At 40.9% G+C, this 243,793-nt stretch overlaps 5 protein-coding genes across 17 annotated transcripts; 2 read left to right on the top strand and 3 right to left on the bottom strand.

The window, feature by feature from the left end:
- Positions 1–323: 323 nt before the first annotated feature.
- LOC308401945 (zinc finger E-box-binding homeobox 2) lies at positions 324–30,202 on the bottom strand. 2 transcript variants are annotated; one of them, XM_080890417.1, is made up of 8 exons: positions 29,917–30,202; positions 8,419–8,703; positions 6,861–7,070; positions 5,976–6,172; positions 5,651–5,762; positions 3,856–5,375; positions 3,244–3,427; positions 324–2,683 (listed from the first exon to the last, which is right to left on the bottom strand). In XM_080890417.1, exons 1-8 carry the CDS (start codon positions 29,972–29,974, stop codon positions 2,043–2,045), a joined length of 3,207 nt encoding a protein of 1,068 aa, XP_080746543.1. In that variant the 5' UTR covers positions 29,975–30,202; the 3' UTR covers positions 324–2,042. The 2 variants fall into 2 exon arrangements, with proteins under 2 accessions (XP_080746543.1, XP_080746544.1); XM_080890418.1 differs by having other exon boundaries at positions 5,976–6,169.
- Positions 30,203–34,336: 4,134 nt separating this feature from the next.
- gli1 (GLI family zinc finger 1) lies at positions 34,337–88,659 on the bottom strand. 4 transcript variants are annotated; one of them, XM_080891107.1, is made up of 14 exons: positions 88,318–88,659; positions 74,271–74,338; positions 46,321–46,430; positions 44,241–44,461; positions 43,399–43,494; positions 43,113–43,311; positions 42,266–42,431; positions 41,976–42,083; positions 41,683–41,823; positions 40,672–40,821; positions 40,192–40,356; positions 39,614–39,856; positions 39,165–39,468; positions 34,337–38,957 (listed from the first exon to the last, which is right to left on the bottom strand). In XM_080891107.1, exons 3-14 carry the CDS (start codon positions 46,389–46,391, stop codon positions 36,406–36,408), a joined length of 4,416 nt encoding a protein of 1,471 aa, XP_080747233.1. In that variant the 5' UTR covers positions 46,392–46,430; positions 74,271–74,338; positions 88,318–88,659; the 3' UTR covers positions 34,337–36,405. The 4 variants fall into 4 exon arrangements, with proteins under 4 accessions (XP_080747233.1, XP_080747232.1, XP_080747235.1 ...); XM_080891106.1 differs by lacking the exon at positions 74,271–74,338; XM_080891109.1 differs by lacking the exons at positions 74,271–74,338; positions 88,318–88,659 and adding an exon at positions 76,728–76,873.
- A 1,883-nt stretch (positions 88,660–90,542) lies between these two features.
- On the top strand, positions 90,543–113,691 carry LOC308402349 (uncharacterized protein). 5 transcript variants are annotated; one of them, XR_013972737.1, is made up of 9 exons: positions 90,543–90,833; positions 94,812–95,017; positions 97,476–97,549; positions 101,327–101,466; positions 101,925–102,002; positions 103,276–103,344; positions 106,802–106,847; positions 110,240–110,350; positions 113,553–113,691. XR_013972737.1 is itself a non-coding variant. In XM_080891111.1 (8 exons), the coding sequence occupies exons 4-7, from the start codon at positions 101,355–101,357 to the stop codon at positions 110,341–110,343; spliced, it is 363 nt and encodes a 120-aa protein (XP_080747237.1). In that variant the 5' UTR covers positions 90,543–90,833; positions 94,812–95,017; positions 97,476–97,549; positions 101,327–101,354; the 3' UTR covers positions 110,344–110,350; positions 113,553–113,691. The 5 variants fall into 5 exon arrangements, 3 of the variants coding, with proteins under 3 accessions (XP_080747237.1, XP_080747239.1, XP_080747238.1); XR_013972738.1 differs by having other exon boundaries at positions 106,802–106,934; XM_080891111.1 differs by lacking the exon at positions 106,802–106,847.
- LOC308402348 (inhibin beta B chain) lies at positions 111,120–115,864 on the bottom strand. The gene is made up of 2 exons (XM_080891110.1): positions 115,161–115,864; positions 111,120–114,318 (listed from the first exon to the last, which is right to left on the bottom strand). Exons 1-2 carry the CDS (start codon positions 115,501–115,503, stop codon positions 113,537–113,539), a joined length of 1,125 nt encoding a protein of 374 aa, XP_080747236.1. The 5' UTR covers positions 115,504–115,864; the 3' UTR covers positions 111,120–113,536.
- Positions 115,865–117,380: 1,516 nt separating this feature from the next.
- Positions 117,381–174,563, top strand: r3hdm2 (R3H domain containing 2). Of its 5 annotated transcripts, none has more exons than XM_080892251.1 (26): positions 117,381–117,672; positions 118,024–118,075; positions 144,783–144,942; positions 145,372–145,527; positions 145,667–145,889; positions 146,493–146,534; positions 147,567–147,653; positions 147,801–147,921; positions 148,025–148,103; positions 148,735–148,794; positions 149,083–149,223; positions 150,545–150,653; positions 152,631–152,726; positions 153,819–153,850; positions 159,454–159,722; positions 161,226–161,401; positions 164,048–164,341; positions 165,810–165,945; positions 166,931–167,088; positions 167,893–168,032; positions 168,163–168,263; positions 169,312–169,481; positions 169,744–169,888; positions 171,689–171,783; positions 172,457–172,541; positions 172,965–174,563. In XM_080892251.1, the coding sequence occupies exons 5-26, from the start codon at positions 145,731–145,733 to the stop codon at positions 173,366–173,368; spliced, it is 3,099 nt and encodes a 1,032-aa protein (XP_080748377.1). In that variant the 5' UTR covers positions 117,381–117,672; positions 118,024–118,075; positions 144,783–144,942; positions 145,372–145,527; positions 145,667–145,730; the 3' UTR covers positions 173,369–174,563. The 5 variants fall into 5 exon arrangements, with proteins under 5 accessions (XP_080748377.1, XP_080748380.1, XP_080748378.1 ...); XM_080892254.1 differs by having other exon boundaries at positions 153,801–153,850; positions 159,454–159,686; positions 161,268–161,401; XM_080892252.1 differs by having other exon boundaries at positions 153,801–153,850; positions 159,454–159,686.
- Positions 174,564–243,793: the final 69,230 nt, after the last annotated feature.

The following is a 243,793-nucleotide window of genomic DNA, read 5'->3' as shown; positions in this document are numbered from 1 at the left end:
CACAAGCGCAAAGCAGGCACCTCTGATGAATCATCATGCAAATAAAGAGAGCCACAAAAAAGCCAGTGTAACAAAACAGTCTCGACATCTTGAGTGTTGATGGAAACTGTTTACTGTGATGGGAAACTGAGTGGTCCCCACAACTGAGCTTCAAAACGGTCTTGTGCAGATGTTTGTGCTTAAGCAGAAAATTCAAAAAGTTGAGGCATTTGATCGTTTTTATAGCGATGTTGACCAGAAAATCTTTTAAGGTGCTTTCTGATTTCAACACTGCTAAAAAGAAACCAGCCCATTTTGGGGCCACATCGTGAGGTTTAATTCAAAAAATCAAGGAAATGAGAGGTTCTGCTGAAAAACGTCTGTACAGTTTTATTACAAATATCCACAAACATGCAAAAAATATATATATATAAAAGATAATACAAATATTGCATGAGTGCTAGGAAAAAATAAACAGTACTTGATATAATGAAAAAGTGTGCAGACACTGAGGGAAAGTAAAACTTTTTTTTTCGCTCACCTTTTTGGAGCAAAAATATCAGGTAAGGAACTATACAAGAGGGGGGTGGCACTTGGCGTGCCACATATGCACACACACACACATGCACACACACACACACAAATGTATTATGACCAAAAAAAGCATCTTTGGCCCAAGGTATGCATGAATGCTGCAAGCTTAGTCACACCTCATGCACCACCGTCTTATCTCATCGTAGCAAGGCTTTGTCGGATTACTCACAGTGTCAGAGTACATCTGAGGCACTTTTCACGTTGACTACACTGCAGTCAGAAAGAGGAAGTTAAAAGCTCATGTATGTGTCCTGAGTCTTGACCCTCTTGCCACACCTCAACAAACAGCCACAAAGTGCGACACATTATTATTATTCAGAAGGTGTGAAAACATGCTGAAGCACATGAAAATTTTTACGAGAAATGCCCGACATTTCAGCACTGAAGGAAATCAAGCCACTCTTTGTAATTATTACATGTACAGTGCGACAGTGCAAATTGTATTTGCTTGCTCTTGGGAAAAACCCCAAAGGCTGACTTCATCTTTGCCCCCTTTAACCTCTCATGCAGAAATGTAGAAATGACTGTCCTCAAGCAAGGTATACACTTTTAAAGGTGCAGTCCGATGCTTTTGGTTTTTTAAAAAAATAAATAACTACCTCCCACTTCTGCCTTCCCCTTTTCCCCCTTCTTACTCTTGGTGATTAGTTAAAGCCACAGAACAGCATAGTTAACCTGAAACCTTATAATTTCACAGCATAAATGTCAAGAGCCCTACAATATAACCTGTACTATACATACTCAAGCAATCGCCGGCTTTGGGACAAAGGACTAACTGCATGTGCATCTCAGCTGAAAACATGTTGCAGTTGTTGCTAATTCTTAAAACAGAGGTAAAGATTTGCATCAAATAAAAGGATAGTAGAAACTGAAAGTTATTTGCACTTGAGAATAAATATGCTAACTAGACATCGTGGCAAATCTGCTTGTAGCCTTTAACTTCTGGCCTTGATGCCACATTAAATTAAGACCAGATGTCTTTCCATCCTGCTTCCTTTAAGCTTCTAAGGCCACTCATTGGTGTGAATCTACACGCAAACAAATAAAGTACAAAAAAAAGTCAGCTGAATCCTGGATTTAGAAGGACAAACAAATGCTTTTTTTTTTGTTGTTTTTGTTGTGCAACAGTCAGCAGCAGCAAGCATGTAAAATAGACAACATCATATCTGGATATGTGACATGACCTCAGACTAGTCAACCCATTTTTTTAGAGGTTCTGAAAGACAACAAAAAGGAAAAAAGGCAAATATTATAGATACATCAAGTCTATTTTACAGGATAACGCTTTGAAACTCGTATTCTCACATACATTTGATTGATGGCTTTGTCCTCTATAAGGCCATACATCCTTTGACAGTTCTGTGCATTTTGTAAGATAAGTAAATAACAAAAATCAGTCTTTATTACATACGTAAGAAAAAAAACAAGTCTTAATAGTAAATGGGTTTTAATGGCTGGTTAAAGTCACCTTAAGTTTTAATTCTGGGTAACTCTGTTAAATCCAAACTCAGTTCACATTTGTCCAAGTCTCCATTCCGGTCCTCGGTGTCTCTGTCCCAAGTTTGGCTCTCTGTATTGTCAATATGATCTTGCATGTCATATCTATTTCTCTCACTCTGAACTCCATTCTCACCTGCAGGTGATTCTTGTATGGGGTTACCTCCCAGCTCCTCTGCTGGGTCTGGCAAATTCACATCTGCCTCTTCTTTACGGTCATCGCAAACTCTTTCTTCCCCTTCTTCCTCCTCCTCCTCCTCCTCTTTGAGAGCATCCGGCGCTCCATCCAGACTGGAATCACTGAGAAAAGAGTGTGGAGTTTGGGTTTCATCCAGTGACAGAGGGGCGTCTTCAGAGAGGCGTCCCACAAGACTGTTGCCCGCTCCCGGTGTGAGAGGCATGTCATCTTGGTCTTGGTCTGGATCCTGGTCTTTGCTGCAGTATGCGTAACGGTGGTTCATGTGCTGGGAGTAAGAGCCAGAGTGGGAGAAGCGTTTGCCACACTTGTCACATTGGTAGGGTTTCTCTCCGGAGTGCAGTCGGCTGTGTTCAATCAGATGGTGCTTATGCTTGAAGGCCTTGTTGCAGATCTTACACTCGTGAGGACGTTTGCCTGCAATGAACACACAAACCGCTTCTATTACTGAGTTTGTGTCTGACATAAGTGTAAAAAACAGTTGACGTTTGTGATGAAGAACTAAGAAAGCTAGAGAAGCAGTTGTGTACATTTGCATCAAGACTGGAAACAGGAAAACTGTTTGCCTGGCTCTGTGTAAAGGTAACAATTTCTGATTTATCGCTCTACATGCTATGTTTTTTCTTTCCTGTGAGAAATAGTCTGACACATAACCCTAAAAAAACCACAATGCTTCTTCCTGAGATTCAAACGTTTCAATTTGTGAAATTTAGAGGTATTAGCAGGTTTCTGGACAGTCATGTTAGCTGTGCCACTGCACCATTTCTATCATGTCAACAGCTGTTGGCCTTAGCCCCATATGCACCTTAAAGACATGAGAGTTGTGTTAAACGTCAGCCAGAAAGCTAATAAGCATCTTTTGAATAATTTCAGACTATTTATTTGAATTTTTTTTTAAGAGATAGCACCAATAAGCGGTACGTATATATTACAGGAAATATCACATAACAAGAGCAGGCCATGCGTGAGTCACAGACCTGTGTGCTCATATTTGTGGCGAAGCAATGAGCTGCTCTTTTGGAAAGTTTTTTCACAAATATCACAAGCGTAAAGCCCCTCGTCTGTCTTCTTCAGTCTCTTTCTTCCCGGCCCTCCTTCTCCATCGAACCCTTCGTCGATGAGTGAGAGATAGTCCAGAGCACCACGGTTTAATGCCTCGCCCTGCAGGAAAATGATAGCAGTTATGCATATATGTACTACTGGGGAAAGTTCACTTGGTAATTTTTTTCATCTCCCCAAGATACAGCGGTAGTCACAACCACAAAGGCATTTTTGAGACGGATGTTTGTGTGTCTGTTTTTCTGTGGAAATGCTTCGCGTACACTATAGTGTAACAATCATACCAGATGGAGTCAAAAACTTTACAGGTGTGTGCTTGACACAAAAATAAACCCTGAGTTCAAAGACATATGTAGTGTGATTCATGAATGTAGTAGGAGTTTAATATCTGCTCAACTGTTGCTGATCTGACCGCCAATTCAGCGTTTTATAACATGAGATCATCTAAGTATTGCTCATGTTTCGTTTTTGTTATTTATATAACATCTTCCACAAGTATACGTTACACACCCCACAAACGCTGGGCTCACCATTAAACCTTGTCTCTCCTGATAAATCTTTTTCAGTGTAGCCTCTGCATCTGCCTCCATCATGTAGGCTAAAGGAGAGAGAAACCCCGGGGTGTTGGCCGTCTGGTTGAATGGAATTGATGTGATGCCTTCATGCCCTGAAAGCCCCACACCAGCCTGGCTGAACATTGGAAACCCATTGTACAAGGAACCTGGAAACACAGGAGCTCCGGCCACACTGAAGACCGGATGCGAATGCAGGGGGAGGTGTGAAGTCGGACTTGGTCTACCAAGCTGCTGGGTCCCGAGCTCCCTCCTCTCTCCTCTGCCTGAGCTGCCATTAACAGTTTTGTTCCTACTGCTCTGGTCAGAAAGCTGCTTGGGCAGGGAGAGGTCCAGAGGTTCGTTCTGTGCAGACCAGGGGTTGCTGGTTTCTTTCTGGGGTGAGGACAGTTCAGGAGAACAACTTGTGAGGTCAAGGCAAACCGGAGAAGTGAATCCCGAGGACAGAGCTCGTTTCCTGCCTCGAGGTGATGACAGCTCTGGGGAACGGTGTGTCAGCTCACTTGGGCTGCCCTTTTCCTGGCTCGGCCAGTGCAATCGCGAAGACAGGGCGTTATGGTGGAGCTGTGGGGGCGAGTGCATTGCAACCAAAAGGTGTTGTGGTACGGCGTGCCAGTTGTGCTTCTGCGATGGCGACTTATTTCCAGAAAGACCATTTGTCACTACACTTAATTTGCTGTTTTCTGGTTGGAGGACAGATCTTGGAAAGAATATAGACGGTGATGACGGGGCTTTACTGCGAAAACCCTCGGGTACCTCCGCTGCTTCTCTGTTGAGCTGACAGAGGTGGCGCTCATGATGCAGAAGTGCAGCCACACTGGAGAAATGCTGCGAGCACCAACGACACATTATCCCAAGAACACCCCTCTCTGGTTCGACCGATAGCGTGTCTCTTCTCCTGTCAGGTGAAACCTTTCTCTCATGCGATCCTCCGTTTTGATGTGCTCTTCTTTCCTCTTCATCTCCTCCTTCTCTGACAAGATCTTCATCTTTTTTTACGTCTCGTTGAAACATCTCCTGCAGCATATGCTCAAATTTGGTCCCCCCGGAGTGGAGATAAGGCAGTAGACTGGTCCCTTTGAGCATACTGGCCCTCAAAGAAAGCTCTGATGGGTCCCAAATCCTCGCCAGGTCTGACGCACTGGACAAGCTTGCGGTGCTTTGATTGAGATCCTGCAGTGAAAGCTGAAGGGGATCCACCGGTACTTGACCCAGAGGCCTGGTATTATCTTGGTTCTGCAAAACTAGCACCGAGCCCTTTTCATTACTACTTCTACCCCCACCAGCAGAGGGAGATGTTGGAAATGAGTGGGGGTAGGAGCTTTGGCTGTGTCCATTAAACACCCCGCTGGCTCCTCCTGGGTTTCCTCCTCCATGCCCGCCACCACTAAGGCACTTTTTACTGCTTAAATGGGAGCTGTAGGAGCCAGAGTGAGAGAAGCGTTTTTTGCAGTTGGAGCACTCGTAAGGTTTCTCTCCTACAAGATGAGACACAAAGTGGAGGCATTAGAGTCAGGATGCCACAGAGCAAATTGAAGAAAAAAAAAAAAACCTTTCTGCGTGGGTGTGATCTTTTCACATTTTTCACAAGTCTCTTGTCCTGTGATGAATTATACTCGTTTCCTGTCAACACATCAATTTGGGTATAATTTTATACCATATAACTTGCAAAATAAGTAAGGGTTAGCGATAGAATGGAAACAATAGCAAATTGATGGGTGAGTACAACTGTTTTGATGTTATTTTGTCTCACCGCTGTGGATGCGGAGATGCTCTTTGAGGTGGTGTTTGTACTTGAATGCTTTCCCACACTGCAGACATTTGAACTTCCTGGTCTCCATGCCTTGGTCCAATGTCATGGCACTCTAGGGCGACAGAACATTGTAATCAGTTTTAAACTACAGCACAGATACTCGGCTTTTTTTAGGATGTGAAGACGTAAGGTTGCCACTTCTGTGGATACACAGTTGCAAATAATCACCTTATAACGCTACATAAATGTTAATAAATCATTTTTGAATAAGTCGTTGCAATTTTGAAAGAAATTTAGCTTTGAGTTTCTTTTTGTGTCTGCTCACTTTGTCCTGCACTGGGTTGTGAAGTGCTAGGTGCCGCTCCATCTCCAGCCTAAGGGTGGCAGTGTATCCACAGAGCGGGCAGACCATGTGCCCCCCCTCCCTGTCTGGACAGTACTTGACATGGTCCCTCAAAGAAGCTCCTCGAGGATATACCCTGCTGCAAAATGGGCAGGCCTGCTGGGCCCTGCCTACATCTGCTGACAAGAAAAAGGTGACATTGTTTCTTTTGATAGATCAGCTGAAGTTTTATATAGTTTCATTTAATATACCCATCTATTTTAGAAGCCACAATATATATACTCTCAAGATTGAACTTCCATAGGATGCATCTTAAATAGAAAAGCAGCTGTCAGTATATCGGAGGCCATATAAGCCACCACTCGTACTCTACTTAGTACAAGCAAAGTGACCCAAATAAATAAAAATAATAATCATCTGAATAAAATAAGAACAAATAAAAACAAAAATACAATTTTTATAAGGACAATTAGACAGTGGGCTTAGATGCGTGCTTTAAAATACTCTACAGTTGCCACTTCTACAGAATAAAAGTTTGTGAGATTTAGTGTTATATTTATTTATTATTACATATTCAAAAGCAAGTACACAGAGCTGTGCATGTACAAATGACCTAACCTGAACTATGTAAATTACACTCTCACTTCGCTAACCTTTAACCTCAAACTAGCAGATATATAAAAAGCCATTACTTTGCTTTTTCGTTTCTGAGAATTACTTTAGCATATATGATCTGATATATGTTATCACTGCGATTTGCTGTAAGCGTGGTGGTAACCGGCAGCCTCGAGAGGAAAAAGTTAGCATAAATTAATAATTGATTAGGTTCTTGTTGAGTATGATTGCAGCTGTGGCGCTTTGGCCTACCTGGTCCCTCAGGTGAGCAGTGCTGAGCACCTGGCGACCAGATAGCAGGAGGCAGGTCATCGTGCCCTCTGCTCGGGCGGTACACAGCTGCCGTGCCATTATGGTTCAGGTGATCTAAGAAACTAGCTGAGGTAGAGGCCTTCCTCAACTGAGCCAGGATTTCATACTGGGACAGGTCCTCCAAGGCATTCTGGGAGTCTGAACTCTTACCTGCAGGGAAAGTGATAAGCATTGGATATAGAAAAATATAAGTAACTATGAATTTATACGCATGCATTTTTAACTGAAGGTTAGGACTTGATTAATCTGTTGAGATGTGTTTCTGCTTTATTGGCTATTTTAACAGAAGAACACCAGCATCGGTACAAGGTTTGTTTTTCATTCAGTTAATTACCTAAAGTAGAATTAATTTTTTTCTAAAGCACCAGAAGAGGCAGCTGTTTATTAAAAAAAAAAAAAAGACGGTGTACAACAAAAAGACCCCCGTGTGATTCCTTTGAAGATACATATTGATACATTACTGTTCCTGGGTTATCCAAAAGCCGGTGTCGGTGCTTTCTCTCTGAGTGTGCGTGTGTTGTCAGTGAAGCAGCATGTGCGCGCAGACTGAACGTCAGTTGCCAACTTTCACTGTGCAACTGAATCTAAGGGGACTAAACTGTTTATGTGAAGACTGACAGATGAAACAATGAATTTAGGGAACTATTTGGCCAGATATGAAGCTAGATTTAAAAATTCTTTGTGATTCGTGCCCTTGAGCAGAGTGACAGGCAGAGAGAAAAAGCCACAGATGTACGCGAAGAAGAGACGGCGCCTCCTATCACAACTCCAGCCAATCAGCTCGGCTTAAAAGCGACTTTGAGAAAGATTTTTCAAATGTTTGCAGATGTTGGCATATTTTGAGCTGTTTTTTAATGTGGTGAAGGGAAGAGCCTGTGCGGTTGAGCGTTGTAAAAACTCTGCTTCGCCTTCATCAGGCAAGGCCAAATCACACGAGGCGAGGGAGCTAAGTGATTGTTAGTAGGCAAGCCGCGTGAGCCTTTGATCTCTCCTAAATAAAAGGGAAAGCCTCACGTCGCGCAGTTCTGATTTCAGTACCGTAACGTCACCTCTTTGATGCATGGAAATATTGTGACATTGTGTGGGATGAGTTCTTTTGTCATGCTTTCAGAAGGCTGCCTTTTCAAAGAGAAGAGTGAAAAAAAGGAACAGCTTGTAGGGAAGGCATGGTTTCACGAGGAGCTGATATGAAGGTGTATCTAGAGGGCTCTGAGAAGCATCATGAGACTGGTGGTGTTGCATCAGAAAAACACACAAACTTGTTTACACATACAGTAGTGTTAAACACCCCAGCAGCAGCAGCAGCAGCAGCAGCAGCAGCTTCAGTTGTTTCATACATATACAGTATATGTACATTTTGCAAGCATAACTGATTTGCTGTGTTAGCCTGGGCTTAATTCTGTGGAAGCACAAGCAGCAATATTTTAAAGCTCAGAAAATATGGAATTAATTTAGAATGGCAAATGAGGTGCAGCTATTATGTAAGCTTATAACTTACAGTACATCCTCAGCGGGTCCTGGTCTCCCTCCCTTTCAGTGGACATGAAGGATGCGTCCTCTGTGGCCTTGGTCTCTGACTCCACCTGGCCCCAGCAGTTCCTGCTGCCGGGGCTGAGGCTGTGCAGCCGGGTGGACTGAGCAGGGCTGCCGGGCTCCTCTGTCCCCTCGCTGGGCGTCAGGCTCGTCTTATCCAGGCTCTCCTGGCAGTCCTGGGGCTCCAAGCTCCACAAACCCACCTCATCCTCCCCCTCAGATCCCAGTAAACTCACTTGGTCGGCATCAACTGCAAAAAGATGAGACAAAACTCTCAGTTTGGACACAGGACTTCATTTTTCAATGCGGCAAACCATCAGTGTGCTCATTAATTCTGAAATGGCGCGCTGAAATTTCAGTTTAAACAGAAATACTCTGCACACGTATATTTATTGAGACACCACTTACTATTTTTGTGCCGTCCAAATCAATAAACGGAATTTTTTTAACCATCACTCAAAATGCAGCAACATGTGTTTCTTATCATTTCAGATGGCATTCAGCAGGGTGAGCTACAGATTATTACTAATGAAGACCAGAGACAATGCTCCGCGATTAAATAAAAATATGTGAGGAACTGAAACCAAACAGGGAAGAGAAACACAAGCAAAAATTCAAAAATGTTTTGCAAATTTTAACAGTCCAAAGGGGGGCAAACACAAAATGCTGTTGTTATTTTGTTTGCATTGTTTCTCGGAAAGTAAGATGAATGACACTCTTGTCCTTTTTAAGTCGTTCAGTTGTTTCTCGTTATGAGACGCTTCGTTTGGCTTTTTGTGGTTCGATGTACGGTTTATGATCAATATAAGTAATTTCTGGTCAGTCTCCAAAAAAGATAGTTTGAGTCTGACGCAACTGAGAACAAAGTGTGGCTTTCATTTTGAAAATAAATGAAAAAAAGACGTGTTACCGTACCCTTAGAAAAGACATATAATATACAAATGTATTAAATTAAGGCCACGATCAAACATAGCATTTTGAATGAGTTTATTTAATTATTCCATCTTTCTGTCATTGGGAACTATTTCAATATAAAATTACTTTTTTGTGGTTATTTTATGTCTAAATTCATTTTTCAATCACTTGATGGTGCGTTGTGTGACTATGCAGCAGGAATGTAATGGAGCAGTCAGAAAAAAAGACACATAACATATCGTAATTTAAAAATATGCCCTATGTGCCCAGAATGGAAAGGCGCATTACTTTTTCCCATGGCAAAGACAATAAATGACAATCACAAACACATGCCTTGGATTTCATATGTAGGCTCTTATTTCCAAGGCTTTTTTGAGGACGCTCTGTTTTTTCCTCTCTGATTAGCAATATCTAAATACAACCGAGTAACGACCCTGTACGACAAAGCCAAACCGTTGTCGAAGGGTGCGCGAAGGCCGTGCCGGCACACAGAGGGCTCCATCTTTAACCTCCTAAGACCCGAACTCTTCCACGACATGCATTTTTAATTTCTCTTTGATATTTGGGCACATTGGGGCCCGATGAATGTAAAAACAAAGAATTACCAGATTTTTTTTTTACCTTACTTTTGTTTTTAAGAAAAATAAGAGCCACATATGAGGATATTCATTTAAAATTTTGATAGAACAGTAGCAGTATAATGTCCTTGTAAGTGGATATCAGGCGCATGTAGAGCAAAATTGAGTATTTTGGTCTAAATAACCCAAAATGTGATGTCCACATATGTGGACGGCAGGTCCTAGGAGGTTAAAAATAAGGATTCTGATTTGCAGCATTTCAGCCATGCTCTAACTTTTCTCTTTATTATTATAGGAGTGCCTTATGTTAATAAGATCAGAAAGAAAATAAGGTTTCACAGCTCATTAAATTTCATGAAACACCAACAAAGTTTATTCATTAAACTGTCAAAACAACGCTCAGTCACTCTTGAAAGATTTTTTGTTTGAGCTGCTCCAACAACACTCACACTGGCTGATGGACACAATAATTTATGAGTGCTTTGCTTTCAACTCATCTGCACATCAAGCTACAGCCCACAGCTCGCAGTGACACAAGCCAGTGACTAAACAATGACTACGGGAGACATTTTAGAAAAACCTAACTCATCAACTTTACAGCTAGAAGAAACAAACACACACAGATAACACACACACACACTCACTCACCGTAATACTGAAAGCGCATGAGGGGGTTCAGTACTACAGAAGGGGGCAGCCCACAGTCACAAACACCTAACGCATACTTTACACATATTCCTTTGATTAATGCTGGCTAATCTCAAAGTGGAACACCTACATGTGTATCTGTTTGTATCAGCAGGTTGTGTGATCTGCCCCAACTTCACTGCACCAGGGCACTGAGCGCAGTCAAGCGAAATTCTGGTTCATCTGAGGCGAGTCAACCAATGCATGCTTCAAGCATTGCTGCTCCACAAAGGTGGAAAGCAATGACTTGCTTTTATGGGGGGAACAAAACCGGTCATTAAACGTGCTTTACCGTAGCAGGCACCTATGAAGATATGCGATGCGGTTAAAGGCGGCCCATCGGGCCTGCAGGAGACTCGGGGATGATAGGACGTACCGCTGGGACAAAAATGAGGAAAATCTGGTCTGGATTAGCATCAAATTGGCTCTAATTTTCTCTCTCATAACAGTGAGTGACACTGAGTCTACATGTGCTGTCATTAAAGCACACCGAGCTGGATGGTTTTCATTATCTGGCCTGTTGATTTATTTATTTGGATGGCAACCGCATCCTTCAAATATTTTTTTGTTGGAACAGGACAGTGAGATATTTGAAGAGCGTGAGAGTGCCTGCATTGCCTGCTAAGTAGACACTAGGTACAGAGGAGTGTAAGAGTGATGGATGCACGTAGCCTGTAAGCATCATAAGAAAGTGTAACTTGTAAAATGAGAAAACACACAGCACAGCACAGCAGAAAATAGTACACAGCCATGGTGCAGGAACTTTAGTGTGCGTGGGAAGAATGTGACTCATATCCAGACTGTGCTGCATCATGCTTGACATTGTCGATCATTCAGTCTTCAGATTCTGATCGTTTGACAACAACAGTGTTCAGATCACACACTGGAGTGCTATTTTAATCTGTCTGCTGCTTTCCCTGCATGTCAGTGACAGAACATCTGAAAGACTGGCGGCCTGACTGCCAGAAACACGTCTTTTTTTATAAATCCTGGCACGCCAGTCAGAACACACACTGCTGTTCTGGTTGTCGCGCGACGTGCAGTCCATCTTGAAATTCGTCTTAAGCCTAAAAAGTGAAACTTATCATTTGGTTGTTCCCAACGAAAAAGGGAGATAATGCCTGAACCACTTCATAAGCACAAACAAAGATTTTACAAAAGTAAAGTTCCAACAACAACAAAATCTGGCATAAAGAAAAAAATCCTGTTAGCTCTGAGAAGTGCACACAGTCTCAGTGCTGGCCTAAATCGGCACTGTTTATATGCCCGAGGGCATCTCCTGTACAACACCATGCTAAACTGCAGTTTATTTTACGACGCACACATGTGATCTAGTATTGGCTCAGTAATTATGTGGCTAAATGGTAAACACGCAATAATTGAAATTACCTTGTTTGTTTCTTCTGGTTTTAAATGGCAACAAACAAGGCCAAGCCCAATTTACCGCCCAATGCAAATGTTCCCATTCCCATGTTGATTTTCTACATTTAAAAATTAATACTTCAAAGAAACAGTAAAATGATTTAATATTGTTAATGATATTCAGTAGATTTTTACTGCTCAGTGGGAGCAAAAATTCAATAAAACTTTCTTTTAGGGAAATATTTAAGTCATGTTGGTGGTTGTCATCCAACTGAAAATGGTTACTTCTTTTGAAGAGTGTAAAAGCTCTTGCCTGGATTTTATATAAATGCGCAGAGTATGAAAAAAGGTTGTGTTGTCATTTTTGGTATATTCACAAATCAAATTCTGTGTATATCTCACGACAAGCCTGGTATTAAAATTTGTTTTAAAAATATAAAATAAAAGTCAATATCAGAAATTAATTTTAAAGAGCTCAATTTAGATCTTGAAAAATACTCCATTTATTTAATTTTTGGCTGCAAACTTTGAATTTATTTTACTTTATTACTTTTGAAAGATTCATACTAAATCACAAATCAAGGAAACATTTTTACAATAATCAGAAAAAAATGATGATTTGACACAACACATGTAAATGTAACATGAGTCATGACACAGTCCCATGGTGCCAATCTCACATTAAAATGACATCTGATGCATTTCAGTACATTACTGTACAACATGTAGGTGGTAAAACTGTCAGAATCAACATTCACACAGCTGAACACACAAAATTAAAAGCGTAGCTCTCCGCCATTTCTGTAACACACACTAACTAAATATATATATATATATATATATATATACATGCATATCTAAATATACTCTGTGTATTATTTTAAAAAATTGATTTGGTCAGTGTGTGAAATAATGCTTCTCCAATCATTGTAAATTTGCGATGAGTTCACAGGTGTCAAAAGAAAACACAACACTTGCTATTTTGAACTCAATAAATTACCACATGAGGGTCACGGACGTCCACATGCTAAACGAGAAACAAGAGCAGGAAGATGTCTGTATTGCCATTTTACAGTACCTATGAGAGCAGTTCAGAGGCGAGGTAGGTCCATGTTCATCTGCACAGCACGCTGGTGTCGATAGCTATCACCTCTGTTTAAGAATACATCGCAAAAATCTAATATGCGCTTTAAAAAAAATTTCACTGTGGCAGCTCTCCTATTCATACCTGCTGTCTGACATTCGCACAATGAGTCAGGGGAGGACCGCAACCAAGAACAAACACCTCCCACCTGATCTTCATCTAAGCAGCAATTCACATTCTCTCTATGATTCTCAGGGCAAGGGCGACTACTGATTGTGGCACCCTGGCCTGCTTTAGTTACTTACCTTCACAACACTGAGTGGAAAAAAAACCCATGCTGATCCCAATGTGCCAGACATGTCTTATGCCTCTGTTATGATAGTAAATTTCATGGCTGGCAAAAGAGAAATCAATGTTTCCATATTGCAGATTGTTAAGATGCTGGATAGCAATAATATGCAAGTTTAAAGGCGAGCTCAAGTGAATTGTCATCTGAGAAGTTTTCTCATGTTAGTATGCAACTCTTAATTTCAAATTTTCCACATGTTTTACAGATAATATAATGAGGGCTGACAGCAAATTGAAGATTAAATGCTCCAAATTGCATGTTAACCAGTAGGAATGGTGGTAATGTAATGTTTTGCTGCACTTTTACTGCATTTCTGTGGCCAGTGAAAAGGAAGTGCAAACATTCTTGTCTAATGATGGAGAAAATAACCACAAACACATTGATATGAAAGTCTGTGTTTAACAGTCAACTTTTAATTTAACTTGATTGCAGTCGTATCTTTGCTGGTTGGCAGCGAGCCACACAAGCACGCGCACGCACACACACACACACATACACACAGGAAAAAAAAGTCTGCAAATGGCTTCTGGCGAGAACAAGACTGAAAGTGTGACACACTGATAGGGATTGTAAAGGTCATATTAGTGTGGAGGAAGAGATGCTTAAATGTGATGTGTGGTGCAGTATGTGATTTTGCATTCTTGCAGTGTGTTTGGTACACAGCGTTGTGGTGCGTGTTAGAGAAATGGGGTGACAACTTGCCTTGCACAGACACCAGTGCAGGAGAAAGATTACTGCGCAGAGCGTAAACTATACTAACGGCAAGACAGAGAGAAAGAAGAGGTTGTTCTGAAAGGAAGAGATAAGAGAATAAGAAAAGAAGAGTGAGGAGTTGATAAGAAAATTGAGAGAAAGAGACAGAAAGCAACAGTGTCAAACTGTCCCTGACACAAATCCTCCAACTGATGCTGAACTGTGAAAACACGTTACAGAGGGAAATTCCCTCTGCAGACACACATAAACTAAGTTACAAACATAAGCTGCGGGCAAAACGGGGAACAAGACCAGCTCACTGTGTCAGAAAACTGCAATACCATCAAATGCAGCAATAAATGTGTGTGTGTGTGCGTGTGTGTGTGTATGCGCGAACCTTAAAAGAGTATCTGAACTGCAGTCTGAGATAGAAAAGTGGAAGTCCATGCAATGCCACAGCAGCACAGTCACAGCTCTGTGCTTTAGATGTCCCACTTATTAAGAGACACCACCCTCTCAGAATAAGAAAAAAGGAAACACCACCACAGCATTTGCAGCCGAGGGTCAACATCTGCCTTTGAAAGACACAACAATGAGCTTAAGAGCTAATTTCCTTAAAGCCGATCAAGGCGACGAGAAAACAGAACAGCGTTGCGATTTTGCACACCAAGCATCGACCTTTAAATTGACAACAAAGATGCTGTATTGAAACTATTTTGCCTTTGTTCAGCGTGGTTTTTAATGATCCGGTTCAATTAGGGCCCTTGTGACACAAAAATAGAACCGCTTTTGGCATTTTTATAGCTTCAAAGGCACTGAGCCATTTAGTGATACTAACAAAGTTGATTTGTCAACAAGTTGTGCTTTTAGTGTGACTGCGCTGGTGTTAGTTTCATTATTCACATATGAGCTCTCGGTTCAATTTCAGAGGACGCTCGGCAAATCAAAGTACAGCCCCCAAAAACGCCTACTGTAACACACATTGTCGAGCTGTACGCAGCTCTCATGGCTGCTTTGAGAAGGCCAAGGCATTTGAAAATCAATTGATATCAGTATTACTGATCTGTTATACTTTATCAACATAACACATCACTGCGCCAAACAGACCACATGTGCTTAATGGAAACCTGCTCTGATGCGAGTTCAAACAGCTTAGAGATTAAACCAACAGCAAACAAGCAAAAATAGTGTACGCCAGGGCAAGCGAGCAAAATGAACTGTACGCTTACTGTAAATTACTGTAGTTTGCCAGTAACGTAGTCGGCCTCATGGCCTGCTGTTGTCAATAGCTTTCGTCGTCAATCCAAAACACATTTCTTTCTCTTTTCTACATCTGATCGGTCTAATCTCCTCCTTCGCGCTTCGTCATGCGTCCCGGATATCTATGCTTAGTTTCAGCACGCTCTAAATAATGAGGAGAATGTGTGAATTAATGACTGGTGACTATAGCAGCCTAACTGTGTGTACAGAGGTTAAAACACATCTGATTTGGTGCTGCAGCACGATGATGCCATGATAGAGAGTCAGACATCAAGAACGCAAAGGCGAAAAGAAAGAGGAGTAGTCAGAATGAGCAGTGACAGGAAAGCCGTCCAGATAACTTCTATTCTAATCACACCGCAAAGGTGCACTTGCGCCGGCGAGGCGGTGAGAAAAGTGTGACTCAATTTGGAGGTGCATTACAAGAGACAGTGTGAAGAGGGACAGGCACTCTCATCCCCACTTGTACAGTCCCACCCAACTATGTATTCTTAGATTGTGGTGAGTCAACTGTTGACTTCCATGATATATTTTTGTAACCTATAATGATCTTATATGATTTTAAGCACAGAGTTGACAGCTGCTTTAACAAGAACTTAAAAGTTAACAGCTTTACAAGTTTCAGGAAGAAGGGTTATAAATCATTGAGTGTCTCAATACAACAATTTCTATCCTCTAAGATGGGTAACGTCGCTTTATAAAGAATGCTGCTTTAACTTAGTTATAGACAATGCACGCATAACCCGAAACACACCGCAGCGGCACCTTGCCATTCTGGGTTAGTCACTTTGTGTGTTTTCACGAATGCTGAAGGAACAACAGAGCAGGAGGTAAATGAAAAAAAGTAGAAGAAGAACAAGAGGAAGAGCAGCACCTCTGCCTCACATTTTAGCCTCTGCGTGCAAATAAAAAGCCAAATAAATGGGCCCTGAAAACTATTAAAGCAACTCGAGTTAAAAATGACTTGAGCAAATTTTGCGGTTCATCGAACAGAATCACATTGTTTTTTGCATTATGTATGCGAAAATGTAGCAATCAGTTTTCCTCTTTGCAAAAATGAGGCAAGGTGTGGTATGAAGAGGTGTGCAACAAGGCTTTGTGGTTGTCTGTCGTCTTCCTTTGGAGGTTTCCTGTATGCTGCTGCCTGCATGTTTGCCACCGTGTTTACCTGTCCTCCCGACCACCGCAGTGACATTTATCAAAGAAAACAATGTTACCTTGACTGACACAGACTTTTACCTTCAAAGCAAAAGAGGTTTCTGCATCAGTGACCCTCTTTTTGCAGTGCTGCATGCCACACAGTAAAGAGAAAGAGTCAGATGTACTAAATAGTAGTTTAAAAAAATCTATCTATATATTAGGAACTAGAGCAAAAGGCAAAACTGCACATTTACGTAGATTACATATTCAAGTCCACAGTATTCACTGTTCACAGCAATTGACCCCAGTTGAGCTTTTGTAGGTCCGTTTTCATTGTTTTGATTCCAAAATGATAATAAGGCCCACACGAGACAATCAGAAAGTGACCTACTAAAGTTAGAAAGTGACACACTGCCACCATCATTCTGGACTTCCCAACTTTGTCCGGCTAAATTGCCCTTTTTGACTCACTTGGTGTGTCAGTGACTCACCGCTAGTGACAAGTTGACTTCACAACTGCATACATGCTGTGTGCGAGAGCGTGTTTGTGTATGCATGAATTATGCCTGTGGCGCGGTTTCCGTGTGCCGAGGGATCGGTGCTGGAATGCAGAAACGGTCACGGGGGGACCCACGCGCTCACCACATTGTGAATCAAAACCCAAACTGTGCTTCATTAGACTCCTGTCATTGCAAAGACTCTCACACCACTCTATAAATATCCCAGTCTGCCCCCTCCAAATTTGTTTTCCCTCTTTTTTCTGACACATGAAAATGCTCAGGGACTGTTCCAGACTTCAGATGTGGCTCTTTATTTTGTACGTTGGCGCAAGAAACCACACAATAGTGGCTCCTTTTGAATATTAAAACATTCCCTGACGGGGATACAAAGGTTCTGAAGTTTTTTAATAGGGATAAACACTAAATAAAACTTCTCTTTGAGCTTAACAGTTATGCAATGTGGGATTTGGTTAGTTCAACTCAAGCAGCAACGTTGAGTTACTCACTCCATGAGATTTGTTTTGAGGGGGAAACAAGTATGTCTGGTATCCCACTGACTTAAAACATCTGTATATAAGATGTGTTAGAGGTGTTTTGCATGATTTAGTATTAAGAAAAGATCAAAATTCCTTAATCTGAGCACTTAAAGCAGATTTAAAACACAATACACTTCTGAGGAACCCACCCCATTAAGTTCTGAAAGATCAGAACACAGCCCACAGTGGTATTCGCCACTGCAGAAACACACTGAACTGCTTCTATAGCTGACAAAAGGACTGATCAGCTTCACATTCAAAAGTGAAAAATAGTAGAAAAAGTATAATATCCAATAACATGTCTTAATCAAGCTTTGTAATAATACATTTTCTTCTGTTCAGACAGCCTGCTGATGAGACATACCTAACATACAAATGTGGCGCCATCCTCTGGCCTATGTTGGCATTACAAATCCCCCAAATGAGCGATTATGACACCAAACTATCAACTATCAAGTGACAAAATGTGACGTCATCATAGCAAAAAGAAAAAAAAAACGTGCCGCTCTGCTTTATTTTTTGGCCTTTCTCTAAATTGCACACGCCCGTGAACAAAATCGTCTCCCCCTCTGCCCTGACCGGCTTTCTTTTGTCACTTTTTCTGTCCTTGAAGCGCGCACACGTCAATAGATGCAGACAAAAAAGAAAAGCACGCGCTATTAAACTGGTCGTTCTGTGGTTACGCAGTTCTCATTAGTAAGATTTATGAATCATACTGCATATTAATTTACACACATGCGAATACTGGTTGCTTGCCACTTGATACGTGCCGTATGTGCGAGTGTGTGTGTGTGTGTGTGCTGTTGCGCAGAAGAGGCCTGAAAACCAACTCCTTAAAAAAGAAACTAATTAAAGTCACAGAGAAAAAATGCAAAGGCAGCAGAACCACACAAGAAAGTGTGTGCATGTCATTACTGACCTGGCCCACGTTTTAGAAAAAAGAGGCAAGAAGAGAGAGAGTGTAAAACCTCGACGAGTGAAATAATGTGCATAAAAAAAGACTCAACAAGGAAAACGTTTAAAAAGCAAACTTGGGGAGTTTAAGAGGATCTTTGATGTGTATCAGAAGAGGAAAGCAGCCTTGCGACTGGGACGACAGTAATTTTAAGTCAAAGCAGAAGGCTCGCTGACTGGCTGCCTTACTGGCTGCCTGGCTGACTGCCTGGCTGACTGACTGTGGTCTTTGATGGCGCTGGCTGTTTGAAGTGGTTTTCGGGGGATGGGAGCAGCGTGTGGTGTCAGTGGGACAGGGGAGGTACTCGGAGAGGGGGGGACATGATGGCGACCGTACAGCATTGGGGGAGCCCGGGTTGGGTGGAGCAGACGACAGGGAGAGAGGAGGATCAAATAAAGAAAAGAAATGGATAAAAACGGGAAAGTGAGATATGTGGTAACAGCGATACAGAAGAACCGAGGGGATGATAAAGAGCAGGAAGAAAGAACCAACGACTGAGGGGAATGAGGGACGACAGTAAAAGTTTAAAATCTGTGGATTGACAGTTAATGAATTCACAAAAGTAAAGCTTTCAAATCTCAGTCTCGTCCCAGGATGAGGCCTGGACACATTCGCACCTACCGATTACTTGTATCATTTAAGTGATGTTACCTCCCTCTGATAAGCTCCCAGGGTGCCTTATGACTTATTTCCCCTTGCATCCCTCCTGCAGTGCTGCACACATGCACTCTATAATCATAACTACGCTGCTTCCCTGAGGTACCAAAGTTCACTGTGCAACTAAAAAGGAAAAAGAAATTGATTTTGTACAACTTTAAAATATATATATATATTTTTTTTAACTCTTTGACTTTCCATTTTTCTTTTATGAGTAACCGGCCCTTATGATTAAAAACCTTCCCCGTTTTGGCAATTTTGCAACCTGTCACATACCACCAGAAATTCTGCAAAAAAAAAAAAAGGATGAGATAAGACTATCTAGTAGACTGTTACATGATGATAAATGAGAGATTGAACCAATACACGCTGCACTGCTTCCTTTCTAGCCCATAATACGTCCAGTGTATGCATCATGTTCTTTATCATACCTGAGCTTAAGCCTAGTTCGCATGATCTCATAGTGTATAATTCTAGCATGCATCTTTGCTCCATGTGAGGCAAGTTTGACCAGAGTGTTTTGGACTGACCACGTCCGAAAACATGGCGTTTAAAAAACATACGGCTTTGCAAGAACGGGCATCTCATTACTTTTCTAAGATTTCCAGTTGCGACCTTATCATGTTTACTCCTATGTATGCAAAATCACTTGACTGATAACATGAATTTTTGCTGTGCAGAGGAAATGCATTCACCATCTCTAAAGTGTCTGATGGAGAGGCTCAGGGTTTCTTCCACTTGCAAAAGAAACCCAAAGAGTGAGCTAAAGGGAGTGTGATTGATATCAGCGTTTCAAACACCGAAAGCCTCGACTGTTACAGGTGGGCATTCATTCCACAGGTGAGGAATGTTTACTCCCTACCAAGTGACTGTGTGTGTGTGTGTGTGTGTGTGTGTGTGTGTGTGTGTGTGTGTACACCAGAGAGATTGATGTGCAGGGCAGATATAGGTGGTACCAGGTGATCACAGGTACAGAGAGAGGGAGTTGAACTTTCCCATGCGTTCTTGTTGTCAGTCCTGGCTTGTTAGAAGGCCCTTTTGTGAAGAGGTACTGCAGTGTGGAACAAAAAATAAACAACAACAACTCACAGATTAACCGATGATAAAGTATTCCTTAGTTACAGCACTAGTCTGGGTATTTCAAACATGTGCAGTACTGTGCAAAAATCTTGAGCCACCCCTCATTTCTTACATTTTGCATCCAAGGAGCCACACAGAGCCACACACTGGGCTTTCTGAGGGTCTATCAGTGTTGTTTTACTCAGTTTCACTCAAGTCCTTGCACCTGACCATTTTCAGAGGAATGCTTTTTTAGGCCGCTAATGAATCATTCAAGCAAAACAAAGGTCACTAACTGAAGTGTTATGTTTACACATAACAGACAACTTAGCAAAGAGACAATTACAAATTGTATTTTTAGACACTTTGTTTTTAGTAACAAAAGCACGTAATTTGTTCTGATTTATTTAGCTGAATTGGCAAAAGAGGGCCAAAAGTAACACATTCTGAAAGAATAATATTTTTTCCACTAATGAGGTGATTCCCAGAGAGCCATTAGCTGAAAACTTTGCATATCTTGGCGTGGTGTGCAGTGTGTCCTAAAACACATTTTTCAGAAACTGGACAAGAAGAAAAGAAGAAGTGACAGTCCGGAAAAGAACAAAACAAGCAAAAAAAACCAAAACGTATGCATTAACTGTTCACTGAAGCCTCGTCAGAAGTGGACTAAGAGCATTCTTAAGAAAGGGAAACAGGGAGACAAGGCTGAGGTAGGCAAGAACTGGACTGATAGTCTGTGACAATAGGACAGAAGTACAACAGCGATTGTCTACGGTGGAGGCTCTGTCATGGTTCAGGTCTGGATTTCAGTCAGTGGTCAGAATCAGAATCAGAATACTTTATTAATCCCGAAGGAAATTAGGGTTACAGCAGGCAGCACGCTAATGGCGCATGCACACTTACAAAGGAACCTTCTGACCAACTTTACACAAACATCACATTGGGGAGACATGTCAGAAAGGTAGGCTGATAGGAAAAAAACAACGAAAATACATAACATGAGGTAAGAGGAGGAGAAAAAAACTCCACTCAGACTGAGCTCCTAGTGGGAGAACAGTTTGATAACAGAAAAAACACCTCAGCACAAAAAGCACATGACTATCAATACATGGTGTAGGGGATAGAGGTTATATTATAAATGATAAATGCAGAAATATTTAGTCAGATTTTGCTCCACCGTGCAATACCATGTGGAAAGCACTTGGCTGGCAAAAACATTTTTCAGCATTACAACAAACCCAAACACACTGACAATGCAGTAAAAGCATACCTGGATCGAAAACACACAATGCAACACTATCAGTTATGGACTGGCCTCCTCTGAGCCCGGAAACAGTTTGGTCCTGACAGAGATCAGAACAAAAAGGAAGAAACCTCCAAAGAAGAGCTTTGCATGTACTCCAAGATGCCCGGAGACCTTTTCCTGAAGACTACTTAAGCTTGTTAGGATTTTACAAACTATATATATATATATATATATATATATATATATATATATATATATATATATATATATATATATAGAAGTGTAGTCGGATGGTAACAAAGAGAGGGAAGGTAGTCAGAACTGAGGGGATTGAACTACCAGAAGGCAACATTGCAGACATAGAGGACAGTTACAAGTACCTGGGGATCCCGCAGGCAAATGGGAACCATGAAGAGGCCGCTAGAAAGGCTGCAACCACCAAGTACCTGCAGAGGGTCAGGCAAGTCCTGAGGAGTCAGCTGAATGGTAAGAACAAGATCCGGGCCATCAACACATACGCCCTGCCCGTGATCAGGTACCCTGCTGGGGTAATAGGCTGGCCAAAGGAGGAGATAGAAGCCACTGACATAAAGACAAGAAAGCTCCTTACCATGCATGGAGGGTTTCACCCCAAGTCCAGCACCCTGAGGCTGTACGCTAAGCGGAAGGAAGGGGGCCGGGGACTGGTGAGTGTCAGCACCACAGTCCAGGATGAGACAAGGAACATCCAAGAATACATTGGGAAGATGGCCCCAACTGACCGAGTGCTCAGTGAATACCTCAGGCAGCAGAAACCCAAGAAAGAGGAGGGAGACGAGGAACCATCATGGAAGGACAGGCCCCTGCACGGTATGTACCACCGGCAGATAGAGGAGGTGGCTGATATCCAGAAATCCTACCAGTGGCTGGACAAAGCTGGACTGAAAGACAGCACAGAGGCACTAATCATGGCAGCACAAGAACAAGCTCTGAGTACAAGATCCATAGAGGCTGGGGTCTATCACACCAGGCAAGACCCCAGGTGCAGGCTGTGTAAAGATGCCCCAGAGACAATCCAGCACATAACAGCAGGGTGCAAGATGCTAGCAGGCAAGGCATACATGGAACGCCATAACCAAGTGGCCGGCATAGTGTACAGGAACATCTGTGCCGAGTATAACCTGGAAGTCCCGAGGTCAAAATGGGAGATGCCCCCAAGGGTGGTGGAGAATGACCGAGCTAAGATCCTGTGGGACTTCCAGATACAGACGGACAAAATGGTGGTGGCTAACCAACCGGACATAGTGGTGGTAGACAAACAGAAGAAGACGGCCGTAGTGATCGATGTAGCGGTTCCGAATGACAGCAATATCAGGAAGAAGGAACACGAGAAGCTGGAGAAATACCAAGGGCTCAGAGAAGAGCTCGAGAGGATGTGGAGGGTGAAGGTAACGGTGGTCCCCGTGGTAATCGGAGCACTAGGTGCGGTGACTCCCAAGCTAGGCGAGTGGCTCCAGCAGATCCCGGGAATAACATCGGAGATCTCTGTCCAGAAGAGCGCAGTCCTGGGAACAGCTAAGATACTGCGCAGGACCCTCAAGCTCCCAGGCCTCTGGTAGAGGACCCGAGCTTGAAGGATAAACCGCCCGCAGGGGCGTGCTGGGTGTTTTTATATATATATATATATATATATATATATATATATATGCAGCTGCAGTAATGCGGACGTTGCACCGGTCCGTCGTGGTGAAGAGGGAGCTGAGTGTAAAAGCGAAGCTCTCAATTTACCGGTCGATCTACGTCCCTACCCTCACCTATGGCCACGAGCTGTGGGTAGTGACCGAAAGAACGAGATCGCGGATACAAGCGGCAGAAATGAGCTTCCTCCGAAGGGTGGCTGGCCTCTCCCTTAGAGATAGGGTGAGAAGTTCGGCCATCCGGGAGGGGCTCAGAGTAGAGCAGCTGCTGCTCCACATCGAAAGGAGCCAGCTGAGGTGGTTTGGGCATCTGACAAGGATGCCCCCTGGGCGCCTCCTGGGTGAGGTGTTCCAGGCATGTCCCACCGGGAGGAGGCCCCGGGGCAGACCCAGGACACGCTGGAGAGATTATATCTCTCGGCTGGCCTGGGAACGCCTTGGTATTCCCCCGGACAAGCTGGAGGAGGTGGCTGGGGAGAGGGAGGTCTGGGCCTCTTTGCTTAGGCTGCTGCCACCGCGACCCGACCCCGGACAAAGCGGATGACGATGGATGGATGGATGGATATATATAGTATTTTGTTTATGTTTGCTTGCTAATGTTTCAATAAATTGCTGCACTTATTTTGCATTTTTCTAGCAAAAGATAAATAAATGTGTGGTGGTGCAAGACTAGTGCACAGTACTGTAGCATTTACACCACATAATAATGCAGCATTTTAAAGCTACATACACAGTTAAAAAAAAATAATTAAGCTGGATTTATGGTTTTTATTCATAGAGAAGAATTTTGGGAATTTAACCAATGCAGAGTTTATACAGATGGAGTAACAACAGATCGATAAAGAAGTGAAATTTTTTTAAAAGGAGAAAATAAAATGCTAAAAAAAAGCTCAGATGAGAGGCAAAGACAAGCTGCAGAGGAAAGTTTTCCTTGTTATTGATTTTGTTGTTTTGCACTTGGTTTTCCGTTGGCAGGAGCCAGGCTAAAAGATCAACAATGGCATGAACAAGCTCATCATATTTTTGACACTGCCCCCAGGTCATGGTAAACACAACTACAAAGTTCTGAGTAACACATAAGGAATACCAAAACAGCACTATGGTAAACCACAGCTCCTTTAATTCCTTTTACCAATCTTTATGTACTTTAGACTCTCTACTTGCAGTTCACATGCATCACGTGTTTAACCCTTGTATGGTGTTCGGGTCTGTGAGACCCGTGTTCAGTTTTTTTCAAAAGAAAAATTAAACAATTAATTATTTTTTCACGTGTAAATGTGTTGTGTCTTTCCACTCACTCCACTTGATTATAACTGATTTATTTATAACATTTTATATAAAAGAAAAACGAGAAGCACATTAATTCATAAATGTGATCTAACAAAGGTAAAGGGAAAAAATTAACCATGTTTGCTGTTCATATGTCTTGTAATTGGGATGAAGTAAACATCTGTTGAGTAATTTAACATAAAATTGTTTGATAGTGTTAATTTGGAAAGCCAAAACTCTAGCGGGTCCACCAGACCCATGAACACTGGCTGAGTAACAAAAATACGAACACCACACAAGGGTTAACCTATCTATTGCAATACTGTGGTAATGAAACAACATTTTTAGTCACCAGAAATGAGTTAAGCACTGACTAATATTCATCTTAAAGACATTAAAAACCTACCCCCCCCCCTCCTCCCCTGCAAAAAAAAGTAAACTCTGTCAAGAGCAGATGAAAAGCGATTAAAAAGAAGAAAAAAGTGTTAAACTGATGAATCCACAGACAGTGTTTTTTGGCAGGTGTTATGTGGCCTCGCCTTAGCGGTGATCAAGGCAGAGCCCACAAATACTGTCCATCTCTCGACCTCATATCAAACTATTCCTCATTCAATCTCCTGCCCTGCTTCCTTTATATACTGGCACGCTCTCAGCCAGCTGAGGGGGCCTTCCTGCCTGCCAGGCTGCTCTCATTTCTCTCCCTGTCTCTTTTTCTGACTCTCTTCTCTCTTTCTCTGCCACCCATCTGGCCCTTGTAATACATGACAGCTGAAGCAGGGTTTCCAAATTTAATTTGAGGTGTGATAAAAACAGCACATATCTATAAAGTGTATGCAGAGAGCCTGCCTATCTGGATAGTTTTAACCTCTTTTTTCTGTCAAACATGTGCAGCATATCAAACACACAAACGCAGGCTGCCTGCAGTAAAAGAAGATCCACAAATAGACTTGATGTTGAGGAGCAGTGCCAAAGCAATGTCAAAGAACATAATAATAAGACTGCAAATGTACTGAAGGTAATCGATTTGCAGCATCAGGGTATACAGTGTGTTAAACTTTCTCGAATCTCCAATGTGAAAATACAGTTGTTGTTAAATATGTGATAAGTACATGCCCAGTCACCTATATATATATACACACACAAACACACACAAACACACACACATGCATACACACCTCATATGCTTTGTGGCCAGCAGTGTTATCTTACAGTTGAAACGTGTGATCCACAGACATACACTCACTTCTCGAGTTTCCGTCTACCGAGGCCTCTTCATAACTACAACGGAGTTGCAATTTTTCTACAAAAGAATCAGAGTGGTGCAGTTTGAATGAAACCCTCATTACTGCAAGCATCTCCCAGCGATTCCAAATTAATTGCATACTTTTTGTTGCCATACCCTGAAAGGGACGCTTTTGTAACAGCTGAAAAAAATTGGAAGAAACCACGGCACTGCATTAATTAATCATTGCAGTGGCAATATTTTCCAAGTAATCGCTGCTGGAGAGGATCCCTGCTATGGCAGTCGTGCGGCATGAACGTACAGTAAGACATGAGACTGTTTTGGCGGCTTGGCTTTGTAGGAAACATCAGAATGAGCAATAATTGAATGAGCATGTTTAAAAATTCCAGAGGGACTCAATCAAGGGATTCCCCATTTCTGCCGTGTAGATCGGGTATCAAACACGCAGAGCAAGGACGGGAGAAATCTGTGACACTTGGAGCTGTGGGAACGTTTGAGAAACAAACAAGGAAACGCTTAGATTGTCCTTGATCCATCGCCCATCGTGACTCCTCTGTTTCTACCCTACACACCCCTCAAACCCTACATCTCATCTTTTATAACCGAAGAGCTGTTTTCACCGTCTCTGTCAACCCCATCATTTCCCCACCTCTGTCATCTTCCTCTCTTCTCGTCTTCTTCTGTCCCTCCCACCCGCTGGTTCTGACGCCTGAGCTGAGCCCCTTGAAGAGTCCTGGTAATAAACTGTGGTGCCTGAGCTCTTCATTGCTGTCTCGCTCTCCCCACCCCTCATCCCAGAGCGCCGATACATCTGCCATTAAAGTAGGCTTGGTCCAAAAGGCCCAGCCCCTCCGCTCTGTACAGTACAAGCACGTCAGCCTTTAACGTTCCAACGCTTCCCCCCACCCCCCCAGTCTCTCCTTTTTCTTTCTTTTTTTTTTTGTTGCTCAAATCCTTTGTGTACAGTGTGCTATGCTCACTGTGGCAGCGGTGTGCCAGAAAAACCCACACAAACACACGTATGCGCACACATACACAGTCAAAGACACACAGCTGGGCCCCAGCTGCATACAAAGACTGGGGTTTGGAAATCAATGAAGGAGAAAGAAGAAAGGGGGGAAAGGAGTTTAAATATATTGGCACTTGAAAAAAAGGAGAAAATGAGAAAGGGAGAGAGAGAGAGAAAGCTTTCTCTTAAACAGGCACATCCACTCAACGACAGAGTGAGGTTTTTAATGAACCAACAAAACATAAAGTGCAAAGCAGCAGAACTAGATATGTTTGTGAGGGTGTGCACGGTCCTGAAAGCAAAGATTCAGTCTGATCACATGTGACAATGTTGTTCTGGCAAGAAATGGCTCAGGGGAAAGCCCAGATACAGTTAGAATAAATTATGCCAAACAAATGCAATAAGAGAAAATAAGATATGAGGAGTTGTTTCATTACGTCTGTTTTACAGAAACTGAAATAACTTCTCACAAATCCCTTTCACTACTCTTCTTCTTCGACAATTTCAGCATCTGTGTCACTGGCTGTGTACAGAGGCCTGATGTTGAGCTGATGGCTGTGTTCTCGGCTAATTAATTCTCACACTCTAACTGGTAGATCAGTAAATACAGGTTTAACTGTATAGGTTTCCAGTCTTGATCGCGGGACTGTTTCCAATCTGCCAGGAATGAAAAGTTGTAATTTCCTCACATTGCTCGATATTGCTGAACATTGACGGTTTTATTGGGGTAGACAGAGACATAATCAATGGGCGCCTTGGAGAGGGAAGAAAAGTTAGTGCTTTTTCTCTTTCTTCTGGTTTGGAAGAGATCCCCAGATCTCTGTCTTATGAGTCGGGTCTGCCAAATTCATTTGGTTTTATCAAGGACCTTTAACTCCCTCCTCGCACAGCCGCCTCCAGCCCAGCACATTCCAAATCCTGCTTTAATACACACATCTGCACTCTAACATGAGGATGCACATGCAGCAAGCATGTTGCACGCAAAAAACCCCTCTTTGCATGCACTGATGTGTTTGTGGCTTATACTTTGTGTAAGTACTCTGGTTGGTGCACTAAGCACTGATAATAATTACAAAAGAGAGCCTAAAAATAGATGTTTCACGGAAAACATCCATCAACATGAGTTAATGTGACTAAGCTTAATATCAATTCATAATCAGTTTCCTTTCAGTTCCTGTTCGTTTTTAACATGCCTTCATTTCTTCAGATCCTATTACTTAATAAATTTTACTGGAAACTGACAGCAGGTGATGCTTATCTCTTCTCTACGATCACTGCAAGAATTTTAAAAAAAAAAGAAAAAAGTGGACAGTTTTTTTCTGGTGGCCTGATAAGTGACAGGTCCTTGTCAGTAAGTGTGCTTTTTAGCTGATAGCTTTCACGGTAGCGTGATGCTGTTGATCTGTGAAACAGAGTGAAGTCGGTCGACAAACTGCATCGTGACAGTCAAAGGTGAGAGTGTGTGTGTGTGTGCACATGCACACACGAGTACCCGTTAAAGCTGAGCGGTCAGAGAGGATCTCACCCTGGTGACGCTTTGCTAGAATTCACACCTTTATGAATAAAATGAGGAAGCACTTAAACCAAACTAATAAACGAGCAAACCAACTCCTTACACCAGCTAGCTTTGTCGCGCTTGCATGCCAGATCTGAGGCAAACAACAGCAGTGTATGGTTTGCGATGGCTCTTAAAAGAAACTCCATCCATGTGTTTGTGTGCGCCCTTGCCCTGGCCACTTTTTAATGACAAAATATGCTCTGAGATGACAAAAAAAGAGCCCAAACTAACCCAACTTAATTCTTTCTGTCCTGGGGATTCATTTACATTTAGAGTAATGGCTTTTTCTGCAGTGAAGTGCCAGCAGCATATACTCCATTATTATTAGCATAATTCAGAGGTTTTAGTCTAAGGTTTCCATTTGATATATTTAGAAAGGGGTTTCAAGTTAAATTTAGGGTTCGAGAAACATTCAGTGTTCAATGTTGTGGATAATTTTAGAGTCCGGGGTTAGGGAAGTAGGATTTGATTCCAACATATATTTTCAGTCCTTATTAGAAGGCTGGAAGAACAACTGTTATTTTAAATGTGTGCCTATCAGAACTCACAAACAGAAGCAAGGATACACACACCTGAAGAGCGACAAACAAACATGTGCTGCTTGCTGCATGCAGAGCAGCGTCTTAACAAACTTTCTAAATACAGCATGCAGTCTTGAAGTTCCTCTTAGAACAGTTTTGGGAAGTGCATGCAGAGAGACTGACAAGATCTGAAGCCTCAAGGTCAACTGACACTTTCAGCTAATTCTTGATAATCAAGATGGATAATCACAAAAGAATTAGAGAAAGATAAAAAATGTTAACTGTGCACCATAGCAGAGCTGAAGAGTTGTGCACAAGGAATTTCTGCTTTGAATCACATTTAGAAATTTTGTTTTTTAATGTACATATTTTTTAATGTGTACTTTTATTTTCTTTTTTTTTTTTTAAATAAAACCCTTTTTAGTTGCAGGACACTAATTCAAAGCTTTTCCTTTTTCTCCAGATGCTGCACAGTCTATTTTTGACAACCAGCAGACAAAAGAATATCGAACTGCATAAAAGTTGCTGCAAACTAAAAAAAAATCCAACAGTAAAAAATAAGGGAACTGAAACCTAGAAAGCTGCAGTGTCAGAGCAGGTTAACTTTCCGCGTGAAAAGCAACTAAACTGCGTGTCAGAGGTTGCGTACGAGCCAAGCGCACTGCACTACATAACAGGGGGACTGTAAGATGTAGTTTGACAACAAGGATTTCCTAGTAAGGAAAATAAATTAAATAGTCTATCCGACTTCATTACAGTTTATTGGGCTGTATATAGTTCTTTGTGCTTTTTCTTTTTATTTAGAAATGATTTTTTCTTTTTAAATCAGTAAAGAAAAGTCCAAAAGTTTTCCTTAAAAGCGAGCAGCCACAAGTTTTGAATTCCCAGGTAGAATAATCCCTGTGGTCCAGACCGAAACTGACGGTTCATCCCTGTGTATTAATCTGCAAGGCTTTCACAAGACATGTAAGGGAAAAAAAGCGTATGAAGCATGAAATTATAGTATACAGAACAGCACTAAACGGGGGCTAAAAGAAAGTGTAGTTTTCATCTGGAAATCACACAAGAAACGAGCGCAGTTCTCAGTGAGGGCTCCTGCCCGCTGCAGCAACACGCCAACATCATTACCAACTTTTTCAAAAAGTTTTCGTCTTCACGCCTCTTACCTCGGTTTCTCCTGGGGTTGGCTTGTTTCCTACGCTTTCCCCGACTTTCTTCTGTCATCTTTGGGCTTTGTTTATTTTCAGGAAAAAATAAAAAGTTGTCTGGGGAGCGGTGCGACTGCGTGTCCTGAGTGGCTGCCTTGAGAATGAATGGTGTAGAAGCATCGCCTTCGGTCACAGCGGGAGCCTCAGACCTTGATGGGACTCCCACGCGAGCGAAGGCGACGAGCCTTAAGGAGTGATGTCAGCGGCAGAGGCTGGCCCTGAGGTCAGTCTTGGCATCGTAAACATACACCTTCCCCAGTCCGAGTGCTCATACAGCCTGACAGTTACAAAAAACAAAAGACCCGACTCTGTTACACTTTGACAGCATATCTCGAATTTGCTCCCTTGCACCTCCTCTCTACCCCGAAAGCGACAAGGTCCTCGTTGCCTCCATCTATTGGGGAAAAATTAAAGCCATACTGGCCATACTGAAAATGTTCCTCCATGCATTATCTAAAGACAGCTGCTGAGATGAATGAAAATGTTATAAATTATTAATGCAGTTAAAGGTGAATTAGGCTGGGTTGTTTATGGGGCCAGTTATTATTAAGATTTTTTTTAAAACAATGGTGAGATTTGGTGATGGGATTAAGAGTGTTCTCTTCGTTGCAGGTGTAATTTTTTATAATTTAGCTGATCAGGAAAGGCTCTCCCTGTCTCTGCAGCGTGAGCTCCTTTCTCATGGAGCCACCACAGTAGGCGCAACGTCTCTACTTGAATCTGTAGGCTCTCTGCCTGGGACTAAATTATAGGCTCAGTCTGCAACATTTTTACACTAAATGCAGGTTAATGACAACAGGTATATATAACCCCTCTCCACCGCCCATCCCCCCTCCCCTTCCCCCTCCCCTCCGTGTTTTACGGCTTGGCTATTATTCAAGCCGCAGTCGCACCTGCGCCCGAGTATCCCGGAGTGGACCCCGTCCTGCGCCCTATTCAGCTTGGGATGGCTGTAGGAAGTGATGCATTGACAGTCTTTTGTGTTGCAACCTGCACCGTAATCTGTTTTGCAACTGAAAAAACATCCGAAATAAAACTCTAACGTAGCGTTCAGGACCCCTACCTTGGCTCTTTTTTTTTTTTTTTGCCCCCTCCACCTTTGAGTGGCTTTGCCGCATAATAAGAGCGACCAGGTAGCTTTTCACGGCGCATAATGTGTCCCGCTGCAGGGAGTCCACGTGGGGCAAACAAACAGGGACCTGACAGAGTGACCCAGATTAAGTTAGGCTAAAGATGGAGAAGTAAAGGGAGATTATACACACTGACTTTTTTTTAACGAGAAGGCAACCCAACAGCAAACGGAGTAGCCAACCAGAATGAGCAGACTTTAAGAATCAGAATAAGCCTTAAGGGATATATTTGAAATATATAGGCATTTTTATAGTACTCAAATTACTTCCATCTTGTTACTTTTTCCAACACTACATGAGCTCAACTTTACATTTAAAACAAGACCTATACCCCATCCCAAAATACATTCCCCTTTCATTCCTTTGCCATCATGACATGAGGAGGTTTTTTTTTTCTTTAATGGATTCTGGAAGAGAAGGCATCCTGAAGGTGGGGAGGGAGCACAGGGCAGAAGAAAGAGAAGGACACAAGGGTCATCATGGCTCTTTGTGGTAGGATGGATGGAGGAGAGGGTGGAGAGGAGGTGGATGAGGAGGGGCAATAAACTTTGGCACAGATGAGGGTCACAGGGGTGCAGAGGTGCCTCAGAGGTCCTGGGAGCTGCTTTCTTTCTTTTTTTGTAAATTTTAAATACCTCCACATCCACGTCGATGCGATGGATAGGTGGATTTTTCCAAGCAAAACGTGAAGTGATTTCACTCAGGTTATAAATTTTGGTTGAAGGTCACGTGCTGCCTGAGCTAAAGCATCTATTCAACAAACAAAAAAAGATGCGCTATATTACACTTATTTTCATAAACTGACTACACCCAGGCGGAGCAACACTGTGGTGGTATAGTTTGAGTTTTGTCCTGTCATGCTTAAACAACACCGCTCTCTCTCTCTCTCTCTCTCTCTCTCTCTCTCTCTCTCTCTCTCTCTCTCTCACACACACACACACACACACACACACACACACACACACACACACACACATGAAGGAAGCAGTCCTACTGGGGTTTTGTCCCAATCTGTGGTCTGTGGGTTCAAAGCTTCTTGCATGGGGAGGAGAGCCCTTACACAGCATATTAAGCAGGAGTTAATTATATGCCAGTCTAAGTGACAAAGGGAAAGAAAAGCCTTCTTCTGAATGGCAAGACAAGAAAAGAGAAAAGTCATTATGCTGCCCACTTCTTTGCATTTGAAAAACTCTGTTCTTATTTTGGTATTTCCATTCGCCACAGAAAAATGGTGACCACATTACAGACGAGCAACAACACTATCTTGATATTACTGCCATCTGACTTATTACATTAGATTTTTTTCTTTTTTGACACGCACTTGCTCTGGTTTGGTGAAAGGAGACGTGTTTTGCCTCGCAAAGCCTTTGGTCTGAAAGAAGAAAGAGGATAATGCCCATTTTGAGCATATCAGAGCAGGTCAGTGTGCTTTAGATTTGGTCATTTTGTCAAGCAAGATTACAGTGTAACCACTAAAGCTTTGCAGTAAATCCTTTAAAATGAGCACCATTCAAGTCTTTTAGAAGGCATTATCTTTAAAAGGGTGAAATTTTACTACTTTTTATAGAGCCCATCTCTGTCAGTTGCATCTATAGGTGGCCTCTTAAGTGTACATGGGCGAGGTAAAATAAGTTTGTTTTGCACTAACATGTGCATGTGTATGTGCATTTATTTATAAGTGTAATTCTTCTTTTTGTCCTCTCTCAGCATAGATGCTTCTGCAAACACCTTATGTGACCCCTCTGTGGAAACAGAGCTATTGTTTCAAATCACAAATCTGGATATGCCAGAGTGCAAATCAGTAGTCCCTCAGTAAAACTTCCCCTTGCCTTGGAGCAAATGAGTCAGCTTCAGTATCACTGCCAGGCTGTAGTGGCTGCCCGTGAGTCTGCTGTGCCATGCCACAACACCGCAACGCCAATATAGTCTAAGCACACTGGGGCCCCGGATCAAAATTAGCCACTGGAGAAAGTAAAGGTAGTGACAACATCTTAGAAAGCCAGCTCTGTAATGTAAATCAGCTTTTCGGGCTTATCAAGAAAAAGAAGAAGAATCGATTAAATGACAAATTATTTTGGTCAAAGGAGGAGAAATCTGTGTAACCAGTAGTTATTAGGAGGTGACACTGGTATTCTAATATTTCAGTTTTAAAAGTTTGCCTGTAGTGACTTTATTACAAGTTGCAGTCAGTTATAAATCAGTTAGCTGGTTTGGCTCGTTCGCGCGGTGCTTTTATTTAATGACGTTATGGTTACTACAGCTCACGCGCCTGTAAGGAAAACCGAATGCCTTCGTTTTGACCTTTTGACTGGGACTATGGTTGGGCGCATTTTCACGATTTCACGACAAAACATGAACAATAACGTAAACTGCGACTTATGGTCAACTTACCAAAATTCATAATGTTTCTTTTAATCAGTCGCTCAGTGTTTAGAGGTGAAGTTTGAACAGGTGTACATGGTTCTCCTCGTCCCGGCGGAAGGATACCTCGTGGAGTCCCAGGATACAGCAATAATCGCAAGTTTATTACAGGGAGGAAATATACTTTTCTTTTCCGTTTTCTCTAATTTTACTCCAGTCTGAGGGGAAAAAGACTTTCTGCTTAAACTATTCTTGACTCATGTTCACACCACCATCTACCACTGCGTTTCCACAGTGCCCACTGACCACAGAGCCAGTCCAGCCAGTTTCGCTGCTCATCGACTTAGCAGACCGCTCAAACCCATAACACATAACTGCTATGAGGTTTTAATAATAATAAAAACAATTAGATGGAAACAGTCTGTGGGATTAAAAACACTGATGATTTAGGACCAGAGCCTTCAGCTTGGTCGTTTGGACAGACCAAATTTGAATAATTTGGAAGAGTAATTCCATTTAAGCCCTCGCGGGAGTGACAGATTAAGTACAGCAAGCAACGCTATCAGGTCTTCGTTTGCAGAGAATTAAATTTAAAGAGCCTACAGTGTCTGCCCACGCTCCTCATGTTCTACTGCACTCTACTGGAGAAACGGAGTCACTGCATTAACTCACCAGACAAAAAGACTGCTTGTAGCAAGGACAAATATTAAATCCTCTTTATATACAATTTTGTTTGTTAACCTAGATCCATGTTTAACGCATAATTCACTCTTCAACACATGAGCACTACAAAAAACAACAACTCCATATTGCTCATTTGAGCATATGTGGAACAAAACTGCATCACACAACAAGAAACATGCAACAGAAAAGTTGGACCACAAACATTCTGCATCCATCCCAAACTCAACATGTTTATTCATAAAATGGTAAAATATAGCACATATGTATAAAAATGTAGAAAATTGTACACAAAATATAACACTTGGGCTTTTGTCTAATATAGTTATTGCTGCTATTTTAATTTTCGGTAGCTACAGGTGATATTCTTTTGCCAGCAAAAAAGTCAGAATGAAAGGTGACAGTTACATAAAAAAATACACACATAGAAGGCGACATCCATGAAGTTCATTAATATAAAAAGACAATTTTTTTTTTTTACAAAACATTTCATACATTCTAAAGCATAGCACTATCAGTCAATGTTCATGCCCTTATTTCTAGTGTTAGTGTTGTGTTAAAAATAGACTATTTGTGCATGTTTTTCTCATTTGTAGATGTCTTTGGTAGATTGTACTCTCCCCCCGTTCCTGCTAATGCTTAGTAAACTTTACAGTGGCATCATTATTATTATGAGCTGAAAAGTCATGTGAAATGCTTCATCAATACTTTAATGTGGCTTTGCTGAGTGTAGGCACGGTCAGGTGTGTTCTTGAATGACTATTTTAAAAAAATACTGCAAATATTCTTTATTGTCAAAAAAAACCAAGAGGTTCATGTTATTAGTAATAAGAGACGGAGACACACAGTGCTGCAGTCAGTGCAAAGCCACAGTATAAAATTAGTTCTCGTATAAAGCGCTGCAGCCTACTTCTGCATCATACAGCTCAAAAGTTGCACAAAAGTACCTCAGTGTGCCAAGAAAATGACGATTTTACAACAGTGGTAGCAATTATTTATTTAAAAAAAACCCACTCATGCCGATGCCCTGTTGTGGACTATTAACGCAGCATTTTTCATGCAACTCCTCTTTGGGATTAGAGCCAAAGTGCAGCAGCACCATACTCTGAATGTACCTCAGATTCTCAACAGTTAGGCAACTATTAATAATCTGTACAGACCAGCTGAGTCAATTTGTATCCAGTAGCTTGAATACCCACCATACTCAGCTGAGTCACATATGAGCTGTAGTTGAGGTTAACTTTGAGTAAAGGGATGTTTGAGTATATTACACATGTTGACATGTAGTGGGGATTGTGGATACGTGTTATGTTCGAGCTTTGCTCACTGTATGAACACAAATGGAAAAAAATACATACACAGCTGCTTTAAGAATAATTACAGTAAACATGTGGAGTGCAAACTCTCTGTCTGGAAAGGCAATTACAACATACATGTAATATGAACACCAAAGATTCAAACACATCCTGAGTGTCTCTGTGCGGTCACGTGCAGGGGAAAGTGTGTTTGTGTGGGAATACTGACATTGCTCTGGTAGCATACTGTGTTGCTCCTGATAAGGAAGAAATCCTCAGCGATAAGGAAAAATGATTTCACGATCACTAAAAGCATTTTTTCTCTTAACTTGTCAAACATTTTACTATGACATCCCTCAGCATTAGCCTTCAGAAACCAAGCAGTCCATTAAGACAGGGGTATTACCTAATGTCACATACATGACACGCTGTATAAACTTATTTACATGTTTCCTTCTGTGCTCCATACGTGACTGGAATGCCCGTTCAGAAAGAAGTTCAGCGTCATTCAGGCAAACAGCTCCGTGTGCAGGCACAGAAAAACACCGAGTACCGAGGCAGCAGGAGATAACTGCGAGACGCTGATCAGGCACCTTTGGTTTTAAGGTTTTTGGGTGAGGATTTGTAAAATTTCGACCTGTGTGGAGGGATCACAATAGTAGCTTGGTCTCAACTAAAATTTTCCAGAGAAGTATTAAAAGATGCTCGCCAGCTCGGGATCCTGGTTTTAAAAATACGAAAGATGTTCAGTTTACATATAAAAGCATACAGGTATAAAACAGCACAGATTTTTATTCTGTTTTAAAACTTTTTCTGTTTTTACACAACTCAGTTTTCTTATAATGTACGAGAGAAAAATCATGTTAAGGGACAGAATTTGTTTTCTTTTCTGAAACCTCAGGCTGGTTGCATTTAACCTGGTAAAGGCCAGAGTGTGATTGTTAGCCTTAATTTCTGTATAGCTGCCAAGGAGTTGTCTTCTAAGACAGTGTATTCAGGTACTTATTCTCCCCAGCTAGTGAGGTTAGCATGGATGTCATGTCGCCCACAGCCATGTTAGACAGGCCAGACCCTGCAGCCAAGCTGACAGAAGTCTGGGGTGTGGTGAGGCGGGATGAGGCCTGGGACGAAGATCCCGGTTGATCTTGGATGGGATTGTTGACATCGCTGAACGACGAAGAGTCGGCATCGTCGATGATGGAAGTGAAGTCTATGCGAGCATTGTCCAAGTCCAAGTTTTCTAGGGCGTTTGAAATGGGGCCAGACTCAGGATAGTTAGCCAAAGGGGTGGACTTTGTGCCACCTACTGGGTCCAGACTGGACCCCATACTGTGCTGCTGGTTAAGACAAGGCCCGTTTTGAGCGTCCATGTTTTTCTCCATACCGATGTTTATCTGACCCGAGTAGTATACGTTGTTGTTGTTGGAAGGAGAGAACATTTCACTCTGGGGATGCTGTGGATGCTGGACAGGAGGAAGTCGAACGCCTCGCCTGGGACTGGAAGTGGAATGGACAGGGCTCAGGTGTGGTGGGCTGCCAAGGTAGCCTCCTCCCACCTGTGACAGACTACTCTGGCGGCTGAGAGGTTTTCGGCCCTGAGGAGGTCTGGGGACCACCATTTCCTGGTTATAACATGAACCTTGGAGACCTGCCATCTGCTGGTCTTTAGGTGTTACTGAGCTTGGCACACGGCTGTGGGCCTGAGGACTCATGACCAGGTTCTGGTTGGGGTAAGGATAGGTCTGGCTGGAATAAAGATTTTGGTTTTGGTGCTGTGGACTGTGTTGGATCATCGCTGCCTGACCACTCAGATCCATATTGTCAGAGAGAGGAGAAGGTTTTAATCCACTCTGCTGCTGCTCTTGCTGCTGCTCCCACATGAGTGCTTGCTGGGACTGCACATAACTCCTCACCATCATCTCCTTTACCTGCATCATTGGGGTTTCTGACCTCTGACCATCAGCCAGTGCAGAGCCAGCGCAGCCCAGACTTAATCCCTCTCCACTGGGAAAAGGGTTTTGGTTTGGCCCTTGAAAGTCACACCTGGGGTTGTTAGAGTTCCTCATCATTACCTGCCCTGTTTGTTGTGGGTAACCCTGCGTTTGCTGCAGAAGCATGCGTTGATGATGGAGCTTAGCGCTCTGACAGGCATCTCCAGCTCCCATCCCAGGGTGGAACTGCTGCTCAGGCTTGATTATGAGTTTGTGGGTTCCATCTGAACTGCTGTAGAGGCCTGTTTGATTGTTGAAGTGAGCCTGCGTTTGTTGTGGGTGCAAGCTAGTTTCTGAATACTGCATAGCTTGCTGGTTCTGAAGAGTATGGCTGGATGTTTGGACCTGGCTATGGGTGTCATTCCAGGGACCTCCAGCGTCACCACCTTGGCCTACACTAGGGTAATGGGGACCAGAGGGACTGAGCTGGCAATTGCTCATACTGTACTCAGCTTGTTGCAGAAGTGCATTCGACATGCCTTCTGAATGAACAGGTCTTGCCTGTGCCATTGGATTTACACCAGCGCTGGCAGTCACGTCCCCTCCCTGGCTCGGGTACTGCCGCTGCATGTAACCCCTCTCGGGGCAGCTCAGGGCATCATGGCTCGGGGACAGCTGAGTTGAAATGGGACCTCCATCTACTCCTCCAAGGGTGTGATTGTGTTGCTGATATCCCATGAAGTTTCTCTCTGCAGGTGGCAACATCATGGAGCGATCCCTGTTGTCAGCGTGGTGGGGCTCCATACCTATAGCTTCCATCATTACGTTCTCCGTAATGCTCGGAGGCCGGGGGGAATACATATGGCGGGCAAGGCTGGTGTCAGAGCCACGGTGTTGCAGTGCATTCCTTCGGCCCATCATGGCTACATTATTAAGGCTATTGAAGCGCTTGGGAAGAGCTTGAGGGTCAGCAGCGGCACGAACTGGGTCACTGGCTCGCCTGTTGTTATTACCTGGAGCTTGGTGAGGGTAGATAACACCGGTGCCATACTCTGTGTTGGCGCTATGCCTACGAGGACCAGCTTGCTGAAGGAAAGGAGGCAAAGGCTGACCATGGTACTCACTCAAAACACCTCCTCTTCTGCCAGGAGTACCTGGCTGCTCCATATTAGGTAAAGGAGTAGGTGGTGGTCCACCAGTGGCTGCAGCGTATTTGGCTTTTAGGCTGTACTGCTGAGCTGGGGTTAAATTAGGAAGGCCGGGCAACCCGCCTCCAGGACATGGAGCTCCTCTGCGATTGGTCTCAGGAGAGAGAGGGTCTCCCCCAGCCTGTTCTGCGCCCAGAAGGTGACATCCTCCCCCAACCGTTGCTCCCATTTGCGAGCCATCACTGGAGCGTCGGCTGGACAGGTAAGGAGAAGCCATGGAGGAACGACGGCTCACGGTGTAGGCTGAGCTTAGACTGCTGGTGCCACTTCCTCTCCTGTCATTAGTAGAGCAGGCAACTGTTCCCCCTCCAAGCTCATGATTGGACAGCTCCATAACACGTCGATTTGAGAGAAGTGGAGAAGGTGCACACATTCCCATACTCTCCCCTGGACCTGAAAACAAACATCCAGGAGGAAACAGCTTAGAAGTGTTAAATCGTTACAAATTAACAATATTTTATTTAGTTTTTTAAAAATTCAGTGTGTTCCAGTGAAAACATTACTGAACAGCTAATGTAACAATCTAAGGTATATTTAGGCTCAGCAGTTGTAGTTCTATGTTTATGCATTGATTTTAACTTGTTTTATGACACCATGTACCAGGTATTGCAGGAAGCTTGTTGCTGCCACCGCGTCCAGGAGGGGTTGGCCTGCGGATTTGCTTCAGCTTGTCAATCTTTAGATTCTCCAGCCTCTTCAGAGCCTGTGCTGACATTCCCATTGTTCCCGGCTCCCCTCCACCTCCCCCTCCACCTGCAACACCATCTTCCAATGCTGTGAGGTCCTCCAGACTACCGGCTGCATTAGGGTTCATTTCTACACCGCTGTCGTTGTTGTTGGTGCTCCCCAGTGGAGAACGTTCGCTACTGCAGGAAGACTGACCACCAGGGCTTGGTTGGGATTTCTGGAAGATGTGAGAGACAAAGTTAACTTTAAAAATGGGATAAAGTTTAATAAGAAAATATGGAAGGGGTCCCTATTTTTTCCACTACATTGGAGTTTTGTTATGTTATTCATTTGAATGATATAGAACAAATTGTAACCCTCACCAGAGAAGTCTCAGGAGCCAATAGTTTGCAGTCTTCTCTGCGTGCCTCTTCTTTCTCCAGCAGCAGTTCAGAGTTGGGACCTCCAGGGTTCATAACTGAACCGGGGGGACGAGGGCCAGTGTCTCCACGATGTTTCTTGGTGATGTGGGCCTCAGGGCCGTGCACGGTCTTTACATGTTTACGCAGAGAGCTTGGATCTGTGTATCGCTTGGTACAACCAGGGATTTTACACACATAAGGTTTCTGTAAAAGACAAAAGCACCTTATGTGAACTCCTTGCATTCCACAGTTTACTTTACTGCTGCTTCCCTGCTATGTAAAATCTTATGATTCAAATAGAAATTATTTCCAATTTATGTTGTGTATCTTGGCATGTGAATCTCTACAATACATTTATATTAATTTATACAATTATTTTACATGAAAGCGTGTAATGAAACAGCACAAAACAGTTACATGTTACCCTTTAGGAAGAAAACACATGGTTTAATCAAATAACACTGTTAATAATACAGAGCTTACACAGCAACATGCACGTGACATTCAATAGCTAAGCACTTTTCGGAGGTGAATCTTACCTCATTGGAATGAGTTCGGTTCTGGTGTTTAGCTCGGTCTGAAGCATTGGAGAAGGCTTTGTTGCAGCCTTCATGTTCGCACACATATGGTTTCTCCCCAGTGTGAGAGCGCAAGTGGGTCTTCAAATTCTCCAGGCGAGAGTAGGCCTTATTACAGCCTTCAAACTAGAACAGCAAATATACATAATTGTTTAATTAACACTGTTACAACAGCTACGCTGCAAGAGAGGGGATGATTAGAGTCTGTAAAAGCTTTGACAACAAGCCTGCGGTCCTATAACAATATTAGATTTGAGCTTCAAAACAGTAAAGCGAGTTTTAAAATATAAAAAAAGGTTGTTAATCCACACTGAAAATAATATATGGTATGCATGTCAAGGTACACAGGAACACAGAAGCATGTTGGAATTGAAGATATCTGGACAAGGAAAGAGAAACAAGAACTAAGAGGCAAAGCAAAGACTTAACACATGTGCTCACAGTGCACTTGTGTGGCTTCTCTCCTGTGTGTCTGCGCATGTGAACCACCAGCATGTACTGGGCTTTGAAAGGCCTCTGTTCTCGAGAGCACTCCTGCCAGTGACACACAAACTCCTTCTTCTCCCCGTGGATGTGCTCGTTGTTGATGTGCTGCAAACACAAAAAGATTCATTGTTAGTGACAGATAGTGGATACTCCAATGACATGTTTTGGGATGGAAGCATTCTATAGTTCTATGCTACACATGAACACAAACTAAAGTCCTTCTACACAACACACGGTAAATAAAAACGCAGAAAATGCAAAAGACATTCAGTGTGCCTATTTAACTTCATATATGTTGATGTTTGCCTTATTTTAACATCTATTACTGATCTGTAAATACTTAAATACTACCTTTTGACATAACTTTCACAGGACGTGAAGGTTTGTGTATCCTTAACGGAGGTGGGAGAGTTGAAGAGACTTTCATTGGGAGTGACAAGAGACTAAGATGGTTTGCACATGTGCAGAGGAGAGATAGTGGATACAATGAACAAAGGATGCTGACGATGGAGCTGACAGGCAGGAGGAAAAGAAGAAGATCACAGAGAAGGTTCATGGATGTGTGATGCAGGACATGCAGAGGGTTGGTGTGACAGGCGAGGATGCTAGGCTGAGATGGAGCCATATGAGCTGCTTCCTCTGAATTTAGTAAACATCTGCAACAGCTGGGTATCTCTGTGTAAGGCATGATAAGTGAGGATCCTACAGGTCAGTTAAACTTTGTACTTTTCTCCTTCTCAGACAGCTTAGCGGTCACATACAGAAACTGTATCTAATCCATTATCCACGGCATCTCTTCAGTTTAGCTAGTTAAAGGGTTAGTTCACCTATTTTACTGTTAACTGTTACAATATATAATATAAAGCTATGAAAATGCAATTTGTTTTGTATTGTATTATATAACCTCCTTTCTGTTCCTCTCTCTACTTTGTATCTGAAGGCTGGCAGCCCTGTTCTTAGTCTTACATGAACTAGCTGGTCTTGTGTGTCAAATTCCTTGTTGCAGCTCTCCCAGCGACAGTTGGTCTCATAGACGGCTTCTGGTTCAGGCTTCCCGTCCTCTTTGTCCAAATCATCTCGCCCATCCAGAAGGCCCAGAAGAGGGTCCTGCAGACACATGTGTAGAAATGAAGAATAGCTCCAGTTTATTTTGTGCAATTATCTAAACAACATATTTTCAGCCATTAAATATATAATTTCAGGCACTTTCACTGTTTTTGAATCTCTTTCACGTTGACATATGATCATCATTACTGTACCTGAGTGCCAGTGGAAGAAGGGCTAGCTACATCTCCCTCTGACCTCTCCTCCAGGCTCTTCACATTCATGCCATCAATCGCACCTCCAAGGCCTGGCTCTGTCTTCAGCTGCAAAACAATACTCTCATAATATAATCTTTGTCTTTCTCCTCATTCAAAACTTAAATGTGTATATATAAAATATGCATTCATTCTTTGTCATTTATCCGCCGCTTTCTCTTCCCACTTCCCAACTATGCTCTCCCAGCTATGAGAAGCAGAGGGTGTGCTGAGTGAAAGAATGAGCTTACGTGTCCGTGTTTGGGCGGAGCATGGAGCCGAGGATTGTGGGGAGGTAAACGTGAAGCTTGGCAGGGGCCTGGTGTGTGTCCTCCCAGAGGTGTTCCTCCTCCTCCATACATGGACCCTTGTTGTCTGGACTGGCAATTTATATTGCTGGAATAACCGAGCGATGGACTGTGGAGCGGGAGATAAAAACAAATAAAGGGAACTGATAAGAAACTAAAGAGAATCAGCAGCTAGTTTGCTAAAGATGGTGCAGCTAGAAATACACTCTTAATGTATTTTTTGTCAATTCTTTAAAAATGAAGAAATACATTTTGTTCAACTTCACATAATCTGCTTTTATTATTTAAAACCATTTGGCTGAAACATGTGTCACCATCTGGCGTGGCTTAAGGGATGTCATCACATCACACCTGATAATAAATATTGAAGAGGGCTAAATGAGAGGAGAGGGATTATCAACACAATTTAAACATGAAAGAAAAAACGTCAGCAAACGTGCAGGACATTACTTTCAAATACTTTAAAGTGGACTTATTTATTGTTTATTCACCTGTTCATCCATGCTCTTCAGAGGGATATCTATCTATCTATCTATCTATCTATCTATCTATCTATCTATCGTTGCAGACTGGCAATTTTGCATGTGTTCAAAGTAAGTAATAAGGTCAGAGTACATACAAAAAATCCCTGAAACCTTCAGCTCAGGCTTCAGACTGATGATGGTGCTGGAAATGAGCATAATAGGTCCACTTTAAATATTTAACCTCAGGTCTGTTTTTATTGACAAAGGGTGTAACCGAGGAGGATAACAGTGACTTTCAAATCATATAAAATCAAGTGATATCAGACCTCATAGCGCTCACAGAGAGATGACCATAGGAGCTAGCGCCGTTGGGGTTGCAGCGAGAGTTTACAAAGGCCACTAAGGAATTCGGTGAGGTCCGGATTACCGTCTGCAGGTCCACACTGGCATCAGACAGAGGAGAGATGGACAGAGCTCGCTTTTTGCTTAGCTTAAGCATGGAACGAGGTGTGGAGAACCTCGAGCCTACAGGAGAGATGACAATGAAAGCAGAAGGGTTAAATTTCAGGATGGTTTTTTTTAAAAAAATATCTAAATTGAGGTTTTCCTTACCATCACCTGATCCAATCTGATCAGAGCCATGTTGAACTTGGCAGAAATTGTGATGAGACATCATGTTCTGGTTACAGTAGGGGGCGCTGTTACCACCTGCAAAGCATTACACTGAAATGCACTGCTGCAAAAAGCTACATTATTTTTAAGTAGGGGAACAAAGACAGGATTAATGGGTCGCTGCAGCTCAGAGAGTCAGAAAGAAGCACGCACATGCCGAAAATCTCACAAGCAATTTAGGCTGACCTGCAGAGCTGTGCAAGTAAAACTTTTTCAAAACTTTTCACCTTTTCTGTAATGACACATTTCTTGGTGGTATCTAGTCTGGACCCTTTTTTTTTTTTTTTTTTAGACTTTTAGGGGTAATAGAAAAAAAAAAATTAAAATAAATAGCAAATAAGTAACATGAGGTACAAATGTAAGAAAAGCATTTTAGTACTTTGCATCAGCAGCCACATGAGAGGTTCATTTGACTGTTTTGATAACATTCCACACATGACTGGTGATGTAACATACATGCATACAAATTTAACCAGTTACTCATTAACAAGTAAGTGTTCAGTCATATCTGTATCTATATATGGATATATTTGTACGCACACAACTCTTTTAGCTCTAGTTCGTCTTTATTTAACTGACTAATTTAGAGTAATCCACCCGCCTGCTGTTTTACTGCAACCTCACACTCCAGATTTATATCTCCACAGTAAAGCCAGCCAACTGTTAACTTCTGTTCACTCCTTTTGTACATTGTTTTTTGGTTTCAGTCTCTCAGGTATCCTTAAATCCAAATCAATAGCAGCTGTGAGGTTAACGGAGATGTAAAAGATACTCTGACTCACCCTCTGTGGGCGGCATACCCCTGTGGCCCATCATACCGTGGGGTGGTGGGGCTTGAGGGTGCCTCATATATTGATCCAAGCAGGGGCCAATTCCCTGCCCTGGTCCTGATCCATGAGTCATGGGATTATACATAGCGTGGCAGTCCTGGGACGGGCCGTCGAGGAGCGGAGCACGAAGCGAAGACGCATTACTGTAGGGAGACTGATCTGATGGGACTATGCTGCGAACATCAGAGAAAAACAGCAAAAGAAATTTGAATAAATGTGTAAACTGCAAATACTCTGAAAGGGAACTGTGACAAGGAATGATAATGATTTCTGATACACTGTTGTGCACTCTTTTGTAGCATTTTTATCATTTTATTTACAGTCATGCTGATTAAACAGTCATCTAAACCAAAATCACAATAAATAAATGAAAGCCTGATAAATGGGATAAAATTATACTCACTGGAAAGCTTTATTTCCAGCCTGTAAGCTAGAATTACATATAGATGTTTTCTATTCCATGCCTGGAAAAACTAGCACTGCCTAAAGACTAGAACTACTATTGTGCTGTGTCCTTCCCACCACTAGATGGTACACAGCCCTTATTTCGGCCTAAACTTTGGAAACTTACTCATCTGGGTTTTCCCCTAAGCTACAGACATGAATCTTCATTGGAACTTTCCAGTCTTCATGAATTTCAATGGATTCTCTGACATTTCTTTACTCTCACTGGTTAGCTCAAAATTGGTCTCTCCTGTTCTTTTCTTGCTTTTCTCCGTCCCTGTTGCTCTTCTTCTAAAAGGGAAAGACTGCATCTCTCCACCTTCTCCTAAGTCGCCCTTTGAGTTCTTTAATTCTTTTACCACAACGTGTATTCCACACAGGAGCTTAATCTGTCCTCTCTAATCCACTCTGCTGGTTCCCCCCGAATTTACCTCCCTCCCATTCCTACTTTTCTCTTCTCCCATTCATCCTTTCTGTTATACTTTTCTGTTTCTCTCGCTCTCCTTCCTCTGCAACTCTCTGTCTCTTTCTATCTTCCTTTCTCCCCACACCTCCTGCTCCTCTGTTCTTCCTCTGTCCTGCCCAGCCACCTTTCTCTCCAACTCTCTCTGCTTCTCCCTCACTCTGGGTAACCTGAGTGGGGCGCGAGGCAGTCATGCAGAGCGCAGCGGGGCCTGGTCAGCCTGTAATTAGCAGCTGTCAGAGAGAGGCCGAGTCCACCCGCAACCTGGGTGGCATGAGAGAAGGGAGGGAGGGAGACGGCGCGAGGGTGGATAGAGGAGGCGTGAGGGGCTGAGTTAGCACTGTGTCCACGACAATTGCAGACATATCTGAGCTTCTGTACCCTGAGAATATCTGTGTGATTGATTTCTGAGCCTAAGATATCAGTCGTCTCTGCTTTCTAGGAGAGCTGATGTGATTTATTGTTAATAAAATACAAAAAAAAGTCAGATCTCTCAGATTTTGCTGATCTGTAGCAAGATTAGAAAAAAGAAACAGCTCTGGTTATTAAAGATGACAGCATTGTGCCATTTTTAGCATAAAATCTGGCAACAAACGTGAAGGTCTAGTACAAAAGTACACGACAAACACCTACAAACTTTATTTATTGAGGTTTTTGAGGGGAGTTAAATCCTGGAGTAACTCTACTCTTTGCAGAAGTTTAATACCTTCTTGTCTGCAGGAAGAGAAAATCATTTGCTCGACACCCACACCTGACAAGCTTGTGTCGTCGTAGGAGAAGTTGCAGATCAGCGCCAAGCAGATAATTTAGCTGAGTTTGACCAGACAGTTTGAAATTGTAGATAAAACTAGTATCAGAATGTAAATTCTGTAAATTACAGAACAGAAATATTGCAGCTGTTTTTGAAGAAAGCCAGTAACACTGGTTTATCTTCCAGGCAGCACTGAAAAATCTCAACTGTAGCTCATTCTGTGTGTGTGTGTGTGTGTGTAATAATGATGGTGATTATATTGTTATCAGATTTGCTGAAAATGTCGAGCTACTCTCTTGAGTTCTCTCACGTAAAAGAGCTGCGGCTGTTTAAAAGCAACAGGAGGCCTCGCTCCGTGCTCGCTGCCGTCTTACCCTCTGGAGGGCTGGCTGGGTGAAGTCTCGTAGTAATACAGCCCCTGGTGTGGCTGCATGTCCACTGGCATCGGAGCTCTCAGACCTAATGCTCCCCTTACACCCTGGACCTGACACAGAGAGAGAGAGAGAGAGAAAAATAAAGAGACGAGGACACGGTTAGGATGAAGAGAAGGAAATCCAAACAAACCCAACTCCACCAAACAAAACTGAACTCCACCAGAAAGAAAATCCAAATACAGAGAACAATTGTGGTTGAGGGGGAAAAAAAGAATACGTAGGATGTTAATAACAGACCAAACCAAACTAAGAAAAACAGTTTGTGGACAAAATAAGCTCTCTGAAAGCTTGAGTCATACTTATTTTAAACAGTCCAGGTTTAAAATGCCAAATCCACTGCTTAAGTAAAAGCAGCACATAGAAGTGAAATGTAAAAGAATTCACGTTCATCTTAATTTCATAGCTACAGCTACTCGAGTGCAAGGTTCGACCTCGACATTTAACAAAAGGGATTACCTGATTAAAAACACATCCTGTACTCTTAGAGAGCTTTTAAAAATCTTTCTATCGTGTTAAACAACTGACGAGGCAGCCACGCATGCTCAGTGAAGAAAATCAGGGCTTTGCCTTAAAAAACTTAAAGGACACAGGTTTAGTGATGCTAGCAAGACAAACAGAGAAAAATGAAAGTGGAACAAAGCAGCCTTTTGTGGGAGCCTCATATGGAGACAGTATCTTTCAGCAAGAGTATATGTGTAAGGTAATTCTAGCTGAGAGAGCTCAGGAAACAAGCACCTGCTCATTACATCCAGCCACATCAGTGCAGGTACTAATAGCTGGGACTGTGGGTTCTTACATGTTTCGAAAGGTAATTAGTACACTGATGTCTGAGCTACAACAAATGGAAAAAGGCCAAAAACATTCAACAATTTTATGTATTTTGTCCACGCATGTGTGGACAAATACGCTATTATTTCTTTTATTTGGACATGTGCTGCAACAATAAAATAAAGCTAAAATATAAAAGCATCACAAATCAGACTCTGGATGCTGTGTCCAAATACCACATTACTTGGGTTTATGTGACAAATGTTCAAACCCAAACTAGAGGCGCTCCTGTGCTCTGCAGATCAAAGCTCTATGGTTTCAGTGTAACAGGTTGCGACGCCTGTTATGCAGTAGCACAAGTGTTAAAAGGGCAGTAGGGACCTATTTAAGCCACATGCCACCAGGGGGTGGGGGGTTGGTGGGCACTCCAGGAGTAATTGCATATATTCAGCACAAGCTTTGGATGTGTGTATGATAATTAGCCGGAAGTGCTAAATAGAGATCTCACCAAACACCTCAGCTGTCCAGAACTCATAAATACCAAGAAGGGGTTCCCCAGACAACCTCACACACTGGCACACCTGTCATTCTCACGGTGGGGATGCAGAATCATCCAGCGGCCACCAAGTCTTGCGAGAATGTGTGCCACAGTGACGGTAGGTATACTGAAGCAGTTAGTGCAGAAACTCAGTCGCACAGGATCGGCAGCAGACCACGTGACCATTAACTGGACGAGCAACCTTTGCTATCCCCCCCAAAAAAGTGTTTTCACTCATACACGTTACAGATAATTACAACCATGCATGCACAGCACACTCACAGAGAAACGCAGGCACAGTTACAAAAGTCCAATCATATCTGTGTTAGATGGCAGAGGCAAAGCGGGAGAGACAATTTCTTCAGGTGCAGAAGTTGATCGACAAACTCACCACACTGGGATCACTAACTCTGAGCACACAATATCCTCGGCACATTTCTATTTTTTGTGCAATTTTCGAGAAAGGTCGTGCTTTAAAAATAGTTAAAGACGCTTGAGGGTTACGTTCCAAAGTCTGACCTGCCTCGTGTCCTCCTCAGTCATGCTGTTACCACGATTTCTGCAGAAGCACTAAAACTGTTACCTGAATAACTAAAGTTGAGTTTGCACTATAAGAACTTATGGGCGATATTGGTGTCTAAGTGCGTTTTCATTAACAAATTGTATGAATTAGTGTAATTTATAGTAGAAATATCAGTAGAAGCCTGAGGTTTGTCCATAACGGTGATGCTGTAGTAGCAGGTGTGTATCACAAAAGTGTTTTGGAGAGTCTAACTTGCACTAGAGTGTGTGTGTGGTAGATCCTAGCACGAGAGTGAATAATGTATAAACCTGCATGTGTGCAACCTGGAATTTGTAGAAAAGTGTGTTTGGCAACGTTTCTCCAGGGAGTAAAACAGCGAGTTCAGTGTTCACGCACAGAAATGTGTCTTGTGTAATTAATTTGCATGGTGCAAAGCTCGTGCTCACATCCAGAAAAAGTCTGAGCAACCTTGTCTCATAAGCTAGGTTTACCTCCAACATACGTAAACAGTAAACGTTACAAACACCAGGCATCAGAAACTGCAGACGGTGCAGTTCAATCAAAACCTCTACAGCTGTTGAGTGTAATGTAACTGACCTTATTAGAAAGACGTTGAATTAGACTATAAAAACTTTAGTATTTTTCTCTAATTGGTGATGAATTTTAGGTGGGAAAGTCTTTCGAACCTTTACATAGTTATTACAGAATGAAATACATGGATTTACACATCCAGGATGATTTCATATGTGCGGTGCTGACACAGGTGTTGCGCTATTTCAGGTCAGTATTTTGTGAGAAACTCTGAAGGAGTTTTCTGCCCAGTGTAATTTTGTGGTGCTGGGTTTGAGAGGGATGGGGCAGCAGCATATTAAAAACCCCAAGGCCATAAATCAAACGGCTAACTAAACAAATCTGCTCTAGTGCGGCACAGCTAGCTGGGCAGGAACCAAGGAGCTGGCGATGAGCACAGGCTGTCCAGCCACTTTGTACACCCAAAACCTCCACATTCAAACACTCAAGGTTCACTAACTCTTGATGTTACATTTACTGACCGAGTTAGACACTTGTAACCGCTCACTGAAATGAAAAGATTAAAGTTTTCTGTGTAAATGATTCTATCCTTTCTATCTCCTCGGTTCAATCATAATTTTCTTTTATGAGAGCATTTGTGACTTGCAAGCAAAGCTGGACGGGATTGGTCAACAGAATCCTGACAACAAGCGGACTACATGCAGAAACCAGAAAGCTACCAAAGATCTTGGCCCTTGCTTACAGATTCCTCATATTCATGAGCAGATATCTGTTTACAGAGATTATTTCCTGCCTGACTAAGCCAGATCGAGGATAGTCAGACATCCAGTTCACTGAGCTGATGACCACGATGGGCAGCTGGGAGTTGCTTGTTGGCTGACTGGAAAGTGCGACGGAGCCAGCTGGACTTCTCCGACTGAACTGTAGCTGAGCGAAAGGAGGTGAGATTAATGAAGACAGGACAGAGTTGAAAGACGGCCTAAAAGCCCGGCCAGACGTTTGTTGTTGGTGAACAAATTTAAGAATAAAGAAACTGAAACAAAGAGAAAAAAGCTCTGCGAGTTAGTTCTATTCCCATTAGAGTGGCCCAAGTCTTTTTAATCTTATTTTTAAATATAGCTAATGACTACTGTTTATGAATGTACTGTAACATGAGGCAAAACAGCGATATCTACTGTAAATAATACCCGAAAAACCCAACCCTATCATAAAGACATAAAGATCACAAACCTGATCTAACTGATGAACTGAATCAGCTGGACAATAATAATCCATTTGAATCATTTTCTTGTTTTTAGTGTGTTGTTTTCTAGTTTTGTTGTACAGAATCATCCTGCTCTGAAAAAAGGAAAGCTTTCTAACTTTACTTCTGCTCTAATAGCACTACACTATTTTTCCAAAGTGTGGCAAATCCATGAATGGGCTTGCTGTTGGATGCCACACTTAACGGTGATATTAGATGAGCTCACCTCCATTAATGAATATTTTAAAAACATCCCTAAGTAGTCTTGAATGTAGCGTAGCCTAATAAATTTCTACCCAGCTTACCTACTTACTAACCAAACTAACAGAGCCTACCACCAACAAATAAAATATGGGTTTGTATCCTTTATTGGGCTATTACTCACTCACTGTCAGAAACCAAACCAAAGACTCACAATTCAGCAAAAACTGATACTAAGTATAACAGCAGATGTGGCCTGCAGGCCTTCTGTGAAGGGAATAAAACATTTCCACAGGACTCTATGCAGTCCTGTGGAAATGTAAGTGCACCCTTACTGCACCACACAAATAAGGAGTATAAGTAGCAGCCAGGTGCTGTGAATGGAATGCATATGATTGATTGATCATCAGAAAGTAAGATCACTTCTATAAAAGCCGAGGTTCTGTCAGTTTTACATTCTCAAGCTTTCAGGTATGTGCTATGACAATGGCACAACCTTCCCAGGAGTGAACATCCGAGCAAACTTCACCTCAAAGGCCGATCATGCGATACTCAAAGAAAGGCAAAAACCCAATAAATAATCTGACTTTACTGGCCTCTGTTGGCATGTTAAATGTTAAAAATCATGACTTCGGGTGCCGGTTTGAGCAGGCGAACATATGCCTCAGAGTCAAATGCGGCAGCCTGGTTTTGTTTTTGACTCGAGACCCTTTGCTGTGTGCACTGAACACGTTTTTTTGACGGGTTGCCAGGAGCCTCTTCTCTCTAAAAAAGGAACATGGCAGCATGGATTATAGTTTAGAAAACTGTAGCTGTACCAGTCACAAGACTTGTTGAACATTGTACTTTGAACGGATGAGACCAGGGTGGAAATGTTTGGTGACAAATCTAGCGCCATGTTTGGCAAAAACCAAACAGAGCATATCAGCACAAACTCTGTATACCAACTGTGAAGCACGGTGTTGGAGGCGTGATGATTTGGGCTTGCTTGCAGACACAGGACCTTGTGGCCATTGGACTCTGTATTCTAGAATCAAACACGAGACCATGTGTCTGAAAGCTAAAGCTTGGCCGAAACTCAGCAACAGGATAATGATCCCAAGCACTCCTGCAAATCTACAACAGAGGCTGAAAAAGAAAAGAATGAAGGTTCTGCAAAGTCCAGACCTCACTGTCTGAAATGCTGTGGAGGGAGCTGTATAAAAATGAATGCCCACGAATCTCAATGGACCAAAGCAATGTTGTAAAGAGTGGGCCAAAATTGACAGTTACATGGAACATGATTACTTCAAGTTAATGCTGTGAAAGGTGGTTCTACGCCTACCCAGTCATGTGGTGCACTTTAATATTTTATTGCCTATGACTTTAACTTTTCATTGGAAAATACATCGGTTGTTTATTTTAGTTAAATAGTGTCACTTTAAGAAGCTGAAGCCGTTTCCAAACATGCACTCGAGCCCTGAACTTTAGTCAGACAGTGAGCAGTGAGAATGCAACTGCCCAGCACGTTCAGACGTTCAGTCTTTAACCGACAAGCTCTTTGGTACCAAGTCCGTGTTTCATTCACCAGTAGCAAGTGGGCACTAGTGAAAATACATCTGAAGTAAATTTCCTGCTGTATTCTACATTTGAGAAAGGACGATTAAGGAAAATATCCCAAAGTTATCCTCCACAAAGTGTCAGAAGTACCACATGAGAAAACAGCTCAAGGGACAAAATACAGTTGAGGAGGACAGACTTGCTGCAGGGATCTGATTGGACCGGGCTGAAGGCATTTTAGAGCTTTTAGTGCTTATTTGTCCCATTAGATTCAGTTTTCAGGTGACAGTTTGTGTTTGTGGGTTACAAAGAGAAACATTGTTTAGAGTCTCACAGTTTCGCCATTTGTGACATTCCCATAAAGTCCTGATCCTCCTCCCTCCGAGGAAGTCTCCAGAGAGGACAGACATTTCCACAGGTCACTGGCTGTGTCACACAAAAGGTCTGATCCGCTCTACTTCTACACTCCTTTTCTCTTGGGTGAAACACTAAACTGGGGCTCACACATGCCCCCCGCCCCCCGCCCGCGCTTCCTCAGCCAATATAAAAAGCGGCATTTAATGACATCCCCGTTCCTCTCAGCCTGCTTCTCTTCTAATCTCACATGGGAATGTGAGTATTCAGTCTGTGTTGCTTGTTTGTGTTTTTGCTAAATATTCTAAACAACATTTACACGCACTCAGCAGCCTCAATAAAACTCAACACACATCTTCAGAGGTCGCTGCATCGAGTGTAAACACCCATCTGAAAGCATCTTCTTTCTCCCCCACCCTCTCCTCTGCTCCCTGCTGTCCTCTTATAATTCTGCCTCTTCCATAGCTCTGTATCTCTGACTATCTCTCGCTTTCCCTCTTCTCCCCCGCTGCCTCCACCCTCTCACTCATTCCCTCACTCCCTCCTTCCCTACGCTCATTCCTGCTCTTGCGACCTCTCCCTCGCCCCTCCCCCTCCTGGCGGAGCTGCAGTCGAGGTGGGTGTTCTCTGGCTGTTATGACTTGAGAGACGATAATGGCAGCTATAATGTAGCCAGCCGTTCCTGATGTGGCTGGGCTTGTGGGGGATTCTGTTGTGTTAGGGCTGGAGACGGACCGCGGGAGGGAGGAGGGAACGGAGGCGGGGCTCGGGCCTGCAGCCAACCACAGCCCAGATTCTACCTCGTTTTCTTCCATTTTTCCTCCCTTCCTTCTTTCTTTTTTTTCTCTTATGCCGACTTTTTCTAACCCTGTTGTTTTCCTTCAGTGGTAAACTTTGTTTTTAATTTCTGCCTTTGTTTTTGTAACCCCCCCTCCAACCCCAACACAGACTCTCACCCTTTCCTGCTTTTCTCCCCCCCCCTTGTGTTTTTTACCCCTTTTACCCAGAATCTGTGAATTCCTCGCAGCTGCTGTAATGTGATGGGGGCCAACAGTGTGACCAGTGAAAGGCCACAGGGTTGGAGACATCACTGTAATGTACAGTAAGCTCTACTTACTAAACTGCTGCAGGGGAGATTAATGTCATATCTACTTAGTAACAGCAATTCTGACTTTGATTTAAACTGCTTTAATGCCCATTTGGTCTTTAAAAAGATACAGAACAGACATAAGCCTCATTGTGTCAGACGAGTAAGACCATCATTCAGTATTTTAGTTAACTGACTTTCATGCCATCAAAATGATCTTCATCCGTTCATTTTCTTAACCACTTATCCAGTCCAGGGACACGGGGGGATCTGGAGCCTATCGCAGCTATCGTGGGGGGAAAAGTGGGGTACACCCTACTTACAGTACTAACAACAGCATCACTATGAGACACTGTGCTCCCACATTTCAAATTTATTTCCTAACTGATATTTTCGGCTCAAAATCTGCTATATGAGAAGTAGCACCACAGTAAAAGTACTCATTATACACCAGTTCTCTTCATGATCTCCCTACATGTATTATTGAATCACAATTATTTGGATGGACGGATCGTTTTCATATTCCAGCTGGAGATGACTTAAATTGTATTGTGCTTAGTACTTTTAGGAATACAGCATAAATATATAAGGATATTAGTATTTTATTAGTATTAGTATTTTAATCTACATACTGTGACCACACAGTGACCACAGCTCTGGTCCCACCCAGGCTCTAACTCATTGGATGCTGCACACACTGCAATTATATTTCATGGGGGCACTTGCCACCCTATTCCCTCCCTCTTTACACCACTGTTTAAACTATAAAATCATACGGCCATTTTTAATCACCTGTTGCTTTGCTTTGTAAACTTGGGCATTCAAAGAGTTCTCACTCTAAATATTTTGTTTTCTGTAAAGCTCCAAGAGCTTGATTATAATCTGCTGTGGACCCGGACACAAACAGCTGAAGACCCGACGGTCGAGCAGTCCACCGCCTGGAGCGGATGTGTAGTTGGTGCACTGTAATGTAAATGCTCCATGGATGAGTCCATGCGGTCACAAAAGCAGGCAGGCACACAGACCCTCGTGCTCACTGTCGGACCCGAGCAGAAAAGTATAATCCCGGCTTAATGACCGAGCTATAATGCAGATAATGTACAGAGTATACATATACTTATGCATATTATCCATTAAAAAGACAGAAATTCATCAACCAAATTACTGCATTACTGTCAATATATTTGAATGTAAAAATGCATACTAAGGAAAATATATTTGAATATAACAGAAGCATACAAAGTCTGAAGGTGAGACACATGACAACATTTCTTTGGTTTTAAAGTTGGTTAAAAACTTAGTCTGTGTAGCCATGAGACGGGAATCCTTTACTATCCTTTTAGACACAGTCGACACCATAACCCCAGTCTCAACCCCAGCGGTTCACACTTCACGTATCCCTGTACTGTAAACTTTGTGCTGGTGAAGCTGCGGTGCTGATGTCTCAGTGCTGGGGCTCTCACCTTGTCAGAATGGCGGGATGAAACGTTGATCCCTTGTTGTTACACAGTCAGAGTGACTGATGAAAGATATTAGGGCGCTGGAGGGCTCGAGTACAGCTACTCGGCACAGCTAAGGTAGATAAATCACAGCAAGAAAAATGACTAGAAAACTCAGAGTTTTGAGCCGTCGCTGGGTTTTTGTAATGTTTAGGAACGCTAAACATCATTTTGTATCACCAGCCTGATGAACACCTGGTGCTAGGAGTAAAAGGTGCAGAACAAAAGTGAACTGTAAACATAATCTTTGCTTAACAAACTGACAATGAAAATATTTTGGCCTCAAAAGTCCCATCATTAACTTCCTTTACTGTCACGTGAACAGCCAACCTTAGCGGCACAGTCATGATTACTGTTTTATCACCTTTGTAACCATTGGCTTCATCAGTCGGTGACTTGATCGTGTTTGTTTAAGGATTAGGAGCGGTTCACCTCTCCTTGTATTCATTTGCCTGTACAAGCACTGTTTTGCACTGCTGGCAAATGAGCTTCACTTTCTCAGGAAAGCAGTTAGACTTCTCTTCAGGGGTCTCGACCAAAAAAGACTCAGTCGAGCTGACAGGTGTGATGCTGACAACACATGTAAGGGTATTTCCTTCAGCTTAATCCCCACATGACTTGCGATTCCTTCACTCTTTTGCTTCTTCTGTCCTCTCTCTCTCTCTCTAGGCCACCCACCCACCATCCTGCACATACCTGTGGTTTCCTGTACCCCGCTCCTCTCCACCCTCTCCTCTCTTTACCTCCAGCTTCTTTTTCTCCCTCCCCCATACACACACACACACATACACACCTTCCTCTTTTCTCTGTCTACCACTGAAGTCTTGCCTTTTCTTCTCCTACTACTACTTCTCCTTAACTTCTACATGCCTGTATAGCAGATAGGTATTGCCCCAAACCACAAGGATTTCTTTGAACTCCTTTTAAGGAGGAGAAGCAAAGGAAGCGGGGGGAGAAGGAGGGAGAGAAGGATGGATGGATAAAGCAGATGAGGAAAGGTTGATTCACGCAGCTGGTTCCCAGCTGTAGACGAAGCAGCACACAGGACTGCTCCATCTGTAAACAAGTAGGAGCCCAACCCCCATTTTTAAGAAAACATGAACAGAGCTTTGTCATTGTAAATTCAGCATTCCTCTTCACCTTCGACAGCACTCCTCACCATCACCCAGCTTCTTCTGGCTCTTTTCCTCCCTCTCTGTGGCTCTACGTCACTTTTACTCCAGGATTTTTATTTTTAATGTATTTTTCGTCCACTCATCTCATCCGATGCCACATTGTTGCTGTGTCAGTTCAAATACAACCTCCTGCTAATTCTTTGACAAATGTTCCGCAAAGACAAATTCAGTGGAGAGGGCAGCTATCTTGTGCAGTAGGGACCTGCACAGGGCAACAAAAAACAGATAATAATCTGTTCAGTTTATAGAAAGACCACAGTGATTATAAGAAAAATAATAATCCTAACAGTCTTGGGTGGGCAGGGAATATTTATAGCCGGCCTGCTGCTCCTTATATTCTTTAGCTGTATAACACAGCTGGAAGCGAGGGAGGAGAGAGAGGAGGTGGAAAACTGACGAGGAAAAAGAGACCGAGGAAAGAGAGACAGATGGGCTCCAGGGTATAGAAGTGGAGAGGATGTGGAGGGGCGGATACCCGATGCATGTGTGCGGTTGAGCACAAGACAGACAAAAACAGGCAGAAAGGGAGACAAGACACGTGCGTGTATTTGTGTGTTTGTGTGTGCGTCTGTGTGTTTGTATTTGGTGCGTAGGAGAAACCGCAACACAGTCTCTACAAAACACGACAGCGGCAGACGAAGCCTGCAGGCCACCAGAGGAACACAGTGACCACAGCTCTGAGAGCCTCTCACTGAGAGGAAACAAGGAGATATATGGCACAGACAACGCCGCCATAAAAACTGTGCAGACACGGTTAATCGAGACAAAGCCGTGTGGAATTTGTTGTGCACTCGTTTTTCTGCCTGAGCTCTTGTTTTAGGGTCTGAAAGTCCTTTCCTGTGTAGAAGAAAGCCATATTATAGGTGGATATAAATGGGGATTCTGAACAGGTGTATTTTTGGGTGTATCAGTGTCAAACTCCGAAATGTAGACATTAAATCCTTTGACTGGCAGGTATATGGTTTCCTTCCACTTTCAAATGCATGTTAGGAAACTGATGACTCCACAGTGTACCTTGCCTCTCCCCGACTGAAGGGCTGTAGTTTCTCTGCTACCCTCTGGAAGTCGAATAAGCAGTTAAGAAAATGGATGGTTGGAAACTTCGCAGTTAGACAATCAGACTTTAAATACCCTCTGGGAAAATTAAAAACAACTTTTGTAGTTTATACTTAAAGGAGTTACGAATTGTCTTGTCTTCTTCCCCTCACGTCCAAGCAGTCGCGAGCCTGGTTCTACCAAAAAGAGAGTTAAAAGAGAGTTTTTCCTTCCTGCTGTTGCTAAGTCCTTGCTCATAGGAGGGTTGTCTCATTGTTGGGATTTTCTCTGTATTATCTTTATCTTACAATATAAAGTGCCTTGAGGTAAAAAAAAAAAAAGAAAAAAGCAACAACAAAAAAACCAGAAGAGCTTAAATTACCCATATTTCAGCCCAACAGCCAATAATTCAGCAAACTCCACTTGTTTAAATATTTTTATATACACTTAAAGCCACCTTGCTAGTACTGGATTTGACTGTCTTTGTCCTTCAGAACTGTCTTAGTTCTTGGTGGCATGGATTAAACAAGGTGCCGCTAACCTTTGGTCCACAATAACATGATTGCTGCAGATTTCTATGATGTCAATCTTCTGTTCCACCAGTTCCCAAAGGTCTTCTACTGGATTGAGATCTGGTGACTGTGGAGGCCATTTGAATACAGTGAGCTCAGAAAACCAGTTGACATGCTAAGCAGCAGTACTTAGTTAGCCTGTGGTGTTTTAACTATGTTCAGCTGGTACTAAGGAGCCCAAAGTGTGCCAAAAAATATCTCCCACACCATTACACCACAAACACAAGCCTGAACAGCTGATATGAGGTAGGATGGCTCCATGCTTTCATGTTGTTTACATCCAGTTCTGACTGCATTATCCAAATGTCACCACTCCAGCAGAAATCTGGACTCATCAGATGAAACACACGTTATGTAGTAAAATATAACAAACCTCTATATCTTCAAATCAGCTGACCTGTGATTTAGTGAAACATGTAATAGTTCATGTTTTCAGTGAGTCCAAAGTAGCAGAAAACTGCACAAAGGCTGCAGAGGTTGTGAACACAGGCTTTCACTAACTAGCTAACAACTTAATGCAAACACACCAAGTGACTCCACACCAGCTGGGCCATCTGCTGTATGTGCTGCAGACAGTGCTGCGAGCACTGTGAACAAAAGAGAAGAAACCACTCTGCCCCCAAAACTGTCATGACACCATATCTCAGCTACCTTAACCATTGTTCTTCTGGAAAAATGTCCTAAAAAGGCGCATGTTTTCAGAAATGTAGAAGAAGGTACAGCATGCAGTTTAAGGAAACCCATCAACCTGCCAGCATTGAAGCTGTTCTGATTGGAGGAATGGCTTCAACTGAAATTCCTCAGAGCCAACAAGCAGAAGCGATTGACAGCGACACAAGAGGGGTTTTCATTTTGTTAACGTGATGACGTGAAGGAGCTCACAAACCTTCAAGCACCACTGTTGCATCACTGTCACCCTGGATCTTTAATTTGAAATCAAGGGAAATTAAATACACAATTCAGTGAACTGATATAATCTATAAGCACATCATTATGTTCTACAACGCAAACCACCCCCTCACTGTTGCTCTCGTTCTCCATGTTCTTATCTCTCTTGCCCACCTCAGTATGTAAACTGTAGATAAATTTGTCCCAGCAGATGAACACACATGTAGCGACTTGTCTTCATCAGTTCAGAGCTGTTCGACTAAATGTGCACAAATACAGTGTTATATCCTCACTTTTACACTGGTGCTTCCTCCGAAGCTCTGCCCCTGGAGTGCAAATTGTGAAAATTTCTCACATTTTCAGTCTTCCCACTCATCTTTTACGCATTTTGCAAAAAGATTTTGAAAAAAATATAGAACAAAAGTTAAGTTTGTGGGTTTCTCTGTCTACAACTCCTGTTCCTTGTGTCTCTGCAGGGCCATTTCAGCAAACTCATACATACAGAAGTTGATGACTGGTGAAATATGATGACAGGTTAGTTGATATGAATCAGTGAGAAAGAAAACAATGTTCTCCTTTTTCTTTTGTTTGCCCTTTAGTTAGACAAACCTCATCGTTTTACATAGTGAACAAGTTACAGAGCGAGACTGTGTGCTAAAATGTGCCCCTTCTCCTGTGTGGTCCTCCTCATAGCTGCTGACTTCATAACTAATATATCGCAGGCGTTTAGCTTAATACCCAGATGTTGGTAGGAGAAAGGCATCTGGGCCTGCGTTAGCTTTTAATTGGCTGGGATCCCTGAGCTGATGTTTGGGGCTTAGCATGTGACTCAAGGAAACAGACACACACACTCACACATCCAAAGGAAAAATGGTCACACACTCATATTCATACACACACCTTCCCTGAATAAGAATGAAAGCAGTCATGACTGTCCAGAGTCTACAAATAAACAAATGCAGACAACACAACCACGTACACAAATACACCCAGTTGCATCTTTATAGTCGTGCGACTGTCTGACACCATCCTGCTGACAGCTGTGGCAAGGAGCAGCCATGATATCTGCTGAGTAACTGACAGCATGAGATCAAAAGAGTCACACAAGAGAAAGACACACACACACAGAATGAGAGAGAGAGCCTTGAGTACTCACCAGGGCTGTAATTAGCTAGCATTAGCATAACTACAAGGCAACAAATCAGCTAATCAGATGGCCGTAAATTGGAGGGGTGAGAAGCTTAACACACCCACACAATCACACACTCATGCACACACACATATGAAAACATTTAAACACATAACGGAAAATACACTGATTCCAGTCACACTTCAGTTTTGCTCTCAAATAAACACGCTCACAAACTTGTCAGATCAAAAACATGCGAGGAATTTCAGTGCACTGAACTGCAGCTCATTTAGATTGATTGTGAAATCGATCCTTAAATTGAGAACACATTTTACAAGATTTTTTTTTCCCCATTTTCAGTTGTGGTAGACCTCACACATACACAACGTTTTCTCAGTTTTGCTTACAATGTTTAGCTTTGTGCTTAATGCTAGACACAGACAAGTAATAATTGTCCTTGAGAATAGCACACACCCCAAAAGTGACATCACATCGGCTAACACAAGCCCTGCTTTGGTCTCATTTAGGGCTGCCACAAACGATTATTTTGATAGTCAACTAGTCACCGGGCCTGGAGCCTGGGGCTCGCTCGGGCCACTTCGGAGGTGGGGTGCCCCCGGCCTCTCGGCCTGGGGCTCGGTCACTCAGGCGCAGCTGGCTGCCGGCGGAGCTCACGGGCGCGTCACTGCAACTCCCCCTGGCTTCTGCTCCGCGGCTGCTGAGTGACCCCTCATCTGGGACTCTCCTCAGCTCTTTCCGGGACAGTGGCGCAGCTGCCCCTCTGTTGGTCTTCCTTGGTCTGTTGTGTTCTGGGGGCCTCTGGATGTCTGGAGTTTTGATCTCCTCCATACCTGCTTCACGCCCTGGAGGACGGGGCTGTGGCCCCCCCACACCCTCTAGCAGATTATTACATGAAGGAACCTTTTAAAAAAACAAAAAACAAGCGCGTCCATGCTCACAGGTGTACACACGGGTGATCACACCCACAAACTACACCCTTTTTGGCTCCTACCTCAAAGCACACTGTGTTCTGTTGATCTTATGTGCTGCACAATAATGTTTAACATTTAGTATTTACTGTCATATTCCCATATATCATTGTGATGTTGTTTATTCTATTACTCTTGTTCTCTTCTGCTTGCTTTCTTTTTTCTTTCTCAGCAGGTGATCCAGGTGATTGATATATGCATTTTTTTTCTCTGCCCGTTCTGTTGGTTTTTGTCTTTTGCCCTTCTCCCCCGTCCCTCTTCTCAGCTGTTTCTCTTTCCCTCTTTCTTTCTCCCCTTCTTTCCCCCAGTCAAGTCTGTCCCGTATTCAGTAAGTGAAAATAAAATAAACAATAAAAGGTGAATCAAATGGACCATTACGGCAAGGCTGGGATGGTCAGTTTGGTAAAGTAAATCCGTTGGGCATCTTTCTTTGCCTTTAGACAACAATTCTGATGCAAAAGAGCCAAACGGGACAGGCCAAAAAAAAAAAAAAAAAAAAAAAAAAAAAATTAGTCGACTAATCAGATCATCATCCATTGGACGTACAGCTTATTGCACCAGCAGCATCTGATCTGCTCTTATATAACTATCATTAGCTTACAGTTTTAAGTGTTTAAGGTCTGTGCTAACTAAAAATAAAGACAAGATGATAGTTTATTAAATTTTAATGAAATTTGCAGATTGTTTCGGTGAAGTTTAATAAACTCCTTGCTATCTAAAATATAACAGGACACCGGAGTATATTCTCGAACATCTCACACTTCTGATAATCAGTTGTCTTCTTAATGTTTATTCAGCTGTGTAAAAACTTTTTGGCTGAGAAACTTTAAGCTCAGCCAAACCGATTTACTCAGGAACAAATAAAATACTAAAAAAAGCCAAACAATAACATTTTTAAGTTATCTAAGTCACTTATATATGTTTCACCTGAGTAGCGAAAGACGTTTGAAAACGATCTGCCGGGAGTCCGGTGTTCTCACCGGCTCTAGTGAGCCTGTAACCCCGGCTAGCTATCGAGCTAGTGGGTAACAGACGTCTCCGAAAACGTCGGAGCGCTTTTGAAAATATGTGGTGTCTTGATAAACTGAGCCGATATTTGAGGTTTACACAGCTACATTCTCGCCTGAAAATATGCTAAACGTTTATTTTGTGACCCAGAAAGAATAATAAGAGTAATATTAAAACTAACTAGCTGCCGCCATTGTTGGAAACTGAGCTGGGCCGCGCTATGAATTCTGGGACACAGCTTCTTCTTCTTCTCCGGGGTTTAACCGCAGCTGGCATCCTTGTACATGCAGTGCTGCCATCTTCTGTTTCAGTCCGTTATTACACTCTTAAATCCTACTACTTATTCCTGCGTCTTTTGGGATCTTACAAAGCTTCAAACAACGCGTCGACTATTAAATCAGTCGTCGACGATTTTGATAGTCGATGTAATCGTAACTAGTCGACTAATCGTGGCAGCCCTAGTCTCATTTAAGCCAGTGAACCTCAGTTTCTGTAACTGGACTGAAAGCGCGGACGCACAATCTTGTTGGTTTTTACCACCATTATAATTATACAGAAGTAGATGATGCGATAGCTTGAACCCTTTAGAAACTGGTGCTAAATCCGGCACTTGAACCACTGATTGGTTAGGCCGGCACATAGCTGCTAACTATTAGCGAGCTCTGTATCTCTGTATAAAACAATTTGTATAAGAGGAGGGGACACAGGACCAGTCAGATGTGTCACATTTCTAAACTTTTGTCCCTCACTGCTACAGATTCTGAGCTGATCACCTTTTGCTGATATGAAAACATATATCAAAAACCTGTGTTAACAACGTGACGTTAACTTGTCTTATTTTGTGTGTTTCACAACTATGATGACAATGTAGGACCAAGTTGAAAAAAGACCCTAGTCAGACAGGCTTAGAGACTGGTCAGTGACCATCTGGCAAGCACTCGTCATGAAGGACAAACCAAGTATTCACTGTGCAACTGGCAAAAATCTCCTTGCAATGGCTTTTGACAGGTCCAGTCATCCTTTGCACAGAGCTGATGGGCTTTTCCTTCAAAGTAAATGCTTCACCAAACATGTATCCAAAGGTGCAACTTTTACTTTGAAGGCAAACCTTCTCCTTTTTCAGTTTGCTTCTTTTTCAAGTGTTATTACCAGTTGGTTAGTGTTTAGCAAGTATTTGTTGACAAACATGAAAAACTACAGGCAACCATGGCGATCTCCTACCAATCAAAGCAACCCCTAGGAGCTTTTTGGTTCAGCACCTTCTTTTAAACCAATTTCACCCATCAATAACGAGGGACCAATGCCAGACAGTGTGGGAAGATGCATTTTTCCCGTAGCAGCCGGTAGCTGTATCACTTCGGACAATTCTTGAACAATAATGTCACATGAGAAACGTCAATGCATGTAAATAATGAACACAGTGTAAAAGGATGAACCCAAGCCTGAGAACTTTCCTCCACTACTTCTCTGATCGTTCTTCATTCGCATACACTACATGGACAATCTCTGAGTTCAGGCGTTGGGACAGGTGTATAAAATCAAGCACCAGTCCATGCAGTCGTCCTTTATAAACACTTGTGGTCATTCAAAAGAGCTCACTGATTTTGGGTGTGGTACTAACAGGATGTTGTCACTACAACAAGTCAGTTTGAGAGATTTCTTCTCTCCAGCTAAGTGGTATTGAATATTGGAGAGGACACCACAACAAATGTCACAGTGATTGGCGGATGTAGCCTATAGATTCTAACCACCATAATTTACGTCTCATGAAATTGACCAAATTTTGCTACTAAAGCTAGACAACAGTTTATTTCACAAACTCTCAAAATACGGGCCAGTTCTCAAATAGCACCATGACAGAAATGGATCTAGGATGGCAAGAGCAGCAGCACAAGTTGGTGGAAAAGAAGGAAAAGGTGGCTTCTGATTTGGAGCTACAAGCAGTTTAAACTGTTAAGCACTTGAATCCACAGCTGCAGATGCAGGAGAACTAAGATTCAGCAAGGATTTGCACTGAGACACTTTCCACTCTTAGGAGACCAACGACAGGTTGGAAAGCTTTCCACAGACCTCTAGACCAAGCTAATTCTTCCTATATTAAAATAATTAGAAACTAGACTTCAGAACACAAGACAACAACTATTTCCCCCATTTTTTCCAATATACACGATGCTTGAGGGATTCAGTGTATTGCTCCAATGAACTGCTAACACTGCTTGCTTGTTTGGTTGCCCCAAAAAAGGAAAAAACACTTCATTTTTCTGAAGGCTGACAAGGTTCCAGCTTTTCAGCCTTCAAATTATGAGAGCACAGTATAACTATTAGAGTATAGTATATAAATAAAAAGATATCCCATTTGATCTATTTATTGCAATCAATGAACAGATAAACTACAAACCATCAAGCATCGCTGTGCCCAAAACATTAACGACCGGTGTTAATGGCTTCCATTTTTTTTGTCAAAGCATGGCCGAATGAAGAACATTCACTGCACTTTACATGAGAAAATGGTTGGAGATGTTTTGCAATCACAGAAGCTATCTGCTATTTGTGCATGTAAACACTGATGCTATCTCATGCATGAGGAAGGGGCTCCCTTTCACTGCGTCTCAGCCCTAAATTCCAGGCGGTATCTCCATGCAGTGATCAGTGATGCGCAGGGAGCACATGCACATAAAGCACAGACACAAACTTTCACTCGCTCAGGCGAACAAACACAGTGTACACACTGCAAAAATATTTACACATAACCTGTCATATATAACTAAACAGATGCAAATGCGCACAAAGGTACGGAGCAGCAAGTATACAGACACGCGCTGAGAGAAGCGGGCGGTTGGCTCAGATGACCCACAGACCCGGTGTGACGAACACAATGAGAAGGGCACCGTTTACGTCAGCAGCAGCAGTGAATGGCTCGCTAAAGACATGAACACACACACACACACACACACACACACACACACACACACACACACACACACACACACACACACACACACACACACACACACACACACACACAGAGTTGATCCTTCTCCATTACTTGGAGGTTTTTCAGGCCAGAGTTTTCACTGCTTGTTGGCTCGTGCCACGCTACATCTGGACAACGTCGAGGGAATCGGATGAGGACATTGTCCGAAGTTCTCACATGTAGCAGACAGCAGAAGACAGTCAGCTTGGGATATTTTCTCACTCATATTTTTTTGGATATTCTCAGATGCACCTTTGCCGATCAAGGTTCAGAACTGCAGTAAAGTAAAATAAAGTGAAGTAAAATGCTAATGCATAAACTCAAAAAGTAGAGTACACTTCTACTATTGTTTCCTACAGAGAAAAAAAAGGAGGCAGTTGAGATGGAAAAAATCTGGTGGCAGTGATGCTGCTGTGCAGCGTATGACTCAAAGTCTGTGTGTGGTATTTGTGTCCTTCTTTCTCCTTTATAGAAGAAGGATTGGGGGAAATTAAATGCAATACAAAAGACAGAACGACAGAAAGACAAGCGGCAGGGAGGTAAAGAAAATGAGAGTGACAAACAGAGACAAAGGAAGAAAATCAAGTTGATGGAAGAAGAAGAGATGGAAAGAAGAGAGGGAGCAGAGTTGAGGCACATGCTTGAGCAGTCCTTTTGACTGACAAGAGAAGGGCCGCAGGCCTATTGTTGAACCCCCATTCCTCACTGTATTGTCTGACCTTATAAATGCACGGTCGCCGGGAAAAATGGCAAACACTGCAAGTTCTCTCTCCTATTTTTTCTAGCACTGCAGAATTATCTTGCTTTTGTGACTTTCAAACAGGTCAAGAAACTGTTTCTGATATCCTTCAGCTCTATAATACAAATACTCCTTATTTATTACTCATTCTCATTTTTCAGTTCAGCTGTAAATTACATATAAAGTTATGCTACTTAATTTAGGTTTCAGTTGGCGTTTATCACAAATGTATCAGCACTTCTAAAGACCTTCCTCTTATTTAAGAACTTCTTGATCCATGTCCTCTGACTAGTTGCTTAGGTGGCTGAGTATTTCCTGGCAGGAAACAGCAACTTCCTTCACTAGTTAAACCACGGCAACCAGCTAATGCTTGGTTTATGCACAAGCAGGGGTAGTGTGCAGACAGTCCGCAGGCAGACAGGCACGTGCATGTTAAGTGGAAGGTGTCCTGACAAATGCAGCTTTAGCCGATGGGCATCTGCTCAATGTGTTTGTGCCTTTTGGAGCCCTTCAATTGACTATTTGACTAACATTAGGTTTGTGCTTTAGTTGTGGCGAGTGAAAGTCTAGTATTTTCATTAGCCTGTTTCTTAGCCCTAATCTGCCAACATGTGCATTTTAGCTTTGCAGCCGTACAGTTGACAAAATCCAACTTGCTAACCAAGCTAGCAAGAGGCAAAACACACATTGGCACTCCATTCTTTCATCAGGTATCTTCAGGATGGAAAAATCAACATGAAAACATTGAGTCCACACGCAACAGGCTGCATCACACTTGCTTCATATGTTGTGGATACATGTTAAAGCACTCCTAAACCCACAATTTATTTTAAATTGCTTTAACCCTTGTATGGTGTTCGGGTCTGTGAGACCCGTGTTCAGTTTTTTTCAAAAGAAAAATTAAACAATTAATTATTTTTTCACGTGTAAATGTGTTGTGTCTTTCCACTCACTCCACTTGATTATAACTGATTTATTTATAACATTTTATATAAAAGAAAAACGAGAAGCACATTAATTCATAAATGTGATCTAACAAAGGTAAAGGGAAAAAATTAACCATGTTTGCTGTTCATATGTCTTGTAATTGGGATGAAGTAAACATCTGTTGAGTAATTTAACATAAAATTGTTTGATAGTGTTAATTTGGAAAGCCAAAACTCTAGCGGGTCCACCAGACCCATGAACACTGGCTGAGTAACAAAAATACGAACACCACACAAGGGTTAAACAAATGAAACAAAGAAGACGGAATATATGAATAAGTGCATTGTAGAGCTGTTTTTCTGCCTTTGTACAGACCCCGCTGGCTAAACCAATGAGTTTACTGGACAGACATAACCGTAACCAAGCATTCATGTGTATGTAAATACAGCAGTACCCAAATTCTAACGGTGAAACCAAACAGGAACTAACAGGGAGTAAAATCAATACAAATCTATAGTATGGCCAACTAAGTATCTAAGTTATAGTATAGAGGTAATAGCTACAGATGTAATACAAAAATTACATGGAAAATCCTTTCTTTTTATCCATATTACACAAGGCTGTGTACAAGGAAAAGAAAAATTCCACCTGTGCAATGGAGAAAAGAAAAAAAAAAGCCTCCCCTTGGGTCACCAGACGTTTCTTATTCATTACGAGCTACAAAGCATAACAAAGAGAAGGCTTCTAGCCCTTCATCTGCCTCTTCATTCCATCGCTCCCTCTTTTCCTCCAGCTCTTCATGGAGAACAGAGAGGGGAATCATTCAGTGGCTGAAAAGGTTAAAGTCTAGCTGTAGGCTGGAGTTCCTGCGTCTGCCAGGGGCACCTGAAGAGGGGCAAACATTTACCAGCTAAGAAAAGGGGGGGAGAAAAAAAAATTAACAGCCTGCCCGAGAGCTGCAGGGTCTGCGGTGAGTGGTGGTGTAGGGCCCTTGGAGAGTTTGTCTTGTAATTGAGTCAATTGTTGACCCCCTGTTCACGCTGCCTCTGCAAATCTTGTGAGGAAAAGCCTGCCGAATAACTAATGTTCTCTCTCTTTCTCTCCCTCCTGCTCTTCATCTATCCATCTCCCGCTCCTCTTCACTTTCCCCCTTTCCTCCCGTTGCTTTCCGTTGTCTCGGGAGGATAATTGTGCTGCGAGTACAAGGCAGCCATTTAGGGAGGGGAGGACTGTTCAGGGATCTGCTGAGGCTTACAATCTTCTTTTCACCCCAAATCTTTCTTACCCAGAGCTCTCACTCTCTCGTCTCTCCTGCATTCTCTCCCTTTTTCATTCCTCCTTTTGTTTGCACCGTGGGATGAATTTTAATCACTCCACTCTCCACCTCCAATCTCAGTCGCCCCCCTCCTCATTTTTTCCCTCTTTCCCGAGCCTGGCCACTCAGTCCCGGTTTCCAAGTTGCATATCCAGCACCACAGCACCTTCTCTGCTTGCCACTCCTCCACTGATCATCTCCTTGCAAGTTCCGACACAACCAGAACACAGATGAAGCCCTTTGATGATCGGAAAAAGAAAAGAGCACGTTATTTGTGACTCCAGGTTTTAGTGCGGGCCAACTGTCTCTCACAGGGACAGATGTGACTTGAGAGTGAAAGAGAAACAAGGTGAGAATGACAAAGAGAGGAGCATCGCATTCTGTTTGTGAAGAGTGATCATTTTTAAATGCCTCCTTCATTCGAGAACACTTTGTTTGCACAAGGGCTCTGCTGTTGTGCTCCCATTGAGGCAGCTTATCCCGAGGGACAGTGCAGGCCAGGCAAACTGTTGTTATTCACATTTCACACATGTACTAATTAGCAGGTCCTCTTAAAAAGAAAAGTGCTTTATTACAGCTTTAAAAAGTGAGAGTAAAAGTGTGTTAGCATAAGAAATAAGTAAAAGATAAAAGTCAACCCTGGCAAACACATGTCACGCTTCCTGACAATCTAAATATCCTTCATTTCCTTTCTTTGTCCTGCACATTTGTCTCACTCTCTTATTGGCCGGCATCAGTTAAAGACAATAATAAATTGATTATTATGTGATTATTTGCGGTGACACGATCAGTAGGTCTTATAACTTACAGTTTCATTACAGAGCAGACAACACAAACTCTTCTTGAGCCTTATGGTTCTGTTATTGCTGAAAAGCAAGTTTACAAACTTAAAGTACTTTTACTTAAATACTTGTAGTTAAGTACTTGAATAGATCTTTATAAAGGTACTCCAACAACATCTCGCTCTCTCTTCTTCTAGCTTGTATTTCTTCCATTTTTTCTGATTTACTCATTCTGATACATTTACAAAGATGAAGCTTATAAGACATGTGATAAACTTAAAATTGACTTTTAGGGTCACAGTAATGGAATAAAGTGACTGAGAATCAGAATCAGAATACTTTCATAATCCCTAAGGACATTATGTACATGATTGAAAAGAAAGAGCACTCTAAGTAAAGGACAAAGAAATAAGTAAGAAAACGTTAAGCTAAAGAGAAAAAGCAGGAGCAACAGTGTCAACAGGGTGCATGCTGGTTGATGCATGCGCACACATGAATGAGTTTGTTCTTGTTATTTCATCACATCCTGAATGAATTTAAGTACTTTTGTATATAGTTAATTGAAGAAAGATTGTTTAAGATGCCATCCAGTGAAATCCTTTTTAGAATGATGCTAACAGGACTTTATAAAGAAAGAGCATCATTTCAGTAAAGTCAAAAGACTTCAATGTTAAGGGATTAACCACAGAAACGTTTAATTTGAGGTTTTTAATTTTCAGGATTAAAAAGTTCAACCGGGCTTTGCCGATCTGCAAATAAACCCAGTTACACAAGAGCTTTCAAGACTAAACCACTCAACAGTCTACCATGAAATAAAAATGCTTCTTACAAGTAATCAAATTAAGACATTAACGCTGTAAAAGCACTCATTTAGCTTAATATATGCTTGTACACACAATTAACCACTTGTTGCGATTAAGTAGTTTCATTCAAAATTCTAACAGATTTCTTTATGAATATATAACTTCAACGGTGCTAGCATATTATGGCTTTTAAAGTCAAGAATCTCAATACCACCAGATGCTAGGGTGTTTACCTTTAGTTTTAGGATATCAGCATCCAGTCACCATAATTGTTTACTGCTCTTTCATCTGTTGTTCCTCAGGGAGAGTCAACTCCTAACTGCCTCTCTCTGCCTCTCCTTCCTCCTCTCTCCACTAACCACGGCCCTCCTTGTGGAGTGTTTGTTAGGAAATCCTGAACAAACCGTGGCTGTTTGTTCTCTCTTTGTCAATGACAGGTTTTTATAGACTTCTACTATTGACAATCGTGTGACTCCTGTTGGCCTCACACAAGCTGGATAACACTGTGCAAATAGGTATATGTACACACACATTCACAATCTGCCCAAAAAACACTCAAAACTGTGTCCGAATCACCCAGAGGTCTTTGCTGGTGGCAAGAGGAGATCAATTAGAAAGGGAAGGATTTATATCGATATGCATATACTGCTCAGTTGGAATCATCCTCAAGCAAGAAAATCAAACTGCTTAATGCTGCAGTTTAAGGGACCTTTTAGGACCACAGTAAGGAAACACACTGAAATTTGTGCAGTATTCCTTCAGCAAACCCAGTTATCATGCTGCTGAACAACTTCACAGCTCTTACATTTTATTTGAACTATATCTGCTGACCGGCATCAACAGCCAGTACTGGCCTGTCACAGACATATATCAGTATGTATATCTGACATGTTCCAACTTGAAAACTCTTTACTGACAGAACTGGAAGCAGAAATCACATTATCGAGTTATGTCAAGTAGAGTGGCTTCAGGGAGCTAACTTGTGAGTTAATAAACAATAAATGTATAATTTTTACTTTTCAATAACACAAACATGCTGTTTGCAGTGGACTTGTGCTTCTGTAAATCTACACCGTAAGTATGTCAAACCATGACCAACGCCACCAGCAAAAGGTGGCCCATTCAGTATTGTCATTTCCTCCTATACATTTCTTCGTCTTCTGGATGAACTGGAGGAGAGAAATGAACAACTATTGGCTTCGTGACGCAGCTGCAGAGCAAAGGAGGCAAACGACACACATGTTTAAATGCTCACAACAATGTTGGAAACTTGCACAGAGTCTCTGCATAGATTCAACGCAGAAGTCTAAAATAAGCTTAAAAGTATGTACTGGTATCAGCCCTGAAATTGCAGTATGGGTCTGGCCTAGCGTGCATACGTGATATATGGGGCTCGTGCAGTAATGCAAAAAATTTGGAGTAATTTAGGTGTGAAGCTTTTACTACGGACAAGGCTGCCCATATACAAGGAGACATAAAGCACATTTTAGTGATGCTCTATTACAAAATTCTTCGTTGATTCAAATAAATTACATAGTTTCATTTAATTTTGACATTTTATTTGGAAAGACCAACCGCAGTCAACAGGGTGAATGGTGCAGATACCTGACGTCCACCTCCCTGGAAATGTAACTACATGTCAGGTCAACACAGACGCGACTATTATGAGACTTCCTGTGCATTTCCAAGTACTTTTTGCCACAGTTTTTTCATTTTAACTGTGAGAGAATAACAATCATCGCCTCGATATAAGAAGTAATAATCAATGTCTCAATATAATAACTCACAAATTACAGAGCTGCTGAAACTATTGGAATGGATGCGAGGGAATGTACAAAGATGGCGAAAAATAGAGAGAGAAAATATGTTTACCCCTGAAAAAGACTGACGACAACAAAGAGTGGGGAACCAGGAGGGAAAAAAGTCCCCGTACTTTGTTTCTATCTGCTGGTACTACATAAAACACCGGGACACAACCACACGGTAATTAGCTGCACCAGCACAATCGCACTTACGTAGGTTACATCAGCTGTGTTAGACAGGCTAAAATCTTTGCAATGAACAACATTATATAAAGGCTTAAGCTAAAATAATGTAACTAACATGATAGCTTGCGGTTGCATTGGTAGGCTTCACATTCCAGCCTGTCCTGTCAACAAAATAGAATGTTAACATTTTAAATAAATGGCCTGCCACTGAGTACCTCTACTGCTATTGGTACTGATCACTAGATTTCTGGTATCGTGACATCTCTAATTGACCTTAATGAAACACAGCGACAGTGGCCCGTCACCACTGCCATCAACAACAAGACGTCAAGTATGAATTCAGTTAAATGAAACGGCAGCGAGAAGGACTCTCCAGATTCTTTTACTGTGACTCAGAGCAAAAAGAAAGCTGAAAAAAGGGATCGTGCAAGTGACTGAGAGAAAGCGAGAGAGTGAGAAAGAGGTTGACAAAAACACACTGGGAGTAAAGCAGAGCTTCTGTGTCAATGGGGGAGATCATGGATGCCAGCAGGGGTCTCAGTCTTCAGGACAATAGACCCCCAACTGAGCCAAGACCCTTAATACCCATACTCCCATTTCACACATCTTTGCGAAGCACCCATACAACCCACATCCATCTCTACCCCCCCGGCCTACATGCTCTGGCAGCTTGGAGACAATGGCGTGAAACTCCAAGTGGTGCAGCAAGGGGGCCTTTGGGAGGACTCATACATGAGCCATCAGGACACCTTGTCTTTGTGTATTGTAAGATAATAGCAACATCTCAGGAAAACCAGTAGAGGCTTCCTCTGTCCTGGAGTGAGCTGTTAAGAATGACCGGGGCATCAAGTGTCAGTGATAAATGGATCATTATCATCTGATCTAAGGTGAAGTGTGGACTTCATAATGAGTCTCTGTGTTAGGATCACAGCTGCCATTGAGAGCCTGTTGTGCTGCCACTTAAATGACTGCTGCGACTGCTTGGTGACCTTCAGCATAGGGAGATTCTTCTGGGATACAGTTGGTTTTGTACTGAAAGTCAATGTGGAATAAAAATGTCCTCAGTGTCCACCTGCCAAAGCATAATTTAATTTTTTGTCCCCCCAAAATTTAAAAATCTCACATTGACTGCAGACAAACATCTTAAAATCTTTTGGGTGTGATCGGGTCAGCGTAACGAAAGAAACATGCAAATATTTCTCTTATGCAAAAAGAAAACATGTTGAAAAAACTCATCGTTGGGAGTGGGGAGGAAAAATATACCTCAACATCCTGGGCAGCTCCAAGGGAATTCTGGCTCAGACCCAAACGCTGGAAACAGGGTGAAGAAGGCCAGGCTTTGTGGAGTAATGTAGCAGGGAACACACTGAGGGGCCTTAACTAACTAAGAAATGATTTGCTTTGGCAAAAATTTGAGTTTTTGCAAAAAAAACAAACAAAAAACACTTTTGACACACCTTCGGAAAATAAAAATGTTTGTGTGCACATTTCATTTTCCCACCTAATTCCCTAAAACGAATCCTTTGGCAAGTCATTATTTGCTTTTTGCTGTTAAGAAAGCTCCCTGCATCTGGACCACTTGGGCATTATCAGGGTAACAAACTTTAGTCACGACCTAGCTTAGCTCCACTAGCCTCTCGACTCGGCTACTGCCCTCCACTCAAGTAGACCCCCTCCTCCATTTACAAGGCCCTTCAGTAGTCGGCCGGTTGCTAGACAATGTGCTTGGTTATGTGGGTTATGTAAAGACCCTCCTGCACACAAAAGCCAATGTGGGCGCCTGTTATGTGCAGCTCTTCAGAGCCCCGGGTCAGTTAGCAGAAGAGTTCTGGCACTAACACTCCAAGTTAAAAACGTTTGCTCTTCAGCGTGTTTATGGAGAGGAGAGGAGGATCAGTGAAATATCTTCTTCTTAGTAGTTTCACTTCCTGTTAACTTCCAAACCCCTGTGGGCTGAGGTTAAAACAACCCCCTTCTTGACTTCTGGGTGTATTAGTTTGTGTTAGTAAAGGTGAACGTGTGTGCACATATGTGCATGCATGTTTATATATACACTGGGATTATGCAGCTCTGCTTCTTGCTTATCTCACAGAAACACAATATTCTTGCAATCATTTCCTCTAAATTGGCCAATATCAAATATCCAATTCCTTACACACTCAAGATGCTATTAAGTAGAACTAGTAGAAAAAAAAATGTCTTCACAGTGTTAAAACTAAACTTTAGTTACTTTTATCACAGAGCACTTTCCCTTGATCAGACATAGTGACAGTTTCTTAAGATTTCCATCATAGCACAAGTCTGCGACAGCATATAGTAAAATACAACCAGAGCTCCATGGTTATAACTGTGAATATCTGAAGCCATTTTCACAAGTTAACCTCAGACCAATTTTCCAGAGTTCTAACATTTTGCACCAGACAGCATCTTCACTCCCTAAACCACCGTTCAGGATGGCATAGAGAGTGCATATCGGAGCTGCGTGTACTAAGGAGGTGGTCAGTAAAAGATCCTTTACTGTCCGATCTTACTGTGGCAGACATTTGCCTTCACACGCAGCTCTGTCAGGAGACATCTACATAATTTTGAGGCTGCAGCGCACACATTAAAACAGCTTTGGCCCAGTCACATAGGCCGGGGGACCCCACTGCCAACCACCACTTGCTAAAGAAAAATGTGTATTGCCCGACCATTTGGTGGGTGCTTGCTTACTATAGCTGGCAGTCACTGGGTACAAAGAAAGTGCTGCACTAAAAACCTTGTTGCAACTGGCTGCTAGGAGATTTCCACGGTAACCCACAGTTTGGATAGATGGATGGTGACTCATCAACCGCTTGACAAGTGGTAGTGAAACTCAAGAGCGTGACACAAACTGTTGCACTTTTTCTAGGTTTTGCTACAAATCAGGCGGCAGTTTGCAAGTGTTTGCAGACAAGTCGTTATTTTCCGTGAAAACTACGTGCAATCGTGGAAATCTGCTAGCAATCAAAGCATTCACAAGGTTTTTGGTGCAGCACCATCAGCACATGTATGAAGGAAGAAATGTAACAAAGGGGGAAAAATCTGTGCAATATTGGACCATATAAAACTATCAGCAAAAAGCTTTTACATTTAAATAAAAGCATAAGGAAAGAGAAAATTCACTTCCAGTTAGATGAAACCACAAATTTTACATCAACAAGGCCTCAACTTTCAGCTGGCTGTGGTTCTCTTATGTTCCCATTTCATATATCATATGCCATTAAAATGTTTAATTCCATACTAGTAAATATAAATTACTTACAGTGTTGGTTTTTCACTTGGAGTGTTTATGATAATGCGCTCGTGTCAGCGACTTTATTCTGGATTAGTCTGTGAAAGGAAGCACAGCATCTGTCGGTGCACAAAGGTGACAACAGACAGCGAGAGCCCTCCAGGCAGTGACACGGTGGTAAGCCACACACCTCAGACACACCACAAGTCTTCTCTGATGGCCAACCAGCAGGGGCAGAAGCACTGAGGCAAAGTGCAACGCTATGTGTTCAGCACAGAGACACACGGTTTTGCTTACACAGTTATACACATACATTGAATTGATGTTTGCACACCACAGTGTCTCCTAACATACTGCCAGTAAGTGATCAGACATGAAGGGGACCCACATAAACATGCCAAAAGCCTGACTGTGTGAAATTACAGAACTGAACACTTTGGTTTGAGGAAAAACCGCAGAATTCGTTTACAGAATAAAAAAAAATTAAAAAAGAGTGAATAAAATATGACTGATGACATTTGTTAATGTGACAACTTGTTTTTCAGTAGAATATCGTGTTAGTCACACTCCCAAAAACAAGAAAGAAATATTAAAGCTTAAATAAATATTCTTATGATTGACTCTTGGTTTGCATTATTTAAAAAGTAAAAACGGTGGCTCAGGAATCTTCAGTGTGCATGTTTACTGTGTTTCTGTCTTGTAAACAGTAAATCAATATTTTGTGGGAGTCAGCAGACAAACAGGCATAACTGAAGATGCCAGCTTGGGCTTCAGGAAGTTTAAAAACATTAACTCATTACTTGGATTTTGTGAGCATAAAATCTTTATCTTAGTCCGAGGGATTACCAGTTACAGGCTAATAAAGAGGCCTGTGTGTAAGTTGTGTATATATACCGTTTATTTTCCATTGCAACAAGAGACAGTAAATGTTTTACAGTCTTTTAAATTTCAGACACTTTTTTCCGCTGCTCTCCCACAAATAAAACTTACAAAGACAAACTGTGTTTAGGCAACCTGAGATGAACGTGGACTGCAGTGAACTCCTAATTGAAATTTCCATCTTGTCCTAGACAGTCACCTCCACCCACAGAGAAAGCGCCCGTATCTCTGAAACATCTAAACACACACTTGCACAAGGAGACGACCAGAGACACACACACGTATAGGCGCTTACATGCGCGTGCTCTCACTCTGACACCCCATTGCCCTCACACAAACTCAGTCTGACAAGCTGGAGCATGTGTGACCGAGCACGCTGGCTGGAAACAGACATCTCTGTGCCCCGAGGCTCGGCCCTATCCCACAGGAAGCTGGAGTGTGAGCTGGGACACACAAGACGAGGGAAGGAGGAAGACGGGGAGCAGCCGCAAGGATTCGGCTCACCATTTACTGGAACATGTCGGTTCTTTTGTAATTATAACACTGATTTGTTGGGGTGAGTTGTTAAGTAACTTGATTATGATTGCAAGGAACTGAGATACAAGGCGAAAACAAAAAGTGCTGCATTACTTCGAAGCAAATCTTTGAGGGATGAAAAAAATCTGATCTGAAATGAGGGTGGAAAAGTGGACCCATCCAGGACTTCAAGAAAAGTTTGAGAAAAGGTTAAGCTGAATTACTCTGACACAGTGACGAGGTCATAGTTTTACTTTAGCTGTTTTCTGTATTTGTTCTCTTTCCAGTGTTAAAACCACAGATTCCTAACTGTAACCCCGTTTCCAAGTAAACAAAGTCTCTTTTCCATTTCAATTTTTTTTTCAGTCAGAAAAGATTGCCCCACACTCACAAATGATGATTTGAGATTTGACTGATTTGAGATATTAGTGACTGATTACATAAGAGAGCATTTAAAGTCACAACCTGTGACTTTGTTGACCACAAAATAATAAATACCCCCAAAGATGGCAGCTGCAAAGAGTGTTGTCCCATCTTTACCAGCTCAATTCCCATTTCTCCGGTTTTGTAGAATTGTTTTGACCTGTTGATTTCAGTACAATTCAGTCATTGTTAAACGTTGATTCTGGTTATTAGGCAACAATTTGGTATTCTGAAAGGGGAAGGAGCATATTCTCGCCCCTAAAAATAAAAAGTCAAGCTTACAAGCAACACAATGCACCTTTGCTGGATTATACAAATGTCAAATTTTGCAGCGTCACTGATATTTAAGGGTGACTTTGCTGACACGATCTCAGAGTTATCCCTTGTCCTCTCAGCAGCTGCTATACAGAGTACTTTCACGAAGGCTTGCTTGTTGTTGAATGAAATGTTTCACACAAAGCTCAGGAGTTCAAAGTCTGAACTGACTGACTCTTAGCATCTGATAAAAACAGTGCACCCAAAAGTTCACCTAATCACCAACAACTTCCTTCCTTGCACAACATCCACATCTGGGACCCTTCGCCCACTCTGTAAGCCCAGTAAGCCCAGGCATGTGCACACAGCACCTAACATTCGCACATACACAAAACCGAACGCACAAGTGCTCACCACATTTCTGCTGCACAGCTGCGTGAGAAGACAAGAGTCGATAAATAATGCCTTTGAATGGGATCCTGTGGGTTTTTGTTGTTTGAAACTTTGAACATCCACCGACTGTTCCCTACAGCATAACAAATTCCCTTTCGTATCCCAAATGAAATGCTGCCCTTACGACACCGAGAACACACAGACGACCGTGCATCTGTCGGTCTGTCAGCTGGCCCGAGCTTTAAACGGAGTACAGGTGCCAGCAAATAAGGGCCAATAAACGGGCTCCAGAGGAACAACTGCCTGACCTGTCCTGAATAGAAATGACAAAGCAAAAGGTTTAACTGCAGCAGACGGGAAAGTCCAACAAAGTCACAGCCTGCTGCTGCTTAGTCATCAGATTAGGCCTGCAGTGAGAGTGCACGGTAATATGTTAATTCAGAAATATTCTTTATCAGATTATAAAGAAAAGGGATTAGAGGATCAGCACAGACTGTAAACTACGTGGAACTATGCTTTATACACAACTTATCTAAACCTTAATCAAAATAACAGAGGAGACGTTCATGTTAGAGAAGCTAATCTTATATATGGTAATCTTACAAGCTCAAGAAAGCAAAATGCAGCTAACACCAAATGATTACGCTCAAACGTCAGGTGTGCGCTCCACTTTCATTTTACTACAAGACCACTTACTTTAACGAGGACTATTAAAGAAACATCTTTAATAAAACTGTCAGTGTTATTTAAAATTGCCTTTATTTAAAATTGATTTTACTAATAACGTCATAAGAAGAAAAAAGCATGTCTGTGTAAGCAAATTTATCTAGAAAAGAGGATTTAAAAATGCGCGCACACACAGACACATTGTGACGTGCATAAAGATATCTGGAAAAAAAGATCTAAACACCTTGGCAGTATTTTTCATTCATTCTGTATGGAAGGGGGCTGCAGTGTTTCATGCATGCACTGGGTGAAAAGCTGGGAACCACAGGTTGCCAGACTATCACAGTGAGAATCCACAGCGTTGTACGTGGGGTGAGAACAGAAAAGTGAGCGTGGATCCCTGTTGACTCTCTGTGTATTCATCTGAGCCCGGTCCCATAAGCCCGACATAAATGCCCAGCATGGTACTGCGATTCCCCCCGCAGCCCAAAGACCAAGAAGCGCAGTCTCACAGCCTCTTCCTTTCACTGTACCGTGCCCTCTCTCTGCTTCTGCCCAACAATGACAGAAAGACAGTGTCTCACCCCCCAGCTACTCTTCCGTTGTCTCACGCTCTCCTCAAACTTCTGCTAGCAGGTGCAATACTGTGGCAGCTCCGGTCCCACAGGCTAACCCCACTGCACCACCCCTCTGGCATAAAGACAGTGAAAAGACATTGATGAGAACAAGAAGAGGAGGATGAGAGGACAACAGCTACAGACCTGAAACAACAACAGCTGTGACAGTCACATTGTCATTCCAACATTTGTTTCACGCTGAGTGCAGCGGCAGGTCAGTTCACGGCATGGGAAGCCCGGGACTGCACAATTTGCATCCTGAGCTCCAGACATATCAAATATAGTGTATCAAATCAGAACAGCAGACAATAAGTAGTCGTAGTTAATGGTTTGTTTCCATTGTTTTTAAGCTGTGGTTTACGTTTTCTGTAATTACACTCAAATTTCCATTCCACCTTAACAGCAGCTCTCCTCAGGAGATGATGTGAAACCACAGGCATCACACCTGCATCCATCCAGTCACAACATCTAGGTGTGCCATCTACTCCAGGTCCTCTCCAAGAAAAATGGCCTGCAGGGAGCTTTGTGTGTGGCCAACAACAGTGGCTACTGGTGCTCAAGAAACAACAAACTCCACCACAAGATGTAACTTCAGAGCACAGTTTTACTGACAGCTGTGTTGCACCATCACTCGTCTCAAGCTTTACTTTGAAATTCCACAACAACCAGTATGTGAGAAAGTGTTTTCAAAGCACCTTAGCAGGATGAGCCGATGTTTTCTTTCAGACGTGACGTTTTTAGTTGGCTTCTTCCATTATTTCATGTGGTCTTTGGGTCAGAGTTTCACTCAGACACACACAGAAAGTGAGCCATATGAAATGGAGATGCTACTTCAGTCTAATACCTGGTTCTTTTCCTCCCTAATGACTGTATAATCACACCCAGAAGGTTCTGAATAATTAGTCCTAATGGTGTTGATTTTAAACCCACAGTCCAGAGCTACAGTGTGAGAACATTTCAAAGAACCCCGAACAGAAAAGTAGTGGAGACTTTTGTAATGCCAAAGTTAATGGCTGTCTCACCACTCCCACCAAGAGCCAATCATCTGCTTCCTAACAAAATATGAGCCAATCGTGTTGCCACAATAACACTTGACACCAGCTGAGGTGGGGTGACGGGCAAATCTACTTAAAGATTAAAGATGTGGGTAAATGTTTCTTGGTCTACTGCAGCCGTTATAGCGGTGCTGTTGTGAAACTTGCAACGTAGTGTTGAACTAAAGAGGATAAACTGTTTTTAAACCTTAATTTATGGTAAATTCACCAAACTTTTTGAGTCTTTAATTTTTTTATGTCTGGCTGGAAATGTAAATTAAAGCATAAGCCCCCCTCCCCGTCCACTTTGATAGGTGCACGATCTTGTTGACTCAAAACGGCTGCCTTGAGGTGACGCCAAGATGGCTGCCAAGTAGCAAAACATTCTTTTACAGAGACTTTGGGTTAAGTCATATAAAAGAGGAAATCCCATTAGAGCAAACAATCAAATGACTCTGTAAACAGGGAGTCTGAGAGTCCTTTTTATTATTGTTTTGGTTTTGCTCTTCTCTCTTATTTAGAATCCATTGACTGAGGATATTTATCCATATTCAACTCCAATGTCAGGTATTTATTAAGAAGAAGAACTACAAGTCCTGTAGGCCATTAAATGTTTGTGGAAATGGCACAAAGAGAAATTCCTGCAATTATTTCTGGGACAGCTTACGGTCCAAACTAAAGTGATTATTGTGACAGGCCTGCTCCACACAACGCTGCAGCACAGCCTGTGGACTGTTAACCTTAGGAGGCCTTGTTTCATGTTTCACCACATCCCCTAAAATCATATATGTCTTAAGAGTTCTTCTTTACTGGCTCTCTTTCTATTAGTTATTGGCTACAAGGAAATGAAGGCCGTCCCTGCGTAATTAATGGGCTCAATTACGTAAGTGAGGAGTGGTCTGCAGTTTGCTGTGAGCAGGACCAGATGTCCCACGGGCCCGCTAGTTGAGAAACGCAGTTGTTCTGATCACTTATGGTGGGGTCAGTGCCTGTACCAAGACCTAGCTCGCCCCCACGCACTAACCCAGACCCTCTTTTCTTTCTCTTGTAAATAAAGACTTAATGGTTTACAAGCCCTCAAATAACCATAATACCTTCAGAGTGAATTAGCTGGCAAAGCAGCCAGACACACAGGCAGAAGAGGTGCCCACATAAGCCTCTCTCTTTTTCAGACGTAGCTTTTTTAAAATGCTTTAACTGAAGTTTAATTCTCTTTCTTAACTTAAACGTTTTAGTTTAGACAACATTTTAAATACTTTTTGATACCACAGCAACAATTTGCTTCTGGCCTTGTATGGTGGCAGTGTGTGTGTATATATATATATATATATATATATATATATATATATATATATATATATATATATATATATATATATATATATATATAACCAAGTGGCCGGCATAGTGTACAGGAACATCTGTGCCGAGTATAACCTGGAAGTCCCGAGGTCAAAATGGGAGATGCCCCCAAGGGTGGTGGAGAATGACCGAGCTAAGATCCTGTGGGACTTCCAGATACAGACGGACAAAATGGTGGTGGCTAACCAACCGGACATAGTGGTGGTAGACAAACAGAAGAAGACGGCCGTAGTGATCGATGTAGCGGTTCCGAATGACAGCAATATCAGGAAGAAGGAACACGAGAAGCTGGAGAAATACCAAGGGCTCAGAGAAGAACTCGAGAGGATGTGGAGGGTGAAGGTAACGGTGGTCCCCGTGGTAATCGGAGCACTAGGTGCGGTGACTCCCAAGCTAGGCGAGTGGCTCCAGCAGATCCCAGGAACAACATCGGAGATCTCTGTCCAGAAGAGCGCAGTCCTGGGAACAGCTAAGATACTGCGCAGGACCCTCAAGCTCCCAGGCCTCTGGTAGAGGACCCAAGCTTGAAGGATAAACCGCCCGCAGGGGCGTGCTGGGTGTTTTTATATATATATATATATATATATATATATATATATATATATATATATATATATATATATATATATATATATACACATGTATCATTAAGCTTGTGAGTGTCAGCACATTATCGTGTTGAAAAAAAACACCATTTTCTATATCTAAAGTTTAGATGTTAGCTGTGCTGCGAGCTGATTTACATGCTCCTGATGTAATCCCCTTGCTGTGCATTCAGTCCTGTGCCGGTGCTGCGGCAGGAAAACCTTTCAAACATTTGTGAAACTGAGCTGGTTTTTCAGTGTAAAAGTAGGACTCGACATGAGGAAAAACTCGGTTAGACTGTTTTACAGTTTCACTTTTATTTTAGATCTTTTTTAAGTATATTAAAAGGTTGAAATGATGCTGGGGGCAGCTTACATGGAGCCCTGGATCACTACAGTGAAAAACACTGCTCGATAGCTGGTTGTTAAGTGAGCCACTCTCGCTCATCTTAAACATCAGGGAATCTATTTGTAGGCTAGATGTGGGCCCGGATCTTTCCCATGCTGAGCAAAACAAACAGTCATTGCTGGCACGAAATACAGAGGAGCCAGAATTATGCCTTATCTGATCCAAGTTCTTAAGCCGAGATGTGAATTGTTTCTGTCATTGCTTTTGTACAAAATACTTGTTGGAGGAAATCGTTTGAAGTGAGGGATTTTTTTAAAGCTTGATTTTTGAAAATAAATCTAGAAAATGCACAAGAACTGCAAAAATACTGTAATCGTTTCTCACTTCTGAAGACTTCGAGAGAAGACTGAAAACAAGAAAGACGTCACTTAAAGCTAGAAATGCCGTCAAACACACTGAAAAACCGCGGTTGCTCAATAAGCTTCAGAAAAATCAGTCCCTGTAGTTCAGTCAGTTAGGGCAGGGCCAGGCACTCAGTCAGCCAGTCAGGACGGTTGAGTTGTAAATGTGTTCCAGCAGGAAAAGCTTCAGAGCAAGGCGAACAGTCTGGAGTCGGCAACTTTCCCCTGCTCCATCTAGTGCACCGCCCTCCCTGCAGCCCACCCAAGAAGCAGCCCATGGGCATAAATTTGAGAGCCTGACTCGCTGCGGATTTAAAACAATCTGCATCTCTCTCCCTCTCTCTCACTCCAACTACTCCACAGCCACTATGAAATATTTTACTCCTTCACCCTTTACTCTCTTTCTCCCTTCTTTCACTTCCCCCCAAAAAAGAAAATTCCACTGTTAATGAAAATGGAAAGTTCTTTCTCAGCGTCTGCCAACAATATTGTTTTCCTAAAGGCTTAATTAAGTTTGCAAATATGTACCAAAATCACGGGAAGTGTTTTTTTCTTCTTTGTCTCTACTGTAAAGGAGACAACAACAATGCATTTTGCTGAAATGAAGTTAATTGTGTCTCACAAAACACAATCTTTCACTAGTTTGTTGTTTCCTGATGGGGATTGTTTTCTCAATAGCAACAAAGTAGGCCAGTTATGTTTTATGTCAGCAGACCACAGGGGACATAACTGTAAACAATACTTGATGCTGCAGAAGAAGAAACCGTTCGGTCGCTTCAGTTTAAGGCGTCAGAAACCCGACAAAACAAGCACACGCATCGCTTTTGTTAATCCTACGCTGCCGTGCTTTCCAGCTCGAATGGGTTTGGTTTGGTTGCAGATGCTTCTCTTTGTAGGCAGATTTATCATCCTGTTCCTGCTAGGAAAGCAATCAACAGATGTGACTTGTAATTTAAAATGAAGGTGGAGATTTCTGTTTGAATCATCTGTGAGAGGCCAACTTTCCATACGGAGCATGAAGTCTGATCAAAGCGCTCTGCGGACTGAACATCATGTCAGGTGTGCTGTAGTAAAAATGAGGCCGTATGACCGCGGGTGAAGTAACCTCTGACCCGCAGCAGATTCGTGTCAGTGTATCATTTGGCTCGCAGTGGTAGCAAGTTATGCGTGCGTCACTATACTATGTCCGTGAATGCGGACAGATTTCCTGTTATAGCATCCAATCTGGTTAACGTGGCATTGGCTGGCCACTGTAGCTTCTCACAAATCACACTTGCTGTAGTTAAAGAGCAGCGAAGCAGGAATAGAAATAGACGTAAGAGGCTGAGCAGCCGGGAAAGAATGAGAAAGTAAGAAAAGACAAGGCAAGCAGACAAGGAGTAAGATTTATTTAGAAAGAAATTGAATATTTGGAAGGGAAGTAACAAAAGAAGACACACACACACACACACACACACACACACAAAGAGAAAGAATCTGTATCTTTCTCTTTGTGGGTCCGACTGACCACACCACTCCTCTCATAAACATGCAGTACAAAGCCACAATGATATGTGGTTTAGGCCATTCATTGTTTTAAATTTGTTTTGTACCCCTATAAACCTGGAACACACTGACACTGAGGTCATTCAGAAAAAAAATGTATACAAATGGGTAAGTAGATCTGCACAATCTGCTTAGCTTCATTTCGGATTGGCAGACTTGGCACACAAAGTTCTTATCTCCGAGAAATGTGATTAAAACACACAGATGCTCCTCTACACCGTGGCTGGGTATCGGGGGGAACTAACAGAAGTGTTGCAGTAACTGCGAGTATTTTAAAGTAAATACTAGGCCTAAATCTTATCTTGTTATCTTTATAACATTTTCTTAAATCATGCACTTCAATATAAAAAAGGTGAAAAATTTCCCATTAACTCTGAAGCACTGACTGTGATAAATGTTTATATTGTGCACACTACCGTGCACTGTGACGTGTGATCAAAAAAGTAATGCTGCACTCACCAGTGACGTGTCAAAAAACAAACAAACAACAACAAGAAATCAAGACACACACTGCTATCGACATCCACGTGCATCTGCATCTCACTGCATGAAAAATGCAGCATAGCACGGCACGATTAAGCGCATATTTTGTGCTATATATGTGTTTTATACATACAGCTGAGTATATGGTTCAACTGCAGGCTTCCTGAGAACATATGCCAAGCCAGGAATCCTAAGACGTTATCTCATCTTAGATAACAGAGCTGTTCTCCAGAAGACCCATCACAACACACGCAACACGAGTACGCCTCTGCACTTCTTAACTTCTCGTCTCACTCTGTCTACTTCTGTCTCTAACCAAATGGGATTGGAAATGATCGTTCCAGCACACGGAACTGTTGGAAATGTTGCTGCTTCCACATAAAGTGCTAACGAGGAGCGATCTGTCTTCTTGTTGGAGAGGAAGAGAAAAAAGAAGAAGGAAAATTCTGAAGCATGCGTCCTGTTGAGGAAGTCAGAGGTCTTTAACAACTCATCGTATCAGGCGTGATATCTCAGGGCAACCCTACACCGCTGAAATCGTAAGGGTAACACCGGTGTTTATCCGTTTGTATTGGTGGAAGTCAGCGAGACGCAGGCAGCGAGGAGGGTGACTATAAGACAACTGTGTCGTAATTACACTGATGATGGCAGCACCCGAATGCATCGTGTCTGCTCTGCGTGTCTATGGCAACCTGGTGAAATAATAAACACCGCCTCCTCTTCGCTTTCTGCCATGAGTCACCAGCGGCTGAGAACACACACATTGAAACACACGCAGCAATCGACACTCACACATACGGGTACATAATCTTGCAAGAGCACAAAAACTCTGTGAATGAACCCGCATGCACACACGCACACACATCTGTAAACAACAAGCTCATTACATAGTCACTACTCACACACAGGAGCTTGATTGGCTTTTACCAATCTGATCGGACGACTGAATATAATCGTTACAAAATTACAACATCAGATTTGGTTTTCTCTTCCTTTCTTTTCTCATCCACAGTCGACCACCATCCCTCAAAGAAACCCCCAACCACACGCCCATTGTTGCAAACCGAGTGGGAAATGAGTGTGTATCCATGTGGGTTGTTAGTGCATATAAAAGCTATTCACAGTCTCACCTGGATCCTATTAGCACCAGTTTGATTTCTAATATCGACCACATGAGATGATAGTTAACAGTCGACCTACTTTGCTGCGCTTAAACGCACACATGTGCACAAACACATGAATGTATAAAAGACCGCCACCCTAATTCAAAGAAGAAGAAAGGACGATGGAGAAGGAATCGACCCCACCTTTTACTGCGTGCAGCATGCTTAATATCACATGCATGCACATATTCCCTCAGGCTCAGTCTTAGGATTTAATGTAAAAAAGAACCAACATTACTCTTAAAGTTTCCTGCTGCGCTCCACTAAAGCAACAATGTTTCCACACTGGAGCCACTCCTGATTTTTTTTTAAATAAGGAAACAGCTGGACTGCACCTATAAAATTTGATTACAGCTGCCATTAGCAGTTATTCTCATCCCTGATTAATCTGTCAACTGTTTTGGTTGATTAGTAGATAAATGTTTCATCTACAAAATAAAAATCAGTTGTGGGATCAGTCTTAACTCACCACTGTGGCTTCAATTTTTCATCATCTCTCCACCAAAGCAATTATATCAATTCCAGCCGACCTGTGTCTCGTTTTCCTACTGCTTTGAACTGATTATCTCTGCAGATTATTATTATTTTTAATCACCACTAACGCAATTTGTCTGGTACATCCTCTAGTGGCTGGGAAAGCTCCAAGTGACCACAAACAGTGATTTTCTGAATATTTCCCATGACTGCAACATTTCCCCTTTCTATTATGGCTGCCCTTTGGCTAATGTGATTCAAGATTTCTAAGTGTCTAATGCCTTTGCCCTCTGGTGTCAGCCCACTACTTAGTAACAACCACCCTCCCCGCCCCCTCATTCCTCTGCTTCATTTAAGCATCATTTGACGGATTCTAGGAAGAGGGGATCTTACAAAATCCTTTGTGTGAACTGACTGTAGGCTTCAGTTTTTTATGGTGAAAACAGACTTTTGGCATACATGTTTGAGGCTTCTTGTAGTAATATTCCGATTTTGGGGGGCTTAAAGATAACCAAAAATGTCATCACAACCAAAATGTATCCATTCTCAATGAACAATTGCAGATAAATGGTGACACACAAACTCAACTGAAGTTTTCTTGTAGTCTAAACACACAAAGAATCACAACCTGAAGAACCAGCATAAGCCTCAAATACCAGACCCCGTCATCAGAGATCTAATCAAACAGACCACCTCTTCATGAGTCAAAGGAGCATAGTCGGAGTTGAGAAAAGAATAGCAGGGGATACAGACAGAAAGGACTATCTGTGAGTCTGTGTGTGTCTTTGCTTATGTGTCCTTTGGAGCATCCCATGCCTGTCTACTCTGTTCTCTCTGCAGCCGAACCCGATTGGCCGTGCACTGTGAGCCTACGTGGTTTAGGCCAGGGCCGGCACAGACAGACAGCTGCTATTAAACCCTGATTGTTTCAGGTTCACAGGGTGTGAAAGGGTCTGATTGAGGGGCTGTGATCCCAGTGAGGGTGGTCTTTCTCCCCCCTCTTTTCCTCCACCTCACGCCCCCCCTCTCTGGAAGGTGGGAGGAGGGTATTGGAGAGGAGGAGGATTGTGTGTGTGTGTGTGTGTGTGTGTGTGTGTGTGTGTGTGTGTGTGTGTGTGTGTGTGTGTGTAATGGGGGGGTGTTGTAGGCATCACGTGACACGTGTTTCTTGCTGAGCGGACTAAAATGGAATCTGGACAAAAACACAGCACTTGTTGCTGCCTGCTTTTGGTTACATGTGTATCACATGACCAGTCGCCTTATAATGCCAACATTTAAGGTTGTCCACACCATAAATGCCACAGACAGCTATTTAAAAATTCAAGTTTAGCTGTTTCAGTGTCCAAAGATTTATTCAAATGTAAAGCAGATGCAACAAATGCCTTTCATTTAAAGTGACAAACATTTCTTCCTTCGTTTTTACCAAGATGGAAGCGGTTCGTGCCACCACATCCAATTGTATTCAGCTTGAGAGAGACTTATCACTGCTCTGATATGGCTCTGATAATCCAGCTCAGTCCTCACCTGTGTCTGGCTCTAGGAGGACAGTCGCTTCCTGGATGGTGTATTTGTTTAAGAGCATTCCCATTAAGAAGCCTTTTGGTCTTAACACACGTGATAAAGACCAGGGAGGGTGAGGAAGCTCCCCTGCAGAGCTTTTCACATGTGACCAAAGGACAAGTGCACTTTCCCCCCTCAGTTTCTCCCCCAACTCAACCTTGAGTAGAGTGTGAATACTTGTAAAAAGCTAAATCTATGTTGCACTGAGTTTCACTGAAATGGAATTGAATAAAATATATCAACGTCGCTTGAGTGCGTGACACAAGAAAAACTGACTTCTGAGCTAAACGCTTCTATCACGCTCAGCAGGTATCCCACAATGCCTCCAGACCTGCCTATAAACCTTTAAATGTAAATTTATTTCATTGTAATTTATATCTATTTATAATTCTATAATTCTCTTCCCCTCACATGTTATTGGAGTGTATATATTGTGTGTGCATGTGAGCGCGTCTGTGCAAATACTGTTAAGGGAGGTTGTGAGTTTGTATGCCTAGCACTTCTCACTGTCACTTTGGAATAAATACGTGTTTGGCTCTCCCATTGAGTCCAGTGTTGACGCTCTTCAGTGCAGGGTCACTACATGAAGTCCAGCAGCCTAATCTTCTCACATTAGCAGCTACAGTGGCCTCTCGCAGAGATAATTAGATTAGAATCCATAATCTATCTCAGATTAACAACAGATTATGGTTATTCAATTCATATCCCCTTTTTTTCCCCAGAAGAAAGACAGAAGTGAAAGTCAGTTAATAAGAGATGTACAGGAGCTTTTTGTCCACTAAAGCCTCACACAGTGAGGTGTTGTTTTGTGGGTGCCCTGGCAGGACCTCACATTTGGAGCAGACACTGGCACCTCAAGTATTTCAGGTTACAAGAAACAGCTGTTCTCGGGTGGCCTTGCCGCCCTCCTCAGTGCCGGATGAGTGTATACCGTGCAGGCGGTCAGACCTCTCATGGAAGAACTTCTCCAGGAGATGAACGCACAACTTTAAAATGTCACGTCCAAACTCTGAGCCACTCCGTGCATCTCCACAAATGGGCAGAAAAAGGCAGAAGAAACAATTTGCAAGTGAAGATGGACCAATGCTGAACTCGGTTTTGGTTGATAAACAGAGAAATTAAACAGGTCCAATACTGAAATTTGGAGTGGCAAACTGTAAACTTTAAAAGTATAGAACCTGAATTAGGTAAAAGTCACGCAGCATCTGCTAAATGACCATTAGTGACACAACTGAAATTTATTTTCTCACTTTAAGAAAAGTTTCAAGTACTTAAACTCAACTTTCGGAGGATGAAGAATCTTCAGCCCGGTAACAATTACCAGTAATCGGCTGTGATTTGAGGAGCGAGCATAAATGAGCGGCACTGCTTACCTCAGGTTAATGCAGGGACATTCAGCATGAAACTTTCTGACTCGGTTCCCAGAGTCCTTGGAAGAGCGCTGAGGATCCAAGGACCGTGAAAGTAAGTCTGAGTTTCCAGTAAAGCCTCGCGTCTCTCCTTTTTTCTCTCTACTTTCTGCCAAGCGCGCTCGGATGGAGATAAGTGAATTGTTCACAGAAACCGACACATTGTTCTCCTTCAGGAGCGCTTTTCCATAGTTTGGTTCTTCAGAGCCGCTTTACGTAAACGGTGACAAAATTAAACCCCATGTTCGACTATGGAGTCCCGCAAAGCACCCTGGAGTCGGCTGCACAGCCAATGCGGGAATGTGCACCCCCTTCCCCCTCGCTCCCTCCCTCCCTTTCTCCCTCCCTTTCTCCACAGTCTGTGGACCACCCCGAAACAGGAAGTTCACTTTTTGTTTTTCTTAAAAAAAAGGACCACGCTGCTTCAGCCTTCCCTTCAAAGTTAACATGCGCACCAGAATACCCAACGAAACCGAGAGATGGTCCATTTCTCACCCCATTCCTTCTGAAAAAGGCAGATTCGTTTACAGCAATAAAGGTGGTTATGTAAAGACATTACAGCATGCGCATGTTTATTAAATACATGTATGGACATGGCTGTGTCTATATAAAGCGCGCTCCTATCTAGTAATTGGGATAATCTTTCTATAAATGTTTGTGTTTACTTTACTGGTGTATAGGGTTGCCAACTCCCTGAAAAATAAATAAGGGACACCTCGTGGCCAGGGCCGGGCGACCCAGTTGTCTTCACCCTTCCCAGTGTGGTGAATTTTCTAGCTCTTTTTTTGTGTGTGAAATTATTTTTTTAACCATTTGACTTGAATTTGATTTAAGTAGATGTGTATTCTTTGTGATATGAACACATGTGAAACAAATGATCATTTAGCCATTTATTTTTTAGCTCAAAATGACAACATTAACACAATAAAACAGGTCTCCTTCTTAAACAGAAGCCTGTCATGCTTAACTTTTGAGAATATAAGTAAATCTTTCTTTAAAAGAACTCTGTCCTGCTTAACTTAAAATAATAGAAAACAATAGAAAGAAAAACATTCTTGTAACAGTGCACATTTAGTGCATTTAGTACAATTGGCTTAATGCTAATCAGCTGCTCCTGTTTGTAAACCCGCTTGTTCCCATGATTACGCATCTTAACTCATCATCATTATTCATCTATGTATTACTTTTATGTATTAGTCATCTATTTGTTGTAATCATCTATCCTTGCAGTTGTTTATTACACAAAATAAATTATATTATCACACTTCTGGCCACATAGCGCTGATATTCACTGCACATGCCCATATTAACTTTTTCCAGCCAGGTGTTTTCCTTTTCCCATTTTTCCCTTTCTCTGAACAAACATTGCTGCTCTAACGCTGGGCTCACACTGTGCGGTTTTTGGCCCATTTTGAGCCGATTTTTGAGTGATCGGACCGATTTTGGCCTTCATCGTGCATCGTGTAGTATACGTGGGGTAACGAGAAGTGATTAACACCTCACGACCAGCTCCCGATCATCAATCGCTCGTGAGGGTCTCACCACAGCCGCTCACACTGCTCGCGCGCAAACACGTAAACGTTGGTGTAAAAGATGGAGCAGCACGGCTGTGCAGCGTGTGATCTGGACACAAGCAATGGAGGCACACAGCCATGAAAATAGTTGGATTTACATTGCTGCTCAGTCACAGCTGCCCGATCAATGTTTTTCATTAGCAATTTAGCAAAGTTGATGGTGGTGGTGTGTCTGTGTGAGTGAGTGAAAGACGGAGAGAGAGAGCGCGACAGATTTTCTGTTATAACCTTCATGTTATGGAGGCACAGTGTGAGCACTCAGGTCGCATCAGAGCATCGGGCGGTATAGTGTGAGACCTGCATCGTGACCTACCAACTTCTAACCCCTGCGAGTCAATCGTGCAGTTTGAGCAGGAGCTGAATAACGTGACTGAAAAAATCGCAGTGTTTGCCCAGCTTTAGGTGTACTGTCGTGCGAGACTTGCACCGCAGTGTCGGCGTTTGTTCCCCTGTTGGCCATGCTTCTTGTTGTGGTCATCTGTTGTCTTCCGGTATTTTCTCCGTAAGCGACCTTTCCTTGACCAATGAGATGAGCGGTAATCTGAATTGTCATACTCGTAAGTGTGCTGTCAGCTCATTGGTCACAAAGCAGGAGAGGGGCTGGGAATTATGTTTTCAAACAAAGTGTTAATTCCATTAAAAGTTATAGACTACTTTTGATTCTCACTGTATTACGGGACAAAGTGCGTCCCTTATTAGCTCAATACGGGACGTGTACTTTTGTTTCGAAATACGGGACGATTCCGTTTTTTAAGGGACGGTTGGCAACCCTACTGGTGTAACTTCGTAGCAGCTTCTCGGACAGCGTGTGTGGCTGGCTTCGTGTGGGGATGCTGCAGATTGCTGCGCCTTGCCAGTAAAGGCCAAAACCTGGACTGGAGTCCAGTCTGCTGGGAGCAGGAACAGGTCCACGTTCTTTCATTACTGTTCTCTAAGAAAATCTGGAGGACATTAGAAACACAAATAAGCCAAGATTATTATGTCGGGGATATGCAAAAAGAGTCACACATGCGTTATAATACGGAGTTTTTTTGCGCATTTTCTTTTTTATCCATGCAAGTTATGCGCACAAAAATTGGCACAACTTTGGCAGGTCCTGGATTCATTTAGTGTCAGCTGGTTCCTGGTCAGAGGTACAATAACATTACTCATCTCTGAGCGGCTCTTTTTACTTAGTCATTCTCGCCACAAACACACGCACACACATACACACACAGTTCTGTGATCTCATTCAGCAGCAGCAGTAGCATTTTGGTAACATACATATGCAGGCAGATGTTGGGATATTTTCTCTGAAAATATTGCTACTTTGCTTATTTACACATTGTGTTGTCTCTTCTTGTTGTTTTCAGTCTGGATTAATGGATGAGATGAACATGATTCCTAAATGTCTCCTCCAAAAGAGATGAGGGATTAGTGTATTCATGACATAAAAGGTTATAAAAAAGAAAACCTATGATGCAAAAAAAGATTTAAAAAGTCCAGGAGCTGATCGGTTAATTTCTTACCAGGTGACCAGGTGAGACATGCACATGTATGTAGGTTAATTTCCCAAGCAAAAGGCAGAGAAGTATCCCTGTATGAAAAATAATAACTATTTATGAGCTTCACTGCATTAGGATGCTTGCATATGTTGAATTTTTGTATTTTCCTGTCAGTAAATGAAACAATTTCCACCATGAGCTCATATACAAAAAATAATCATAATGTGCAAAATTTAGTGTGCCCCTCATCGATGTTCAACTGAAACCCCACCAATTCTTCTGGTGATCTAATTCCTTTATTTATTTTAACTTTATGTGTCTCAGCCTTTATTACACAGAGTAATTTAAAAGGCTAAACAGGAAAGTAATGAGAGAGTCAACAGAATGACATGCAGGAAATGTTCTGGGGGTAAACTCAAACCCTGCAATAGTCCCTGACATACGGGGGTCACCTATTCAACCAGGTGAGCTCTAACAGCACCTGACAATATGATGTTTTTGTTAAAGTATTTTCAGGTAGAAGAATTTTAGCAAAACAGGTCCTCCTTCACCCCACCTTGTAGAGACATGCCAAGTCTCCAATGATTTTAATCTATAATGAGCTTATCGGTGGATAGAAAAAGTTTTGTTTAAGGAAACAGTTTGACATGCAGAAAACCTGGAATCAGTTAGTATTATTTCAGCTGTGAGCACGAACTGCTTTCACAGTTTCTGTGCGTATAAACGACACTGGCATGTTTCTGTCTGCACACTGTACAAAATGAGAACTTTGATGTTGAGCCAGAAGACGGTGTGCATGGTTAGCATTTTGTCCCCAAACTACAGCATGTTGTCCTGCCACACTCAGTCCATGTATTCATTCATAAAGTTTTGTCATACAGATTGCATTAACAGCATTTATGTGATAAATCAATTATGATATATCTAAGTAATATTTAATAAAGCCAATATTTACCATTTTCCTGTAAGACAGGAAAGCACAAGGATGATTGAGGTCTGCATGGAGCTGAAAGGGAGAGTTTGGTGATAAATATCTGTGATATCATCGTGTCGTTGTATGCAGAAATGCCCCCACTTTAAAAACCAATCAAAAGAACAAAGCTGTAAATTTTAAAGTAAAAATTGTTGTTACTTCCCTGAAAGTGGTGAAATTCCAGCACCTTCAGTCACGTAATTATCAGGTTAAAAGTTTCATTGAATATTTCTGGACATTACATGCTTACAGTGAAGTAGAAAGTCTGGCTTTACTTTCATGCTTGTTGGTAGACCTCAAGATGCTGTTTTAATAATCTGGCTATCAGAAAAGGTCAGTAATGGTCAGTCACTGAGAAACCTTTACGCTGTGTGTTGTCATATCAAAGTCCAAATGATCCACGGACACTTGTACTGGACTCTTACTCTGCTAGAGCATCTCTATGATTAATGCCACTTCAAAGAGTGCTTACTCCCTGAATCATAAAGTATCTGTAGCTGAGTAACATGACATTTAAGGTCGTCCTAAGGTTGGATAAAAGCTTGTGTTTCTTGCGGTTTGTATTGTTAACGGTCATACATTATACATTATGTCAATGCTTCTCTGTGTTTGAGTTCCTAAAACCTTAACCACCAACACATGGAAGCTAAGAAACATACATGGTTACAGCATTCGACTAGACTAGTTTCACAGGATAACCCACATCGGCCTTCATATTAATAACTTGTCTTTTGTACGTGGTGAAAAAAAAATGATTAAACTGAAAAACGGGACTAAAAGCTAGAGAGTATCTTTAATAGCTAAAACCACTTGGATCATAGTCCAGACCAACAATTTGCACAGTGTTCCAACTTACATACATTTTGCAGCTGATGATGTAAGAGACACAATTTACAATACACTGGTAGAAAATAATCTAGAAGTAGTAATTATAAGAGAAAATTTTAAGTTAAAATGTTTATTCAACTGATTATACATTACCTTTCAGGCTGGTGGATCACTGTTGAGCATATCACTGATAGCAGCTCTTTCTGCCTGTCTGAGGAAATAACTGCATTTTTATTGTGAGGAAACAATGAAAGCTGAGTCAAAGTCTGAACAGTTGGTGACCCGTACCAGCCCGGCATCCTTTGACAGCATACGGCCAGCGGTTAAATCAGATTTTGTCAATGAGAGTTGTCGGCTTAAGTCCTAACATATCTGCTGCTGTAGCAGCCAAGCAGGGAACGCTTGGCTGTAAATTAGCTCACAGATGCTGGAGCCATATGCTTAATCTGATTGTAGGGAGAATCCAACACTGCCTTCACTTGAGATTATCAATGGATGGGATTAAAAGTGAAGAAGTAAATCTTGTCTTACTGAATCACTCACTGTGAGTCACTGAAAAACAAGACAAATCACAGACGCACTTTAGAAAAGTATTTTTGAGATGTCTTAATAACGTGTTTGTGTATCTGCATTGTGTTAATCTGACAAACAAGTCAAAATAAGTGAATAGTACTACATAGATAACCTAATACAAAGCTATTCTCTGACAGCTGGATGAACCCTGAAAATATACATTAGTATGACACTGGTAGACTTTGCAACCTTAAGGACATAGTCTGTTGACCCTTTAACCTTTTGCATGTAACATTATGGAAATGGGTGTAATATAGCATGATACAATGTCTTCAGAGAGGCAGTCTAGCTGAGATTTGTAATAGAACCGACCCCAACAAGTTCCCAAATTTGGCTGAAAAAGAAATGTGTATGGGACAGGGATTAAAATTACAGATGCCTGCCTTCAAAGCTCATATAGAGCTTACATCAACAGATGGATTAGAAACAATGTTGGTACTGTGGTGTAGGTACAGAAGAAGCTTTCAGCTATGGCATTTCAGTTCAGGTGACTACTGAGAGCTGTAAATACGATGCTGCTTCACTGATCAGGTTGTTTTCTTGAAACCTGACGTTAGTCTGTTAAAGTCTTTCACTGTCCTTAATCAATAGATACAGTTTGGTGGATCATAATTACATGCGTGACTGAGATATTTAGGTTTACTTGATCATCTATTATTGTGTAATATATTTATATCTACATATATCTATACCTATCTATATATCTTTATATATATGAATGAGAATATGCACATAGCATGAAGCATGAAGTGCAAACACTACTAAATTAATTACATCATAAAGTACATCTTTATTGTAATGTGTGTTGAAGGTTAAAGAAAGTGCTGTATGTGTGCAGAGTTAAGGAGCATCTTGAATGAAGCCGTTTAAGTATTTAAGCTCACTGGAGGAAACAGAGAAGCATGCATGTTAGCCAAGTGAGAGGGAGAGAAAGCATCTGTCACTAAGACCCAAGGCAGCTGGACGCCATTACCCCGTGCTGCAAAATCCACCAAATCTTTTACAGGATTTCGTTTTCCATTGCAGATGGTCCTTTGCACATGTTTTATTCCCATTGGCCCGGGGTCCCGGGCTGACAGTACTGCAGCTATGCAGGTAGTGCATATAAGGGTGCACTGTGTCTGCACCAGGCCCTTGCACACTGGAGAGGGGGAAACTGGAGAAGAAGGACTGCAGGGGATAAGCAACATGAGAGGAGGAACAGTATGCCTTCAGTCACTGCAGTGGAAGAGGTAAGTGCTGCACAGAGGTCTTGCAGTGTTTATCAAGAGATCTAATGGCTGGTGAATTTAGTGTAGTGGTTTTTACAATGCATATTAACAACAGGGACCACGTTTGCCGTCAAATCTGCAGCATTTATTACTGCATAGATTAAATAGCAACAGTAGTTCCACTGGAGTGCAGAAAAATGCCATTGTTCTCTGTTTTACAACATTTCTTTAATGCATTTGTTCAGCTGATTTGTCAATTCCAAATATATATATATATGATCAGTTTTTATTAAACAGAGACCAATCAATTAGTCAGTTTATCCGAAACATCAGTGCAAATATTTTACATGCATGAATACTAATAAAACCATGTTTAAATGGGCTTATTTAAGTACAGTGAATACAGTTAGAGTTTTGCATTGATTAAATATCATCTTGTTGTCTAGAAAGGGATGAATCTTAAACCAAGTGTTTTGACATGCATAGATTATTATTATTATTGTTAGACTAGTATACCTGTTAAACCCCTCTGTAGCTCCTTCTAGACAATTCATCACAAATGATCACAGAAATGTATGAAGTCAACATGGGATATAAATATATAAATCAAATAAAATTATGAATTGATTAAAAGTATAATAAACTGTAAACAAGTATAAACTATGTAGAAGTCAGCATCATCAGGAGTCTGTTGTAAATATGCAAACACAAAGAAGACCATGCCAGGTGGGTAGAAGAGAAAAGAAAGACTAAACACATGCTTGCACATGAACACGAGCTTTTAGCCAACAAGGCTCAGGTTAGACACATTGGCTGACAAACATCCTCAGTCAGCCAGTTACTCCCAGAGTAAGGCTGGGATCACCTCTGGGACAGTGGGAGGACAAGTTTATGTTACAGTCCAGCTTGTGCACGGTGCGAGCTGGAGATCGGCATCAGAGTTTGGAATCAGATTTTTATTTCAGGTATAAATGATCTAAAGTTAATAATCAGGAAACGCCTCCCCAGGTATGGTTTTACAAAGAAGCCAATGCAACAGCCAAAGTCTCTTTGACTGCAGCTGCAAGGCCAGTGTGTGTGTGTGTGTGTGTGTGTGTGTGTGTGTGTGTGTGTGTGTGTGTGTGTGTGTGTGTGTGTGTGTGTGTGTGTGTGTGTGTGTGTGTTTGTCATAAAAGATACAGCAGAGTATTCGAGATGTATTAGTTATTTAAACTAAATGATAAATGTGTTTTCTGCAATTTAGCCAAATCTTCCCAATTTGTATCACCTATATTATTTAGGTTTTGTTGTTTTTTGTTAGAATTGCATACAAAAATAATATGCTGAAGATTTCTGTTTTAATTTTGGTTTGGTTTTCTTTTATCTGAGGTCTACAGTGTTTTGCTACTGCCTATATCTCTATCAACCTAATCTATCTAACAGTAGATTTTAATATACAACAAAGGGAACTCTGCTTACAGAGTAATGAATACATAATATAGCAGATCAAGTAAGAACATGAAGTCATGGAGGCGTGGATGATAAACATTTTACAGCACTGGCTGATAGTCATTAGCTAACTAGTCATTAGACACTAACGCAAAGTACCTGTTTAAATGCATTTTCAATAAACTGAAAAACAATTTAAACAAATTCAATGAAGACATTTTATTATTTGCGTTATTTGAATTATTTGTGGTATTTTTGTGTTTAATTACTAAAACTTCAAAAGTTTAATAACTTTATTTTTACTTTACTCTGATTTTGATAAAGGTTGCAAATGAAAAACTGATATTAAATAGATAAAACAAGGACAGCACATCATTATATGAATATGCAGTTTATATATATTATAATAAACAGTTCTTTTCTTTCTTGCTATGTGAAGTATATTTCTTCATATAAATGTTGTTACTAAATAATATGAATCTAAATAACAGTAAATGAAAACAATTTAAATTTAAATTATTTCACTATTCAAATGTAGATTAATTAAATGAAACTAAATCATTTTGTAAACAGTGATAATGATGAAGTGTGAAATGTTTTCATTTTTTCCCTTTATGAGACATTTCACTTTGAAAACGAAGACTTTTTCTCTTATTTGACTGACGGTCACCAGAGGGCAGCATTATAAAAGATGAAAACGGGGCAAACCAAAACACCGGGAAACACCAAGAATGTCCTATACACACCATTTACACTTGCAAATCTATAAAAATATGGAGGGTGATATCATTTAGTAGGATAAGGTATAACTTGTGTACATATGCTCCCTATATTCCTAATATTTTTAATTTGTGCATAAAACACACTGTATGCTTTTATCACTTATCTTAAGTGACCCAATGGATGATTACATTCCCCCCTTACCTCAATGAATGAGATGACAAAGAGAACTTCAGATATGCTGCTTAACCCACAATTTTGTGAAATTACTAAAAATATTTACAGCCGTTGTGTCGCATGTTCAGTCAAATGTTGAACTGTTATGTTTCAGTGTTGCAGATCTACAAGTTCCACCAGTTATGAATCAGGAGAGGAAATCTGATGACACTTTATGTTGTGGGATGGGTATGTATGGATTCAAATGTCACATAAAAAACTTCCATCTATTGATTTTTTTTCTGCAAATCCAGTTCAGTCCCACACAGACCCATGCAGAAAAAACCCAGCCAGATACTAGTTTGGAGTTCAGGACTTTCTTGCTGTGAGGTAACAGTACTAACCACCACACCACTGTGCTGCTCCACATAAAGATTTGTAATGAACTTTTCATTTTTCCAAGGTCTATCAACTAAATCACCCTGTGACAGACTTCTCTACCCCGTCTTTCACCATATGAGAGCTGTTATAAGCTCCAACGCCCCTGATTTGGATAGGTAGAAGAAAATGGGTGGATGGATATGAGCATGGGTAGATGCTTGGATGTAGCAGCTAAGTGAAAGGATAATATCCACATTTAGCATGAGTAGCTGCATCTGTGTTTTCAATGTAATCAGTTAAAGAAGATCAAAGAAAGGAGCCTGCTTTGCTCTTGTATTACATTTTGTGTCTTTCAGTTTAAAACGTACTGACCTAATTTACCCAAGTAAATGGCTTTGTTTTTAATATTTCACCAACAAACTGCGCCATTTACTTATTTACTTATCTTTAAGCTGTGACGATACACACCTGAGAAGCTTGTGTACAAGAACTTGATTGGATGGATTCTGTTTAGTTGTATCTGACAGAATTAGGTCTCCACAGGAAACTGAGTGTGGTAAGACCTGAGTGTGGGTTAAGGTGAAACAGTGAGGACTGTGACATTAATTCCCTGAGCTGTGCTGATGCAAGTTCCTGCTGGATCACAGACTACTTAAATACAGCAGCCCCTGTCCTCATTGAAACACTTTCTCACAACCCACCTGCTTTACAGAATCGTAGAAGATTCTTAATCTGAAGATGTATTTGAAAAGTTTCATTCAGAATCTGAAAAAGGTGGGATTTTTTTTCTCCACAATTACGTTTTCCCACATATTTTTCATTCGTTGTGTTTAGAATAAAACAGTGATGAGTTTGGCTCCCTCTGATGGCTGTATCAAAAACTCATTGTGGAAGACCACCACACACAGCTCAAGCTCCGGCTGAAAATGACACAAAGTCAATCATTTCTCCGACTTTGCTGTTTTCCCAGTTTCTCAAGTTGAGTTTTTATACAGTTGTCTCTGCCCATGAAAAATGTTCTTAATAAAGTAAGAGCATTTATGTATTTTCCAACAGCAACACTCTTTGGGGGATCCTGTGGTCACAGTTTGACCTCTTACTGATGTTCTTTTCTTGTTATTATAAACTAAACAGTAGTGGTTGTACATGGAATAAACACTAGGATACTTAAAACATGATCAATCAGTATGTTTACACTAACAATGGATCATGAAAACAATGGATCAGGAACACTGTAGGGGTAGTGTCTCGAGACACCCACAGTGAATAATCATTCAACTCTACAGTTCTCCTCAGGTCTGTAGAAATTAATGGTGCCTTTCTCACAGTGTTTTTGCTTTCTGTCACACAACATTTACTTTCATTCACTTGTACAGCTCTCATTTCAGCCATGGTAGGCAGATTTCCTCAAAAACTAAGTACCATAAACCTAATTATGACTAAATACCAGTAAAACTCAGTGACCATTAAGCAGCTCAGGAGCCAAATCTGGAGCGAGACAGGATGACCTGGACTCCTGGAGCCTGGAGGACATCACTGCTGTGAATGGTTATTACATTATCTGAGTTAATAGTCAACCAGTCATCCAAGTGAGACAGGACAGGACTAGGCAGAGGTGTGCTCATAAAGTACACATTATATATATATATATATATATGTATATATAAAAGACTTTTACACTTCCCACTGGCCACATACTGTATATATACTGAAATTGTAAACATTTTCTTTACTCTTTCACAATTTTCATTGCCGTTTTCCTAATCAGAACTTTTGTCTGCATTTACTTCACTGTTTCCTTTAGGTGGTCATGTGCATCAGCCTAGTCCACAGCTGATCCATTTAGCTGCAGCAGAGCTGTTCCAATCTAGAATCAGCAAAGTGAAATGTAAAGTGAAAGCTTGACTTACACTTTAAAGACACACTGAGATATGACTCTAAACGAATGCTAAAGCTGATCATTGCCTTGATTCACTTTAAAATGAGCTGTTGTCATCATTTCAACTAAAGGTGATGCATCAATATTAGTGTATCAGTGTTTTAATTGCTGTTTTCCGCTGTCCCCAGAGGCCAAACTAGGAGTTGCAGGTTAAATGATCCGTTTGTAGTGGAATCAAAAGTTTAAAACAGGGGTCTCAAACGCGCGGCCCGAGGGCCACTTGCGGCCCACATCACCCCTACTTGTGGCCCGTATATTTACGTGTCAAAAACTAATGTGTACACTTATATCTGCATTTTTATTTTGTTTAATACAAAGAAAATTATAGCAGAAGTGCTGCCACGTGTTCGGCCAGAAAGAGAGTACCAGTTTGTTTAATTTGCAGTTCAATGAAAGGCTTCAGTTAGTTAAGAGTGAGAAAAAAAATTGCTTTCACATTTGCAGTTTTGTCTTGTTATACAATATTTGAAATGTGAAAAAACAAACAAAACACTACATTTCTGGAAATATTTGTGGGTGTTTTCTTGTTTGTTTGTTTGTTGTTGTTGTTGTTTGTACTACTTGAACACTAAAGTGGCCCACAGCTCATTTTAGTTAAAGACCCCTGGTTTAAAAAATGAAATGCACCAACAATTTGTAGAGGTTCCACAGCAATTCAGGAGACTGGGCATGTTAGTAGGACTTGATACACTGCAGTATAATTTGGTAAAGTTATCTGTATATTTGGTAGATGTTTGAAATTTGGGATTAATCTAATTATCATTATATTCATGGTGTGTTTTGCTGTCAAGTCACATAAAGCAGGTATTTCAGTCTATTCTGGAGAAGGCACATTATGGTCCAGGTTTTATGTTCAAACATGTTATTGTTCTCTTGTCACCTTTTTTTGTCAAAAATCTTAAAAGAAAAGATTAGTGGCAGAAATATTGTTTATTCTTGTGCCAATGAGTTGTCAGCAACTGAATGTACCTGCCGAGAAAGAGATGTTCCATTTGGTGAGGAGCCAAAATAAATGTTTGTTCATTGATCCAATGTAAGCCAGAGGGCCACATTAGTTTCACTAGCTATTAACACTGTCACCTAACTTTGTAGAATGTGCAAAAAATGGTTGCTGACCGAATTTATTCTCTGAGAAGGATCTGCTTTTCCGTTACATTCATTTCCAGGAGGTTGATCTTCTGTTCTAAACCAAAGTCTTATAGTTCCGGTGTTGAATGCCCAAAGGTAGACCGGCAGCACTTACACAAACCATGAGGAACAGCTGACAAGTTTCATATTTTGGCTTTGGTCAAAGACATTTGGTCTTCACCAGAGCACTGTTGTTGACCTGTATTTAGTTACTCCCAAAGGGGCTGCTGGGTGTTACCAACTGGCTTGCTCATTAGGGCTTATTCCAGGTACACTTACCTGAGATCTGCTGTGCCCACATTCAAATGACTCAGACACACGATAGAGAAAATATTGGCATGAGATTGGGAAGAACTGAGGGAAGCCATTTGGCTTGTAACTATTTGTGATGTAAATAAGTTCCCCTGGCAGTATTCAGACCACATTTGTGGCGGTCCATGGCAGAAATGGGCAAAGATGTTTGAGATGCATCAGGAATGTCATTCCTCAGCTGCAGTATCTCAAACTCTTCTTTCTGTCTGGGTTGAGGGGCAAGTCTGTAATGCATGTTTACGACTTTCTCATTTTGGTTGTTGCAGTGTCTCAAACTAGTCTGGGAAACTGTTGATGGCTGTCTCTGGAACCATTTTCCAAGGTTCTACCTGTACCCCCACATCCCGTGTACATGTTGACAAGAAAGGTGCTTCCAAAAGTCTCAAGCAAGAAATGTTCAAGCAAGGTATGTGAAAGAATATATTTATGTTGAAGGTTGTGTGTCAGTCATGTCATTTGAAGTGTTAGTTACTATGTTACAAAGAGTTTGCATACACTGCAAAATGCGTAAGTGGTCAGCACGGCCAAGATTCATAGCTATTCAGCTGAAGAGACAACAGACACAAACAAGGGCACCCAACATCCATGACCTTTTTTCTTGTTGACAATGACATTCTTGCTTACTAAACTGTAAACAGCCCATATGTCAGGACCACTTTCAGCACTTGTCATGTTTTTCACATTTGTGTTTGAGGTAGTATTTGAGCCTAGGTCTTGACACATTTTTATGCATCATCATTAAATTGTCTCTAAGTGGCTTTCATGTGTGGCTGAGGAAACACATGAGTACATCTGTTACTTTTTATCCACATATCTGTACAGTGTTTGTTTGTATCAATGCATCTCATGTTATTTCAACTTTAGATGATGCCAAAGATGGTCGACAACGTGGTGCTGTCTTGATGTTGGGTGGTCTTTGTGGTCAAAAATGTAAGCTGTCAGGTAAGTGTCTTTAGGAAGTATAGACATGTTTCTTGTTGATAGGTACAAAGAATAGCACTGATATCACTGATAGACATTTATAATGTGCCCATTTAAATATGTTTAGACAAGAAATTTTGGCACACACACTGATTTGCTTCAGGCTTAGCGCCTATTATCCTTCTATTGTAGCTGGAGAGAAGGCTTATAGAGACCTTTCTGGCAAGGGAAAAAAGCAGTGTTCTGGTGAACTCCTGCATCTTTTGTCTTAGGCCTAGGTTTTTAGTGCCCCCAAAATCACATCAGCCTCTATGTCACACTGACATCTTGCTGCATTCTGCTCTAAAAAACCATTTGCACCATGCAAACTGGACAGTAAACATCCCAAGTGTTTGCAAGGCATCAGCGCTTCTGATTTACCTCTTTGATTAAGGAAATGTTACTTCTCCGATAGTGCATTTGTTTTTTTTTACCAACAAGCAAAGGCTTGTATTGCAGACACTGCTGCCTAATCGCTCATAAAACTAAAGTTAACTAGAAAAATCCTACTTTGGCATGCCCAGACACATTACAGTGATATGCTCATTACATTGTCAGAAGTCAGACATCTAGAAGTAACCTTGTGTGTGTTTTCCACCCTATAATTAACAAAAAATAAATGCTAACATTTGAAACGAGGACTGAAATAGCTGTGTCCTTTGGGTAGTTGTGCAATTCCGTGGAATATGGTTCAGGTGCTGGGTGTCTTTCCTTAATAGTGTACTGGATTCCTTTACAGCAGAGACTCGGCAACATTTTTCTAAAGAAGATGCATAAAATGTTTCCCATCCAGTGTTCTTCTGTGGTCCCAGCTGTGTTTGGCATCAGGGTAGAACTTAATCACAACATTACAAGGAGCGTTTTTAAGGAATGCCTTGAATAGCTGTAGATTTAGCTCCCATCTTCATTGCCAGTACTGCTTACTGACGCATACAAACAAACAACAAGTCTAGTGCCCTCTCCTGACCAAACTTTAAATAACACTTATAGCAGATAGTATTCCCTCCAGTCATATCTGTTCTTCTAATTGGGGCCAATTTTAGAACATTGCAAAGCGAGAGGTTGCACTTATTTCTGATTCCAGGTATAATATTTTTATTAATCTGCTCCCTCAAAGATTTGAAAGAGAATACCTCATAAATATTAATTCTTAATAATTAGTTAATTGAATTTGTGTAAAATGTAGCTCTAAATAAAGGCTTTGTTGTGTGTAATAAGTCAGACCTCTTCTCCTGTTATTGTTTTGTTTGTGCAGAGTTCAGTACGTTGGACTTTTTGACTCTTGGCGGAAACGTGACAGAGGGAAGAGCACGATCACAGCAAAGTAGGGGTTGACTTAATTGGATTTCTGTAGTATATCTGAATGAATGACCCTCAGACTCATCACTTAAACAACGCCACCAAGAGTGAAAGTTTGTGTCTGATGTTGACTTTTGCAAACAGTGGAACTATGCCAGCGAAAAAACTTCCAGTTAATTTGTTGGAACTTTTAAATGATCACACATTTTATATGAAATTTTAAAAATGTTTTGGAATAATTTGGTATTTAAGAAATCAATTTAAGATTTGTTAATCTTAAATTAGTAGTTTTCTTCTTTAGGTTACTAGTAGCAACAAAATTAAGATTGTGCCATTTCTGCAACCCATTTTAATACAAAAACAACACATTTTGCATTTTTTTATTTTGAAGTTCTGTGACCCTTTTTTGTGGTCTTTCGGGAGGCCTGTAGTCTATGACGTTATCACACTGTGTGCTCATTATGCCTCATTATCTGACAGATTTTCTACTTTTGTTAGGACATACTTGGACGAAATGCACTCCAAAAATGGTTCTTGGCCTTCCTAAGCATGAAGCAATAATCATGAGTAAAATATATCTGAAATATATCAAATTGAAGGTCTGTTTATTTACATAACTAATCATTGAGGAAAATATGCCTGATGTAAACTGAATGTATATCAACCAAGTAAATTTCTTTTATACAGTTCTAATAAATAGGGATGGGTATCGTTTAGGTTTTATCCGATACCGGTGCCAAACCAGTACTTTTGAAACGGTGCCGGTGCTCAAACGGTGCTCAAACGGGTGCTTAAAGAATGGAGAACACAAAATTGGTCCAAAAACCTCTCATGTTCAGCTGTTTTTTTGTAAAAAGATAACAATGTTAGCCTTTTCTGCAGCTATGGGGCATATATGGTATCACTCTTGGCTGGAAGCAGTGCTTAAACAATGGAAAAAACACAAACTTTGTCCAAAAACCTCTCATGTTTAACTGTTTTCCACTTTTTCTTTGGTCATTTTAGCCTTTTTGGCCAGGGTGAAGGGAGTATCTGCCATCAAACAAGAAGACAGCCGCATGTAACTACGACGGTGTTTGCTAGTTCACCTTAGATGCATTAATTTAATAACGTGGTTAGCCTACTCAACGTAAATTGCACCCGAACAACATTAAGCTACTCACGCAGAGTAGATGATGCTGCGGCCATCATCATCATTTCTGCTACACTGGCAGGGCTAGGGGCCAGGACTCTCCTCTTCGGGTTCTTGGGGGATGTTGCTAACTCCGGGTCTGATAACAGGCACCACACCCGCAGTAGATGTGCACGGTGTGAGGTCTCGCAGCAAGCTATCAAATACGGCGCATTTTTCGGCTTTTAAAAAAACCTCTATGCGTCGCCAGGTGTTTCATCACATTCGAGGTGTTACCTCCTTTGACAGTATCACAGTATCAGCTTAAAGCACTTGTTGCTGCTGAGTTTGCATATTTTGCTGTGAAGTACAGCCAGACTTTTGACCGCTTCGCCTTGGGCGTTTTTAATCTGTAGCTCTGCTCTAAAAGAACGTACGTACCTGGACCCGCCTACTATCCTCGGAAACGTAAAATGATTGGCTACAATCTAAAGTGTATCACAGCTCAGGAAAAAAAAGCACCGAAATGTGCCCTGCTTTTCGGTCTGGTTACTACCGTTTATGTCAGAACCGATACCGGTACCCATCCCTACTAATAAATTTAACATTTTACGTTGTACTTATGAAACAAAATTATGTTTAAATTTACATGTAATTAAAATACTTAAGTTAGCATTTTCAGGTATAAATATTTTGAGTCTATCCCATAGTCCCTTCATCCCAGCTCTTGCCCTGTAACAGCTGGGGTAGGCTCCAGCTCACCAGTACCCGTCTGAAAGCAACCCTGATAGGCAGTTAAGATAATGAAATGTAGTGAGTCTGTATTGCTGCATTGTTATGTGTCATATGGAGTGGTGCAAATAAGACAGCTGATGCATGATGTAGGCTAACTTAAATGTTTATATAAAATTTCAGGTGGATCTCTTCTGCACTCTAACCTCTAATGACTTTTAGAAAAGATAATCCAGTGTGTGACCCATTACTTTCTCTAAGTTAGTATGACCCCGCTAAAAAGAAGAAGAAAAACAAAAAACAGTGACGTTCCAAACACACCGAAATACTAAATTGGTCCAAGACTTTTGAACAGCTACAGTCTTTTTATGTGACCTATTAATGTGACAGCATTTCTGCTTCTTTTTATCTATTATAAATGGGATGGCATGATCGATTAAATGATCTTTAATTTTTTAATTTAATTTATTCAGAGAAAACTTTTGTCGAATGACCTCTTTGACTGTGCCCAACAAGTCAAAGTAATGTAACACACTGATGTAACACATAGAGATAAAAGAGGTAACTAGGCCTGATGTAATGGGATCATCCTGTGGATTTAGGAGTTATTTGAGTGCTCTGTACATTGTACTTGTACATTGAAGTACACAGGCAACACAGAAGACACAGGCCCATCTAAAATGACTATCAAGATATAACTTCAGTTGAATGCAAAAAAACAGATTTACAAAACAGATTTGACAAGTAATAAGATGTTTTTGTACTCTGTCCTTTTACAGCTTGTATACCCATTGGACATGTTAATGCTCACTTTTATTTTTAAGTCAAGTTTTGATATTGCTGTTTAATAAGTATCAGCAATTACCAAGACATGTACGTACATGTACAAAAGAATGAAATACCTGAAATAATAAATTGCACTATTAGTCAGCCGGCCAGTGTCATATTGCAAAATTAAATCTGACCTCTTTAAAGATTTGATTTGACAAGTCAGGTCAAATAAATCAGACACTTTCCTTCAAGAATCTTAGAATGGACAGTAAAACAGTGTGTCAAAGCATAGTTAGTATATGGTGCGATCATTACTGTGAGTAGATGTCTGAGTGTTGTTTACTGTTTGCCTGAAAGTCTGCTGGGAGAAAGGACAGTGTGTGGGAGAGTTTCTTACCGTCTTGTCCTGTCATGACACTGCGGGGGGTGGGGGGAACAAGTCTGACGGACACCTTAACCCTCCCTAGAGGATTTTCGGGATTGTGAGTGGAGTAAAGGATTAGGGACTTAGTGGCAAACAGCAAACAGTGGGTCTGTGGGTCAGCGTGTCAGTGTATCAGTGAGTCAGTAGGCTTTTGCTTTTCCCAGAGTAGGTCAAATCTTTGTTTCATGAGCAGTGCTAATGCAGCCACTTCCTGGTGTTAGAGAGTACTCACCTGCTCACCTCACATGTTAACATCAAACTGTCCTCATGGTTATCCTCTAAAACCATCACACGTGCAGCCACAGACTAAGGCGTTATCTATGTTCTTCTTCAAACACAGGCAAGAGGCCTCTTTTCTTGTTACAGGAAAGAAGAGCTCTCTGCTTGCAAAGTGCATTTTTTTTACCATCTATCCATCCATTCTCTTCCACCTATCCTTTACAGGGTCGCGTGGGCGCTGGAGCTTATCCCAGCTACCATAGGGCGAGAGGTGGGTACACCCTGGACCGGTCGCCAGTCTGTCGCAGGGCCAACACTTAGAGACAGACAACCATCAGATTCACACCCACATTCACACGTATGGGCAATTTAGAATGACCAATTAACCTAACCCCACTAACTGCATATCTTTGCAAGTGTCATCCTTAGTCCTTTAATTTTAAACTTCAAGACTGTGAAAAAAACTAAACAAAAAGTTTTCTGCAATTCAAACCAGGCTCATAAAATTCAGACAACACCTGCAGAAACCAGTATCTAATTCTTAACATCTCATTAAAGTGTTATGCTAGGGTTGGTCTTCATGTTGATATTTTCTTTGAAATGTAGCATGCAACTAAACATTGTGCAGACCAAGCACACCCTCTCATTGCAACGCCTTGCTTTGATGCCTTTCCCACCAAGACAATACATCTCGCCTCTCTCTAAACACTGCTATTAAATGCTTAAAGAAGACATTACAGAGGTGAGGGCATTAATCCAACTTCTAAATACCTCAGATTCCTGACTAATCATGCATTGATGGGATGGGCCGAAACAAGTCCAATCTATGTAGGCCCCGCACTTAAGCCACGGGACTTCAGCTCTTTTGCAGTGCATCACATGACACCCCCTAGAGCAGGGGTGGGCAATCTCAGTCCACGAGGGCCGGTGTCCTGCAGGTTTTAGATCTCACCCTGGGTCAACACACCTGAATCACATGATTAGTTCGTTACCAGGCCTCTGGAGAACTTCAGGACATGTTGAGGAGCTAATTTAGCCATTTAAATCAGCTGTGTTGGTTTGAGGACACATCTAAAACCTGCAGGGACACCGGCCCTCGTGGACTGAGATTGCCCACCCCTGCCCTAGAGGTCCGGGGGGGGGGGGGGTATGGTGTTATATATCTGCATGAACGGGACTTCCAGTCTTAGCCAGATGGTTGTACTACTGTGGAAATCTATGGTGTCAATTTACTGCTGCCCATCCATATTACAGTTTTTCTTGATTGCTTTCACCTGCCTAAGGAAACTGGGATCCACTCAGTTTTTATCATCACTATCTCATCAGAGCAGAAGACACCTTTTGGAAAAGTGTTAACCTTTTCTCAATGGATTGACACAGATGTCATTCAAGCAGTCCAACCCCCACTGTTTTAGCTATGGTAACCAAACAGAAAGCACACATTTATTTATTTCAGTCCAACTCATTGCAAGAAGCCAAATTTGACACATGTGGAAAGATAACACATGGGGAAAGATAACACATGTGGAAAGATAACACGGAGGCTATGTAATGGGCTACATTGACAAGCAATGGTGCACTGATTTGCACTGAGTGCTGTGTTTTGTATTTTGCTGTCCATTGTGTAATGACTGACTGGAAGAGCTCATACACGTGTTTGCAAGCTATTTTATTTGGAGGCAACATTTCCTTTTGTTTCATATTTCAAATGTTTTGGCACGGTTAGAGCCTTATGCAAACAAAACATGCCACTTTGACAATGAAAGCCTCTGTTTAGGTCTGTGTGTTAACTGTTTGGAAAATGTGGAGTTTGCTGTCATGCAGCAGTCAAGTCAATCAAGAAAAACTGTACATCATACGTCTTACTTCTAAAAAATGTTTTAGTGGCTAATGCCGATTGGTTTTTATTGCAAAATTTAGCAGGTGACACAATAGTTGCTTACTTCATTGAGAGCTGTACGATTTTTCTTCTTCAGTTCATTAGCCATCAGATATTTAAATGTGCACCTCGAAGGTGGTGGCACCTGACTAGTGTGCATCGTATCAGGTAGTCTGCACTGCAGCTCACGTTGACTATAAGCAATTAGCTTCTGTTGCGCTACTTACTTTTGCTTTGTTGATGATCAGGATTTTAAGTACCATGTAGTACTAACATTAATTTCACACAATATTTATCAGTTTATTTTAGTTCACTGTCCATCGCTGACTCGAGGCAGTAATAGTTAATAGAATCTCATTTAAATTTGCATCTATTCACAAATTTAACTGTTTACTGTAATGTGATACAAAACCTGTTCGGGACAAATGCACCCCACACCCTACGCTATACTTCTTATCTGTGTTCCTTTATGTTCTCATTCACCTGCAAAAATCTTATCTCTCACACACATTGTAGTTCAAACTCCTGAACTGTCAAAATGTGCATACTTTATACACTAAGGATTGAAAGAAAACTATAACAGAGTCTGTGCAGAAAAATAAGCCGGTCTAATAAAGGTCTTACGCAGGAGATAGATGAGACTGCATCAAAAGCATTGCGACACCAACATGGTATACCTAGCATTAAATATAGATGGAACAGCATCACATGAAGGTAACATGGACTTGGGCTTTGTGATACAAAACACAATAATTAGTCTGTTTGGTTTTCCCCTCGTTTTTTGCTAATGTTTCTTTCACAGAGACCAACAACTCAGTTTAGCCAGGAATTCTTCGATCTTCTGTTAATAGAGATGAAAGCGACCTTTTAGTCCAGTAACAGAAATTTAAATAAACAACCGCTATCATCTAACACGATTTTAGTGCCAGGTTAAACGCAGACACTGATTATAGTCCATTTTGGATGGTGTAACATCAGCATCACTGTTGATTGTACAGGGGGAGTTGGCAGATTTTGGCAGGAAAGCATATCATGGTACAAGTCATGGAGTCTGATAATTGATCTTTTGGACATTTGCTCTGTGGTGGTTACAAAACATGAAAAATGTTTATTATTTATAATCTTTTAATGTTCTTGATATAAAAACTGTGCTTATAAATTGTTACAGCGCAGCTGTACTGGGCTGTGACTGTGATTTTATTCCACTGGATTGATAATGTAAAAATCAGGATGCAGATTCTTTCCATTATTGCTCTTTTTGAAATTTAAATATAGATCATTTAATATTTTTAAATATTATTTCTACTGAGATGTGTAAGATTTAGATTCAGATCTATCCCAGTTGCTAATGTATGATGTGAAAATGACAGCATGCCAGGAGAAAAAGACAACTGTTTACACAGCAAACACAGACAGTCCATAAAGCCACTTTTACTGTTTGAATGAGTAAACACACCCTTTGCCTCTTAGACAGTACAAATGTGGTTACACTGCAGGTGACTTGTTTCTCAACTGGGTTCTGTTTCAGGTTTTTGCTGGATTCTTTCCCGTCTTTGTTAACATGATATTCAGAAACTGATCATCTGCTGTGGATGCCTTTTTTTTTTAAGTTTGCCACTTATTGTTTTGTCTTTGATTTGTTCAGTTTCATCAGATTTATTTTAAGAACACACTACATACCATGCTGAGATATGCCAAGGTTTGATCTAACAGGTCTTTGGGAATCAGCTTGTTGGTGCAAAAATACTCTTTTTAAGTCTGTTTTATCTTTGTTATTTTTATAGATTCAACTAAAGCAATGGGAGGAAAGATGGGCTCAAGGTGTCACGGCTGCCGAGGCGAGCCGTGTGGAGTTAGAAGAAGGACCCAAGATGCAGGCAGTGGATGAGATGCCGGTGAGTTTATTTACACAGTGGTGAGAAGGCAAAACAGGCAAGAGGGAAGACAAAACTAAAGACCTGAACTGGGAAAGCTAAATGACAAACCTGAGATGAAACAAAAAAGGGAAGAGAGGCAGAGAGACGAGCAGGACACCGAGGAACACAGACTGACGCAGAGTTACACAGACGAACCGGCAACAGGCAGGAGAACACACAGGGCTTAAATACACACACCAGTAATCAGGGGATGAGAGACAGGAGGGCAACACAGCTGGGAGGAATCTGGGCTGACGGGACAGGGGAAACGTAAACTGATCACACTCACATACGACACGGACCTTCACAATAAAACAGGAAACTCAGATACATGGAACCAGACAAGACATTGAACTAAACAGACAGATTCACAAACAGATGGGGAGACACCATAGACAGACAGATACAGACGCAGACTCAGAGGCAGATCGAAAATAACACAGAACTTAAACAATCATCATCTAGAAAATGATAACAAACTAAAAGCGCTGGGTCACCGACCCAGGACCATGACACAAGGCTGTTGCACAGTACTGTACTTACATTTTGCTGCTACAGTTGGCTTAATTTACCTAATAACCAGTACTGCTTTTGCTGTACACTGCAGTGTGTTGTGGCTTATATTATTGACACATACAATAAAATGCCATTTATACAATAAAATACAATGAAGCAATTTAGTCTGTTTAAAATATAGATTTATTTATTAATTAAAAATAGAATCATGACATTTTATCACACACTGACTTTTCTGAATTGTATTTGCTCTTACAAATTTTTCATTTACATAAAACAAAATAATATGATACAAAAATAACAACGATTACAAATTTCAATTGAAACAGAATTCAAATTCTTGCATTCTGTGAATGCTCCATAAGTACACACACACACACACACACACACACACACACACACACACACACACACACACACACACTTTTAAAAACAACTAGAACTTTGAAAATTGACATTTTCTTTCTGTAGGCCCGCTTTTAGGTATTTCAGGTAATGCCAACCTGATGCATTAAGTGCAGTAATAGAACTGTCAGCACACTCTAAAATACAGTAGGGTGATAAAGTGCTTAATAAGATATGTTGCAATGGCACTTCAATGTCACATTGAGTCTTGGACAAGAAGTGCCTACAATATCAATCATAATATTAAAATACAACAGTTTTATAATTATTTCACACAGGTGTAAAGTAAATTGCTTTAATACAAGAGCAGCACATAGAGGCAAGAGAGAGAGAGGTGAAAATAGTTTATCAAATATCAGCACAAAATTAAAATAAAAGGGTTTTTATGGTCTTTGGTAAAAAAATTCCCCCATGCACTGTTTCAGTTGTTTCCTTTGCATTATGGCTGTAAAATCCAAGTCCGTAAGACATATAGTATATCAATACAGCCAAGATGAACACAGTGTTAATACAGGTAGAAGTAAAGAAACCCTGGGTATCATCTCTAAAAATAAAAATGTGATGTATTGATAGACATTAATTTATTAACACTCTTCCAGGTTCAAAGTTGGGGAAACTAAAAAAAAAAATCTATTGCTGAGCTCCTTTGCTTTCTCGTTGTTGTACTGCTGTTTTCATTTTTCCCTTCCTTGAGTAGATCTCAGTTTGCACCGTTTCCCACCAAATTTAAACTGTGAAGTGATTTTAGTATGGAAATCGGTAAACATTTGCTTTACTTGGTAATGTTCCGATAGACATTCTGCTATACAGTTAAAACTATACAGCTATGCAAAGATTGTGAAATTATGAAGCGTAAATTATGCTACTGGGACACGTGTACGATATTTCCAGCATATGAAAGAAACAAGACTGGCTCCACCTGGAAAGCATGAAATTTTGCAATCTTTAGACTTTGAGAGCTAAAAATGCCAGCGTGCAGCAGCACATGCTCACTGACCTACCTACCCTCCAAACCTTCACCTGACACTGAAGCAATAGCTAAATGTTTGCTCACATTGCTGAGAATAACCTTGCATTCATATGCTGTTTGAGCCACAGTTGCCCAAATGATAAGCCAGGTTGTGTAAATAATACAGTGGAGATGCTGATTAAACATATTCCAGCTACATGCAGCATGGGGTACCCTTTGACAGAAATCAGTCCAGATTTCTTGCATTGTAACAACAACTTGTTCCCCTCGCAGCCTCACAATGTGATCAAAGTATTTGTGGAATGTAAATGTATTTGCTTTAATGTCATCAGAAGTTAAAGAAAAAGGCACGCTTTAAAAGTTTTTCATTGCTTTGAAAGCATTTCTGTAAAACAGCAGCATTTAGGTGGATGAAGATTTACAATGAAAGAAATAGTTACGTAAAAATGAAAGTATAGAATATATATATGATTTTTTTTACATTTGGACACTGATTATAACACAAAACAGACTATAAAACATACAATGAATTAGGAAAAAAATGTAGTGCATCTTTGAACTTCATCCCGGCAGCATGTGAAAAGTAAAAGTTGTAAGGTACAAACGACAAAAGTGAAAATTAATTAATGCAAGACTTTATGGGTTTATATAAGTTTGAAAATGGAACCTGATATCATTACTGTACATTTGTATTCACTGTACTTTTTTGCATTGAAATCTAAACTTTATTATTGAGTCTTTCATATTTTAGTGCTGCTCTTTGATTTTTGTCTCTGACGTATAAAAGAATAAATGTATCTGCATCCAGACTTAGCGTATTTGCTCACCTCTAGGCACTGAAATGCATTTGAGATTCTTTAAATACTGACTACAAGAGTTTAGAAATAAATTAAAAGTTACTACAAGCAGTAAACTGTATCAATACCTATTTCTTTAGAACATAATACTTATATACTCATAATATTCTTTTTTGTGCCCATAATTTTCTTAATGTAAACCTAGAGTGTTAATTCGTACGTTTATGCAAAAATACACACAACACACCTATTGAGTAACTGCTATAAAACAAACGTGTTTGTATTTGTAAAGATAGTCTAGTAACATCCTCTGTCGATAATTTAAAAGTCTTTTGGGTGGGCATTTCTCATTTTAAAGTACTCTGTGTAAAAGTTGTTTGTCCAAAGTTGGTCAAATTTGTGTTTCTTTAAGTCAACTTGTCTACAATACACTCAAGAAAATAATTAATTATACCACTAATAGTAATACTCAATTTTTTATGTGCATCCACAGGTCTCCACTATCATGTCAGGGACATCTGTTTTGACAATGCTGTGCTGAGAGTTGAAGTAAACCATTGAGAGTGGTCGACGCTCTGTGGGAACGCAACATGAGGCTGTAGCTGTGTTAATACCATTGACTTTGAGTTGGCTGAAGACAGTGGCATGGAATGAGGATGCTATACCTGGGGAACCGGACAGATGTTGGGGGCAATGTCCCATGCAGTAGTTCATATGGTAGCCTTCAGGCGCAATGATCCACTCATCCCACTGGATGTCTTTAAACTTGATGTAGAAGTCTCTCTTGCAGCAGACTGTTACATCGTCACCGCAACGCACTGAGCGCTTCCTGAGCAAATGCTTGGAGTGGTCATCACGGAGACGCACCTGAGCCACCAGGAAGGGCTGGTAGGGGGTTTCAGCAGAGCCATCTAGGGAGCAAAGGTTCTGTCCGTCTTCTTCGCAGGTGACCTCCAGCTGCAGCCGATGTTGGCCCCCGTCCAAGAAGGTTTGCAGGGTGTGGGTGACAGAGAAAGTGTGCCAGTTACTCTCCTTGACGTGCAACATCTTTTCCATCACCAAGGTCCGATTAGAGCCTGAGATGTCACCATCTACGGAGAGGAAAACCTGGGCAAGGAGACGAGAGTTCCGTTGTGGGTCCTCAGAGGCACGGGCATAGATCCACAAAGAGGACTGGAGGACCTGGATACTTTGGCCACGTTCCTGCAGAAACTGAAAGGTAAGGCTAACGCTTGCCTTGTCACTGCTGTTTGCATCATCTATGAAACAATGACAATTAAGAAAAACACACAATGTTAATATTTGGAAAAACTTCATAGCTCATCACCTTTCTTACCCTTATAAAATTAATGGAAGTAACAATCCTCTTTCACTGTTTTAAGCATTTTACCTTATGGTTAACTTTTCCTACAATACAGCACAAGGGATATTGTATTTAAATGTTTAGGCAGATTACATGTATATTTGATTTTAAATATAAAGACCCAAATGCAAGTCCTGGAGCAAGCAGCCATCTTCAGACTTCTTCAAATTTAAATGCACCGTTGCATTTTATGTTGTGAATATGTATAACAGATTTTGGAGACCCCAGCAACAGAAACCTGAGAGAGGGCTTTTAGTCATTTGCACTCCTCTTTGCAGAAGCTGTCTATGCACTTCATACAGATTTTGATTTACATATTCATTCTTGTCCTCTTTGTCTGCCACCCAACTCCAAATCAGAATCCTATCACCACAACCTGCACGAAATTACGTAAATTCACTTTTTATTACTTTCCCGTGTAAATCTTGTTAAAAGTGCAACAATGTAACACTGAAAGATAGATTCCTTTTAAAGCTTGCTTACCACCAGTTCATGTATTTCCACTTTAAAAGGCAATAAAATATGTAGTTTGCCCAAGGGGAGCAAACCTTTTTGCACATAAGTAACGACAGATACTTGGATCCTTAATATTACAATATAATAGTTCAGGGAACCCTAGCCTTATGTTAATATCTTACGCAGGAAAAGAGACCTTATTAATCACAACGCGCTCTCCTGTAGCGTTATTATGCCATGCGAAAACAGCTTTATAGCATAGAAAGTGGATACAAGACTTACTTATATCTGCAAAGCTCACTATTTCATAGGCTTGATCTCTGGTTGGTATATTGTTTTCTAGTTCAAGGGTACCATCCTGTCTGACGCGCCCCGAGTGAAGTTTGCGCAGCGCCGTGAGGAGCGCGACCCGGGGCACGGTGTGAGTGATGTTTGGTTTCTCTTTCAGGTGCAGTTTGTCCAAAAGTTGCTGCTTGGCGAATTCTATCATCATCCTTTCCTCTGCGTCCTTATCCATCGCTGACAACCTGCAAGACGCGCAGCCCGGGGAGCCACTGACCCAGAGACCCTTAAACAGCAACGGTGCCAACAGGAGGAACGCTGAGAGTGACAAAGACATGGCCATCTTCGATCTTGAAGTAAATAACTGCGTATTTGTACTCGGACTGAGGTAACTAATAAACGTCCAGACTTCTAAACTGGAAAACCAATAAAAAAAATCTTCAAATCCTTCCCCTTCTGAGTTGTTCTTTGCGAAAGAAAGTCTCCCGAACGTCAGAGGTCCTTGTTGGTAGCTCGTGAAGAGAGGAGCTGAGTGATGTTTCACCCTCCTGATGGTAAAGATATCTGGGGTAATCCACCAAAACTGGTGACACGTTGGAAGGATGCACCAATGAGCGCATCGGGAAGCTTGGAAATTACTGGCAAAACACCTCTGTCCTCTCTCACAACACACGCACGGGCACACGCAACACACACGCACGCAACACGCGTTCACATGTAGGTTACTGTCTCACAGTCGCTGCATACAGGTGCTACATGATATCACACGCTGCTTTAGATTAATTACTACGCAAGTCCATGGCTGGTTTGGACACATATCGGGAAAGCCCGATAAGGTCTTGAGTTTATCACAACAGGTATTTTCTGTGCCACGTTTCTCCACTTCAGTGCCACTGATACGTAACCTGCCAACGCTCTTGTCGATCAAAGTTGAAATTCTCTGCCCTTTAACCTACTTACAGAATATTCGTGTCCCACAGACACCAAGCAATTGAATCCGTGGGCTTTAGCTTAACCTGACCGAAAACACTCGAGGATATGAGGCGGAGAGTTTAACGCGGTATTTGAAACACGTTCCGTCATGTTTCCTGCAAGGTGTCATAATGTGGTGCAGTAAAACGATGCCTCGTGTGTGTATGTGTGTGCGTGTGTGTGTGTGTTTGAAGGAGAGAAAGAGAAAGCTGGGAAAAGGCGAATCCTGCCTTCATGTCGGTACATGATTTGTCTGTCTGGGTTCTCGCAAAAGTGCTGAGCCAGCTTGACATAGCCTACTAAAGATAACGCTGCCAATAAGCCGGACAGTGTATGCACTTAAATAGGCAAAAATACGTTAAAGTGACCCTCTTTTCATCATGTCGGGGTCCAGGTCCAGTGTGAGCAGGAAAAACAATGACTTCCACAATCATTTAACACATAAACTACATGCATATGCACATGGAAATAATAATTGTGAAACAGATTATCCTAAAGCGGTCACGTGTTGATTGTGCGCACATCTCCACAAACATAAACTGTATGGATCACAACACGGGTTGCACGCATTTTTATTTCTTTTATTTTCTTTGTGTTCACGTTTAGTGTTAAATGTGAGTCAAGGCCTTATCATGTTAAAGGAGTACTTGCCTGCCCACGTGTGGGGCATTTTGAGAATTACAACTGACCTCACCAAGTGGTGTCAAAGAATGTGCCCAATACATTTGAATAATTTAAACGTTAAATCAAATAAACACGTTACATTTATTACCTAGAATTGTCAGCATTTTTCCTAGGGAGGTTTGAAAAATAAGGTTAAAACCAGCGTATTTTTAACTACTGCCGTGAATACAAACAATAATATTATTTATATATATATATATATATATATATATATATATATATATATATATATATATATATATATATATATATATATATATATATATATATATATATATATATATATATATATGTATATGTTTATTAGATAGACTAGATGTTATAGGCTATAAGAAGAAAAATATCATCTTAAGAAATGTGAAATCGTTACATTTTATAGTATTTAAACAACTTTGAATGACACATCTCCTACAGAAGTGGACAGCTGTCAAATTACATCCCAGTAATAGATTTTCAAACATCACTGAGATGTAACGAAACTGCATATTATATTTTAACGCTTGATGCACAAAACAAAGTTCTCATGCATCCTGTAGGCTACGTATCCGTACGACTAGGAGGTACGCCGCTGACGTCAACTGTCGGTGAGGGGAAAAAAGTGACGCTAACACACACAAGCCGGAGCCCTGACGGGGGAATAGCGTTTTGTTTCTTTTTTCTTTAGTTTTGTGTCATTTATTCTTTAGGGTTTTGTTGTTATTTAGCAGTATTCCTGCGTCGGACTCGACCGCCGTGTTCTTCAGCGCTTGCTATCTCGCATTAACGTCCATGCTGCTCTCCCCTCACGCGGCGCTATTTTGACAGTCGGGGTCGCGGTGAGCCAACTCAAGCTAGCAGCACCATTATATTAGCATCGGTAAGTCATTTGGAAAGCTTGCTAACCGTACTAGCTAGCACCTTCTATTTTGAGACCTGACAGTGCTTGTACATGTCCACAGCAAGTTTCGCCATTCTGTGATCCATGGCACACTCTTATTGAACAGCGAGTTGTAATATTAACGTTGTGTTTCATGGACGCTGAGTAGCTAGCGTCCACTAAAAAGAAAAGGCTAGCTAGCGGGCTAGTATTAGCTAGGTAGCTAATTATACACGCCGGACGAGGCAGGCTAATGCTGTGAACTAGCTATTGTTAGCATAGAGGCAAGCTAATATTTTCAGTCAGCTGCACAGCTACGACTCTGACCAAACTGCCATCTGTCTTCTACAGACCCAAGTTGAAGGATTCTCCACGCAACTCAAGACATACTGCCAACAACACGGTAAGCCGAACCCGCGAAGATGACTCAAGAGCCACTATCTTTAATATGTAAGCACCATCTTTAAAGTCCGCCTTCTCTATGCCAGGCACGAGATGGCCATGTTAACATTTTATCCTTCCAATCGTGACCGAGAAGGTTCACTAAAACCCTGGGAATATTTGCTTTTTCCGAAGCGATTAACTATCTGGATGAATCAAAATTAAGTAATTGTTAATTGCGTATGGCTCTTCATTGAAGTCATACTCAAAACACACACTGGATACAACAAAGTTTTATTTATTGACGTGTGTGACTTTCATATAACAACTCAAGACTTGAAACGTCAGCTAACAAGGTTGAGATATTAATACAAACCAACGGAAAGTTACAGAGCTGTAGTGTTTTTATAGGACTGAGTGCCGGTGGGTTGCATGGCGGAATGCAGGTTGTACTACAGTACTAAGCCGTCTTCACTGCTCCAAGCAATTTAAGGTTGTATTGTGTTAAGTGTTTTCATTAGCTTGCTTTTTGACATTCAAGTAAATATCAGTGATTTTAAGCCTTGGCTCTTCCAGTCTTAATTCCTTAATAATTCATTATTAGTGACTCAGAGCTGGCTAGAGATTTGTGCCCCAGTAAATCGCACAATCGTAAGTGATCAAGAAAACAGTGGGGTTTTCTCAAGACATACTTCACACGTGGTCATCACTCTCGGAGTCTTGGCTTTAGCTTTACTTTTTTGAAACTCAATCCAAAAATAGGCAGCAACAGTGCTGTGAAAACAAGGTGGGATAACAGCATAGAATAAGTGGTTCAAACATCTGCTCTGGGAAAATGACATGTGTGCCTGGGAAAACAACAAAAAACTCCCCCCCCCCCAACATATCAATTGGTGTTGGCCAGTCATGTGACAATGAGAACTGATAAGTGGCAAGCAGGGACTTCCATTTTAGTTCCATTTGATGTTGAGATTGTCATAAAAATGCTTCCCAGTTAGATTAATAGTAGTCCAAGGTGATAACCCCGATAAAGCAATGTTAGTTTTTCTGGTTTAAAGCACTGTTACTACTTTATAATCAATTTTTTCCCTAATACAGCTTTATTCTCTTAAATATTTTGTAAGCAACACAGAGTATGATTGTTGGTGTCAGGGCAGTATCATTGAAAAGTATGGTCCATTGTAAGATCTGTAGGAGGTGAGTCATTGAATCAACAGTCTACTGTTGCTAAGGCCACCAATGAGAAAGATGGAGTAACCTGCCTCTCTGTCAACATATTTCCCTCCCTTATACCCTGCAGCCTGTGGATCTTTGTGCATATACATAAATTCATGTAACTGTGAAGTATTGATTGCTTATGGAGTTTTATGAAAATCAGGAAATTTGTTGATTACTATCTGTTAAGTATATGTAATTTCATGTTTGTGTTTATTGTGGTTTGCAGGGTGCTTTCGCCTATTCTAGTAAATCATGTGGTTTTTATGCTAACTTGCTCACTTTAATGTATTTGCTTCCTGCATTCATGTATTCATACAAGCCAATGTGGCCATTGTAAGCATATTTTAAACCTAGAGTAATTAAAAAAAGAAACTTACACAGATATAATCTTATTGGATATTTATCACTCAGATATCTGCTTTTGCCTCTGAATCTCTGTTTGCAGCAGCATAAGCAGAAGAGTGGCTTTTTCTAGAGAGATTTGAAGAGCTATTTATAGATCTCTGCCAAAGCACCAAGCGTGGTGCTGTTGCTGCTGCTCCTATCTGTCTCTGCTCTTAACCGCTCCTGCTTCTGTTTCTCTCTCTCCATCTTCATTTGTTCCCTCTTCACCTGTTCTTAGTTTTCTGAACTCATTTTCTCATGATGTCTTCTACTCTGTGTTTGTCAGTCTTCTTTTTCCTTTACTGTCCTCCATTGCTTGCTTTGATGTAAATTATCGATCAAAGCACAAGGGAAGTGACATGGTTATAAGTCAGGCCTCAGATTGGTACATCAGCTTGACTAACTTTAGTATACTTTGTTGCAAAGCTGGATGTTTTTTGCATTTGTTAGTAGCCTTTATTTAGTAAAAGATATGGCTCACAGTCCTCAGACCATGCAGAATCACAGTAGATAAGGTGGGTTTGCCTAAATAAAGGTGTTTTTGTAAAAACCTGTTATGACTGCTTTGAATATTTGCAGTGTAAATAACAACAGCTTTCCAAGTGTTTCATAATAGCTTTAGCTTAGCTATGCTGCATGCAGAAATGGCAGCATCTTGTAAGGTGGTTGTGTTCCCACTCAGTCTATCTGTGGTATCTTTGGCTACTGATCCTCACTCAGCCCCTCCCCTTTCTTCCTTCTTTCTAAGCCCTTCTCTTACTGATCTGTGAAAGAAGCTACCTGGCTGAAGAAGTGACAGGACAGGTTATGAGGCATTAGTCCATGCAATGCATTTTATCCCAGTCATGTTGTTAGCCTGAGACTAACCTTTTTTCAAGGCCATGCTAGGATTGTAGAATCATTGGTTGGGTAAGTCTGGTGTCTTAAATTAAGCAATGCTAGAAAAGATGTTCGATGCTAAACAGCTGTTTATTAAATTTCTCTGGCTGCTTATGTTTTGCAGGGCCCTCTCAAATGTTAGGTGATGCTACTAACCACTGAGCCACAGTACTGATCTTCTGCTCAGTGTTTCGACTTTAAAGGGAAATTTATTGTACAGTTAAGTGCATAAGTGTATGGGCTATGGCACAATATTTGTAATTTTTCCTCTTTACACCACCACAGTGGATTTTAAATCAGATAGTCAAGATGTAAGTGAAGTGCAAACTTTTATTGTCACTACAAGGGGTTTAACAAACACATTGCATTAATTGTTTGGAATGTTTTGGCGTTTTGCATAATAACACAATTTCAAAGGCTCAAATGTGACTGGACTAACACAATTTGAAATATAAAAATGATCATTTTAAATACCTGGGCAAAGATGACGTGATTGTAGTGACTGCCTGAAGTCAAAAACCCCTGGACACCACTAAATCTCCCTTGAGATGCTCTGCCAGCCTGTTCTGCAGCCACCTTTAGTTGCTGCTTGTTTGTGGGTTTTTCTGCCTTCAGGTTTATCTTCAGTAGGTGAAAAGCATGCTTTGTTAAGTTGAGATCAGGTGGCTGGCTTGGCCACTGAAGAAACTCTTAGGTTGCATTTGTACCGTAGTCTGTTGTAATTCATTATCCATTCACTCCGTGGAGTGATGTTCAGTTTTGTAGGATTTGAATCTGAGCAGAGACTATAGCCTTGTACACTTAGTTCATCCTCCTACTACTACTTTTATCATCATCAATAAACACTAGTGGACCGGTTCCACTGGCAACCATACATGCTCATTACAAGATTTGACAGATAATATGGCATGCTAAGGTAGGGCTGTTCGATGTAACGATATATATCGGATGACGATATAAAAATGTCTATCGTTTCATTTTACGCTATCGTTTGTTTCATGGTGTCGCAAAATAAACTGTTTAGGCATTATTTTCTCATAGTTTTGATGGTCACTGTAGTGGCTATATTAATTTATTAAAGTTCTCTCTTTCTCTTATATTTAATATAACCACACAACAGACGGACAATCGCCTGTTTTTATGCGTTGTCGTTAGCAACAACGATGGTAAAACCATTGCATGTCCGCTTGTTTATTTTCCACATAAACCTTTCATAATAAAGCTCAAGATCCTGTTGAGACTTCTCAAAATAAACGGAATCATGTGAAAAAGTATGCAGAGTATTTACGGATGAGAAGCAAAAAGGAGCCGTCAGGTGCTAAAAAATAAACCTTAGACTCAAACGTTAGAACAGGCTTTCCCCCGCAGCACGCCGTGTAATAAATACAAATGTTGTATCGGCTGCTGTTTCCTATGTCTAAAAATGTGTAGTTTCATGCATCGGTTAAAACACTCGACTCCAGGTACACAACGCCCAGCTGGAAACACTTCAGCAACCCGAGATTCACAGAATTTACAGAAAATGTTAAATTTTTGTGATTTATATCGTTATCGGATGATAGATGTTTTATATCGGGATAAGAGATTTTAGTCATATCTCACAGCCCTACGCTAAGGATCATGAGTCATTCGTTACCTTTTCAGTTTGTCTTCCCTTCATTATAGTGCAAGCTGTGCTTGATTTAATTAATATATGTCCAAATATTTTTTCCCCCAGATCTGGGCAGGTTCTACGTTCAGGTTTTAGATGTTTTCTGGCAAACTGTATTCTAGCTTTCTTGTTGTTAAGTGTAATCCATGTATTGCACAACTGCTGTAAACCCTCTGTATTTAAATACCCTGTGCATCTCTTTTAAACTCTGACAGTGATACCTCTTTGAATATGCTTGAGTTAGGTAAATGTTGTGAAAGATATTTCTTAACCACGGAAATAATTCTGCGATTATTTACTTCAGTTGGTTTCCACCCTTTTAGGGCGTTTCTGGTGTTGCTGAGCTGGTCAGTGATTTCTGCTGATTTTGCCATTTCTCAGTTTTTCTGTCTCTCATGGACAGGTTTATTTATTTTTGTACCTTAATTGACTGTGTGTCTTTGCAGAGGTGGCACTATGTATATCGTCAGCCTTAAAGCTGAACTCTGCACTGAAATCACATTTTGATAGTTTGATTCAAATTATGAAATATAAATGAAATAAATATCGAGGATTGATGTGAGTCTAGATATATATTTGAACATAAACTGCCCTCTCCCAAAGCAGGAGAAAAGCATTACAGAATAACCTAATAATTACTACATGTACTATAAAAGTAACAAAGCTCAGAGTACCCAAGTTGCTGTTGGAGGGTTGTTTCTATGTTTCTGCGTGAACTTGTAGTACTGTAACTCTTTACCTGAAAGGCTACTAGAAGTAATCCTTGAAGCTATTTTCTGAACTGAGTGCTTTCTGTCATATTTCATGCCTGATCACAGAACAAAACAACTGGGTTTGTATCAGAAGTCAGTAAGGGTGGTCTCTGCCTACGCAGCTACGCCTGGAAAAAACATAGAAATTGTTCTAATGGTCATCAAACCACATCTTATGGATGTACGGTATATGCTGATGTGTCAGTGATATCAAGGGTCCAGAGGAGGTTGCATTTATAAGAGGAAAGGGTTAAAACAGTTTTGTTCTATTTGAATAAAGATTGGACACATAAAACAGTGTTTTGAGAAAACAAGATTTACTGAGACTTTTAGCTGACTAGAAATGTAACACTGATCTGTGAAACTGGTGAAAATGATATTCTGATATGCATTTAAACAGGCCTATATGTCAATTGCATGCAAGTATCCATGATGGACGGGGGTAGAACTCCCCACAAAACAATGTGCACCATTTTTCTTCTTCGACTTCTTCGTCTTCAACTTCTTGAAGTCCAATCCTATGGCGTGCATCTTTTAGTAAAGTCTGTTTTAAATAATCATTTTATTTGCCTTTATGAAATCTTCTCTTAATTGTAGACTTAATATTAATGATCGACTTATCCCCTGGATTGTGTTATAACTTGCATGAAGTGAAACTTGGTGAAGCTGTTGGTAGGTGAAATTGTGTGTGGACTTTGAGGCCTTTTTATGCTGCACTATGGTTTTTTTTTAAGCGGTACCAAAGTTTTGACCAGTGGTACATTAAATTTTTAATTTTTTAGCGAACTAAGGATGTGCAGTCTAACTTGCATCGCGAGCTCCTTTGTCTGCAAGTTGTGAGTTGATATTCAAATGACTTTTGACTAATGATTGAACAATCAGTCTTTTTTTCACAGCTGCATGAATACAATTTCTAGAGGGACCACATTCTAACATTTTTCTTCAAATTTTGCTCTATAAAGCCTGGTCACATACTGTCAAGCCTGAAACCATGAGACAGATAATCCTCCTGATGTTTTCCTTGATGCTGAACTTTTGACTGCATAATTTCCCTCCACTGCATCTTTCAGCTGTCATTTGCAGTGGGGGCTACTGGGAAAACATGCAAATGTGTTGTCTTGTGGGATTAAGGCTTTTCCTTGCTAATGAGGTGGTTTCATTATTTCACTCCATCTTCCCTTCCTCCTCTTTATTTTTTTTAAATTGTTTATATATTGGAGCAGTTGTCTGGTTCACCAGCATCTGTCAGTACTCATTTAGTTTGTCCAGACAAACGCCAAAGACAACGACTTCAGACTTTCCATATAATGAGTGATGAATGGGGACTGTGGCTTCTGCCTGTCTCCAGGTGTTTGATTATTGCAAAAAAAGTTCCAAACCTTAACCTGTACCTGTAAAAGAGTCTATTTATTTATTTATATTCATTCATTTACTATAAGCTTTCAGTGGTGCTACTGTTGTATCAAGTGACATTATAGCGGATCCAAGCAACTCTTTAAACAGCTTGGCTTCTTGCGCGCCATGGTTTGCCTGTCATTGCAATTATATTGTTTCACAAAGGCAGAGAGCAAACAAGACCTGTAAGAGAGAGAGAGAGAGAGAGACAGAATCCACACGAAAGGGAGGGTCGGAGGAGAAGGGAGGGGTGCATACTGTGCGCATGATGGCATAAGTGTGGTAGTGAGAGAGGGAGCCAGCTTACAAGCAAGATTTTCTTTCTCACTGCTGTGCTTGTGCTTCATTCAGAAAAAGAAAGGGGGCAGTCGAAATAGAGTTTTTTGACCGTTTTCATGAAAGCCATTAAGAAAACTGAGCTGGTAGTGTGTACAGACAAGAAGACAACACGGCAAGCTTGAAGACGACAAAAGTTGAATGAGCTGAAGAGATGGAAGAAAGACCTTAAACACCCTACAACTCCAGCAGGAAATGGGATACATTTATTTGTAGTAATAGGGGAGAGAAAACTAATGACAGCGTTGCCCAGATCTGCTTCTGCTGCTCATTCTCCTGCGATGATTTGGTTTTATCTGAGACACCTGATCTGATTTGGCTCGAGATCCATAGAGCTGAACTCTAAATACAGGAAGGATGTGCACTGTAAGTGAATGTGCTTGTGCGTCTTTGTCATTGGGTGTTAATAATTTGTAGGTGAGATGTAGCTTCTGTAGCTGTAGGTGTGATTTTTAGCATGAAGCCATTGCTGCTGCTATAATTAACTCTTGTTATGACACATTGCATTATCACTTTTGTGAAGTTCCTAAAGCATTTTTAAGCAATGTCTCATCAACAGTGCAAATATGATGTATTAAGGTTGACTGAAAGGTAGTTTCCTATAGTGTGTATACAGTTTATTTTATCACATGTGATTGCATTTGCACAGAAAAAATGTATACATGAAAGCATCTAAGATACTATAATGTGTGGCGTATTTACCAGTGTCATGTGTACAGGGTCATGAAACATGTTTGAGGCAAATGCTGAGGTAATAAGGAATTCCCTTCCACTGTCCCTGTGTGGGAGGAGGGACAGAGGAGGGTGGAGGTGGGCTGGTGGTGTGGAGAGTCACTGAAGTAGGCGTTGCTCTGCAACACTGTCATACCGATTGTGAGGGAGGGAGGTGTGCAGAGGAAAAGGACAACGTATGGGCTTACATAAGGCATGTGGATTGCACTGTATTTTAAGCAATAGTGGTTGTGACTGTTTGTGAATGCACCTGGAATTTAAGACTTCTCCTCCTTTATTTGTGGAACACAGTGTACGGGAATGAACAGACTAGAGAGGAGGTGCGAGAGAGGCAGCACAGCCGTGAGAGATGCACAACAGCAGAACCCTCTTGAATAAAAAATCTGTCACTATAAATAGCAAGCCATCCTCATGGCTTGAGCACTGCTTCAGGTTTAGAAGACCTGGCTTTCCCTCTATCACTGTTCTGGTGGTTATAACCCTGAAAAATCAACCCACAATCCTCATCATTTCCTGCTTTTATTCTATTTTTTTGATTGCTTGCCCTAGATCTCCCTTGTTCTGAACATGGCCTGTTTATATAATTCATTTTTTATGTACACGCATCCATCTCTTTTAGTCTCCTAAGTAATGCATCTTATTGAATTAGCTTGATGTACATAATATGGCAACAAGCCCATCATTGTACCCTGTTCTCAGTTAGAAATTGAAAAGACAGACAACTGCCACAGCTCCAGATTAAATATAAAATGCTCCTTTGGTGTTATGTTGCTAGAGCTATTGCTGTTTTTCTTTTGCTGTTTATTAACATGTGAGTCTCTTCTCTTGTAACACAACACAGATAGCTGAAGTCAGGTGATTAGCGTTGACTGAGCTAATAAAGTCCATCCCCTCACTTGATAAAAATATGTGTGCATCCTTGCATGACCAGTACTTTTGCTGTTTGTTTGTGATATTGGAGTTCTTCTCCTTACGTAGTTGGTGCACCTATAGCCTCACTGCTGCATACTAATTGTTAATGCGTGGGAAAAAGCCTGTGTATCAAACAGAGGAAGCACGAGAGGGCGAGAAAGAGAGGGGAAAAAAAATCAATAGCAAACCCCTGAGAAACTGCTGCTGTAATTGCTTTATACGTCAGAAGGTTCACACCTACTCCTTTGAGACTTTAAGAAAAATCTAACTCCAAAACTTTTATTTTGAATTTTGTTACATGAAAAAAGAAAACCAAATCATCAAAAACAAACAATAAGGAAGCACTGATTGAATTCTATTTATCTGATTTCACACTTTCCCTACTCATCTGAACTTTTACAGCGGTTTTTTATTTTTATTTTTGATGTGTCCTCATTTGAGCTAATTATAGTATTAATACATGCTAATTTATGTGTGACCTTTTATAAATACATCAGTTCTTTTCTGATGAATTGACATCTGCATTACAAATGAATGTACCTGACACAAAGCATAACTTTAATGAAGGTAGATGGCTAACAGGAGCTAAAAGGAAGAAGGGCCAGTAAGATCCAACTGCAATTATTTGAGCTGTAAACTATAGAGACAACTTGTGCTTTACTGTGGGGCTTATATGTTCAAGTAAAATGACTATGTGGCTCAAGGTAGGTCAGCTCAACCTTGTATCTACTTTATCCTCAGATGAGACTGGGACAGACGTGTGCCCACTTGGTGAATTTTAATGAAGAGACAACTAAAAGAAAGCGAAATATAACAGCAGGAGTCCTCTAAAGACGAGAGGTGTTGGTGTAAACAAGACAAGTTCAGGAGTGCTTCTAAACTTGGTGTATTAAATAGCCTCAAAAATAACTTGCATAATTAGGCGATGATGAACACAGGAGCAGAGAGGCAAGCAAGCAAAACTGTAAGAAGAAGGGAACAGAAATTGGTATCCTTATGCTGGCAGACCTATTGGGAGCAGTTGGCTTTTACAGGTAAACAGATGGCATGGCACAGCACAGCACACTGATGACCTGCCACCGCTGTCAGGTCAGCTACGTGATCTAGTGAGCCGCTGCAGTGTGCGGTTTCTCTAATTAACTGTACTTTCTGATCTGTGCTGGGGCTGGTGCGTTGCCAGTGTCATGCTAACATTCTCACAGCTGAGGAGAAATTGTCTTTAGAATTCACCACATCAACACATTTCATATCATGAAATGTCCAGAATTTATCAACTGGAATTTGGTGACTAATTGGTATCAGTGATTAACTTATGGCTTGTTAAATATTGAGGGACATTAAAAAAACAATCAAACAAAAAAACAACATTCAGATGTGCTGCGTTCCCTCCTTAAAGCACAGTGTCATTTGAGACACTTAATTTATCAGTACTAAGAGAACTAATATTATATTTCCTTTTGTAAATAGGTTTATATTTTGTCCTTGTTAGCATGGTTGTGAAGTCGTTGTTTTTACCATGGTGGCTTTAGACAAGTCTGTTGACTAGTCAGATTCTGTGTTACTGACTTCTGACCATTAGAAGCTGCTTTAGCATGCAGTAATGGGTGTGTTTGCTGATTGCCCCTTGGTATTGCTTAAATTGTATTACATCAGATCCTCTTTTCCATCTAAGACATAGGTCATCAGTTAACTCGTACGTTGTCTCATAAAATGTTACCTGGTTAATACCGAACTCAGATTTTCAAACACTAACAGAGTCTGGGAGCTGAGCGTCAGACAGCAGAGAGCAGCTGTAGCTTTTAAAACCCCAAACGTTCAGGAGCAGCAGGACTCTTATTACACATGCTTTCAAAAACATTAAAAATAAAGTGATGAAGTGTATCGTGGCGCTCTCTGCTCGGTGTATAAATATGCTCGTGGTTAGTAAGCACTGACAGACAATGCTTTTGGACATCTATTCCACCTGACCAGCTGTTTCCAGTAGCAGCTGGACCAACTACAGTCAGAAAGTACATCTTTTACATAGATAGGTATTACCAATATATCAGTGCTGAACTGTTGTCCCTTCTAAAGATAATAGTAAATTAATGTGAAACACTGTAGCTTGTTTGCTCTGTTAAGTATTTTGGGTTTTGTTGGCGCAATCATAGAATAGCAGTTTTTAATGAAGTTTTTGGCTATTTGAGTTAAAGTAAACACGGCAGTGTTGAATTATATCTGAATGTCAGATTCTTAATGTACCCCGCTCTGAATTTTGCTGTAAATATCGCAGTAAACCTGTGGAAAAGTCGTCTGTTTGTCAATTTATTGATTTAATAATTACCATGTCTAATTGAGAAAATGGTGTAAATTAGCATCCTTAGGATACATTACTAAACTAAATTCACTGTAGTCTATACAATTTGTTTCATTTTGCATCTACAGCTCAAGTAGCCAACAGCAGGCCTGTCTTCCTCCCCTTATTTTTCTATTTTAACACAGTGTCGTCATTGTTGAGACATTGCAGTTGTAATGTTAGCTCATAATGGACAGAGGCCGTGACATTTGTGCTTTTAGTGAATTGTGTGATGATGGGTACTCGTCTAGAGGTGAGTGATTTGGCCAGTGGATAAGATGATTTGGGGAACAATTGACATTCAGAATAGAGCAGGGCGATATGGCCAAAAATATTTATCACGATATATATTTGAAAATTTGCGATAACGATATAACTGACGATATAATTGATGCCAGACAAAATACAACTCCACAACATTACTAGCGCAAAAAGACAACCTTCCTTTTATTTTCACTTAAACAAGAAGCTGGTTTTTATGTACATTAAAGCTTTATAAAAATGTAACAGTGCAAATGCAAATTCCTTGCTGAAAGTTTAACCAAAAGGCATTTCCAGTAGAAATGGGCTGACATATCCTGAGCATAACAGTGTATAATATCCACTGAAGTTAAAAAGAGGTGCTTTGCAACATTAAACTGCAGTGTGCAGTACGTATTTTTCGGACCATAAGGTGCACGGGATTATAAGGCACATTAAGCGAAACAAAGCAGTCAGATAAATCAAACTTTATTAAACTCATTCTTCTTGCTTCCTCCACTTCTGTACCATTGATTCATTAATGTTGAATTCTCTGGCAGCTGCTCTATTCCCATGTTGTTGCAGTATATTAATGACTAACCTTCTATTGTGGATGGATTATCTCAGTTGTTCTCCTGACTGAAGTTTGGTCCGTTTACAGCATCCTGCCGTGCGATTGCATTTGTCTCTAACTATCAGGCACGTTAACTTTTATAAGTGGAAAAGTGTTAGTGTTCGTCCTCCAGCTTCACTGTTTATGTTATGCTAACATAGCTGTGTCGCTAGCGATCACGTAGCACATCATTATATACCAGCTAGCCCAACTTCAGTAACCCTACAAACGTCACTGCTGTTTAGTTTCCTGTCTTCATTTATGTTGGAAGTGATAGCAGAGCTGTACGTTTGAATTTTTCAGAAATCTCTCAGTCAGAACATGCAATATCATGCTTAGGTAACTAGCGAAACTAGCGAGCTAACTTCCGCTAGCTTCCTGCTAACTTCTAACTCCGTTAAATGTAATAAATTTTGTTTTCATGGATGCCTGGAAGTTAAACTTCATAGTTACACCTGGTAAAGCAGCAATGCTGATCGTTTTATTAAAGATGAAAGAATTTAGACAGTTTTTAACTCTCAGTGATGCTGCAGTGTTCGTTTGACCTGAAGTATACGGAGTTTAGGACCCAGATTACTCCCAGATTTAAGAGCATCTTAGTCCGACAAATACGACAATAACGACGGCCGCTTGCATGTTCTGCAAAAAAATGTGCTTTGTCGTGTATCTGACGGACAAACACCAAACCAGTTCCACATCACTGAAGTTGCACCATTTTTACAAACCAATTCTGGTTCATTTGTTTCACTCAACAATCGGCCATGTGCGTATGAACACAAAGGCACTGCGCATGCGCGTTTTACTCATATTCTATCGCGATATTTCATTTTCCTATCGTTGCCTAACATTATACCGGTATTACCGTGAACGGTATAATATGGCCCAGCCCTAATTCAGAATCTGAATTACAATTCTCCTCACAGACTTAGTTGAACTCATGATCACATAATTGTAATGTGATCATGTTGTCTTCATATATATCTATGTAAACTTTATGCCCTGATTTTGTTCTAAAAGTTTTGGAAGTTACTGTAATTTTGTTTTTCATGCATGGACATGGGTTATTGTTCTTTGGAAGTATTTTCTGTAAGGAAAGTTCTGTAGGCATGAATGTACCCCTGCACCATGTTGACAGGAAGGTCATGCTGTGGGCAGGAGCAAAAATTATAGCCACCTAAAAGACATCACTATCGGTTTGCATGTATGATGTATTAAGAAGCTTTTATCCTCTTAACCTGCTGGTTGATGGTTAAGTCAAAGCTGGTACATTTCAGAAGTTTGCGACTATAATATTTCAAATAGGCTACTTCAGACCTGAACTAAGTTGCCATCCAAACTAAATAAAAAAAAAAAAAATCAAAGAAAACAGGGCAGCATTAGGGCAGGGCAATATGGCCAAAAATATTTATCACGATATATATTTGAAAATTTGCGATAACGATATAATTGACGCGTGACAAAATACTTTACAACTCCACAACTTTATTAGTGCAAACCCCCCCCCCCCCCCCCCCCCAAATCAATGTATTTTCACTTAAACAAGCAGCTGTTTTTTATGTGCATTAAAGTTATATAAAATTTTAACAGTGCAAATGCAAATTCCTTGCTGACAATTTAACCAAAAGGCATTTCCAGTGGAAATTGGCCGACATATCCTGAGCATAACCATGTTTAATATCCACGAAACTTAAAAAGAGGTTATACACACACAATGCGGTAATATTATGTTGAAGCACAGTACGTATCACTCCGCGAGGCTCCTGACTATGGTAGCCGCAGTGCTCCGACAATCCATCAAGCGGTGCGGCTTCGTAGCTTAGCAAAGTCGTACTAAAATATTTTTGACAGATTTTTGAGCGCCGTGTACCACATAAAATCAGTTTGGTAATAACGATGGCCCGCTTGCATGCTCTGCCAAAAAAAATGTGCTTCGGTGTGTATCTGACGGACGAAAGCCAAACCTGTTCCGCACCACTGAAGCATGGTGTCATTTTTGTGCCTCTATTCTAATGAAAACATTAGAGCATTTATGGAAATATGTGATGTCTTGATAAATCTAGCAATTATTTGAAGTTTACATAGCACCATTCTCGCATGAAAATATCTTAAGTTTATTTTGTGACCCAGAAAGAGTAATATTTCAAACTCCGCCACTCTGTGTTGCTCCGCCACTGCCTCCTTTGAGTTTTGGACGAAATGGATTCTGGGATATTGCATTTCGTCATTTCGAGCTGATTGGAGACCAAAACAGCCAATCAGATTTTTTTTGCATCCATATCTGTGATTGGCTGGTTTTGTGGCACAAATATAATGGTGCACAGAAAAAGTTGAACGTGCACGGGCAGTAATGTTGAGAGCGCAAGCAACACATTGCGAGCAAGTGCAAATGCAAAAACTGAGCGAGAGGGGCTGCTATTGTAAAAAAGACTTTTTTTTTTTTTTTTTTTTTTTTTGCATGCAGCAATGAATTTTGTTCACTCAAATTTAGCTTTTCTTCGCTCAAAATAAATTTCTCCTCAAAATACAACACTTGCACCTGCAATTTTTTTTTTTTACGTGCGCTCAGAATAGTGGCACAAAAATATCACCATACTGAAGTTGCACCATTTTTATAAACCAATTCTGGTTCATCTGTTTCATTCAATGATCTGCTTTCGCCCTTTGCATTCTCTGTCGCCGCCATACTTTTTTCTGCCATGTGTGTATGAAAACAACGGCACTGCGCATGCGCGTTTTTACCCAAATTCTATCGCGATATTTCATTTTCTTATCATTGCCTAACATTATACTGGTATTACTGTGAATGGTATGATATGGCCCAGCTCTAGGCAGCATGTCCTTTTTTTTTTTTTTTTTTTTGTCAAGAGACTAGAATATGTTTAAAAGGGTTCCTTCTTTCACTGTTGCCACACATACAGTTTATCATCAACTTAACCATCACTTTATTTATTATTGATCCAGTTCTGTGTCCTTTCTTGAAGCAGGAAAGCAATGAGAGTGAGGGGGCTGTTTGAATCAGAGGGTTAAGAAATCTTTTATGTAATGCAATATCAGACAGTAGATCAGTATGAAAAACACTCTCAATCTTAATTTGACTAAAAAATCAATATATTTTTAAGGAACGCATATATTGCCATCCCTAGTTTTAGCATCATTACAGGTTTAACAATGCTTACTCGATATATCTGTATTAGAGTATAATTAGTGATGTTGTTGAATTATTCCAGTAAATATTAGAAACTAAATAATAAATATATTTGCTACACACTACTCTTCATCTTGCAGTGAATGACTTCACTCACTCTGCAAGCTACAATCAGCCTGATGTAATTTATTTCACGACAGATTCTATATGGCTCCTCTGACAAGCAGGTCATATGCCAAATTAAGATCATCGTATCACCAACCACTAACCTCATCTGGTATGCGTACAGAGATCTTGTTTGGGGTGTGTCTGTCTTGTTTTCAGGCCATGGACTGTGGTATATGGTATTTGATATTTATTTGGCAAAACTAGCCCTTGGGACTAAAGAAGGGATTAGAAACACTGCAGAGGATGATGTCTGGTGATCTAGGGAAATGAGTATTCACTAGCTGGATGGCTGAATGAATGGCAGTGTTTCCTTCCTGCTGGTTATTCTTGAGTGCACAAGCCACATTGTAAGAGACCACCACTTTGCACTGGCCTAAGATAGACAGCCTGGCAAGTTGACTGGCTGGATGCCTGACTTCTGGGTTTGGCTGGCTGGCAGTACTCAAGAAGCCAACAGTGTTGTGGTGTTGGCAGCCCAGAAATACAGCTGTTATTAAGTCTGGCTCAGGCAAATAGAACCATTTGTGTAGATCACAGAGGACATCGGTCACCATCTGGACACATCCAGTAGTTGGTTAGCAGTAGTCAGACTTTATAATATATACTAGACCATTATGTTCTAATATCCCAAAGTAGCACTGTAAAATCTAATAGCGTGTGCAAGCAAACCCTTACTTATAACCAGCCCAGTTCTCGAAAGCTGTTTCTAATGTTGCTCATCAGTTGTCATGTAATTTTCTTTTTGTTTTTAGTTTCCCCTCTTGGCCCATCTATCACAATTAGCTATTCCACAGCCTGTGCCTCAGTCATGGGAACTGCTTAAGCCTGTACTGGTCTACAGTCTACACTTTTGAAGAGTGGGCAGTTTATGTCCTAGGTGGCTAATCATTTCGTCAACAAAGCTTTGAATTGTACATTTCTAATACAACAAAATGCTTATGGGTTTTAACTTCACAGTTTTGAGTAGTGCTCTGTTTTGATCAAAGCAGTAATTAGTGGGATTGTTGCAACAATCCCAGTACATGCTATTATTAAAAGATGCAGTGTTTCTAATCCCTCCTTTAGTTTGACTTCATTCTTTTGTTTTTTGGATGTCAGTGTAATTAACATTAAATGAATATAACTGATTAAGTGGTGTGTGTGTGCTTCTAAAAGACAAGTTATAAAGAACACACTTAAGTAAATGTCATAACACAAGACACTAACTTTGGAGCACAGTGCAAGCACATTGGGGGACAAATGTGTTTGTAATACTGCTCAATTTACCAAAGAATCTGTGTTTAGATATTTTTTTTAATTGGAAATGTATCTGTTTTGCTGTCAAATAGAAGCACACTCTGACAAAGGATTCCTTGAATAACTTGCGACAGTCACATACTCATTCATGAGTCCTCTATAAGCTTTTTAAAGACTAGACACTGCATTTTAAATGATGTGTAATTATGTGGTTTTTCACTTGGTGTGAAAATAAGCAGCCAGAAAAAGATTTGGTTTTGTCCACACAACATCCTGATATTAAGTAGTACTGCAAATCCACTCCCACTACACCATTCCATCCATACAGTTTATTTCCCTGAATGTTGACAAGATTACATAAGAACTGGCAAAGTGAAACTGAAGAAACATCATGCAGAGGTGGAGCATGGGCAAAGGAAGAACCCATGACATTTTCTTGATGATCTGGATCTCTTTCTTTAATGTTGTGAGACAGAACATTATCAGAGTGCACGCTCTTCAAGTGACCCCGTAGTGTGTGTGTTTTTTTTTTTTTTTGTGTCCCTCAGTTGTTTGCGGCACATGTACACAACCCAGTGCAGCACTGTCAATATCACCCTGGGGAGATTGCATTAAATATTACATCTCCTCTTCCTCCACCTGTCTATAATTGTCAGCTTGTCACTTCCACTTAGACTGTGGCAAATCTGAATTTCATCCCATGATCACACAGAAAGTCTTAAGAATAACTTCTGAGGAAGCATAACTCAGTTTTTAGACTGAAGTGATTATGAAGTGGTTTAAGGGGCAATAGAAATCGTTGCTGCTCCACTCTGCTCTCATATTGTACAGAACAGAAAATAATAGATAGTGGGCAAAAGCAAACAGGTTTTTATAGCATTTCTAAAATGCTAAACTGTGAAAACTAGCTGGATAAAACTTTTTGCAAATGTCTTAATTTTTTCAGTTGCTATCTCTGTGGAAAGGTGAAGGTGCAAGGAGCTGAGGTAGTGAAAGTGGATGAGTTTAAATACCTGGGGTCAACCAGCCAAAGCAAAGGACAGTGCAGTGTAAGGAGGGCACGAAGGGAGTGCAGGCAGGGTGGAGCGGGTGGAGACAAGTGGCATAAGTACTTTGTTACTAAAGGATGGCAGCAAGCGTGAAAGGAAGGATTTAGAAGGTGGTAGCGAAACCCGCTCTGATATATTGTTTGAAAATGGTGGCACTCACAAAAGGCAGGAGGTGGAGCTGTAGGTGGCACAGTTGAAGATGCTAAGATTGGGACTGCCCAGGAGAGACGGGATTAGAAATGAGTACATCCGAGGGACAGCTGAGGTTGAGCGGTTTGGAAACAAATGTAGAGGCGAGGCTGAGATGTTTTGGACATATGCAGAGGGGGGATAGCGGATATATTGAAAGCATGTTGAAGATGGAGCTTTTGGGCAGGAGGAAAAGAGGAAGACCACAGAGAAGATTCATGGATTGGTGTGACAGAAGATGATGTCAGGGATAGGGTGAGATGTTGGCAGATGATCCAGTGTCACGACCCCCAAAGGGAGAAGCCGAAAGACGGAGCCATTTCCTTTTATCACACTCAACTGTGACTTGCTGTGGGGAACAAAATATAATTGGAGCGTACCTGAAGATGATCTAATGTCTCTGGAAGGCTTCAGTGTGAGCTATAGCATTTTGAATGGATTCACTTGAGAGACCTATGTCCTGTAAATTTACTGTGAGCTAGTTTGAGCAATGTCAGCAATATTTAAAATAACATTGATGCACAAAGCTTTGAGTGTTTAATTTCTTTTTGGCTGATGGGTGTACAATGACCTTTTACTGTGCATAATGTGCATCTGACAGAAAAGGGCAGTTACTATCTGCTGGGGCCTACTTACTTATTCTGGAAATCTGTTCTTGTGTCTGTGAGCTCAGTCTGTTTAGGTCAAGGTTCAGCTCCAACAGACCTAGTAGTTAGTGACTGCTTTCATGTGAATGGAGACAGTCAAGGACGTCATGCCCAAAGTGCACATTTAAACAAACTGTGTGAATGAATCACATTCTAATAATTTTGTGTTAAGCTGGTGTCCCCCTGTGTGTTTGCTGTGTCTGCAATTGAGCTGTGTTGTTTAGGCTATATGTAACCCACGATGCTGCTCTTTGTGTGTCTGTGTGTGTCGTTTTTGTCTTTACAAGAATACCCAATGATAAATACATTGAGCTTTGTAATTGGGGATAGACGAGGGTCGTGAGAGAGAAAAGAAGCGAAAAAAAAATATGGGGGTGTTGAGGGATATGGCTGCTTTTCTCTTGGTGACAGAGCTTGTTGCCATGGAGCTGGTCCTCCCATTGGTGGAAGTCTGGTCCAATCACTTAACAGTGCAGATTGTTTCATCATTGAGAAGTTTTTCCTCTCTTCCTGTCTCGGTAGCCACCCCTTGCTCCTCCATCCTTCATTCTTTTCCCCCCCCTCTCCCATCTCTTACATCCTCTTGCACTGCTTCTCACACTAAAAGAAGCTGATATGTTACATAAGGTTTATAATGAGTGCAGTAGCTGCCACCCAGTTTCATTTTGACACAGTTATTCATTTAACATCAGCGGCTCAAGTGTGGGAGGCAGAATCTTTCATAAATCTCTTCACGGTGCTTGAGGAGACAAGATAACTCTAAAATCCAATATACATCTTCTTGAGGGCAGCTAAGAAATGTGATTATTTCAAATCACGTTTCTGATTGCCCAGAAGGGTTAAACACCGTGAAGTGCCTAGCTGTTGGACAGATTTTTTTTTCCTTATTTTTTTTATTAGTTGCTAATGCTTCAGTAATGCTGTGTCTAAAATATTAGATTTAGCAGAATTTGAGTTTGTTCCCATTTTGCACAAAGTTTCAGGAATATTTCAGTTGTAAAACATGATGAATGCTCATGACATTTTCTCATTTTAGTAGTGTTGTCTTCGGCAGATAGACAAATAGATATTTGTCTGTTATACATTGCAAAACAAAAGAATGCCCCATTTTCTTATTGGAAACAGAGGTGGGTCATCTGTGTGTTTGCTTCCTCACATATTTGTAACTGAAAAGTAGCTTTTGGGCCTGCAATGTGTAAACACTAGTGGTGCAACGGATCGGATCACGGTTTTAAGTCACGGATCGGATCAATTTTCGGATCAGCAAAAAACGAAAAAAGACAAAAATTTAACATTTACTTATTCAGTTATTGAAGTATTTTTTGCCTGTTAAAAACATTCAACTCAAGACTCATTCCACGCAATTATTAAAAAAAAATTATGGTTCAATATAGGGCAGTATAGGGCTTTGTATCTACCACTCAATTCAATTTTATTTTATTTATAAATCACAAAAACAGTCGCCTCAAGGCGCTTTATATTGTAAGGTAGACCCTACAATAATACATACCGAGGATTATATCGCACTCCACTGTGATATAATGAAGTGTCACGGTCCCGTAGCTTTCCATTGCCCTGGAGCTCCACCCATTTGTAGTAGTTAGGGCAACAGAAGATGCCTGGGACAGTTCAGCCATAACTTTAAACTTTTCCTGCTCATACATGCTTCGGGAGTTCGGCCTCCCGTCTGCAGCTAAACACCCCAATAGCTTTTGTAATAGCTTTAGCCCGGTCGGACCGGGCAGCAAAGGGCTGCTTAAATACCGAAAACTCCTCTGCTCCTCCACTTCGACCGCTAGCGCTGGCCATAACGATCGCTTGACAGACCCACCATGCGCACCATACACATACTTTTTTCTTCTTTTTCGAATCTTTGGATCACGTGCGTGCCGAACCGTGGAGTGGGATCGGTTCGGATTACGGATCAACCGTGATCCGTTGCACCTCTAGTAAACCCTGTTCAACACTGGTGTTGATACACCTTTTGATTGATATTTAAATATGCATATCAGGTGTACAAGGTCTCTGTTTTTCTGCTTCATCGCTAACATAGACCCCAAGCAGTTATCCCTTTTGCCACAAAATAAAGAAATAAAATGCATTATTTTGAATGAGACAGCATGGTTACGATTATTTTGGTCATTGTTGTAATTTCATATATTTTACATGATTATTTAAGTTAACAAACATCATGCAGTCCTTGAAACATGCCTCTTTATACATTTGATCTTTATACATAAATCAAATGAAAACAAGTCTTGAAGTGTATATGGTGGGGCAAACAGGGTTTTTCTACTAGGGAGTTGGCCCATAGAAGATGATGATTATGAATTCAACCCCAGCTCATTGCTGGTTCCTGCCAGCATGCAACTTTAACTATGGGAAATTTCAAGATACAGACAGGGGCAAATAGGGGCTTAGGCAGCAGCGGACTTGTGTACCTTGGTAGACTTGCATGGCAGCCTCGGGGGTAGTGATGGAGGCCTAATCTGACAGTTAGTTGGCACCACCAGTATAGGGGCTCAAGAGTTGGCTGGTCGCCTTGTAATCGGAAGGTTGCCGGTTCGAGCCCTGGTCGTTGTGTCCTTGGGCAAGAAAAATACTAAATTACTACCACACACCTTGACAGTGACCTCAAAAAGCCTTTTACTAATATCTTGTGATAAGGATAGCAGAACTGTTATTTTTAAATGGATATTTTAAATTTCATTTTTTTCTTAATTGATAATTTTTTAAATAAAAGTGGTTATTTCACAACTCTTATTTACTTGTTTAGTTTTGGCCCACATGGAATTCAATATTTTTCTTCATCACCCACATTCCTGCACTCTTGCCTTCATCAATAATGCATCCAGGATCAAGTTGCCCCCTCTCTCTCCACTGGCGTTTGTTCATTATGCAGAAAAGATAGTCGTTTATGTAGCTAACACATCTTTTATGCCATCACCCACTTTGTCCTTGTGTGTTTTATTTTGTTAAGTTTTTTTCTCTTTATATACGTTCTTTATGTTTTTCCACATGCAACAGTGGAAAAACGACTTATACATAGGGTATAAGTAGTGAGCCACAGAGAGATGGTTACGGAAAGGTATGTAGGTAGGTAGGTAACTAGGGAGGAAGAAGAGGGAAGGAGGGAGAGAATGAGTCATAGCTCGTCCCACAGGACTGAGTGGGCTGGCTGAGTGGAGGAGGATGGCGTCAGCACCAGGCTTGACAATTTAAGAAGACACATTAAAAGAGGAAGAAAAAGAGAGGCAGAGAGAACTAACATTTATTAGTGGGTGGAAGGAGAGAGAGGTATTGATAGGAGGGGTTGATGTGGAGGGGGTGGAAGGCAGGAAGGGGTATCCTCATAACACAGAGAGAAACGAGGGGGGGTGGCAAGGAGAAGAACGGAGAGAAACATAAATGGAAGAAGAGAAATCCTTTCTTCCGCTACATTCGACCATTTATGTTCCCCTCATTTGTGTTTGAGTGCTGACAGAATGCTTTTTTTCCCCTCTCTGTGTCCTTATCTCTAACCCATATAATGTTCTTAATCCCTTTCACGGAGCTTGTGGCTGAAAACTATATAGACAAATGACTTATCTACAGATATTTAAGTGAAGCAAATGTGCATGGACCGCTATTCTACAGTCCCGAGTGCTCTGCCAGCGCCCTCGTCCCCTCCCTATGTGAAATTGTGCAACCAACGCAAAGGGGAATCCTCTCTGACACAGACAAGCACTGCTACGCACACACTGCGAGGGCTGCTGATATATGATATGTGCAGGCACTGAGCTTGCACAAACTCTGCTTTTACTACACACACATCAGCCTCCACTCTGCGAAGACATAACCTTGCTGCCTTTTGTGAAATGGGTTCTCTCTGACGTCAAATGGGCGAGGCGTGCAGCTGAATACAGAGGAGATGAACTGGGTCGAAGCTGCCTGTGTACGTCTCCCACTGCTCTCTGTGGGTTTGTGTGTGCATGCTCACTCCTGTTTGCAGCGATCTGCGATTTCATTCACCTTCATCTTTCATTCAGCCTCTGCAGAGAAAATGGAGAGGCATTCTTGCTACGCATGCTTTCCCATTATGAAATTTGAAATGATGCAGTGAATGAACTAAAAACTAGTCCTAGGTAGCAGCTATTAAGTTACCCTGAGAAAATTATAGGAATATACTGTGATTGTTCTGTTTATTTACCCTCTGAAGATTCCAGTGTATTTCTTACTGTTCTTATTGTTATGGTTTTTTCCTGAGGTGTTTCATGTTTTTAACAGTTTACAAACCCCCTCCCCTAATATTATCATACTCGGCTGGAAATGTCCACACTGGACTGTTAGTACTCTACGTAATAGTTAGATATATTAGAAATGTATGTCTATTATTAACTACCATTCCACTTGTAAAACTGTGTTTTTCGTTGGGTTGACTGATTTATTTTTGTTGAGGACAAAGAATTTTAAACTGGCCCCAAGTCTCATTCTGTTAGGCATTTGTTGTGTCAGCCAGTCCGTAGCATTTGATATCAATAATCTTACTGCATTTATAACCGCCATGCAATTCCTTTCATTTCTCTGGCTTACCGGACTGCTAACTATTGCAGAGACCCTGACCCAGCCTGACCAGATGGAAGCTAAATTTGACAGTGAGCTCATACCTGCAGACAATATTTAGTCTGGCTAGCTTACTGTCTGCAGTGGTTATATGCATACTGTGTGTTTGTAATGGTGTGTGTTAGTTTTAAGGCAGTGTTTACCAGCCTTACTGCCTTTCTCTCTCACACACACATAAATGCGCACACCCGCCCCTCATTTCTGATTCAGGGATCCTTTCCAGTCTCAGCTTTTGATGTGGTAACCTAAACCAGTGGGCTGGGTAGCTTATCAGAATCAGAATCAGAATACTTTATTGATCCCTGGGGGAAATTATTTTTTGTTACAGTGCTCCATTTTAAACCAACATTAAGACAAGACAGACAATACACTAACTAAGAATAGTACAATATATACATACATACATACATACATACATACATACATACATAAGTCACTCATAAATAAATAGTTGGAAAAGAAACGTGTAGTTGTAGCAGCAAACAGTGTGTTAAGTGGATGCGTTGTACAGGGAGATGGCCACAGGCAGGAATGATTTCCTGTGTCGTTCAGTGGTGCTTTTCGGTAATCTCAGTCTCTCACTGAACGTGCTCCTGTGACTGACCAGCATGTCATGGAGTGGGTGGGAGGTGTTATCCAACATTGTCTTTATCTTGGACAGCATCCGCCTCTCCGACACCACCTTGAGGGAGTCCAGCTCCATCCCCACAACATTGCTGGCCTTACGGATTAGTTTATTAAGTCTGTTGGCATCTGCGACCCTCAGCTGAGACACATATGACCTATGTGTCTCAGCATGGACCCTGTCATCAGGGTCCATGCTACTCTGCAAGACCAGTAATGTGCATGATGTGGGTCAAAGTGTCCTGCACTGCATCATGACAGCTGATGAGGATTGACTATATTTGTTATGTTGTCAGTGGGTGGGATTTGTGGACCTCGGGTAATGTCAGACATACACAAAATCTTACCTCTGCAATCAAACACAAGTAGTATGTGAGAGTGAATTGTGCAAAAGCAAAAAAGCTTGACAATAGCAAAAAAAGTGGCATAGGTTAGTAATGACCCCACTGTTAGCTTTCGGTAAAAATAAATAATCTGCTGCATTGCCCGTGTTTTTTGTTGTAAGGTATGGCATAGAAGATGGCATCTGGGACTGTAAAGTCTAGCATTGCATTGTGCAGTGAACTTTACAATATGACACAGATGGTAAAAACAATTTGTGGTTGTACCTGGCTTTGTGGAAACATGCTTTCGACATAATTTGCAGTGTATGCTTTTCTAACCACATTATTAGTTTGCACAGTGTTATTCTCATGGCTTTTCATGTTGCCTGTCAAAACATTGATGGACTGAGTTCTCTTGCCTTTATATTGACCATGTCTCATATTTATATTGAAGAAAAGTTATTTTGTGATTATTATCAGTTTTATTGGCTGCCCTAGCAGATAGCCAAAGTGAGATGTCAGCATCAGGCCCTCCACCACATTGACTGAACTGGGGCACAGGAAGGAAAGAGCAGTGCTGCTGCTGATAATGTAGTTGTTCAGTCTACAGTGTCCAACCCTTAATATATCATAATGTAATCGTGGTGTATACATTTTTGATAAAATGGTCAAAAACAACTAAGGCTCAATCTTTACAAAACCTGTTGTTGCCCTGTTGCTCATAGGAAGTTTATTTGATTGTTAGGGCTTTTTCCAGAATACTATAGGGCAGGGGTGTCCACCTCCAGGCCTCAAGGGCCGGTGTCCTGCAGGTTTTAGATGTGTCCTTGATCCAACACAGCTGATTTAAATGGCTAAATCACCTCCTCAACATGTCTTGAAGTTCTCCAGAGGCCTGGTAATGAACTAATCATGTGATTCAGGTGTGTTCACCCAGGGTGATATCTAAAACTTGCAGGACACCGGCCCTTGAGACCTTGCAGTATAAAGTGGCTTGAGGTGTCTGTTGTGATTTGGCAATATATAAGTAAACCTGAATTTATGTGAATTTAATATAGACCCACACACTATATAGTGATATTGCCCATTGTTTAGAGATGCCCCATTTAAAAAGCCAGGGGTTAATTGTTTAACAGTTTATTTTGAGGCTAGATGTTACAAATCAGGAGTGGTTTTGACTATGAAACCACACATTTATTGAGCCTGTGATGCCCTGGATATCCTTTCAAAATGTTTGGATGGCAGTAATTTACAAAATAGACTTAATGTTGTACTCACAATTCCCTGAAACTAGTGAGTTTTCCTCATAAACTCTTTAGGAAAGTTTTTTTTATTCAGGTCACAGGGTAAGGGAGCTTGAGGCTGTTTCCCTATAGATTGCTAACTAGTCTTTTTGCAACCACAGGTGTTGCCACTAAAACAGATTCAGGTTGAAGGAGATAACTTTTCTTTTGTTTACTGATTTAAGAGACCTTAAATTGGTTGTAATATCAGAGTGCTCTGTTCAATCATATAGGTGTGACTTTCATCCTTGCTAGCTAGGAGAATGAAGACACAACTTTCCCTTGTCATGTCTATACCAGGCTATACAGTTGGATAAAAATGAATGATAAATGCTGCTAGTGAATGTTTTGACATCATGTCCCAAGATGTTTTATCAAAATCAAAAGGAATATCGGTGTCATAATGCACATCGGTGGGAAAAGAAAAATAACAAGAAGAAATATTCTGATAAATATGCAGCAGTCTGAAAGGTGTAGTCATGTTTATCATTTAGAGCAAGGAAAAGCACAGAGCAGGTTAAAGGCAACTGAAGAAGCCTCACTACTCACTTATCAATTCAGTAGCATTAATTTGATGTTTTACTACTTGATATCCTGTGACCTAGAAAAATGAGAAACCACTTTGTTGTCAGTGTAAGATTGCCTGAACTTGAGAAGGCGAAAATGGAACACTCGTAATGGCGTATCCGGGCTCTTGCTGTTTCTTTTTTTTTTTCTTGCTGTATTTTCTCTGCTACTGTCCTTCCATATCTCTCTCTGTACACTGAAATCCTTTTATTTATTTTTAATATCATTGTTTTTCTTCCTGTTTCACTGGTACTCCCTCAGCACAAATGGCACTAGTTCAGAATGACGTTATCATCTCCTTGGCAACCCCTTGGGCTGGTGTGTGTGTGCGTGCACGCGTGTAAGAAACTGGGAGGAGTGTTGATAGAGCAGAGATCATAAGCGAGGGATGGGCAGAGGAGGAGGGGATAGGTAAAGCCGGTTTATTCATAAGCACCCCACTACTGGCTCTGATTCACAATTTCTCCTGCAGCCCCTCCCTTACATTAAGCTTGCACAGTTTGCTCAGCCAGGAGATTTGAGACTGACGTTCGAAATGAATGAATATATTTGCTTTCGAATCAAAAATCTTTCACTCTCTTTGTGCAAAACTGCCCTGCAGAGTGCGGTCAAGCAGGAGCATGATATTATTCTTATATGATCAAGTCGGCCACATGTCGGCGTAGCTGAAGTTTTGTGTAAGCAGAATATGGCTGGGACCTGTGGGTGCCCTGGTCAGTGATGTAGTGTAATGCTGCTGATGACGACTTTGCTGTTACATTGCCTGGGTCTTTCCCACACTGGGAATCCCTGCCTCATTTTGAACACTGTATCTATTCTGTTCTACAGCATGGCACAGTGGTACAGGCATGGATGTACATGAATCTTCAACAGTGCACGCAGTGCACATAATACAACAAGCGTACTTATTTTATTTATACAATTATATTAACAAAGCTGCACAACGTGCTGTTTTTACTCCTGTGTGATGGAGGAATATAGGACTATATGACCGTTTATTTGCTAGTGAGGCTGTGTTGCTGTTCTTGCATGACACCAGAATTTTAAAAAAGTACTGTTGGCACTGTTCAGGACCTTTTTTTTTAAACAGGCAGAAATTTTCAGTGTGCTAGACTCTGCCAGATGGTGTGTGTCTGCTACCTTTCTGTTGGGATGAATTGCAGAGGAGGAACACATTTTTAGCGCTTTCTCAGAAAGCACATCGTGAAACATGGAGCCCACACTGTAGAAACTAATTATAAGCAGTGACAAAGTCAACAATTTAGCAGTTTAAGGAAGATTAATCCTGCTTTAGCTGCTACTTTTTAAAACCTGCCTGCTGCTAGGTTTTGAGCTTTCAGCTGCTTTGTCCCCCTCCCTCTTAGAAATAGCAACAGCAGCAGCGATGAGTCACTCAGTGTGTGAAACATGACGTCATCCGTGTCTTCCTCTTCTGCTCTTGGTATACAGGACTCCTGACTGTAGGACAGACCATGCTGCTGCACTAAGCTGAAGAGCGAGAGAAGGAGAGAGAGGCCGCTGAGGACCCCTGAGGTGGTGGCCGGTCGTTTGGTGCCCCTCCCACTTGTCTGGCTGGCTGGCTGCTGCCTCTTCAATTCATCTGATTGCTGTAGATATCTTTTTTTTCCCCCCCCATGTGCATGTTGTTTTTCTAAGGTTATCCTAAAGGTGTGTCATTGAGAGCAGGTTTTGCACCTATGTTGGGAAATGTAGACCTTAAAATTAGTTACTAAAATTAGTTACTTCTGCATTTCTAGTTTTTTTTCATTTACAAACTGTGATTTATTTTTGTCTGATGTTTTTAAAAAAAACAAGAACCAAATAACCAAAAATAGCCTCCCTAATTTAAACCTAAAAAGTTTTTAGATGCTACTTTTTAAAGTTGCTGCTGTTAGGTTGAGCTTTCAGCTGCTGTGTTCCCCCACTCAACTCCACTTGAGTGTCACAAAGCGCAGTAAAATGTTACATTTATATATATGTATGTATATGTGTATTATGTATCATAATTTGGGGATTTTTCTCTCTCTTGTCCTTATAGCCCTTCCCCAGAGGCTAAGACTTGCTATGGACTGCACTTCGCCCCCTGCTGCAGCCCAGTCGAGTACACTACGTTAGTGGGTCCCCACATCTTTCCGTGTGGTTCCTGTCCAGACTCAGTGAACAGAGTCCAGCTCCGATCTGGTACCACCTACAGGTAAATGGTGTTAAAGTACATTCTCTCTGTCTTTTTTGGCTTTCCTTGCACAGTTTTTGCCAAGTGGGTAGCCATTCTATGCAGCGAGTGCAGAACTTCCCCTTCTTATATCTATCTTCTTTTTTTTTTTTTTTCTCAGCCACTGCTGGGTCCTCCACCCAACCCCCTCCCCACTCCCACCCTCCCCCCTTTCCCCTAAAAAGATGTCAGTGAGCCTGACAACAGACATCCAGCAGGAGGGAGAGAGTGGGCCACTTATTGAGCCCTGCAGTCGAGGCAAGACCTCCCCTCAACCACAGGGCACCAAAGAAGGAACTGGAGAGAGCCTGGAGCCGGATGATAGCTCTCCACAGGATGCACAGGTAGGAGAAGTTGATCATACTGGTGATAGTAAGTTTGCATTTAGATGTTAAAAAAAGAAAAGAAAGGAAGTAGTATTCCACATAGTTCTAACGCATTTCCTCTCTTGAGAAGGACCATTGTTGAATTTCAGGGCTGGTAACAATACCCAGTAATCAGCTGTTTGTTTTGTTTTGTGACTAGTAAGCTAACCAATTATTGTTGGTGTTACGGATGTTACGGATGAGGTGGATTCAAGTCAGGAAATTCATATTATTATTATTTTTTTCAAATGAAGCTACCTTTACCTTCTATTTTATTGGCAAATATCTTATTGTGCTTGACAAACATTGTTGTCTTTTGAGTAACACATTACCAAAAATTTTATTCCTTATTTTGCTGCAGGTTTTTTAATCAACGAACAATAGCGTTATTATCCCACATGTTGTGTAGAAGCTTTGAGTTAGCCAGTAATATTTAAACCTCATTATGGTTTATACTGATGAATGCAGAACAATTTCTTACACACATGTTCATTTACTCCTCAACTTTATGTACCCTATTTAGTTTGTGTCTAATATACTGTAATTTAATTAATAAAATGATTCAATAAACTATTCTTTTAGAAGCGGGCTCCTAACCACAGCCATGGAAGGAAAAGGGCCAAGGTAAGTGTCTGTGGTTAGATTTTTTTTCTTTTTAAATAAATTTATTCAAGTTTATTCTTAATTCCTTGAAATAATCCCCGTGCTATTTTGTTTGTTTGTATAAGGCGACCTTCCATTATTAACACTGTAATCCTCTCAACTACAGAGGAGCACCTCCTTTATTGGCTTAAAATCTTAAGTCCAACTTTAAAAGTAGCTGTGTTAGACTGACCTCTGTAATGATAAGAGAAAAACAGATACAACCAGTTACATTTTACAACTAGATGTTGGTTTGCAGAGTAAAGGGAAAAAGAAAATCAGGTCAGCTGTTTCGTGAGTATGGCGACCAAATTGTACGTAGCATAGTAAAGTAACATTTTCATTCAGTTATGTTAGTAATGAGTTATGGATACTGTAGCTCTCTTAAACTGGCTTTACCTTACTTATATGTATGTGTAATTGATTTTGGACATTCGGACATTGATAAATATGACATACCAGTGTTTAGTCATTCTTGATTATGAGAGTTCAACCCAGTTATTGCGTTTTTGGAATGGTATTTTAGTATGACATACCTTGCTTAACTAGTTCCCAATGCTTTCATTAGATAATGGCTCTCATCATGTCACTTAAAGGTTTAATTTTCTCTGGGGTTTTAACTAACAAATGAAGTGTTGTCATTACATATGCTGTATTGAAGATTTGTGTTAGCCCTGTGCCATCTTGGGTCTTTCTTCATTAGCTAATATCATTGTCCTGAAGGCTCGAGAGACATTTATGCTGTTGTTTATGCGATAGAAAGCCTAACATCAGAATTTTGGCATGGTACACAACGATGTTAATGAAATTCAGAGTTTCCTTGTATCAAAATGCTAGGTGCTTGTATTTTACACATGGATAGATGTAATAGTATGTTGTTGTAGTAAATTATAGTTGGAAAGTCTGAGCATAAAATCTAAAATCTAGCTTAGAGCAAATCGCACTATTTCTGTGTTTAGAATATAAAATTGTAACACATTAGCCTTACAGATAATTTGTGTGGTAATCTTTCAGTCTAATGCCAAACTGAAGCTGGTACGAAGTCTTGCAGTGTGTGAAGAGTCCTCCGGTCCGTTTTCCAATGATGGACCACCAGAATCGGTAACGTGTTTTGTTTTATTTTTTGGTTGTTTTTTTTGGTTTTTTGTGGTTTGCAAGTCTGTTTTGATGGGATTTACAATGCTTAATAGGCAAAATTAGTAAATGCACAACCTGCAATTTGTGTAATAATGAAAAGCGGTTTTCTAGGATATCATCCAGCTTCACATCAGCTGTCCATCTGACAAAGAGGAGGAGAAGTCCTCGAAGGACGAGTATGAAAATGAAGAGGAGAAGAAGGACAAGACTCCCCGAAAGATGCTGTCACGTGGTAAGATGCAAACTCTCACTTCATAAAAGTATCTTTTCCTATCAACATCTTCCCTTAACTCTGTCTGATTATGCCCCCCCCTCCCTTTTTGTTTTTTTAATAGACTCCAGTCAGGAATATACTGACTCCACAGGCATCGACGTTCACGAGTTTCTGGTCAACACACTGAAAAACAATCCCAGGTACGGGTCTGACGGATAAACATGTTGGTAATAAGACGAGCACAATAATAAATTACTTATTAAGTAAGATAAGTGCTATTGATTTATACCAATCAATTTATAAAATTGATTTTTCCCATTTTTTTAACAGGCTCAAATAGTGCAGTTCTTTGTCCAAACTATGAAAATATGAAATAATATCAAACTTGATAGCAATGATTTTATTTAAATTGCATTTTTTTTTTTTATTGTAAAATCAAATATCATTTGTTTTTGACTAGTTGTTAAAAAAAATCTGCACTCTCTAAATATCTTCATTTTCATCCTGAAAAATTGGATGTTGTGTCATGAGATACGATCTACGCCTGTACAGGCTTCTGTACATGAATTTTACTTTTTTAGATATCTGAAAAACAGCAAATTTTGGTGTCCTGAATTTTGAGAACACTTTTTTTTTGGTGTGTGTGTGTGTGTGTGTGTGTGTGTGTGTGTGTGTGTGTGTGTGTGTGTGTGTGTGTGTGTGTGTGTGTGTGTGTGTGTGTGTGTGTGTGTGTGTGTGATGACATGTCAGTAGTATACTTGCTCCACTATTCAGCGTCTTGCTCACCTCTCTGATCTGTCCCTCACTCGCTTTCCCTCTATGGCTCACCAGGGATCGAATGATGCTGCTTAAACTGGAACAAGATATCCTGGAGTTCATTAATGACGACAAGTAAGCCACGTTCTTCATATCACTCACATGTTTTTAAATTTAGCCCTCCCACCTTCAGTTCTTATTATTTATAGTGTGCTGAGGAAATGAGAGAATTATGTTAAGTTGTAGTTGTGTATTCTGTAATTAAGAATACTATTTGTGTATCCTAATAGTTTGAAAATCTATCTTTATCCTTTATAAATATTGTTTTTCAAATGTCCTAAATAATCAGAGAATTAAAACCCAGCTGTGGGTAATTTGCTCTGTTGAAATAACCTGCTTCATGCATTTTTATCTCTGTTTCAGTAACCAGTATAAGAAGTTTCCACAAATGACTTCTTATCATCGTATGCTGCTGCACCGTGTGGCTGCCTACTTTGGCATGGACCATAATGTGGATCAGACGGGAAAGGCTGTCATCATCAACAAGACGGGCAACACACGCATGTGAGTGTAGTTTGTCTTTGGCTCAGATTTCAACTAGTCTGGTTAGTTAGAACGTCAAATTAATGCTCAAAGTTCAATCCTGTTCCAAGACAAAACACAAGAGGCAATGTATGTGATATCAGCAAGAGTACACAAAAACTTTATTTTAGATTTAATTACTGTTCATTAAATAAGTTCAAATTAGGACATTGGCTGTGGTGGAAAAAACACTCAGCACACAAGTTTGACTCCCTGCATGTATCGCACCCCCCCCAAAAAAATCTAATAGATTTTTATCAGTTTTATTTAACTCTGTACCATTGTTTCAACTAAGAAAGAAGTACATTTTTAATATAAATAATACTTGTATTGAGGTATCGATTGTGCCAGCAGCAGTTTCACCTTAGATCAGCGGTCCCCAACCTTTTTGGCGCCACGGACCGGTTTATGCCCGACAATATTTTCACAAGCCGGCCTTTAAGGTGTCGTGGATAAATACAACAAAATAAAACTAGTACCGGTACCGAAAAAAAAAAATTTATTCATAACACACGTGAAAAGACCCAGGAAAACAGAGTTAACGATAAAAACAATAACAAAATAACGCTGAAAACCGATTAAAAACCCTGAAAACCATACATTTCACACCTGAGCCTCAACTCTCGCGGCCCGGGACCAAGCGACTCACGGACCGGTACCGGTCCGAGGCCCGGGGGTTGGGGACTGCTGCCTTAGATGTTAAAGTGGACAAAAATACTATGTGAGGATTTGTTAAAGAACATGTTGACAAATCGTTAGATCTAGAAATGAAAGAACAAAACATTTGACTCCCTTTGGAGGTACCAGCATTGCAAAATTTACTGTTTTTTCCCTATAGTTCACAAAATTTCACCAGTTCAGTTTTATCTAGGTTTATTTACTATATTAGTTTTCAGAAATCCACTCAACTTTTCTAGGCATGATTGGATGGAAGTGCATTTAAGAACATCATGTCTGACACTGTCAGATTGGGCATTAAGCTTTCTTTAACTGTCAAATCCCCCATGTGGAGTTTGATTTGCACGGATGTGACAGCATTGCAGGCAATAGTCTTGTGAGTTCAAAGCTAGTGTCCTGTCTCATGCACGATTTACTTAAGCAGAATATTTCCAGTATTAAGAACCCAGCTGACGCAAATTAACTCCTGCTGTGACACATGTGGGGCAGTGCTTTAGAGCTTTGGACAACAGTTTCTTTCCCAGATTCTCCCAAAATTCTTGTCTTGAATTCATGTGTGAAACGAGCTCATGTTTAAAAGTATGCTTTTTGTCCTCCACAACGTTTGTTTTTTTTGGTTGTATAGCCCAGAACAAAGGTTCTCTGAACACATCAAGGATGAACGCAACATGGACTTCCAGAAGAAGTTCATCCTTAAGAGAGATGATGCTAGCATGGATAAAGATGATAATCAGGTACATCGATTGTTATCACAAGTAAATGGTAAATGGCCTGTATTTGTATAGCGCTTTACTAGTCCCTAAGGACCCCAAAGCGCTTTACATATCCAGTCATCCACCCATTCACACACACATTCACACACTGGTACCTTGTAATTTTTTGTGTGTATACAGTGGTTCATTTGTTTGTTTGTTTTTGTCACTTTCCACGCATGCTAGTGTTTTTAGCTCCACCAATGAGTTGGATTCCTCGCTGAGTAACAAAAGCTTCTGTAGGCTTGTCTCAAATAGTTTTTCTTAATAACTTTAAAAGAAACACTGTATGTAAAGCTAGTTCTCAATCTTGCTGCCACATGTTACAGCTTTTGGAGATGGCCCCACAAAAATAAAGGGACATAGCTGGATTTAATGGCATGTGGTGTTTGACATGTTTTCATTCAGTCAGACAACAGATTGCCGAGGCATCTGGATGTGTGAACAACAAGCATTGCAGCAATTTCTTGGCTCAGTCCTGTAGTCATCTTACATAACCTTACTGAGGAGGCTAATTAGCTGTGTCAGTAACAGTTATGATAGAATGCAGGGTTTGGCCACAGAATGGCCATTGGCTTACAGTATACTGTTAAAGTAGCACAGTTATCAGTTAGGAGTGAAACTGCATTTGTTATCAAATATGAAAATTGATACATTTTTAATCTGCAGAATCTGGAAACATACCACATATATTGCATTCCTAGGCTATGTACAAATAATTGCATTTTTCTGTCTGATCCTGATGCAACCATTGCATTTTAGCTTTTTGCTTGGTTTCACATCCTATGGTTTCCATATACAGAATCTTTTCTTATTGCTAAATTGTGGTGATAAATTTAGGATGATGACTGGGAACTGCTTGACTGCACCATTTCCTTTCTAACCTAGCATCACCAATATCATTTCTGTATTAGTTATCGTCCTCCTACTTTCATACAGTTCATAGTCTTTAAGACATTTCAAAATCTTCTTGATGGCTAAGCCTAACATTATGACCACTAGTACAGATGAATGTTAATTACCTTATTCCAACAGCAAAGGTCAGAGAAAGACAGCAGCAGAAGGTTTTTCTGAGTGTATCCAAACTCCCCATCAGCAGTTATGAGTGTCTTTTTAGAGCTTTCCAGTAATCAAATTAGGGAATGTATTAGAGGAAATCCAAACTGTTTTGGCTTTGGCTTAGAATTTACAGGAATTAAATGATCATCGATGCTCGAGTCTGTGTACAAGATCCCCTGAGGACCTGTGTGTTGCACCCAAAAGAGTAACGAAGTTCCCTGCAGTGGTGGTCATAATGTGACAGCTTTGGGGACCCCACAATTGTGAAACATGTAGCACAGAAATTCAGTGCAAAACTCGAATTTATCTGCTGTATTGTTAAATTTGATCTATGTTGAAGAGCTATAAAATTATACACTTTTATAAAAACATTTTCAGTTTATTTCAAAAGGAACTTGATCTTTGCATGCTTCGATATTTGAGTAGCTCTTTAGATTTTAAATTAAACCTTAAATTGGACATTTTCAAATACAGAGACAATTCTCCACTTTGGAATTAGGAGATTCTCTGTCTCAAAATTGATTTTGTTTATTTTGTTTTCTGGACCAAGTTTATCACACCATTTTATTCATTTCAGCAGTGTTTGTTTGGGGCTATGACACTTTTTCCTAATGCTTGCACAGATTTGTCATGCTGTCTTCTATGATTCTATGTTCTCTCACGTTTGTGGTGTTAAAAATTCCCATGCTGACTCATCCCTTGAACACTCACTTCGCACAGTTTTCATTCTGCTGTCTTGTTTTGACAACAGACATCTGCCCTTCCTCACATGCTATTGTTATCTTGTGCATTGCTGCTACTTTTCTTGACAGCAGGTTGCACAAAGTGTGACTATACGTGTTTGAAAATTAAATTGCATGCTTAATTATTTTACATTGTCATTCTCTCCCCAAATGTTAGATCCGCGTGCCGCTGCAGGACGGGCGGCGTAGCAAGTCCATTGAAGAGCGAGAGGAAGAATATCAGCGGGTACGAGACCGGATCTTTGCCCGAGAAGTAAGTATTGAACATGGATGGAGGAGCAAGTGCTTGCAGTGCATATTTCCTCATATGTCAACAGCACCAGTGTTTACTCAGTCAGGTTTACTCAGAAATTAATTTCTTTGTGATAAACTTCCACAATATCAACAATTACCTTCACTTAGTAATTTACTTTATGTGTTAAACTGACTTTTAATGAACTGTTCTTTTTCTTGGGTTGAATAATTGACAGTTGTATTTTGACCAGATGCTTGTGGTCGACATAAACAAGCTTTGGACATAATTTAATGGGATTTCTGACTGTTTGTCTTGGCAGAATTAGTAAAGTTCAGTACAGTTTGTTGTTTTTCAGGAAGAACCTACATTTTAAGCACATTTACACATAATGATCTTAAAGAGTTAAGATCAGAAAGACTTTATGTTAGCTGGATTTATCCGTCCTATTAGCTGCTTTGATTTGTGTTCAATGTGAGATGTCTGAGGTATTCGTCCTCCTCTATCATTAGTGTTTAGTGTTTTTTGAGTTGTTTGGAGCCATATAGTCTGTTCTCCACTTAGCTAAAGGTAACACCTTGGGCTTACTGATCTTAAGCACTTCCCAACTGTTTGGGATATTATTAGAAAGTAAGTGATCAGAATCATGTGATAATCCTGGAATCTGCAGTTCGTAACAAACGCGTTAGAAAGAAAAAAAAAAAAAAATCCTTTTTATCCCCCCCCATTAAGAGAGTTATGTAGTAGGGTCATTCAACCTCAGAGCCATAGCCATAGCATTACAGATCCTTCAGAGTTTCATCGTGCTGCCTTTCCAGTGAGTCCCTCATCTCAGACGCGCTCACTCAAATGGCACCGGGTTGGACTGCTGGCAAGAGTAGTCCTTGTTGAAAGTGTAGACTGTTGAGAAATGGGTCCTTATTATTTGTCACACTGAATTTGCAGTCTCTTGTGAGGTTCTTGATCCCACACTGGGAATCTGTGCTTTATTTTATGCCAAATACTCATAAATCCAAGCCTGTAAACCTTTTTGAAATGGAAAACACTGCTTGTCTTAAGTGCTCTTGAAAGAATTATACATTTCATAATGTGCAGGTGTCCTTTTTTTTACAGTCTTCTCAAAATGGATACATCAATGACAACAGGTAAGATCCTACGTTCTTCTGAAGACTTCAATGTTTGTAGTTCATAGACTTCATCATGGCCATCTCTCCTATTAACACTGTATTGTGTTAGGTTTTAGTTATGAGAGGTAGGCAGCTACCTCATTAAAATATTAAGAAGTATCTGTATGAGTTTAATTTTTGACTTCTTGCAAGTTTGCCTTGGGTAAAATTTGATTGTAGAGAAGAAATCAAATTTCGCTTTTTTTTTCTTTTTTTTTTTTAAATCTTTTTTTCTTTCAAATGATTAATTTTCTAATTTTCCTGATGTTTTGTGTTAAAATTACTTTGAGTGACACTGTGTTTGAGAGAGATTTGTGCATAGTGGAATGCCACTTTTTTCCTTCTCTCTTATTTTAATAAGAAAATAATTTGACTCACAGGCAGTTAGACTAAGACGACCCCTAAGCATCCTGTCCGTTGAACTTGAAAGAGTATGATATAATATGCTGAGAGAAACGGGAATGATTGACCAGTCAACTTTTTGCCTTGTGTGCATTTTGTTTTTCTCCCTTATTTCTTTGGGTGGTGAAAGTTGCAATGAACCTTCCTCTACCTCTTACACCACTCGTTGTCATTCTTCTATAAACCCTATCCTGTTTTCCACTCCAGTCCTGTAACTCTAGCGTTTTCTCCTAATGTTAACCCCAACAGACTTTCCACTGAGGGCTACTGCTCTAGCTCTCAAAAGAGGAGGCAGATCTTTAGGTATTGGGCTACTGCTGACTGACTTGTGTGTTGCCATGCCCATTTTTCAAAGTGGTTTGGTGATGATAGTGGTGACCTGTGGTGGTTATCTTTGCTTGGCATAGTCGGCTGATTAATGGCTATTCCAGCATTGCACTTTTGGGCTTCCCAAGACCCATGCATGGCTGCTTTGTGGTTTCACTGGGGACTCACTGACCTACTTACCCTTCCACCCATCCACCATCAACCACATTTTTACACAAAGTAACTGCATTGCTTTCACAGTAATCTGTTTGTTTTGTGGTTGACTCAGTCTTGTAGTTTTTGTTAACATGTCAAATGTTGCATAGTATTGCATAAAATATACAAGTAGTGCGCATGTGCAGTAGTGCTCTCCAACTGACATGGTCATTTGAAAATAAGAACCACGAGGCCCTTTATATTTTGTGTCCAACAACTAATAATTTTCCTTATTGATAAATACTTTCTACTTTCATCTATACAGTGTTGGGAGATGTTCATGATTACTAATGAGTACTGTGTAGTCTCTTAGATGGAAGCCATAAAAATGTCTCATGCATCAATAAATACTTGTATATAAAAACTAAAGTTAAAAGTCCAAAGAGATACTAAAAATATCTTTGTTTGCATGCTTAACATGCTTTTAGACCTTTGTGCCCAAACTGTTCGACCTGCCTCAGCTTTGACTCTGATTTCTATAGCTATCCCATGCTACTCAGATATTATCATCAGATCCTTGTAGTGTTTTATGTTGCCTGAACAGATCAGGCGTGTTGTGGCGTATCCTGCAATACCAACATTTCCACTTGTCCTTAAACTAACCTCTGTTAGTGGAGCTTTGTCGCTGCTCAACATAAACACATTACAAACCTTAAGATCTAATGTGTCTTTGCCGTTTAGGAGTGGTATTAATGTTTTGGTACGCATGTGTACTTGGTTTAATTGGAGGAGCAAATACGTTGGTAACTTGTGAATCAATAAATATAAATATCAATCAATCAATCAATCTTTATTTATAAAGCACTTTTCATACAAAAAAAAAATGTAGCACAAAGTGCTTTACATAGTTAAAAGCAGCCCACCCCACCCTCCAACTCACTCCCCACACTCTCATTAACATAAATGATGTGAATACACACATATCCCCCCCCCCCCCCCCCCCCCCCCCCCCCCACACACACACACACACACACACACACACACACACACACACGCGCACACTTAAAGAGTAAAAATTGGGCTGGGCTCGCATGAGCCAAGTGAGGAAACACTATAACAGGGAGCCGTCTGCACCGGTCACAGACCGCAGCCTCCAGGCTGGGCACACAGCAGGAGGGAGGCCAAGGAGCCCCCCAGCCAGGCTGAGAGGACCCCCAGAGACCCAGCAGCCACAGTCGATCACAGCCCCGGTGCAGAGAGCGCCCTCTGAGGAAACACTGGAGATATGACACAATAGGATATATACAGGGTAAAATGATAAAATAAATAAGAACAGGATACAATATAAATATAAATATAAATAGAGTAAGAAGATTAAAAAATGAATAAGAATAAAATCAATAAATATTAGGTAAAGTCTAAATTAATAATAGAATAACAGGATAGAATAAATAAGCATAAAATAAATAAACGCTAAGTAAAAGCTAAATTAAAAAGGTGGGTCTTGAGCCTGGTTTTCATATATGGTTTTCATGCCTCTACACTTGGCATCACATTCTGTTGTTTTGAAAATGCTGCCTTTAGGGAGTTACTGGAAATTTTCATTTGGATTAGGATGAACTGATTTGGAATTTGGTGGTCAAAGGTAAAAAAAAATCAGATAGGCCATGTTTTTGGGCTAGGCTTTAAAATTCTTATGGAATAATCCACTTGTAAGATTTAGATTAATAATAGGATAAAGTTTTGGCATTTTGTATACAAAAGCTTAAAGGCAGAGGCCAGACAAACATTGATAAAACTGGTGAAGGCGTACAAGATGGTAATTCCAGTGTTTTTATTCTGTAAATATAAACAGGATCTAATATATGTTCTGCTGTTTGTAACATGTGTTTGTGTAGTGAAATGTAGACGTTTTCAGACATGACCCTTCTGTCATATTTAAGAATTTTTTAAGTTTTTTTTTTTTAACCATATGAGTAGTCCACTTAAAAGAAAAAAATTCTGTTATCACTTAATTTGTGAAAATTTTAGAAGTTTAACATGGGAATTGAAACAGAATTATGTATGTTTGAAGTGTTTTTCTTTCCATCTAAATGTGCTTATAAGAAATTTTAACCTTTTAGAGAATGCATGCTGTTAAAATACACCCCTAAAATCACAGACTTGTTGATGTTCTTCAGTTTAATGAACCCACATAAAAGCTCTTTGGCTATAATAACATCTAACAAGGAAAATGATTGAGGTGCAGAACACCAGGAGTCTTATCTCCCCCTCCTTCCCTTGTTTGTGCATGTGATGGGGGAATGCTGTCGTGGGGAGATGAAATATCATGTGATCAACAGCAGAATCCCTCCTCCTCTTTCTTCTCATCCTGCTCTCATCTTTGTCTGCAGATCGAAGCGAACAAGTGTGCGACTGCTTGTACAGAGAATGTCAGAGCACCCACCCTTCCTTAAAATAGGCTGTGCGGAGAGAGGCCTCAAAATAGATCCCCCCCCATTAATTCGGTCTCTGAAATATTTATGAGCCACAGCCACCTTTTAAGCACTACTGCCTATCACTATGGTTTTACAACCATAAACACATCTTCGTGCTCATCATGGAGATTTCCACAACCTGTCTGACATATTATGAATTAATTCCAGTCTTTTCTCTGTACATGGACATACTCTGTTCATAAACCTCCAGTGATGGGGTAAAAAAACATTTACAGCCCTGGTGGTTGTTTTTCTTTTCTATGCTTTTTTTTCCCTTGCATGCAGGGTCTTTGTTCTACAATATTTTAGCAGCACAGTTGCATTTTTCTTTTTAAAGTTTTAAAGTTAATAAATTCCGCTTTCTTTCTTCTTTTTTTTTCTTTCATGTTCAGCTAGAACAATAGTATTCTTAATGCTGCCACTTAACTGGCAGACCCAGTCATTCACGTGATAGTGGATTTCCTCAGAGTGGTGGTTACTGTTTCAGCATGATCATTAGTTTTCTTGGCAGCTACCCTTATCTAGGGTGACAGCATCACAACAACACGTTGTGTGTGAACACAGCAGTGTAGCTTAAAGAACTATATTGGTGAAGCAGTTGTAGTAAGTGTGTATTTTTGTAAGTATTGTGTGTGAGAGTCTGAGTGCTGATGTACATCTGCTCTTAATGAGTGTTTATGTACATTTGGTATTAATTCAGTAGTGTATGTGTGTTTTGTTTCTATGCTATTTGCTGTCTCAGTGAAAAGACGATGCATTTTTAAGTGCATGCATGATTGTTTCATCTGTGTTAATATGTTTAACATGTTTATGCAAGTATATATGTCCTCTATGGGAATGGTGTCTACAGTCTTTGGGCCTTTTCACACCTGGAAATACAAACTAGGTTCATATTTTGTTAAACTGATCTGGTTATTATGTGAATGGAGTCTAAAATAGTTTACGTTCCACGTGGACTTGATACTGATTTGATGGGGATGTGTCTGATATACACATGCATACATACCGGCCTCACTTTCTTTATTTTCACATGCCATTGCTCTGTCACAATATACCTGAAAGGTGTCAGGTTTTAACCCTTCAAGTCCCTTGATATTTAAAAACAGTCTCGGCCTCTCTCTAGCCCAGGGGTGGGCAACTCCAGGCCTCGAGGGCCGGTATCCTGCAGGTTTTAGATGTGTCCTTGAACCAACACAGCTGATTTAAATGGCTAAATTAGCTCCTCAACATGTCCTGAAGTTCTCCAGAGGCCTGGTAACAAACTAATCATGTGATTCAGGTGTGTTGACTCAGGGTGAGATCTAAAACCTGCAGGGACACCGGCCCTCGAGGCCTGGAATTGCCCACCCCTGCTCTAGCCTCTACCACAGAGTGTTCTAGTTTTCACAGTAGAAACAAACACAACTCGTTCTGGACCGAAGCCACCTCTTTTTGTCAGGTTAAGTTTGACTGTTTGGTCTGGACCCAGGCCCATATGTCCATAAGTTTTAACTACAGTGATTTTGGTTGGTATCAAACAAAATTTAAAAAGTCTAGACCAAACATGGTAGGTGTGAAAGCACCCTTAGATGGTTAATGTGTGCTGAGCTCTTGGAAATCTGTCTTTGTGTCTAGTGTCTTTGTAATATCTTCTTACATCCTAGTGTTTGGAGCATCTTTTGCATGTATGTTTTCCTTTCTGGATGGGTTTGTGTGAGTGTGTGTGTGTGTGTGTGTGTGTGGGGGGGGGGGGGGGGGGTTGTATTTTTTTAAATTTGAGACATTATTATTTGGTATGTTGCCTGAGTTTGTATTGTGGTATACTTAACCAGCAAATATACATCTGTGTTGAATGCTCCATCTTTAAAACCTCTTAAACTGTGTGTACTCTACGCTATTGGTGACCTTACTCTGCTCTTCTGTTTCTGCTCCCCCTATCCTTTTCTGTCTTCAACTGTCTTTATTCTGCTTCCACCTACACACCTCTGCTTCGAACTCTCTTATATGCACACCTTTTTTTTCTTTTCTTCCTTTTTTTCTTCTTCTTCTTCTTCTTCTTTTTTAAATCTCCTCCTTCTAACCCTATACTTTTTTGTCTTTCTCTTCTGGCTGTGCTTTCTGTAATTTGCACATTCTCACTCACCTTTCAACTCTTCCTGCTACAACACCTCCTCTACTTCATCACTACTTCATTCCCATTTTATTTCCATCATGTCATCTCTTATCTTTCTTTTTTTTTCTTCCTACTCTGTCTTTTCTCAGAAACCGCGAGAGCTCCAGCCGGGCATCAAGCAGCCGTCAAAGCAGCACGGACAGTGACATGAAGTGCCTGGAGCCAAGGCCTTGGAGCAGCACCGACTCAGACAGCTCTAACCGCACTCTCCGGCCACCCGTCACTAAGGCCAGCAGCTTCTCTGGTATCTCCATCCTTACCAGGGGGGATAGCCTTGGCAGCAACAAAGGCTCGCAAGGGAGCTGCAAAGGCTCTCGCTCTGGTAAGGTTTGGAGAAAAGTGGAGAAGAAGCATTTAGGTAGTATGCTATTAGCTTGTTTTATTTTACTTGCCTTAAATGAGTAGTACAACATGGAGAGATGGATTATCTAGTCATGTAAGCTGTTTTTTGTATAAAACATAATGAAAAATTATGATAGAACTGACCGAACGTCATTGTAGTTTAAGAATTAGCTGTGTAGCATAAATTGAATTCAAGAAGCTCCCTTATGTCTATATTCCACATCCCATAAAATTCTCTCAGGTCGGCCTTCTTAGCGAGATTTTAAGGTAATGGATAGTGCCTTATTTCTTATTTCATTGCTAAATGTGCCAGATATTTTTTTTTTTTTAAACAAGCTCTGGAGAATGATATGGTTGGTCATTTCTAAAAGTTGCCCTTTTCATATGTAGCGCACAGCAAGAGATGGTCTGCTTCAGACAAATTCTCACCTTTGAAAATACTCATTTTTGGTTCAGGAGAAGGGTGCTGCCTGGGTAAAGTGTGGAGAATGAAGGCTATTTGACGCCCACTTGCGCAGTGTGTATTCACATTACCTGAGCTATTTCCACATGGTCTCTGTTGGGCATAACAGATTTTGTACTATGACCTTAAATAGCTTTTAAGGTCTGGCTGTGTCGGACATTTGCCTTCCCGAATGTGTCTCCATCGGCTTGTGTCTATAAAAGTTCAGGGCTGGAGTGCATGTGTGAAAACAATTTAATAGTGGTCATCAGTGGACTCGAGGATTGGTTGATTTGCTTCTCCCGACGGGGCTCCCCCGGTTTCATTTTAAGTCTGTGTTGACTGCTGTGCTAGTTTTTGCTTTTAAGATTCATGTGTAGAAGTGTTTTTGTCTGCCCTACTCTGTGGAGACTAAAGGTGTATTCATTTCTCCTGTATTGTCTTGGGAAAAGCCTGTGAAGATCCTGACCCTTGTTGAGTTTTTGTGTTGGTTTTTATTTTGGAAAGTATCATCCACACAGTCACAGGCAGCCTGTTGGTCAGAACAATAAAAGTATTTTCTTAGGGAATTGTGTGCCCCCAGTACCTACTAGCTACTTGACAAATGATTTGGACCCTGCAGTTTGTGACTTGTTAAACAAGTCATCAGAAACTCCTGTGGTTTTAAAGGCTTTCAAGGCCGTCCCTTTATTAGCAAAGAAAATATTAAAGCTACAGGTATTTATCTGATTAAGAATTAATTTCTGTCCAAACGTGTTCTTGTAAAATGTTGAGAGCTTATTTAGCAGAGCTCATATTTTATAACAACCAGGAATCAGAAGTTACTAAAATTAGCTTCAATTGACTTTTTAAACTACAAAGGTGACAAACGTTTGATGCAAAGTTGACTTTATTTTGCCCTCTAGTGGTTTTGCACACATACAAATCATTTTCAGAAATCTTCAGAACACTATTTGGTGTTATTCAGTGATGATGCAATATTTTAAGATCAAGTCATAATTTGTGGGTTTCAGTGTTGGAGAATTTAAATTTCAAAATGATCTCCTTTATCTATCATGTCATCTTCTAAATCACTAGGCCTTCCCCTAGTCAGCCCTGATGTATGTCCTCCACCTGCAGCCTCCCAGTCCAGCCGTAGTCTGCTACCCTGCCCATCTCAACAGCCACAGCAGCCACAGCCCCAGGCTCCACCTCAGACTGCCCTGCTGCCCACACCGCCGCAGCACCCTATGAGCAACCACATGATTGCTCAGGTAAGTTATCTCCACTACCAACCAAAAATGGATGCAATGGCACATTCAATTTGTGGTTTAATATAGGACGTCTGTTTGAGAGTCTGTTTTTCTTTTTGTTTTCTTCGGTGTAGCAGAAGAAAGAGAAAAACATGAGGTATTTAAGTGGTCATGACTGTTAGTGTAACAACTCTTACTTAAATGTGCATACTGTAATTGGAAAATATGGAAAAAATTTTAGACAGTCCAGTTTATTCATTGAAATTGATTATTAAGGGCAGCAGTGTAATTTCAGGTATAAATATCCTGCAGACAGTGAAGCTGCATTATTTCTCCTTGTCATACACAGCTCATCAGTGAAAAAAGAATTTGAAATGGAAACTTGGCCTTCTCCAATGTCCTACTCGCAAACACTTTTATTACTTCTTAAAAGTGAAAGAAAAAGTTGAAATGGCTACAGATAAAACATGCTCTTAATTAAAATAAAATTCTTAGACCCAGAGTTGTTTAATATATGGTCGACATCCCTTTTACTTGGGCCTGCATGCCACATTTTTATTCTCCAGAGCGAGGGAGAACTTTAAACACAGTTTTCTAACTATTACGGTTAGACACTGTGTGCATATTGTTCTACAATCACTTCCAGGGTGTAGTGGCCTGAGGACATTCCTTTCAGAACATTTGGGATTAATGCATATCCTGTTACACCCTCATCAAACGTATCAGGGAAAAAACAAAGACTTTGAGGAGGAATGGATGGAAACAAGTGTAGTGAATTGAACATATTCAGCTTATATATAGAATCAATGTCAACCCATCCTCCTTTAACAGGTTTGATTTTTCCAATAACTTCACAGTCGATAGTCTTTGATTGCACACATTTCCTTTTCTTCCTTTTTTTCTGAGTAGTAATAATTACACTTAATTTTTTATACATAATTTGTTTGTGTAATATTTAGAAAAAAAAACTTGATTTCCATTACTATCCTCTCTGCTCATTAACAACTTTTCCTTTGTGTTCTAACCCTCATTTTTCCTATGTCTTCATTTCTGTTTTTCCCTTCTTTTCACTGCTTCTGATGCCGTGTTCTTTTCACTGCCTTGCTTCACTCTTTCTATGCTCTACCTCTTTATTTCATCCCTTTTTTTGGTGTGTATAGCCGGTGGCGTCTCTGCAGCCCTCTCAGCCTGTCTCCTACTCCAGCCCTTCCTGCCCCCAGGTTCTCCTGCCAGTTTCTCCTCCCCAGCAGTACACAATGGTACTGACACGTATTATAGCTTCATCTCTGTTATACTCATTCAGTTAATGACTGACACTTTAGCTGATGCCATATCCTACTAAAAACACTTGCACTCATTTACTGTCCTGTTTACATTCACTCAGGGGAGTCAAAAAACATATCTTGGTTCTATCAAGATGTGAGTGTGTCTGCAAATACATTTAAGTAATAGCTTTTTCATATAAATTGGTGTTACTGTCTAAAGTGGATTCAGTGAGTAAATGTTGTGTCTGTAGTAACAAAAGAAATGACAAGGATGTGTCCAGTTTGTTCCTGGCTACGTTTTTTGTTTTTCTCTTTTAAATCACTGCATCTGTATGAGTGCAACCACGGTTGCCCACAGAAGCAGAGTTTGAGTTTGGTTGTGTTTACATTGGAACAGTCATTTGAAAAAGAGTTTTCACTTGACTCTATGCAGTTAAATCTTAAAAGTTCATGCAGTACAATTAGAAAAAGACTGAACAACTGAGGAGTTTTTGGGAAGCGTTACCAGAAGCTGTAACCTGAAGAAGCTTTCTAAACGAAGCACAGCTTGTTTTCTGCCCCAGGGCCTTGCAATCACTCACTCAACCATGAAATCCTCTCCAAAGTATTCTAGAGTCAGATCTATCTGAGAGCAAAAGGTGGCTGAAACCTGTCACACACCCTAGGATCATTGTCCTGTTGCAACAGGACAATGATCCCAAGCACAGCAACAAATCTATGACAGAATAACTGGAAAAGACTCAACGTGGTGTAATGGCCCCAGTCAGAGATGAGTTCTGCCTGATTTAAAATGCCGCGTTGGGACCTTAAGAGAGCTAAGCATAAATAATAACCTGCAAATTTCAATGAACTGTAAAGTCAAGTGTGTGAAAATTCGTCCAGAGGTGATGTGAGAGATGTGGGGTTTTTTTTTTTTTTTTTTAACAAAATTGTGTAGAGTCCTTTGGAAACTTTCTTTTTCACATGACTGTATGTAAAGCAATGACCGATTAAACCAGTATAAACTTCAGTGTCTAATTTTAGATTTTCCAGCATACAACAAAGTCGATACTCCTGTCATATATTCTGAATGTTTGCAATGTTGTATTTGGATTCTGCTAATAATAATAATAATCATGATGATGTGTTTAACTGTATATGTATATACTCAAAGTAATAAATAAAGTGTTTTCCAAAATGACACAATGACCCTTTAATAATCAGAATAGGAGTCGTTTTAGACCATTGCTTTTTTTTTTTTTTTTTTTAGACCATTGCTAATGAAGCATTTAGGCTGTTGGAGATCATTGTTAATTACTTAGTATATCCTAAAATCCATCTCCAAAATCAAAAAACAGTACTGATATAGGAGTGTCACCTATAAGTCATAACCAACTAATGGCATTATTCCCATTCTACCCAGGGAGAAGAGCTGGCACCCCAGTTCACACAGATGACACTGAGTCGGCAGGGCTCCAGTGAGAACCCCGAGCCTCCCCCGATGTATCAGGCTACTCCTCCAGTGCTGCCGCAGCACCCCCCACCTCAGACCGGCTACATTATGGCTACTACGGGTCAACCTTTGCCACCTCCGTCTGGTTACCAGCCCACCACTGGACACCCCCATCCTCCACCTCCACCGCCTCCTCCATCCCAGCCTGTCATGCAGGCCGCACCACCTCCACAAGGCTACATGCAGCCCCCTCCACCTCAGCAGGTATGCATTCCTCCACAGGTGGTTAGATAAAAACAGCAGACATACCTTTTAGATTTAAATTCAGTTTCCACAGTTTGTCAGCTTTGATTGAATATTGATGTAGCTGATATCTGGAGGCAACCATGCCCAAGGATTACATGATTAATGAAATGTAACACAATGTAATAAATAAAACAGACCTGTGTATGACTTTCATATCGGGTAGTTAAAATATAATTGCAAACATAAATTAATATTTCATACTTGCAAAAGGTTTTATAGATCTGTTATCTAATTTAAATCATTACCTAGAACAGCACTCTACACCGAAGGCAAAGTAATTAACTTCGTGATATGTCAGTTACCAAAGCTGTCACAAATATCATGGAAGATTTGCAAAATGTTCTGTTTTTATGGCTTTTCATCAGGCTTTTCACTCATCGGATTCTATCAAAAGTTATATACGTACTATTTGTAATGAACTAATTCAGTTTTGACATGTTGTGCAGTTTTCTTTATACAGATTCATCCTGATTGACACTTAAAAATAGCTTTGATTCTGTGTGCTTTCATTGTAAAGTTCTAATCTTGACCTTTAGAGACATTTATTGCTGGTTATTGGTGCATTGTAGTGTAGTGTACTCTAGTGTTTCTGTTGGCGAGTCAGCACAATCATAAAAAATTGGTGGCCAATACAGTCGTCAACAGGCTGAATCACAATGTTGTATGGTGAGATAGAATTAACCTGCACCCCAGTAAACCTGTGGACGCAGAAGTATAATCACACCTTTGAGTGGAGTTGATTGTCTTTTGTTTTAGTTCATCGTTTTGATTTACTCTCACTTTTCTGCTATGTTGCAAATGTCCTCGACATATTTCCTGCCTACAAAAATTTTGCAAAATAATCTTAAGATGCAGCACGTGTTTGCTCGGGTTCTCTCCAGGTACTCTGGCTTCCTTCTACATCCAAAGACATGCAGTTAGTGCTGTTTGGTTAATTGGTGATTCTAAATTGCCCACAGCTGTGATGCGAGTCTTGAGAGTCTGTCTTTTTGTAGCTGGGATAGCCGCCTGCAAACCCTGATAAGGATAAGTGGAAGAAGATGGATGGAGTTGCTTGAAAACCACCCAGTTGAAGTACAACAATGAATGATGAATGTTATTTGCTAAAGGTCTAAATAAGCAATTTTTAACAGGGGGGAAATTTTTTACTGCTTTAAATACAAGACTATTACTACAAATATTCCAGCTTTCATGCTGATAATCCTGTCCTAACACATTTGCTTTAGTGAAATTTAAGGACAAAGTATTTATGAAAGTCTTTATTGCTGTTGTGATTTGAGAATTTGATGGTTTGCAGAAGCAAAATAATATGGTAGTTTATTACTTCTACACTAAAAATTGTCTACACCAGTGTGATTCAGTTATTCTTCCCTTCAAAGTTCATTAAATACAGATTACTGAACTTTGGTTTGTTATTTCTACGCAGATACAAGTCTCATACTACCCTCCTGGTCAGTATCCAAGCTCAGGCCAGCAGTACCGTGTGCCCCAGCCAATGTCCCACCAGGTGTCTTACCCAACCCAACGCACACAACCCATGCCTCAGCCAGCACAGCAGTCAGGTCAGTTGATTTTCATGTGCTGTGCATCATCAGACAACATGATATTCAAAAACAAAAAAAAAACAAAACTTTTTTGATATGCAAAGACATAAATACTTCCATTTGCAGCAAATGGCCATTAAAAAGAGGCCTTTGTCAAATGTTGATGCACATTTACTTTTTATTGCATATTGTGTTTTTATTTTATTTTATTTTTCAGTCTATTGACAACTGGAAGACAGGGTTTTAATGTGTATTTGTAACAGATGTTGTATACTTAAGTTCAAAATTATTATTTGTCCATGTAGTTGTACTTACTGGAAATTATATTGGGGATAAAGTCCACTCGATTTTGGAACTGTAAATGTTTTCCACAGTCACACTTGCTTTTAAATCTACCAGGTGAAAGGTTGGAGTGAAACAGCCGTGCCTGCTTGTTCATCCAAGTCCAATACAATCAGATAAATATAGGGCTATTTTTCCTTTTGTGTTCCTGGAAAAAGTTGTCAGGCGCCAGCATTGTATGGTTTGTGAAGTCTGGCTGTTTGTATAGTAAGTGACTGACAGTGTTGACAACCTAAACGGACTTTGGATCATAATGGACGTCTGCCAAAGCCACATAGTTCATGAACATGAAGGTCAGAAAGACCCTACATTACAACATGCCTGCAGTCTGGTCTGAAATATAATTTTTGTGATGGTGAAGATTTATACTCATAGAAAATTAATTAATGAATTTATATTATGTTTAAGCATGTAAGCTTAAAGTGATGGTACATTTCAGTTTTTGTGAGTTACGTGATTGTCAGTGTTCTGTAAATTGTTTTCCTTTTTTTCCCTTTTTATTTAATATATTATGGTTGACATTAACGCTTATGTCCTGTTGTTCTGTGAATTATTTAAAGGTAAAGACCCAACTACTCCTCTTCATCCCATTTTCTCCCTTCTGTAATATACTGTGGTTTTACTTTAAATATTTTTATTTTTAAATTATTTTGGTCATCAGGTCTTCAGACCATGATGCCCAGCCAGCAGCCGAGTTACCAGGGCATGATGGGTGTGCAACAACCCCAAAATCCTGGACTGCTCAATTCACAGAGAGCAGGAATGGGAGGACAAATGCAGAGTATAATGGTTCAGTACCCACAGATGCCATCATATCAGGTATGCAACTGTAGGAGTTGATAAAGGATACTTGTCAACAGTCATATCTTTCTTTGGTTAATGTGACTAGTTGATGATTACAGAACTGTCAGGTTTTTTTCCAGGCGAGAACAAAAGTTAAGCATTTCCAGTATCTAAACCACATGCGGCTCAATGTTAAAACAGCGCCATCTGGTGTACAGTTGAAACATCATTTTATGTCTGTGAAACAGATGTGGAGCTTACAGTCCTAAAACTGCAACAAGCTTAACAAAACAATCTAAGCAAATATTTTGAAAGTAGACCTGTTTTTCTGCTGTACTGATACAGATAAGAGTTAAAAGAACTGATCAGATCTAACTCAGGTTTGTGCCAGTGGTTTATTTAGAGTCAGGGGTGCAGCTGCAGAAAGCTCTCGCTTTTTGCCACTGTAGTTTGTGTTGTGTGTAGGCACCGAAGAACACCTCAACCCTGTGTTGGCAGCCAAAAAAGCTTGCATTTATAATCCATGTTGCGATGATATTTTACTAAAATGTGCTAACATGGAGTTTTGATTATGTGGTTTAGATTGTGAATTGAATAAGGTTGCCGCTCAGAGGCAACTGAAAATCTGTTGCTACTGTGATATTCCAAACACACCAATATGCAGCAAAGAGTTGCGCTGAATATCTGGTGCTTGTTAAACAATAACAAACGTCGTGCAAAGTGTAACACGGGTTTAACACGAGTATCTACCTAATCATCTTTGTCAGAAGACCCCTAGACCCATCAGTATACATTCTTGAACTGGACTTTTTTTCCCCTTGATCTTTGACACTTTGCTAGGTACCTGTGGGTAATGAAAATCAGCAGGTGGTGCAGCAGCAGTACCAGCAGCAGGTCATGGTTCCAGTCAGCCAGTCTGTCCAGGGGCCCATGCCTGTTTACTACAGTGTTATCACACCCACACAGCAGAATAGCACAAGGTAGGTGCTTGAAGACATGATATTCCAACAAGAGATTTAATAATAACCTTGAAGTATTTGAAATGGTTAATATAACCATCCACAATGTGGTGATGATGTTCATCTTTTTATGTGTCTGTCTATCCTGCAGTCCATCAGTAGGTTACCTGCAGCCCCCCAGCTCTGAGCAGTATCAGATAACACAGTCACCATCCCCCTGCAACCCTCCACAGTTGCAGCAGCAATATTCAGGTGAGGCTTGATGTCAGCAGATTGTAAAGATGAATATGTTTAGGATTTTTTTGGACATCAGAAATTTGTGTGACATCCATAATTAATACTGGACTTATATGCTTTATAAAAGTGTAGGCTCCTAAAAAGAAAACAGTCTAAAAACTGTTTTTGTTCTAGACTGCAGCAGTCCCAGGTACATCTGTATTTGAGTATATACTAGTGCTGACCTGATGAAGTCATAGTGTGCTTAAATCTACAAACACTATGTTGACTAATCTTAGTTGCAACTGTCCTTTACAAAATTAGATGAAAGGTATTTAGGTAAGAGTTCAGACAAAGGTACACAGGGTTCACATGTTTAACACGTAACTCGGTGTACTTCAAGCCCTGCACACGGGGACAAACAATGTTTTACCTCAAATTAGGTCAGGTTTATTTTTATGTATTCATAGAGCAATGTGATTGGCCAGGAAATGAGATGTATCTATAAACGTGACATTGTTCTTCAATGTTTTCTGCAGTTTTGCTTCATTTGTGACAATTAAAACCACCAAATTGAAAGTTGTTGTGTAAACAGAGGGGAGAAAATAATGAGAAAATTAATTTAAAAATAAGTCAGCTTGGTTGGCATTTATCAAAACTATGCAAACAGCTGATCTAATGCAGGTGTACACAGATATAAAGACATCTTAATTATACAACTATATTTTTAATGGTTATAAGTTCTCTTAATATGGTTGTCATGTTATAATAAACGCCTTAATATTACATTGTTCATTATCTGTTTTTAAAGCAGCTCTCACTCATGGATGAACACAGATTACTTAGATTAATAGTTGTCTGCACTATAATTTAATATATAATATATGTGGCTTACTAAAGTGGTTTAAAGTCTTGGAATTGCTCAGTTGTCACTCTTAAAGGGAAACTGGTATTTTAATTAACTTGTGTAAAGCTGCCTTTTTTGCTGAATCAAATATTTATCTTTCAAAAGATATGAAACGTATTTCACTACACATATTGATATTATTATGTTACACGTGTCTGACTGTTTGTGCTCTCTCAGGAGTACCACCTCCTGGGCCTGGGGTGATGGTCATGCAGCTCAGTGTCCCCAATGGACCGCAGCCTTCCCAGAACCCCCCTCTTGTCCAGTGGAACCCTTGCAAGTACTACAGTATAGAGCAAAGGGCAAGCAAGCCAGGCGAGCTCTACAAACCTGACAACACTCCACAGGTACACGCGTGCATGCAAGCCTTGTTGATCAATGCAACAAACCTTGTTAATTCAATCTGCAACTCGCATGTCCGTGTGTGTACTTAATTGTCTTTTCATTAACATCTCCACACCCTAGCTGTGATCTGTGATTCGCTTTAAAGGCTGTTTAGATCAGGAGGCTCTTTGAATCTAATGAATGAGTAAAGATTTTGAACTTAAATTACCATCAATTAATCAAAATAATATTATAATGTCTCTTATTTTTGCTCTGTGTGTATAGGCCAGTACTCAACTGACGAGTCCCCTGGCCTCTCCCACTCAGTCTCCCACCCCGTCACCTTCTGGCAGCGTCAACAGTGTCTGTCCAGGCCTGGGACCATTACCCCTCATTTCCCAGTTTCCTCGGCCAGGAGGGCCAGCTCAAGGTACAAGTGAAGGTTCAAATCCATAAACAGATACTGACTGTTCATGAGTAAGTTTTCATACACAATGTAAAAAATATTGCTGGTCTCCAATTGAATATCATCCCAGTATAGCCCCTAGACTCACAATCACATAAAGTACACTTAAGGCTTTGATTTGTGTGCTATGTTACCCTTTCATATTCTTCTCAGCAGCTTTATACATCCATAAAAGTCTGGACTAGTCAGCAGTAGTATATATATTTTGCCATGTTAGCTTTGTTGGTGCTACCATTTACAGCAGCATTGATGAAATGTTGTTTTATACATTTAAGGTTTCGCCCCCAGGTGAGTTATTTATAGAAGGATCCCAAAAAGAATCTCTTGTGAGGTCATAAAATTGTGCTTTATCTATAAAGATGGCACCTTTACAGCCAATTTACAAAAAAAAAAAAATCTTATTTCGCCCTTTACTCTGTAACATCTTATCATGTACTACCCAACATCTTATCTTTTAGCCTGTACAAACTCTAAAATGATTGTGACACATCAGCTCAATCTGTTAGGAAATCACCTTCTGCAACAAGGGTGTAATAGACTGTTCATGTTCATTTGTGGCTTTGCTTATTAGCCATTTAGGTGGCGAGCATGGAGTCTATAACCAAAAAAAGCAAATGGGCTAAATCATTACGATTACTCTGTAAGTTGTCTTTGACAAAATTGCTCTTTCCTGTAATAATTTCTTGCTCCCCAAAAGTTTGGGACCCCCTGGTTAAAATATTATGAGTGCAACTTTGATTTAAAACAAATAAATAAATAAATAACAATTGTATTCGCCCAGCTTGGTTGGTTGAAAAGAGGTTTAGTGCACAAAAAGCAATCCTCTTGATGCAGGTGTGCTTTCAGCCCTTGTTAGGTTTGTGCTCTTTCACCAGTTGCGTCAGCAACCCTCTAAACCATGTCGGGTGGCTTTTGGCTGCAAGCCAGTGAACAAATGATGGCTTCACCTCAGCAAATTCACATGACTGGCATCGTGCCACCTGGTCAAACCTTCTGCATACACACGTAACTTTACCTCATCACTGTCCTTTGGCCTATTTTTATTCTTCGAAATGTACGGTTACACATATGAACAGGCTCTTGCATCAGTCTGCGATACTACATCTCCACAGTGCATCTTTATGGCATTTATAATGTATAATAAATACTGTCGTAGTCAGCTGACCCATAGATGACTTTAGGTGGTTTCCATATTTTTTTGTTTTAACTTCTTCCAAATCTTTATTGGAGTAATTTGCCAATTTAATTTACCAGTATACATTATACGTATCCATTTTGACTGTTGAGTGTTAGTGTATTTAGAGTATGTTGTATGGATTTCCAATCTTGAACTGTTCCTTCTTCATTAGGAGTTGTTCTCTTTCTAAGGGATCATTTGTCTTATCCAGTGGTCTAACATTATGCCACATGTATTTTTCCAGCCACACTGTTAGGTTTTCAAAACTAGTGAAAATCATTAATGCTTATCCATTTAGATTACACTTATGTTCATCTGGTTACAAATAAGAAGTGGTTTCTGTTTCTTGTAATTAGTTTTGAAATGATGTACTCACATGTCATCGGACCTCTTTTATTGTGCACTGCACTCCCAGACACACAAACATGGTCTTCCTTTAAACGCTGCATTTAGTACATACATCTGATATGTTTAATATTACTCACTTTAACTTGACAGGTGCTGCATATATTTGCAAAATGGATTACAGCACGGTTTTCAAGCTTCGGGTGAGGTTTTAATTTTAATTCACCATTTGAATTGTGCAGGTGATGGTCGCTACTCTCTTTTGGGGCAGCCCCTCCAGTATAGTCTGTGTCCCCCACACCTCATGCACGGTCAGTCCTCCTACAGCTCTCATCAGGTTAGTATTGACAAGCCTTTGTCCTGAATTCCATCTTAATGATTAGGGTATTGACTGATATTGATGTTTTCTAGTAAGAGCCTTTTAGTTTGTCAGTGTGCATTAATCAGTTTCTCTGGTTTAAACTTATTGCTTTAGTTTGTGGACATTTGTTTTTCGTTTGGGTGCTGTCATGAATTCTGGGGTGTAAAAACTTACCACCAGCTACAGAACTGTCTTTGAAGAAACAATAAATTTGTAGGCATGTGAAGAAACTGATAGCCTCTTAAGAATTACATTTTTGTTACTATAACACAAGGAGAAGCTGTTATAAAGCAATGTAACATTTAATTTGAATTCATTGCTGATTGAGACCCATTGATTATCTGTCTGGGCTCTGTGATTAAAGTGCTCCAGAATTGAGAAATCACACAACTTTTGTGCGTTACAGTCATAAAATGTGGCCTTTGAAGGATTAAAGCTCTTTTTAGGGCACGTTGTGTAGCTAAAGCGCAGTGTTTCAAAAATTTGAAATCCGTGAGCTGTCATTTTGTTTCTCTGCTGCTGACCTTCCAGTGCCCACGAACTGTGCAGTCTGGTGAAATGTTTTTAAGGGTACAACTGATATCACATACCCCCACCTAGTGTCCTCCTTTGTTACTGCATCTTTATGAGTGTTATCTGATGTGTTTAGGGCCAAGGAGTAATGAAACACGGAGCACGAGGGAAAAAACAAACACTCAAAGCTGCATCAACAGATCTTGGTACCACTGATGTAGGTAAGTTAGAAATCCACCATCACAGACCAGCATAAATCGGCAAGTGTCCTTTAATTTTGTGCTGGTATGTTTTTAAAGAGTTACACAACTTAAAAGAACCCTGAGTTTCAACATTCGGTATGTTGTTTTTGTAACAACACAGCTTCCTAACTCGACTGGAATCTGCAGTTTACTTTAGTCTTCTTTATCTTTATAAAACCCAAGAATTTGTGGCACGTATAAGACACGCATGAGAAAGTTGCGTATCTTCTTTTCTTGTCTGAGGACATACGGATTATAAAAGCTTGTTACTTAGGTGAAAGCAAAGACTGTGTATGTGTGACTTTATTATTTTTGGTAGTCTATATTCCTGTGCTTTTCTCTTTTTGGTTTGCTCACATTATATGGAGTTCATTAGTATTATCATTGTCCCTCCTCGTTCAGTGGTGAGTCGAGTACTCGAGGTGACAGACCTGCCGGAGGGGATCACACGTCCAGAGGCTGAAAAGCTCTTCAACCAGCTGTCGCTGTGCGGTGCCAAGATCCAGTGGCTGAAGGAGCCCCAAGGAGGCCGAGGAGGAGCAGGGGGCTGCGGCCCCTGTCCTGGTGCTGGGCCTTCAGGGCCAGGAGCAACAGCAGGCCCCGGAGCTAGCATGGGAGCTGGGGGAGCGAAGGGCGACGGAAACGACCCAGCTCACCTCTACACAGTAGTGGCAGTGTTCCCCAACACCATGGCTGCCCAGAGTGCTTCCTTCAAACTTAACAACAGTGGGGCCAGCCTCTTCAAACTGAGGGCCGCCAAAAAGAACTATGACCTGCGCGTGCTGGAGAGAGCCAGTTCTCAGTGAGAGGAAAAGAGAGGGGGAGGAACGAAGGTGAAAGACAGACAGAAAGAGAGACACTTGTTGGAGTGGTGGAAAAGGGGGAGGACTGAGGGGGACTGCTCTTAGTGTACAAATTTAAAAAAAAAAACAAAAAAACAAAAAACAAACTTGATTTAAATCATGTGTCAAATGTATAAAAGGGAAGAGGGTGTGAATCATGAGGTGGCTGGTGTTTGGTTGCAAATATGATTTTGTTGTTTGTTTTTATTCATTGTTTTTGTTTTGTATTTATATCGCAGAAGAGCACACAAGACACGCGAGCATGTGTTTCACTGTTGCCGTGGAATGTGTGCTGCCATGATACAAAAACACACATAACAGAAACACAAGTGCAGGCAACAGGGTCACGTAGCACATAACAAAAACACACTGGACAGTCGACCTCAGTCAAACCTTTTCCTCCTCTTCCTCCCTCCCCCCCCCTTGACCCTTCCTCCTTTTTTTCTGCCAGCGCTTTCTCACCTTCCTCGACTTTCTGTCACACAGTCGTCTCTTTATCTCACATATTTATAAATTTTCATACGGCACAGTTGCGTACGCTCCGCTTTCTCCTGCTGCTCCCCCCTCTTGCCATGTCTCAAACTGCCTCCTATCTTTCTCTGCTCCTCTGTCCCTCTCATGTATTCTGTCACTGCTCTCTCCTCTCTTGCTTTGTTTGCCTTACTGCTGTTGTGGGTTTCTGTATTGCGCTGTTTTCTTTTTTCTTTTTTTCTCAGAAGTTTTTCTTTGTTTGTTTTTTGGGGTTCAATATATTTATATAAGTGATGTAAGGAATAAAAGAAATCTATATATTCGGTGAAATTTTTTTTTTCTTCCCTCCCCCCCTGAGTGACAAAGGTTAGGCCTTCCTATTTATCCCTTTACTCCTTCCCTCTTCATCCCCGCTCCTCTTCCCATCTTTTTTTTCCTTACTGCCCTCTACCTCACTTCTTCTGCCCCTCTCCTCTCTCCCACAGCCGGCCCACATGCCCCAGCTCCACCCACCCGACGCCCCATTGTGTTTGCATTTTTTTTTTTCGTTGACAGCTGTGCAGAACGTATCAGAAGAAGTAGTAAAAGTGCACAATGATTGCATATGTCTACTGTAAATTTTATTTAATCTGTTATTTTTTGGTTCGTTTTTAAAAATATAAAAGTCGAGAAAAAAAATCTATGAAAACATGCTTTGTGTCGTGGTTTGTTGTACTGATTTACTAAAGCTGACTGTGACATCTGAACCTAGAGGTGGTACCCTGCAAAAGCGCTTTGCAGTCTTCTGTCCTGCCTGGTAGGTCTATCCACCTTGCATTTTTTAAGGATTTTTGCCTCTCTGCAGTAACAACCATATTTTAGGAATCATCTACTGTCATGGCTAAAAACTCTGTTGGCCAATCAAAATTTCCCTTATTGGCCAAGCTTTCAAAGACACCAGGATAATGAACATACAAACTAATATACAGTCAGGTCCATAAATATTGGGACATCGACACAATTCTAACATTTTTGGCTCTATACACCACCACAATGGATTCCAAATGAAACGAACAAGATGTGCTTTAACTGTAGACTGTCAGCTTTATTTGAGGGTATTTACATCCAAATCAGGTGAACAGTATAGGAATTACAACAGTTTGCATATCTGCCTCCAACTTGTTAAGGGACCAAAAGTAATGGGACAATTGGCTTCTCAGCTGTTCCATGTTGCTGTCAACCGCCAAGATGAGATCCAAAGAGCTGTCACTATCAGTGAAGCAAGCCATCATTTGGCTAAAAAAAAAACAAAAAAACATCAAGAGATAGCAAAAACAGGCGTGGCCAAAACAACTGTTTGGAACATCTTAAAAAGAAGGAACGCACCAGTGAGCTCAGCAACACCAAAGGACCCAGAAGACCACGGAAAACAACTGCGGTGGATGACCGAAGAATCCTTTTCCCGGTGAAGAGAACACCCTTCACAACAGTTGGCCAGATCAAGAACACTCTCCAGGAGGTAGGTGTATCTGTGTTAAAGTCAACAATCAAGAGAAGACTTCACCAGTGTGAATACAGAAGGTTCACCACAAGATGTAAACCATAATCTGGCCTTCCAACTCAACTGTATATACATAACACTATTTATTACATATTACTTAAGGCTTGTATATTGTACATTTTATATATATGTTTTTCCCTATGTTAATACTGTCCATATGTACTTAGCGCTGCAGAACTGTACCCCCCCAGCATGTTTACACTGAGTAGGAGATGCTCTGCATCTCATTGTACAACTGTATAGTGACAATAAAGGCATTCTATTCTATTCTATTCTATTCAAAACAGGAAGGCCAGATTAGTTTGCCAAACAACATCTAAAAAAAGCCTTCACAGTTCTGGAACAACATCCTATGGACCGATGAGACTAAGATCAACTTGTACCAGAGTGATGGGAAGAGAAGGGTATGGAGAAGGAAGGAACTGCTCATGATCCTAAGCATACCACCTCATCAGAATCAGAAAGGGTTTTATTGCCAAATGTTGAGCAGGTTTACAACATTAGGAAATTTCTGCGGTGCTTCAGTGCAAACATACTGTCATAAATTACGCTTAAATAGACATGAAAATAAGAATAAGAATTAAAAGTGCTAAGTAGATAGATATATACATGAGTGCAGGTGGTGATCAGTGCCAAACATGGAATGATGCAGTGAACGTAGCGTAGGGTCATGTGTTAGTGGTGGGAACAGTCATACAGTTATTGTTCATGAGTCCAACAGCAGAGGGGAAGAAACTGTTCTTATGGCGAGAGGTTCTGGTGCGAATGGACCGGAGCCTCCTGCCTGAGGGGAGCAGGTCAAACAGACTGTGTCCAGGGTGAGAAGGGTCAGCTGAGATCCGAGCTGCACGCCCCAGTGTCCTGGAGGTGTACAGGTCCTGCAGAGATGGGAGTCTGCAGCCAATCACCTTCTCAGCAGAGCGCACAACACGCTGCAGTCTCTGAAGTGAAGCATTGTGGTGAAAGTGTCATGGCGTGGGCATGTATGGCTGCCAGTGGAACTGGTTCTCTTGTATTTATTGACGATGTGACTGCTGACAAAAGCAGCACGATGAATTCTGAAGTGTTTCGGGCAATATTATCTGCTCATATTCAGCCAAATGCTTCAAAACTCATTGGACAGTGCTTCACAGTGCAGATGGACAGTGACCCAAAGCATACTGCAAAAGCAACCAAAGAGTTTTTGGAGGGAAAGAAGTGGACTGTTTTGCAATGGCCAAGTCAATCACCTGACCTGAATCTGATTGAGCAAGCATTTCACTTGCTGAAGACAAAACTGAAGGGAAAATGCCCCAAGAACAAGCAGGAACTGAAGACTGTTGCAGTAGAGGCCTGGCAGAGCATCACCGGGGATGAAACCCAGCATCTGGTGATGTCCATGTGTTCCAAACTTCAGGCTGTAAATGACTGCAAAGGATTTACAACCAAGTATTAAAAAGTGAAAGTTTGATTTATGGTTCTTATTCTGTCCCATTACTTTTGGTCCCTTAACAAGTTGGAGGCGCATATGCAAACTGTTGTAATTTCTACACCGTTCACCTGATTTGGATGTAAATGCCCTCAAATAAAAGCTGACAGTATGCAGTTAAAGCAGACTGTCGTTTCATTTGGAATCCATTGTGGTGGTGTATAGAGCCAAAAATGTTAGAATTGTGTCGATGTCCCAATATTTATGGACCTGACTGTAGTACACATGCAATTCCAAGAAATGTTTCTGAGCCCTTTACCCCTTAAACCAAGTTTATACTGTTATAATGTCAAGTGAGAACTGTTGGGCTATACCTCGTAATCCAGATTTATAAAAGAAAGCACCTAGACGTGCAGACTGTCTCTGCAAATATTTGTGAATGAAGAGGTCAGGGGTGGCAAACTCCAGGCCTCGAGAGCCAATGTCCTGCAGGTTTTAGATAACACCCTGGGTCAACACACCTGAATCACATGATTAGTTCATTACCGGGCTTCTGGAGAACTTCATGAAATGTTGGGGAGGTAATTTAGCAATCCAAAACAGCTGTGATGGATCAAGGACAAATCTAAAACATGCAGGACACCGGCCCTCGAGGCCTGGAGTTTGCCACCCCTGGAATAGGTCATCCCAAACCAGGGATCCCCAATCTCAGTCCACGAGGGCCGGTGTCCCTGCACTGTTACGGGGGAAAAAAAAGAAGAAAAAAAAACATCTGCCCATAAAAACAAAAAATCACCATCGGCCCACTGAGTTCAGCTATGGCTGCAATTGTGTTTAGTAGTAATTTGTTTTTGTAGAGGGCTAACAAAACAACCGTTTTCGAGGGCATTGCCATATTGAAATCCAGACTTCTCTGACGAGGCTAACCAGTAGTGGTGTGCGGATTGATACTGAAATATCGATTCTTCCGATACCAGTAATTTATGTTATAGAATCGTTTCTCATATTAAAATATCGATATTTTAGTACTTTGGGGTAAATTTGTAGTTTATCATTAACAGGAACACAGTGGACTAAACTATATCATTCGCATCGTCTAAATAGGAAGGAACTACTTCCTCTTATGCCTTTCATAGTCATATGCAAAGTATAAATATGTTGCAGCCCCTGGCATGCGCACTCACAACAATGGCTGAGCGTAATCTGAGTCATGTGTGGAGGTATTTTACCTCCACAAACAGCCAAGACGCGGTTTGCGATACATGCGGCAAGACAGTGAGGTGTTGTGGCAACACCACTAACCTCGTCAAACACCTCAGAGTAAATCATATCACAGAATATTATGAGCTTATGTTGAGGCGAACCTAAGAGGAGGAGAAGGACAGGTGCTGCTAGGGCGAGATAGACGTCTCTTGCGGAGTCCTTTAGTGCTGCAGGCAGGCAAGGTGTTCAAATAGCGCACAACTTCAAGTTTTTTTTTATTTCTATATGATAATTCTGCATTATTAAGCAATAAGAACAAGTAGTCTGATGTCCTGTAATCATTATGAAGCTATAGCTTTATATTATTATTACAATTACATAATACAATTATATATTGTATTATGAAATACAATGATAAACATTAAGTTTTTGTACAAAGCATCAGTATCGGATCAGTATCGTTGATACCACCCTGAATTTTACTTGGTATCGGATCGGAAAGGAAATCAGTGGTATCGCACATCCCTACTCCTGGTCATCAGATGCCCTTCTGGGATAACAAGCTGACCAAAGGAGGAGATAGAAGCCACTTACATCAAGACAAGAAAACTCCTCACCATGCATGGAGGGTTTCACCCTAAATCCAGCACCCTGAGACTTTATGCTAAGCAGAAAGAAGGTGGCGAACATCTGTGCCGAGTATGGCCTGGAACCTCAAAGTTGGAAACGGGAAACGCCCCCTAGGGTGGTAGACACAGATGGACAAGCTGGTGATGGCTAACCAACTAGACATAGTTGTGGTAGACAAGCAGAGGAAGATGGCCGTAGCGATAGATGTACCTATACCAACTGATAGCAACATGGGGAAAAAGGAACATGAGAAGCTTGAGAAATACTGAGCGCTGAGAGAGGAGCTCGAGAAGACACTGAGAGTAAAGGGAACAGTGGTCCCCTGTGGTAATTGGAGCACTTGGGGCATTGACCCTAAACTGGCTGAGTGGATCCAGCAAATCCCAGGACCAACATCTGAGCTCTCTGTCCACAAGAGCAGTCTTAGGAACGGATACTGAGGAGAAGATACCGCGCAAGACCCTCAAGCTCACAGGCCTCTGGCATTATTTATCTCAATCTCCCTCCTGTTGAAGTGTTATTGAGTAAGACCGAGCTCCTAGAAAAAGATCTGAGAAAAAGTTTAAGAGTCAACAGAGGGACAACAGTGAGCAGTGAGATCACATCATTCACAGATTTTAGTGTGTGTTTTCAGATGAACGCACCACCAGCCTTTCTGGTGTGTTTTCTGTCTACACTGCCATCTACTAGCTCAGTCAGGAAACAACTGAACAACATCCTGGCTCGCTGTGACTCATAAGTTTTTCCTACAATTTGGATCAGAAATCCAGCTTGACAAGTTCCATTATTCACTCACAGTGAAATGTCAAGTCAAGTCAAGTCAAGTCAACTTTATTTGTCAATTCTGCCACATGTACAGGACATACACAGAATAGAAATTGCGTTACTCTCAAGCCCTAGTGATTAGAAAAATGCAAATAAAATAATTAAAAAGTAAAAATTTAAATAAATACAATACAATTTTACGTATAACAAAAAAAAGCTATGCAATATACAATATACAATATTCAAGTAAGAAGGCATAGTGGTGCAAAATAGGCAAATAGTGCAAATGGGGATTTAGTAGTGTACGGTAAGAGATAGTGTAACAACAGAGTCTTATGAGGTCCAATGCTTAAGCAGTCCAATGCTCCACAAAGTGACTGGAGCAGGCCAGTGAGTGCGTCAGAGAGTGAGTGTGTGTGTGTGTGTGACAGAGTTCAGTGAGACCGTGGTGGAGAAGAGGGGAGAGGGGGGCAGAATCGGGAGGGAGTTTAGCTTCCTGACAGCCTGATGGATGAAGCTGTCCTTCAGTCTGCTGGTCCTGGCCTGGAGACTCCGCAGTCTCCTCCCTGACGGCAGCAGCTTGAAGAAGCTTTGCATTGGGTGCGTGGGATCAGCCGCTATGCAAAGGGCTTTTTTAGTGAGACGGGTGCTGTAAATGTCCTGGAGGGAGGGGAGAGAGACACCAATGATCCTCTCTGCAGCTCTCACTATGCGTTGGAGGGATCTATGGCAGGACGCATTGCAGGCTCCAAACCACACAGTGATGCAGCTCGACAGGATGCTCTCGATGGTGCCTCTGTAGAAAGTGTACATGATGGGGGCTGGTGCTCCTGCTCTTCTTAGTTTGCGGAGAAAGAAGAGACGCTGCTGTGATTTCTTGGCCAGTGCTGTGGTGTTGTACGTCCAGGAGAGATCCTCTGTGATGTGCACACCCAAGAACTTGGTGCTGCTCACTCTCTCCACAGACGCTCCGTCAATGGTCAGAGGAGCATGTTGGGTGTGCATTCTCCTGAAGTCCACAACAATCTCCTTCGTCTTCTCCACATTCAGAGAGAGATTGTTGTCAGCACGCCACGTGGCCAGGCGTCTCACCTCACTTCTGTAGTCGGTCTCATCCCTGTTGCTAATGAGACCCACCACCGTTGTGTCGTCCGCAAACTTGATGAAGAGGTTGGAGCTGTGTGATGGAGTGCAGTCATGGGTCAGCAGAGTGAAGAGGAGGGGGCTCAGCACACATCCCTGCGGGGCCCCCGTGTTTAAAATGATGGTGCTGGATGTATTACTGCCGACCCGTACTGCTTGAGGTCTTCCGGTGAGGAAATCCAACAGCCAGTTGCACAGTGAGGTGTTGAGCCCCAGCTGGACCAGTTTTTGAGTGAGCTGTTGGGGGATTATAGTGTTGAATGCTGAACTGAAGTCTATGAACAGCATTCGAACATATGAATCTTTTTTGTCCAGGTGTGTGAGTGCTGAGTGGAGTGCAGTGGAGATGGCATCATCGGTTGAGCGATTGGGCCGATACGCAAACTGGAAGGGGTCCAGGGAGGGGGGCAGGACAGTCTTGATGTGCTGCATGACTAGTCGTTCGAAGCACTTCATCAGGATGGGAGTAAGTGCAACAGGACGGTAGTCATTAAAGCAGGAGGGAGATGACTTTTTTGGAACCGGAATGATTGTGGTGGCTTTAAAACATGTGGGGACGACAGCCTGGATGAGTGATATGTTGAAGATGTCTGTGAAGACATCAGTGAGTTCCACTGCACAGTCTCTCAGTGCACGACCAGGAATGTTGTCAGGACCCGGAGCTTTACGTGCATTGATCCTGCTGAGGGATCTCCTCACGCTGTCTGGGGACAGAGTCATCACCTGGTCACCACGAGGGGGTGGGGTCTTCTGTGCAGTGGTGCTGTTTCGGACTTCAAAGCGAGCAAAGAAAGTGTTCAGCTCGTTCAGCAGGGGGATAGTACTGTCACAAGTCTGTGGTGGGGGCTTGTAATCTGTCATGGTCTGAATGCCCCGCCACAGGCTCCGTGAGTCTCTGCTGTCTTTGAAGTGATGGGATATTTTCCTGGAGTACTGTCTCTTAGCCTCTCTGATGCCACGGGAAAGGTTGGCCCTAGCTGTCCTCAGGCTTGTTCATTCCCTTAGTGGGACATTTGCCACCAGGCTGGAGGACAAGGACTCTGTGGACATTAATGATCACCCATCTCTCCCTGAGAGTGAGGTGAGACATCGAAACAATGTGTGACTGTTTATGAACCGCACAAAGTAATTCTAAAACAAATCATTCATACCGGGAATTCTGCTTCATGTGTCATGTTTGTGATAGTTTACATGAAACACCGGTTGTCCCACTACAAGACTGCATCAATAATCTAAAGTTTTGAACATATTTTCTGATTTAGCTCTTTAAGTATTGCAATTAGATGATTTTGAGAATTTTATCTCTGCATCTTTCCTAATCAAAAAGAGAATCAAACTAAATAAAATAATTTAAGAAATAATACACTGGAGGCATCTGACTCATTATGGGTCCACATAGAGCCTAAAATAGGTTGAACTATTAAAATGACTGTATAGCATCCTATAAAAAATAGAGGCAGGACTCATCAGAGACCCCAAGACATGATATTATCACAATACTCAAAATGATAGATATTAAAACTCATTAAAACTTAAACCTAACCCTCTGACTAGTTTATAAAACTGCTCTTGTGACGTGAGCCATTGTTAATCATTTGTAATAGGTTGCTTTCTGCTGCTCAAAGTACTGTGAAAATAATTATAGCAACAATTCTGGCTTTTTCCTGCAATTTTTGCAGAAGATCTTTGCAGGCTTTTCAAAGCCATCCTGTGGGGCAGATTGGACCTCACAGTGAACTCACTCTAGAATGCAGACCATATATTTAACACCTCTGCAACACATTATGAACTTGCTTATTTTTCACCGAAAATGAATGTTTTTTGGGTGATTGTAGAGTTTTGATCTATCCTGTGCAATTACTACTTCTGGAGGAAAGTTTTCTGAACATGCCGCAAATCAATCATACTGCAAATCAAAGTCTGTTCTGTTTTACTGTGTCTGGGATAGAGAGGAACCAACATAACTACCTATATACAATTAATTGGTAGAAAATACAGGTGGTCTTCATTTGATTTATCTAGCCTACTTTCATGTCAACACTCACACTTTTATTACCTGATAAAGTGTGAATGTCAGATATTGCATCACCTCTTCCTCTGCCTCGTGTCATTTGGTGAATAACTGCAAAAGTTAACAAAATGCTGCAAAAATAAACAATAAAAGCAAAGGTGAATCAAATAGACCAATACGACAAGGCTGGGATGGTCCATTTGGTCAAGTAAATCCGTTGGGCATCTTTCTTTGCCTTTAGACAACAATTCTGATGGCAAAGGAACCAAACGGGACAGGCAAAAAAAAAAAAAGAATAACTGCAAAAGTGAGTTGGAATAAGTCAACTCTCAGCTGACAGAAGCATTGTGGTAGGTCTGTTTAGGAATCCTGACAGCTAAATAGAGTTGCAGTGAGATGGCACTGTAATGTGTGAACTATCCCTGTTTTTAGCAGTTATTATTGTGTAAATCCACAGCCTGATGGCCGCAGGGCTTCTCTAATCCTGCCAGACTTTGAGAGTTCAGTCTGACAGGCTTCCCTGTGATGGTGTGTGAATACAAAAGCTTGTAAATATGTGTGTGTGTGTGTGTGTGTGTCTGAGAAAAAGATGGCCTTGTTTTTGACTGTATAGAGCCGCAGTGAAGTCAAGTTCTTGGATGTTCAACTGGGAATGTTGTGGGTGTCTGCTGATCGCTATTTTAAAATCTACATCTATTTGTCCCACCTGTGGTTTGTGACAAAAACTCCATAGCATGCAAAGCTACCCACTGAATCCATGAATTTTCATCATGATAGCCTATCTCTATGACAACTGGGATAGACTCCATCCTACCCAATTGGATGGATGGAGGGATAAAAATGAAGAAGCAAAAACCTACAACAGTCTCAGCACTGAAGTTCTTTTTCTCGGCTCTGGCTGACGTGATGCGGTTTGTGCGACGACCCGACGGGCTCCATATGACTCAGAGTGCAGTATTAATAGACCCGGTCTTGTATAAATCTGTCAGCCTGTGGTGGGCAGTTCAGGACACTGAGACTGTTTGGGTTGAATAAAGAGAACAAAGTAGTGGAATCTCAAAACTGTGTCACTCAGGCCTTTCAGATGTTGCAGGTAGACGTGTAGCTGATTAAATTATCCAATTAAATACATCTTTATTCACATCTTGCTTTTTGAAAATTTTCACAAAAAGACAAAGTCCTTCATGTCAAAACATTGGTGCTCATGGCAACTATTTTATCCTTATCTGTAGTGATTTTATCCTCTTTCCTTTCAGGTATATTTCACCTGTGATGAGGATGTAGAAGAGAACGAGAAAGAGGAACGACTTCCTCCAGAGCCAGTCAAACCGGCCAGTGACAAACCTCACAAGTTTAAAGATCACTGCTGCAAGAAACCAAAGTTATGCGATGTCTGTGCTCACATGATTGTTTGTGGGTGTCACAAAACACCACCCAGCACCACAGCCAGGCACACGTTTAGTTCCCGATGTGTTTTGGTAAAATTTTAAGACACAGCATGGTCGTGGCATGAGTGTAAATGAGTACTGCAGAGATTTTTTCCTCCCATATATTTAATGTGTATGCACCTCTCCTTGCCCCCTCTCTTGTCATGTGCTCTCGCAGCCTGTAGGCTTTGGAAGAGCCTACAGCTCTCTCTACCGGAGTCAGCAGTATGCCACAGTCTCGCTGCTCCTGCCCTTTTGCAAATCCCACTTGCACATATTGCTACATTGAGATAAATTCCTCATTAAAACCAAATGCCAAACCTGGACACTTAGCCTTTTAACATAAGTTTGCTTCAACATAGCGGTCGTTTTTAAGAAATGAATCATAAAGCAAATGTGTTTTTAGTTTCGGTAACCTGTAAATAACCGCTCTGTTTTTCATGGGCTGGTTTGTTTGTTTCTCAGGTGGAGTTTTTAAATGAACTTTTTAAATAACTTGCAACATCTTCAACACTTGTAAAACAGAAATATATATAGATACATAACAAGCAGCACCTTTTTTTGTCGCTAATATATCAGATATTGGGACCCCAGAACAACTTACACAATCAGTTTTGAGTCCTTTTTTGCAGTTGAGTCGGTCTTTATATTCTTCCTTTATCAGCACGTCTAATGAATGCTAATCTTTGACAGCATAGTCAACCCACACTGACCCTGTGTTAGAGACACTGCAAATCAGTTCGCCTAGAAGAACGTATGTATGGATGTACTCAGACCTTTTAATAATACAATGCAAAGGCAGCACATTGTGACTTTAATATCAGACTTTATGGTTTACATATAATATCTGTATATGCATATATTTATGCTATTAATCTTGCATTAGGTTTGCAATACTGAAGTCAGTCAGTGCTGTAAAAGTACTAGTACTGCTGTACCCACACTCAGATGATGATGGAGGAAGCAAGAGGGTGAAGAAGGTGAAAAAGTAGAAAATAATCCTGTGGCTTCAGTAAATGCAGACACGCACCAGTCATGCATTTTAGTCAAGCTTGGACATCTTTTGTGCCAGGAGTATTTTTTAAAACATCATCAAAATATTTAGTATTCCTCCTTGTTCTTAGCAAAGCCAGAAGGAAACAAAAGAGGAGAAGTTCTTGCAGATGACAAAGTCTGAGAATGACAGAGTCAATGAAAATTATAATCAGAATCAGAATCAGAATCAGAATACTTTATTGATCCCTGGGGGAAATTATTTTTTGTTACAGTGCTCCATTTTAAACCAACATTAAGACAAGACAGACAATACGCTAACTAAGAATAGTACAATATATACATATATATACATACATACATACATACATAAGTCACTTATAAATAAATATTTGGAAAAGAAACATGTGTAGCTGTAGCAGCAAACAGTGTGTTAAGTGGATGCGTTGTACAGGGAGATGGCCACAGGCAGGAATGATTTCCTGTGTGGTTCAGTGGTGCTTTTCGGTAATCTCAGTCTCTCACTGAACGAGCTCCTGTGACTGACCAACATGTCATGGAGTGGGTGGGAGGTGTTATCCAACATTGTCTTTATCTTGGACAGCATCCGCCTCTCCGACACCACCTTGAGGGAGTCCAGCTCCATCCCCACAACATTGCTGGCCTTACGGATCAGTTTATTAAGTCTGTTGGCATCTGCGACCCTCAGCCTGCTCCCCCAGCATGCAACAGCATAGAGGATCGCACTGGCCACCACAGACTCATAGAAAATCCTCAGCATTTTCTGGCAGATGTTGAAGGACCTCAGTCGCCTCAAAAAATAGAGACGACTCTGGCCCTTCCTGTAAAGTGCTGTGGTGTTTTTAGCCCAGTCCAGTTTATTGTCAATGTGTACTCCAAGGTATTTATAGTCCTCCACAATGTCAACACTGACCCCCTGGATTGAAACAGGGGTCAAGTGTTTCCTGGTCTTCCTGAAGTCCACGATCAGTTCCTTGGTCTTTGCCACGTTGAGCTGCAGATGATTCTGCTCACACCACGTGACAAAGGAGTCGACCACAGCCTGGTACTCTGTCTCATCATCCCTGCTGATGCATCCAACCACCGCAGAGTCATCAGAAAACTTCTGAAGATGGCAGGTCTCTGTGCAGTGGCTGAAGTCTGTGGTGTAGAGGGTGAAGAGGAAGGGGGAGAGGACAGTCCCCTGTGGTGCCCCTGTGTTGCTAATCACCTTATCTTGCAGATAATAATAGCAGTGATAATTACCGCTGTGAAAGACAGGTCAATCTAAATTTTTCAGATTAAAAAGCTTCAGCAGGGGAAGATCAGTATGTTCAGCCAGTCTCGCTACTATCCGGCTCTCTATTGCTTCAAGGCCATAGGGAAAGATGATCTAGAGGTTCGGTAAGCTCCTCCACAACACTTCCTGTCTCCTTTGATGACTTCCTTAATCGCTTTCTTGCTCTTTTTCTTCCAGGCTGCCCTACTTGTTTGTGTCATCATATGACATCTGAATATTCCTAAAATACTCGTGTCTTATTTGTTCTTAAGTGCCAGTGAGCACATGGCAGTGATAGATGACTCCAATGAGGAATGGTGGAGGGTGAGACCCAGATTTATTTTTTTTAATTCAGCTCACACAACATATTTCACTGTAATCATGGTCAAGTGATGTTTTCAACCCTGTCTGCTCTCCAAACACTGTGAAATTTCACCTAGAGATATCGAGCCAGATGGCGCGGGGATTGATTAATTAGATTTTGGTCATTATTGAGATCTGGGATTTCTGCCACTAGATGATCTTTTTTGAGCCAGAACAATTATGATGGGGAAAAAAAGGTCTAATTGCTGCTGGCTCCTTCGAAAGGTTTGTTTTCAATATTTATGTGGTTGTTGAGCAAATGTAAGCCATGAGACCAAAATCTTCAACAGGATATGTTTTAGGAAAAAACAAGTGACGTAATTAACTACAGACCTGATGAGTTTGACAGCACTGTGCATCATCTATTGTGCTATTTCTCACTAATCTCAAAGCCTTGCTATGACATGATATGTCCATGTTTAAACTGAGGCATCTCAGTAATTCAAATTAGACCCTGGAGCCTCAGTATACCTCATGATCAAAGCGTTTGCTCCACCAGGAGGGGACTGGGACAAGAACGGGATTCATCCCCGCCCACTACATCATCCATGTGTGAACAAGAGAGGAGGTCCACAAGGTGACCCGCTCCTTTGATGGCAACAGAGAGATGGGCCGAATCACTCTGAAGAAAGACCAGGTTAATGCTCACATGCACAATCAAATACGCAGGTCCTATGTAGACACATTACAAACTGTAACTGTAAACTATATTTACGCCTCGCCACTGTTTACACCAAACTGTAGGCCAAGAATAAAAATGAGAGAGTGAAATACAGATATTTGACAATTTAAAGGAAATCCTAGACCCTTGATTTACATTAAGGGAATCTGATGACTCTGATGATATTTTGCAGGCATAGTTCAAGTCCATTTAGAAAGAAGGGCCACTGCAAATAAAAACACAGTGATTGCCTTGTTCTGACATTAAAACATTTCCTAATAGAAGTGATCTCTTAAAGCAGGGGTCCCCAATCCCAGTCCACGAGGGCCGGTGTCCCTGCAGGTTTTAGATCTCACCCTGGGTCAACACACCTGAATCACATGATTAGTTCATTACCAGGCCTCTGGAGAACTTCAAGACATGTTGAGGGGGTAATTTATCCATTTAAATCAGCTGTGATGGATCAAGGACACATCTAAAACCTGCAGGGACACTGGCCCTCGTGGACTGGGATTGGGGACCCCTGTCTTAAAGGATAACAATGCTCTCATGAATTTGGCATGAGGGAACAGTTATAAATAATGCGATGTCCCCTGCAGTCACCAGATTACAAGCCAACTGAACACCAGTGGGAGATTTTGAACAGCAGTGCTTCCCACAACCAAAAGAGGAAATATCTTCTGGACGAATTGTGCTCATTCCTTCAGCAGATGTTTAATTTTAACTCATCAAAAGTGAGCTAAAGAAATATAAAAATAAAAAAGTGCTACACTGCATTGCTCTGGTATTTGATAAAACGTAACACAAGTTGCCTCACGAGCTCCAAATGTGTTTTACATCCATATTCCTGCTCTGGCTTACTATTGAGGATTGTTTTGCATCTCATCTGTCGAAGCGCACTCACACATATTGAATCGCAGATTAATTTCTGCTCACAATTGTTCCGTGCTCTCAGCGGATTTGTTATTGAAATAACATTTCATGCATAAACCAGCACACACGCTCAAGAAGAACATGGTCTACACATTTCTGAAATTTCTCAGCGCCGGGCCTGCTATCACGAGCAGCAGGTTGAAAACGTTTCGGGCTGTCAGGCACGACCTAAATGGACTTTCATTTCAATGCAGGACTTAAGAATGCCATGTAAACAATTACTGGTTAAAAGAGTAAGTTTTTCCACCCGTAGCCGTTACATCAAGTGAAACAAAGTGTAAAAAACACCCTCACCGCTTCCATAGGAATTAAGACTGTAAGCAGCAGCCAGGTGCTGTGAATCAAAAGCACTGGATTAACTGATCATCACCAAGTGTGATTCTGTCTATAAAAGCAGATGTTTTGGCAATGGAGCATTAAGGAGTGTGTAATACTGTTCCCACAATCTTTCCAGCAAATTCACACAAAGGTTAGACAGTGCAATGCTTAGAGAAATTTTAAAAAGGTGTAAATCTCAGACTCTACAGGCTTCATTTAGCAAGGTTTATGTTCATTAAAGTTCATGAGAGGACAGACTTTTTCAGAAGACTGATCAAGTAAAGCTGTGTTCAGAATACACCCATCATGGGCATGAATGTCATGGTCATCCTGGAGTTTTCATGATTCTTTGAACATCGTTTGAATCTTTGGGCTGAAGGAGGGACAATACTCGGTGTATCAATGCTCAATCAACAATCATTTATTTCCATACAATTCAACAGTCAGAGCATTACAACGTCCGGACGGGAGAGATGCTACCAGAGGGTCAGGCACATGTCTCAAAATGGTGACGGGTTGCTCAGCTTTTTATAGTCTCTAGTGGCCCCCAGCTAGTCGTAAAAGCCAAAACATCACATTTTTTCTCTGTTACAGCGCCTAAGTTATGACCTCGGCAGTTGTTTCTCTGCTTTCTGTAAGGTGGGGGTGTGGAATGTGGTCTATCTATCTCCCCTGTCTTTAGACACAGAGTCTCCTGCTTACAACCTTCTCTTCATGATTCAACAATTAAGCATGTCAAGAAAACAGTGTAACACATTCACAGCAGATCAAGGATACAGAGTGATGCACATTTATCTAATGAACTAATATGTGAATATGTTCTGTTAACTCAAAAGTATAATGAGAACTAAACTACATACAGCTCACACACTCTATATTAAAGGGTATAATGTGATCTACAGCAGTATTCTAATTCAACTACTTTGATTACATATATAAGGTAACATATAATAACAGAATAATCTAATATTGCCCACGATGAGTCTATGCAACCTTCTAACCTAAACTGTACTGTCTGAAAAGTAGCAGACACTTAACAACTATGGTGACACACTCAGTTTAACATCAGTGAAATGCCTTTTAAAATCATCTGAACAACTTTGACCTCAACTTTGGTCCACAGCAATTAATGCACCACAGTGAAAGTAAATCGCATGATTATTTAGCAAGAAAGATGAAGGAGAAAAAGCCAAGCAGATTCTTTGATTTATTATTGAGACAATTTTTTTTTGGTGTGCTCGTGTGTCATTATATTGTGGTGAAGAAGCGCGAGGAGGTCAGCAGGCAACCTGCTGCAGGAGATCTTTGTTAGTCAGATTCATGTTTTTGCTAACTTTTGTAACAACAATGCTGCTGCTGTAACAACCATTTCTACTGACAATATCAAACATAAAAACAGGCACTTTTAGAAGCTCAGATAATCCACATATTCTTATTGTCCATGTGAATAAATCATACGAATTACAGCCCCTCACATATGTGGCCGAGGTTGGAAAATATAATTAACAGGATCAGACCTGCGAGCGTGTGAGTGCTTCTTTCCATCAGTCATCCGTATAACACTGAACGATCACTGAATGAACATAATTTGAGTGTGTTTCATCATATTATGCAAATTCAGTGTGTGAGGAGGAAGAAGAAGCACACAAAGGGTTGGATCCGGGAAAAGGTGCAGGATTTGTTATCACTTCGTTATCAGTGTCATTCTTAGCAAAGGTAAGAATGCATTCATGTCGGGGGAACAAATGCGAGACAATAATGAAGCAGAAACATTTCCAGATCTTCAAAAGGATGCAGAGCTTTTATCTATAGATACTCTGAGTGCAGTGTAATTAGCTGAATGAAACACTGCGGGGATGGTTGGCGACGGGGAATGAAGGGAATGGCATATGCAGCTCTGAAGAGATATTTTAGTGAACATATACAGCCTGAATCACAGGACACGTAGACAGAAAGACAGATGGACAAACATCTGTTCACTTTGTTCGCACGCCTCTACCTGCTGCAGTGTCTTCTGATAATGTTTAATAAAGAATACTTGCTTTAATTTTTGTGCTTTTTCAGTGATCGCTCGTCTGAATAAGACTGATTTTCACATTCGCTGCCTCCCTGCTTACCTGGGTTCCTCCCCTTCACGGGCTCATCCAACATGTTTAGATGCAGATGATGAGTTGCCTGGTCACACCTCCTTCCTGCTCTGTCGTCTGTCAGAGGAAAGGAGATTCGTGGCCCTAGCTGGTACCACTACCAGGCTTCAGCAGTCTTCTGAGTGGACAACAGAGAACCCCTTCAGACACGGGTCACTTCCCCCTGGGAAACTGCTTCTGCTTCATGCTGTGCTGGACTGAAGTGACTGTGAGGAAGATGGGCTACCATAGCTGCCATGTTGTCATCCTCGACCCTGTGACCCTGCCACAGCAGACAGGCAGGATGGAGGAAGGTTGCCAGGATGTTTGTGGATATGTGTTGGTGGATGATTTTAGATATTTGTCTGTGAGTTTCTGTCTGTGCATCATCTAATTTCAATTAGTGTGCTTATATTTCTTGCTTGTTTTGTTTTCAAATGTAATGCATGATCAGCAGATTGATTTGATATTCATTTGACTTTGATGCTATGGAAATATAACGTAAGGATTAACTTTTTAAATACCCCTCCTGGCATCTGAAAGTTGAGTCTGAAAGCATAAGGTTTGGAAATGTATGTTTCCTCTGAAGATTTGATCATTTAACAGCTAGAAATGAATAACTGGTGCTTGGTTTTTCTTTCAAAAGGACACTCATTGTGTCATTTTACACAAATGAGGACAAAGAGCTCTATAAAATGAGAAATTTAAAGCTCTCAACCTTTACTATGGAGTGCTTTAACAGACTTTCTGAAAAAGGCTTTTTTTTTACACCAGTCAGTACTTCTTCTTCCTCTTCTGGCCACACATCATCTGCCTCCATCTCCTCTTTCATATAATACATTCTTAACATATACAACAGAGTAAATACCACCTTGAATTACACTGTGCTGTACACAGTTACCATGCAGTGCCAATTTTAACCAACAGAGGTCCCCATTGCTCTGGACATAGAGCCAGTCATGCTGAAATTCTCACTGAACCAACTTGACACCCCACTGGGAGCCAGTGTGTGCTTATTGTTAATAACAGTTTTGGAGATGCACAAGCAACCAGATTCCAGCCTTGTCTGTAGGAAGTGTCTTATTTTTCATGTTAATAAAGCTGTGATATAAAACAAGCATGCAGAGCAGCTGGGAGCGCTGGTTTGGTTTCTAGAAACCCTTTACTTTTAGAGTATTGACCTGATTTGTAGCCACGCAGCAATTAAATTAAATTCACTCAAGCCAGAATTATTACTTGGCATTAAATATAATAATCAAATTAGATCCAAAAGTTTATTACATTTTCTCTCCTTAATTTGTGATCCCCAGGTGTCACGTATCACACCCATGGGTGCAGTTTTAGGCCTGGCACAGCTTGCTGCTTTCCTCTAATAATGGAAACCTCCTTGAACGTGCGATGTGTCATTTGCAACGCATGTTGAAACAGCATTATACAGCGTTAAAAAGTAATATAACTCTGTGAGGTGTCAAACTGCACCTATGGCTGTGCAGAAAGTGATGCACCCCTTTTTAAGAGCGCAGGCTCTGCATCATCCCATTGAACAGCCACATTCAGAATTGCATTTACCATCGAGTCGAAGAGAAAATCTATCTTCCCTCTGCCAGCCGCCGAGAAATGTAGCAATGTGAGGAAAAATAATAACATAAAACTATATTAGAGATCCTCTTTGCCTAGCAGAGAAGGTATTGATTTTTAGAGAAATGTTTCAGAAAGTCTCTTCCATGGGCCACTGCTAATGCTGCTTCTTTTCCCAGACCTCATAGCAACAAAACAACATTTTAGGCCTCTCACAAGCTTAGGGACCGTGTTTATTTTTAGAAAGTTGCCATACTCTCTTGGTATGTCTCTTTTTTCCCCCTGTGACATACAGGTGTGTGTAAGTGTGCATGCAACAGCATGAATTTGTTTCAAATCTCGGATTTCCTGACAGAACCTGTGAAGCGTTAGATTAAAAACCCTGACATGATTCTTTTAATAACTGTTGCAGAATAACACGCCTTTTATTTCTTTCCATTTTTCACTGAGGCGCCAAAATTCAATTATCTAATCTGATTTGTATGATTATTAATCTCCGTTACTCATACATTCAAAATGACTTTCCAATCGTGTAACGTACAAAATCGAGTCTTTTTTTTAAAAGTGGAAATGTAATGAGGTAGGCTCGGTTCAGGGCAGGGGTCAGAATTATGGACAAGGCAGACAGGTGTAGAGATAGAAACAGTCTTCTGTCTGGCACCATTAAGTAATTCAAGGTGTGTGTGTATCCACTAACTGCCAACACACACCGCAGGGGAAGACAGTGGCGAAATATTGGCAGCATGTTGCACAGTACTCTACATAGATGTCAGTGTGTGTGTGTGTGTGTGTGTGTGTTTTCACGTCTGTCTGTCATGTGTGTGAGGAGAGGGAGCAAGGGACAGAAAGACAAAAAGTGCTGATTTATATGTGATTTCATGCTAGTGCAAAAATAAATTAAAGATGGTGATCACACACACACACACACACACACACACACACACACACACACACACACACACACACACACACACACACACACACACACACACACACACACACACACGTTAGAAGAGTGAGAAAGACAAGTTTACTGAGTGGCTCCTGAGGCCCACAGAGAGAGAGATTGAGGAGGGAGGGAGCAAAGGCTGGAGAGAAGACTGCAGGGTTGGAACCAATTAGGCCAGGAGAGGCTCCCTCCACCTGCACTGCGGAGCCCCCGGGGGAGAGCCCCAGTGACAAGATGAGGGATCATCATCATTACCATTATTTATTTGCTAAGCAGAGGCCGACTCTGGGGCCAATCCTAATAGGATTCACGAATTACAATGAGCATCTTGCTTTTGGGGCAAATATAGGATGTTGGAGGAGGAGGAGGGGGGTTAATGCATGGATAAAAGCGAGCATACATTTGGAAAGCAACAGCAAACACAACTGATTTTTGCTAACACAAATGGCTTTTTAGTCAGTCGTGCAGACTTATTATAGACTCCCAAACTAGCATCAATAATATATGTAGTGTCCCTGGAATTTCGGCAAATTACGTGAGGAAGTCAGGTTGGACTACTCCTGAAATCAATACTGCTAATTCAGGTGCAGGCCCAGGTAGAGGAGTCATATTTATAATAACTTCATACTTCTGCTGACTTCTCACAGTAGCACAAATTTGTTCATTTCAAGAGAAACTGCATCTTTAGTTTTGTTAACAATTTTTTTTAGTGCGTAGAGGTATTTAAAGAAAATGTGTCCATCAATTTGCATGGAAAAAATTGGAGTGGGATTGGTTTGCTACGCTTGAAACACTGAAGTGGTTACAGTTACAGGCTGAGTGCTTGTTTACCCAACCATCAAACAGACAAAAAAAGACGGGAATTTAAACAGATTTCCTAAGATTTTACAAAACAATTACACACTGAAAAATGTAAATTCACCATAGGGGCTTCAGACAAGAAACGTCCACACCACACAGGAGTTCTTAAGATAAACCTAAGTGTGTGTCTCTAAATGTTACTTTCTTCTCTCTTTTGAACCTGTTTATACGCGAGGACACGATGGAGCAACTGAGTATGTCTCAGGAGCACTGCAACAAGTAAGGAAAATGAGCCGAGTTCATTGATAGTCACTGATAGTAAGCTACCGGCAGCAACACGCAGCCATCAAAGTGGGCTGCCTGCCTCTGTTGCCAGGGCGATGAAAAGCCAAACCAAGCAGAGCTGCTTTACCTGATTCGTTCATAGTGGTTAAATATTATCAGAGTGTCTGTAACAAGGACGCCAACTGTTAGACACACAGCCATGTCAACCTTTGCAACAGTAACATCACTGTGTGACTGCGGTGGCACTCATACCCAGGGCTCCTGTATACATTTCTGTGGTAATGAAATACTGTTGTGACTTATTTTCCTGTGGAACTCTGGGATTGTACTCTGGCACATGTTCCTGTGGTAAGATCCTGTGCTAATCTGGGATGTTCACCTGATTGTTCCACAGGCTCTGTGGTACTTTACAGTAGGTAGCAATGATAGCACATTCCTTAAGTTGTACTTTTTTGGGGGGTGAGGGGATATTTACCACATGATTGCACCACAGCTCGCCCTGTAGTTAACAGATTTTTATCTTTTTCAAGTCCTAAGACACATTTTTCCCATTGTGTAGGAAAAAATTTTGTGTTTTGAAAGTGTAACTACTAATTTCTACCACAATGCACATTTACATATGCAATGCAAGGCAATCAGATCTGCACATTTACACATGTTTGCAACATGCCACTGCAGAAATAAAAATTGAACTTTTTTATTGACTTACTACTAAAAGTTATTATATGGTCACTTCTCTTGATAAAGGTACCACTACTAATGCTCTGCATTCACTGTAACCCATCATAAAAGTCGATAGCTGTCAGCAAATTGTACTTAAGTTAGTATGAGTGTTAGTCTATACTAGATATACAATCTGGGCTTTAGAGTCCGTACAGCACACAGACTTTTTGGTTCATAAAAAAGAAACAAACAAACAAATAAATAAAACACTCTCAAAGTACTTAAGAAGCAATAAATGTTTTTAAAAGTTGATTTTTTAACAGCACGGTGGCACGGTGGTTAGCACTGTTGCCGCACAGCAAGAAGGTCCTGAGTTCAATTCCAACATCAGGCCGGGGTCTTTCTGTGTGGAGTTTGCATGTTCTCCCCGTGTTTGCGTGGGTTCCCTCCGGGTACTCCGGCTTCCTCCCACCGTCCAAAGACATGCAGCTTGAGGGGATAGGTTAATTGGAAAATCCAAATTGCCATTGTGTGAATGTGCGAGTGAATGTGAGTGCGAATGGTTGTCTGTCCCTGTGTGTTGGCCCTGCGACAGACTGGCGACCTGTCCAGGGTGTACCCCGCCTCTCGCCCTATGACAGCTGGGATAGGCTCCAGCGCCCCCCGCGACCCTGAAAAGGATAAGCGGAAGCGAATGGATGGATGGATGGATTTTTTAACTACTTATTACTAATTATAGTGTCAATATCTAAAGATTTGTGCCAGCTGTGGGTAAGATCCTTATCTTTAAAGTGGGCAATAGCTAAATGTAACAGGCACACAGTGGAAATAAATGGATATACTTCAAAACTGTATTTAAATGCAGCGGTTGAGTAAACGTGCAAAGTCGCTGCACCTACCAGACTTTTCTCTGTGAAGGAAGAAGCGTTTAGATTCTTTCTGTCCAACAACTATTTTACATTTACTTTAACAAAACCTATCTGCAAAGATGAAGCAAGTGAAATTCTAGCATTTTTTCTAAATGTTATATTAATGGAATAAAAACTGAATGTTTGACCAACACAATGAAATGATTTGGCTGTGTTGGGTTTGTGGGGATGTTTTGTTGGCATTGTTCAGGCCACCTCTCGGGTTTGATGAAGGGACCACTGTAAATCACTACAGTGTTGTTCTGAGTGCTCATCTTTACGCTAAGCTGAAACAGAGGTCTTTTCCATGATGGCGACCCCACCCCGAAAAGTCTTGTAGAATCAATAGCAAACACACAGATGCTGTTCTTGTACACCACCTTACACTTGTGTTGATTTTTCCTCCTAAATTGTCATTTCTCTAAATGTTACAATATCTCTAGAGCTAATGTTTGAACTCTTTTTAGACACTACTTTCAATGCAAACCCAGACACAGTAATAGTGCTATTTTGGATAGATATATATGTATAGAGGTCTTTGGGTAAAAACAACTTTTGGATCCCTCGCTTTGACCCCAAGAAACAATTTTTGATGAATTTATGGACTCGACTCCCTGTTTCACATCATATTAATTAAAAAATGGAGTTAATTTTATAAATTATGGTCATTATTAGTTGTGTCCTGTTTCCTGCTAATGTTACCATGTCCATCTTTTATGCTATCTATGGTAAAAATATAATGTAGTTTAAAATGGGCAGTTCAAAAATGACAAGCACAGCTTTTGAGTAAAATTAACTTCCGCTGCCGTGTTTCTGAACAGCGACAAGCCAACGCTTCACACTCGCTGCTGCTAAGCTTCTGGGAAAGCTGTGTCTGTGACACAGTGCAGCTCTGACTGAAATTACTTGTTGTCCTCTTCTCTTTTAATGGTGAGTAAAACCTTTGCTTATTTGTTTAACCACTGACATTATCATTAGTGTATTCTCTTGCATATTCATTTGTGTAATACACGTATCTGTAGGTGTTTATGCTGCTGCTGAATCATCGATCCAACATTGAACGAATATGTGTGATATGACTGAACTGCAAAGGAAGCCGGGGGGAAAAGACAAATATCACAGCACGATGCAATCTCTCTGAATGCAAATGAGTATAAGAGAAAGCTCAAGAGGTTATAAAATGACATCTTTAATTTACACCTTTGCAGAAATTAAGTTATGTCTACCGTGAGGCTCGTTTCTCTCTCTTTGTGTGTGTGTGTGTGTGTGTGTGTGTGTGTGTGTGTGTGTGTGTGTGTGTGTGTGTGTGTGTGTGTGTGAGAGATACCATGTCTGTGATTCAGGTGTTGTGCAAGAGTGACTATAGTTAGTCCATAACTCATGATGCTCTCCATTCAGAAGACACCTTAGGGCCCACATTACACCCAGTGAGACTCAATCACGGCCTACGCTAAATCGATAATCCTGGAGATAGTTGGTGGGAGGGAAAGAGAGAAAGATGGAGAGAAAGTGGCTGGGGGGGACAAAGAAAGGGAGGAGGGGGAGGAGAAAACAAGACAGAGGATGAGGAGGGAAGAGCCTTGAAAGACGGAGAACAGGGACCAGGATGGGAAGATGAAAGATGAGGACTGGTTTTCCTACAAACCCCCAAAGGCCCCTTTGCTGACTATGTTTTTATCTGAGGATGTGAGGACATTGTTGAGGTGAAAAGAGAAGAAGGACAGAACGACTAAAACTGAGAAAAAGAGCAGGAAAGAACAGAAATAGTGGCTTGCGAGCAGAGATGCAATGAAACAAGATCCACACACCTTGGAAATTTTGCCTAATCTTATTTTATAGAGTTTGAGTCAGCTTGCTGAGAAATACAGAGTCAATTCTTACCTGGCCTTGTTTTTTTTTCCATATCCTCCTAATATAATAAGAGAGCAGTTTCTGTGTGTGTGTTACTCTTCTTATCACATTGCATGCACATTCCTGCATTCATCCAGTTTTTCACAAACCTACTCCAAACTTAGCTTAAGAGGGCATTTGCTGATTGTTTTATCTTTTCATTTTTTCTAAATCAGTCTTAATGTCAGCACTCAGCATTTTAGTTTCCTTCTGTGAATCTGTTATTTTCAAGTCCAGACCTTTATTACTTTATAATGAAAGACAGACTGTAAGCCTTGCTGAGGTCCAAACCGAGCACTAGAACAGGGAAGGAAGGTGATTTTGAATGTGGCCAGACATGTGGTTGCTGGTGCCAGGCGTGCTGGTCTGAGTGTTTTGGGACCTGCTGATTTTGGGGATTTTCCCTCACAAACCATCTCAAGAGAACATAGCGAAAATCGACAATGAGCTTCAGGCAAAAATAGCTTGTTGATGTACAAGGTTAGATTAATTTTAGCTAATAGGAAAGCATTATTAACTCAAATAATCACTTGCTATAACCACGGTATGCAGAAGAGCATCTCAGAATGCACACAGAATCTTGAAGCTACCACACCAGGGGTCAAAATTGATCAACAGAATACTGGAAAATGCTCCCTTAAAGCTGCATTGAGTCTCAATTTCTTCTGTAACATTTGGATCGTCAGATCAGAAACAACGGTTGAGGCTGGTGATGGAGGTGTGACGGCACGGGAGGTATTTTCTTGGCACACTTCAAGCCCCTCAGTATTACATGAGCACTAGCTAGTTTAATGAGGACTAATGAAGTGGTCAGCGACTATGTCTATATATATATATATAGAGAGAGAGAGAGTTGGGCTCATTAATTGCATCCCTTCTGCCCTGATCATGCAGATGCTTTTAAAAACATGACCAACTTTTTCTGCTGCTTTTTAGTGTTATATTTCCTGTAATGCTGACATTATTATAGAAAATTACTACTGACATTTCTGCCTGTTGCAAATAGGGGACAAATCCAGTTCAATCCAAGACTCTTCTTCTAAAGTAAGGTCTATGGGAGAGTAAATACGGCTACTAACAATCTCTCTAGCAGTTCAACAGCCATCTGCAAAAGCCCTTAAAAATAAACAGCCACATAATAACCTTTATATACAAATGTGCAGTATTATTTTTGTGTGTGTGTTTTGTATGTCCTTTCCAGTTACACAATTAAATTACGTTTTGGAGATCTGCTCTCCTCAAAGGAAATTTTAAGTGTTCCAACCAGAAGGAGGTGAAGGGGGATCAGGGGAGGTTGGGGTTGAAGGCGATGAAGAGGGATACGGTACAGCTGGGAAAAGTCTCAGGGGAGGGTCAAGGAGAAAAGCATGCTGTACTGAAATGGTGTTTTCTTTGAGTCCGGAGACGTGGAAAACTAGACCTGGAGGTTTAGCTGACAAAAATAAAAAAATAAAAAAATAAAAATTAGAAATCAAACAAACTATTTAAATAAAAAATGGGGACCATAATACTTCACAAGGCTTCTACATTGTGTCTCTGACTTATAATGTCATTTATCCCATTTAATTATGTAAATATATAATAGGTCATACATACAGTATATACAAGGGTTAAATGGTGTCTGTGTTAAATGCATATCTGCAGTATTAACTCAAAATAAAGAACCGTGTACATGATGAACGAGTGTGAGCAGTCTGCTTGGGCCGAATACTTTTGTAGAAACGCAGTCGGGAAGAGTAGTGGGTGATAAGTGGGGGAAGTGGAGCTCTGGTGAGATTCGATCATAGGCTTGTGGGAGCTGGCAGGACACTTTCTGTTAGACATCTGTGGGCACAACAGGGCAACATCAACGGTTTGGCTCGGAGATGGGCGGCACGAAACAGCAGAGAATCTCCATCTGTCTCTTCCTCTTTCTTGTTGTGTTTGCCGTCGTCCCTGCACTCTGTCTTTTCACCCTGTTCCCCTCATTTAATTTCACTCACACTCCCAACTCTCATTTTTGAACCTCCCGGTCTCTCCACCTCTCCCTCCTCATCCCCCCCGCTGTCTCTCTCTCTCTCTCTCTCTAAAGGCATTGTGGTGTATGCACCCAGCCCTTGCCGCTCTCTCTCCATGACTTGCTGTTGTTTTTGAGTGATGTGCGGCTGATGGCGAACGCTGGGCGATGACAGATGGATGTGACAAGCAGATGGTTTTGCTTGTCGTCTCTTTAATCACAGAAATTCACTCGGCCATGAAGTCGGAGCTCTGTCTTGTCATAGCAACACAAAGTGGAGACAAATTTATCCAGTGCGCCATAGATTTTGATATCGAAAAATGTGTAGGCATTTGTGAAGAAAAGAGGCTAAACGTAAATGGAGGTCCTCGTCTTGAGATCGGCTCTGATAGTATTTTGATGTGTCGACTGCTCGGTTCATGGTGAGGGGTTGAACTTTTAATTTGACAGCTGGGTGACGGAAGATAAACAATTGCCTTTGCCATTGTGGTTGTGGAACTGTTTGACATTATGTGCATTTAACACAGTGCATTGCTGATATTTTTGGTGAGGGCATGCACAACCTGGTGCAATTTCATCCATCCCGTGAATGAAACGCAGCCTCAAAGCTCTCCAGTTTACTCAAATGCAGAATTGTGCACTGTAGCCTCAAACAAGCTTAGATCCCCAAAGAATAGGAAGCCTCTATGCTAATGTTCCTGGAAATAACATAAATATAAAACTCCCTTCTTCCCAACTCCAACATCACAACAAATTTGCACTCAATAACATCATTGACCTATACCATCTAACATCCATTCCACCATGAAAACAAAACACAATACATGCCTCTTACCTGCCTAACATAAACAGAAAAAGTGCATTCAAAGAAAATAGTTTCCAGGCCTACAGCTACACTCAACTGGACATCACTGCTCTACACATGATACAACATCGGCTCAAAGTCAGGAAGAAGGCAGAATCATAAACTGGTCACAGTTTAAAGTTGGTATCCTCAGCCTTCATCACGTGGCCAGCAGGAACTGATTTTACATTGTGGCCCACATACAGCCCACTTTGATATGGACCAGTGGAACTTCATGATAAACGTATAAAGTTACAGAAAAGGTTCTGGTAGTTCATTGCTCAGACTGTCCTGTAATTATAAAATTAGAATATAAAGTTTTCATTAATTCCCAGAAAATGTCCATGTACTTTGGTGTGGTATGAATTTCTGTCAACAGGAAAAGCTGTAAAACTTATGAAAATACGGTTGAAAGTTTCAAATCTATGCACTCATTTTCACATTTTCTAAAGCTATGCAGTGGGCCGGATTGGAGTCCAGATTGCGGGGCCTGATTCTGCCCCCCATGCTGGAATTATGTTTGACACCAGGTCACACAATGGTAAAACACACCCGGATGAACACAGCGCTTGTGAGCGACTTCAGACTCTCCTTCTACCTGCAGTGAGCAACTGTTGTCAAATGTACACAAAGTGTCAAAAATATGTGGCACAAGCGGTCAAGAACAAAATTTAGTTTTTAACAAAACGCTGTATTCTGACCCAGATTTACTTTGGACTGCTGTCATTAACGGCATGATATTATTATTATTGTTACTAGAGATGCTACGATGCCACTTTTTTTTAATGTCTGATACTGATATCATGAATTTGGATATCTGCCAACACCGATGATGTGAATCCGATATAGTCTATTTTATAATCAATAAAACTGTTTGGTTTTTTTAATATCTTGCTGAATTTTGGATAAGTTCATACTCAAATTTAAAAAGACAAACCACTAAAGCTATTCTACTACAACTGTATGCAAAAAATACACTGCACCCAAAATATTTCGCAGTTCAGCAATACTAATCTTATTATTTAAACTTTTAGCAGAACTTTAAATCTGAGAATTTAAACTAATATTCCAAAAAGTAATTCAAAATGCAATTTTATGCAGATTTCAGAAACTCTTTGGTTCTGAAAAAAGTGCAATATCAGCAAATAATGTTTATATTCAACAACTAAAAAAAAAACAGGTTGTAGGATGGACCCTTTTATACTTAAAGCTTAACATAAATAGACATCCAGAGTGGAAAGCAGTGCAAATAAATGTAAACACAGCTTCACAACACTCATCTTCTGTCCAGATGGACGTCAGTGTAAGCTGTTTTTATCACAATTAACCTGAGACTGAATTTTGTGTAATTTCTATACAAAACTTAACACAAGTTTGAAAAATAAGTGTTTTTCATAGTTTCTTTTTGAACCACGGAACTGTTTAGCCTGCAACACTGTTTTTTTAAGTAAAACTTGAGCCTATCCATGGTATGTCAGTCTTGGCAATGACAACGCACAGATGTCCAAGCTCCATACATCTGCTGTTAAGCTCAACGCAGGAATGCTTTACAAACATTCAGAGATGAACTTACACACTGTACTTCTCTGGGATAGCTTGCTCAGAGATGAAATGCCGGCTTGGCAGCAGGTAGTGAGGTTCCAAATGCTTTCGGTGTGAAGTAACTCCAGACCGCCGACAGGCCTCGCACACCAAAGCTGCTCTGTCACGTGATGCATACTGCTCCGACGTGCTAAGGTCAATACCTGAGTTACGCCATGTCGCAGGTTTTGTGAGGTGCTTTTGTGATATTTAATGGACCGGGTTACATTTTGTTATTTTCCCCTGATACCGATGACTAATTATTACCTCATAAAACCTGATACAACGGAGTTTTTTCTGGTTATGATGTTTCGGTGATTAAAAAAGAAAACTAAAATAAGAAAGTTTTTTAGTAATTTCAACCATAAAGACTTCCACACACACTGTGGCTTTACAGAGCTTTCGGATGAGAAGTGTAATTAACACCTAAACGATCTGATCAGCACAATCAGCTGGAAATTATTGATAAGGTGTAATGTGGAGCACACTAACAGGCCACAACCCATCTGTGGAAACATTTGCCACACTAGCGCAGTCCATCTTCTCTTTGACAAGAAGATAGAGCAAGTGCTTTCTGCTGGTGTAGAGACACAGTCTATCATTTCCCTCCACCCTTTCTTTCCTTTTTCTTCTCCCTCCATCCCACCGTCAGCCTTTTGCCTTAGTGTCATGACTACCACAGCCCCTCTATCTCAAGGTTAGGCTTGCAAGGTCAAATTGACTTTAGATTAATTAACTGTCAATTAAAGGAGTAATTGTTTCATAATGTGGTATGCCCCCGAGACAAGGTGTGTGTGAGCTGGGCTGGCACTGTCAGAGCTGGTTTAAGCCGATAAGCCAGTGAGTGAAGCCTCTCAGAGGCAGGGAAGGAAAAGGGCACAGGTGTAAATGTGTTTGTGTGAGAAGACAGCGATCTGTAGGATGTGTGTATTTTATGTGCCAGAGAAAGTCAGCAACAGACCTGCTGTATAATGAGAGAAACGAGTGATACATCCTCTATTATCCCATAACAACAGCCCTGCTGGACCCCACATTCTTCTCCGTTGCCATCCGAGTGCAGCGGCTAACCCTGACATGGCTCCGTATACATCACACAAACATCAAAACAGGCCTGCAGGCTAACACACCTGAGGTGAACCTCACACACCCATAAATCCTTCACACGGGTGTTGCATTCTTCTCTTAAATCAACATTCATCAGCACATACAGAGGCTGATGAATGGATGCATCCACCACCATAGTGAACCACGGAAAGGAGAGCAGAGCTCCGAGACGGAGAACAGCGATGAAAACAGAATCAAAATGAGAAATGGAGAAGGAAAAAACAAGTAAAAAGAAAGAGGATATGAATAAAAGAGAGGGGGGAGAGGCCGTGCGGTGAACGTTGATGAAATGGTGATTGCCTCTTGCTTGCTAATCGTTGGCCTGGAGGGCTGTGTGCGAATGGCATGTGCAGCTAAGCTCTTTGCGCTGCATTTGTCTCTCCTCTTCCTAATATTATCAGCGAGGTTCGACTTTGGAGACAATTGCAGACGTTCCGTTGAGAGAACAAAGGACGAATCAATAATAATTCAATAGCTTAATTGTCTGAGATGACAAGCCTTACAAAATATAAGATATCCTGAGGATTACGCCAGCTGAAAATCCACGATAAATAAAAACTTGCTCATTTGAAATATGAGGGAAAAAAAGATGGTTGGCAGTGGTGTTTAATTTGTTACTGTTACCAGATAGCTGTAACCACCTTGACATCACTGGTTAGATTTTAAAGGCTTATTTTTGAAACCTTAACTTGAGCACACTGAGTGTTGCCATCTTAATCTAAGCGACCCAGATCGACAGATCTGTCCATCACCAGCATAGTTAAAGTAGACAATGTCTTGCAAACTGAATATTGTATTCAGTCTTGAAACAGAATGAGACCTAAAAGAGTCAGAGATCCGGGGAGTCAAAGGTTAATTTTTCTACACAGTTGGATTTCCTTGCCGTTTATTGCTGGTTTTACTTTTTTTGGTTTCATGTTTCAGAGCTATAAGCTGCAGCTATATTTATAGTTTTCACCAGTCCCTACGTATACTGTGCAGCTCGCTCAAGCGAAAGCTGTGGGAAACACAAAAGCTTCGTGTTTAGTATAAATTTTCTCATCAGCTCTCAATAACCATATTGTATCTTAACAAATTATTTTAAAAAGGTTGAAATATTCCTCTAATCTAGAAAAACCCCTTGATCTTGACAGCAGTCGTAGACACTCCCCGGCCTTGCAGGAAGCACACGCCACAGGAGAATAATCTTCTAACAGCAATCCATTTTAATTACAGGATGTATCTGTGAGATTTTGATCGATTCCAGTTACTAAGACCCCCTATTGGTAATCAACTCTATTACTGCTGCCTCTACTACCTCTGCCAAACACCTTTACATTGTTGTCTACAAGTGTACTTAATTGTTTCCTCAGAGTTTCCAAGAATTATTGAGTCACATGAGCGATTGGAGCTTAACCCAGCTATTGATTGAAAAGCTCGCCTGTTTTGCATTTGTCTGTTTTTAAGTCTGACATATCAGCCTGTTGTTCATGTGAGGCACTTTAAACAACTGAAGTGCAGTCTTGATGGCGCTGCTGGAAACTGATGGAAGGAAGCGAGCGTGTGAGGATGGATGGTTGGATGATAGACAAATGGATAAATGATGGGAAGATAAATGGATGGGTAGATGAATTGCTGGATGGGTGCACAGATGGATGCGTTGATGGACTGATTATCTGAAAGATGGAGGAGAGGCAGAAGAACAGTGGAACGGGCTGGGTGGATTTTCATCAGATAGGCTGATGAATAAATGGACACACAGATAGGTAGATGGCCAGGGAGAGATTGATAGGTGCTTTACTCAGTGGGCCACCTGCATCCTCAGCATTTAGAAGAGGGTGGAGAGTAGATACTCATCTGTAATAGGGGTAATGGAGCTCAAAATAAACTCACAAATAGCTCTATTTCTGACTTCCCCCTTCACCCTCTTAGCACGCCCTCACTCCCTCTCACACCCTCAGTAAGAACATTTCCCATATACTAGTCACTGCATTTGGTGTTTTTTGAAGGGCCAAACATTGCTCCAAACTGGAAACAAGCTCAAACACTAGAAAAGGAAGAAAAAACACCTGCTTTGTATAATGAAAACACAGCAAAATGCTACACCTTCATCTTTCTAGAAGGCATTTAATATCAAAAAAAAAAAAAAAAAAACTTCATTAAATAACTTTACATGAAAAGCCAAAAGCTGTTTTTCATTTTTTAACAATTTGAGTTGAGTTGAGTCCTGCTTCAGGACTATGGGGTGTCTGGTCAGTTGCTATGAGCCATTTGGTTGCTGTACAATAGAAGCAGCTTGGTCTGCATTGCTAGCAATAAGTTGGACTTGTTCCTGGTGGGTCTTGGACTCTGGGAGAGCTGCCCTTTGTCACCAACGCTGTTCATAATTTTTATGACTGTGTGAAATGACAGGAATGAAAATGAGCACCTCCAAGTCTGAGGCCATGGTTCTTAGCTGAAAAAGAAAGGAGTACCTACCCAGCAACAGGAATGAGTTGCTGCCCCAAGCGGAAGCGTTTAAGTGTCTCTGGGTGTTGTTCACGAGTATGGGAAGAGGGGTGTGGGAGATTAACACCATGCCTGCAGTGATGTAGATGCTGCACTGGTCCATTGTAGTGGAGAGAGAGCTGAGTGCAAATCCGAAGCTGTTGATTTATCAGTTGATCTACATCCCTACCCTCACCTATGGTCACAAGCTTTGGGTAGTGACTGAAAGAATGAGATCACAGATACAAGCAAAGACATGAGTAATGAACATTTTGTGAAGGGTAACTGGCCTCTCCCTTAGAGATATGGTGAGAAGTTTTATTATCTGAGAGGGGCTTTGTTATTCATTATTCCAATAACTTTCATTATTCCAGTAGAGCCTTCCTGTGCCTTCACATTAAAAGGTTCCAGTTGAAGTGGTTTGGGCATCTGACAAAGATGCCTTCAAAGATACCCTACAAGGAGGAAATCCCAGGGTAGGCCCGGGACACGCTGGAGAAATTATAGTCTGTCTCTCATCTGGCCTGGGGATGCCTCGGTATTCCCCCTGTAAGCTGGATGTGGTGCCAGGGGAGATGGAGGTCTCGCTTTCTCTGCTGCTCCTGGAGTAACAAGTTATCAGCTAATACTAGCAGGCTTGGTTAGTGAAGTGCATAGACTGCACAGTACATGCTATTTAAGTGTTAGTATTTAACATGCTGTACATTACACTAGAACTTGTGGCTAAACTGAAGCAGGCTTCTCTGGGAAGCTGTTAGTTATGTGTCATATATTGTCACTTAAGACTTCAAAAAGAGCCAAGACCACATACTCTTTCTATACCAGGCCTTATGTCAAACATTGGTGTCTGGATACTGTGAAGAAGGGCACAGATTTTGGACTTGTAGTTATATATTTTTGTGTGTATATATATATATGTAATATATAAGTATAATTACAGGACAGTCCAGTTAGTTACCAAAACTTTTTCTGTAATTTTATACATTTCTTATGATTTAAGCCCCATGTAAGAATAATGCAGACAGATTCCTCTCATTAATCACAGTTGCATTTCTTTAGAATTTATAGAAAAATTGAGGCATACTCTTGAAACTGAATTTCTTTTCCTTATACTGAGATATTACTGGGATTAAATGTGCAGTTAAACTACTTTACAGTAACAGAAAGGCGATTTTCACCATGTAAAATCAAACTGGGCTGTATATGGCCCATGATGTAAAATGAATTTGACATCCGTGGTCTAGAGGAACAGTTCAGCAGCTCTGAGGTGAAGCTTTGCAGACAGCCATCAGCTACAGCTGCCTGGCCCGGAATCCACCTGTAAGTCAAAGTGGCAACAAAGATGCATAATTTTAGGATTGTGGATAAGTTAAAAAAAAAAAAAAAAAAGCATGTAGAGTTGTCATGCAGGGGGGGATAGCTGGTGAAGTTTGGCTTTTTAATGGTAGAATCGTAGTTTGGAGCCAACCTCAAGAGGCCAGTCAAACAACTGTTTTTGTCTCTTTCGCACTGACTTAATTTTCCAGCCCCAGAGGATGATGCTTGGAAGTGGTACACGATACAGTACACGGAGGGAGACACACACAGATACACACAGGTTTATGGTGACAATCCTTCCATGTGCAGAGTGCATGTATTTCCCTTTGTTTGCATGGTTACCTATTAATATTATGTCCTTCGAGCATAAGTGTGTGCATGTGTGTCAAACACAAACATGAGTTCAGTGTCGTGTTCCTGTACATGTTTCGCAGCTTTCTGTTACACTACTCTGCAGTCTCTCAGCAATAACAGGAGTGTAACACGTTACTGCCTTTCTTTCATTTAGTCTCATGCTTTTCACTCCTCTCCTCTCCTCGTTTGCATGGACTCTGTTTGCTGTCTTCTCTCAGCAGATGGGCTGGACACACATTGGCGGCTGAGTGCGTAAAGTAAATGATATCGAGGAAGTATGGTTGAGGTAGTTTATGTGCATTTTCATCAAGGCAACATGTTATTTTTTTCCCTCTATTTTTCTGTGTCTGTGTGCGCACACTGTGTGTTGACAGGTGGCAGTGGAAGTGGTAATGCCACCAGCAACACACTCAGAATATATTTTCATGTCTCTCACCCCCCATCTCATTTAATAGTCTTCCTGGTTGCTCCTGCATTCAAACCCACTTATGTTAATGTGTTTTTGGGTTTCAGCCTGCCTGATCTTACACCATCTTATATTAGCTGTATTGATCATCACTTCGTTACGAATAATTGTGCAGATAACGGTTATCTGCTAAAGGAAAATGCAGGACATACAGAAGGGCAGCAAAAAGTAAAGAGCCTGCAGAATGGAAAAGGGGAATAAAAAGAGAAATCAATAGGAAGTAAGCAGTTTGCACTCTCCTGAGAAAAGCACAGGAAACTGCCATGACATCTTTCTGCAAAACACGTAGTCATTCAAATCAGTAAAACTTTGAATAGCTGAAAAGAAGTAATCATTACTAGACCACTTACAAAATGTATGCTATTTTTGTGCAGTTAAAATTGAAAAACACACATTTTTTCCAGCTTCTGCTACTTGTGGCAAAATTCTGATGCAAGTTTTTAAGCAGTTTTGTGATTACTGTGAGAGACACTTTAGGTAGGAAGTTGTGGATGTTTCCATCGATATCTCTTGAGCTGTTTTTTCAATATCTGAATATTTTAAGTGGTGGCAGCAGGTCCCTGGCTTTGAAGAAATACAAGAGTGACAGACTGAAAACCTGACGGGCACCGACTCTACTGTCTACTACATGTAGACATTGAGGGCTAGCAGGAGGGACTATGCGCTTACCTGCTGCTCTCTGGCAGGTAGCTCTATGCCCTCCTGGGTTTTAATTGCACCTTAGAACACACATGCATCAACACTACAATGAGCGGGTGGAGGGAGGCTTGGAGTCTTCTCTCACCCCCATTCTCTGCGGCCTACTGGAGCGGGGGGGCTAGGAGGAGTGGGCCGTCCGACTGCGGTCTGGGGCCTCCCTGCTGCTGCGGAGTCGGGGCGGTCTGCCTCTCCCCACCGCAGGGAAAAGGGTAACACCACCTGGGTCTGGGTGCAGTTCCCCCCTCCAGGGGCAAGGGTACCTAGACCCGGTTAGTAGAGTACGCTTGGGGAGTGTGATCGTCCCTTTATGTCTGTCTCCACGTCGGTTGAGTGTGAAGTACATATGAGAGCATGAGGGTGGGAATGGATGTTTGTGTCTGTGTGTGCCTGTATGTCTGTGTCTATATGTCAGGTTGGGTATCAGACGCCACCTCTCTGGGGACATCTCGGGCCCTCCAAGGTTTGGAGGCCTATCTCCACCCACCACCACTTCCCCTGCCGGTGGCGGACTCCCTCAGGTATCGGTGCGTTGGTGGTTCTTTGTATCTGGGGGTGGGCGTCCGGGTACACACCGGCTCACTCCTTGGCGGCCGCTTATTGGGGCTCGCTCGGGCCACTTTGGAGGTGGGGTGCCCCCGGCCTCTCGGCCTGGGGCTCGGTCACTCAGGCACAGCTGGCTGCCGGCGGAGCTCACGGGCGCGTCACTGCAACTCCCCCTGGCTTCTGCTCCGCGGCTGCTGAATGAGCTCTCATCTGGGACTCTCCTTAGCTCTTACTGGGACAGTGGCGCGGCTGCCCCCCTGTGGGTCTTCCTTGGTCTCTTGTGTTCTGGGGGCCTCTGGATGTCTGGAGTTTTGATCTCCTCCATACCTGCTTGATACCATAGAGGACAGGGCTGTGGCTCCCCACACTCTCTAGCAGATCATTACATGGAGAAAAAAAAAAAAAAACACTTATGTTAATGTGTTTTTGGGTTTCAGCCTGCCTGATCTTACACCATCTTATATTAGCTGTATTGATCATCACTTCGTTACGAATAATTGTGCAGATAACGGTTATCTGCTAAAGGAAAATGCAGGACATACAGAAGGGCAGCAAAAAGTAAAGAGCCTGCAGAATGGAAAAGGGGAATAAAAAGAGAAATCAATAGGAAGTAAGCAGTTTGCACTCTCCTGAGAAAAGCACAGGAAACTGCCATGACATCTTTCTGCAAAACACGTAGTCATTCAAATCAGTAAAACTTTGAATAGCTGAAAAGAAGTAATCATTACTAGACCATAGAGCAGGGCGATATGGCCAAAAATATTTATCACGATATACATTTGAAAATTTGCGATAACGATATAACTGACGATATAATTGATGGGAGACAAAATACACCTCCACAACATTACTAGCGCAAAAAGACAACCTTCCATTAATTTTCACTTAAACAAGAAGCTGGTTTTTATGTACATTAAAGCTTTATAAAAATGTAACAGTGCAAATGCAAATTCCTTGCTGAAAGTTTAACCAAAAGGCATTTCCAGTAGAAATGGGCTGACATATCCTGAGCATAACCATGTATAATATCCACTGAAGTTAAAAAGAGGTGCTTTGCAACATTAAACTGTAGTGTGCAGTACGTATTTTTTGGACCATAAGGTGCACGGGATTATAAGGCACATTGAGCTAAACAAAGCAGTTAGATAAATCAAACTTTATTAAACTCATTCTTCTTGCTTCCTCCACTTCTGTACCATTGATTCATTGATGTTGAATTCTCTGGCAGCTGCTCTATTCCCATGTTGTTGCAGTATATTAATGACTAGCCTTGTATTGTGGATGGATTATCTCAGTTGTTCTCCTGACTGACGTTTGGTCCGTTTACAGCATCCTGCCATGCGATTGCATTTGTCTCTAACCATGAGGAACCTTAGTGTTCATCCTCCAGCTTCACTGTTTATGTTATGCTAACATAGCTGTGTCGCTAGCGATCACGTAGCACATCATTATATACCAGCTAGCCCAACTTCAGTAACCCTACAAACGTCACTGCTGTTTAGTTTCCTGCCTTCATTTATGTTGGAAGTGATAGCAGAGCTGTACGTTTGAATTTTTTCAGAAATCTCTCAGTCAGAACATGCAATATCATGCTTAGGTAACTAGCGAAACTAGCGAGCTAACTTCCGCTAGCTTCCTGCTAACTTCTAACTCCGTTAAATGTAATAAATTTTGTTTTCATGGATGCCTGGAAGTTAAACTGAATTGTTACACCTGGCAAAGCAGCAATGCTGATCGTTTTATTAAAGATGAAAGAATTTAGACAGTTAACTCTCAGTGATGCTGCAGTGTTTGTTTGACCTGAAGTATACGGAGTTTAGGACCCAGATTACTCCCAGATTTAAGAGCATCTTAGTCCGACAAATACAACAATAACAACGGCCGCTTGCATGTTCTGCAAAAAAATGTGCTTTGTTGTGTATCTGACGGACAAACACCAAACCAGTTCCACATCACTGAAGTTGCACCATTTTTACAAACCAATTCTGGTTCATCTGTTTCACTCAACAATCAGCCATGTGCGTATGAACACAAAGGCACTGCGCATGCGCGTTTTACTCATATTCTATCGCGATATTTCATTTTCCTATCGTTGCCTAACATTATACCGGTATTACCGTGAACGGTATAATATGGCCCAGCCCTACTAGACCACTTACAAAATGTATGCTATTTTTGTGCAGTTAAAATTGAAAAACACACATTTTTTCCAGCTTCTGCTACTTGTGGCAAAATTCTGATGCAAGTTTTTAAGCAGTTTTGTGATTACTGTGAGAGACACTTTAGGTAGGAAGTTGTGGATGTTTCCATCGATATCTCTTGAGCTGTTTTTTCAATATCTGAATATTTTAAGTGGTGGCAGCAGGTCCCTGGCTTTGAAGAAATACAAGAGTGACAGACTGAAAACCTGACGGGCACCAACTCTACTGTTTCAAGTCTCTGACTTCAGGTAAACCACTCGGATTGCTGAATGACAGAATGGTGTCAGTGATCAACAAATGTCCTCTGGAGAATATAGGCTTCCTGATCTCTGTAACAGATTCTGAAATTTAATATGTAATGGAATGAACTACTTCACTTATACTAAAATATGTAGAGGTAATTCTCCACACTGACATTTCTCTACAGACACATGTGGACAAGTAGCCGGACAAGGCGACCAATCATCTGTTTACGTATTGATGCATTGCTAAGGAAGTTTTAGTAAGCAACAGTTATACTGGAGCACACAGAGTAGCAGGTATAAGTTACTGGTTACTCATGCAATTCCAACTCAAACCCTAACTCCATCTGGATACACTACTTTTGGAGGAAATCTATCTCAACCCAATGTGTAGCATACTGACAACTGTGACAAATCGTCCGTATGTTACCATTGGGAGGCATGAGAGCAGGTTGGAATGAATCTATACATGTGTTTTGAGTGTGACATGAAAATCAACCGAACAAAGCAATGTATGTTAAATCTGTTCACTTTCAGATCCTGAATCACTTTGGAAAACACCATGTGATAGGGTTAAGGTTATGGTTTAGGTTAGGGCTAGAATAGACGGCTGGAGCCTCTGCTCTAAGCATGTCTTACCGCCGCAAGCGGCTTTCTATTGGATTCAACTGGCAACCCAGAGCGTTTCATAAGGACACGGAACCACATGACGCCTAGGGACGTGACACATCGTTGGTATGTTACATGTTGGGAATGATAATGCTCTGAATATTTAGTGTTACTTCCCCGTCTCATTATGAATTTGTTTAAGCTGTGTTTCCCTTTTAAACACAAATCTCTTCACAAAATAAACCTGACCCAAGCCTAAACTATATTGGTTGATATGCACTGGAATATTTTTGCCATCTCTGATCTGTGTTGGATATAATTTAGAAACAGTACTTACATGACATTGTTTTCCCAACACAGAATAATGACAAGTTTTCCAGCTGTAAAATTCTTAGCTTTATTAAAAAAAAGATATATTGTTCTTTTTTTTTTAAAGAAAACAATTAATTTGAATGTTACAAAGCTGATATTTAAACTGAAAAGTTTCACCTTGTATGTCTGTGTTACATATGTGTACATTTTTTGGGCGAGTGATTAATGAAAAACTGCCTGCACTAACTGGATCACTACTAACTACCTTCCTCCATGTGGTTACTGAGAGGACCCTGGTACAATTCTACGTCAGGATTTTCTGGTAGAATTCATGGTCCCACTAACTCATCCAAAAACAACCCCAGACCATCACACTACCACCGCCATGTTTGACTGTTGGTATGATGCTCCTATTAAATGCTGTGTTAATTTTATGCCAGATGTATTGGGACAGAAACCTTCCAAAAAGTCTACAGAATATTTTCCCAAATGTCTTGGGAATCATGAAGATGTTTATTTGGCAAATGGAAGACGAGCCTTCGTGTTCTGCTTCTTCTTCTCAGCGGTGGTTTTCTCCTTGGAACCCTCCCATGGATGCCGTATCAGCCCAGTCTCTTTCTTATTGTTGAATCATGAACACTGAGGACTTATTTGAGGCAAGCGAGCCCTGCAGCTCTTTAGATGTTGATCTGTGTTCTTTTGTGACAATATGAGTCATTGATGCGCTGGTAGGCTGACCACTCCTGGGAAGGTTCACCACTGTTCCAAATTTTCTCCATTTGTGGATAAATGCTTTTGCCTAAGTCTGCTGGACTCTCAAAGCCTTAGAAATTTTTAACCCTTCTGTTAATAGACTGACAGATGCCTTTGATTTCTCAGCTCTTTCTTTAGATCACGGCATAAATTGTTTCTTTTTAAGATTTTTTTTTGTCAGACAGGTTTTATTTAAGTAATTTCTTGATTCAGCAGTTGTGGCAATAATCATTATTGAGTGTGGAAAGTAAAACTGAACTCAGCTTTTCGATAAGTGTGGTTAATCACAATTAATTCAGACTAACCTTTTTCATGATCTGAAACATTTCAGCGTGACAAATATGCATAAAACTAAGAAATCAGGAGGGAGGCACATGCTTTTTCTGCTCTATATAAATGTTAAATGTTTAAGAGTTTAATGAGTTGTGAGAAAGGCCTTGCAAAAACAACAATTAGAGAGACTAGAAACAAATAAAGCACTCAATTTTCTCTGAACAGAGACATAGAGACAAGTTAGTCTACATTGCCGGGGGTTTTCAGTTTGTAGTTGGCAAGAAAATGTTGGCAGCTCTTAGAGAAAACTGGCTGGCTGGCTGCCTGTCTGTTAGTAACTTTGATATATTTCCTGTCGATACAAAACCCAATCATCATTTTAGTTAACCCCCAGGAAAATGATCATGTACTGAACTCTGATGAACGAATAAATGGGTTATTAAGATTATTAAGATTAAATCTGATGGTATATTGATAGAAGATGGATATGTCACATCCAAAGTAACTGCATTAACCTCCAAATACAGTCATACCACATGAGTACAAAAGGATCATACTGCATTAGATTTCTCTGTTATGGTGTAATTTGACCTATTAGTGAGCATGTTCATACTGGCTTCAACACAGATTTTTTTCCACGGCCAACATGACAGTTCAAGGTCTCAAATCAGATTATAAGACTCTGACTGCAACAACCTGGTGCCAGACTGCTTTACAACAATCCATAACTCACAGCAAGCACATTAACATAATCTTTGAGTGACCAAGTGTATAATGGAGTCCAGATAGAAACCTCTGCTGTTGGACGTTAAAGTTGACACCACTTGACGAAAGTGTTGACGAAATGTCTTATTTTTACACTGTGTGAAAAAGAGATATAGGAATAAAATGTGCAGGGAAAAAGCTGTGAAAGTAGCATCTCCCACAAACGGTCACCTTTCTTCACAGACCAGTTTTGTCTAGGAGTGCCATGCCAGTATTTATACAGTTGTGACCTTCCCCCTGTAACCTCCTGATCCTCTTCAGCATACATAGTTTACAGGCTGGCTGTCCAACCCTGGATAAATCACATTTGATCTGTTCTTTCTCTCTTTCCCACATCTCCCCAAATACTGCTCTCAGGAGAAGACACGCGAATACCAACTAAAAGCAAAGACACAATGGACTGATGTTAGCTTGACAGAATCAATTGAACCCAATACAGGTATAAAAAAAACCCCCCTCAAACAAACAAAATGCAGAGTAAGGTGTTTATTTGTATGCCTTCCTGTGTCTACCATGCATGTAAATGCTGTACTGCATGTGTTATATAAAGGGGGCCAGACTTAAAAGAAAAGGTGCAATTCCAAATACCTTGTAGTACAAATATTGTACAACAAAAGGAAAAAGCCTGCCAACTTTTCATAATATTCATTAATAAGATAGTTTGTGTGAACATATTCAGGGGTTAGGTGCTTAGAAAGAGGTGGTTTGTAAATATTTACCACCTCAAGTGAGGTTAAAGAAGTGGGTCCAGGGCACAGGAGGCCTCAGGAGATACATGTTGAGAGTAAATAATTACATAGGAGGGCCCCTCTGGGGCTTCTGTAGAATCAGAAAAAGATGGTGAGAGATGAAGGACAGATTAAAAAAGATGCTTACTGGCACTTGAGGTCCATCTGTACCTTCATTAATGTGCACAAATATACATATATGTATGTATGAGTGCGTTCCCAACTGTGCATTACTCACAGGTCAGCTCTTATGCACGCACAGATCTTCTAGATGTACCCTGCAAAAAGGGGAGAATATCTTATAGCCACAGATCATGTCAGTTTCATACTAAGAAAGCATCTGTTTATCACTCTTTTTAAGTCATTAGTTTGAAATCTCAGAGGTAACTTTCCCATTATACTTTTCTCCAGAGGAGGAGTTGCAACAACCAGATATAGAAATAGCCACATAGTATTGAATCAGACAAGTGGCAAATAAATAAATAAAATGATGCAGCCCTCAGTGCCGAATTATAAAGAGTTTACATTCAGAGATACAGAGCTGTCTATCATGAACCTGCTATTAATAAAAAAACCATAATAAAAAAATGAGGCCATCACTGGCAATAAAAGTGCTTTTTCCTCATTTTCCTTTTTACAGAAAATCTGATAGCACATCTTTGTGTGGAGTATTAGAAGATAAATTCTGTTTCAGGAAAATGAATTAGTTAAAAGACGGTGTCTTGGTGAGAAATGGCTCTGTCATGAGGAGAAAGCAAAACAGTGGCGATAATAAAGTAAAATGATCTCAGCCGCCTGGGTAGTTTAAACAAACCGGCAAAAGCAAACTTTTTGTATTCAAGACTAACTGGTTGTCTAAGGAGCCTGGAAACAACACACCCCCGAGGACAGACCAAAACATCACCATGTTACCAGGTGACAAGGGGGGGTGCACTGTTGTTTTAAACACAGTGGATTGTCACACTCTTCACACACCCCATCACATCACAAACTCTACTGCCTTCACCAACAAGGTCCAGAAACCTGCACTCGATCCAGATGAAACCAGAGTGTCCTTTGATCCGGTTGCTCTCTTCACTTGCATACCTTCAACTGAAGCAGTAGAAACTGTCAGAATGTAACTACAACAAGACAGCCGCTTAGAAAACTGAACCAGCTTCACCAATGATCAACTCTGATCTCTGCCTTACCACCACATATGTTAAATATAACAAAGTTTCTACAAATAAAAACATGGATGCTCTCTGGGCTCACCAGTGTCATCCATTGTAGACAACCTTTACGTGTAGGAACTGGAAAGAAGGGACAGCACCCATCCACTGGTACAGGTATGTGGATGACATCTCAGGTTGAGGTCTGGAGTTTTACTGAGCCATTGCAACATCTTGATTCTTTTCTTTTTCAGGTGTGGATTTGCTGCTCTGCTTGGAATCAATGTCTTTTTGCATGGCCCAAGCAAAGTCCAGCTTTAGCTGCCGGACAGTTAGCCTCACAGCTGACTCTTGAATACTCATTGACTGCAAGGCTACAAGGTCTTCACATCAAATGTGCACTATGGTTAAAAATCTTCACTTTTGTCTCTTCCAGAGGACATCAAACTAGAAGTCTTGCAGTTTGTTCAGATGCAGCTTTGAAAAGTAAACCATGTTGTTTAGAGAGAAGAGGCTTTTTCAGTGTTTTCTAATTTAACATTTGTAATGCTTCCGAGCTCTGTAGAATCTAAGACATAACTCTTGAGTGTTTGCTGTTTCTCTGAGCATTACACAATCTGTCCTTGGGGTGAATTTGCTGGGAAGATTGTGGTAGTGTGCTAATACACACCTGAATGGTCCAGACCAGCAAACGGTCAAAACTATCATGTTTACAGAGTTGGTCATGCTTTCTGATGATCAGTTAACCAAGTGAGTCAATGAAATTAAAATGACAAAAATAAAGTCAGTTTAAATGCCATTAAATTACTGAAACAATGTTGAGGACATCATGTTGATCACCACTGATCAACAGGATGTTGTCAACATTATTTCAATAATAACCAGCAAATCAACAATGATTCAATGACATTTTTCAGTCTGAGCAAATCTCGTCGATCTGTAGCTGTAATTTCAATATTGTTTGATTATGAACCAAAGGTGGAAAAAATGAAGCAATGTCAGAATTCGAAGTCTATCCAGTGACATGTAGGTTGATTTAACATTATTCCAACTATTGTTTGCTATCTTTGAGGAACAGTCCTATAAAGTTTAAACAACAAATTCTTATAACAAATTCAATTTTTTTATAGTGTAAGTAACCATTTTTATAGTGCATTAACAGCTCAGACTTAGTCACCATTGTTTAAAGTACAAGTGCATCTCAATAATAAGAGCCTGAGAGTCTCTGTGATGATATATTCACTGAGCCATTCAGTGTTCACAGGCTGAAATTTCAAAAACAAACCATCAACTAAATCCAAATTTTACTATTCGTATATAAAATATTATGGATGTTATGGTGAAGACTAAAGACTAAAAGCCTGAAATTAAATTACATTTTTGCTACTATGACAATATGTTTTTGCATTACTGACTATCTTACAACCCCACCCCAAACACACACACATATTCACTCACACTTTGCATTTCTTTCCACATTTGCCTTATTTCACTCTGGTCAGATGTTTGTGTGTCCTGATTCATGTGCGCTGATGTTTGAGGAGCCAGACAAACATGCACATATGCACAAGCATCCTGATTCTGGTTTACAAATTGCATGCAGACTGAGTGCTGGCACTTTGGGCCCTGTCCTGTTCCAGCTGGGATCTTATCAGTGTGTGTGGTGGGTGGTAATCAGAAGATATAATATATCAGGCAGCTGGCCGGCCAAACACAATGGAGGGAGCATCACTGCTATAACCACAAAATCATCACACTCTCAGCAGCCAACGTGTCCTTGAAATGGAGAATGAGACCGAAGTGGAAAAATTACAAGTCCAGGTCCCAGTAATGAAGAGTTTGGCCAACCCTATCAACACTCTGGTCTCACTCTTTTTTTCTTACACTGCCTGATTTTGTGTTTTTAAAGACGAGATTGGATTCCACATGTGGTCCTTGCAAAGTCCTTCTTGTAGCAAGACTTACCACTGAGAAGCCATCTTGGTAGTGCCTCTGGGGAGTTATTTGGGTTTTTATTTTGAAGCCTCTGTATAAATGATTGAGGGAAAGAAAAACAGAGAAACAGAACGCATCGGATTAAAAAAACATTTAAAAACTTTGACGGCTTTAATGACTTTGCTACACACATGGAAACCATCCATGCACATGTGCATGAAGCAAAATAGCAGACAGCTATTTTGCTTCATGCACACAGTCAAGAAAAATATGTACCTGTATCTTTACAAGTGGGTACTCCTGTCACAGCATAGAGGGAGCTGTTGTCAGCTGTGAATATTTGTCAGTGCAACAACGTGATTGGCTCATACATTTCCTGATTTGGCTGGTGATTGGCTCCATGGGAGGCTGAATGGTTGGCCTGTAGAGTGTGATTCCTGAAGTAGCACCAAAGTCCTTCTACAAGCAAGGATTGCTATTTGGCAGTGATGCTGAAAGGCTTCCAAACACCTATTAGGCAATTATTTTAAATAATTATCTAAATTAGCTTTAATTTCAGTGATCCCCAGGACATTAAAAACTGTACATTTGCAATCACTAGTCATACATGACAAAAACAAAAACTAATTAGAAATCAGCTGAATTATCCTAAAAACACTCATTTCTTTCTTGAAGACTGTCATGTCTCTGGATCTTGTGTGCTGCTTGTAAGAATTTCCTGCCAACTGTCTTTCTAAACATAAACATCACATTTTGTAATTGAGTTTCAGACAGTTTTCATAATTACTGTGAGAATTACTTTATCCCATGAGGCTTTCACATTATATACCCAAAGTTATTTAAAAATTATATCAGTATTTTTTAAAAACTTGTTGCATTTTTAGCTATTCCCTATTATTATTATTATTATTAATAATAATAAAGTACACAATTTCTGTGCATGGTCTCACAAAGGTTCGCTTCCTTTGGTATTAGAGCCCAGCATGTAATAAGAGAGCAACAACGTGGTGACACTGTGCGGTGGGGGATTGTTTAATCTAAATTCTTTTATTCCATCTGCTGCAGCGCCTCTCTCCAGGGGTCCAGCACTACTCTGGTGCTGGCTGTCACTGCTCTGTTCACTGCCTGCCTAAATGAACAGCCCTGCCTGTATCTCAGGGTCACCTTCTCCAGCGTCAAGCTCCCACTGCCACTACCTCACCCCCCCACCCCCACCCCCAGCTTTCCTTGCTCTCTCTCTCTTTCTCTCTCCAAACTGTGGTTTTCATGATGTCTTTGCTAATGCACATTATACTTTATAACATTTCCTTCACACTGACTTTTTTTTTTTTCCTAACAGGCATCTATGTATTGATGTGGCCTACAGGTCTAAAAAGTGAGGCCACTGCAGAACACCTGTATTGTTTCTTAAGGCCTGTGAGGACCAACTCCTCTTCTTGCAAAATAAGTCTGAGTCTATAGAAGTTTAGAGGAAAGCAACCTTACTCCTCGTGACCTTTACTGATGGATTTATGGTCTCAAGTTTCAAGCCCCATATAATATGGCATGGTGTTCACTCTGTTCATTCTGCTCTTATGCAGAAAAAAACATATGATAGCACAGCGTTTGCTTTTGGGTGAGCCTACCTTGTAATTGATGAATTGCTAACCATATGAGTAGCATATGGAATGCAGTCAGATCAATGCTGTGCTTGTGAAATCTGGTTTTCAAAAAACAAGGCAGCTGCTCAAAATGCATCAGCCAAGGCTTCAGCATCTTTCATATAAACTTCTGCAAAAATCTCTGAGGTTTACTTACATTTTCCATTTTCTATGTTGAATCTTACTCGTTTAACTCAAGTATACAGCAATATGTCGATTTTGCCAGCAGAACTTATTCTTAACAGCACTTAGGTCCATCAATATCTATTTGTATAAGTTATCGTCCAATTACTTTTAATACTCTGAAAACGCTCCTTATGGATAAACATGTCTTTAATTCCCAAACAGTTAATGCAACACTTTTATTAAGGCCATTAAAAGTCTGCACTGCAATTAGGTCTTTATTGTTTGATTTAAAAATCCATTTTGGAGTTGTACAAAAGCAAAATCACATAAATTGCATCATTGCTATGATGCATGTAGAACTAATCGTTTTATTAAAGAGATGAACTCCTCCTCACAGTTGCTGTCCAGCACATCTGCAGAGGTGCTGGACCAAATTTCTACATCAAACTGAACTTAAATTTTAGTGCCCTTGTTTATTTCCTGTGATGTTAATGCCATATTTCACCATTATCTGAAGAATGAAAACCGCCCTTTCTGAACAACCATAAACATCTTAAGAGAGAAATAACCTCTGCTTCCAGCTCTGCATTGAGCTTTGAAACTGAGTGAAACTGAGAAAGGTGGCATTCAGCGTAGTGCTGCCCTCTCTTTCTCAGTAAATGTTGTATTTATGTACACTCAACAAAAATATAAACGCAACACCTTTGTTACTGCTCCCATTCCCCATGGGATGGACGTAGAGACCTAAAATTCATTCCAGATACACAATATAGCCATCCCTCCCAAACAGTGGTCACAAATCAGTCCAAATGTGTGGTAGTGGGCACATCTGCTATATTGAGATAATCCATCCCACCTCACAGGTGTGCCACATCAGGATGCTGATCTGACATCATGAGTAGTGCACAGGTGTACCTCAGACTGCCCACAACAAAAGGCCACCCTGGAATGTGCAGTTTTGTCTCACAGCAAAATGCCACAGATGCCACAAGCAATGAGGGAGCGTGCAATTGGCATGCTGACAGCAGGAATGTCAACCAGATCTGTCGCCCGTGCATTGAATGTTCATTTCTCAACCATAAGCCGTCTCCACAGGCGTTTCAGAGAATATGGCAGCACATCCAACCGGCCTCACAACCGCAGACCTCGTGTAACCACAGCAGCCCAGGACCTCCACATCCAGCAGGTTCACCTCCAAGATCGTCTGAGACCAGCCACCCAGACAGCTGCTGGAACAATTGGTTTGCACAACCAAACAATTTCTGCACAAACTGTCAGAAACCGTCTCAGGGACGCTCAGCTGCATGCCCGTCGTCCTCATCGGGGTCTTGACCTGACTCCAGCTCGTCGCCGTAACAGACTTGTGTGGGCAAATGCTCACATCGATGGCGTCTGGCACGTTGGAGAGGTGTGCGCTTCACGGATGAATCATGGTTCACATTGTTCAGGGCAGATGGCAGCTGAGAATGTCCCAGTTCTTGCATGGCCAGCATACTCACCGGACATGTCACCCATTGAGCATGTTCGGGATGTGCTTGACCGGCGTATACGACAGCGTGTACCAGTTCCCACGAATATCCAACAACCTCGCACAGCCATTGAAGTGGAGTGGACCAACATTCCACAGGCCACAATTGACAATCTGATAGACTCCATGCGACGATGTGTTGCACTGCATGAGGCAAATGGTGGTCACACCAGATACTGACCGGTTCTGGGTCCCCAGACCCCCAATAGCGCAAAAAACTGCACATTCCAGGGTGGCCTTTTGTTGTGGGCAGTCTGAGGTACACCTGTGCACTACTCATGATGTCAGATCAGCATCCTGATGTGGCACACCTGTGAGGTGGGATGGATTATCTCAATATAGCAGATGTGCCCACTACCACACATTTGGACTGATTTGTGACCACTGTTTGGGAGGGATGGTTATATTGTGTATCTGGAATGAATTTTAGGTCTCTACGTCCATCCCATGGGGAATGGGAGCAGTAACAAAGGTGTTGCGTTTATATTTTTGTTGAGTGTAGTTTTGAGAGTAAAATGTAAAGTCTGTCTTTTTTCTGTCTCACTATATTTTGTGTACTGTGATGTAGTACTAAAAAATTAAATCAAAAGCAAAAATGACTTTCACTCATTTAACAATTTGAGAATCAACTTGGGGTCTTTATGACTGATGATTAAAAATCAGCATTTAGGGAGCAGGCCTTCCTGTCAGCATGATGGGCTTGCAAAAGCTTGATTAACCTATTTTTAGGTTCACACGATTGACTTTAATTTCCAGATCATGCTTTGAAGTCCTTGGACCAAAAACTTTCACACATGCTACAAATTAGAAACAAATTTTCGACAGAATTGACCCTGGGATCCAATTAAACCTTTAATATTCCCAGTAATTACACGAGACTAAGGATTCCAGGTCTACGGAAGAGCTTTTTGATTGATCAGTGGATCAATCCAGTATTTAATCACCTCATTAATTACATCAGGTGCTGATTTCGATCGGGTTGAAAGTCAAACCAAAGAGATAATAGGTGATATATACCCTGACTGCTGAGTTAGAGAAGCTCAACAGTCAGTTTTATGGGTCAGAGTTTGCATTATGAAACCCCCAGATATGTACAGTAGATTAGGCTGATCATATTCACTTCACTGTTGTGAAAAGGAAACACAATATTCTCATGTGCAGAGAGCCCACATGCTGACATGACCTTTAAACGTGTACTTAAAATGCAGCTTTTTGTAGTTTTCTCCAGTGAGTTATGAGACAACATATAAAACATCCAGGGTACGAGTAAGTGTCCCTGTTACTTTACATCATAGACATAAAGTTGGTTGAGTGTTTCTGTTAAAACTACGATCCCATGATGTTGATGGTCAGCGTTATATAAAAACATTGTTCTGCACAAATATTACATTTTGGCATTAGATTGTGAACTGCTGAGGGTAAATTGATTGATCTGGAGGATTTTGGTTGTGGTTTTTAACAGAGCCTGAAGGTGTTTTCCAGTCCTGAAAATTTTATGTGGCTACAGTAACTCCTGTGCTTAAGAATTTATGAAAGCTCAGAAATTATGGAAAAAAATCAGCTCTTGGTGCATGCTCAAAAATCCGGGTATGGAAATCCCAGAAAATTGATATTCTTCTTCTTTAGTCAGTTGAAGAAGAAATTTCTTTAAATATCACTGAAGTTATTGCACAAAAGCACCAGCTGACTCTGTGGACATCAGGTGGAAGACAGCCATGGATTTATTTATGTTTTAATTGAATGATCCTAGCGTCTTTTTCATTGGTTTTTTTTTTGGTACTGTTTACAAGTGTATAATAAGGAGTGAGCATTCTTCCTGAAACTGGAAAACCATAAGATTCCTAAGCTCCTTATCTGTCATGCATGGGTGGCAGGAAAAATACTTTTACTGGTGGCATATCTCTGGCAGCATGAACGCTTCATAACTGTGGAGTGTTCATCAGATAGCGAGGGTAAAACTGATGAAAGCCCTGTGAGATAACATCCTGTCCCATGTTGATAGTACACATTTTACCTCTCTTTCTCTGTCTCACCCTAACCACATGCAACACTTGATAACACTGGGGCTGTGTCAGTGTACTACTCCTGCCCCCCCCCCCCCCCCCCCCCCTCTTCGTGAAGACCTCATTGTTTACGCAGAGAGCCAAACAGTGGTTCATTCCCCCCGGGCTGCACTCATTGCTTGTGTAAGTGATATGGTTGTTGGATACTAATTGCATTAGCCCAGCGGGTTATTGAAGTTTTGCTCCACAACTTGTGGTCAGCACAGAAAAGATGACCTCAGTCACCAACCCAATCAGTAGGTTGAGCATCAGTGAGCGCACGCATGCAGGGCGGTGAGTTGTGAGACACGGCATGGTTCCCATTAGTGTCAGCCACACGGGGAAATATGGAGGTTATTTAGCTTCAACAAGGAACGAGAGCCAGAATTAACATTGAACTGTTGTGGTTAAGAGGCCCCCTGCTCTGCAGGCTCTGCCTATTTTAGAAATGCAGCTTTGATGGTGGCTTGTATTAAATTTGCAGTTTTTGTAGACACTTGTTATCATTTCATAAAAACGGCCAAAGGAGAAAGTTTTTTTCTGCTCTTTAGTGATATACCTCACATGTACAAGCCGTGACAGCAGGGTCAGTATTGTTCGGCATGCACCTCGTGAGTCCGTAGGTATTATTTTTGTATTGTTGCAACAACTATGTTTTTTTTCTAGTGAGTATTTAAATGACTGACAGATTTTATGAGCTTAATGGTGTTGCTACCACTGACAAAGATAGGTGTTGGCCTTTAACAGGGCCTTGTGGGTCATGCCCATGTTCTACAATCGTTTTAGTTCCTAATGTGTCTTTAACTTCCTGTAAAAACAGAATTGCAGTGCCACGTGTTTAACTACCTACTCACACTCATGACAAATGTGTGTATGCACTTGTGGCTCATTTCTATGGTTTTGTAACCACAGTGGCAGGTTTACATACATCAGTCAACTGTAAGTGAACCACGCTGCAGCTTGGAGCCTGGTGAATTAAGAATGTGATACTAAAAACTGCAGAAAAACTCAGGTACCTGGATTGGCCACTTGGCTGGCCCCAAAAGAAAATCAGTCCCTGCAGACTACAGTTACTCTCAACTGCTTCCTGAAGTCCCAAGGGGTTGCTACAGTGGATGAATCAGCATGTTTTATTTGGCACAGGTTTTACACTGGATGTCCTTTCTAACACATCCCCCCATTTATACAGGTTTGGGACCGGCACCAGGAATTCATAAGCTTGTGACCCCCCTGAGGCTTAGTTTGTGTTTCCTCCTGGAATCCACCAGGGATCCTTCACATGTTAAAACTGCTCACATCCAAACAATAAAAAACATCCTTACAGCATGATAAAATAATATTTGGAGGCTTAAAGGCAATCTTCAGCTACCAACAACTTTAAAAGTTGAATGTTTTATTGCCATGTTGTCTTCAGTATCCCTGTTTCCACTGACTCGCTTGCACTAAATGTGCTTGAGTGATGACTGAATTAATTCAGCTCAATCACAGTAAATTCACATATTTTATTTCTTTGACTGCAGAAAAAGTCCTACTGTGTCTTTCTGCGAGCTGTGGACTGTGTGTGTGATGTACTTTTAGCTGGCGTACAAACAGCTTTTTGAAGACGTTAATGGTTTGACTGCTCCTTGGCATCGTGGTCGGCGTGCTCCCATGACTATTTAAATTTTGCTTCCTAAGTAACTTTTAAGCTACTGGTTTCACCAAAGCAAAATACAATGAACACCAGGATGTGATCAGAGTCTGGTAGGATGTCTGTGATTAATTTTAATAATAACATTGGTGAGCAGCTAATTAAATTCTATGACTGCACATGGAGGGAGCTGATTAAGAGGGGTACTCAGAGGGCATGGAAATGACAGCAGGTCATTATTTAAGCCTTGGGCAGTCTGTCTGGATATTTTTAAATGTGTGACTTTGAAATCACGAGGGAATGTACACAAACACCACATGAGCAGATAGCACAGATATTTAACATCCTTCTCAACCACACCTCTTCAAATTTCCATTAAACATGGGTCAAACTTCAGAAAAGCATTTTTCGTGCAAGTGCAACTTAGTGATGTCCAGTCAGTCTTAATGGACTGACACACTGTGTCAGTAATGATTGGCAGATAGATTTTACTGGAGGGGATATAATATTTACCTTCAGTGGACTTGCTGCAGAACAGCCTGAAGAGAGAAGAATCGCAGTGCTGAGGCAATTCCAATTTGTCGTGCGAGTGTCGCTCGTTGGTCACAGAGAGTTAATGAGGCGAGGCCCTGAGCTCTAAGTCATCCTGCCACTGCCGCTGATCCCAGCCCTGATTACTGTAATGAAATGGTCAGGAGATTATTAACCAAACGCCACCATACATCCACATAAGCACACACACAAAACACAGATTGAATCTCAGATACACACAAACAAGACAAACACATACAATGTAACAGAAAAAAAGTCACACAGAAGAAATGGAAAAATACATAACACAAAAATAAGAGATTACACAATATTACTGGATTGTACCAAACACTCTTCTAGATTGATAGACTAGCAGGAGTGAATGCACGACTCTAAAAAATGTTTTTTCCCGGGCTGCAGGAAGATGCTCGAGCGCTGCTGTGCACAGGACTTCCCACTGCAAGCGGGATTTGTTTTGACTCCCATGGTGCCACAGTTTCTGAGCTGCTAGCACAACAGGTTACTAAAATGTGTTCCAGTAAATGGAGTATTTCTGGTTTCATGTGACTTTTGTTCCCAAAGCAAGGTACAGCGTGAAATTGGGTAGTGTGAACCTAAAAGAAGCAAACAAATAAAAAAGAAAAGTGCATAAAATCAAATCTATTTAAACGGGTTTCTTCCTGATATGCTTGGCAGTACTTGTCACTGGATATGTTGAAATTAAAATTGCTCTTATAGAGCAGCACTAGGGTTGATAAAATTCTGTTGATCAAAGAGGGAAAACTGAATTCTTCCACATTTCTCATCTTTTTGCACCAATAACAAACAAAGAAGGAGACTTGGAACAAACATGTCTGACATGCCCCTCATGGGTTCTGTGCTTAAACTAGCCACAGATACCAACATGAGGTAAATCCCCCAAATAACCTGCTTGCCTTCAGTCTTTAATTTCTTTCCAACAGGTGCATTTTAATTGTTCTCCTGCTCTTCCCACCCGATCGTATCCTCGGCTGGACACACAAAGCTGCAGACTGAAATTCATGACGGCAACATCATCACAGAAAGAGCCGTTGATTTGTTTATTGTGAACAGCAAAAGGAAGGTAATAAAAGAAAAGTGCACATGCAACCAAGAATTTAACATTACAGTGTGCCTGTTTGCTGTGTCTTAGATGCTGCATGCAGACACAGTTAACCTGTGCAGATTAATTTGGCTTTTTTCCATCTTTTTATTTTCCTCTTGTTTCATTTTATTGTTCTGTACAGATGAAAACTGTTATGCATCCTCTGCTTTAGAAATTAAAGTGTTTTTATTTTATTTTGTTAAAAAAATAAAGTAAGAAAATGGAGTGAACAGTCATATGACAGTCACAACAGGTCAGATATGTGCAGATATAATGTGATCAGCTTTCATCTCGGGTGGTAAAAATGCAAATATCTCTCCCTCTTTGGTTTTAATGAGTTGTCATTTCCAATAATGTTATCTTTCATTCACCTGTCTCTTTCTCATGCTTAGCGCCACTTAATGTGTGCTGGATGGAATATCACACACACATACAAACTGTGAAACACACACCGTGAAACAGGGAGCGGAGGAGATGCTGGTCAGACCAAGAACAAAACCTACAGGGTGCCACAGTGGTAGTGGTGGTAGGAGAAACTCTGTTTCCCTAAACAAATAAACATGTAAAAAATACATGATTTGTTTTTTTGTTTGTGTTTCTTAGATCAAATTTGATTGAGATGCATTTTTGGCCAAACACTGTTTCTCTCTTTTGGTGCACAGAAACGCATCGCACCCTTTTACAACTGAATCCATCATGCTAGTGAGAGGACAAAAAAAAAATTGTGCTGTAACGGGAAATATAAGCTGAGTTAGAGCACAAGCTTTGGGGTCAAAACAGACATTGCTGTAGATTTTGGGCAGACGCAAAGTGACGCAAAGTCACAAGGTTATTGTTTTGCTGTCCTACATTGGGCTTTGTCACTGCTTTGACACTTCAGAGAGCAGAGGTATTTTTCACTGAATTATCTCCCCTAATGACCAGGGGATTCTAATTAAAGGCATGATTAGGGATCGCTCTTAAGCACCTTATTGGAAATTAAGTACAATCCATTTTGCCTGACAGCAAGTTTCTAGAGATACACTTTTGCTGATCACTAGGTGAACAGCATGGAGAAGATGCAAAGTCTTGTGTTTTCTTCTTCTTCTTTTGTTTACGCCGCACAACAGGCCAGGCATTTGGCCAGTTTTTACCCACAGAAATATCTATTTTTTATGATACATGGCAATGCTTTATCCCCTTCCCTCAGAACTATTGAATGGAATATTATACCATTTTTACTCTCCATTTTCTTAATTTTTCCTTTCCTCCTTAGGAGTAAGGTTAATGCTTCGTGTCTCATCAGGTTATTTCACAAGTGAGACCCTTGGGGGCACGAGGCATGATGAGAGCAGTCTTTTTTTTATAAGATGCAAGCTGAAGGTGTTCACTTCAGCAACTTCTTTAAGTTTTAGAATATTTATGCAGTGAATGATTCCGAAAAAGCATCTAAATGTGCTTTATAAATACATATAAAAGGTAAGAGCCTTTCAGTCGATTGGAGGTCTAGGTTCAGCAACATCACATGTCGAAAACAGAGGTCAGCTGACTCCTCTTCCATCAATCAATATTTTCTTCCCTGATGACGTGCATATTCCAAGATGGCAATGTCAGGATTCATCAGGCTCACATTGTGAAAAAGACGTTCAGGAGGCATGAGACATCATTTTCAGACATGGATTGGTCGCCACGTAGTTCAAACCTTTACCCCGTTGAGAAACTTTGGAATGTGCTGGAGAGGGCTGACTATCTCATCATTAATGCAACACTGAATGGTAATAAATACTGTGGCATTGCATGTTTCTTTATTTAACAAATAAATGGTAACATTTATACAAATTGTACAAATTTTTACTCTACATAGACTTTGAACTGCAAAGAATTTCTGCTGTAAATGTGTTACTATTATTACTATTGCAGTACAACTTCATGGGCAAAGAAAATAAATGAGCCTATATCCCATTTATGAATAGTAAAAGCTGGAGGCTATTTGTCATCAGAATAGAAGTTTTTTTGCAAAAAAAAAAACACCCAATAATTTGATTTTTAGTTAAGATAAAATGTGTGTGGCAATTGTTCTGTCAAAACACGAGGATCAATACTCTTGAGTATTAAAGATACATGCTTTGCAATTTCTGTATCCCTCTCTTTGACAAAGTTTCTTGAAAAGGTCATTTCTATCCTGTTAGAAATGAAAATCCTTTAGGAGAAGATACTCTACCCTTTTGTAACCTTTACACAAGAAATCCCATTGGGTTGACTCATTGTGCAGTGGAGAGGCTCATAAATCTATATCCTATGGAATGGATGCCTCTAATCAATGGCTTTTGGTGCTTGTCTTGTCTAATCACCGAGTCACACCAATTGATTGTGATGGCTGGGTCAGAACTAGTGAAGCAATTACCAATCACGTTGCATACAGCCTACAGGCTGTGGGTGCATGTGCATATGTTTCATTATGTACTTTGTTGTACCTGCACTGCTGACTGTATGTCTTAATTGAGCTGCCGTGGGAGTAAATGGATTGTAGAACTGAAGTTTTGAAGAGCGTGTACGAACTTGCAAGTTGGTGACAGGAAGGGTCAAATGTTCCCTGAGGGCCGCGGGCACTCCTGACCCCCCCGAAACACCAATTTAACCATCATTTAGTTTATGTGTGGCATGGCGTGGGCTGTTGCCATGTCTGAAGGCAGTAGATGTGTTCAGGTGACATCTTAACTAACTCTGTTTCTATCAATTAGAGTGAAAAGGTGAGACACTGCAGCACCAAGGGAAGGCCAGAAGTGAGAGAAGGACAAAAAGAAAAACAACAAAGGAATTAAGCGGCAAGGCACAGCGGAGCCGAGAAAGAGATGTAAGATCAGTGAAGCTCTTTGGTAACCCCAGCTCAGCTACTGTTACTTCAGTGACTCAGTAAGATGCTGGAAAGGAAGTGCATGTTAAAATAATCACTTAGAAGTTAATTAACTTGTGTTTTTAATTCAATAATTTTTCAGTGATCACTTACGACTGACTTGCACATGCTTTTCTTCTTCTTCTTCTTCTTCTTCTTCTTCTGTCAGACCTTTAGGTGTCATCACAACAGATCATCTGCATGTCATATTGAACAGGGTAATTCAAATTCAAATTTTATTTGTCACACACACACAACCATACACAGTATGACATGAGGTGAAATGCTTGTAGCCGTGCAATGCCCGACCATTAAATGACGAAAAAAGTTTTACAGTATTTACAATTTACAGGTTACTACAAAATTTACAAATTAACTTAGGAATTTACAGTAAAAATGTGCAAATAGCAGAAAGAGATTATAAAGATTATAAATTATAGGAAGTGTGTGGTGGTGCGTGTGGTGATGTGTGTGAGAGTCCAGTCCTACACCTGGTTCAGGGCCCATATAGCCTGGGGGAAGAAGCTCCTCCTCATTCTCTCTGTTTTGGCCTTAAGGGAGCGGAAGCGCTTCCCAGACCTCAACAGTGAGAAGAGTCCATTGTTGGGATGGGAGAGGTCCATCATAATCTTCCTAGCTTTGGTCTTGCACCGCTTGGTGTAGATGGACAGCAGGTCAGGGAGCTCTGATTGAATGATGCGTTCTGCCGAGCGCACCACTCTTTGCAGATCTCGTCTGTCCTGCTTGGTGCTGTTCCCAAACCAGGTGCAGATGTTTGCCGTCAGGACGCTCTCGATGGTGCAGGAGTAAAAGTTCTTGAGCACCTTCAGTGGCAGATGGAAGTCTCTAAGTCTTCTGAGGAAGAAGAGACGCTGACGGGCTTTCTTAACCAGGGTGTTGATGTGACAGGACCATGACAGGTCCTGAGTGATGTGGACACCCAAGTATCGGAAACAGACTAGTAGACTAGTACGATGCATTTCCATCACACTACTCTACAGTGATTCCATTAGTTAAACGTGCAACGGGGTCATGTTGAGACACGGTCAACTCAAAAGTTCGTAAATTGGATATTTTTCTTTTGTAGAAATTATATTTTACAATTCACAAAAATATTTAATTGTATTTTAAACTTTTTCATTTCTAAACTTCTCGATCAACATAAAAAACCCTGATCTGTCTTCATTAGTTTGCTATGAATTTTTAGCTTGAAGACGTCAAACTGCGTTCGTTTTTTTAAAATGTTTGTGTTTCACAGATAGATAAATACTCGCTTGTAGCAGATTTGCAAATGTTTACAAGAAACCATCGATGGCTCACAATCCACACACAGGCTAAAGACTGCGTGGAAAATGTGCCTGCATCACAAAGGGTCGCCACAGCAGGTAGTTTGGCATGTTGTGATTTGGCTGATCGTTACATCAGATGCCCTTCCTGATGCAACTCCAAAGGGATTTGGGTCTCCTCCCAGGATCAAACCAGCGAGTTTTCAGTTTTTAGGCAAATGTGTAAATTACAACAGTGTGGAGTCACAAAATTTGCCAGTATGCCTAACGGAACAAATTTCACCAGCTGACTGGGCAGGTAAAATAATCCATGTTTATTTGTGGTTTATGCATGAGGCACTCAGATAGAAAATGGAACTACATTTTTCTATCATAGTTTTAAGAAATATTTGCAGACAATGAAACTGAGATAAACATCCAAGATGTTTTTGATAGTGTCATCGCTTGCATAGTTTTCTCAGGATTCTCAGTCTGCATTGGAAGGTTCTTCCTGGGCTGCGTCACTTCTGCTGTGGCTGATTTGAACACGAGTGCTTGCTGTATTTGAATGAATCTGCAGAAATGAAAGACATCACATACAGTAGATGTGTTCCCTATAGATGTTTAATCATGTGCACAAGGCATCTGTGCAAAATTGTCCTAAACCTCAAGATTGAAACAACAAGTTATCTTCTTTCACCTTCCTTTTCATTTTGCTCCAGTAACAGGAGCGCTATAGCATCTTTTGTTAAGTCAGTCCTAACTGCCGTTCAGCAAACAAATATGCTTGCATGCAAAAGAGGAAAATAAGATTAATAAATGAAATAACATATGAATAAACAGACCAACACTGTTTATAATATAAAAGTTGACATCTTAATACATACTGGCCAGTTAATGGGTGTTCCATCACAATCAGCCTCAGATAGAGATATAGTGGGCTTCTTGTACATCAGACAGTGCCTCATCAATCTTAGCAGCACTGTCCCCACAACAAAAAGAAGAGGAAAGCAAATTGCTGTATTTAATTAATGCACTGCCTTCTTTGTTACACTGCTGCTCAGCATCTTTCAGTTCACAGTAGGAGAGACGGAGCACGGGAAACTCTGCACACACAGAGAACGCAAAAGAGAGAGTGAGAGGTAAAAAGATGGAGCTGGAAAAAGGGGGTGGAGGAGAGTGAAAGAGAGAGAGGGTCTAAAAAATGAATGGCCGAGCAGAACAGGCTGCATCCATCGGCAAACTTTATAATGAATGTCTAAGTTTGGCAAGCATGATGGATGAGTCGGGAATAGTGTTTGTCACAAATGCAATCTTCTTTGAATCGCTCTGCTGTTTCCTAGTTCAGAGCAAGGGCCCATGCGCGATGCTGAACCAGCTAGAGCGTTGCCCTAATCTTGTCATTAACGTTTAATGATCTGACAATTAACTCAATCACTACACACCACATATGTATAACAAATTTCTCATATCAGTGTGTGTAAATGTTAATCTCATTAGACTTGTTTACAGTAACATATTGGACAATTAAAGCAAAGCCTTTGCATATTCAATTACCTTTGACTGATGTTTTATAACTGGGGAGCTAAAAAAGTGCAAAGCTTATATGATGGTCATCTTCTGCTTAACCATAAAGCTCGGCTGATCTTGCTACGGTTTATGTAGCAACCAGATCAGTTGGGCAAATAATAATAATTATAATAAAGAAAAAATAGATAAAAATACATTTCCTGTTAAGACTAGAATATCAGATATTTATCACATATACTGAATTATGAAAGAAGTGTGAGTTTGTCATTCTTCTTAGTAAAACCAAGTTTAACTTAGTGTTTTTTTATTGCATGCTTGCTTTTTTGGATTTGACTTGGAGAAAAGTGCAATTCTCAATTTTGCTGATTTTGAAATCAGTTGTTCATGATCATGATTTAGTCTTCCAAGTAAATGATCATACTGATCATTTGTTCCTCTCACGTGAAAAGACCCATGTAAGAATTTTCTTAACAGCAAGGGACAAGGGAACTTTGAGTCTTTTACTTGAACTCGTCAACTTACCATAGTTGAAAGAAAAGTGATATTTCCAGGGTAGAAGCAGAAAGAGCATCAGCAAGTCTGCAGTACAAAAAACAGCAGGCATCAGATGCAGCACGCATTATTAAGTCAGAAACAGCATGAAAAGATGGGCTAGGGTGGAGGTGTGTTGCAATTGCAAAGCAGCTTAAATAAAGTGCTCAATATTAGATTTCCAGTTGGATGTGTACCTGAACTAATGCTACAATCGATTTCTCACTTGGTATTTGGTTACTTACAGGCACCAAACAGCAAGTGAGCACAGTTAGAAAAACATGAAAGCTTAGGTTAAAGTACAGCTAAAAACACCAGTACGCACTTAACATACACTTATTCATACTAGCACTAGAAATTTAAATTTTTGTCCTAACAGCTTATGGGGTCAAAACCATGGTGAGTCCAGGCAAAGACACCTAATCTTGGATCTAGTTGTGGAGTTTGACTCTCCACACTTTTGCTCCTGACTTGGACTTAATTGAGCTAGTTTTAACCTTTAAATGCTGAGCTCTTCTGAACTTGAATTGCCAAAGCATTTCAAAAATACATTTTTCCTTCATTTGTGAATAATGTGAAAAAACAAAAAGATTTCACTTTTTGCATAAGAGGTGATGCCAAGCATTTGTGTTGGCCAACATGCATTTTTATAAAAACTGCCCGCAGTCACAGCATCGGTCTCCAGGCTAGATGAGTACCGTCTCGCTCAGCCTGCTCAGTTAAAGGACGAACAGCAGGGTCCGTTTCTCAGAGGTGTGGGTGGCCGGCTGCTTGCCCACCCATCAATATCATGCAAGTATGTTGCTGTGACCTGCCATCCGTGTCCCTTCAGCTTAGATCAATAACATGAACAGATTGTACACCCTTCCCCCAACCACCCTTTCCTCATCTCCACCCTCTGTGGGATTAGTGTGTGTCTTTTCAACATCATTATCATATATCCCCCTTTTGAAAGGGCAGTGTCAGCTAGACCGCTGAAACACTACAGAAATTTAGTTGACAAGATATGCTCTGTGGGATTTAACAGGATACGTGGGAGTTTGGTGTAACTGATCCAGCACTTAATCAATTTAAATGTGAGTTTTCATTGTTAATTTTCTAATTAAATTCATAGTTTATGCATACAGTGTGATCTGTTAACAGATTTTGCTTGCTCTTGTCGTTTCGTGGTACGCACAGCAGCACTACAGAAACTGTGTAAACAATAAAAAACAGAACAGCAGTGAACGGAAAGAAACAGCAGCAGAGCATCGCTCACACACATTGGGTCAAAAACAACCAAAGAAGATGGGCCACACACAGCAGGTCTCGGTGGAAAAGAGGACACGTGGGATGAAGGGGGAAGAGAAAAAGAGGAAGGAGAGGTGTTCACCTTGAGAGTGCTCATCCATTACAGAAAGGCTGAGGCCCGCTCTGTCACACTGTCACAGTGATGCCACCTCTACACCACCCGAAAGGTCACCTAGCACTTCACTGTACTGCTTCAAACACAAACACACACACACACACACCATTTGTGCATTTACACAAATGCAGATAGACACACTCCCATCTGTCGCCCCGCTGCTGACAAGTTACTGCTGCAGCCGCACAGACGCAAATAGGCACTGATATGCAGACACCTAGGGTACGTGTGAGAGGAAGATAATGTTTCACCTCTTGCTTTTAAACAAAAGCGTAATCATAATATTTTAACTCACCTATGCATGACTCTGTTTTATATGTGCTACTTTATTTACAGTAAATCAAAACTGGCGATGAAAGGTGTTGCCTCGCACAAAGCCCTCTCCTCGGCAGGGAACGATGAGCTCATATAACGATACCTCTACATTCGAAATCACACCTTTATAAAAGATAAGGCTTTTGTGCGGATCCAAATTGTACCAGATTTTACACAGTGACCTTCAATATCGCTCTCATACTGGAGTAAACAACAGAGAAAAAAGCACAAGGTTGGCAGTGGGATTGAATAAATTAGCAGGAACAATGGCACCGCTCCACAATATTATACGCCATGTCACCACAATACATACCCTACAATAGAACTTTTCCTAATGTGTTCAGTCCTTTTGATTTTAGATTTATGTCCAGACTTAATGTACTTGACGCACACTCTGTGGGCTGCATCTTCTGTAAAGACTAAGTGCAAGTGGGGTAAATCTGACAACAATCACAGGACAATGACTAGCTTTCAGAGTGAAATGATATAAGAGAATATATTTTAAAAAAGCGTGGCTGGAGGACAGCAGTATTATACGTTAATTTTTATTTTATACAGCAAAATGTCTGAGGCTATTGTTCACACAGCCATCTAGTAACCGTACTGATCAAAAAGGACAACATGCTATAATCATATCATTCTATTTGAAAAATAAAGGTTACAATTCTTTTCAACAGCATGAACGTCATCCCAAAGAATATTTACATATACCCTGAAACAACAAAAACAACAATTTAACAGCAAAACTAAGGACTCAGTTACATAAGCCTAGGGAAACAGATATTAGCGAGGTCGTGGAAATGCTAAGGTCACTTACTTAGAAGATGCCGACTTATCTGCAAACACACACCAACTACTTGCGGAGTAGTACTGAAACTGTGAAAAGTTCGACGAACTGGAAATGGAGTCTGTCTTCAAAATAAAAGTTGGAAAAGCGAACTTTCCAAGTGTCCCCTTTGGACTTTATTTTTTCAAGTTTCACAAGACCGGTGTCACCACCAAAGATGGGCAATTTGCTAGAGACCAAGGCTATCACAAGGAGATCTTTTTTTAATTGTAGCACTGTCTTTGCAACCAAATTTCACCCACTGACAATCAAAATATTCCATCAATCATTTACCAGCCAGTGGGGGGAATACACAGTTTTCCATGACCATAGGTTGCCAAGGGGTCTCCAAGAAGTATCTAGGCCTGCATGACTAAGATAGATATGTTTCACATGTGATAGCTTAATGCTACTCTGGTATCTAGCTGTGGTAATCTGCCTGCTCATTCCTCATTAACCAGGAAAAGTGTGTGACTTCAGCACTACTGAAAAAAGACAGACTTTAGCTTGATCATTTTCACTTTTATAAGGTTCATCAGATGCTTACAGTTAACACATTTACCTGTATAGACAACACAACCGTCAACAAAACGCCAGATGTTAACCAAAGTGTCTGCAGCACATCTCTGTGTTCCTTTAAGCTTTAATATAATGTGTGAATACAGATTGTGAACGAGGTGACGAACTAACGCAAAAAGAGCCTAAAAAAAACTCAGTGAGGTGTTGGACCATTATTAGCTGAAAAAGCAACTAATCACCATGCATGGTAGCTGCCTTTTTCTGTTAATGTGGCAAAAATTATGAACTTTGTCCACTTTGGTAAAAAGTAACGTATATGCAGACTTTTGGTCATTAAACAGTGCGAGTGTGATCTTTATCTTTGTTCTCCTCCATGTGTATATTAAACCTCTTCTGGCAGCAGCTCCTCCCCCACAAGGCGGTGTACTGTGTCATCATGTTGAGGTGCGTCGTATTCAAAAAAGGAAAAAAAATGGAGATGAAATTAAATTCATTTTTGACTCTAAGATACACATGTGGTCGAGGCATTAGATATTTGATTACCATCGTTCTTGGTTAGATGGTGGTAACACACCTGTTGGGTTACTTAGAAAAGCAACTAAATGCCTCGTACTGTTTGGCAGTTTAGTTTCACCAGTAACTAGCTAACATCCATTCATAAATTCATAACAAAGGATGACAAATATTTACGACCACTGTAGTTTTTGTTATCTTCACAAATCTTTACAAACTTTGCTCCAAGTTCATCAAGTGGTTGAGTGAAATAAGCAAAACAACAGCCTGGTGACCATCAAGCAGTTGCCCCTGTGATACACTGGTTGCCATTTTTACCTCACAGCAAAAAGGTTTGTGGTTTGACTCTCATGTCTGGTTTTGGACTTTCTTTGTGGATTTTGCATGATCTACCTTTTCTACTCCTCCAGGTGCAAGATTAATTAACTCTTACTTAACTGATGATTCTAAATTAACCGAAGGTGAGACTGTGAGTGTTTGTGGTTGTTGATGACAGCTGGGACAAGGTGGGATAAATGGTTAAAGAAATGCTACCAAATACAAATAGGATCAATTAAGTGATTAAATGTAAATTCTTTTCACAGTTCACGTCTGTTCTGTTTGGTTTTAGCCACCAACAATATTTGGTCAACTTCAGTAGTAAATATGGTTTGGGTATTACAATGTGAACCATCCATCCGTCCATTTTCTTCCACTTATAATCATGGTCAAAATTTTGCATTGAATATTGTTTTGCTCCTCCCTGCCCGGGGTGGTGCTGTTCATTTTTGTTCTATTCTGTTTCAGTTACATAAGCTCTAGGTGGCAGATGTCCACTGGTTGGAAACAGGACCTGAGAAAACTAGCTTCGGTCTGCCTGCTTTCTGATTTCCTTTTTGGGAGAGTAATACAGCGTGAATAATAACAATAAGAGCTAATCTAGCTCTTCTAGAAGCAGATTCAGTGAGATTAGTAGTTTTGTATTTTAAATATTAAAATATATTTAAACATCTCCTTCAAACAGCAGTCTTGGTAGGGATAGCAGTGAGCAGTCTTTTTTCTTTAACACTTCTTCTCCTGCTTAGGCTTGAAAAGCATTATTTTGTATTTTCTTTTGGTTTTGGTGGGGGTACAAAGTTAGTCCTTTTTATAGGACTAACTTTGTTTTGGCCAACGTTTTACATGAAAAGATCAATAAACCAACTGCTTGGTTTATTTGGGAGCAGGGAATCCTATTAGTGTTGTGCCCTGGTTTCCCCTAGGCCCTGTAGTTATGATATTATTGTAACATTATACAAATCATGTTATCACAACTGATAACAGCTATTTAATGAGCATTGAAAGTAGCTATATATAACTGGTTCCTTCAAAAAAAAAGAAACAGTGAGGATACTGCTGCTTTTGTTAAAAGTTTAGAGTTTATATGAACTTGTCCACATGGCTGTAAGTAGTTACTTACATAACCACTGGTCATTTTTACCATTTTAAACACCATTAACTACTACTGTGGTTCTTCTGGTGAGGTCAGGCCATTCACACTTCAATTTAGTTTTAGCCATTGGATGAGTGTTATCTTCTGTACTGTACCTTTCTCCCACTCTGGCCAACATCACAATTTATGTTCTAATTTTCTGTAGAAGAGTGTTACATAGAATAAGAGAGAGAGAAGAACATTAGCCTTTAAAGTGCAGAGAGTGAAGTGGAGGGCTGCAAAGATGAGAAAAAGAGGCTTGACAGAATGTGAGTGAGCGAGAGAGGTGAGAGACAGTATGACAGACTGAATCTGCTTCTTTAGGATCTGGAGAGAACAGGTGGTGTTATGATATCTGCACAGTGCTTTAGAGGCTGCCTTGCACAAATGTTCATCTAAGCGTCCAGTTAGCGGTTACTGCAGCATCTGCTTGCAGAGAAGAACCTCACAGCAGGACATTTAAGGCCATCAATAACCCAGTAAATGCACAGGCTTTCTGCAACATTAAGTTCGACAGAGTGCTTCTTAGATGTGGCTGGTCTTAGATCAATGAGGAACCTGTAAATGATGAGTAATTTTTCCACGGATAATGTAAATATAAATGGTATGGCTGCCTGATATTATGCATATCTTGTTCTTTACTTGTATTAAATTAGAATTATTATTATTATTATTATTATTATTGCTCTTCAGATAAATGTATTTCTTGTATGATTTTACTAACTAATAAAAGTTTTGGATACATGTGTTTTTATCCATCTATCCTACCTTATTGTGGTGGGGGGTTTGTGTGTCGCAGGGATTCCAGGGATTATGTTGTTGGGGGGGCTTTTGCCCACTGGTGGGGTCATGGCAAATTGGTCCTGAGTGAAGGACCAGACAAAGAGTGATTTGAAAACCCCTATGAGTGATAGATTTGGGAAACAGTTCAGCCTTCCCAGAATAGGATAACCAAAACCCCGAAAAAGGGACATGGGCCCACCCTCCTGTAGGCCCATCACCCACAGGGGGCACCACAGGGGTTGGGTGCAGCATGTGCTGGGCTGTGGCAAGGGGCAGAGACCCTAGCAAACCGATCCCTGGCAAACAAGACTAGTGATTGGGACACCTCTTTGGTGGGGAACCTGAGCTAATGCCTGAGGTTGAAAGGTACTAGCTAGATATAGTAAGGCTCACCTCAACATACTGCTTGGGCTCCAGAGACAGTTTCCTGGAGGGGAGCTGAACTCTGTCTCACTCTGGAGTTGCCCTTGGTGAGAGCCGGTGGGTTGGGGTAGGTATCTTAGTATCCCCTTAGCTTCCTGCTTGTATGTTGATGTGGACTGAGGATATTGTCAGGCGTGGAAGGAATACTTAGAAGAACTCCTTAATCCCACTGGCATGCAGAGAAAGGAGAGTATGGGAACGAGGGGGATGACTCATCCATCACCGGGGGTGAGGTCACAGAGGCAGTTAAACAACTCCTTGGTGGCAGGGCACCTGGGGTCAACGAGGTTCATCCCCAGTTCCCGAAGGTTCCTGGATGTTGTAGGGCTGTCTTGGTTGACACAGCTCTACAATGTTGTGTGGTAATCAGAACCAGTACCTCTGGATTGGCAGACCTGGGTGGTGGTTCCCATCTTCAAGAATGGGGACCAGAGGGTGTGCTCCAACTATAGGGGAATGACACTCCTCTATTGGGGCAAACTCCCATGCACCCAGTCTATTCCAGGGTGCTGGAAAGGAGACTCCGTCCGTTAGTCGAACCTTGGATAAAGGAGGAGCAATGCAGTTTTCCTCCCAGTTGCGGAACACTGGACCAGCTCTTTACCCTTAGGATACTTCAGGGTGCATGGAAGTTTGCCCAACCAGTCTAGATATGTTTTGTGGACTTGGAGAAGGCACTCGACTGCGTTCCTCAGTGTTCTGGGACTCGTGTTGTACAACAGTGGCAAGAACAAGGGTCTTGTTCACAAGTGAGGGTAGAGGTGAGAGGGAGATTAACAGGTGGGTTTTGCTGTGGTTGCAGTAATCTGGACGTTGTACTGGACCGCTGTAATGAAGAGAGAGCTGAGCGTAAAGGTTTACTAGTGTCGATTTATTGGTCAATCTACAACCAACTGGCAGCACCATATTTTAGGGTTAACTTTATATAACATAGTAAAAGCATAATCCCCAAATTCATCAGTGATGTCAAATTCTCATCACAGATATGTGCATCTCTCTGCTCTGTTCCCTCTGTTCTCGTTCACAGCATAGCTCACTGATAATTGCATCAGCAATTCATAATGTCCTCCAGACAGTGATCAATAGGCCTGAAGTGCAGTTTCCATAAACGTCATTAATTATCCACAATAGACATAAAAGCTGCCATGGGTATTTTAGCTTTATACAACAGTTACATCTTCTCTTTTTTTCTTCTTCTACAAAACAGTGAGATAGATAACACACCACTGATTAGCTCCATGATTAAAGAAGAGTTTCCATAGCAACTGATAAATCACTGTAGAATCGACTGTGTAACTGCTTAGGTATAATTTTGTACTGAAGGCATATAAAACATTTAGAAAACATTTATTTTTGATATGCAGACAACAGCTCAGCTGTCAGTTACTTTTATACACATTTAAATGGAGTGCCCGATGCTTCTTCAAGATCTCTCTCCCTCTTCCTCTGAACTGTGGTTGGTGTCTCAAAATTAACATATGAGATATATCACATCAGTGACTGCAACCTATTCACCATGTAAGAGCTTCATTATTGGTTAATTCTGAAAATCACTGCAATACTGCCGTTGATTAACAATTTTTGTCCACAGCAGTTGATGACTCCACATGCCATCTATTATATGACAAAGAATATGGAAAGACTTTTTGTCACACAAATTATGTTGGCGTTATAGTTAGACTTCCCAACCAGTTTCAAGTGACCAGTCAGTGACCACTGGTTGCTAGGGGAAAGTGTGTTTCCAACTGGTTGTTGAGTGGTTGCAAGAGGTTGAAGTTGGTTGCAAAAATGTCTATTTTCTGCACCATTTTCTGCCTTATGTGTAGCTGGAGAAATTAGTAACAGGGGTTCTTACACCAATTTAATGACATACAGATGAGATACAAAAAGAAAAGAAAAAAAACACAAAACATCCAGTGACAAAATATGCACAAAAAAATATGTCAGTGGCTCTGGCTACACATAGAAACAAACAAAGGAACTAATTAATGCCAACCACTGAATCACTGTAAAATGCCTACAAGCATTTGCATTCTGCAGCAGTTTCACTAGCTTCACATTTGGACACAATGGAGATTGCAGACTCTGCTTCTTGCTACACGTTAGGACACGGAGGTGTCTAGCCCGTGCTGCAGGAACCAATCACTAACAACAGCTACAAACATAACTTGTTTTTTTTAAAGCATTGACACACAGATTCAAAAGAAAATGATGAAAGAAAACGTTTACGTTCACCCTGACAGAGAAAACTTATTTAGTCAAGATTTAAAACTACATTATTAAATTAAGTTTACATTTTAACCACCCGGCTACATATATATTGTTACAGAAGTGGATGCACATATTAAAGTTTCATATTATGAGGTCAGTGGAGGTAAAAGTAATAATTATGAACAAAATGCTGAAGCTTCAGGCTGCTCAGCTTCTGTCGCTCTTGGATCTGTTTGTTTTCAGAGAGTGGGTGTGTCCTTGTTAGGTAATCTCAGGCAATCATCTCTTGTTGTGAGGACACAGTTCTCGTTGCATGGGGCAATCATTCAGACAAAAGGTGGCGTTTAAGAGAGAAGAACTCAAGGGATTTTCCTCATACAGAGCTGAACTAAGAATCTTACAAAGCCACTCTACTTGAGTCTAAAAATAAAAACACAGCACTCAAAAGAGTATAATTTTCAGAAAAGATACTGGTTATTGGAAAAAACTACCTAAACTTTCGCACCTTTGATCTTTTAATTGTAAGACACTCCCATATTAACACGAAGCTTGAGCAGACTGTAGTTTCTTCATATGTTCTCTACAAAACAACATGTTGATGTGGAAATTTGGCAAGCAAACAAGGTCTTTGCAAACGTAAAATATTTACCTGCTAGTTATGACGAGTTAAATGAATCAGAGCAGAGGTGAGAGACAAGCAATCAAGCTGCCAGCCCACTTTTTAGTCCCTTTCTTCTGTTCCACCTACCCCATGCATCTTCTTGATTAAGGCCTCACTAGTGCTGTCATTGTAAAAAGAAAAATCACAAGACAGGTGTCTCCAGTTTAAGTTAATTTCAGATCTACAGCCTGCAGGTATATACGTTACAATGGAATTTTTAGGACCTGCTTAAGCACTTTTTTTTCTTTGCTCAGCATCTTTTACAAGTAAATGTAACTCCAGGTTTTTCATCAAGAGTTTTAGGTGAAAAAGTTAAGTTTTCATTTGCACACCACTCATCACTATTTCAGTGAGTTTGAAGATCCTCTTATCCAGGGGCAACGGTCATTTAAACTAACATCAGTATTGATGTGACAGTGATTTTGTTCAGTTTGAAAAACTTGGCTTGCATGCCCGCTTTGTCTTTCAGCAACAGCCAAATTTCCTGGTTCCATGACAACCACTACTTATACAGCTTACACTACTCAGTTACATCTCCTTGTCATATCCTTACATTAACCATGCTGCCCACACCAACTGTCTTATTAACATAAAATGCCAGGTGCATTACACTACCCTGAAATCGTGAATCTTTGCTCTCCATACACATCATAAGAATGTGGGCACCGGCGCTTGCAGAAATAAAGAAGTAGCACCGCACTTAAGGAACAGATACAGGTTGAAATACATGTATTATGTCTTAATGCCTGGACCACATAACCTCTGGCTTGTTTACTAACCTGTGGTTGTTTCATCCTGGAAATATTTGTTGAGGCCTGTGCCTGATGAAGCCTTTAACTTGTTACCTGGCCTCCAGGGAGGATGAGAAAGTACGCCATCGACATTTCAAACTTCAACATAAGAGTGCAAGATGGAGTCGCGGTACTTAATTTTGAGAAAAGGAAATGAATTCTCTGTCAGTGGACTTGTGTTCATTGGTAGTATTGAGTCACTTGCATGAGTAAAAGATGAAAAACTCTTTCAATTAAAAACAGGGCATGTACTCATCATAAGAAGACCGAAGACCCACGTAAGCGCGTGACTATTGCAAACTTTTAGCGAGCTGCCACTAATTTACTGTTAACTGAGGTTTTGGCTCCTTTCAGTTAAATGAGTAGAAAGAAAAGAAGTCCTGGAAACAAGGTTTAAAAGCAGTGAGGGTTTTTACTTTTATGGGATTGTTTCTTTATAACTTTATTTTTATTGTATTGTTTTTTGTTTTTGTATTTTTAAGTGTAACGTCATGGCAAAAAACAGGCCCTAATCTGTGCAGCATGATCCCACCAAGCTAATATATTCTTAAAAGCAATCAGTCTTTGACATTTAAGTGGAAACAAAAACCTAGAACAAAAATACACTCTGAAACTCTCTGAGTGCAACACAGGTACAAATTGCACTTGATAAAAGACTTTCCAGGAGTTTTGAAATGGATCTTGTTGAAAGAATGGAGAGCTTTTGATTTGTCTGCAAATTAGCATGAGAAAAATATCCCAAATGCAAAATCACAGGTCACTTCACAGTGCCAATACAGACACGGGAAGAGAGAGGGAATGGAAGAAATGAAAAAAGGGAGAGAAATCAAAAACCGCAAAGCCATTTTCACACATGCACTGCAGCCATGAACTTTTCTTGTAATTACCTGAAGGAGCTGTATGTGAGAATGCAAATGTACAAATCAGTCGGACCTGGCGTTGAAAAGACTTTATTCTGCCAGCTCGTAAGTACAAAGACGGTGTAAAGTC

Source organism: Rhamphochromis sp. 'chilingali' (assembly GCF_963969265.1).
Source record: "Rhamphochromis sp. 'chilingali' genome assembly, chromosome: 9".
In the NCBI taxonomy this organism is placed as follows: domain Eukaryota; kingdom Metazoa; phylum Chordata; class Actinopteri; order Cichliformes; family Cichlidae; genus Rhamphochromis; species Rhamphochromis sp. 'chilingali'.
Note: the sequence above shows the minus strand (reverse complement) of the source record. Positions and strands in the feature narration are given on the sequence as shown.

What these genes read in the sequence shown, in the direction of transcription:
- LOC308401945 (XM_080890417.1), bottom strand. Translation starts at nt 29,974, where the DNA reads ATGACAGAAGAAAGTCGGGGAAAGCGTAGGAAACAAGCCAACCCCAGG. An exon ending in ACAACCCAGTGCAGGACAAA is followed by an intron (nt 5,763 to 5,975) that starts GTGAGCAGACAC and finishes CTGTCGCCCTAG; the next exon opens with AGTGCCATGACATTGGACCA. An exon ending in GCATCTCCGCATCCACAGCG is followed by an intron (nt 5,376 to 5,650) that starts GTGAGACAAAAT and finishes CTCATCTTGTAG; the next exon opens with GAGAGAAACCTTACGAGTGC.
- gli1 (XM_080891107.1), bottom strand. Translation starts at nt 46,391, where the DNA reads ATGCCAGTGGACATGCAGCCACACCAGGGGCTGTATTACTACGAGACT. An exon ending in TCAGATTGGATCAGGTGATG is followed by an intron (nt 43,312 to 43,398) that starts GTAAGGAAAACC and finishes TCTCTCCTGTAG; the next exon opens with GCTCGAGGTTCTCCACACCT. An exon ending in TGGCTCCTGAGACTTCTCTG is followed by an intron (nt 39,469 to 39,613) that starts GTGAGGGTTACA and finishes CACATCTTCCAG; the next exon opens with AAATCCCAACCAAGCCCTGG.
- LOC308402349 (XM_080891111.1), top strand. Translation starts at nt 101,355, where the DNA reads ATGGCTGTCTCTGGAACCATTTTCCAAGGTTCTACCTGTACCCCCACA. An exon ending in GCAAGAAATGTTCAAGCAAG is followed by an intron (nt 101,467 to 101,924) that starts GTATGTGAAAGA and finishes TTTCAACTTTAG; the next exon opens with ATGATGCCAAAGATGGTCGA. An exon ending in AAGAGCACGATCACAGCAAA is followed by an intron (nt 103,345 to 110,239) that starts GTAGGGGTTGAC and finishes TTATTTTTATAG; the next exon opens with ATTCAACTAAAGCAATGGGA.
- LOC308402348 (XM_080891110.1), bottom strand. Translation starts at nt 115,503, where the DNA reads ATGGCCATGTCTTTGTCACTCTCAGCGTTCCTCCTGTTGGCACCGTTG. An exon ending in AGTGAGCTTTGCAGATATAA is followed by an intron (nt 114,319 to 115,160) that starts GTAAGTCTTGTA and finishes ATTGTTTCATAG; the next exon opens with ATGATGCAAACAGCAGTGAC.
- r3hdm2 (XM_080892250.1), top strand. Translation starts at nt 145,731, where the DNA reads ATGTCAGTGAGCCTGACAACAGACATCCAGCAGGAGGGAGAGAGTGGG. An exon ending in ATGGAAGGAAAAGGGCCAAG is followed by an intron (nt 146,535 to 147,566) that starts GTAAGTGTCTGT and finishes GTAATCTTTCAG; the next exon opens with TCTAATGCCAAACTGAAGCT. An exon ending in GAGTTCATTAATGACGACAA is followed by an intron (nt 148,795 to 149,082) that starts GTAAGCCACGTT and finishes TCTCTGTTTCAG; the next exon opens with TAACCAGTATAAGAAGTTTC.